The sequence below is a fragment of the Pleurodeles waltl genome, chromosome 6 (genome assembly GCF_031143425.1).
Source record: "Pleurodeles waltl isolate 20211129_DDA chromosome 6, aPleWal1.hap1.20221129, whole genome shotgun sequence".
NCBI lineage: Eukaryota > Metazoa > Chordata > Amphibia > Caudata > Salamandridae > Pleurodeles > Pleurodeles waltl.
In genome coordinates, this window is record NC_090445.1 from 1,528,618,138 (window position 1) to 1,528,906,495 (window position 288,358).

The 288,358-nt window shown below is 45.3% G+C and overlaps 1 protein-coding gene across 2 annotated transcripts; it reads left to right on the top strand.

Annotated features, from left to right (window-relative positions):
• The first annotated feature begins 113,182 nt into the window (after positions 1–113,182).
• Positions 113,183–226,768, top strand: TNFRSF18 (TNF receptor superfamily member 18). 2 transcript variants are annotated; one of them, XM_069241102.1, is made up of 6 exons: positions 113,183–113,392; positions 150,531–150,674; positions 163,949–164,036; positions 205,265–205,356; positions 214,426–214,557; positions 223,842–226,768. In XM_069241102.1, the coding sequence occupies exons 1-6, from the start codon at positions 113,251–113,253 to the stop codon at positions 224,006–224,008; spliced, it is 765 nt and encodes a 254-aa protein (XP_069097203.1). In that variant the 5' UTR covers positions 113,183–113,250; the 3' UTR covers positions 224,009–226,768. The 2 variants fall into 2 exon arrangements, with proteins under 2 accessions (XP_069097203.1, XP_069097204.1); XM_069241103.1 differs by lacking the exon at positions 214,426–214,557 and having other exon boundaries at positions 113,214–113,392; positions 223,842–224,133.
• Positions 226,769–288,358: the final 61,590 nt, after the last annotated feature.

Here is a 288,358-nt window from a genome sequence, read left to right on the forward strand (position 1 = left end):
CCCAAAGTCAGCAAACGTACACCTCCTACAACCACTACCTCTTCCTCCACTCCCAAACCCCCTCCATCTACCTGTCCCAGTGTGTCTAAAAAACTTTTCCTGTCCAACCTTGACCTCTTCACCTCACCTCCCCCACCCCTTCAGTCCCTTAGGGCACGCCTTTCCAGGTCCCAACCCAGCACCTTAGCCACCACATCAGCGGGAACAGTGGTGCCAGCAGTAACTGGCTTCTGGAGTGCGCCAAGCAGCAGGGCAGCCAGTGTGCCAAGGAGCCAGACCACGGACAGTCCCCCACTTCAGAAGCATAATAAGTTGGCCGCTACCTGGAGGAAGAAGGGTAAAACACCTGCCACCAAGGGCCCTCCCAGGACTACAGTTGGGAGTGGGAAGAAAGCTGCGCCACCATCCAAGGTGGGGAAGGGGCATAGAAAGAAAGGGAAGTCACCACCAACCTGCACAGTGGACAAGACCGCTACCAGCACCGCTGCCCAGGACACCGCCGCCTCCAGCACCGCTGCCAAGGGCACCGCCGCCACCAGCACCGCTGCCAAGGACACCTCCGCCAGCAGCAACACTGCCCAGGACACCGCCGCCAGCAGCACCGCTGCCCAGGACACCGCCGCCACCAGCACCGCTGCCAAGGACACCGCCACCACCAGCACCACTGACAAGGAGACCGCCACCAGCAGCACGCTCACTGAGCCACCCACCAGCACCGAAGGCCCATGAGCGCCGCAACCACTGCCGCTACTGAGGCCGCCACGTGCAGGATGAAGCACTCTGGGCACAAAACCCCCTCCTGAACCAGTGGAGATTCACATCCACTACCTCTGTCCTTGGCAGGATGAAGCACTCTGGGCACAAAGCCCCCTCCGGAACCAGTGGAGACTGTTATCCACTTGAGAGACTGTGGCTTTGCACTCCCCAGGATACATCAGTGGGCATGGAGCTCCCTTCGTGGATCTGGCGTCGTGCACTCATCCGGCTGAGGTGCCCCCCCCCCCCTTCCCCCTGAGGTGCCTGTTGTATTTCTATCTGATGCCCCTGCAGTGTTCTCTCCGTTTTGATCGGGTATTGAGTGTGGGCCTCACCCATGCATTTTGGGCCCAGTGGTCCACGGACTTAAATGGTGCAATACCTGGACTTGTGTTCTTGGTGTATACAGGGATGTGGAATTCCTATCGCCCGGGACATCTTGTTTGGGGTCAAGGGCAACAAGTTTTTATGTTTACTTTGTCCTTGGGACAAGTAGGCCCAACCCCCTGCAGCACAAACCCTTTGGCTGCTTGTTTATAGAGAGTTGAACTCTCTGCAGTTGAGGTAATGTGTTTCCAAAAGATAATGCTGTTCGAACTTGTATTTATGGTTCATTATTTGAAAGCCTTCATTATTAGGGTGCGTGCTGTAAATAAATGTTTTAAGGTCACACTTCACTACTGACGTTGTTCCAGTACAAAACAAAAAAACATGTACACACATGTTTGAAAAGTTTAGGCTAAGAGGCTAAGTATAATGCTCCCAGAATGCTCTCTGATTATATGCAAATGAAGTGTCATTTAGTAAAATGTGTTGATGCATGCTAGTATTTCCCAAAAATATTTCTAATGGAAAATCAGTGTAACCATTTTCAACACGATTATGGGAAGCATGAAAATAAACAAACACTGACAAAGCCAACTGATCTGACATATTTTTATAAGTCTTTTAGTTTCATCAATGCGTGTCTTGTTTTGACATGGCTTTTGTAACACTTTATTGTTGTGGGAGCTACCAGGCCCTCAACATTGTAACAAACATTGGCAAAACCCCCCCAAAAAAGTTTTTGAACTCTTAAAGCCCACGTTGCCACCAGTGGCATAACAAAGGCCCCGCAGCCGCCCTCCAGGGGGCCCCGTCAGCACAGCACCTGCCCTGAGTGAGTCTGGAGAGGGGGCTCCTCCATGTTCTTTGCAAAGGGGCACCCTCCAGTTTCGTTACGTCACTGATTGCCACTGTAGTTCCTGACACTGAACAAAACTACTTTGTGTGGCAATATGCTCCTTGTGGAAGAGCAGAATGCGTTCACTCACAGTAAAGCCAGCCAAAAGAGAGAGAAATAGAAGTTTAATAAAAACAAAATGTCTTTGTTAACAACAGACCTAATTAGGGATCAAGACCCACATGTAGGTAGCTTTTTGCATGTTGCAAACAGCGACTTTCGCTGTTTGCGACGTGCAAAAAGCACATTGCGATGCACAAACCCAGTTTTGCGATTCAGTAACCTGGTTACCGAATCACAAAACGGGTTTGCGACTCGCAATTAGTAAGGGGTGTTCCCTTCCTAATTGCAACTCGCAGTGCAATGTAGGATTGTTTTGCGAACGCGGGCGCAAACCAATCGCAGTTTGCACCCATTTCAAATGGGTGCTAACACTTTCGCAAAAGGGAAGGGATCCCCATGGGACCCCTTTCCCATTGTGAATGTCACTGTAAACATTTTTTCAGAGCAAGCAGTGGTCCTGTGGACCACTGTCTGCTCTGAAAAAATGAAACGAAAACGTTTCATTTTTCGTTTTTGTTATGCATCTCGTTTTCCTTTAAGGAAAACGGGCTGCATTACAAAAAAACTGCTTTATTGAAAAGCAGTCACAGACATGGTGGTCTGCTGTCTCCAGCAGGCCACCATTCTTGAGGGGGTCGCAAATTGCGACCCACCTCATGATTATTCATGATGTGGGCATTTGCGAAGCCCTTGCGAATCACAGATGGTGTCAAGGACACCATCCTACATTCGGATTTACGACTCGCAATTTGCCGGTCACAAATCTGAACCTACCTACTTGTGGCCCCAAATTCTTAAAGAAAGTCACAAAAGTGCACCCATGGTATATGTCGTACCCCTATAAAATATTTGTGAACTGTATTTTAGCGTGGGTAAATACGATGTGTAGATTTGCTCATGTGAAAATCTATTGAGCATTTGCAAGTTCATTTTCCCTCCAGCCACTTTCTTCCCAACCCTGGAAGAAGTTCTAATTCTGCCATTGTCAGGAGTAAATGTCCAACCTTTCTTATTATGGGAAAATATTAGAGAGAAGCTGGTAAAAATCTTTAAAACATGCAGGTTAGTAGGTTTGCAGACTCAAAGGCATTCCAGCCCTGGAACTATTGCTTACTGCTTCCTCCAGCCCCAGTACGCAGATCTGCAGAAAGGTGGCAAAATAAGGAAATTGCTACAGTAGGGATTGAAACTCCAAGTATTCAAGCCCTACTATGGTAGTAGCCCTGGCATAATCAGAGAGGCTATTAATTGCTGCCATAATTTGTCGCCACACTACATGGCACCAAAGGGACAAGTAGATCTTTTTACAGGACAAGTAGATTTGAGAAGCAACCTGTCCCCTGGACAAGTAGATATTTTAATAAATTCCACACCTCTGGTATATATTTGTTTATAGTGTATATATATTTTTGAGTACTGGATTTTAATAGATTACAATGGTTACAATCATTTCCTTTTGTCTTTGCATTCTTCCGGGTGGGTTGGGGGGTGCAACTGTAATGTATCAACATGCATTAGTGTGTGTGTTGTGGTGGGTGAGGGTGGGGGTTGGGGGTGGGGGCGTTGCTTGTGTGTGTCACTCTCTTTTCCCTCCCTCCTCCCCTGTGTCGTAGGTGCAGTACTCACTGTGGTCTTCGCCGCCGGCGTTCGTGCTCCTGGTAGAGGAGCAGGAAGACAAAGGCAGGGAGAATATGGAGTTCCGGCTCCATGGTGTCCTGGTTCCTAGTGGGGTGTGTAGAGTTGAGCGTTTTCCCTTCCAAGTCCTGTTTCTGCCGTGTTTTTGTTCGCAGTGAATCCGCCCCGGAAAAGGTGGCGGATTGGCCTGTTGTAATACTGTGGGCGGTACATTGTCTTCCACCTGTCTGTTGGCGGTTACCGCCGCGGTGTTTGTTTCTACTGCTGTGGTGGTCGGAGTGTTAAAGTGGCTGTCTTTGTTGGCGGTTTCCACCATGGTCGTGATTCCATTTTTTTTTCCGCTGGCTTGTTGCCTGTTTTACTGCAGCTTTCACACCGACCGCCAGGGTTGTAATGACCACCATGGTGTTCTTAGTGGGCACTAGGGGCACATGTGAGGTGACACTGGAGTAGGTGCTGCCCCATTTCTCATGGTTCAACCCCTATTGGTCTTTAATGGCAAATATTTTTGTAGACATATGTGTGAGACACAATGCAGCAGACAAGCATATGTGTACACTGCAGGTATGTGTAGCTGATGTATAGTTGGTTATGGTGCCACTTGGGTGGCATTGGATTTAGGTTCTGCCCCAAGCTTACACCCCATGAGTTACGTGGGACTGTGCCTAGTGTGACCTCTTCAACATGACCATAGCCTATGCTACTGACATACCTGTGTACTTCTTGTTTGATGTGATGTGTGTGTGTGTGTGATCTGTATTCATTTGTTGACCTGTGGACACTTGGAGTGATTTTTTAGCAGCTTCTGCATGCTAAGGAAACTTGGCTCCACGTGTCCACACGTGATTTGCCAGTCAGGGTGTTGCTGTGTTATGTTGATTACGGTACATGCATTGCAATTGTGACATGCAATGTGTACAGTGTGGTGTGGCATGTGGCTTATGTGCTGTTGCCTATGCATCTCTGTGGCCCTGCCCATGTGTATTTCTTTTTGAGTTTGCTGTGTTATGTTGATTACGGTACATGCATTGCATTTGTGACATGCAATGTGTGCAGAGTGGTGTGGCATGTGGCTTATGTGCTGCTGCCTTTGCATTTCTGTGGCCCTACCCATGTGTATTTCTTTTTGAGTTTGTCTTGTTTGTCCTTCATGGTTGGTATGTTATGGGGTTTGATTGGTATGGTGACTTACCTATGATGTAGGCCATTGCCATTTTCACCATCCTGGAACCACTGGTTGATGATGCAGTGGTGAAAGATATATGCGTCATGGACACTGCCAGGATATTTCACCAGAATGTTTGTGAAAAGCCCACAGTGGTCCACAATAGCCTGCACATTGATGGAATGTGTGTGCTAGCGGGACCTGTAGAGGTGTTCCGTAGCAACAGGTGGCACCAGCTGGACATGGGTAAGTCCATTGCAACCAGCACACGTGGGAACCCAGCTATCTCATAGAAACCTTGCATGGTCTCATGCTGCAGCTGCTGGGTGTTTAGGAAGCAGATGTGTTGTGGCGTGAGGCGTAGGATTGCTTCCAGGACCTTTGGTAGGCAGACGGAGAAGGATGACTGGGAGATACCAGATACATGAGCATCCATTGTCTGGACTGATCCTGACGCCGTCATGTGGAGGACAGTGAGGAGTTTTGTAATGAATGGGATGTTATGGGGAGTTTGCAGCCTTGCTGTGATGTGTGGCGTTATCAGGTGCAGCAGGCGTACGATGGACTCCAGGTTTAGTCTGTACATTCAGACCAGATCCTGTTCCCTCATTCCTAAGTTGGTGATTTACTGCTGGAATATTTTCTCCCTCCTTCTGCACTGCCTCTGTGGCTGTTGTGGTGGCGTTTGTGGTTGCTGCAGTGGTGGTGGTTGGATCTACTGTTTTTGCAGACGTTTTCGGCATGTGCCAAGCTGGAGCAGTAGCACTTCCATGTTGTCCTGGCAGTTTCCAAAGCTCCTTCTTGTTTTTTTCTATGAGTGGTGGTGTGTGAGCCTCTTTTTAATGTCTGGGTCTGACCAGGGGTTAATTTTTGGTGCTAATTGGACTTTGCACCATTTTTTGAGTCCGCTTTCTTTGTTAGCACTGTTTTTTAATCGAGGAATAAATATTGCGTTAGGGGGTTAGTGTTGTGTTTAGGACGGGAACGCCTACCTTGCATCTCATTAACTCAAGGCAGTTTAGCGCATCCTAAAAATGGCGCTAACTCCAATATTTTGACACTAAACGTGTCTAGCGTCAAAATATAAATATGGAGTTAAGTTTGCTTTATTTTAGCATAAAAATAAATGACGTTAAAACTACGCAAATAGAGCATAAATATGCCCCTAAATCTCCCCATGCCTAAAACCAAAGTGAGTGTGTCCTTCTGTGATGTAGCTGCTGCTCATGTAAAGCATTCAAATACCCTTGAGTAAATTCCATGCAATATAAATTTGAACCCCCCCCTCCAAAAAGTATAGGGCCTGATTATGAGATTGTGGCGGTCTTACAGCTGGCTCGCAGCAGTGGTGAACCAGTGGTGAGCCCCTGGCTTCTTGCTCACCCTATTAAGATGTTTCTGTTGTGCTAGCAGTCTCGTGGCAGCAGTCTTCTGATGGAAGTGGTCTGTCACACTAGGAACCTCACTTTTCGTAGGTTTTGTTCCACAGTACAAATACATGTGTGTGTATGTACACTAAGCAAATCTAGAAATACACACATATATATATTACATCTATGGAAAACATACCTTGTCCAACAGCAGGCGTCCACAGCCATTGTAACAGTGAATAAATGTACGAGTAGCTTACCTTAGGAGGTGACGCCAACTGTGTGTGTTTTTTTCGTAGGTAAGTGTCTGCAGCAAAAGGAGGACCTTGACGAGGGGCTCTGTGATGGGAAGAGGAGTGGAGACTGAATATAATGTGAGTTCTTACCTTAGATCTCGTGTCCCCACCAGGTTAAGTGAGAAGGTTTTCCAGCCACAGTCGGCTTGGCGGTGACCAATTTCGTAATCCCACCTGTGGGAACAGAGGCGGGACTCCAGCCATCAGCTGCTGTAGCCTATGACAGCTGTTGAAACAGGAGGGAAAAACTGGCAGACGCAGTAGACTTTCAATAGGACCAACAACATCGTAATTCGGCTGCTGGACCTCTTAGTCAGTGATTTCACCATTGCCATAATGGCAGTACCAAGACCACCAAAGTCGTAATCAGGCCCTAACTGTTTTGCAAACTTGTGTCTTTTGGGTATATGTGGGTGGTATTTGTGCTACATTTGGGATTTTTTTCTCTGTTCGCCATCTTTGGGGACTTATTTACTGTACTATCCTCAGTAGTAAATACTTTCAGTTTTCCACTTCGATTCCATCAAGATGAGGTTGAGATGTGCCATACTTTTGGTATAAATTCAAAATTATAGCACTTTAGTTGCTCAGTAGAACACAGTAGTAAAGCTTCTGATCACCAGAGAGTTAAATTGCAGTCTGCTGCTGGTGTTGAAAGTGCATGTTTCAGTCTGCAGGTCAGAATGTTTTAATGAAATAGAAGAGGACTTAAAGCATGTCTTTATCTTTCCACAGCACTAACCATAATTTCTACACCAAAATGACCCCCTTATTTTGTTCTTTTCTAAATTAAGTGTCTTACCAGTTTGATTCAACCAAGATGGCTCCAGGTGTGCCAAGCTTTTGTCATAAGTAAGACTGTTAGCTCTCTAGTTGTTCCTTAAAACACCCTGGGAGGCTGCAATAGAACACAAGGGGATCAGCTGACAGACTGCAACTGTTGGAATTACATCTTTTACTGAGAATGTCAAACTTCATTCTCATATGGCTGAGAAAGATAGTGTTAAGTATTAGAAAATATGCTCTCATTTGCCCTCATTTTAGCTTATGGAACACCTTCATTAACCTCAATGGGAAAATTGTGAAGAAACAGTTTTCTCTCAAACATGATTCATGAAATCGTAGAAGAAGGCTTTTTCACATGGTAAAATCACCTTAGAACACACCACAATTCCTAAAATTGGTATGGGGCATCAACAAATGATTTATATTGTAACTAAAATCTGTTATGACCCTTTAAACTTTCTCCTTTTTGTGACCCTTAAAACCTGCCATTACACCAAATTTGGCAGACAGCTTTCCGTAAGCAGAGTGTGCTATTGCTTATGTGGTGTAGGGAAATGCACAGCTATGATTGGCTGCTAACACTTCAAACCAGGAAGTATTGGCAGCCATCTTGTGATTCGGCTCCAGCCGAGTCCCACAAAAAAAGTAAATAAAAAAACAAGGGGCCAGGGTAGAGTCACCCTGACCCCTCAGCTCTGATGCTCTAACCCACCCCCAACCCCCTTGAGCTAAAAAGCATTTTTTTAAACAAATTCACATCCATTCATGGCAGATCCACAGATCCAGAAAAATGTTTTTAAAAGATGAAGTGTGGGCTCCCATGCTTCTTTTTTCTGAAGACGACAGGTGGCCCAATCCCGGGGGCACTGTTAATTTAATGTTGGGGTGCCACCAAGCCCCACTGCAGCCCCAGGGACCACCACCTCCCCGGGGCTTTACTGAACTATGATGCAGGGGAGCCACGTGGCCCCCCCTGCAGCCCGGGGAACCGCCACATCCCTGAGGCACTGAAGACCAGCAATGTGGTGGGGTCACAACCCTCCCCCGGCAGCCCGAGGGACCACCATCTTCCTGGGGTTATAATAAAAAGAATGAAGGGAATCTATTTTGGACACCCAAACCCTGATGACCACCACCTCCCCAGAGATGTGTAACATTGGAGGGGGCTCCGCCGCCCCTTACAGGGGCCAATGAGGGGCCTGGGGACTGACACCCTCTCCACGGGCCAGCTCCTGCTATGTGTGTGTTTGTGTATGTATGTTATACCTTTATAAACGCACAGTGATTAAATCTCATGTTACATCTGTTTCTAAATACACTAAATTTGAATGTGGAATTGCTATAGGATACTAGGTTGATGTGCCTGCTGTAAATATCTGTCTGAAAAGTATAAATCACTGGTTTGAATGCTCTGAGATGCAGTCAGCCCATCAACCTCCTGCGGTGGATAAACCTCCCAGTTATCAGGCCCCACCAAAGAATGTGCCATTATAGCCCTGGTGCACACCAAAAACATAGGGTAATGACGGATGCCAAATCGGCAAAATGCCAGGGGTGGCAGAAGTGACATCACACGCTACTTGACTTTTTACTTTCACTCACATATCACACACATACTTACACATACATTTACACTTAAAAACACTGTCTCTCACAAACATGCTCTTTCCCGCAATGACACACACAATATAAATTTTACATTGTTTTTGCCCACCTCAGCTGACAGGGAAAATCATATTCCAGGTAATTGTACCCCTTTTTATTACACCAATGGTAAATAATGTGTATTAGTAGACCTGTGTGAGATGGGGTGTCTGTGCTGGAATAGCAGGAACATCAGCAAGACAAAACAGAGGTATGTCATCACAGTTTTGTCAGGTTCTCAGTACTACAAGATCCGAATGGTCTGCAGGATAGGAGTAGTGTCCTGCCGGACACACTCTAGTGTTTCCGCCAGCCACTCAGCTGAGGGCTGGCTTCCACACTCATCCAACACCCATCCATCACAGGTGTCACCAGTCAGGTGACCCTGCTAACAAAAAGGGCCGGGCGCACATGCTCTGGGCGAGTTCCCACTCACCCTACTACTGCGTCTGTGTCACCACTATTAGTAGCATGGGGACCAAGGACCCCCAACACTAAAACAGGGTTGGCATGCCTTAATTAGCAGCGTTGCGGATGTGGGTGACAAGTGCTGGTCCATCTCACTTCATAAACGTCAAGTCACTGAAATGCCAAACGTAGCAGAAGTGACATCACACGCCATTTGACCTTTACTTTCACTCACACACATGCTTACATATACACACACATTTACACATACACTCGCTGTTGCTCACATAAACACACTCTTACCCGCAAGCACGCACACAACATATCTTTAAAAGCAGGTTTTACTATGTAAACTGTACTGTATTCTTAGCGCGAGCTGCCTATATGTTCCCCGCACTGATTTTGCCACCTCTGAGAGCAGGGTTCGAAAAGGCAGTGCCGGGGTCCCAAGGGGCAGCTGGCGACCCCTTAATGACGCCCATAACTTGCTCAGAAATTTTGGTTAGATTTCACTGAAGGAATACGTGACAGAGGCGGTACACGTCGGGATTAAGTTGTTTAGATCCGGTACTGGTATAACGGGATCCTTGCTGTGTTTAGCACCGAGGTTCGTAATAAGAAAAGACACACACCGGATGAAGCCTTAAAGGTTACGTTGAGAATAGTGGTTTTGGCGGCATAGCTTTGAAAGTTAGTCCGCTGGCTGCCTAATGCCCACTTTCTAACACCTTTAAATGTGTACATCACACAACACGCTGATCCGAGGCGCGCGCTTGAAGATCGTAGAGCGGGAGCTTCGGGAAATAGGAAGAGAAGAGACGAGATGTCCACGTCATAACACCCACCTTCCTGCACAGAGACACGTAAGAAGAACGGTCTCTTGACGGTATGCGTGTTTTGGCGAGCGTGGGTGATACCAGTAATCCCTTTTTATACAGAACATACTCCTGACAGCATTGTCTTGGCGGCCTTTATTAAATGTCGCCTTGATCACAATCTGAGTGCAAACTATATCTTCGAGTTAAATCTCGCTACCCTAAGGCTTACCTGAAGCAGTTGAAATATGCATTAACCTCTCACGTTTGGGTAAACGAGTCCTCCAAATTCGACAATATGGTTGCATCATCCTTTGACGTCAGGGGGTGTATAACTCAAAGGCGGCCCTTACTGCGCCAGCACATGTTGAAAGACGGGGTGCACAGCATGGTTAAAGGCGTTCTTGTTAGATCACAACGTCCTGTGATCAGTGGTTTTTATTAACAGTTTGGTTTCTGTTGACCTCCTACTGAACCAGTGCAGTGGATGCAAGGGACCCCCGCCTACCAAATCTGTACGATGCGAATCCCAAAACTAAATAAAAATATTGTAACAAGTATAAATCAAACAATATTATGACTTTTTTTTTCATTTAATTGGCAAACAAAATATATGCACAAATCAAAACTTTGGGTTTAATGAGAAGACTGAAGCTGTTAAAAATGGTTTGTTTCTCAATGATGATCTATTCTAGACTCCAGCATAACACTTTGGGCATAATTTATGAGGCCCTCGGCGCAGGGTGGCGCAGCAACTGCCTAGGCTGCGCCGCCCTGCGCCACCAGGAAAGAGCAGAAATGCGCTGTATCTACAAGATATGGCACGTTTCAGTCCTCTCCCTCTGCGCTGGAGCACAAATTGCTGCCATGCGCCAACCCAAGCACCCTTGCACCATGGTGAATATTTACAAGGCCATGAAATGCCACACAAGGTAGTGGTTTTGCGTGGCCTTGTAAATATAGACTGGCACACTGCACCATCGAAGCGTAAAAAAAATGAAGCTTCGGTGGCGCAAAGTGACGCTAGGGCCACATAAATGAGGACCCTTGGTTTTGTTCCTACTAATGCTTGCTCTCTCTTTGTCTGTGCAAACCTGTGCTTCAGCTGAAGTTACCAATCACCCATGCTAGATTTTGTTTGCTGTACAGTGCACTACTCTCACAAATTAACATAGGGATATCTACTGAGGGGCATATTTATCATACTTTCACCAGTGCAAGGAAGCAAGCCACCTTGCTGTGCTGCATGAAAGGTTAAGGACAGAAATGTGCCACATTTAACATCACACAGCATATTCCTGTCCTTTCCTTGTGCTGTTGTACTTTTGGCTGCCTGAAGCCAATGCAGGCACCCTTGCAGCATGGTGCAAGGGTGCCTGTGATGTAAGCAGGATTGTTCTGGTGCAGGAAGGCACACCTTCCTGCATGAAAAGAATCCTGAGAGGCAAATTCCTCTTTATATATGTACTGCAGAATGCAGCCCTGTCCTGAGGCAAAGCAACGCAAAATTGATCAAACCTTTCAGGACCATACAAGATGGCCTTGAGTGGCTTGATTAATTTCCCTTATGTTTTGAATCGTCCTTGCACACACCCTTGCGCAAGGGCGACGCAAAACCTGAATAAATCTGGCCCTGAATTTTTAGCCTCTGGCTTCAAATTCCTTCATATTTAGAGAGCTTTTTATCATTTTTAGCTTTGATTTTTAATGTATAGACACTATTAATGGGAAAGTAATATATTAATACATTTATACATTCCAGGACTTCCCGTGAAGGTGTTGTGCCCCCCCAGTGGTCTGCAGATTCCAGGTTCGGAATCACTGCTCTAGGTCTAGGACAAAGAGGAAGGCAGGCTAAAGTAGATAGGTGCCAGCCCCTTGTTTTCGCTTTAGCAGTGTCTTTTCAGGCAATTCAGCTGCTGTTGCTGCCATTGTCCTGTTAAATAATGTCTTTCCTACATGCAGTTTTTTTCCCAAGGAGTGTTAAAGTTATCCCATTCGTTATGAGATGCTCCTTTGCATTTGAAATGCTATCTGTGTACTCTCACTCACTGGGCTGAAGCAGACAAGAAAAAAAGACTGTTCAGGAGTTACATTTAATAATACATTTCACAATCTGCCAAGTAGTACAATGACAAATACAATTAGCAATTTCTGACTCTTCAGAAAACACCATGCTGCTTTTCGATTTGCTTTTAACACTTTAACTATGGGCGCAAAACCAAGACTGCAAAGTCCTTTTAGCTACAAATGTCAATGTTAGCTATGTCATACATGTCAGCTGGGTTTTTGCGTTTTATAAAGTAATCAGGTCCATTTAGAAAATGTGCCTATTTAACAAGTAAAGCCAAAACAGTATATTCTGCTCACATAATTTGCTAGGGTTCCGTTTTTTTATTCACATCAGTCATTACAACAAGCATTGGCAATGTGAATATTTTGTATGTTGTGCAGTGGGGAGTTATATACTAAGCTTCCTAGCGCAACAAACATACAACATGGGCAACAGCAGTATCATCTTTGCTAACACAAATAATAATTAAAGAACAGGTGGCAGTAGCAAAGGGAACATCACATGAGTTTTTCACCCATACAGGACAGGTACAACATGTAAGGAGGGAGTGAAAGGAGTTTACAAACTGTTGTATGCTTTCTATTGCCTCCCCAGTGTGGTATACTTCAACAGTGGGTTCCATATCTAGCATTGGGAGAATCCGAGAGTGCTACTATTTACTAGTTGCACAGTCTCCTTATTATAGGTTCCTTAGTTTGGGTGCGAATATGGCCCTCATCACGACTTCGGCGGTCTTGCAAAACGACCGCCAAAGTTGCAGGCACCACAATACTACCAGTGCTGGCGGTATTGGTGGCTCCCTATTTTGACATTTCCGCTGGGCCAGCAGACGAAAACAGTGTTTCCATCCGCTGGCCCAGCGGAAAAGTCACATCAACATTAAAGCCATATCATAATAGATGTGCAGTGGGTTCAGCAGCACCCGTTGCATTTCACTGCCCGGCGCGATGGGTCTGTGCCTGGGGGCCCCTGCACTGCCCATGCCAAGTGCAGGGGCCCCCAGGGGCACCCCGAGTCCCCCTTACCGCGGTTGGGGATTATGACCGCCTGGTGGTATAGTGGAGGGGCCGGCGGTATGGCCGTGGCTAATGCGCCATGGTCATAATACACTCGCAGAACACCGCCAGCCTGTTGGCGGTTTTACCGCCAGTGTTCCGCCGGCCGCCAGGGTCGTAATGACCCCCTATGTCCCTTATGCTGACATTTATGTTCTCCCTTTGTTAATCTGTCATACCTATATTAAAAGTGTGTGTGGGTGAGCTTAGTAGTGTCTCCCTACAACCCGATTAAAAACAGAATGGTCAAGCAATGGACCCTACTTCTCTTTTCATCAGCATGTTTCCATGCTGATGTATTGATTCTAACCTTGAAGACTGCAGGTTTTGGTATCTCACATGAAATCATGTGCGCTCTTTAAATACTTTGTTTCTTTTATAGGAAAGGGCAACAGTAGTGGAAACATCCTTTTTACAAAGTACATTTATACCTTGGACAGAAGCCCTGCAAGCTTCACTCCTTCAGAGGACAAGTAGGTCTAGAGCAGCAGGAGTACAAGCTTTTTCTATTACAGGACAAACAAGGCAGTAGCGACATAGTTGCTTTCCCATAGACAAGGCATGTGGCCGTAGCAAAGCAAGAAGGCAGAAAGTGGAATATTAAATTTCCTGCAGAACTGATCCGGCAGATACACACCTTCATCACCCCAAAAACGTGTACAGCTAAGGCATAAGGGACATGTAGGTTCCAGACAGATGTTTGGAGCAGGTTCTTAACTCACTGAGAGGAATGTAATGGTGGGTGAGTCAGTGAATATGTGAATCCTGACACAATTCACTCAAATAGGTGATATTGAACATCAACAATTTGAAAGTTCTGCTTCTGTCACATGAAGACATGCTGTTTGTGGTGATTCTTTTCACATATTGAGAAGCAGTTGATACCTAATAGGTCACTGGTATTTGGAACAGCTAAGCCACATCTTTAAGTAGCTATGCTCTAGAGGTGGCAATTCTTCAAGAAGGTTTTTAATGCAAGTGTTCCAGGTGCTAAACAATGCCAGCCTCACCAATACACTTTTCAAAATGTTGAAAGCTGCTGCTGCTATGACAGTTTCCTTAATATCGCTGCTAGAACCAAAGAGTAATATACCCCTCTAATTAAGGCAATGGTGCAGTACAGAGCTGGATTGCGAGCAAAAATAGGCCCGGTCACCCACAAAAGTGCCCCACATTTGAGGATCGCAGACCTTTGTAAAACAGCTTGATATCCAGGGTCTTTTTATGTAATAAATGAACTGTTGTAAATCATAAAGGTTCAATCACTTCTAGTTAATGTTCTAATGGCTAATAAGGGATAAAGTAATCAGGAACACAAAGAAGGTGGATTATTTGCACACACAGAGAAAATGATCTGTCTCAGTGTTGGATTGGGACAAAAAATAGGTCTGGAACCAACATAAAAGTGGCCCCCATTAGCAAAGTAGGTAGAGAAAAAAGTGGTAATAGAATGAAAATCAACAGTAAAAACTGGCCCACTGAGCCATAAAACTGGCACCCTCCACATGTGGCAAGCCTTTGAATCAGCAGTGTCCCTACTGGCAAGTGGTTATGGTTGCATGCTTCAGAATGGAATAACTGAAATTCCAATTCACCAGAGGTGACCTGTGTTTCCAGAACTTATGCCAAATGCAATTGTGTCTCTAGAAGTGATTTCTAAAGAAGTGATTTTTTGGAGAGCACGAAAGGGTCCACAGATAAATCTGGTGTGGTCACTTACAATAGTTAAGCAGACTGTGAATGAAACATATCTATGGTCTATGAAATGGATAATGGCCTTTGGAATGGTTCAATTTCTCACATCCCACTGTCTTTGGCAATCTCTTGTTTAGACATTGATGCTCTTTTTCACGTCATATGTTTTGAAACACTCCATCTAGATATCATCCACCTTTCTTCTTTAGCATCATCTTTTCACTCTCTCCTGCTTTTTTTTCAACTCCTTCACTTCAGTTACTCCCCACACTTAACGCACCCACTCACATGTAAACACTGCATTTTCTTTAACTTTCGCTCTGTCAAGATTTTGACAGCTGAGTACCCCCTTCACAGGCACACCCGACCATTGCTCTGTGTGCTCTGTACACTGGAGAAGGACTGGATGAGCATGAATTCTGAACACTTCTATGACCCACTGACAGGAATTATGAGAAATTCAGACTGCGTTCGGCCTGAACTCCAACAGCTCTCAATCGTAGTCCAATATTAACACTCACCCACAACTGGAACCCACATAGATAAATAGAGGTGACTCTTTCCACAGTACGCACTGTACAGGAGCAATATGTAGCATGCAATAAACTACAGAAACACACCATCCTGGAAAAAGCTAATATTCCTAGGGAATGCAAGAGTAAGTATAACGTGAACTGTAAAGTGTAAACTCAAACATCACTGTTTCCAGGCTGATAAAGCAGTTTCTGTTTTTGCTCTCTGTGGCTGTCGCTAGTGATGAGGTACAAAGTGGTGACTGGACACTTATAGATGTGGCACCAGCCATACCTGGCTACTAGCTAGCAACATCTACCTAAATCGACCTGCCTCTAAAATTAAGTTGATTCTTCAAGCTCCCCAGTAACAGCTTTTGTTCAATGCCTTTCTGAATAAAAACCTGATGTATCCTGTTCTTGGAAAGAAGTGTATGTTGTTCCCATTGCAGAAAGTGATGCTTCGTTATAGGGTATTTACACAGTGCTTTTACAGTCCTACAAATTTAGTCTGTCCACATGCTGAACACATGGGATAAAATCAACATATCCTAAAATATCTTTTTTTGAATGACTCTTCAGTTTCCGAGTAATTTACTTTCACATATTCTTCTTCTTTTGGTATGAGTCTCCTCTGTGTCTTTTCTAAGAGACTAAACATCGTTTCTGAAGTGTTTCTCACCCCTTTGTGTTTCTGGTGTCATAATTCTCTGGTTCTACTGGAGCAGCATAGAATTTGCTGCCACTCCTGACATCATTATCATAACCTACATGTACCCATGGCGTTTCATAAAATGTGTGTTTTGACTTCTAATTAATGTAAAGTGGTGCATTCGAATACAGTAATAGAGTGCATTCACCTTAGTGTTAGGAGAAAATGTACTGTGTGCCTTAACTTTGAATGTAATGTTTGAAATATAAAGTTTCAACCATCCTCATGTTAACTGAGTGCATTTGTACTGAAAACAATAACAGTTTATGGAACATGTCCACTAATGTTTAGGGATTAGGGTTGAGAAATGCAATTCTCCATTATAGTTAAATACATGTGTTAACAATTTTATTTTGTTTTATTAACTGTACCATAAAGTTTAAAATGAGAAGGAGTAACCAATGTGTCATGAATGTAGAAACAATATGTGCACAGTATAACATGAAATTAAATGTATTAGCTTAATGTTAGCTTGACTAGACATGAATTTCATTAACGTGAGAAACTGTTTCTCGTGTTTGTTAATGTGTCATTTCATGGCTGGTGCATTCGCATAAAATGTTAGTTTGGAAAGAGGTGTGGTATGGTTTTACAAATTGAGAGTCTGAGAAAAAGTCCTTGAAAGTGGAATGTGAGGACCGTGAGACTGGAGAGACTGTTCCTAATTCATGCAAAAGATGTCAAAAGGACCAAGGACAGCAGTGTTCACAGGACTGCCCTGGGAACGACGAGTGATGTTTCAAGTTGCACCATGGGACAGGATACCACAATGGAGTCATAGTCTGGTGACCATGAAGGCGTTACCTGTTGGACCTTTACAGTATTAACTAGGGCTTTCACTAATTGATGGTAGAGCAGATTCAATTGGACTTCGAGAGTTGCAAAACTCTGACTTTCTCTTTTTGCCCCATACTTTAGCTGAGTGTGGCTTAGGCTTACACTGTATTCTTGAAGAAGACTCCTGACCAAGCTTCTGAAATGCTGACACCTTCCTTTTCAATTTCGTCTGTCGTAGTTTGACTCTTGCTCTAGGCAAGACTGCTAGTTCAAGGATGACAGTACTTATGTTTGTAGGCGAATATGCCTGTCCTACAACAAGTCGCAACTGTCATCCCAACCCTCCCGACTCACAAGAAGCACCTCACCAAAAGCCCAAACAGTAAAAGGTGATTTGTGGCAGCCTTTACGCATGGACTCACGAGTGTGACATCTCAGGTAGTGTCATGGTTAAATGGAGATTACCCCTTTCTCACATTAACAACATGTCTCAAACAAACACTGGCAATGAAGAAGATTCGGTAAGGTTTTAATAGGTTTTATTTAACAAAACTGCAATCTACAAAAAGTTGCATGAGCTGCAATGATAAGGATAATGAATAATGCAAGAAACAGAATTGTGAAGACAAGAGACATTAATACACAGACCCCCACCATCTTGCAATGACATGAAGTGACATGAGATATGAAATATGTCCTAATACCCTAAGATGATGTACCTAATCTCTAACCTAAAAGAGAGCTAGGTGTGTTAAACCTAATCTACCAATGACATGTCCATGAGAAGAGCCCAATCAACCCTTGTCACCTTGGAATGAGGTCTCTAGCTCAGACTCCGTAGGGATATGAAGATTGGGTCAGCGTCAAGGCGACGTGCAGCATTGATAACAGTGATGGCATCTGGTCAGAATCCCTCTGACTATCTGTCTAAATGAGGTGCATGTATACAGATCTGTTCAGACTCCTTATGTAAGTCTATTCACAAACAATAGATAACAAGAAATGCTTGGGAAGGCAATTTATGTAAACAATGCCCTCAAAAGTGTGAAGAGGGAAAGTACATAATGTGAATACCTACAGTTTGTTTATCTTTGTTGCTTCATATTGACACCTTAGCGCGGTGGCACTGATAACGTGAAACTAAAACATTGGCCTAACTAGAAACAGGGCAGCCATCTTGGAAACATATAATTAAATAATTGTGCTAAAACAGAGCAAGCTAAGTAGGCTAAAAGTCACTAGGTGATGGGGGCATAGGTCTGCAAGCCAGAAGGCTAAGCTAACTCCTCTGTTTCATTAAAACAAGATAGGATTTACTACACCTTCCCCATTGCCGTAACAATTATGACACCATAGGATGACACCATTGAAGGCGAATTAATCCAAGCTAAAATGCTCTGGACTAAAACACTAAAATTAAAAACATGTTAAAAACAGTTAAAAAAACATACAAAGAGATATAATGTCGACCATAACAAGCACAGCAGGCCAAAGTAAGGGCAAACTTTGAATTTGGTATAATAAGCCAATCATCAAATCTTTCTAACAGTAGTCATGATCTTGAAGAGCATCTTCGAAGCCATTGAATGGAAAGGACCTCAGAAAAGAGGCCACATAGTCAGATGTTAGATCGATGACAGGATAGGCAGACGGATCCATGGAGCAGTAGTGCGTAGCAGTCTCTTGTGCAGGTCCACCTGCAGGTGTGGCACTCTCCACAGTGCCAAACAGAGCCAGATCGTTCACCAAGTGCAGCTCATAAGTGGCCTCGCGAATCAGCCTCAGTCTCAAGGGGCACGACAATGAATTAACCCTCATCAGGGAAATCAGCAGTGCTTGGTCTATAGGAGGCACTGGCATAACCTCAAGACACACTATAGGCAAATGTTCGAAGAGGGACCATACGCAGCAAAAGACTGGTTGCACGCACCATAGGAGTGGCCCAAATGACAATTCCTCCAGCAACGGAGCATTAAAGACCTCCGCCATAGGTTCACAGCACAGTTGAGCTGGTGGCAGTGGCTCCATTGCTTCGCGTAGCTGGAAAGACACAACCACTGCGAATCAGAAGAAATAGCAGAATGTATTCCACCTATTAATGCCAAAATTACAGGAAAGCTGCCAAACACACTTGAAAAGAGTGAATGGATGGCCGATGGAATGACTCCAAAGACAGTCTGGAAGATGGACACAAATCCAGAACCAACAGCCTTAAAGAAGTGGACAATCCCAATAGTGCTCAAGGCGTTAAAAATTCTGGATACCAGCTCTCCAAAGTGCTTGGGAAAGTTGGTTTTTAATAGAGATTGTATCTCGGCTGATGATCTTGCAATCTGGAGAGCATACGTCTCTCTAGCTGATGTCAACGTGACTTGTTTTTGGAACAGTAGCGCCTTTAGTCTGCTCAGCTTGTCATGATTTACATTAGCAGTATCAATGTGGGGCCACATTTCTGATAATTTTATCTCTTGTGTGGGGGAGAATAAAACTTGTTCACAACACTTAACGACCTTAGAGACTGAAATTGCTTAGGCAATTCCCAGTCACATACCGCAACAGCTTTATTCGCTCAGCACCACATAACTTCCATTCGAAAGGACATGAAATGCTGGCCAAATCAATGGAACGGGAGTACCCTTCAGAAAACAAGCCAAGTTTGTGACCCCCGCATTGCAAAGGCAGACAAGGGATGCCTGCTTGCAGATCATTGAATGACTAACAGTAGTCTCGCATTCGCTTCCGCTGAAAAAGACCTCTGTTTCGCCGTTCAGACATTTGTATTCAAAGGGCAACTCCTACTCTTTTTTAATTATGCCTTTGCTTAACCGCTCATACCTGCCCACGGCAAGATGTTTTAGGCATTTTGAAAAATGAAAAGTGGAAATGGGCAGATTAATGATGCCATGTAGGAGCCATACTGTTGAAGGACTCTGCCACTGTGAAAGGCAACTTTTCTAACTTCTCTATGTGAAGCATGGTGAAACTCACTTCCCTTTTAGTCACTGTCTGTTGTTCCTTGGGTAAATTAAAAGCAGTGAACAATTCACTACCATTAATGTACTTCCATGGAACGCAGCCATTTTTCAAAGTCTGTAACGTCCAACCTAACTGCATGATGTAACGTTGTTGACTTTGCCCATGATATAAAAGGGACATGTCTATCTGAATGATTTCAATCGCAGACGACACCAAGTTTGTCAGGGAATAAATCCTATTGGACAGAGGGTTCATGCCGTTGTCAACAACAGCTAAAGCCTTTTCTAAATTTTCCTTGTCTATCTGCCTTAAAAGCGCGGCAGCTTCTATCTGGGAAAGCTTCCAGATCTCGTTATATATGGCACAGATGAATCTTTTAGAGCGTGGCTTTCTAGGACCCAACAAGAAGTCCTGCAAGTCTATATCTTCAGAAAGAGTGTTAAGATGTTCCTTAACTGGGACTAATGCGTTAGTCTGTACCCACCGTTGGCACAGTTTGCACAACACTGCATTTTATACTATATCCATGTGTTGACCCGAGACAAACTGAGGGTCTGGCCAGCTACTCTTGAAACCCCTTGAGGAATTGACAAAACGTGCCTGACACCCATTTGTGTCCATTGGCCACAGTACCAACCCGCCGGGACTGGAAAGTGAATAGTTAAAGGTACCAACCTGAACCTTTACATCTAGTTCTTCCTCGTGACATTTAGGAATGATTGCCAATTATTCAACTTTGCCGGTGTGGGGATACTGGGTGTTTTCATTTCTTTTATTTTTGCTAACCCCAGACAAGAAGTCTGTTGATTGGTATTATTTAAAAAGATCATTTGCACATGAATCAGGCCTGCTCTAAATAAAGCTTCCCTACCCTTTATTTGCCAATCTTGTGTTCCCATACACTCTTTTAATCAATAGTGTTCTTCCAGTATTCGTGACCTTCAACTGCAAGACGGGAAACAAAGGAATCTGAATAAACCAGTTTTGTATCTGTTAGCAAAGTTTTCCAGATTTTTGAAGGAGGTAATTTGAAATAATATTATGTCTTGCCCAGAAAAATAAGTACATTTGTCTGAATAAAGTTTTGGGCTCCACACAGGTGGTATTGAACAGTGTTCCCACTGTGTGTAGTTAAGTACTGGTCTATGTCTAGTGGCACGGTACAGGTAGTAATGTCCCCAGTTGTTATAGCAGAACATTTCCCCATAATTCATTGTATTTGTAGATACATCATCACTTTCAAACACTGAATAACCCTTCATTTCAGTTAACATTGAATCAACTGTCTGGACATCCCAATCATCAGACACAACACCACTTGTAATTACATCAGTCATAGAACTTTTGAAGACATATGGAATTTGAATGATCTCAGTAGGCCCGTAAATATCAAATGGAATGTTGTCCCACACAATCCCATCAACAATCGGTACAGCTGAAATGTTCACAAGGGACAAGTCTCTTCTGACCTTCTGTGAGGAATGATATGGAGTTAAGACTTCATCCACAGGCTCAACAAAGGAGCGTTCAGGAAGGTAATGACCATTTATAAGCAAAAAGAAAACAGTCACAAAACCAATCCATACAAATAATGCTACAAATGTCAAGCAGAACCATAGATAGTTCCATGGGTGGATTAAGTAGTTATTTTTAAGCCATAGGTACAGCTTACGTGTCTTTGAAACATTTTCAATCAGAGGAGTGGATGAGTCTGAAGAAAAATCATCAATGTCGATGAAATAACCAGAAGCAGTCTCTGCAAATGCAGGAGCAGGTGCATTACCGGTGGATGGATCCACTTCCCATGGAGGCTCATAGTAGACGGTGTTGTCAGTCTGTCTTGTACTGGTGTAGAAAACAGCCAAATCTTGGACATGCATTGTCATTGAAGTGGTAGTTGGAATCAACAAGAGCTTGTTTTCTGCCCTCCCCACGGTTGAAGAGGTATTTGTAGCAGTGTTGGACATTTTTGTGTAGCCCAAAGTAGTTTTGTTATTTCTGCTTTGAAGAGGTATGTCCTGTTGGGTAGTGAAAGGGGACCGGGAACTACCCAAGGGACCTCTGGGTTTACTGCGTCAAATCGGCCACATGGTGAAGTCTGACATTGTCAATGGAAATTAATCTATTTGCTTTGGAACCAGGCAGTGGTGGTAAGATTACAGTTCTGGTACCTTGTACTCCCAGGACTGGGACCAGTGCTCTGTAGGATGGACCGAATTCCTTCTTCACAACGAGTATCTCACAAACCAGATCCCCAACTTTAGGAATCCAGCCAGTAGAAGTTGTTGGTAAATCCCTTATTCCTAAGGTGGCAGCACTGGTGGATGATTTATCATCACAAAATTGCTGAAGCTCCTGTAAAACAGTGAGACATTCATTTAGGTCAAAAGGTGTGTCTGCTGCCACCAAACCAGGGACATACATAGGTATCCCAAAGTGCTCTCTGGACCCCATATAGGTGATGAAGCCAACTGCAGCCAGAACATAATACTCTAGCTGTTAAGGACTGCTTTAGATCACTGTTCCTCCTCTCCACAACCAAATTTCCCTTGGGATGGGATGTTGAGGAGTAATGGAGTTCAACACCCATTGTCCCCAGGGTGTCCCTGAATGCCTTAGAGGCAAATGCAGGGCCCTGGTCCAAATGGAATGGCGCATCCGCATATGTACAGATAAAGATCAGCAAGTCTTTTATAACAGTTTGAGCGTCAGCTGACTGCTGTGGCTATAAGCACAGGAAACTAGCATAGGAATCTACAGCGACTAAGCTGTATTTGTATGCACCATCATGTTGAAGAGGTCTACAATGGTCCAGGTACACACATTATAGTGACCTATTGGAAACTAAGAGGGATGTCTGCGGTGAGCGTTTGATGTTGGAGCCCGTGATTTGCTGGCAAATGTCACAACAAAAGACATAGGCCCTCATTACAACTCTGGCAGTAAATCCGCCGTGCTGACGGCCGTCAAGATACCGTGGCGGAAATCTGCTACAGGTATTACAACCCACATCTCGTAATCCGCCACAATACAGACACCCACAGAAGTCCGCCACTCCAAAGGTCAGTAATAAACTGGTGATAGCAAAACCCACACCGTTACACCAACAGGAATACGCCCACACTATCACGACCAACGAATCAACGCAGCGGTCATTCAACCACGGTGATCCATTGGCGGTACACACCTCCGCGCTCAAAATACACACACATTTACAAAACACAACCACATTGGACAATTAAAAATACACACACCTAATACACATACACACACCACACCCACACACTCACACCACTATAAAACAAACACCCACATTACCCACAACCCCTTACAATGACATTTTTGGAAGAAGCGGAGAGAGAGAAAATAGGTAGCAGAACACCAGCATCCACAGGCACACAGCACCATCACTCATACAACATCCACACACATCAAAGAACGCACACCAACACAACACATCACACAGCACAACAAACATCACCTCACACATTACCCACACCACATTATGGCACCTCAAAGACACCCCAGGTTTTCTGAGGAGGAGCTCAGGGTCATGGTGGAGGAAATCATCCGGGTAGAGCCACAGCTATTTGGATCACAGGTACATCAGACATCCATTGCTAGGAAGATGGAGCTACAGTGGAGAATTGTCGACAGGGTCAACGCTGTGGGACAGCATCCAAGAACACGGGATGACAGAGGAAGAGGTGGAATGACCTACGGGGGAAGGTGCGTTCCGTGGTATCCAGACACCAGGTAGTCGTACAGAGGACTGGCGGTGGACCCCCACCTCCTTCCCCACAACTAACAACATGGGAGGAGCAAGTCTTGGCGATCATGCATCCTGAGGGCCTTGCAGGAGTAGCAGGAGGACTTGACTCTGGTAAGTCAAATCTTTACTACTTTATCCCCCCACCCTACCTGCATGCTATCACAAACTCCTACCCCAACCCTCACACCCATCACCCCAACACCCCACAGATACCCCACTATCACAATCCACACATTCCAAAACCAAGCCCTGCATGTAACACCAATGCATGGACACCCATCACCAAAGCATGTCGAGTGGAGATACTCACCCAGTCCCCAAAGTCACCAATCACACAAGGGCCAAGACAATAGTGCAAGCACAGGAGTAGAGGGTAACTCACCCATTGCACAAGATGGCACACACAGATACAATAACTATGCATTTACACCCCAACAGGACCCCTACCACACGTCACCGGACAGGAGATGCCAGCCATATCCAGTCCCCCCACAGAAGAGGCCCACAGTGACGACAGCAGCTCTGCACGTCTGGATCAAGATGACCAGCCTGGCCCATCAGGGACCTCTGGACAGTTGGTTCCCCTGCCACAGTCACAAACCACCACTGAACCTCTCCCCTCAGGAAACACCGGCACAGCACCCACCCAGCGGGCCCATCCCTCTTTCCTCAGGACACGTCAATCAGCAGTGAGGCCACCACTGCAGGTACCCCAGGCAACCCACTAACCCAAGACAATCAGGGATCTGGGGTCAGTGGCAGTGGGCACACGGTTCAGGGGACAGAGGCACAGGATAACAGGGAAGCTGGGAGGACTCCTGTGCGACAGGGGGAGAACAGGCCCAGAGAACCCACTCTCCACGAGGCATTCTCCAACATCATGGGAGCATACCACCATTCCCAGAAGACTATGGGCACGGTACTGGCCAAGTTTCAGGTGACCCAGCGGGTGCAGGAGGAACAGTAACTGGGGATCAGGGAGGACTTGAAGTCTATTAACACCACCCTAGTCACCATTGCAGGGGTGCTGGCAAACATGAGGGACACAATGGCACACCAACAGGCCCCTGACACTAGCCTGAATGATGAACAGCCCTCCACGTCCGCCGGCACTAGTGGACAAGAGGTCTTGCCACAGGAACAACAGGCCACCAGCACCCCACCCCCTGCAGAAGGAGAACCACCCAGCAAACAGTCCCTGAGATCCAGGAACAAGACAGAGAACATTGCCAAGACCCCGACAGGAAATAAGACTCTCCTGATTGTCACCCTTCTGTCCCACTATGTCACCCTGACAACCTTGAACTGCCATTACTCCACCTCCTATGCCCCCTTGGACAATGCACATGTGATTCCAATAAACTGGACTCCACCATGGACATTCCTCCCCCATCACCCCAGCCCATTGCACAAACCCCTCCCCTGAATAGCAGTTAAATAAACACCCTGAATTACAAAACGATCTGGAGTCAGTCTGTACTTTCACAATTGTGTTATTACAACCTCTCTGAAAAATAGCAATGTCAATGTTCATTTTCACATACCAATGTTCGACAGTTGTTGGCAGCAGTAAACATAGCAGAAGGCAGAAAGTGGTACCCAGATCTGTGAAATGGAAAGCCAAAGTTAACTGTCAGGGCCCATACACAGAGGTAAAAAGGCAGAATCAAGCAATATCCTACTGTAGTCTGATATAAGAGGAGCAGTGCCAGTCTCTTACCTGTGTCTCACTGGAAGTATTGCATGATGATGTTGTTTCGGTTGTCTATATTGTGGTGAATCCTAGTTTTTTTAATGGGATAACAGGAGTTAGCTTAGCCTCTGGCTTGCAAACTCGTGCTCCTGTCACCTAGTGACTTTTAACCTACTTAGCTTGCTCCCTCTTAGCCCATTTAATTATTTAATTTATCTAAGATAGCTGTCTTGTTTATAGTTAGGCCACTTGTTATGCTTTGCATTATCAGTGCCGCTGCGCTAAGGCGTCAAGATCAAGCAATAAAGACAAACAAACATTAGGTGTTCACACTTAGGGATTTCCCCTCTCTATACTTTCGAGGGATTGTTTATAATAATTGCCGTCCCAAGCATGTCTGTTATCTGTTGTCTGGGAACACAGCTACGTCAGGGCTCCTGGTAGATCTGTATAAATACATCGCACTTTAGACAGATAATCAGAGGTTTTCCGACCAGAGAGCATAGCCACCATCGCTGATACCGATGCTGCACGTCGTCTTGACGCTGACCCAGTCTTCATGTCCCTGCGGAGTCTGAGATAGAGACCCCATTCCAAGGTAACAAGGGTTATGGGCTCCTCTCATGGACATGGCATTGGCAGATTCGGTTTAGCAAACCCAGCTCTCCTTTAGGTAGGAGGTTAGGCCTATCACATTAGGGTATTAGGGCATATTATATCTCGTATGTCTTTTACATGCATTGCAAGATGGTGGGGGTCTTTGTAATAATGACTCTCGTCTTCACAAATCTGTTTCTTGCATTATTCATTATCCTAATCATTGCAGCCCATGCAACTTATCGCAAATTGTAGTTGTGTTAAATAAAAACTATTGTAACTTTACTGCATCTTTGTCATTGCCTGTGTGTGTATGAGCCATGATATATCTGTGAGACAGGGGTAATCTCTGTTTAACCACAACACTCCCTGAGATGTCTTATTCTCAAGTCCATGCGTAAAGGCTGCCACAAATCACCTTTTACTATTGTGTTTCTGGTGAGGTGCTGCCAGTAAGTTTGGGACAACAGTTGCGATTTGTTGTAGGATAGACATAGTCGCCTACAGACGAAAGTACTGTCATCCTTTAACCAGGAGTCTTGCCTAGAGCAAGAGTCCAAACTATGTCATGGCGCCACCAACGATGGTGTTTGGGCACTAATTTACGGATACCCCGACTATCACTGTCTCACAGACAACAGGTACCTTAAGTACCATTATACGGAGACGTCCATGGTCTTTGGGAAATTCCTCCTCAGCTGAAAAGGTAACACCTGATTAAGCTGTAGGTTGTTTGAGATCGAACTCATAAAAAGATTTATACTCCCCACTTGGTGTTCCGTTTTCAAAACAAAAATGGCTGCTGCCATTGACATTCCTAAAAATGCTAGACAAGCAATAAAACAACATTTATTAACGCATGGCCTTACAGATGAGGGCGGGGATGTTACTCTTATAATAGAGGCTAATGAAGCATACCAAACAGAAACATTTTATTGTTGGGTCACTTTTCCTGAGGTGGACCAGAGAACACATACATTTCACACATATGAAATTGCGAACGTACCTCAACGGTACCGAGCATACCAGTATCATAAAATATTGCTCACATACCAAGAGCACCAGAACTGGTTTGAAGGCACCCTACCACATGTACTACAAAGAGTGAGGCTAGGTCCCTTAAGCAATGACGGACAAACATGGCCTATGTTTGCCACATATACACCTCACCCAGGCATACAAAATATGCCAATAGCAGATCTGCGAGATTTTTATAATGGATTAGTGACATTATATAGACGATTAGTTCAGTTCGTAATGCGAACATTAAACACCACACTAGGACGTCCAGCACCGCCAGTACCTGGTGGTTACCAATTGGCTACTGGGATTAATCCACAAACAGTGCATACTATCATGGGTAAAATACCCACAGAACGGGAAAAAATACCGTTCTGGATTGCCCAGAAAACTAATCAGCTGGAAGCTGTGTTTCCCCATACGGGAAAAACAGACTGCTCACTATGTGCTTGCCCTTTGGGATGGTTCCCTCCGTGGATGACTGTGCCACATGGGGTACAGTCTTCGCTGCTATATACACTACCACACATGGTACCCGACACTTGCCAATTTACCGGAAGTGTTAAAACAAATACAAAAAACAAATACAAAATGAACACGGGGCTGCACCAGCCTTGGATTTGTGGATGAAATGAATGCGTAACTTTGACGCGGTGTCCTCATTAATACTCAGTAATATTAAAGGGGAAGCAGTAGCACTGGCAATACGCCAGTTTCTCTGAGAAACTCCACAATTGGAACAGGAGGTAATTTCCGACACCTATACTAGTATAGGGCGGGATAGTTTGGGAGCCAAGCCAAAGAAATTGGAGTTACAAGGTACCGCCCATAAGGAGGGTACAAAGCAGGCACAAGAGGGCTCTAAGAAGTGCTGGAAAAACAAAAAGATTTCAAAGATAGAAGAAATAAGAGAGCTGATTCTCCCCACCCGGAGAACTCCGTAAGGAGATACAATCTCAGAAATAGGGAGAACATTAAAAATTCACATAGATATACTGATTCACGTCCCTCTCGTTCCTTTCAGGATGCACCTGATAGACGTAGCGAGAGAGGGGAACGTCCAGATCGACGTCCTGAATACGTGAAAGAAAAGAAAGACTCTCCGCAGTCTACCGTTAAAAAAGAAGAAAAGTCTCCTCAGCAAAAGCCACAGTTTAAAAAGAAAAAGGTGGCAGCACTGACAGCTAAAAATGCCAGTATACTTGAGAACACTGTTGAGAAACAAGACGTGGGCAGTGACTCTGTTAGACAGCGCAGCAGAGGTCACGATATGTCACCAGAGCCTGAAAGATCATCTGGATGCGACAGCAACTAGCAATTTTATCGCAGTTGAAACTGCGGACGGCCACGTTCTCCCACCCAACAGGGTTTTTGACTTAAAAATTCAGATAGAGGGAGACGTGGATATTTTGGGATGAACTTACTAGTGATATCCTATTGGCCGAAAGAGAGTGGCTACCTGAGCAGGTCTGTAAGCTCCCGCATGGGGAAGATGTCATTTTGCCTTCTTTCTCCAATGTTGTTCCGGAAGCAGAAAAAGAAGCCTATGCTGCTGAATGGGCTTTAGCGCACGCACCTGCGTTATATCGGAATCATGTAGGTTGCGACAAGGAGTCTCCTTGTCATGTTATTCCCGTTAGGTCCACACCCCAACCGCAGCTACAATATCCTGTTAAACATGAAGCGAAAGCTCCGGTGAGGGAGATCCTCACCCAGCGTGAGTACCAGGGAGTAATTGAGCCCTGTAAATCTGCAATGAATAATCCGTTATTCCCCGTTGCAAAGCCGGACCATTCATACAGAATAGTCATTGATTATAGACATTTAAATAGTCATACACACAAATATGCTATACAAAATTCACATAGCACAGCACTAATAAACAATGTAGTGCATAAAAAATATTAAACAACATTAGACATATCTAATGGCTTTTTCTGCCAGAACTTAGCACACGAAAGTCGGGACCTGAGTGCGTTCTCATTTGGCTCTCAGAAATGCTTTTGTCGTTTACCTCAAGGCTATAAAAATAGCCCCGGGCTATTTTCAGCCTGTGTAACATCAATATTACATGATATTGATTCCGAGGCGTTATCCTATGTGGATGACATATATCTCACAGACAACGACCTCGACATTCATCTTGCGAGGGTCGATCGAATAATTTTGGGATTTGCAGACCTCGGTTACAACTTCAACTTTAAGAAAAGCAAGATCGCCTTTCTCAGTGTATTGTTCCTGGGATATGAGCTATCAAATGTGGGAAAGAAATGTGTTCAACTGCACCCTCCTAACACCCTTAAGAAACTACAGTCATTACTAGGTTTCTTTAATTTTGGCAGAACATACATTCCAGATTATGCACAACGTATCAAGCCACTTTATGACTTGGTTCAGCCCAAATTTTCTAGCAGACACTTGACAGTTGAACACACATGCATCCTTAGGGAAATGCAACAGGACATGCTAGAAGCTAAACACTTACACACATGTGATAATAAAACAAATGTGGTCATCAGAATAATTGCTGATGCCATTGGATTTACTTATGTCACCTTCAACGAAGGTGACACAGTACCCATAGCATATAAATCACATTTATGCTCTAATCCAGAACAGTGTTTTGCACCTACAGAAAGGATTCTGACGGCATTTCAGATGGCCGTCATAAAGGAGAGGCCACTTGTCCAGGGAAAACGTATTATTGTTGTCTCCCCGGTGCCGGCCTTAGAGGCTGTCACCAAAGCAAGCATTCCAAATGCTAAAGCATTACATCCACGTTGGATTCAATGGGCAACGTCTCTGACTGCCACTGATGTCGATTACATTTTTGATCCAAAACTTCAGACACAAGAGTTTCTCCAGTACGAACAAGAGTACCCTGCTTCTCTAAATATCTTGCCACTAGACAGATACCATATTGTCATATACACTGACAGTTCAGCACAACCGGCTGTAGGTACTAAACATCAATACTCCCCAGCTTGCACAGCCGTGAGCGAAGTGATGGAAGATGGAGTCTTCCACCCTCACAACACCTATACGCAGACTACAGGGGACTGCACAGCCCAGTTGGCTGAACTTAAAGCTCCTATACTAGCACTTGAACATACTGAGCCAGGAAGCCTGACTTCAATAGTCTGTGACTCATACTATTGCGTTCAGTCATACAATGATTATCTCAATCATTGGAAGCTGAACGGGCTTAGAGATTCTAAAGGGAACACCATTACACACAAAATATTGTGAGGGAGGGTGGCTGATCTTAAGGATAAGCTACTGTGTGTCCATGTAGTACATACACTGGGCCACCAACGTATTGGAGTACACGTTACTGGCAATACATTGGTTGATGAAGCGGCCAAGGCAGCAGTAGCTACAGCTTCTGTGGCTGCAGTGACTCATTCACAAAAGAGATTGGATAATGAAATACTAACTGCCGTGAATGTTTCAGTTGCAGGCAAGCCCCTTCCAAAGGGATACCCTACAAACTATTCTTACCACAGCAGTGCATAGAATGTTGCCTACTCAACAATTCCTGGGGTTGGAGACCGAGTGATCCCCAACGAAGACCAGAGATTAGATCTAGTAAAAGCAGTGCATGAGGGTGTCGCTTCTGCACATGCTGGTATATCGGCCACGATAACACTCTTACAGAAACACTTCTGGTGGCCTGGTCTATGCAGATGAACAAAGCAGTATGTGCTTTGTTGTGACAGTTGCCAGCAGATTACGGGCTCTAATATCAAATGCCCACCGCAGACATCCCTCTCAGTGTCCAACAGGCCACTACAGTGTGGATACCTGGACCATTGTGGTCCCTTACAGCCTGATGGTGCATACAAATATATTCTAGTTGCTGTAGATTCTTGTTCTAGATTCCTGTGGGTATGGCCACAGCAGTTTGCTGACGCCCAGACTGTTATAAAATAATTGCTGATCTTTATCGGTACATATGGGGTTGCAGCATTCCATTCGTACCAGGGCCCTGCATTTGCCTCTAATGCATTCAGGGACACCATGGGGACGATGGGTGTTGAACTCCATTACTCTTCACCATACCATCTCGAGGGAAATTCAGTTGTGGAGAGGTGGAATCGTGATCTAAAGCAGTCCTTAACAGCTCGAGTATTAGGTTCAGGCCCCAGTTGGTTACATCACCTATATGGGGTCCAGAGAGCACTGAATAATCTGCCAAGACGGTCCTTGGGGGAACGCACTCCTTATGAGGTTCTCTTTGGGATACCTACGTATGTCCCAGATCTTGATGCCTCTGGTATGGTGGCAGCAGAAACACCATTTGACATAAATGAACGTCTCACTGTCTTACAGGAGCTTCAGCAATTTTGTGATAATAAATCATCTACCAGTGCTGCGGCCTTAGGAATAAGGGATTTAGCGAAAACGTTGACTGGCTGGATTCCTAAAGTTGGGGATGTGGTTCATGAGAAGATCGCAGTGAATAAGGAATTCGGTCCATCATACAGAGTACCTGTACTGATCTTGGGAATTCAAGGTACCAGGACTGTCATCTTACCACCACTGTCTGGTTCTCGAACAAACAGATTTATCTCCATCAATGACATCAAATTACACCATGTGGCCGCTCCTTCATAGTAGACCAAAAGGTCCCTTGGGTGGTTCCCGATCCCCTCTCACTGCCCAACAGGACATACATCTACACAGTAGGATGAACAACACTACTACGGACTATGCAACAATGTCCAATGCTGTTCTAGATACCTCCTCGACCATGGGGAGGGCGGAAAATGAATTCTTGCTAGTTCCAGTCACCACTTCAGTGACCACTCCTGTCCAAGATTTGGCTGTTTTTTACACAAACACCTCACAGACTGTTGACACTTTCTACCAAGGGCCTCCACGTGAAGTGGACCAACATACAGATAATGCACCAACTCCAGTGTTTACAGAGACTACCTCTGGCTATTTCATTGACATTGATGATTTTTCTTCAGACTCATCCACTACTATGATTGACAATGTTTCAACAAGAAGTAAGCTGTTTCAATGGTTTAAAAATAACTATTTGATATACCCATGGAACTATTTATGGTTCTGTTTGCCATTTTCAGCATTATGTTTATGGATTGGTTTTGTGACTGTTTTCTTTTTGCTCATAAATGGTCACTATATTCCTGATTGCTCTTCTGTTGAGCCTGTTGATGAAGTTTTAACTCCATATCATTCCTCACATAAGGTCCGAAGAGACTTGTCCCCTGTAAATGTTACAGCAATACCAATTTCTGATGGGATTGTGTGGGACAAAGTTCCCTTATATATAAACGGGCCTACAGAGATTATTCAAATACCATACGTGTTCAAAATTTCTATGACAGACGTAATTACACCTGATGTTGTCTCTGACGATTGGGTTGCCCAAACAGTTGATTCCATGCTAACTGAAGAGAAAGGACTATTCCGCATTTGAAAGTGATGATGTATATGAACATACAATTATGGGGAAATGTTCTGCTATAACAATTGGGGACATTACTACCTACACCGTGCCACTAGATACAGGCCAGTATTGAACTACACACAGTGGGAACACTGTTCTACACCACCAGTTGGGAGCCCAAAATACTATAGTGATAAATTTACATATTTTTCTGTGTATGACATAAAAAAAGCAGAGTCGTATTATTATACCTCCAGCACAAATTAGAAATTTTTTGCTAACTGACACAAAACTGATTTATTCAGATCCCTTTGTTTCCCGGCTCGCTGTTGAAGGTTACAAATACTGGAAGAGCACTATTGACTTGAAAAGTGTATGGGGAACACAAGATTGGCAGATACAGGGTAGTGAAGCTTTATTTCGAGCATGCCTGATTCCTGTGCAAATGATTTTCTTAAGTGACACTATTCAACAGACATCATGTCTGGGGTTAGCAAAAATTAAAGACATGGACACGCCCAGTATCCCCACTCCAGCAAGGTTTAAAGATTGGCAATATTTCCTTAATATCACAGGGGAAAAGCTATATGCAATGGTTACGACTGGTACCTATAATTCTTTGCTTTCCAGTCCAGGCGGGTGGTTAATATGGCCCACTGACACTAGTGAGTGTCAAGCGTGTTTCTTGAACTCTTCAGGTTTTTTTTCCATTAACAGGCCAGAACCTCGCTTTATATTGGGTCAACATACAGGTATAATTACAACATACAGTACAGTGTGGGTAAACTGTGCCAACAATGGGTACAGACTAACACGTTACCTGCACTAAAGAAACACCTGAACACTCTTTCTGAAGATGTAGACTTTCAGGATTTTCTGCTGGGTCCTAGAAAACAGTGCTCGAAAAGGTTCCTATATGCTATGTACAATGAAATCTGGAAACTTTCACAGATTGAGGCTGCTGCGCGTTTAAGTAAATTGGATAAGAAAATTTAGAGAAGGCTTTAGCGGTTGTCGACAACGGCATGAAGACTCTGTCCAACAGGATTTATTCACTATCAAATATAGGCCCTCATCATGAACATGGCGGTCCCTTCCGCTCCGCCGGCGGTAGAAACTGCCAACAGAGGAGCAGTCCGGACCGCCAAATAATGATCCAAACGAAACACACACATTCCGCGAACCACCCATCGCCAGGAAAGGAGTCCCGCCGACGATGGCAGAGTCCTCCCACAGGCTGTCGGGAAGGCCCAACCCGCCCATCAAATTATGAACCACCATTCCGCCGCCAGTTCCAGGGCGGGAACCACCGCCACACAAAGCCTGCCGGAAATGAACCAAATAAGGAAACACTCACCGGAGTTCCACAGAAAGTGCAGCGGCAGCCATGGACAGAGAGCTGCTGATCATGCCAGCCCTGCTCTTTGCCATGTACCTACACGAGCAAGACTGCAGACGAAGACGACGACGGTAAGTACCGCAACCTACGACACAAGGGAGGAAAGGGCACAGTTACATACCCACCCCACCCACACTGCAACGCCCCCCAACCCTTCCCAGCAGCACAAGTCAGACACCCCACACGAAGAGGTACGTACCCGACCGAAGGCCACAGCAACTTGACCATAGTACATACAATAGCCCCACACCCATTAAAAATGAAAACAAACACCAGGGTGTAACTGCGTGCAGCCCAAACACAGGCCACACAGAAACTTTAATAATTAGCTCACTGAGGCAAACAGTGTAATAGGGCCAATGGGCAGTCCATAAAATGTACATTGTCCTGGGCCACAAATGGCCACATCTGACTCCTACAAGTTCTGGGTACTCCACAGAACGGGGCACCATATGGGGATCCAGGCACCTCACGGAAGGGGGACAGGGGGAGTGGCTGTGCACAGCAGGAGTGATGTGGGCCTGTTAGTGGGTTGTAGGTGATGCCGGGTGGTGGATGTGGTGGGTGGGTTATGGCTGGGTAGGGTGTAGGTCGAGGTGGGTGTGGGTGGAGTGGGGTGGTGCATGCATTGCAGATGTGTTGTATATGGGGTAATTGTAGATGACTTACCCAAGTCCATTCCTCAGGTGAGTCCAGTGAGTTCCTCTGGGTGCAGAATGGCGAGTACCTTCTCCTCCCAGTCGGTGTAGTCGGGTGGTGTTAGTGGCGGTCCTCCCCGAGTCTTCTGCACTGTGATGTGGTGCCTAGATGCCATGGCCCTGACCTTCCCCCGCAGGTCGTTCCATCTATTCCGGATGTCCTCCCTGGTGCGTGGATGGTGTGCCACTGCATTCACCCTGTTCACAATGGTCTGCCACAGCTCCAATTTCCGGGTGATGGGTGTGTGCTGCACCTTGGACCCGAATATTTGTGGCTCCACCTTCAGGATCTCATCCACCATGGTCCTTAGCTCCCTTTCGCTGAAGCGTGGATTTTTGGGGGGGCATGGTGAGTGTGGTGGATGGTGTCGGAACTGGGGACAGGGTATGAGTGCTCCTGTGTGGGTCGATATGCGTGTCCTGTATGCTGGCGTTCGCTGTCTGGCTCTGGTGCTCTCCGTCTTCTGGTCCTGGTTTCGTTGCAAGGGATTGTGGGGTGTGTCTGGGGGTGTTTTATTGGTGTGTGTCAGGTGTGTGGTTGATAGGCCTATCCAATGTGTGCACTTGTTGCTGTTGAGTCCACTTGCCACCACCCGTGGCGGTCGCAGCCGCCAATGGTCGCCCGGCCTCCACTGTCTGCTGAGGTGATTTGTGCATCATTATTTGGAGGGCGGGATGTGGGTGTGCTTGGCGGTGGCGGAGTGGGGTGGGACGGGATTCCCGCCGACAGGGTCCTGGCAGGGAGTGGTGGTCTGGGAATTTTTGGCGGGTTGGGTTGGGTTTTTTCAATCATTATATGGCGGGTTTCCATTTGCCTCCAATGGCGGGATTCTGTTCACCGGTGACACGGCGGTCGGCGGTCTTTCCCGCCATGTTCATAATGACCGCCATAGTGTCGTCTGCTATTGATATCACTCAGACAGACTTGTCCCGGTTATATCATGGACAGACACAGCTACGTTCCATCATGCAGCTGGGTTGGACTCTTCAGACACTGAAAAATGGCTGTTTTCCATGGAAGTACATTAATGGGAGTGAATTCTTCACTGCTTTTAATTTTTCCAGGGAACAGCAGACAATGGCTAAAAGGGAGGCTAGTTTCACCATGCTTCACATGGAAAAACTTGATAAGTTGCCCTTCACAGTAACAGAGAGTCTTTCAACTATCTGGCACTTACATGGCATAATTAATTTACCCATTTCGACCTTTTGTTTCTCAAGCTGCCTGAAACATCTTGCCGTGGGAAGGTAGAGCAACTAGGAGATAGCTATATTAAGGAAGAGTGGGAGTTGCCCTTTGATTATAAATGTCTGAACAGCGAAACAGAGGTTTTTCTTAGCGGAAGCGAATGTGAGACTGCTGTTAGTCATTCAATGATATGCAAGCAGGTGTCCCTTCATGGTCTTTGCAATGTGGGGGTCGCAAACTTAGCCTGTTTTCTGAAGGGTACTCCCGTCCCTTTGATTCACCCGGTATTTCATGTACTTTCCAATGGAAGTTATGTGGTACTGAACAATCAAAGTTGTTGAGGCATGCGACCAGGAATTGCCTACGCAACCTCGGTCTCAAAGGTTGTTACATGTTGTGGACATGTTTTATCCCCCCCACACGAGAGATAAAAGTATCTGACATGTGGCCCCACTTAGATACTATTAATGTGAACTATGACAAGCTGAGCAGGCTAGGGGCGCTATTGTTTCAAAAACAGGTCGCCTTGACATCCGCAAAGGAGACGTATGCTCTCCAGATTGCGAGATCATCAGCCGAGATACAATCCATATTAAATACCAACTTCCCCAAGCACTTTGGAGAACTGGTATCCAGAATATTCAATGCTTTGAGCACTACTGGGATTGTCCATTTCTTTAAGGCTGTCAGGTCTGGTTTTGTGTCCATCTTCCAGACTGTTTTCGGAGTTATCCCGTCGGCCATCCACTCGCTCTTTTCATGTGTGTTTGGTGGCTTTCCAATTATTTTGGCTTTGATTGTCGGACTACTACTACTATTTCTTCTGATTCGCAGTGTTTGTTTCTTTCCAGCTACGCAGAGCAATGGAGCCGCTCCCACCAACACCACTGTGCCATGAATGCATGGTTCGGATCTTCGATGCACCCTTGCTTGTGAAACTGAAGCATGACTGGTCGTTGTCATTTCGGCCCCTTCTCTGGTGCGTACAACCAGTTTTCCTTTGCATATGGTGCCTCTTTGAACATCTGCCTATGGTCTGTCTTGCTGTTGCACCAACATCTTCTGTGGACCACGAACTGCTGATGTCCCCAATGAGGGTTCATACACAGTCATGCCCCTTGAGAATGAGGTTGCTCCGCGAGGCCACCTATGAGCCTTCCGTTTTGAGATCTACCATGGACGACGGCACTGCAACGGATGACTTTACACCAGAAAGTACTGCTCACTACTGCTCTGTGGATCCGTTTGTCCACCCAGCACTCGATTTAACATCAGATGATGTTGACTCATTTTTGAAGTCCTTGGTTGGTGACTTCAATGATTCTCTTCGAGATCACATGTACAGCAAATAATTTGATGAATTGGCTTGCCATTCCCGATTAAAATTATGCATTTAAATTAACTTGCTTTGGCACGCTGTGCTTGTCATGGTTGACATTAACATCTCTGTATGTATTTTAGCTGAACTCTTTTTAATACATTTTAAAGAAGTTTTTTAGCTAGTTATTCTGCTTTTAGCTTTTTAGTTGAGAGCAATTTTAGCGTTTGGGTTCCTGTACCTTCGTCATACCTGTTGCGGCAATGGGGAGGGTGTAGTGAATCCTAGTTTGTTTTAATGGGATAACATTTGTTAGCTTAGCCTCTGGCTTGCAGACTCGTGCCCCCGTCACTAGTGACTTTTAACCTACTTAGCTTGCTCTGTCTTAGCCCATTATTATTATTTAATTAATCTAAGACGGCTGCCTTGTTCATAGTTAGGCCACTTGTTATGCTTTGCATTATCAGTGCCACCGCGCTAAGGCGTCAAGATCAAGCAATAAAGACAAACAAACAGTAGGTGTTCACACTTAGGGACTTTCCCCTCTCTATACTTTCGAGGGATTGTTTATAATAATTGCCGTCCCAAGCATGTCTGTTATCTATTGTCTGGGAACACAGCTACGTCAGGGGTCCTGGTAGATCTGTATAAATACACCGCACTTTAGACTGATAATCAGAGGGATTCCGACCAGAGGGCATAGCCACCATCGCTGATACCAATGCTGCCCGTCGTCTTGACGCTGACCCAGTCGTCGTATCCCTGCGAAGTCTGAGATAGAGACCTCATTCCAAGGTAACGAGGGTTGGGGGCTCCTCTCATAGACATGGCATTGGCAGATTAGGTTTAGCATCCCCAGCTCTCCTTTAGGTAGGAGGTTAGGCCTATCACATTAGGGTATTAGGGCATATTACATCTCGTATGTCTTTTACATGCATTGCAAGATGGTGGGGGTCTTTGTAATAATGACTCTCGTCTTCACAAATTTGTTTCTTGCATTATTCATTATCCTAATCATTGCAGCCCATGCAACCTATCACACATTGCAGTTGTGTTAAATAAAAACTATTGAAACTTTACTGCATCTTTGTCATTGCCTCTGTTTGTATGAGACATGATATATCTGTGAGAAAGGGGTAATCTCCGTTTAACCACCACACGCCCAGAGATGTCTTATTCTCTAGTCCACGTATAAAGACTGCCACAAATCACCTTTTTCTTATTGTGTTTCTGGTGATGTACTGTTAGTGAGCCGGTAAGGGTGGGACAACAGTTGCGATTTGTTGTAGGATAGGCATAGTCGCCTACAAACAAAAGTACTGTCATCCTTTAACCAGCAGTCTTGCCTAGAGCAAGAGTCCAAACTACAACAATATCTTCTTCTTCTGTATCCTCTTCCTCACTGTCCACAGGCTCCACAGCTGCCACAAGACCAACATCAGGCCCATCCTCCTGAGGAAAAGGCACCTGGCGTTGCAAAGCCAGGTTGTGCAACATACAGCATGCCAAGATGATCTGGCAAACCTTCTTCGGTGAGTAGTATAAAAAGCCACCTGTCAGATGGAGGCCCCGGAACCTGGCCTTCAGGAGGCCGAAAGTCCGCTCTATTATCCTCCTAGTTCGCCGATGTGCCTCATTGTAGCGTTCCTCTGCCCTTGTCCTGGGATTCCTCACTGGGGTCAGTAGCCATGACAGTTTGGGGTAACCAGAGTCACCTGCAAATATCGAGGGACAACTGTTAGACACACACCAACCCTTAGGGACTCTCCCATACCCAGACACCTATTCAAACTGTGTGGGGACCTTGGCCTCACCTTTTAGCCACACACGGTGCCCCTGGAGTTGGCCCATCAGATAAGGGATGCTGCTATTCCTCAAAATGTAAGTGTCATGCACTGAGCCAGGATACTTGGCATTAACATGGGAGATGTACTGGTCTGCCAAACACACCATCTGCACATTCATGGAATGGTACCTTTTGCGGTTTCTGTACACCTGTTCATTCCTGCTGGGTGGGACAAATGCCACATGTGTACCATCAATTGCACCAATGATGTTGGAGATATGTTCCAGGGCAGTGGTTCCCAACCTGTGGTCTAGGGACCCCTGGGGGTCCACAAAGCCTCCTCAGGGGGTCCGCGACTGCTTGGAAAATTAAATATTATTAACAGATTGCGTCCCCAGCTTTCAGTAATGACTCAGTGGGGTGGGTCCCTGGATTCCAATGATTCATTGGGGGTCCCCGGGTTTAAGTAATGATAAACTGGGGGTCCATAGGGGTGAAAAGGTTGGGAACCACTGTCCCAGGGCATAGAAGTCACCTTTCACTGTGGGCAAATCCTCCACCTGAGGGAAAACGATGTAGCTGCGCATGTGTTTCAGCAGGGCAGACAACACTCTGGACAACACGTTAGAGAACATTGGCTGTGCCATCTCTGATGAAAGGACCCACTGGCCAGGAAATGGAGTACTGACAGGACCTGCACCTGTGGGATGGCAGATAGCTGACATCACTTCTGGCTCCAACTGGGCACGCAGTTCATGGATTGTGGCACGATCAAGTCTGTAGGTGATAATGATGTGTCTGTCTTCCATTGTCGACAGGTCCACCAGGGGTCTATATACCAGAGGATGACGCCATCTCATCATCTGCCCCAGTGGACGTGCCCTATGGAGGAGAAGGGTGAGCAGAGGATCATAAACCACATAGCTTGCACAAGGGTGTTTTGAGCAATTGTGATGTAATCGGTGTGTGGCTCTGTCTGTCCGTATTCCTGCCCAAAGTGCTGTGATGCAGTTAGTTGCCCTGCCATGTAGCCCCCTGAAATGGCAGCTGCCTGAGCTGTAAGGAGGGACAAGGGGAAATGAGGTAACTGCACTGGCGTTGTGCAGCGTAGCGGTAGGTGGACGAAGACCGCTGCGCAATTCAGCATTGGTTATCATTGGGCCCTATGGGTTCCAGGAGCCAATGACGATGTACGCTGGTGGTGACGGTACGCACTGCCGCAGACGTAACCGCCATTTTCTATCTGTTCACTCACTTGATACCTGACCTTCAACAGGAGAGGACCTACACTACAAGTTCTGCTGTGACCTGAGTCTGGAAGCGACATTGACTACAGTGTCTGGGGAAAGGGCTCCTGCCTTCACCGCGGAGGAGTTGGACAACCTGGTGGCTGGGGTCCTCCCCCAGTACAGGCTACTCTACGGTCCTCCAGACAAACAGTTGAGTACACTGTGAGCATGATGGATGGGACATGAATGTATGGAGTGGGGTGGATGGAAGATACGGGGGTGGGCTGAGGCCAGCATGTGAGGATGGTCAGTGTATGTGTTTCTGGGCCAGGGTGGGAAGTTGTGGCCAATGAGTAAGAAGAACCGGACAGGGGAGTAAAATCCATTCTTACTTCACTTTTCCTCTAGGTCAGCACCCACCAGAAGAAAGGTATTTGGCGTGCCATCGCCAAGGAAGTGCGGACCCTGGGGGTCTACCATAGACGGAGCACCCACTGCCACAAAAGATGGGAGGATCTGCGCCCCTGGAGCAAGAAGATGGCGGAAGCCCAGCTGGGGATGGCCTCCCAACGTGGAAGGGGTGCCCGTTGCACCATGACCCCCCCTGATGTACCGGATCCTGGCGGTGGCATATCCTGAGTTGGATAGGCGCTTGAGGGCATCACAGCAGCCACAAGGGGGTGAGTACAGTCTCATTAAGCTGACTCTGTGCCCCTTATGAGGTGTCTGGGTGGGGGAAGTGGGCTGTGGGTTCCCCTAGGCCAGGGCAAACGTGCCAGGGTAGGTCCATTGTTAGGCAGGCTCTGTGGCACTCCAACCCCAAAAGTGGTAGCGGCCATCTACACCTAGTCAGGCTCCTGTGGGTTCCAGGTGTGCATCAAATGGGCTTAGCACAGTCCCCCATGGGCAGGTGATTTTCCCATGAACTGTTAGTGCATGGCCTAGTGAATAGGGCTGCTCCCTGTGTGTTGTGTCCGCCAATGGTGGTGTTGTGGCTGGCATTGACCATGTGTCTCCTCTGTCTTTCCCCCCCTTTTTGTTTTGTCACCCTGTCCTTGTGTGCATTAGCATCATCTGGCGGAGGAGCATTGGCACCGGAGCAGGAGGGAGCTGCAACCCACATGGCCCAGTAGGGTGAATGTACGGAGTCTGAAGGCGCCAGTGGGACGGAGGGCGAGGGGAGCTCCACGACGGGGACAGGAGGAGACACCAGCGACTCCTCTGATGAGAGCTCTCTTGTGGTGGCGGACACCTCTGTGCCCACCGCAACAACAGGTACAGCCACCACCCCCCCTACCAGCACTGCCCTCCCAGCAGCTCCTCAGCATGTTTCTCGTGCCCGCTCACCCAGAAGGGTGGGCATCCCATTCCCCCCTGGCACCTCAGGCCCTGCCCCAGTCAGCCCTGCTGCCCTCAGTGAGGAGGCTGTTGACCTCCTGAGATCCCTCACTGTTGGGCAATCAACCATTTTGCATGCCACCCAGGGTGTCGAGAGGCATTTGCAGCAAACAAATGCATACCTGGAGGGCATTCATTCTGGTGTGGCAGCCCAACAGAGAGCATTTCAGGCTCTGGCCTCAGCACTGATGGCAGCCATTGTCCCTGTGTCCAGCCTCCCCCTTCCAACTTCCACTACCCAGACCCAATCCCCTCTACCTCAGCCTATCCCAAGCACACCATCAGACCAGCATGCACACTCATCAACACAAAAAAGTGGCTCAGGCAAACATAAGCACCATACATCCCACAGGCACTCACACAAGCACCATACCCATGCAGACACACCAACATCCACTACCTCCACTGTGTCCCCCTCCTCCACGTCCTCCTCCTCCCTCCCAGTCTCGTCTCCACTCACACCTGCATGCATTACATTTTCAGCCACTACCCCCATCACCAGCACGCCCATCACCACACACCGCTCACGTGCAATCACCACCCCTATTACCATTCACATGTCCCCTGTGGCCTCTCCCAGTGTGTCTGTGAGCCCTCCTCCCAAAGTACACAAACGCAGGCACACACCCACTCAACAGCCATCCACCTCACAACAGCCTCCAGCCTATGCACCCTCACCCAAACTCAGCCGACGCACACCTCCTACAACCACTACCTCTTCCTCCACTCCCAAACCCCCTCCATCTTCCCACCCCAGTGTGTCTAAGTAACTTTTGCTAGCTAACATTGACCTCTTCCCTACACCTCCCCCCCGTCCTTCCCCTAGGGCCAGGATGTCCAGATCCCAGCCCAGCACCTCAGCCACAAAATCTTCGAGCACTGTGGTCCCTGCAAGTCCAGTAACATCGCGGGCGGCACCAATCAGGGCTGCCAGTGTGCCACCTAGTGAGGCCAAGGATCACCCTATTCCGCCACCTGCCAAGGTGAAGAAGGGGCCCACATGCCGTAGGGAAAAGCCGCACCAACCACCAAGCAAGGCCACCTCCAAGACAAAAGAGGACAGTGCCAAGGTCCCAGCAGCGACTTCCAAGGTGGGAAAGGGACACAAGGCCAAAGGGAAGTCAGCTCAGGGCAAGGAGCCTCCGGGTGAGGCACTGGTATCACCCCTTCTGCAAGACAGAACAGCAACCTGTACGGCGGTGGCCACCGTCGCAACCACCGCCACCTGCACGTCTGCTGCCTCTGCTACAGTCCCCAGCATAATCCCCAGTGGGCAGCCATCCAAGGCTGCACGAGACGTCCTGCTGTCTCCCTCCACAGGTGCTGACACCTGCACCACCGGCAGCATCTCCGTCACTGACACCGCCGCAGCCACCGCCACCTGCCCCGCAACGTGCCCAGCCAGTGCCACCATAGCCGACATCAACATCATCCCCAGTGGGCAGTCGTCCGAGGCTGGAGGAGACATCCTGGACCCTGCACACAATACATGAGGCACCACAACCAGCACTGGCAGTACCAGCAGTTGGCAGGCTAAGTCACCAGAGGGTGGAGTTGACCAACTTTTTCCAGAAAGTGCGAGGCCAGGCTCTTGCCCTTTGTTTGATAAATCATATCCCAGAAATAATACGCTGAGAAAGGCTATTTTACTTTTCCTAAAATTAAATTTTTAACCAAGGGCTGCGAATAATAAAACGATCCGATTGACCCTTGCAAAATGAAAATGGAGGTCGTCATCTGTGGGATAGATATCATCCACGTAGGACAACGCCTCAGGATCAATGTCATGTAATATTGATGTTACACGGGCTAAGAACAACTCTGGGCTGTTCTTGTAGCCTTGGGACAAATGGCAGAAGTGTCTTGATGAGCCAAATGAGAATGCACTCAAGTCCCGACTATCATGTGCTAAGTTTTGGCAGAAAAAAACTGTTGGAAATGTCCAAGGTTTTTTGGGCACTATGTTATTAATTAGTGCTGTGCTATGTGAATTTGTATAGCTTACGTACGTGTATGACTATTTAAGTGTCTATAGTCTAAGACTATTCTATAGGAATGGTCTGATTTTGCAATGGGGAATAATGGGTTATTCATTGTAGAGACACAGGGCTCAATTACTCCCTGGTACTCAAGCTGAGTGAGGATCTCCCTCACTGGAGCTTTTGCTTCATGTTTAACAGGATATTGTGGCTGAGGTTGGGGTGTAGACCTGATAGATATTACATGGCAAGGAGAATCCTTGTCCCAACCTACATGTTTGCGGTACAACGCAAGTGCCTGGGCTAAAGCCTAAAGCCCAATTGACAGCGTAGGCTTGTTTTACTGCTTCTGGAACAAGATCAGAGAAAGAAGGCAAAATAACATTTTCACCATGTGAGAGCTTAAGGACATGCTTGGGTGTCCCTCAATTTGGATATTAAAATCATAAACCCTGATGGGTGGGAGGACGCGCCCATCCACTTTCTCAAATGCAATTAAATGGCTAGTTGCTGTCGCATCCAGATGATCTTTCTGGCTCTGGCGACATATCGTGACCTCTGCTGTCTTGTTCTTCAGCAATGTTATCAAGTGTACGGGCATTTTTAATTGACAGCGCTGCCACCTTTTTCTTTTTAAACTGTGGCTTTTGTTGTGGGGACTTATCTTCTTTTTTGTCTGAAGACTGTGGTGAGTCTTTTTTCTGTTTCACGTATTCAGGACGTCGATCAGGACGGCCTCCTCTTTCGCTACATCTATTTGATGCATCCTGAAAAGAACAAGAGAGACGTGAATCAGTATATCTTTCAGGAGCCTTTATATTTTCTTCATTTCTGAGAGTATATCTCCTGTCGGAGTTCTTCGGGTGTGGAGAATCTGGTCTCTGATTTTGTCTATCTTTAAATTGTTTTTGTTTTTCCCAGCGCTTCTTAGAACCCTCCTGTGCTTGTTTAGTACCCTCCTTAGGGGTGGTACTCTGTAGTTCAAGCTTTTTCGGTTTGGCTCCCAAACTATCCCATCCTATACCGGTATAGGTGTCGGAAATAATTTTCGGTAGCTGTTTCTCCTGGTCCAAGTTTGGAATCTCTCTGAGGTGCTGGCGTACAGCCAGTGCTACCGCTTCCCCTTTAATATTACTGAGTATAATTGAGGAGACTGCGTCAAATAACGCATTATTTTCATCCCCAAATCTAGAGCTGGAGCAGCCCTGTGCTCATTCTGAATGTGTTTTAACACTCAGTAAATTGGCAAGTGTCGTGGTACCATGTGTGGTAGTATAAATTGCAGCGAATACTGTACCCCATGTGGCGCAGTCATCCCCCGAGGGAACCATCCCGAAGGGCAAGCTCTTTGTGAGAATTCTATGTTTTTCCTGTGGTTCCGTATGCGGGAACACAGCTTTCAGCTGATTTGTTTCCTGGGCTATCCAGAATGGAATTTTCTCTCGTTCCATATATATCTTACCCATGATAGTGTGCACTGTTTGTGGATTAATCCCAGTAGCCAATGGGTATCCAACAGGTGCTGGTGGTGCTGGTGGTGCTGGTGGTGCTGGTGCGCTGGAATAGGTCTGTTCCCAAACAATAGTTAACAAGACATGCTTGAGAGGCAATTTATGTAAACACTTCCCTCGAAGGCGTGAAGAGGGAAAGTACCCAATGTGAACACCTACAGTTTGTTTATCTTTGTCGCTTGATATTGACGCCTTATCGCGCTGGCACAGATAACGTAAACTAAAACATTAGCCTAACTAGAAACAAGGCTGCCATCTTGGAAACATATAATTAAATAATTGTGCTAAAACAGAGCAAGCTAAGTAGGGTAAAAGTCACTAGGTGACGGCGCCCAGGTCCGCAAGCCAGAAGGCTAACTTAACTCCTCTGTCCCATTAAAACAAGATAGGATTCACTACACCTCTTGATTTTTTTCAAATCCTTTTTGTCTTAGTTTTATTCTTTCCTTTTTGTCCCTGTGTTTTCTAGTTTGATTCCCTTTTTCCAGTAAGATTAGAGTTCAAGGAGATTCCCTTTAAGTGCATATAGTTTAACCTAGCTAAACGCTTTTAAAATTGCACTTGTGTAATAGAACTGGCCAACTCTTATTTTTTAGATTTTTAGAGCACCAAATATTGCTGTTCACATTCTGTAATGCAGTTACTGAATTCCTGGTCTGTCTTATGCTTCTGCGTCTAAATTTCTTCATAAGATTTGGCTACCTAATGTTTATTCTGTATCTTAACAGCATGTTTTGAGATTTTTTTACATTACCCCAAGCGTAACTTTGTAATAAAACCCTATAACTTTATTTTCGTTTGTGTCCCGAATGTGTGGCTAAATTGGTTACATTGTAAATTAAAGGCTGTTTGATTTCTACCGGATTCCCAAGGGAAACCATATGCATGGATCCAAAGGGTCATCGGCCCCAAATTAGAGCATACGAAATGCTCCATCACCACTGAGTCTTGTTGAAATGCTGTGACCTTCACACACCTTTACCAAAGAACTTCATGCGCTTTCTACCTGTGATTCCTGCACTAAAACATCACCTCCTGCTATTCCCTGCAAGCATCCACGCACAGCTGTGCCAAGCCACTTCACACTTCCAGTGAGGTACCGCAACTCTGACCTGTAGCATACCCTTTAGTCCAAAAGTGGTACCAACATAAGCTTCTGCATGGGACTTTCAGTCTCACACACTGCTTGTTTTAGTATCTGAACTCACACACCACACAACTAGTGCACCTCAGTCTTAAAGGGGCCATCCAGTGTAGAACTACACAGTTCTCTTTGCATAGTCCGGCATCTCTGACAATCACCAGCTATTAGCAATCTTGAATGTTTATTTGGTGCTACCAGCTGGGGTTTTACAGATCAATTTCAACATCATTCACAGGATGGCTCCTTTAACATGCAGTACTCTTACCTATTCTAGTACTGATAACCACTCACAGCGACTTATGTTTTTTTTAGTCTTTGCACTGGGAGCTTGCTTTTACATTTCGAAGTATGAGTTTTAGTACAGAACCAAAAAAACAGTACAACGCTAGTAATAGTGCCCCAAGACATGTTACATTGGTCTACAAACTACTCACCACACTGTCCTAACTTCTGTGCCACTCCTGTATGACCACACTAGCAAGTAGCACCAGTTCAAAATGAAATGGTACTTGACAGCATGTATGGGGGGGGGAGCTGAAGGCAAGGCAAACAGCAGGAGATGTGGTGGCACATCTGCTGCTTGAGTGATGAATCCAAGGTATACAGAGCTGACTCACCATGTAAAGCGGTCTGGGTTTATCTGGGCTGGAACGGGATAAGGGTTTGAGGATCAGGGTTTGGGCTATAATGAAGCAGAAGCATGCACTGCATGAGCCTTCCATCTTGTCCAGGCACTCGCCGGGTCTCAAAGCATGGCCCGGGCCACCTGATAGAGGAAGAGAGTCCTCAGACTGGGCATCAGAGGCCCTGAATAGATGTTTTGGTAAAAACTGTGTCATGTAAAACAGTAATAAAAAAACAAACTGGAATTGAGTTACTTTAGTTATTACTAGTATTGTATCGTAGTTGCATCTATATAGCACTTGGTGCTGGAAATGTAAAAAAATATTCTGGGAACCCATAAATTGGAGGTCAAGGTGTTACAGGAGCTGGAGTCTCTCTGCTGCCAAATGCACTCGCTGGAGATATCTTAATTTTGTCTAGTCACAATTTTGACTCATAAAGTAGCATAGAGAGTTATTGTGTCTGCTGCAAAGCACATCATGTAGACAACAGATTTGTATTTTCAGTAGATAGGAAAGGGGGTTACTGCTTTTGAAACACAAAATCATTAGGGTCGCGTGTGTAAGCACTCTGGCCTGTTGTAATACCTCTCTAGGCTTTTAACCACGCCCACTCCTGCTATTCGTTCTTTGTTGTGCTTGTTTTAAATGCTTCACTTTTATTAGTGCATTTTGTGAAACGTCCCTCCTTTGCATGCTGAGTTTCCTCCCACAGGTGATTTAACTAAGTGAAAATTTTTGTAGGTCATCACACTAGGTCACGCTTCCTCCTGTTATAGCGTGTGATGGCCCCTCCTCCGGTTTTGTTTGCCTTTCATCCCAGCCCCCATCCTTTCTTGACATTGACACAGGGAGCCAATAACTCTTGCACTCACGCTCATGGCGGCGGTGGCGCTTGGAATCGGCTTGCTTCTGTCAACTATTTTACTTTTCATTTTCAATTTATGTGGCAAAAAAAAGTCCAGGTAGGAATTTACAGCGCTAATAGCTCTAACTCGAGCAAATGCGAGACCCATTGCATTGCAAATGCTTGTTTTTTACTTGCGGTTTATAAGTTCCAATCCTTCTTACATAACACAGTGAGCTATGAGCCGGTATCAAGGTACTGCATGCAAACTGCTGGGTATAGGTTTAGAAATATATTGTTTTTTCTCAATCTGCTGTTATTCCAAGTTTTATAAAAAGGGTTCATTTGGGTAGTATGAAAGTCTTAATAGTACAGACAACCCCAACCACTGCATTACTTTTAATCCTGACACTGTGTTTCTCCCGACCATACACTCTTAACATTTTGACGATAAGTGAATTCTACACCTTGTAACCCTCAATGGCTTATGTAATATTTCCTGTACATTGATTTACAGGCTTGTAATATTTATTATCACCATATAATGTGTGTGCCTGATTTAAAGCGCTCGCACCTGAATGTGCCGATCTGTCAGGATAATACTCATCTTCAGTTTCATCGGAGCCAGTCTGGTTTCTGGATCTGGCTCTGTAATAGCTACGGACCTGGGATTCTCCTGGATCCTCCTCATTTCTTGCACTCACAGGGCTTCATACACCTGATGAGGTTCAGGTGGATAGGAAGATGGGGATAGATCTCTATGTGTGTGTTGTGTGTGTGTGTGTGTGTGCTATGTGGACTACATGGGTAGTGTTTTAATCTTTTGCGTGAAGACTTGAATTGTGCTCTTTGTTCTTTGTTGTTACTGCCTGTAGGTGTCAATGTTTTGCAAAAAGGAGGAAAAGCTTGGAACCCCTCGCACTAGCAGAACTCTGAATAGAGTTTTGATTTACAGTTCAGGTTCAACCCAGTGCTTGACATTGAAAAATAAAAGCGCAGGTACCATATACCAGACTACCTGCTTGTTTCTGATAAGTACTGGAACTGGGGTTTAAGTTTAAGGAAGAGTTTAATACAGACCACCACCCACAAGAGTTTATTGCAGACCGCCACTGATGAACGAGTAAGACCATTGATATATACAAACTACACTTTTAACGTTACTACAGCCCTGAAGGTGACAACATATTCTTAAATGTAATGCAGCCCACACAAGACCACTCACAGACACTATGACACACTCCCACAGAAAATAATGGCAGCAGGTACTTAATATAAGACATCATGAGAATTTTTTTTAAATAATTTAATTAATTCAGATTTTACACACGCAAAACCATAGAAATTCAGCAGAGTGAAAGTTATCTCAATTAACTATAAGTCGTTCCCTAAGGTAACTGTAACTTGTGTCCCCGCCATGGACAGTTTTATCATCACTAATTTTGCTGCAAATGTTGCAGTGATATTATCAATGATGTCATAAAAGATGCCATGACTGATGTAATATGTAGAGTAATTAGCACTGTATGGCAAGGGCACGAGCTATAGTTATGTTTTTGGCACGAGTTATAGTTACTTGATATAACTATAATCATAACTTAAATGTCTATGGTCTTATGTGTGTAAAATCAGAACCTAACAATTTGTGCATCTTTTTTTGCTAATTTCTAAGGTGTCTTAATTCTATTTCCTATCTTGTGGAATAGATAGATAGATAGATAGATAGATAGATAGATAGATAGATAGATAGATAGATAGATAGATAGATAGATAGATAGATAGATAGATAGATAGATGAAAGCCCAGGCACCACCCATAGAACACCCACTTCACGCAAAATAACGCAAAGCAATTGTATAGCTAAATTTTGCATTACTTTGGGATACTATCCAATGCTAATCAGAATTTGCAATGGATAGTAAATTGCACCCTAACACTTTGAACCTAGCATCACAAATGTGATGCACACGCTATGCAAGCACTACTAAACCTGTGCCTGAGTGTCAATAAGTATGAGTGAGATTAAGAGTGAAGGCCAGTGAGTAGGTGAAAATAAATAAGAATGAGAGTAACACCTGTAAGAGTGTGAGTGTCTTATGCTGCCCATGGCATTTTGGTGAATTGATGCTCATGCTTATGAAGCAGGTGCAGTAAGGCGCCTAATCATCGACAGTGCTCAGTATATGGTGCCACCAGTGTCTGCACCTTCAAATGTTCACAGCCTCACTCACTAGTGAGACCAGCACTCAGGAGGAGTAAATGCTTATTCAGGTTGAAAAATTTCTTAGACAGTGTTGATGCCTTTTCAGACATCACACTTACCCTTTGCAATCCACGTAGGTTAGTCAGTTGGTTAAATGTCCTAGTGATCTGCTTTTCTAATATACTTGGTGGAGCATCTGGTGTTCTTTTTTTTTTTTTTTTTAAACATTCTGCATCTTGGACAACTGGAGGCATCTATTACAAGTTACAAAGAGAAGCCAAAGAATGCTGGTGTGAATTTTTTTCAGGCTGTTGTCCAGACACAACCTTTGTGTGAAATAATGCTTCTCACAACATCTCCATCCTGAAGCAACCCCAACTGGAACAAAAGGAATGTAGATTTTTTGCACCTGACTTTCATCTGCGTCTCTGAAGCAAGAATCAGGGAAAGACAAAAAGACTGGTCTCACAGGCCTCACATAATGGTTTCTCACTTTGTATCCTGGGCTCTGCAATCTAGGCCATATCCCCTACCATTTACCAAACGGCAGTGCTAAGAAAGACTAATCAGCATATACTTGCTACCGTGTTTAATTTGCTCCACCAATTGCCCCTGCCAGTGTTGCAAAATGGCAGTACCAACACAACTAACCACCACACTTGTACAAGTATATCAATACCGACAATTCCACACACCCAAATTTATAAGAATGGCTTGGGTGGCAGATATTAGTCATTTTTAATGTACGTTGAATTTTAAAAAACTGTAGCTGTGCTTAGCTCTAAATTAGATAGACAGTGCCCCCATGTGGCAGTTTGTCAGAAGTACAGGTGTTAAAAATTAATTACCAATGCTGAGCACCAGTAACCAACTGCTAAAATTAAGCACTGAATTGCTGGTTGTAAGGCCTCATAGAATATTTAAAGGAGGTCTCCACTCCGTTCATTTCAGTGCCTAGGTCAACTCTATCCAGCAACAGAAATTTAGTCAAAAACATTCCACTTTCGCTAATGTTGTCATCACCCCATCAAGTTCCGTGCTAAAACTGGGACTTCAAAACGGATCCCACTTTAATTTTGTAATTAATACTATGAATAAACATTTAAGGGTAAACAGCAGAAGACATCAAGTCCAGCATTTGCCCAATCTCCTTTTCAATGTAGGCTATATTTAACCCATTTGTTCTCTGACCTATCTATGATCATGGGGTACTGCTTCCTTCAAGCCCAACTTGTAGATTGTGACAATTATAGGTCCAACCAGTATATGCTTGTTGACACTGAGCTGATCATATCTCTAGGTCGAAGCAGTAGTCTAGCGGAAGGCTCGTAGTGGACAGACTGTTTACCTGATTCTAAGTACCTAGTATGGCACAGTCTCACAAGCAAATAATGTTTCATTTTACGGTTCTGCTTTCCAAGTTTGCATGTTATCTCAAAAACCTTTGTCTCCCTTAAACGAAGCATGAAAAACTGACCTTGACTGAAAATTTCCAATTATTGCTTCTCATTTTTTCTTTCGAATGACCCTCTCCGTACTTTTCATCATCTTCATTCCTCCTCTCTCTGAGCACAGCAACTGTACGTCATGCGCATGTTTGCCTTAATATCTAATATTGTATTCCTGCAAAATACCCCTACCTCGTTTCAAAGATCACAAACTCTCTTTCTTTTAAAGTTATACCTGTGCAAGCTCAACATATCCAATCTCCTCTAGCTCATCTATCAACCCACCCACCATTTGCATCAACTCACATACTCCCACTAAAAAGTATGCCTAAATCCTAATATTTTATCTACCACAAAGAAACTGGCAGGGACACATGTAATGGTTGCCTTGAGAGCACAGGAATAATCTCAATTGCCAACACTAACCACTGGACTAACCACTATTCTTAGATTTCAGAGGAGTACGCTGCCCGGTGCAAAGTGCTTCAACACCTCTTCCGTGGCAATAAATGTTATATAAATGCAATTGCAATACAATACAACATCTCAAATTGATGGTCTCAGGTAAGAGCTTTCTGAAGCAGGAAAGAAAAACCATTATTCCTATATGTAAATTTAACAGGGTGCAAAAAATAACTCCTTCTACCACAAAAACATTTTGTTTGCCTAGCCATGCCAATTTATTTTTTACTTCACAAGGGCCTTTCTCAAAGTTATACTGGCTTCAAAATGGGATTGAGACATCAAAGAATCCCCGACGTATTGCTTTCACTATTAAGGTCTGATGTTGTGAATCCTAATGTTTCTTCCAGGGAGACACGTACTGAAATAAATATTATTATACCACACTGTTTCTCAGTAGCAAGAGATGCTTCTGAAAGCCCTGTCATGTCATCTCAGGGTGAACCCAAAACAACAGAACATTTTTAGAACGTAGCTGGAGTGTGCTTAATACATGAGATTCATCTTTTAATACTAGAAGTTTAAACAAAGCCCTTCTTTTTGCTAAGTGTAACATTATGTATATTTTACATCACCTGTTTTACTATGGTGGAAGAAATGACAGTGATAATAACAAGACATCCCTGTGCATCCCCCATTGAAGATTAAATTATTAGTTGTTGGTTAATGGTATTTAAAATGAGATCTGCGTAATATGAATAGTGTTCTTTCTTAAGAAATTAATGTATTATTTTTCACTGGAATCCCTTTTGTATCATGGTGTGAAACCTATGAATTAGATAATAATACCACAGAATATGTTACATGATTTACTTTTCATATGTCAAATAGTTTGCCTTTGCTTCCTGAGTCAAACTTGCCATATAACATAGTCCCCCACTGAAGCATAATCCCACTGAGCCTGTCTGTGGGGCTTTTTGCTTAGCTGCATTGGGCAAGACACTCTTGGTGGTAGAGAGCCCCTGAAGAATGACATGGAATTGTTGCCTCAACCTAGTCTATACCTTCATTGGAGACATTGTGCTTTTCAGCTTGTTTGAGTACACTCACAGTACTTTGAAACACAAGTATATATCATATGTTGGTATTTCACTGCTCTCTTACATACGAATGAGGCATACGGTTGGACACTACTCAGAGTACTATATAAAAGGCTGTATTCTCTGTCTAATTATAAGAAATATCTTTGCTCAGGGTTGCATCTCGTCCTGTGATTACAAGGAATGTGTGATGTTTGCCTACGTTTTCTTGCTTGTATGTTTTTGGATTCGAGGAAGTCAAACCACCTAGAATGGTAACCTTTCCTTTGGTTCAGATGTTTTTATTAATCTCCTTTTCCCTTTTCCTTATTTTCTGTGCTATCAACATAAAAGTTAGACTTTCATTGTGTCTTGAGGGAACTGGCTTTCACCAGGAAGAAAATAATTTATCTCAGATATTTTATCTGTGATATCCTAATTCTTTTTTTAAAGACTTTTATTTTAACTTTGCCACGGCATGGGCAAAAGTGAAAAGTGTGATGTACATGTCCCTTATCGGTGCCATCACATTTGCATGTGTCCTATACTTTTAGCTTATCTTTGGTTTTGCGCTCATTGGCAAAGCAGCAAGGTTGTACACCTGGATGTCAATTAGGGTTAGACAGGGGCAGGAGCTGCTCCTGGCTTGTTCTATGGTACTTCTAACACTGTCCTTATTACTTATTATTATTTAGAGATGGTTGCCCACCCTATTTTGGTGTTGCCACTGGATGTTCATGCCAAGGACCATCATGCAAGTCATTGGTCAGTGGCCCCCATGTGCAAAAAAAGTCCTGCATATCAGGGAGATTTGTTTTTGTTTATCAGGAACCAACCCTGAAGAGAAACTTGGTTTTGAAAAATAAGAAGCCTTGCAGAGTGGGCAACAAAGATGTCACCTGAAACCATAGCCCTTCTTTTAAATATCTATAAATCAATCCTAACTAAGCCATACTGCCCATTAAGGCAGGGTGCATGATAGTTAAAAGCAGGACATGTAAAGATTAAGGTCAAACCTAGCTCTTTTCAGTGTAGCAGAGTTGGCTATTCCATAAGAAAGCATTGAGATAAAATATTAAGTTTAAAAATGTTCTCCCAACCTCGGAAACAGCAGGGGAAAAATTTCAAGGACTCTTTTCGAGAGTTAAACAAAATCTAATTTTAATGGAAAAGTCAAATATAGTTTAACTATTAAAGAAAAGTTGGAATTTGCCTGCCTAAAGCCTCTGATGGTCTTTCTGAAAGTATTCAACTGAGATTGGTGGCTCCCCTGTGTGGTGAAGAGTGAACTGCTTCTAGGACAGGGACAATGTACTTTGGGTGGGGGAGCAGTAGTCCCCCTTGGCCAGATGGCCTCAGGCTTTGTCCAAACCCTTGGTGCACTTCAATGAGTCCTTCTCAGTCATAGGCAGATGTAGCTCACACTTGGGTCTACTTCTCTTGTTTTCCTTCTAGTGAGCCAGTGGGAGTGAGAGCTGCCCCAGAACTGGTTTATAGTTACCACAGGGCTGGAGCTGTGAGCATCCTCCTTGTTTTAAAAGTGTCAAGCCCTGCTTGCTTGAATGTCACATCCCACTTGATAGGTCTGCTGAGTTTACATATTATATTTTGGGCACACTTCAAATGAGAGAAACAGAATGTCAAAACACGTTGTGTGAATCCACTGTCTGATTGCTGAAAGCTCAGCTTTGATTTTACCAGATGTCTGTCTTTGAGTGTGTTGGGGGCACAGGGTTTGCCTCAAACAGTAATTTAGTGTTAGATTTGGGAGGACACCAGGGTTACCATAGTATACTCCCCCCCCCCCCACACACACACACACAGTCCTCAAAGCCCAAGTTTAGGGTGGCTGAAGACTTTGGCCATCTTCAAAAAAATTCCAAAGTGGGTAAGGTTAACCCACTGCTTAGGGCAACCCCAGGGATCATTCAAACCCACTAGCATGTGCCAGGCATAAATGTGGCACCCATTTAAGAACACTCCTCAACCTGCGGAAGATTGGAAGAGGACTGAACCTCCTGTCTGCAACCTATGAAGAGCCCTGGAGGTCTGGACATGCTCTCCTTCTCTCTTGTACACAGGGCAAAGGAATGGACTCCAATGGTCATAATGCTGATCTCCTTTTAAAGCTACAGGGACACAACAAGCCACAGTAGGCTTTTTCCTGCAATTGCCCTGCTAATCAGTGACAACTGAACACTTGAGCCTGCTGTTTGGCCTCTGCATGACACCTTTTCAGTCTCTAAGCACCTCCTCTGAGGTCCTGGAGGGCTTTAGGAGTGTACTCCTGCGGTGGATTGGGTCTTAAAGAACTACAGTCAGAAGGTAAAATCTTTAACCAGGACGAACCTGGGTAGTGTATCCAACCCGCGCTTCTTCCCTGTCATTGACAAATTATACCTAGGTCCTTTTCCACCACGACCATTAACTACCATTGATACTTTGTGCTTTGTGGTACTTTTTTCAATTAAAACTTTAAGATTGTTATCCCCAGTTCCACCTATTGGATTTCAGCCATTTATGTATCATTTTGATTATTACATTTTACTCTATTTTTACAATTTGTTTTGAAATGTTAGTGTTTTACATTTCAATTTTACTACTCTTTCAGTACTGCACAAATACTACAGTGCCATAGCGACCGGGAGGTTGAACTCAGGTTAATTTAGCATCCTTCCTAGTTCACCCTGACAGGATTCTGTTTATTATTTGGGGTGGATCTTTACATCCCTCAACTAATAACCCACTGAATCTAGAGGCATAATAGACCATCCTTATGGAATGTTCTGAATAACTTGTATTCACTCTTAATAGTAATCCTGAAGGCACACAAAGATCAAATTACCAATGTCAAGTCTTGTGCCTGTGGCAACTGAAACAGTGCATTTTTAGCATTGTCATTAAAAAGAGGAATAATTTTCCTGAGTAGGTTTACACAATTGGTACAGGAGGCTATATATGAGGACACCTACTGGGCTATGGAGAAATTACAATCAATTTTAACTCCTAGGTTCATTACTACTTTTGGGGCTGGAAGAGAACTCATTTCCAGAGGGCCAACACAGTCAAAGGTTTTGCCTCCCAAGACCTCCATTTCTTTTACCATTCAGGTTAAGGCAGCTGCTAGCCATGCATTCTCAGACAAACTTCAAGGTAATAGGAGCAGAAGGTCAAATCACTATTGGGATGCACTAACAGTTGAGTGCCATCATTGTGCAAGTACAAATGAATGTGCTTAGTCAAGAGTGATTCTGCAAATGGGCTCCCATTAAGATTGAAGACATGGGGTGATAAGGCCCTTAGCCCCCCTACATTTCAAGGATGTTAAGGAGCCAAGAAATAGAGGGAGCCTGACTTCTTTGGAGTATTCAACAAGAAAGAGTGAGAACCATTTCCAGGGCATGTCCCTTATTCCTACTGCTTTCATGTCTTCCAGCAGAATTCCAAGGTCAACTGTGTTCAGCTGAGGATGCAGCAATATAAGTGTGTTGGCTTTGCCTTTATTGTCCTTTAGTCTCAGGTCACCAAACACAGCTAGGAGAGTTGATTCACTAATATGTGCCGGTGAAAGCGTGTTTGGGTAGGGCCTATGGTAACTGTTTTCATAGTAAGTGGTCACTTTGTTGCTTAGCCACGTGAGTTTCAGGTTGTTTGGCTATGGCAGGCAGGAGTGCGATAGAAGAAAGTTATTCATTAATGTGTAGTGCAATCCTTGTTTTTTAGGATGGGTATAACTACTGTGGATATACATAATTTAGGAACAAATCCGTCCTTTAGGGAGACCCTGAATAAGTATTTTACCAATAGGATTGAGTTGACCTGTAATCTGGAGAGCACATTAGTCATGCTTGGTTCTGGGGAGATCTGGATTTTAGTTATGTCAATTCTGTTTGAAATTCTTCCGACATAAAGAATAGAGGCTAGAAAGAATGATTGAAGCCAGCCCCAATTCTGTCACTACTACTGAGAGTGAATAGTTGATGCTTCATCGGAGCAGCATGTGACATCTATTGACTATATAAGCTGCACAACTTTTGTCTAATCACTGAGGGGCATATTTACAAGCACAGGGCAGCGCAGCAAGTGACCTTTCTGCGCTGCCCTGCACCACAGGGAAAGGGCAGATATGTACCGTATTAACAAGATAAGGTAAATTCTGTCCTTTCCCCCTGCGCTGGTGCAAGGTGACTGCGTTGTTGGCAGGATTGTTTTTGTGCATGAAGGAACACCTTCTTGCACAAAAACAATCCAGAAAGGCATTTTCTGCTATGCATGCTGCAGAATGCAGCACACATAGAAAAAGGAAACAACAATGAGAAATAAAGATATGTCTCATTTTTGTGCCAGCCCTGGGGGGACGTACAGTTTTGACACATTCCCAGGTTTACAAGCTTTTGCCAATCTGGGAATGCTTAAAAATCCATGGGTATTGCGTGTCAACACCCACTGCAACACTCATTATATGCCTCCCTGAAGCAGTGTAACACAGCACAGTGACTTGTTCTGCATTGCCATACACCATATATAAAAGACGATGGAAACCACACAAAGTGGCTTAGCGTTGCCTTGTAGATATGGGTCTGTACTGTGCATTGACTTGTAAATATGCCCTTTGGCTTCCAAGTGAGTATTATCTATGTCCACATATTTGCATGTGTGCTTTATTATCTTTTTTGTGCTTTTTGAACTGAATAAAAGGTATTGCAAATTTGATAATAGAGACCATGTCCAAGGTGGTATGAGGAAATTATTGGTCCAAGTATCTGTGCTCCGGATGTGGTTCAAGAGATGGCGTTTTTTTGTGTGTAGGATTTGGAATTCATAGAGCAAGAATACATAATTAGGAAAATTTGCCATATAGTTTGGTGGTAGATATGTCGGTAACATTTTTGAATGTCTGCGGTATAGAGATAGAGTTGTAGGACTTGGGGTCTCATGTACAAAGCCCTTTGGTTCGGAAAATTCCAGGGTTTACAACACCAAAAGGCCATTTCTTTATATAGAAAAGCACGTTTAGTGTTGAAAAATGCTTTATCGCTCGTGAAAAGGCCTTTTCAATACTATCAAAATCCAAAATAGAAGGGGGAATGAGTGGGAAGTCCCCTTCTTATTTATGAGTCACAGAGGAATGTATCAATAGTTTGTGACTTCAGTCGCAGATGCAAACCATTGATCGGATACACCACCTCAGAGGAGGTGGTATCTGATTATCAAAGAGGAAGGGGTCCATTTGAAACCCTTCTGCTGTGTGAGCCTTGAAAAATGTTTTAACGACCATTGGCACTGCCGCCTGTCAAAACTTAAAAAAAAAAAAGTTTTAAACAGAGGTCTGGTTCATTTAATGATTCGTCTACAAAAAAGCTTTCATTATTTAAACATGATCACATACATGATGATCTGCTGACCCTTTCAGGCCACCATTCTTGTAATTGTGGTAATTAATAGGTGTCCCCAAATTGTGACATGCTTAATGAATGTTAATTATGCAGGCAATTCTTTAAAGCCCACACGGTTCGGTATGAGAATGACCGATTTCTACATCGGTAGGTTTGCAAATTCAGAGTTCATTCACAAAAAGTCGGTGCACAATGTAGGACCACATTTTGTGAATTCATTCTTAGTACATGAGGCCCTGTGTCCTCTACACCGATAATGTTGTGCTTAGGAGTAGTGAACAGTAACATGTACACAGACACTTAGACAGTAAGGCCCTGATTTGTACTTTTTGACGCAAAACTCGCTAATGCAGCTTTGGTTTAAAAAGTTTAGCGCTGACTAGCGCCATTTTTTAATGCCACCTGGGCATCATATTTATACTACGACGCTGGGTGGCGCAAAAAATTGGTTAGAGTCATTTTTCTTGACGTTAACCATTGCGCCTTGTCAAAAGGCAAAATGACGTTAAAGGAGTAAAAATGACTCTAATCTGTTTTACGACATGTAAACATGTCTCAAAATGGAAATGCACCATTTTTGCCCACAATAGCGTCAAATACAGACGCAAACGGAGAAAACAGTGCAAAAGAGAGGCAAAATGGAGCCAGGAAGCCAGGAGAGACCCCAGGAAGACTACATTCAACCAGGAACCAGCCAGGAGAACTCAGGCAGGACCCAGGGGAGGGAGAAGAAAAAGAGAACGTTTTGTTTCAGCGCAGAGGAGCATGAAATACTGGTAAGAGAGGTGACGGAGCATCAAAATCAACTCTTCGTCACCTCAAAATTGCCAATTGGAAGGAGAGAAGCTATCAGGCAGCAGATAGTGGATAAGATTAAAAGTGTGGCAGAGGTCAGGTGAACTGTAACTGAGTGCAAGAAATGCTGGCATGACTTCAAGCGAAGGAAAAAGGAAAAAATGGCAAGGAATCAGGAAGGCAGCACTGCAAACTGGAGGTGGGAGTCGAGCACCACAAAAGGACTTGGATGAGATGGAGGAGATGGTTGCATTGCTCATCCCGGAGGAAACTGTCACAGGAATTGCAGGACAGAACAGCGCAGACTACCAGGATTTACCACAAATGCAGGGTAAGTTGCATGGGGGAAATCTGTGCTAAAATGTTAAGTGCAAGAATGGGGAGACACATAGGACTCACAGAATGCATGTCAAAGGAGCCCAAAGGGACACAATGCACACTAAGCAAGTTGCACCATGCCGACATAAGCTACACATGTACCTACGCCTTTGTAGTGCCATGCACCATGACACATACACAACCTGGACATATGTTGAACACCAGGCCTGAATACCTACATGTTCATATGCAGCACATGGGATGGATGGCATGTATAATCACTGTGCCACTGGTTGGTTCATCAAAACATCCCTTGCACATAGTCATATGAACACCATGTACACGACCAAGACCTCAGAGACCAAGTAGTCAGTCAATATCATTCCTGGGGTTACGTCATAGTGGTGTCCCTTGCAGTAACACCTGGCAACAGCCTTTCCTCATTGCCTAAATGCATGTGTGCTGCATCTCACAGGACACAAGTCATTGCAACTGTCCCAACAGTACTAAGACATGTGCGGGAGCATCACCACACCACAAATTGACAACACATCCACATGAAGCAGCCACCACTCTATCATGCAGTCAGGGTGTCCCCTGGGTGCATGGAACAATGAACTGAACAGGCGCTGGGGGAATAGCAGGCTGGACCTGTATCATTGGTAATATGCCACTACCCAGACCAACTAAACTGAAGTAGTGTTGAGCCACACATCTTGATGCTGAACTGAAATGTGCCACTACCGAAAATATGTACCACAGATAGCAAACTCTAGGTCACAACAGTCACAGGCTGAGCCCACAACTACTCTGACACAACCATGTCAGACACATGTGAATGGGGAAATAAACAAACACATACAGCACATGGGGTATGACTGTGAACACAATGGCGTATAATTCCACATCGATGGGCGGGGGATGGTGCATGGGCAAGTCAAGTGTTTGTAAGACTGCCAGTGCAGTATACCCTTTGCGGTTGCCAGTATGAGTCACATGTTGGGATGGCGGCTGGAAATCTGTCTGCTCATGGTAGCTCTGTGGGGGGATGGTGCATGGGCAAGTCAAGTGTTAGTAAGACTGCCAGTGCAGTATACCCTTTGCGGTTGCCAGTATGAGTCACATGTTGGGATGGCGGCTGGAAATCTGTCTGCACATGGTAGCTCTGTGGGGGGATGGTGCATGGGCAAGTCAAGTGTTAGTAAGACTGCCAGTGCAGTGTACCTTTTGCGGTTGCCAGTATGAGTCACATGTTGGGATGGTGGCTGGAAATCTGTCTGCTCATGGTAGCTCTGTGGGGCACTTACTACAACATTTTTGAGGGATCAAATAGACTTGGTGTCAGTTTTGGGGTGCAATGGGTGTGACAGGACACTCTGCACTCAGCTCTGCAAATCAGGCGGTGGAAATGGCAAAGGGCCAGGGCATGGTACCCCCTGCACTGTTCATGCCAAGTGCATGTGCTGTGCAGGTGGACCCAGGAGCACACCACACCACATCACCAACAACTTGCAAAGGCTGATGGAAATGCGGAAACAGACCTGGAGGGTAGTGCTGAATGTAATACTGGTCTGGTGTCACAGGAAAGATGGCTTTGGCAGTCTGTAAGCTGCTGGAAACCTGCCAGTGCCAGGCCATTGGGCGTTCCATATTGACAACAGTTGCCACTACCACCTGTGCTGTTGGGGGTGGTCAAATACACAATGGCAGTCAGGTGCCTATAGGACTGACACACTTGAAATGAGGGACCAGTGTGACTATCTGCAGAATCACGTCAAACTAGCTTTAGTTCCTGACCTAAGTACAACTCCTGTTAACTGTCTATGTCCATAGACTCATTTACCATTGGGCACTGTCACATACAGAATGATGTACACAGCAGAAATTTCATAACCGTGCTGGCCATCCCTAGGTCTAGCCCTGTGCTTGTGTCAAATTAGCTGCGCTGTCACCATGCCGCACTCATGTATCATAGTGCAAGGAGGGCTGCATTGAGGGGGAGGACATAGGTCTGTAGGAAGGTAAACACACCTGCAGAGACAGAAGATGAAATGTAACTTTGCCAGGTCCATGAGTCCCATGCAATGTAGCACACCTACACAAACAACAACATGAGGAGCCATCAATGGTGACAAGAGCATAGTGTCCTGGCAATGCCTTCCCTGGGGTAGTGCAAGGTTTCAGCACCGCATGGGTGTTTGCGAAACATGTAAGACTGTGACAGGTAAAAATTGCCATGTGTGGTGCTGTGGCATGAGCACAGCAACACCCATTGCAAGGCCTCACCATGCAAATGGATGAATAGGGAAGGATGATAATGAAAAGATTGTGTCAAGCCACAAACAGTATAGACATCACATCTAGAAGTTATGAAGCAGCCAATTGTGCTAACTGGGCTTCCCTTCATGTGACATGCAGGTGGGCCATAGGGCTGTAGACTGCAGCCATGATGTACAGGAACAATTCTTTGGAACTAAGGGGCGCATTATAGGCTCCTAGTGCCAAAGAAGCATCACTTTCAGTGATGTCCCTGTGGTGCTAAGCACTGAGTCATATTCGCAAGGTGCAGTTAAACCACCTTTTGTGGTTTAACGTCACCTTGTAAATATGGCCCCTTCCCATGCAGCACTGTGCGTGGAAGGGGTGTGCAATGGGTGTTGCTCTGGGCTTGCCACAGCAACACCCATTGCATTTTGATGCTGCCTCAAATTTATGGAATTTTGTAAACCTGAGGCAGGGTCAACATCTAGCGCCACCCCCAGGGGTGGCATTAGCAGGGTGGAGTGAGGAGGAATACTTTTATTCCTCCTCATTTTTTGCTTTTCCAATGCGTGCTGCATTCTGCAGCACACATATGAAGAGCAAAATGCCAGAAATTATTGTTTATGTGCCTGAAGGTGTCCCTTCTGGCACATAAACAATCATTTGAAAATGACGCTTTGGCACTTCTGTGTGTGCTGCATTCTACAGTTCAAACAGAAGTGCTAAAGCGCCATTAGTGATTGTTTATGTGCAGGAAGGGACACCTTCCTGCACATAAACAATCACATCCCTCAACGCAGACATCCTTTGTCAGCGAGACGGGATCCTCGGGGTTTGCGCCTGTTCCCAATATGTCCACCTCTTGGCAGCTCCAAACTCTACTAGCCGTTATAGCACAGAGTTAAAGAATGGCCAAGCGGGGGATGGGGTTTAGGTTGGGAACAGCAGGGAAGGAGACCTTTGGAAGCAAGAGTTAAGAACACAAAAGCAAGGTCATTCACATTAATCTTCATGAACTTTGTTTTAACTCTTTCTGCTCTAATAACATGAGAGATCAAGAACTTTTTAATAACGTAACCTTTTTATAATCATATATTCTGAACATTGAACTTTCTCAAGTTAATCCTTAGAATAGCAATTACATCACAACAAGAGTCAATGAGTACATTCGTTCCCAAAGAATTAACTGCTCTAGGATTCATGAATTATACTGTGGAATAGGCAGACTGACTAAACTTGTTTTGTCTAGAAATATCACACTCTGTTTGATCTAAGTTTCAAAATTCAATTGCCCAGAAATTATTGCGCACCTTATTGCAAGACTGCGCATCAAGACTCAAGTACCAGGAATGATCACGCACTCTGCCGATCTGAACTGCAAGGGTTAATTGCCAAGAATGAATCGAACACACTGTTGCCGATTCAACCATCAAGATTCAAACGCCTTAAAATGATTGCGCACTCTGCCAATCCGAACTGCAAGGGTTAATTGCCTAAAATGAATCGCGCACACTGTTGCTGATTCAACCATCAAGATTCAAATGCCTTGAAATGATCGCGCACTCTGCCGATCCGAACTGCAATGGTTAATTGCCAAGAATGAATCGCGCTCGCAGTAAATCACAAAGCCAAAAAACTCAAATGTTTCTAGTAAACGGAGTCGAGGTCTATCCCGAACTCCGCCTTACTGCCCTGCTTGAAGATCAGCAAGATAATGAGGACAGGGCCAGGAAATTTCCAAGTAGGCTTCCAGAACAGGAGCCCTGGAAAATGCTGCTGCTCTGCACCGGGACCTCTTAATAGTGAGCACGTGGGGCTGGGCTGGGTTCCTTAAATAGACCCAAGCCCCGCCCACCTGCCACACCCAGCCACACCCAGCCAGGCTGCAGGAAAGGCTTGAAAATGAACAATACACTGCAAACAGTATTAAAGACATTTCAAGATAAATACCTGCAATGCAAAAAGTTAATATGCAATATCAGCACACAATGCATGAATTATTACATTGTATAAGGTTTGTTATTTTGCATTATGTTGCCCGTAGAGCGCGCACTGTCCTGGTGTTGACATCCTTGCACGATGGTGCAAAGATGCCTGCGTTGGCACTGGCAGCTGAATTTTTCACCAGCGTGGAGGACAACACAGGTGTGTGCCGTATTCACTTACATACAGCGCATCCCTGCGTTTCTAAAGTGACGCAGCACAGTGTTGCCAATTTTGGCACAGCGCTGCACCACTTTTCCATAAATCTGGCCGTAAGATGACAATGAGCCTCAAATATCAAGTCAGTGATGGGACATATCAACTGCCACAACACAGACAGACTGATTTTACACCATCTCATTGCAGAGGTTGATGGTTCTCCTGCGGATCTGCCTGTCCTGGAGTACTCTGATGACTCTGATGACCTGGGTGACCAGCTGGCAACCATCAGCCAAGAGAGCCCTTTTAAACCTCCAGACACCACCTTCAGTCGCAAGGAGGAGTATTGATGTAGCAGACATCCCACAGGCCCCACTTAGCACCCCAATAGTACGACCTGCCAGCACCGACACAGCTGAGGACTCCGAGGACCCAGAGGCCAGCTTTGAGAGGACAGGGGTAGGAGTCCAACGGGAGATGGCCAAGGAGGTGCGGGTAGGGTTGCAAACTATGGCAGCCAGCCTGGAAGGTATGCGCACGTGCATGGTTACGGCTACTGAACAGTCTGCAGCCAACTGAGGCACACACTGCACAATGTGTGGAGTCCAGGAGTGTCTGAGGGACACAGCTGCTGCCATGAGGGAGAGGCCACATTAACTGCCCTCCCAAACTGGCATCAGCGTGCTTGACGACAAGATGGACTCCATGCACCGGGAAATGGTCTCCCTCAGGGCAGACATGGCTGCCTACCACAGGGATGTTGCTGCTACACTAAAATATGTACTTCCACAGATGGCAGCTGCCGGGAATTGGGAGTCCACATCTCCAACCACTGAAGTGTGTGTGGCCCACTCTACCTCCCCACTACCACCATCAAGGGCAGAAGAGACACCTCACACATCGGAGGATGAAGATGTGGAACAGATCTTCACCCTTAGGAGTTCCCGGTAGCACCATCCCATGCCACATGGGCAGTGTTTTCCTTTGTCCTGTGCTTGCCATCTTGCCAGTGTTAGCACTGTTGCAGATATGCACCCTTCACCGACACACTGTTAACCTTTCTGCTATGGACTACAATTGTCTCTTACTTTTCAATTGGCAATTTATTTTCCCCTGCACTGAAAGACACTTTACCCAAGCATGTCCCATGACATGTCCCTCAACCCTGGACTTATGTTGTGTCACAATTGGATGGATGGATTCTCCTAATGGGGTCACAGACCTGGACATTGTAAATATTGCACTGACACTTGTAATTAAACACCATCTACACACCCAGCATGTCTTTGTTTGTTGTGACACATCTACTACGTGATTGTGATGTGTGTAACATGTCTTTAGCCACAGAGTGTCAGTACAAGAGTGCAGGAATATGGGCACACATATCTACGCACAAGGTACTTACATGATGATCTCACCCCCTACAAGCAATTAACTGAGTATGTCAAAAATATTGAACACATTTATGCTTCACCCACTACATATGGCAGGAATGGCTGTGAAGTTCTCGGGCAATATCGTCAGCTGGGAGTACCAGTAGAACACATTGATGTGAAACAGAGGTACCTAACCTCATCTGTAATTGCCACTGGTCAGTTTAGCAGAATAGATATGAAATGTAGGCTGTTGTCAGATGTCCCATAGTGCCCAGCATTCCGACACAGGACCCAAACAATTAAAGCTGAATTACCACACCTACCTGTCCAATACATGGTTAACATAGTCACCTTGAGAGGTGGGTACACTGGATGGCAGATGCACAGACAAGTAGATGTGTTGTAGCTGCCAATGTGACAGCTCAGTTGTAAGAAGGAGATGAACACGTCAAGAGATGAATCTGGAGGCAGGACGGAATCCCTAGGCCAACCCACAATTTTCACTGTACACCCATGGAAAGACCCTGAGACCCAAGCATAAGACACTTGAAGTATGGAAGTACCCAAAGAATTTTAATTAGTATGAAACTGAACTAAAAAGAATTAAAAACACCTAACCTAACCTAGCCTATCCTAACTATACATAACCAACAACTGACCCTAACTACTCTATGCTAAACTTACCTAACACATTTAACAACACACTGCCCACCCCCATCCCTCTTATATCACAAGACACATGCAGGACAACATATACTAAACTGCACATATACTACCTATATCTAAACAAATATATATATATATATATATATTTATTTATATATTTCATACAACTCATAAATGCCCCACCATCACTCCCCCACCTACCCACCCACAAAGTAACATGTAAAAAGTAGAAAAACCACCCCCAAACCTACTTATTCTAACTAAACTACTAACTTAATCTAACCTGACACTAACCCCCTAAAACCTGCTATAAAATAGTAAAACAAATGAGGACTGAGGGGACTGAACTCACAAATTGGCACTCTTGAGTTTCCTCTTGATGAACTTCATTCCCTTGGTGTTCTTCTCCACCTCCTTCTCAAGAGTGTCCAACTGTTTGAGGACCAGTGTCACATCCCTCTGTAGGTCCTTAATTGCACTCATGTCCATGGCAGCAGGTGGGGGAACGGCTGTGGCACGGATTTTGAGAGTGTAGCAGCTGGGGCTGCTGTGATGGTGGCAGCTGTGGCCCCCTGCACAGCTATGGTGCTTGGTCCTCCCTGTGAGGGCAGATTGATCCCCCTTGGGTGAATGCCCGCAATTCCCCGGTGGATCGCTCAGTGCGATATCGGCATGCCATCCTCTGGAACCCAGAATCCACTGCCAGGATGTGCCCAAAGCAGTCTGCCCTCTTCTGAAAAGCCGGCAGTTCCTCATTGTTCATGTTGGCAGCTGTTAAATTGAGACAGGCAACCACAGTGTCAGCATTGTGAGGAGTTTGTACAGATTGTTAGCCTACACTATACATCGAATTGCACATGCACTCCAACTCACATTCCAGATAAAACAATGGCCATGATGAATGAAACAACAACGCTGCCTTAGCATCATTTCCTTGACACCAAAGCCACTCACAATAAGATTTGGAACCAAACCAAATTAGGTGTGCATTGATTTTGTGTCATATGTAACAATGCAAAGGCAGTGTCAACTTCAAATAGATCAGGGCCACTATTCCTCATCTTCTGTGCCAATCTTCAACCATACATCACCAGTAACTTGAATCTATTATTGGGAGCATGGGATGCAGTTGGTAACCATAATGGGTTAATGTTGATAGGTACACATGCAAGCCTGATCAAAATGACTATTGCCTACACTGTGAGCATCAAATCAACCTACACATTTGGTGTTCCTCACCCCCTGTGCCTCAGGGGGGATGGCCATACAATCAATCATCTCAACTATCCAGGTCATCCACCAAGGCATGCCCACTGATACATGGAGTCAGGGAGTGGACCATATGTTAGGAGGGCTGACAACTAGGAAGCTGGTATCCATAGGTCTTTCACATCTACATTCATGTGTCCAGGTGTAGACAACCATCAATACCTGATCAGCCAACACTATTCCTTACACACCCATATCCATGCCAGCACACATCTGGCCTTGACCTGCATGCACATCTATTACATTCCATATAAGTGTCACGTAAATGGAGTACAAAATTTGGGGCACCATGCTGGGGGATAATTGCCCACCCAGTCCTACATGTACTTTACAATACAGGAATGCACCAATTTGAGTTCAAATGGTGCATCACTGTGTTGTGAGAATTATGGTGTGTCCCAGTGCCAATATTCTCACAGCGGTGCACTACTAAGACACATATGGGCCTACATGTGGCTTGTCATCACTGTGTTTACACAATGCTGCCCATTGAGCACAACAAGCATCACAAGATGTGACTCTCTGCTCATGAATAGGGAACCCTTAAATGGGACATAATGTCACCATCCACCCTACTTTGATATCTGATCATTTGACAGCTTATCACTGGTAGCATTCTGTGCAACACACATGACTCACTCACACAAAAGCCTCAATCACTACACAGGACAAATATTATCACACTTACTGGATACATCTGGGTTCTCAAATCTTGCTACTTCGCCGATGGTGTAGGGGGCAGGTCCACTTGTCAGATATGGATGGAAAACCATGCTTAGTGTCATATCACTGTCACTACTAGTGGACAACATATTACAGTGTGTACTATTTTAGAGGAGTGAGCTAATTATCCAGGTTGAAGACAGTGCAACAAACACTGACACACAGGTGAGTGAGAGCCACACATCTACATACTTACACTGGGCCTGAGACTCCTGCAGTGCTACACCCTGCAACGAACATATGTGGCCAATCTATAGAAGATAGAAGTCCATGGTATAAGGGGGAGTTGGGTGACAGATACATGACACTACCCTGGTGCTCTGCAGGACAACTGACTCAGGTAATCTGGCTTGTCCTGTAAGGCACACAGAGGCACTTTGTGATGGACAAGCAGCTCACTTTTTAGTCTGCAATGATCATGCGTTGAGTAATCCATGACTGATGTGTCAAAGTTGTCTGATGGTATCAAATGCCCCATTGCCGGTGCCCCCCTAAGTCGGGTATGCCCCTTTGCTAACATAATGACAGGGATAATGTGTGTGAAATTATGACAATGTAGCGCTATACATGGATTGCCCTATTTTGTTATCACAATCCAGTTACATTTGGTATGCCGGTGGTGTCTTGGCTTATCATATATGACACTATGCTGGGGCACAGGTGTTGCAATGGCCCCTGAAATGTCTGACTTAGTTATGGTTGTGCATGACTCACCAAACATCTGACCTGCATTGGTAAAATGGTAGGATATGTGAACTCCATGTCTATACTGGCACAGTTAAACTTCATTCTGGGTGCATGCAATCTGTCCACAAGCATTGCATGCAGCACGCCAACACATCTGCTACTGTCATTCAAGTGCGGTGAACATTTGCCAATGGGAGACTCACCAACAGGGCCACCGATCACCACACCAAGATGGTCAAGCAGATCCTGCTCCCTGGCCACCAGATCTGCCCAGCGATGCTTCAGCTGGTGCTTGCTGCAGCTGCTGCGGTAACCCTCTTCAGATGGTGGAGCACCGTGCCCCACCGCAGCTGCCTCCGTCCGGTATCCGTGGATCACCCGGCCCCCCATCTCCAACTCTAATGGGAGGTAGTGGCTACCAGCCATACAAAGCCTCCCAGCTCCTCCTCCCCCCTCCTTGTCAGCCTCCTCCTACCAGACATATCTCTCAGGTACAGGTTGACAAAAATTATGATCATAAACAAAATTAAAAGTATGGAAACTTAAGGCCCCAAAAAATAATCCCAACTAACCCAATTTAACAACTATCCCGGACAGACACCCCACAGTACAAGTACAATGATAGATACAAAAAACACACAAATTTATTAACACTGGAACAAAGTGCAGTCCAAAACACAAAAAACACAACAGGAGCGACACCACAAGATACAACACAGAGCAAGAACACACCACCAACACCAGGACACAATCAAACAGTCAAAAGAGGCACAGACTGTAAAGAGAAAGTGAAAGTGCACACACTGTACCATGCCTGTAAACAGGATTTCCTATTACATCACTTCCTGTCCCTGTGCGTCGTTTTCTGTTATGTGTGTATTTATTTGACGCAGCTGACATTTGCGTGAGTATTTCAGACGCATGACGCAAGTGAGTCTTTTTTTTTAATGCATTACCTTTATGCGTCGATTTAACAGTAAATCAGCTCTGAGATGAGTGCAAAGGTGGAATTCATGCTAAGAGCCCATGGGTCATATACTTTGCGTTTGCGGATGTTTTCGACGCATTTGCGTCATTTATTTTTACTCTATTCCTGATTGCCTGATTTTGTTCCAGTGTCTATGGATGCACCCTGTATCAACATACAAATGGAATGGGATGGGCTGCAGTGTGGCATTTTGTGTATGGCCACATGTGGTAGTCCATACAACAATGTGATTTGGGTGTGATTGGTCTGTTACACCGATGTGTGTGTTACAGAACCGACAGCATGCAAATGTATTCACGTCATGCATATGTATGCATGTGTGACAACAGTGTATCCACATATGTATGGCAGTCAGTACTATGCAACAGTTATGGGATTTGATTGTTAATTCTGTTTACTTATGTGATGTGTCTTACAGAGCATAACATTTCAGATGACATACACAGCTCGGGCATTGTTGATGAGGGCTGATGAATGCCATCTAGGAAATGTTGCCCGAAAACTGTCTCCATATGTTTATTTTGAGTATATGGTGACTTGTGCATGGACTACACATTTGTCTGACATGTGTACATATTTGGTACATATTGTGATTGACACTCTGCCTACATTCCACCCATATCCTGTTTTGAACACAATAGTCAGATTAAAGTCATTACATTTAGCAGTGTTTGTTATTTTTGTGGACCTGCAGCCCTAGCTGCATTTGTTCTCATCCATTCTGATGTGCATTCCACAGATGTGTCCGTGAGGTCATGTGTACCCTGTGTCAGGATTGGGCCCCATGGCAGTGGCAGGACTGATTTCCATGACTGTTCTGCACTGGCTCAAATTCTTCCATTGCTTGTCATACCTGGGCTAATCACGATGACCAGTTGTGTTAGTGGTTTGTTCAAACATTATAGTCTCACCATATTTTGACATCCACTGCCTCATGTGTGGGCCCCTTGTTTACCTCCTATTGTAGTTGTGTGTGAGGAGCTATTGTTGGTCAAGTTGTCAACGTGGATGTAAATAATATGTTGTGGTCCATAGATTGTGTCCTTCAGTTCTCACATTCAAATGATGAGGCTATATGTGTGATGGTAGCATTTCAATTGTACACATCACATGTGATGTTGCTACAGTACTCATCAGATTAGTGTTTGTAACATGCTCCCTGAGGTTAGAATCACAATCCTTAGGTATATGTTGTGGAGAGTGAAGAGACCAAAGCCGGATTGTGTGAATAAGTGAAGTGTTTATTGACAAAACCATGTGTTTTTAGAGCACCTTTCTATCAGTTTGCTATCACTAGAGGGGACATGACACAAATCCTCACAACACAATGGGGTCAGATGTAGTGGCAACATGGTAGCACTACAGAGCCTGGACATCCCATCCATTTTGACATGTGTCATTGCAGATGATGTGCAACACTTAGGGCCTTTGAAATTGGTAAGTGAGAATGCACAACACGTCTCCAAAATTGGCTGCACTGTCCTGCAACATTCATACTATGCAAGAATGCCCCATGTGTGACATGTTACTTGGCAATCCTTTGTTGTCCCTTGCGCCAGTTGCTCATATGCAGCCGTGCACCTACACTACCTATTTTGCACCAGGGTACTTGGCTAGCTGCCTTGTGGAGGTGGATGTATCTGTGCAGGAAGGGACACCGCCCTATACATTTGCTGTTTTGAAGGCCAATTGGCTCTTTCTGTGTGTGCAGCAGTATGCAGCATGCATTGGTGGCACAATCGGAGTTCAAAGCACAGTCTACTTCCTATTGCAACCTGCATACAGCATCCCTGGGGTGGTGTTTGTTGTTGGCACTGCCTCAGGTTTTAAGTGACAGCTACATCTGAATCAGCATCATCATGCTATGTTTCTTGTGGTGACATACCTGCAGCAACACATATTGCACACCCCTTCCACACTACATACAACATGGGAGGGTCGCCAATTTACAACGTGGCTTCAAGCCATTATGAAATGGTCATCTGCCAAGTTGTACGTACAGTGCAGGCCATGACAATGGCACTGTGGGCTTTTACATAGGTCCCTGGGTGATCCAGAGTGGCAGCTAATGTTTGTGGCAGCCATGAGTTGTCCAAGGGTGTGTATCCCATTGTTACAGGATGATCAACATAACTACCAGTGTCTCTCCTATCTTCCAAAACATGAATCAGCATTTATACTGTCCACACATGCACAGTGCAGGCTATGGGATGGAGCTCAATAACTTAGCAAATGTGTCCCTTGGCACGGTGCATGTGAGGTCAGTGATGTCCTGCTTTCTCCTACTGGGTCCCACTATGGCATCCATGATATGCACTGTTTGACAGTGACTCTGCCCCATGGTGGGCCATTTATTGTATCAGGTACAGACATGATGGTGTTGTGAGTCAGTGAGTGGTCCATGTGAGGTGGCACTACAGTAGGTGTGGTACCTCTTATCATACATCTGGCACATGGTATGCGATGGGCATTGATCTCGTATTCCAATGTGTGTGAGCCAATGCGTCGGGCAGATGTCTCTGCACACTACAGGTAAGTCAGGTATGTGTTGATGAGATGTAGTTGGTATAGTCACAAGTTGTCTGGTATTTGATGTTTGTTCTGGCAGTGATTTGCACGGCATGACTTGAGGGATCTGTGCCTATATGGAACTTACATGACATGGCCATGGTGTATGCCATGGACATGTCTGTGCTATTCTCTGTTTTGTGTACTGTGTGTGAAGTGCACGTAGTAGGCAACCTGTGGGCACTTGTAGTGGTCTGTGTAGTTCTTCTGTTAGCAAAGGTTACATGTCTGCATCTGTCCTTCCCGTGGTGTGCCTGTCAAGCTGTGAGTGTGTTACGTGCATGTGGGTGTATGTGTTAGTGGTGTGCACTGATTGTGCTGTATCGCTGCATGGTGCATATTTTTTGTTAGCTGCACAGCTGTGTTACCCTGGCCATGCGTTAGTGTAGTTGTGTGTGTCCGACAAGGTTGGTGTATTGTGTGTATACTGCTAGGTTTGTTGACTTACCCACAAGTAGGCCGTTTCCAAATTGTCCATCCTAGAATTGTTCATTGATCCTGCTGTTCCTGTATATGTAGGCATCATGGACACTCCCAGGATACTTGGTCAACATTTTTATGAATAGTCCCCGGTGGTCCACTATGGCCTGCACATTAATGGAATGCGTGTGCTTTTGATTTCGGTATAAGTGCTCTGTTGCTGCAGGTGGTATGAGCGGACATGGGTGCAGTGAACTGCACTGAGTACATGCGGGAAGCCATGGATTTGATAGAACCTGTTTGTTCTCCTGCAGCTTTTTCTGGGTGTTGGGAAGCTGATGTAGTGGGTGTCAGGGAGGTAATAGCATCTAACACACTTGGCAGGAATACAGAGAATGACAGCTGTGAGACACCAGCAACCAGGGCACCCGTTGTTTGAAAGGAGCCACTTGCCAGCATGTGCAGGACAGCTAGCAGCTTTGTCATAGGTGGTATGTTGTGTGGGGTCTGCAGGATGCCTGTAATTTGTGGCTCAAAGTGGTGCAGCAGGTGTAGTATGGCTTGCCAGTTCAGTCTGTAGGTCCTAATAATGTCCTGATCCCTGAGGCCAAGGAGGGTTGTCCTGGTTCTGAAGACCCTCTCCTGCCTTCTGCGTTGCCTTTGTGGGCCGCGTTGTAGTGGTGGTGATTGTTGTAGTTATTGCTGTCCTTTGCGTCATCTCACAAGCTGGATCAATATCACCTCCATCTTCTCATGTGGGTTGGTAAGGTTGCTTCTGTGTGTTCTCCTTAAGTAGTGGTGTGTTTGCCTAATTTTAAAGCCTGCCCTGAGCCAGGCTTTAAATCTTGACGCACATTGGTGTTAACGTCATTTTTTGAGTTCGCCTCCCACCCATGCGTCTTTTTTGTCCCGGTAGATAAATACTGCGCTAGGGGGTTTGAGTCATTTTTTGGACGGGAACACCTACCTTGCATCTCATTGATGCAAGGAGGTTTCATGCATCCGAAAAATGTAGTTAACACCATTATTTTGATGCTAGGCGGGTCTGGCGTCAAAATATTGAATTTGCGCTGTATTAACATCAAAACAATTAACACTAATTCAGCGCAAACTGGTATAAATATGCCCCTAAGTATGTGCACACAGATACCTCACTAGTTCAGAGATACCCTCATTGTGAAAAAGAGACAAGAACAAGGACATTACAAAACTGAGATATGGGCATGATATGATTAAATGGGGCAGGAAAGTGTGTATTTAATCCAACCTTTATTTTATGCCTAAGTTTAGGTCATCTGTTTTATGGGAAATGGTGGAGCCAAGTCTTAATGAAGAGTCCACCACTTTTCTCGCTTGTCTCTCAAATAAAGAAAACTAGGTAACAGTGCCTCGTCTAGGAGGCATTTGTTTTTACTGCCAAAACACATTTGGTCCCAAAATGTACTTATAAGAAAACACAGTAGTCGGCAGTTAGGGTTCTTTATTAGACCTCAGTCTCCAAACCTGAAAACGGAATAAACAAGAAACCTACAATATGTAAGCTCTCACTCTGCCCAAAGCCCTTTCAGAAGTGTGGGAATACAAGTGGGCATACATTACATGGAAACCGTTCACTCATCTAACTTCCATCATTCAGTCACACATCCAAACGGCATTCACCTTTTATGAGAAACAGACTCTTCATCCCAGCAGACCACACTGGAGGACATGTTTCATTTTCTGTAACACTGATGTACATCAAATACCTTAATATGCCTACTGCCCCCCCCCCTCTAGGTTCAGAGAGCTTTGTCTACGAGTGTGTCAGGTATTTACAAAAACTAAGTTAACAAAAGCCTCTAAAAGTACCCAATTCTGCAAAATATTTGCAAAACAATATTAAATAATTGACACTCATTTTGTCACACTGTGATGGGGATCTCTGCTTATAAAAGCTATTTGTTACTGTCTCTTTCAGTGCTCTGCATCAGATACACCTGTCTTCACAGTGAACTTGTACCTACATGCACGTGCTTAAAGTAGAGAACCTTCAAACAATACAGCTTTTTGTCCTGTGAGAACTTCTAAAAGGACCCAGCTGTGTCCCAATGAACCCGATGTGACAATGGGCCTTAACTGAATTGCATACTCTAGGCCGGCTATGCTGCTAACACCTGTCAACCAGGGGCTGCACCTCCATAAGGGCGGAGGTGCGTTGCCCCCCGCCAGCAGAAACAGCTGCAAAACATTTCCACAAAAATGATAATAAACCTTGTTTATTATCATTTTTGGGGGAATGGGGCGGGGCCACAGGGGTGATGAGCTATGGGGGGAGTGCTTAGCACTCCCCCTCAGAGCGCATGTATGTTTGGCCAGCCGTCTCGGGCTGGCCAAACACACATGCGCACAAGGCTCTCTCCAGCCCAGGAACATGGTTGTAGGGCTGGAGAGAGCCTCCACAGGCTCCCAGTCTGCCTGTGAGCGCCCTGGGCAGGCGCTCCCAGCCAATCCTGACGCTGCTCTGAGCAGCATCAGGATTGGTGCAGGGCATGCTGGGAGCCTATGCCTGCAGGAAGAGGTGTGGAGCATTGCGGTAATTCTTTTTTTATTTTGTATTTTTTATAGAATTCCCCCCCCCCCACACACCGCCCCGCCCCTTCACCGTCGGGCGAACCGCAGCTGCTATCGACCAGCCTCTGAAAAGCAGTAGGACATTTCTTAATTCAGAATACATTTTATGAACTAGGAATGGACCTCGGAAGTAAATAATAGACCACTCGTTAGCTTCATTTTTCAGAGCTCAAAGACAATATTAACTTGCAACATCGTAAGGAGGTGAGACCTTTTGAAGGGTCTCGTTTTCGTACTGTTTCCCCTCCGTATGTCACAAATTCGCAATGCACCTGTCGCGCATGTTTTTATTGTCACTTTGGTGGATTTAATAGCATGTTTATCCTTAAACCATGAAACCAGGCGTAGAGGTGGCCAGCGAGAAGGAAAGAAGACGGGATAGAGAAATGGACAGATGTGAGAAAGATAACTGTACCGGGGGGCCCTTGGCATGTGGGGGACCTGGGCAACTGCCCACTTTTTTTCTGAAAACAGAACTGCAGGTGTTGGTGGGTCGGGGAATAGTGGGCTCACAACGTGCAAGTCGCTGCCCCCCCACTGAAACACTTCTCCAGGAGACAGGCCATTGTAATTAAAGTGGTTTGACCATGGTGTAGCCTTTTAATCGTATAGTCACATAGTATCAGAAGGAAATGATATCCATAGTTAAGCAGACAATATTGCTATGAGAATATAGAACATAACAGAGAACATGCCATCATCTAAAACAGCAATATTGTACAAGCAATACCACAGTTGTCTCCACCTTCCATTAAAGCGCAACACCGTGCCGGAAGGCCCCTTTCCTCATCCATCGACCACGCCCTCATCCAAAGGCATCCGGGGCATATCTTAGTAGCAACTTTTCCTCCATCACATGGAGGGTTGGGCAGTACCCGCAGTTCCATACCAACCCATACCCAGGGCACCGCATACCGCTCCGGCCCTGCCAGGGTACCTGCAGTATATGGTTCCTGGTGCACGTTGAAGAGAGAAAAAGGCTGTTCCCGTGCCTCATGATGGCCTAAATGCTGCCGTTCCATGCGCCCCTAAATGACGCCATGGGTGACCCTCCTTGCTGGCAAAAATGGCCGAGGGACTCCCTCCTTGGCTCCAGCCCATGGAGTGACTAAAGGAGCCCTACCGCTACTTGCTGTGGCGCCGGAAAAGGGGATAAGCTGTACACGGAGGATGGCAACGAGAGGCACAACAAGGAGAGAACATTAAAGAAGCAAACAGGTGAGAGTGAGTACACTGAGCACTGGGCACGGGAGAGAAACGCATGTAAGAGAAACAGTAGCGTGAGGAGTAGAAAAACAGAGGGACTAGAGAGACAGCAACACAGAGAAGGAGGAGGAGAGAAGTACATAAGGGAGATGGCTGGAAAGCACATGTATTTGTGGAGTACCTTAACAAAAAGGAAAAAGAGTGAACAGCACAGGGGGCGGGCAGAAATGTGCATGGACAAGAGAGAACAACATAGAGCACTGGGTTGAGGAGAGAAGCAAAAGTGGGAGAGAAAGGAGGAGAGGAAGAAAAGCAGATGGATGGGAGAGCAATAGGACGCAGGAGGCGGGGAGAGAAGCACACAAGAGAGACAGCTAGAAAACATATTTATTCTTGTGGAGTGCTTAAACAAAAGGAAAAAGTAGTTCCCTAAAAGTGAACAGTGAAAGGATACATTCCACAGAAGGGATAAACACAAGATAGACAAGGCAAGCCACTGAATAAGAAGCAAGCAAATGAGAGTGAAAGTTAAGCCATCGAAGACAAGCAATAGGTGGGGATTAAGTCCTTGGTAGGACTATACAAAAGGTCTCATACCACAATAAATTGAAGAGGGAGTAACAGTGGAACATATAGGGGTCTGGGGGTTCATGTAAACACCTACAGGTTGGGGAAGCAATGGAATAGGTCATTAGGAGGTGCAAAAAAATAAAAGAAGCAAAACTGAGAGGAATAGGGCTGAGCGGGGGACCAACAAACAAGCTGGTGGGGAATTAAACAAAATGGAGAATAAAGAGGGTGGCTTTAAGTGGGGAAAGAGCCCTTGAGGGAGAGAGCAAGAAAACACATGGGGGGTCATTCTGACCCTGGCGGCCGGTGACCGCCAGGGTCACCGACCACGGGAGCACCGCCAACAGGCTGGCGGTGCTCCCTCGAGCATTCTGACCGCGGCGGTTCAGCCGCGGTCAGAAACGGAAAGTCGGCGGTCTCCCGCCGACTTTCCGCTGCTCGGGGGAATCCTCCATGGCGGCGGAGCGCGCTCCGCCGCCATGGGGATTCTGACACCCCCAGGATGGCGGTAGGGGGTGCCGCGGGGCCCCTGGGGGCCCCTGCAGTGACCATGCCAATGGCATGGGCACTGCAGGGGCCCCCGTATGAGGGCCCCGAAATACGCGACAGGTGCAACTGCACCCGTCGCACCTTCCCACTACGCCGGCTCCATTCGGAGCCGGCGTCCTCGTGGGAAGGTAGATTTGCCCTGGGCTGGCGGGCGGCCTTTTGGCGGCCGCCCGCCAGCCCAGGGCAAATCTCAAAATACCATCAGCGGTCTTGTGACCGCGGAGCGGTATTTTGTCGGGGGAACATTGGCGGGTGGCCTCCGCCGCCCGCCAATGTTAGAATCACCCCCACGGTCTCTACTGGAATGCTGAATAGTTTTCTGAATGTAAGCAGTGGAAAGATACAATTCAAAGGACAGTAAAGCAGCTATGGTCCATGGACAAACAAAAAAGAGGAAGAAAAACTATTAAATAAGAATCAAACACATGAGATTGAAAAGAATGCTAACCAATGGTAAGTAATGAGCTGATTATAAACCCACTGTAGTTACTGAAATTGTCCACAAGAGGTCTTCAACTACAGGCAGCTAAAACTGACTGTGAGACATAAAAATTAACTCATATAATTTGTTGCATGGCTGCTCATGACAACACCCCTCACTGCTCCTACCAGTCTGGCAAAACACATTACTCCTATATTTTCATTTCCAACAGTGGATAGCTCCAGTTCTGGACACAATACTTCGTGTGTGGCCTCCAGAGGCGTGCAGTACTACCCATGACTCTCACAGAGGCAATAATTCCCTTTCTCTTACTTGTTCTGCCTCTCCTTCCTCAACCTGGAGTAGTGTATAGAATCAGGTGAAGCTGAAGATGACAACCTATATTTATGTCCACTGGGTTTATGTGATTCTGCAGCTGCAGCGTTTTCCCATCATTATGGATTTGTCACATTTGACGCATAATCTGTCATCTGCTGCGTAATCTGCAGATTTTAGCCAAAAAAGTTTTTTTCTGTAGCTCAAACAGATCAAAAGTTATTAAAAATATGGCAACACGTTGCAGTGCAGTGGACTCCCGCTGCAATGGTTGACTGTTCACCTTTCAGTTGCCTATTGCTTTATTTTGGTGTTAATTCTTTTTAACGAGGTGAAAATTTTACCCAGAAAATCTAGTCAGTCTTGTCACATAATTTGATCCTCCCCTGCTGCATAATATTGCCCTTGCTTATAAGGGACTTTTAGAGCTTTGGTTAGGCGAGCAGCTTTACAGGCCTCTATTTGTGGAGCTGCAATAGTAACTGGGTAGATTATAAATTGCGGACTCTACACAACTAAATTGTTGTATCTGAGGGATAGAATTAGGTACTCCGCAAACTAAACCCAGGAAAAACAACCAGAAATATTCCTCAACTGCAAAAATAATTCCCCTGAGCTCTCTGAATTAGGGAGCCTTCCAGGGACACAACATGACTTGCAGGTGTATTCTGTCATGTGTAGCAAAAGGGCCTGTCACGGCCAAGGACCCTTTTCAGTGCACTGGGGTAGGGTGACCAGAATTTTAAAGCCAAAAACTGGGATATTTCACAAAAATAGAAGGACTACAATTTCACATCATCCAAGTGCACAGAATGACAGCGCTCATCAGCATAGAATTACAGAAGAGGCACTAAGAACATAAATAAAATACAAATAATTTTAAAGCCATTGTAATGCCAGTCAATTAAATTGCTTTCTGATAACACCTGCTAAGTATCTCTGCTTTGGAAAATGAGAAAAACACTTCCTACCGTTTTCAGGCGACTCTCTTTAAAAACCCAGACATAATCTAAATTTTCTGAAATCTGCTGGGACAGCTGGTGAAAAACAAGGACTGTCCCAGCAAAACTGGGATGCCTGGTCACCCTAACTAGGCTTGACAATTGATGTGACTGTGAGAGTATGTCTGACCTCTAAAGAGATGTCCATTAACATGTTCAGTGGATCAAATAGAATCACTAATAAATCTGACAGGCAATTAACCCGTTATTTTTAATTTTAATTTCACAATTGTATAGCACACTACTCACCTGTTAGGGTCTCAAGATGCTGTACAAATACCACTATGGAACCCCTCCTGGCTTTTCCCTGTGAGCCACCCACTCATGGGCAACCCCTAGGGTGAAGCCAGGGATCCAAGCGCTGTCATGGAGATTAAGCAAGCTACTGCCCAGAGTGGGACCCATCAATTAGATTAGGCACCGAGGCGAGAATTATCTGGTCCAAGGGAATTGAGCCCAAGACCCACTGAGGCAGGAATTGAACCCTGGTCTCAGGCCAGATCTCTGCATGAGGGTCTGCCGCTCTAACCATTGTGCCACACTTCTCCACGTTTATTCCTCCCCCTTTACACTGCCCCACTCCTTCTGCTTGCCGCGAGCCGCGACTGCTTGCACTCCACAAATAGCCTTCATATGTCCCTCTTTGGTTAATTGAAAGGGCTAATTGGTGAAACAGGTGGCAATTTAAAGGCTTGTATTGCAGGCATGGGTATTTATGAAGTCCTAAAATGGGCAGTGAAATTATAATATTTTTAGAAAAAGTAGTACTTAGAAAGGACGGATGACAATATTATATGAAATGCGGAAACCCGCCCCGAAACTAAAAGAAATTACACTTGAGACACAGGTCGAAAGGCCAAGTGGGTAAATGGTGGACAAATGGATAGGGAACTGCAGAAAGAGAATTTTGCTCTCAAATGGATGTGTTTTTCCCACTTCTTTTGGTCTGTCTTTGCTGTCTCTGATTCCAAGGTCCGCTAAACCTGAGGCAGGGGTAGCAAAGGGCAAGCCAGGGGCAGCAGGTACTATCGTTGGCAGCCTCCAAATAACCTGCAGCTCTCCAATCTACCCTGCATATATCCAAAGGCACCAAATCCCCAGAAGCAATTCAATTCTTAATCTAGACTCAAAGAGCTTAAAATCTTAACACAGTTTTCTCAAAATCTTATTCGAGGGCTGCTTTAACACTATGGAACTCTCTCTCCCTGAGGATTTGGGGTGCCTAGAAAACTCTGAAAATTCTATTATTCAACTAAACATGTATTTCCTTCACACACTATTACGCACAGAAAAAAGGACAAAGTACCCTTTTCAACACTGACATTCTAGTTTTAATTAAATGGAGCCCTATTTTTCTCCCTTTCCATATTGCCTTTTTAGCCTCTTCATGCAGTGCCGGTAGTGGAAAGATCTGCTCCAGCAACACATAAATTAGAGAACAAGGTGGGGAAGAGAAATGAAGGGGTGCAGTGTCAAAGTGGAGCTTGAAAAGCAGTTTCTCAGTCAATGTACACATTTATTTAAAAAACAAATCTGCTGCAAAGAAATTAGCAGCAAGGACGTATGTGTCAGTAAATCTGTTTTAGCTTCCCTGCCTAATGAAGTCTCCCGCAGCCCCTGCGGTACAGGGGTGGGGGAGGGGCGCAAGCTCCAGGGAACCCCCCCCCTCGACACCGTACACGGACTGCAGGCCTCTGACTGGGTCCAGAGGGAGAGGGCCGTCCAGGGTCTTTGCAGGGGGTCTCCTTAAGATTCCTTATGACAAAGTCTAGCTTTACTTAATTGGCCACAATGAAGCTGCATTGTAAGACATCCGCTGCAGAGATTTTTGTGTGCCCAGCAATTTTGACAGAATCATAATAGTGCTAAGACAACTATAGTGGTTACCGCAGTTCTATGAGAGTTCCGACACCAGGACAAATTCACTATGTTTTTTAGCTACCCGTGCCTGTTTTACTGTGGCCTCTCTGTGTGTCAGGCAGCTTGACCTTTTTAAAGTGGTGTTTATTTTGTATCTTTTGTTTTGCCGTGACTGTGTGAATTACCTTTCTAGTTTGTGGTACATGACTTTATAACCTCCCCACTCTTTTCTAAGTAAAAAGGCTACATACATCTTGCAGAGTGTGTTTTAGGAGACTGTTTAATCTGTTTCTGTGATTTAAATTGTGTTTAGAAACTGTCTGCTCCCCCTGTTTTGTGCCTTAAAAAAGCCACATTTCAAAGTGCGCGACCAACAGTATTCCAGTGTTTGTTTTTAATCAATCTCTCCCTTACCTGGAAAGTAGACTCTGCTAGCTTGGACGTGTGGATTCAGCCTGTCTGTATCCAAGGAGATTCTGAATAGAGCAGCAGCTGCCTCCTCCCTGGCCACAGGGACTGGACTTCAGTTAACTTGCTCCTTATATAAGTTCCTATTGGTTGTTGCATATGTTGTTGTGATAGATTGTTGGGGGCTAGTTTTTCCATTGTTTGCTGGTTCCAGGGCTGGGGCTGTGATTGGTGGATAGGGCTGAGAATCTGATTAGTTGTTGGTTCTAGGGCTGTGATTGGTGGATAGGGCTGAGATTCTGATTGGTTGTTAGTTCTAGGGCTGTGATTGGTGGATAGGGCTGAGATTCTGATTGGTTTTTGGTTTTAGGGCTGTGATTGGTGGATAGGGCTGAGAATCTGATTGGTTGTTGGTTCTAGGGCTGTGATTGTCACGACTTATGCGCTGCTTTAACCTGGAGTCCGCTGAACGAGTGGCGAGGTTCTTGTTCCTGAATGTTCGGCCTTGGCCCAGGTAGGGTAGACTCTTTCTGGTAGCCACAGTGCTGCAGGCGATAGGAACGCCAAGGGCAGGCCCTGTCCTACAGAATTAGTGCCAGAGGGGAAAAAACCCTAATAAAGGGAAAGAAACCTCCAAAAAGGAAATTTCCTGGAACAGGAGCAAAAGTCAAAAAGTAAATACAAGATCAAAAAAGAACAGGAAAAACACTGGAACTGACGTGAACCAGTATCTGACACAAGGAAGAAGGAGCGAAGACACCATCCAAACAGAAAGTGTTGCAGCGCAAGGAGGGAAAGAATCACAGCCCTTGAATACCCAAAAACAGGAAGCGACCAACAGGAAGTGCAAGGACACCATATTAGATAGGGAAAAACACATAGAAAGTAATGGAGAAGTAGCCACAGAAAGTAGGGAACCAAAGCATGCTGGGAAGAGAGGTGAATAATGGGAAAGAAGGAAAAACATAAAGGGAGGCACAAATGAGGGCGACAGAAGGAAAAGGACAACAATAGCAGGTGAGTGGGGGAGGGTTAAACATGCCCAAATGTGTGACGCGCTATGAAGAAACGAGGCCCCATGCCCAATTTGGGGCCTCGTATGCTGCACGATAGGCTGGGGGCGGGGTGTGTCTCTGTGCCGCGCGCCGCGGCCTGAGCCGAATGTTCGGCTCGCGCCGCAGCGCAACAGTAGGTCCCCCCCGAAGTCCCAGGTTTGTGCGGAAACAACCGGTGAAAGTGAGGAATCAGAAGAGGGGCGTGAACAGAAGACGCATCTTCCCAAGAGCATTCACTAAGGGGGTAACCCTTCCAATGAATCTGATACTGAAGACGGTTGCAAAAGACACGAGAGTCACAAATTTCCTGTACCTCATATTCTGGTACGTCATTCACCAACAAGGGAGGAGGACAAGGAAACTGCTGAGAGAAAGGATCAGGCACTTAGGGTTTGAGCTGGGAAACATGTAAGACTGGATGGATTTTCCAGGTACAGGATTAATCAGCTGAAGAATACGGAAAGGACAATAGTAATGAGGTGTAAACTTGTTCTGAGAAAGACGCAAAGGCAGAAATTTTGAAGAAAGCCAGACTTTATCCTGGATGTGATATACTGGAGCATCCTTGCGCTTCTTATCTGCCATTCTCTTCATGGATCTCTTAGTGTTCAGCAAGTGAGATCGAATCAATCTATGGATCTTCAGAAGTCATTTGGAAAATGAGGTGACAGAAGGAAGAGAAGAGGTAGACTGATGAGTAGTAGGAAAAGAGGCAGGATGATAGCCATAGGAACAGAAAAAAGGGGTGACCTTGGAGGCACTATGCACAGTTTTATTGTAAGAGAATTCAGCGATAGGAAGGTAAGTGTTCCAGTTACTCTGGGTAGAATTACAAAAGCAGCAAAGGTACTGCTCTAGTCCTTGGTTGAGACGTTCGGTCTGCCCATTGGTTTGGGGATGGAAACCAGATGATAATGCTATATTGAGGTTCAAAGTCCTACAGCAATGTTTCCAAAACCGGGAGATGTACTGAGGTCCCCTGTCTGATATAATGCTGTGTGGGAGTCCATGGAGACGAAAAATATTATGGATAAATATCTGACTTAGTTCTTGAGAGGTAGGTTATTTCTTCAGGGCAATGAAGTGAGCCATCTTTGTAAAGAAATCTATTGTGAACGTGATAACCCGGTTTCCTGCTGATGGAGGTAGTGAACACATGAAATCGGTAGAAATGGTGTGCCAGGGAGCAGGTGGAACAGGTAACGGTTGTAGTAATCCCGCAGGTCTGGTACGGGGTATCTTTACTTGGGCACATATGGGACAGGCCTGAACATATTTTTCGACATCCGATTTCCAGGTAGGCCACCAGAAAGATCGCGAGAGTGATTCCTGCGTAGCCTTGAGGCCTCTATGACCAGCAACCGGAGATTCATGGCACATCTGAAGCGCCTTTTCTCTTACTCCGCTAGTGGGGAGGAACAACAGGTTCCTATAATAATAATACCCCTTCTGTTTACGTATTAGGGGTTTTAAGTTCTCTATCTCTTGTGCAGAAAGGTTGGAATATTCCAGTTGTACCTCATCCAGGAATGATTGAGCTACCCCGATGATCTTGCTGGGCTCAGGTAGATATTGTGATGGGGTAGGAGTACAATCTAGATAACGGCGAGATAGAGCATCGGCCAGTATGTTTTGAGATCCAGGAATGTAGGTGACATAGAAGTCGTACTGACTGAAGAAAAAAGCCCAACGAGCCTGACAACTGTTCTGGCATTGAAAGTTACATAGACATTGTAGATTATGATGCTCCGTTCTCACCTCGAAGGGTGCTTTGGAACCCATAAGGAATTGTCTCCACTCTTGGCAGGCAGTCTTCAGGGCTAATATCTCCCTTTCCAATACTGAGTAATGTTGTTCCGACACAGAGCGTACATGAGACAAATAGAACACAGGATGTTCTAGACCATCATCATCTTGTTGTTGGAGTAAGACAGCTCCGATGGCTCTTTCGGAAGCATCAGTACCAACAACAAATTGTTTGTTGGTATCTGGATGTCTCAGTTTTGGTGCTTGAGTGAAGGCCTTTTTTAGACATTGAAAAGCTGTTTCAGCCGCCCTTGTCCAGATAAATCCTTTACTTAAATTTTCCTTTAATGTTTGCGTAATGTGGCTAGTCTGTTCCACAAAGTCAAAAATAAACTGTCGATAAAAGTTGGCCAGTCCTAGAAAACATTGAGTTTCCTTTATGGAGGAAGGGGAAGGCCAGTCTAGGATGGCTTGTACCTTTTCCGGATCCATAGCTATTCCAGTGGGACTAAGGTGATAACCCAAATATTTGACTTCGGTCTTATCAAACTCACATTTCTCTGGTTTACAGGAGAGTTTATGCAACCTGAGTCTTTGGAGGACCTGTATTCATGTGTGTAGCATGAAGTTCAGGACGTCTAGAATATATAAGGATATCGTCTAAGTAGATTACTACAGTATGGTTCAAGAGATCAGAAAACACAGAGTCCATAAATCTTTGGAAAATTGAGGGGGCATTAGTGAGACCAAAAGGCATAACTCTGTATTCATAATGACCAAATGGGGTTCGAAAGGCAGTCTTCCACTCATCTCAGTCTTTGATGCGCAAAAGGTGGTAAGCTCCACGTAGATCTAATTTGGTAAATCGTTCAGCCCCTCTGACTGCCTCTAGAATATCCTTGATGAGGGGTAAAGGATAACGGTCTTTTTTAGTGATCTTATTTAAACCACGAAAATCCAGAAAGGGACGAAGATCTTTAGTCTTCTTGGGTACAAAAAAGAGAGGAGCCCCCGCCGGAGAGGATGATGGCATAATAAGACCACTGTGCAGATTTTCTTGCAGATAACCTTTGAGAACTTCCTTTTCAGGTTCTGTGAGAGAATACATTCTCCCAAAGGGAACGATCGCCCCAGGTTCCAGGGGAATTGTACAGTCATAATCTCAATGTGGGGGTAAAACAGGTCTGGATGGTTTCTGAAATAAATCTTGAAATTCTAGATAGTGATCGGGGACTCCTTGGACTGTATTGATGGAACGACCTGTAGTAAGTTCAGTAGGCATCAACTTCTTGGGTGACCAGTATGTGTCTGATGCAAAACAATTTTCATGACAAAACTGTAAGGACAACGAAATAGTCCTGGTTTCCCAATTTACATAAGGATTATGTCTTATGAACCACGGAATTCCTAAGATGATAGTATGATTGGGAGATGATATTAGGTAAAATGAGATGTTTTCTTGGTGGTTCCCGAATTGTAAACTTAGAATCAGGGTGGTAGTATCGACTCGACCAGAGGCTATTAAGGACCCATTCACTGTGTGTACGTGTTACAGGACTTCCTTGGGTTGTGTTGGTATCTGTTGTTATTGTGGCCCAAGACTTATCTATATAAATGCCACTAGCACCACAATCAAGTAAGGCCATTGTTTTTTCTTCGTGACCGTCAGGTAACAGAAAAGTCACTTGAAGCATAAACAAAGTAGTGGCATGGTCCTTGAATGAACTAATGGAAAGGTATAGCAGATGATCCCGTCCCCTCCCTTCTTACAGAGGATGGGAAGTAGCGTTTCCCGATGGCCTTAGAGGACAAACGGGGCAGGTACGAAGCATATAACCGGCAGCACCATAATACAGGCACAATCCTTTTTTACGTCTTTCTTCCCGCTCACTGACAGAAAGTGGGCCACGAGTAGTATCCACCTGCATAGGTTCACCTTCGGTTTCTCTGATGGGAGGGCGAAGTTCCTCCGGACGGTGCAAAAAGACACGTGAGGTACTTGGCTGGGAAGGTCCTCTGTTTCTTCTTTTCTCCAAATGTCGTTCTTGGAGACGATATTCGATGGAAAGGGTTAGATCCATCAGACCGCGAAGATCTTCAACTCGGGTGGAGTGCACTAACTCTAACTCTCCTCCTTTAGCCCTCTACGGAATAGAGTAACCAGAGTTCGTTCCACCCAGGTTGTCTCGGCCGCAAGCTGTCGAAAGTGTGAAATATATTGGAGGACATCTTGAGAGCCTTGTTGGATGTCACACAGTGCTTCTTCAGCAGAGGCCTCCAATCCTTGACGACTAAACATCTGTTTAAACCGATTCACGAAGGCTGGATAATCAGACAATACTGGGTCATTGGATGATACCATCGGAGTTGCCCAGGCCAAGGCAGGACCGGATAGAGCATTGATAAGATAACCCACCTTCGTCTTGTGGGAAAATTGTGTGGGTCGGAAGGCAAAGTAAACAGTTAATGCATCTAGGAACTCTTGCAGTTTTGTTGGTTCACTGGAATAATGAGGAGTTGAGGTGGAGATGGTAGGAACATCTGTACTGCGGAAAGCCAAAGCCTGTCGTAAAGCAGCATTCTCATTGCGTAGTTGTTGCAGTTCCTGAGCCTGTTGCTGAATGGTTGCCAGAAGGGACTGATCAGGATCTGCAGCAGCCGCCACTGTGTCATCCATGGTGTTAGACGACGTCAGATGTTTTTGGCGCTGCAATCTGTCAGGACTTACGCGCTGCTTTAACCGGGAGTCCGCTGAACGAGTGGCGAGGTTCTTGTTCCTGAATGTTCGGCCTTGGCCCAGGTAGGGGCGACTCTTTCTGGTAGCCACGGTGCTGCAGGCGAAAAGAACGCCAAGGGCAGGCCGTGTCCTACAGAATTAGTGCCAGAGGGGAAAAAACCCTAATAAAGGGAGAAAAAAAACTCCAAAAAGGAAATTTTCTGGAACAGGAGCAAAAGTCAAAAAGTAAATACAAGATCAAAAAAAGAACAGGAAAAACACTGGAACTGACATGAACCAGTATCTGACACAAGGAAGAAGGAGCGAAGACACCATCCAAACAGAAAGTGTTGCATGGCAAGGAGGGAAAGAATCACAGCCCTTAACTACCCAAAAACAGGAAGCGACCAACAGGAAGTGCAAGGACACCATATTGGATAGGGAAAAACACATATAAAGTAATGGACAAGGAGCCATAGAAAGTAGGGAACAAAGAATGCTGGGAAGAGAGGGGAATAATGGGAAAGAAGGAAAAACATAAAGGGAGGCACAAATGAGGGCGACAGAAGGAAAAGGACAATAGCAGGTGAGTGGGGGAAGGTTAAACATGCCCGAATGTGTGCCGCACTATGAAGAAACGAGGCCCCATGCCCAATTTGGGGTCTTGTATGCTGCACGATAGGCTGGGGGCGCGGCGTGTCTCTGTGCCACGCGCCGCAGCCCGAGCCGAATGTTCGGCTCGCGCCGCGTGCCGCGGCGCAACAGTGATTGGTGGATAGGACTGGGAATCTGATTGGTTGCTGATTTCTAGGGCTGGAGCTGTGATTGGTGGTCAGGATTAGGGGTATGAATGGTGATTAGGGCTGGATCTCCCATTAATTGTTTGAATCAGTGTTAGAAATCGGGTTGGTTAGGGTTAGGACCAGGTTCCTATTTGCCAGTAGGGCTATTTAAGCCTAGGACTCAGGGAGTCTCAGCCCGGGCGTCGAGGCCAAGGGCAGAGAGGACAAGGGCAGTTGCCTGTTGGGGCCTGTTGGGGACAGGTAGGGACTAGGGCCAGAAATGCTGCCCAATTCTCAAAAGACCAGGAATGATTACAGTCCCTACACATCCATCAACATGCGAACAGATTATCTGCAAAGACATCCAACTCATGCATCACAAACTGACCGCAGACAGATTGCAATGTCCCATCACCCAACACAATACCTATTATACAACTCATACAAACATATCCTCCACAACTACAACAGTCAAACACCTGCATTCTCACAACAAATACTACTCTGTCCACTCCCACTAACACAACCTGCCGTCACCCACACAACACTAAACCACACTATACATTTCTCTCAGCCTTCCAGATACACACTCCCTGTTCATACTAACCAACAACACTATCCTCTGTTTGCTCCACACAGACCACCTTTCATCATAACAATGCCAAACCAAGCCTTCCAACACACCATCTACAAACACCCTTCCCCTCTCTTCACCAATTACACACAACCATACAATCCCCACACCTCACTCTACCACACATATTACCTCTTCCAGTCATCACAACTAACACTAACTCCCCTGACACACATCCATCCCCTCTTACACAATTCATACATTTATCTCCAAAACACATCAACACCCCCCTCTAACACTCTAACTCCACTCACCAGCACTAACTCACATACAAATCCCTCACCAAAAACAACTACATCAATATCCCCTCTCACTATTCCACAAAAACAATACAGACCACACACATCAGAACATCAAATCAACACAAACTTTCATTATACTTATCGTCACACCCACTCCGACCCTCAGGACTCCACAAAGAATACAAGTCCCGTCCTATCTTTACCCCTACTTTCTCATTCTTCACAAACACCTACCACAAGCACACCAGCCCAGCAACTTTCATTCACTCGCCTCTCCTCCATTGCACAATTTAGAGCCTTACATCATGATCCACATGCTCCTCCACCACCCCTAACCTATACTCAATCCAAACTAAACAGACGCAAACAAAATAAACAACATGCCACTATTAACAACCTTGCATCCCCTTGTCTATTACATAATAAGAATATCCTACAAAAAACAGTACACTCTTCTTGTCTCTCTCAGCCACCAAGTCCACCACACACAGACCCAACAAAATGCCTCCTTAACCTACACTATATTGAAAAGCAAGACTATTGTGAGCATCACACAGTTATCACAACTAACAACACTCCTGCTTCAAGCTCATATTATACTACTTACCCTTCTCCTAAACAAAACAACACTACCACTAACACACCTTTTCTAAACTGCCAGCTCATAAATGCTTGATCACTCTAAAAAAACAAGCATCACATCTACGACCTGCTCACAGACACACAACCTGACTTACTATTCATAGCAGAATCTTGGTTGGGAGATGACATGGCCCCAGCGTTGCACGAAGCCCTTCCTCCAGGCTATCAAACCATCACACAAAACCGTATAGGCAAGAGAGGAGGTGGACTAGCTATTATATTTAAACAGGCAATAAACTCAGTAAAACAGACATTTCCATACAGGGTTGTGAAGCCCTCCTCACCAGATGCCAACCTACTCCAACTACCTCCTGTAACTTTCTCCTCCTTTACAGACCTCCACCTAACAACTTGACATTCCCAGATACTTTTCTAGATACAGTCTCAAACCTTATTACACTATACTCCAACCTATGCATTCTTGGGGATCTAAATATTTGGTTTGACATACCCAATATGCCCCATCCAAAAGCTATCACCACTGGCCTAGTCGCATGGAACCTACATCAGATTGTACACAATCCCACACACATCGCTGGACACATCCTAGATGTCATTTTTGCTAAGCCTGAACTAATTATCATTCATAGCATCACGCCAATCACATGGTCAGACCACCATTTGATAACTTTCCGATATAAAACTCCACAAATCAACACACCCCACAACTACTTACATACATGCACCTATCGACCATGGAGCAAACTCATTTTGGATGACTTAGAAACACAACTAACAACCAACACAGATCTAGATACAATTAATTCTGTTCCAAAACTTTATTAGTGGCTACAGGAAGCTTTTGATATCCTAATACCACTCAGAAAAACTAAAAACGACAAAAGAAAACCAACACCTTGGAGAAACACAGAACTTAAAAAGATAAAGCAACAAATCAGAAAGTTGCAGCGGACCTGGCTCAAAACAAACAACAGTCAAGGCAAACTGCAGCTACACAAACTTAACAGAATATACAAATCATCAATCAAAAAAGCTAAAAAAAGGTACTACTCAGACAGAATTCAAAATGCAAAATCTACAACCAAGGAAATTTATAAAATTCTCAATGAGTTTCGAAAACCTACATGCATGGAAGGAAGTCATCCCACTACTCATCATTTCACAGACAAATTGGCAACTCATTACACAACCAAGGCAGACACATTGGACTCCTATTTAAAACAGAAGAAAACCATCAGCACCAACCCCTTTCCTAAAATACCCTCTAAGAATAAACTAACCCAGCCTCTACAGTCCTTCCAACAAATATCCCAAGGTGAATTTATGGATTTGGTCAAAGCAAGCAGGCCTTCCGGTTGCCCTTCTGACCCTTGTCCACCACCCATCTTCAAGAACATTCTTTTATCTACTTCTGCTGCCACACCTGTAAGAAGAATTATCAACAACTCTTTAACAACAGGAACTTTTCCTGTAGACCTGAAAAAAGCATACATACGACCGTTATTAAAGAAAACAAACCTAGACCCGCAAGACCCCAACAACTACAGACCAATCACAAATGGACCTTTCCTGGGCAAACTGATAGAAAGAGCAGCATTCGCCCAGATGTCATAATTCATTGAAGACAATTCTATACTTTCAGACTTCCAAATGTTCAAACTTCCGCCCAGGAAGAGGCACTGAATCGGCACTCATAGCAATCTGGGATGATCTTAAAAACACAGTTGGCCGCAATGGAGTTGCTGCACTACTTCTCTTGGACCTCTCGGCTGCCTTTGATACGGTTGACCATGACATCCTAATTCAAAGACTCCACGAAGTTGGCATACAAGGGACTGCTCTTGACTGGATTACTTCCTATCTTAAAAAAAAAAATCAATCATCTCACCTTTGCTTTTCAACATCTACATGATATCATTACCAGAACTGATCAATGATTTTCATTTCACATGCTACAAGAATGCAGATGACACACAAATACCACTTAAATTAGAATGCCCCAAAACATTGAAAACTCAGAAATCTTCAGTTGCCTCAGAGCCGTTGATCAGTGGATGACCTGGAGCTATCTCAAACTAAATACCTTCAAAACAGAAATACTTATTTGAGGTGACTGTAAAAGTTATAACCCTCTGTACATCTGGCCTGATGATCTCGGACCACCCCCTCAATTATCCAAGGAAGTTAAAAACCTTGGGATCACCATGGACTCCAAGTTAACTATGAATGCCCAAGTGGACAAATTAGCATGAACAAGCTTCATCACCTTGAAGACTCTACAACGCATCTTCCCCCACCTCGGATTTCCACACAAGGTGCAAGCTACTACCTTGCTTGTACTATCCAAACTGGATTATGCCAATGGCCTCTACCATGGATCATCTCTATCTTTTATGAAAAAACTACAACGTATTTAGAACTCCGCAGCCAGGCTACTATTACATATAAAGCCGCAAGCCCACATCTCCCCTGCCTTGAGAACACTACACTGGTTACCCGTTGCCAGAAGATGCACTTTGAAGCTGCTTTGTATCACTCACAAAGCTATACATGGAACAGGACCACTTTTTATCAGAAACAAAATAACCAAATACATCCAACAAAGAAACCTCTGCTCAAGATTGGCACCCGGCCTTAGAACACCACCATACAAGAAAAAGTCTATAGGTGGTACATCCTTCTCCGTTCAAGCAGCCAAACTATGGAATTCATTACCTCCAACTATAAGAGCCACAGATAACTTTCTTGTCTTCAGAAAACTACTCAAGAGTTGGCTCTTTCCTTCATAACCACCATATTCAAACAACTATGGACTGCATATGCCTATGTTAATAAATATTTTTTTCTGATTATGTGTATATTTCTAGTTATGTATAGTTCTTTAGAAAATATGTATTGCTACTATGTCATAACAATAAATTACACACACACTCTTTAAACCTGTTTAACTAAGTATATTTACCCATGGTTCTAAATATGTATTCTATGTACATATATGTGTGCATATGTGTGCGTATGTATGTGTGTGTGTATATATATATATATATATATACACGTATGTATGTGTGTATGTTGTTCTGTGCTTGGCATGTTCGTGGGTCATTGCATGGCTCCTGGGTGGGTTGTTATACTAGATATCTATGAATCTCTGCTCTCATCTTATCACACTTATCTACCCATCATCATATGTCATGTCTCTATCAATATATCCTCCATTCCCACTCTGACTCATCCCAAATCAATTCTACTACTTTCATCTCCTAAATACCTCTGCCTAAGCTCTTCCCTCTGCTTCCACATCTAACTCACCAAACCTCACTTTACTACCATGACCTCCCAAACAACCCTACTAAATTCGCTCTCAGTTATCTCACCCTGCTACTATGATCTCCCTAACCCCTTCCACAGACTCTTCCCTCCTCCATCTCCCTTTACTCATCCCAAGCCTAAATCCTATTACCATATACTCCCAATTAACACTGATGGATTCTTTCCTCCTCCACCCCTCCATTACTCCAGTCAATCTAACTAACAAACTCTCATATCCACGGCTCAAATTAACTCATAATAATACTAAAACTGTACCCATATTTCCCGATACTAATCAATCACTAATTCTTGTTGGGTTCCGACGTAGCGTGCTACTCGCCGAAAAGCGCTCGATGCCTCATCAGGGGTAGTAAGCACTATATAAATACTATTACAATACAATACAATTCAATGTTTCCCTGGGGCGACATGATCCCAAATCTGGATCAGATATAGCTGCCCTACCCATGATGTGGTAGGATTCGCCTACTTTCCAGCACTGTCTTCAGTATATATATTTATGAGACTTCAGTCTCTTATTCTTTGTTAACTGTAAAGTGCATTGACATCGCGAGGAATGCTACATAAAGAAAATCAAGACTAAATAAATTAAATAAATTACAGCATCTTAAGAGGTGCCCTCCCTCTTTCAAGGCCACCACTGTCGTCAAATCAACCGTGGAGCCGGTTATGATCCCCTATCTAGCATGGCCTAGATTAGAGCCCCGCAGGCCTAGTGCATAACCTGTACTAAGCTACCCGCACCTTCCACGCACTCATACACAAATCCTCTGCACAGACCTATGCTGTCTGTTCCTTCAGTAAGAAAGTGCCCCTCCACAAAGCCGACTCTTAGGGTCATTCAGGGTTGGACTGGGACAGAAAGTAGGTCCAGGCACCAAAAAAGTGGGCCTCACTAGAGAATTAGAAAGCTAAAAGGGTGACACATGTTTGAAAATTGGGGCAGTGTTGAACCTGTAAAGACATGTTATAAGTGTTTTGCCAGGTATGGAGGTATGGTACGGAATGGGTTTAAGCATGCTGCAGGCAATGTGTGTGTGTGTTTTAATATCAGAGAAATCAACAGTGAAAACTGGCCTGCCAGACCATTAGGGCAAAGAAATGTCACCCTCACTAATTAAAATGCCTCAAATTAAAAACATTAAATGATAATAAATTTAATTTCTTACCATTTTCTATTTTATTACTCTCGAGCCGAGCGTCAGGTGCAGGGCGGACCCATTGCTGATGAGTGGCAACAGCAGGGAGGAATGGTGAGCACTACAGTTTAAAGTGTGCATGTCACTTTGGCCAGCTGTCGTTGATGCCCTGCCTGACATTCACACTTTAAACCTCTCCAACCCGAGCTGTCTCAGACAGTGCCTGAGGGTGCATTGAGCCAGCATGCACCAACCAATCTTCCATCAGTCAAGGCACTTCTCTCATGCTGCTTAACATTATCACAAACATGACAGAAGCGCTTGGAGTGGTTAAGGGTGTTGGCTCTGAAGCATTGTGCTCTCCGATGTACCAAAGAAAACCAAGGAGGACAGAAGCAGACAAGCCAATAGGCAAGTACATATTTCATTTTGAATGTTCTGACCCACTGGCAGGCACTGTGAGAAACCTGCCCGTATTCCAGCCTCGACTCTAAAGCTCTCAGTCATGGTCCGTTATAACTACTGGTCCATATTTCTAAGGGAGTTGCATCGCTCTTGCACCATGAAATGTGGGGCAAGCATGAGCAACTCCAAAATGTGATTTATCAAGCCACGCAAGGCCACCTTGCAAGGCCCTGAGTGGTTTGATAAATCTAAAGTAATGCAACACAGCACAAACCGATGTGTTGTGATACACTGTTCCAGGAAGGCTTTCCAAGGGTGCTGCGTGGGTGTTCTCACGCAACATCCATGGATTTTGAAGCATTCCCATATTTACCAAAAGTGGTACCTGTGAACATGCCAAATCTGATATGCCTCCCCAGGAGAGGCATAAGGAGGAGAAATGTGTTTATTTCTCCTCGTTTCTTCCTCTTTCTATGTGAGTTGCATTCTGCAACATACACAGAAAGTGGAAAATGCCTCAGGGGATTGTTTTGAAGCTGGGAGGTGCCCCTTCCTGCATAATAACAATCCTCCTCACAATGCAGGCACCCTTAGACTACAGTGCAAGGGTGCCTGTGTTGGCACTAAGTTCCCAAACTGGCGCTAATACAGTGAAAAGGCAATGCACCATTTCTTTTAAATACGGTGCATTCTTGCCCTTTCCCTGTCACGCAGCGCAGAAAGGTTATTTGCTGAGCTGTGTGACTTTCTTAGATAGACTCCCCACTTTTTACAACGAGCCATGACTGAGAGATGTGGAGAAGATCCTAAATGCATTCTCAATGTCTCACTGCTTGTCAGTGGGTCAAAATGACTAATTTGTTTGCCCCACCAATTATGCCTGCCACCGGCCGCCACTGAAACAGACTCACAAACAGCCAAAAGAACTACTCACACACAGTCTTGTCAGACCACCTCATCAGGTATTGCCTGATTGCCCTACAGGCCAGTGAAACCCTGAGGTCAACATCAGGCGGTATTTTACTTTTTTCTCACTCACTCTGCCTCTCATTTCTTTGTGGGACAGGGTTGCAAAACGGTTCTCTATAGTGATTATTAATGTTGGGCAGGACTGCTTTTTCCTGCTATTGTTGAGGGTTGAGGTGTAAAGTGGAAATACAAAGGTGTATACTGTTCCAAAGCTAGCCAACCAGAGATGTAAAGTGACCTTAGGTCTGGTAGGTGGTGTTAAAGGATGCTGGACTGTTGTTATTAAAGGGAAAGCTTTGAGCGAAGTATTAGGGTTTGAGGAAATTGGTTAGGAATGTTCATGTGTAATGAGCTTTTGTCCATATTTAGTCAGGTTGCTGGTGTTTATGTGGTGTACATGTGTCTCATTAAAGCCACCTTTTCCTCAAATTTTGACATGTGGGTCGTGACTCTGTGGTCTTGCTTGAAACTAACTTTCTGTTATTTTCAATGTTTATAAATAGTACCGATAACACAGAGAATAGGATTGTTTCCTGCCTAGACATATCTGTAAAAAAACACGGTGTGCCTTAATTAAAAATGTTATTTTTTCTGGTCCAAAAAGTTAGTTTTGTAGGTGTAGCCAACAATTTCTCTAATGTAATCTAAGAGCCACTTTCAACCGCTCCCTGCTTTGCACCTTCACTCTAGGGAGTGCGGTGGGGAGAAGTCTTGTCGGTGGATGACGAGCCAGTGGGTTGGTCGGTGGGCGTGAGGGACTTGAATGTGAGATACGTCACAGATGGAGCGTTTGAGGTGGTTTGGTAGACTAGTGCGTGTGGTAAAACTGCTGGGCGTTACAGGTAAAGTTCCGTTAAAGGCACGAGCTATTGACGGAACAAGAAAGCCGTAGCCTTCGGAAAAAGTGTGCTGCCCTCTCCCTCCCCCAAAATCCACATAAAATAGCGTGAAAGCATGGTTTGTTTTCAGCACTTTGTAATAAGCAATTTATGAAGGGGTTTGTAAGCTTCACAAACATGCTTACTCTATGCACGAGAAACTGATCCAATCCAGGTTTATGCCTTGCATTGTGGTTCTTGTAGCCATGATTTTTTAGTGATATAAACACAGTTCAAAGTTTTAAAAAAAACGGGACTGATAAGCTACTTACGCGTGAGCCTGGGAAACTTGAAAGCTCCGAGTATGAGGGTGTCTTCTTTGGTGTGTCTCCATTAAAATATACACTGGGTTGAGTTTTTAAAACGCATGCCGTATGTGACAGTCTACCCAAGCTTCCTGTCTTTTGAAAGGCACCGACGTATGGAGCATGGCTGGGGTGACCACCTTAATCCAAGTAATCACAGACACTCTCTCCAGCCTTGAACTTTTCACCGAAAAAATGTTCAGGTGTTTTAGTATATAATTAGTTGCATGGAAATAACACAAGACTACCACAAGCCGGTCCGGACAGTGTTTGTATTAACCTGGAGGAGGTGGTCATCTTAAGCAGGACGGGCCTTTCAGATCTATTGTACTATAGCTAGTGCTTTAAATGGGTAGGTACTGTCCGATACTGAGTACCTGCACTTCCTTAATTTGGAAGGGAGAGTACCTGCACTTCTCGGTGCTGCTGCAATACATTTCATGGGAGAGTATCGGCACTTCTCAGCAGCAAACTGGTGCTCCGATTAGTGAGTACCTGCCCTTCTATGTTTCCATTTAAACCACTGTTAGCGTTTGATATGAAACAGGCACCTAAACAATGGTGATTAGTGGTGATCTTTGAAAGTAGCAAGGAATAACTCCCTCTTTCAAACTTTCCTCAGTGAAGTGATGAAATTCGACTCCATGCAGGGTAGTCTAGAGGTTTTTTCCAATAAAGTTTTTTTTTAAAAAACATGAGGACTTTAACATGTCCTGTAGGGGACATGTGGATTCTTTGGACCTGTGTCTGCCATTTTTAATGGTGGCCAGACCTGAGTGGTTGCATGCATTTTCATCCTGCCTGAAGATACTGGCTCCTGTGTATGTATGGAGGCTATCCCTTTAGCCTTGGAAATAGAAGTTGTGTCTCTGCTAGAGTGTTACCAACACCTCCAACACCCAACCTGTGTTCTGCACACCTTAAACATTTGGCCTGCTGGCTGGGTCAATATCCATTCGTCTGGGATGGGCCCAAGCCGGCCGGGTAGAGAGGACAGTATGTCAGGACCTCAGTATGCACTAATCAGTCAATGCTCACGACCTTCCAGGTTTACAGGAGAATGCCCACCCCACCCCGATTCAAAAGATGCAGACAATGTGATTAGTCAGGACTACCCAGAAATACTAAGGCCCTTTTAAGAACGGCGATGAAAACCGCCTACCGCCGCGGTGAAGACCGCCAAAAGACCGTCGCCGGGGCTACCAGCCGTCCACCATATTATGACCACAGCCGGATTTCCGCCACAAGAATGGCGGAAATCTGGCTGTGAGCATACCAACGTATGGTGGTAAGGTGGCGCTGCTACCACCAGCAGCGCCACGCCAGTAGACCGCCGCCAGGCGTATTATGACAAATAATACAGCCTGGCGGTGTTCTGCTGGCGGGTGCTGCTGGCGGTAGCAGCACCCCGTCCCGTCTCCAGGTAAGTCGGGTCTCCAACAGGGGAGGGGGGGTGTTGTGTGTGTGGGTGTGGGGGTGTGTGTGAATGTATGTGTGTGCATGAATGCGGGTGTGTGTTGAGTGTTGAATGCGTGTATGCATGTACGGACGTGTGAGTGCGTGTATGTTGTGAAATGTGAATGCGTGTCTGCATGTATGTTTGGAAGTGTGTCCGGATGTGTGTGTGATTGGATGCATGCATGCATGTATGTATGTGTGAATAAGTGTGTGTATGCGTGTGTGTGTGTGTGTGTGTGTGAAGGGGGCGTGGATGTTGGGGGGGTATGTAGAGGTAGGAGGGTTGGGGGGTAAGTGGAGAGTTAGGGGGAGACCCCTATCAGTGACAGGGAAGGAATTCCCTGTCACTGATATGGCCTACCGCCATGTTTTTCGTGGCGTTACGAATGCCACGAAAACCATGGCGGTAGGCGGGGTCTTAATCCTGCAGGCAGCACAATGGCAGCCGCTGGAGATGGATATCTCCAGCCTGGCGGCTGTTACCACCATGGCGGTCGGAGTGGTACATTGCCAGGTTGCCTTCAGCCAACCCGCAAGTCATAATGTGGGGGTAAGTACCGCCAGCCTGTTGCCAGTACTTACTGCCACATTATCGCCAACTGCCAGGGTTGTAATGACCCCCTAAGTCTCTTGACCAGTTTTGGGCCCACTGCCCCCTATCACCTTCAGAAGGGTATCTAAACACCATTATAGCAGAGAAGTACTCTGAGGCAGCAATACATTTGTGCTGGTTTAAGTGATCCCTGCTATCTTTCTTCCAGGCTAGGACTACGTTTGCTCAAATTTCATGGGAAAAGTTATTCTGTGATCGACCTCTAAAGGAAAAAGCCCTGCTTCCCTTTGAAGAAGATTCTGGATTGCAAATTTTAGGAGGAAAGCTACGCTGAACTGCTAGTCTATGGGGAAAACAAGACATTTGAAATTAATCACTGCTCCCGAACCATCTCCTACCTGGCAATCTTCGCTTTTTCAATCCAGTCTCTCTACAACTTTGTCGAGGACTATGTAGGATCCAACATTTGTTCACCAAAATACAACCCTCATCTTCATTAATTAATCCTTCTTCTACTGCAAGTTGTTCTCAAGAGTATTACTACATCAATTAAATCAACAATGAAAGAGTTAAAAAAAGATCCACCTTCACTGTAAAATCTCCTCCCCCAATCTTAATAGAATTAATTCTGGAAGCAATTAGGGCTCTTAAGCCCTATATGGAGGAAACAAGTAAACAACTCTAAAACTTGAATGACAAATGGACACGTGAGGATAATAGAGTAATTTTAAATTATGGCTCCCAAACCCTCTATGGAGAAAACAAATAAACTTGGTGACAAACGGAATCTTATGGATTTGATTTTACTAAGGTGCTACATTAATATTGATGTTTCTTTTGTCTCCCTTTATGTGTTACCCTCCAATATACTCATGTCTATCCATCCCTGTTTATGTTATTTGGTATCCTTCTATGACCTGTCTTGGGAGGCCATTAGGAGGTTGGCAGATGGAAACATCCGTCTGCCAAACTCCTGACGAGGAGATCGCCAGGGTGCTGGCAGTCCCCCTACTGGCTCCTTTACAACTTTCCCACTGGGTTGGCTGGCGGAAATCAAGGTTTCTGCTGGTCCGCCCAGTGGGAAAAGTGCTAAAGCATTTTTCCCAGCTCTAATTGCGCCGGCGACAATACTGCCACACGCCAACTGCGCATTTCAAGGGTGCTGGGCAGGGGGACCCCTTCACTTGTTCTCTGCCAGCCTTTTCATGGTGGTGAAACTGCCATGAAAATGCTGGCAGGGAACAAGGTTGTAATCAGCAGGGTGATGCTGAGTTCAGAGGCGCCCTGGCTCATTACTACCAGATCTCTGTCAGCCTGTCAGGATCTTGGATCCTGGCAGGGACGACAGTAAGCTGTTGGGCATAATGTGCCAGTCAGATCACCATAACCATGGCAGTACAACCACCACCACGAGTTTTGCAGTCTTGTGACCACCAGGCTCATAATTGGTCCCTTAGTGTCCAGATGTGTCATCTTCCTATTCTGGTTTCACCATTCTTAGCTATTTATTTTTTATCAAGGTATGCTCATTCTGTACTTCCTGATGTTTGTTCATCTACAGTCGCCTCTCTTGCTTGTTTTTTAAGGGCTGGCTTAATCTATATCTCATTCATTCTTATTTGGCATTTAATCTCTATACAGTTTTCCTTATTTGTGTCTTGTTCATTTTTTAGAGTAATAAAAATATATATCGTCATTATATATATTTTTCTTAGGGTTGGGTGTAACTGGTGAAATTCTTTCTAGCATAATTACTCAGAACCATCACAAAATTACTCTTAATTCTGCATAATTCTGTGAGAAGCATAATCCAGCATTTAGCACTTTTGTCTTAGTGCGAAATGCACCCTTGCATCCAAAATGGGTGAGAAGATGCTTTCTGCATTACGAAAATAGCTTTGAATGCTACAGGACATGTACAGCAGTATCCGGCAGCTGCTAGCCTCTCCTAGTTCGTTGTTCCTGTGCTCCTTCAGTAGGATTTTTGCCCTGAGTTTCTCTTTATTACTCAAGCTGGAGTTATCATGTAATTTTCGTAATAAACTACTGACTGGATCCTCTGTACCTCTGTAGTGGTAACCTCAAAATGCAAACCTTCTGTTAGCACAACTCTGTAGTTCAACTTCCAGAGTTTTGGAGTGGTCAATTGAGGTAATTAGGGAGGGTACTGAGAGGAGGGTTATCTAGAAAGAGTCGTATCTGGATATCAGTATAAGGAGCTGCCACTTCACCCCGTAAACAACAGTATTTTAGACAATTATTATGATAATCTCAGCTTGAAGAGAAAGTTAGCTTTCATAATCCTCTTGGCCTTAATTGTAGAATGTTTCTTAACCTTCAGAGTTTTGAATGATCCTGGAGGTCTAAAATCAAAATAGCTCAACCAGTTTCACCTTAATATGCAACTGCAGTGCACTGTTCTTTTGCCACAAGACTCTTCAGATCTTGTAGATTGTTAAGTCCCAATAAGCTTTTTCACCAGATCACTTTAGCTGTGATTCTTTTGACCAAAATCTTAAATGTGTTCTTTTGACCAAGTTCATAAAATTCTACTCCATAGTTGTGCTTAGATTTCCATGACTCAGCATTTCACATTTTGGGTGTATTCCTTACCGTTAGCCAGGAGCTAACCAAAGGTGGTTCTTTCCTCCGAAGTACAGGTCTTGAAATGCCTTACTTACCCTGGATTTTGTGATGACCAGGCTGATCTCTGAATGCCCCTTCATTCAGAACAGGACGCTTCACTTTTCAGACCTGCTTTTAGAACAACAAGATGTGAGACATGACTTCGTCAATTCTCACAAGATCTTAGTAGATCTAAGGTTCTCACACAAGTACATCAGTGCTTCAGTCTTTTGCTCAGGCAAAAGAAAACGCTTTCCAAACACATTTGTTTCAGAAAAAAGTTTGGGAAATCTTTGCTTTAAGGACCATTAATATTTACTGATAAGAAAACTACACAGAGTTGATTAATATCCATATAACCATAATCATATCGAGTTTGCAATAATACCTGTGCAAAATCATCACTTTCCTTCATTGCACAAGTGCACTTGTTTCCAGTGAGTGTCATACGTGCATTCACCATTGGTCAGGCAATACAACATGGTGATGTTCAAATGTCCAACCAGCATTGTGAGTGGTAACATTGATTCCTGGACCCTGGGAAGCATGAATGACCACATACCCTATGTCTGGTCTTGGTATGGTGGTTGTGCTGGACTTTAATAGAAAGCACAGGGGTCCTAACAACTGCAGAAGATGCTGCTCCTTACCAACTTAAATCTTGTGCTAAGTACTATGGAGGACAAAATTAGGCAGGCACGCCTTTGGAAAGCTATCATAAAGTTAAATAGGACCATTTAAGAATGCAATTTATTCTTATTTTATGATAATAAAACACTCATTTTTAAGGATTCTGAAATTTTAACTGAATTTCCAAAACACTGAAAAATGTATATACACCTATAATACTTTTACATCATGATAACATAGTTCATTATCTGACATCCATTTAGAAAGAATGTAATTCACATATTGATTTCTCTTCCTTACAAAATTATATTTCTACTCAACATATAACTGCTGCAATGAACTAGATTGAAAAGGTAAGGTTCACAATCCAGGTGGGTTTCCTACCAAATTCTATCTTCATTTTTCCAAATTTTGAATCCCTAAACTACATGAATTATTTTCATTCTTCATAAATAATAAGGGGGCACTTTTCAAGATGTTTATTTCTGTTATTTCTGTCTTATACCTAAAGAAGGTAAAATATTCTAAATTCTGTGAAAATTAAAGGCCAGTTTCACTGGTTGAGATTGATTAAAAATTATTCACAAAGATTATCACTCTTTGTATTGATCCCCTAATAGCAAATTTGACAGGAAAATGAAAATCAGGTTATGTCAAAGTTTGGCATATCTCATCTAAAACGTTTTCAATATATCAAGGGAAATCAGAACTTACAGTTTACATTAGTGGTTATTTCTCAGGATGCTGAAAAAACTTTTGATACCATGGACTCAAATTTTATGTTTCATATTTCAGTTGCTTTGAGTGTGGTCTTAAATGTATTTATCTGTTTTTGTTATTAGTTTAATTTCCTCACCTATTCCACTGAAAAGAGTAGTTAGGAAGGATTTCCCCCTTTCCATTTGACATGTTAACCTGGCACCAGAAGCCTTCCTTTCCTGAATAAGACAAAATAACAATAAACAAGGTTTTCATTACATCGATAAGCAGGTTAAGATCTCTGTCTATGCAAGTGATGTTGTATTCATCTCACACCATAAAACCTGTTTACCTGCCTTTCTAGAGGAAGTCAACCATTTTGCTATGTTCTCTGAATGCAAACGTAGCTTCGATGAATGTGAAATCCTACCACTTAACAAATTATGTTGCTTCAAGCATGATTTTAATATCACCATCAACCTCCATGTGTAATCCTTTGTTTTTGTCTTGGAGGGAATGATTAAGTTCTATCAAAATGAAGTAAGTTCCCCTTATTATTTTTTTCCCTACAGTCTCCATAAATATTTAATCTCACTTTTTAAAAAAAAGTGTATTATGTTTTCTCTTCATTCATATTCATTAAGAAAATAACGTGTATGTATCTTCTTAAAGTAAAATAAACTAAGCAAGAAGGAGGTTTAAACTTCCCTGATTTTCACTCCTATCTTAACACATTCTTTTTAAAGCAAACCTCATATTGATTGTTAAATAATGCTAGAGACCATGCTCCTCTTTGGATTGATATAGAACAATATCTGATTTATCTTTCCTCCTTTAAAGACTTTTTATCTTTTACAAGAAAAACCTCTTTCTGTGTACCTTCCTATACATAAAAATGCCTGGAACTTCTTAAGACCAATATTTATCTCACATCTTGGACATAAGGAACAATTTCTTAACTCCCCATTATGACATAATAATCTTATTAAAATAAATGACAGAAAGTTTGCTGGAATTCATGGAGAGAGAACAGTCTAATTTGGGTTAATCAATTCATATAAAATGATACCTTTTTTTACTCACTCTTTAACTTACCATCCTCCTATAATACAAAATGTAATTCTTTAATTCACACTATTTAACAACCATGTAAAATATCGCAATCCAGTGGTTTAACTGTTACATAAAACTGTCATTTTTAAAAATGATTCTTACCATCACCTAGAGCATCCAACTTTTACTGTGGCTTCATTTCATCCTCTAACATACAACATTAGTCACAAAGCAGACAGACATTAGACATAAAACAGACATTGAATTACAATGGGAACAAGACTTAAGTGTTTTCTGGCCAATAAATGTGATGAACAAATTATGGATCAAAATTTAAAAATCCTCCAGACAGTCCACCAAGTCTGCCTTTTTGTTTAACATAGACTCATGCGTACTTCAGTCCCCCTAATAACATGAATCCCAGTCTACCTACGTTCTGGTCTTGCAATGTTTCTTTTTTTTATATGAATCATGTATTCTTTACTTTTGGATGTGCTTATGAATTTCAGCTGAAAGTATGGAGACAGATGAATTCGATTTTAGTACCAATGTTCCATATACGTTTGTAAATGTGATTTTGGGAAGTCTTTCTGAGAAATGTTGTTCATTAAATGTTAATAGTTTATATTAGATGCTTGCAGTTGCAATCTAAAACCATCCAAGTGTGATGGTATGGTATATGCTACAATCATAGACTTGATCAAGCATATGTTAATCCTGTGTTACTTGCCATCAAAAGAGACAATCTTTGGTCACCAGTAACTGTTTTTCTTAACTCATCATCAAAAGCTTTTAATTCCCAAAAATGAACAACTGAGGAATACCTCAAACCCCAAGAATTTTTATTTGTAAATTTACCATGTTGCTTTGTTTCTAAATTGTCATTATAACTGTCTATATTCCACACTTTCTATGATAATAGTTTTTATGGTGATCTTATCTGACTTCATTGATTCAGTATATTATTTTAATTGCCACTCTTTATAATGTTATTTTTCTGCCCTATGACTTATTTCTCTTCTATCATGTTTTTTCCCAGATTTTTCCTTTTTTCTTCTCTTTTGAATTATGCTTTTTGTTTATTTGTCATTATATGCTGACTATATTTTGATGTTTGCATAATTGATTGCATTGCTTTTCAATTCTTTGTTCATTTTCTAAAATTTATGATAATTTACATATGATGTATTATCCCAAATTAACTATTTTTTAATCTTAAAAAGAGTTATCAGGTCTGAATGTTTTCACTCAAAGACATACGACCAAAGAACAGTAATGTCACCAGAAGACTTAAATGAAGGAAATCGTGTGTTCCAGTAATTCGGGACTAATGGACCTACTGTAAACAGCAAATACCATTGATGTTTCCTTGAAACATGATGCAGCCAAGGAATGAAATAAAATATCCACATGCTGCTTTTGTGGTCACTGTGCTGTTGCTTACTTGCACAGTAGAGTTGTGAGGCTGCGGGCACCGGCCAAGCTGAAAGAAGACGGGAGCAGATAGCAGAATCCATGTAGGTGACTTGAATAAAAAAAAGCAACTGCAGTGTCTGATGTTGTCCTGACAGGATATGGAGGGCTACACCTTCTGCCTTTACGAACTTCTCCACAGAGGCTGCTGTGGAGTCTGAAAAACCTTTAAATTAATACAGCTTTAAGCAGGGCTGGCTCTCTTCCTGAAGCACTACTCTACATTCAACAGTGTATCTGTTGCAACTTGTAGTGAAAATCCGGAAGTGAACTTTGGTCCACATTGACCTGAACAAATTATTGGGTGTAGCTCCTGTCAACTAGTTGGAACACGTTATCCCCAGTGTAGTGTTAGAAGACAGAACCAATAGGTATACCCTCACTAAATGTGATATATCTCATGATAAATACATTGCATTCACTAAGCTCACTGAACCTCTACGAAGTAAGTTAAGTCTAGGTAAGTAGATGTGGAGTTGAAAATAGTAAATTTATACTTACCTTTATGATGTACCGGATGTGATTTATTTGTAAAGCTATACCACCAACTGCAATGTAGTGTGATACAACTGAGTAGTGAAATAAGAACATGGGGCCAGATGTATGAAAAAGGCCTTTTGCGAATCGGAAATAGCGATTTTTAAGAAATCGCTATTTCTGATTCACAAAATGCAATGTATCATATTTGCGATTCGGTAATAGCGATTTCTTAAAAATCGCAAATGCTATTACCGAATTCAAATTGCGATACAGCCCCCATTCGCATCTATGGGCCTGTCGGCCCATATTTGCGAATATTTTGCATGTCCCAAATTGCGAATTCCTAACTGGAATTCGCAATTTTGGGAAATGCAAAGTCCAGGGTGCTGGGGGCCTAAGGCCCCCTCTGCTGCACCCCAAAACATAATAACATGTAAGGTGCACACATGCCAAAAGGGCACGTGTGCTTTACATGTAAATTTAAAAAATGCATTTTAAATGCATTTTTTAAATTTGCACATGGTTACCACCAAGTTCAACTTGATGGTAATAGCGATTCCTTAATGCCCAATTCGCATTAAGGAATTGCTTCATACATGTGCTTTAGAAATCGCAAATAAGGATTCCTTATTTGCAATTTCATGTTTAGAGAGTCGCAATTTGCGACTCTCTAAACAGGGTCGCAATTTTAAAGAATCGCTATTTTTGTGATTCCTTAAAATTGCATTCAGAATGCCTTTGATACATTCTGAAATAGCTTTTTGCATTCGCAAAATTGCATTCGCACCGTTTGCGAATGCAAAAAGCTTTGATACATGTGGCCCATGGTATATTAAGGGGCCCACTGTGCCTCCACCTGTCATCTCCATTGTATGTGAATTTTGGGGAAAAAAAGCAGCCTGATCACACAGGGTATTTTTTTCATGACAAATGCCTCTTGACATATTTTTTTTAATTAGAAAAGCTTTCACTGGGCTGATGACACCAACCTGGTTAATGCCGTTCTTAGCGAAAAGTTATTTCTTCCTCGTTGATTTTTTTTTTCCTGGCAATTAAACTTTTTTTTTTTTAAGGGAGGAAAAGTTTAACTGGCAGGAAAAAAAATCAATGAGGAAGAAATAGTTTTTTGCTGAGAACGGCATTAACCAGGTGTAAGTGTAGTTATTTCTACTTTAGTTATTTATGTACTATGCATACATCTGTTCATGCATTTGAGGCATTTTCAGAACCACACCTGGAAGATCGCCATATCATGGCAAGGTGTACCTTGTTCGATTTCCACTGAACTTCTCTCTCTTTCTCTGCGTACTACTGCTAATAATAATCCACTTTTCCAGTTCAGATGATGGATGCACCTCAATGTGATGAATTCCTACAATTAAGAGAACCAACCTGATAAAACCTTGCTGTTGAAAATACATTTTATTTTTGCATGAGTATTTTTTTTTCTAAACAAGTTGATATACCAGGTTCAGTATGTGTACATGTATATAGTATAAAAAAGAAAACCTTTTACAATTCATATAACACAAGGAAATGTAAATTAATTAACAAAAAAGAAAAGGGGGAAAGAGAGAAAAACAAAGGGTATGTTAGTCTTTCTGGTATCTTTATCATGTCCCAGACAGGAACGGACGGGAGGTACTGAGTCAAAAGAAGAAGAGGACAGAAGTGAAGGAAAGCACGAAAAGGGTTTTGGTGGTGAGGGGCTGTGCCAGATGAAGACAAATAAATCACTAGTCTAGGAAGGGAGGGGGCCTGTCACACTCAGGACTAGGGTTCGAAACAAGGAGGAGAAAGGGAAAAGAACTGTACAAGGGAAGGAAATCACACAACAAATGTAAAGGTGGAGATGGAAGAGGGGTGATGAAGGGGGGACTGCCCTATCAACACAAAATAAGGAGCATGAGCTACGAAAGTAAAGAGAGAGACGTGTTATGGTGTGGCGGGGAGTCAGGAGGGTCTTGTTTCCTTAAGACACTCAAATGCTAAAGGATAGTACTTGTTGTTTTGAATTTGGGGGTTATATGTCGGAACCACGGGTGCCTAAACCACCCGTGGCTCAACAACAAGATCGGAACAACAACCTCGTTCTAAACACTAATGCCTTTACCACGAATGCGGTTACAATGATTTTACCGTTGTAAACGAATTCCTGGTAAAGGCATTACCAATCAGCATGCACGACCCAGCATGCTTCCACCCAAGCACCCCACCCCACCCCACCCCTTAAACCTAAACCCTGACCCCCCTAAACTCTAATCACCACCTGCCCCACCCCACCACACCCCAAAAACTAAAAATACCCTGAGTCCCCACCCCTGCCCCTAAAACCTAAACCCTGCGCCCCAAACCCTAATCACCCCCAGCCCCCCCCGCCCCCACCCCTCAAAACAGCCCCAGTCCCAGCCCAACTTACCTCCTCCTTCACCACGTCCACTCCGACTCCCTTCTGTACCTTAACCACGCATGTACGTTGTTCAGACATGCGTGGTTAAGGTACCGGAACCAGGGAGTAGTGGAAAACGAAAGCATTGTTTCGCTTTTGTTTTTCACAACCTCGTGGTTCTGGACTCATTCTTCCAGGTGTTTCTAGAATTTGGGGTCCAACAGTACCTTAGCCACAGGAAACTGGTGTTAAATGACCCAGAGTGTTACAGTAGGTGACCAGCAACTATGACTGTCATGGGACCCCAAGAAAGGGAATCTTACTACTTTCTAGGATAACTGTCTAATGACCCATTCCTGCTGCTGTGCCTCTGGAAAGCACTGACCTATAAAGCCTGTATGATAAACCTCCTCTCATTACTCATTTTTCAGGAGCACAGCTAGCGAGCCCTAAATAGGTAGTGAACTATGCTCTCGGCCTGACAAACATTTGTCACCCATGCATGTACTAGGATCTAGTCCGACTGAGAACGGTACATTACCATATATGGCTCACCTGCTGGAAACGGCTTGCCCTTGTGGAACCTGGCATCAGACTGGCAAAGGTCAGTAGGCAAGATCTGTGCCTTTGAAGTGTTCCATGTGTTCTGAATATGGCCACTTTTTGGTTAATATCTGCAGCATTCCATACCCTTGTGGTTAGGCAAAGCTGTATAGAGAGCAGTAATGAATAACACAAACAACATATTCTTTCAGAATTTGGCCAGAGGAGGACAGAGTGGGATTGAAATTTATAATATAGGAAGCTGGACATCGGACTGTAGTAAAGTACAAATCATACTTACATAGATATTTCACGTGCATACTGAGACATTGGAGATTACAGCGACATACAGTGCTGGCTTTAGGGTGGTGCAATCGGTGTGGCAGCACTGGGCGCTGACCTGGAAGGGGGCACTGACCTCGGGGGCACTGTGTTGAGCAATGATTAATGATTTAAATGCACCTGCTGCAGAGTGCCTTGTGCCTCCAGCTTTCAGGCAGAAAGAAAAATGCAAGATAACTCTTGTGATTATAGTTCGTGCTTGAGAGAGATCGAAGTTTTGTCTAGTGTCATCATCATCTTTATTCGGTATGAAAAAGTTCAACCATAAAAACAAATAAACAAAGCAATACATAAACCAATTAGCAATAAAAACGGTGTATAAAAATGTCCATCATTTAAAAGCAAATAAAACATCAATTTTGAAAATTAAAAAGCCATTCTTAAAAGTACTCTACTTTACTGTGCCAAGTAATAGCTCCCCTCAAAAAAGATCCCAGCCCCTGCCACACCAATACATCTGGAGCCATTCGCAGCCACAAGAAAGCAGAGCGATATTGCACAAAACCCTTGGGCCTCAACAGGGGGAATAAAAAACGACGCCTAAAAGGTGCATAAAAAACACAAAATAATGTAAAATGGGTCAGAGTCTGCAAAGACACCCCGTCACAGGGACACGGTCTAACAGATTTTTCACCATACTGGCCTAGCAGGAAGCATAGATTACTTCTAATGACCCCAGGGCGAAATCGGGTAATAAGAGACCTTTCCCTCACACAATTTATCTCTAAGAGATAGGGCTCAGGACCCGCCCCCATCTTAAGCATAATAAAATCCCTGACCGATTTTTTCCCTAAAATCTCCCCCTCTCTTTTGGCCCCCAAGATTCTCAAAAAGTTATCCTTTACTCAGTTATTATCACGGCTAGTCAGACCCTCAGGAGTATCAAACAAGTCAGGCCGCCCCAGATCATGGGACGCCTTTCTTATGTACATCAGCCAGGGGATATTCTTTACGTGGTCACAAGCCAGGCAGTCCCTTAAAATCTCTCTATTAAAAGTGGCATGCTCATTACTCCAAATAGAGGTCCATAGCAAGAGGGGAGCAAGCTGAATTGTGTCTTGTACAAACTTGAGATCTAATTGCAAATGAAGACAAAAATCAGAGGTGTATTGGCCAACTCCCAATAGCCTTCTGCAGAAACGGTTTTCTTCTACAGCAGGGGCTCGGGTATCCATATACCCCCAAAGTGCTGCACCATACAGCAGGTCTTGGAGACATTTACGCCTGTAGATTTCAAGCAATGACTTAATGGGTTTATTTCCTACGCTAGCAGCAAAATCAAATGTAGCACCAACTGTAGGATGGAAAAGCGTTCCTCTTCTGGCAATCCAGGGTTTCCATGTACCTTTATCATCAAAGATAACCCCTAAATATGGGAAGCCATGAACCCTGCTAATAATTTGCTCTTCAATCTTGAACTCCCCCATCCTGCTCAAAGGTTTTCCACATACCATAAAGTGTGATTTTTTATAGTTAATCTCTAAGCCCAGAGCTGAGAAAGTAAAAAGAAACATAGGCTCTGACTGCTTCACGGACGCCATTCATAGTGCGGGCCATAAGGATCGCATCATCCGCATACGTCAGTACAGGGACACTGTTACCATTCACCTTACGGACATCCCTACAGTGTTCCACCAAAAAGTCAGACAATCCATTAGTATATAAAAGAAAAAGAGTAGGGGCCAGGACACAACCCTGACGTACGCCCCTATTGAGCTTGAAAGCATCTGAACACTCCCCATTTGTCCCCACCCTCACATTTGCAGCCGTTCCTAACTGGAGGTACCAAAGCAACTCCACAATATTAGGATCCATCCCTATCTGATTAAGCCTCTCCCACAATATAGCCCGATTTACCTTATCAAAGGCACAGGTAAGGTCCATGAAGGCAAGGTAGAGAGTGCCCTTCCTAGCTTGAGTATATTTCCCAATCATCATCAACAGATTAAGGCACTGTTCCCGAGTGCCAAGCCCTTCCCTAAAACCGTACTGGGCCTGGCTCAAAATTTCATTATCTGCCATCCAGGCCTCAATATGCCTTAAAATAATCCGGCCCATAATTTTCGCTGAAGAATCAAGGAGGGAAATAGGACAATAAGACTTAGGATCATTCCGATCCCCCTTTTTAAACACTGGGATAATACAGGCCAATCTCCAAGAGGCAGGAATTCCCACAGTGACTGCTGCATTAAGAACATTTAGCAGGATAGGCGCCCATAACTGGGGACAGGATTTATAAAGATCCATAGGGATTGAATCCGGGCCCGGGGCTTTATTACTGTCACTACCCTGGAGTGCATCGGTAACCTCCTGAAGTGAAAACCTAATAGCTAGATTGGTAATCAGATCAAACTCATTTTCCCAGTTATTTCTTAATGGGCATCCCTGAAAAATTCTACAAAAATAATTTACCCAGGCCTCCGGGGCAATATTACAGCCCAGACCCTCAGATGTTTCCGTTTCAAAAGAGACCCTATTTACCACCTTCCAGAACAGACCGGGGTCCTTAAGGACTGTAGCGCGCTCCAGTTCCTTCCAGGCTTTTTCCTTACGTTTTAGCTTACTGTCCCTAAGAGCCCTTTTATACTTAATCCTTGCTTCTTTAACAAGGGCCCTATCTCTCGGATATTCTTTTAGGGCCGTCTTCATGTTTTTCCTAGCATCATAACAGGCCTTGCCGAACCACCCACATCTAAGCTTACTGGGGCGATTACCTATTGAAAGTAGACGGTCTTTAAAGGCTATGTTTATATTGAGCATTGCAGCCATAACTTCCTTTGGACTGGGAGTCTCTGCCAAAAGTATACCCGTGATCAGATTTAGGTTGTCCCCTACAACCTTTTCTACAACTTGCTGGGAATCTACCTGTTTTCCCTGGGAGATTAAAGCAGACTGTGAGGGGGTTATGATCGCTAATACACTTCCCTAACACCTCTCCTCCAAACACCAAATCTTTCAGTAGTGGGGACACAAAAATATAGTCAATTGTTGAGCCAGACCCTCTACCTACAAAAGTTGGGAGGTGGTAAGTGTCCACTACTTCAATATCACAAATGTTCAAAATGCACGGCGGGAAGAATCCTTGCGCTATGAAGCGCTCACAGAGCTTGCTCCGCCCCCTGCCTCTCAAGCTTCTGGGACACGGAGTCCCTGTCCCTCCAGGCCAGCAAATGAATTGTCTAGTGTCAGCTTTCTCTTGCCATAAGTAGCACAGATATTTAATATGCCTACTTCACAGAACAGATCTGTATTTTATGTGGAAAGCTGAGTGGATTAGTAACGCCAGCCTTTAACAGTGTTTTAAAACAAATTAAATATATGTGAGACAGGGGCATTGGAGAGATGAAGGGCACTTTTTCCGTGTGATAGTGAGGGAATCCGAGGAGATGGTCACAGGGGGAGCCAAAAAGGACTGTCACACCACACGCTGCCAGCACTAATGCCGGCACTGGCAACATGATATTTCATCTCTTTATAGGGTAATGGGGGGAAAAAATGTGTTGATTAGTGTCTGGACTACCAATTCTCAGGAGCAGTACCACCCAGAGTCCCACCTTTCAGCAGCTCCACCTCTGTGTATAAGCATCCAGAGGAGCAAAGTTGCTAAATGGGGGCAAGGGAATATAGGATAGGTACATCAGGAGGGAGATCCGCGAAGAGAAAATAATCACTTGGTAGCATGTAATTTGCATATGTAGATATTTAGCAATAGTTAATATTCTCTGTACTCATGTGCCTTAAATAAGCAGTGCACAGCATCCTCAGTTCATAGTGTCATCAACAGCAATATATTTGACTATCTTGATTAATGCCAGATACATCAAATGAAAGATAGCCCATTAACTTCTGGACTGAATTTGATTACTGTGTACCAGAACTCAAACAACATAACTTAGGGTAACAATACGAATTATTATCAGTTACCCACTCCCAGGAAGCAAAGAAAGAATGAATGGAACGCGTTTCCACAAGGAATGTTTTAAACATACAAGTATGGTTAGGCAGAGTGAATCAAAATCATGTCTCCCTTGTAAAACACGTTTCATGAAACTTCACTACTTTGAATAAGGACACAGTGCTAATTTTGCCGGGGATCTCTTCACACAGTTTGTACATACAGTAAGCAATATGCTGGGATCCAAAAATCCTGCATACACGAGCACCCGATACCCCCTGGGATACCCGTTACGGGACTGAGCAGTCTCAAGCGGGCAATGCTTACAATCTGTACCGAACTGCCAAAACCGGACACGATATACACACAAATAGAGCATTTACAGAACCAGTAAGGATCGCAAGGACCCGCCGTCTGCTTCGAACCACCAACTGAAGCCACAGTCCCTGACCAAGAGTCCAACTTAGCTTTGAATCCCACGAGGATTTACAGGTGCAGTGTCAACACTGCAGGACATGAACCGCTGAGCCGTAGGGGTGGAGGCAGAAAAAGAAAGCAGAGAGAGGAGTGGGGGGCAGAGAGAGGTGGGTGGGGGCGGATTGAGGGTGCAGGGTGGGAGGTGAAGCCATAGCTAATTTTATATGCATAGTCTTGTAAATGTGTGTGTGTGTATAAATATGTAAACACACACATGTATAAGCACACACTCTCAAAGCCGCACAAAAAAAACGGGACATGCCAGATATAAAAGTGAGTGTAAAGTCTTTACTCCTTCTTTTATATCTGACCTGTCCCGGTTGTTGCTCCTCAAAATCTGGTCACCCTAGGCCTAGATGTACCACGAAACGACCGATTCGGTGAGATTCCAAATACCTAAACACGTTTGTATCTCAAGTTGAGGGGAAGCGCACGTGACACGTGGGCGTAGCCTCACTTTAAAAACCCTTGTTTCGCTTCTGACACCAAACCTCTTCCGAACTGTAGTGCGCAGGCAGAACCTCCCTCACCCCGTAGAAGGACATGGTGATGCTGCTGGCGCTCCTGGGACTGGCGTGGGGGCTGACGGCTTGGTGCGGAGGGACACAGGGCATTCAGTGCCCCGAAGACCATTACCCGCTGCTGTCGGCACAAGGCTCGAAATGTTGCAATCGCTGCAAAACAGGTAAGCTCACCGAAAGTGTAGGACGTGTTGCATTTTAATCTTTTTTATAATTACGTTTTAGGAACCGCTATGCTTTCGTTTCTACACTGCACTGTTAGCCAGTTTATGGTACTGGATTTACTTACGTTTGAAGGATGGAATACCGAGCCTGCCATCCCGAAGTTGGACCTTAGCGTTTTAGAAGACCGCATTTTGGCAGAACTGAGCATACAGCTCACTGAGCCATGCTGCGATAGCCTGTTCCTGAACCCGTCCCAGTAGCAAATAAAGGAACCGAGACAATCCGAGAGATAAGGCACTTTGTCCAGTGCTTTAAATGGCAGTATAGACGTGCAGGTACTCCCCCCTTGGAGTACCTGTTTGCTCGTGTAGTGTCAGTACTCTGCCATTGCATGCATCGCAGGAGTGCTCAGAAGTGCAGGTACTCTCTCTTTCAAATTAAAAAAGTGCAGGTACTTGAGAGCATATTTATAGACACCTTGCGCCACATTAACGTCATTTATTTTGACGTTAAAGTGGCCCAACGAGGCAAAAATCCCTGCGCAGTATTTACAGAGTGGCGGAATGCAAGCTTTCAGGGGTTTAGATGATACTGACTTGCCTCTTAATGTACTAACGCATTGCCACTGGGAGGGTAACCATGAATTTTTCTAAAATCTATCACTTCAAATTTTTTTTTGCCTTTGCAGTAATATCTGATGTAATAAAGTGATATGCCTCTGCATGTTAAAGAGTCACACTCTTTGAATTTCGAAGAGATTGTATCATATTTTTACATTATGTTTGTTGCACCATTTACATGCCAAATGTTTTCTCGGATCAGCTTGTAAACAGACTCAGAACTGAGCCAGACCCATGGCTTGGCTTTGGCCGGCTTCCCCTCTTAATTTGCCTTAGTGACCTCCTCTATTTGCGTCTCGACCTTAGTACATGGGGCTGTCAGTCAATTAAAAATATAATCTGCAAAAGGGAAGGATTAGAAACATGGAACCCTGCCCACATGCACAGATTTGACAATTCTACCATTAAGGCGTCTTGTATCAGAGACGCATGCATTGACAATCCATTTAAAGTAAATTATCCCAGGGCAGGAACTCTAGACCATTATATGTTGTACATGCCCATAGTTGTTCAAGGGAGAACTACCAGGCCCAGGTGGATGGGCAGGGGTGTAGCTTCAGCGGGAGTGTTTGGGGCAAGACAACCCTCAGCATTCTTGGTTTGGTAGTTGGGTCTGGGAGCTGTGAGTCAGTCTGCTTTGTCTGAGTTATTTTTTCTTGTCGTTCTGATTTCCGAAAGAAGTTTTAACTTGTACACTTTTCAATCAGGATCTTAAATATATATAGTGACCAGTGTAGTAAAAAAGTAGTACATCTGCACACATAGAGTTCCTCCTTGAATGGGTGCACACTTACTACTTTTTTTGGAATTCACACACTTTGGCAGTAGTAGGCTTGGAAAGCTGTGCCAGTCTCCCGTTTCCAAGCGTATAACTGGCAATCAAACACCCAAAAGGTGATGGAATGAGTGCTTTCAAATAGTCTAACCACTGGCAATCACTCAGGGTAGCATTCAAACCCATAATTTTTGCCCAGTGTGCCACTTTAGACAGAGTCCCACCTAATGCAAATCAGAACTGACCCTGTACCTCATGGAAACAGTCCATCCCTAATCCTGGTCATCTCACCCCTCCACCGTGTAACCCACTGCTTTTTTAATTGGTAAATTTGAGATACAACCCACAAGCGTCACTGACTAAGCAACATCCCTGCCTCTAATGTGCAATGAAACCAGGGGAAGAAGCCAAGGTCACAACCCTACACCTCTCCATGAGACACACCTACTGAGTTTCCATCCCTTCAGCTGATTTTCCCATGCAGGATTGGGCCAGGTTTCAACCTCTTCCCGGTCAGTCCAAAATTAACAATTTGTCCTTCTGCCTACATGGGTTTCTGCTCTACAAACGCGTGTCCAGTATCTTTCACATAGCTAATGCAGGAAGGACTACTTTATTGAGAGAGAACGAGTTATGAGAGGAAGCTGGGAGCACAATCTCTTCCACTCTATGGAATTTCAGAGCTACCTTTGGAGCAAACCCACTATTCTCCAACTGTCCAGCCAATGCAAAAGCAACCACGAAAAAAAGTTTTCAACATAAGGAGGTACAAGGAATCCTCCTCCAGGAGCTTTTACAAAATCCACTTAAGTACGATTAGGATCAGCGGAAAGTCTTTACCCTTCAACATTTTATCCAGCATGAAACCCTTAAGAGCCCGTGAGGCAAAACTCCACATTACACCAAGAGACCCCAGGCTTCCCTGGAGGCCCTAATACCTGATCATTAACCCATCGCAGTGGATGATACCAAACCTAAGCTAAACTTGACTGGAAGGCATTGGAATGGAAATACTTATGGACAATTCCAATATGTCTCCACTTGTCTACCAAAACGACACTCGGTGACAAAGGTAAGGCTGTCTAATCCTGCACAACTGACTACTGAGTGAGGCCTTATCTCTGAATGTCTAGTTTTCAATGTTTATAATGAGAGATTCATTTTCTTGACCACCTATATCGGCAGGTCTGGAACCTGAGAAGGGTTAGGGGGGGAGTGGGGGGGGGGAGATAACGCCCTCACTGCAGCTGCCATAAGTTGATACAGCAACAGAAATGAACTGAATATCTTTGAAAAGAATGTCACACCCGGAATAGTGCCCCCTTTGACTGACATACAACAGGAGCAATGGAATAGTGGCAATGGTGGAGCAGCATAAAGATGGTCCACTGGCCAGATCCGTAGAAGGGTGGGTATCAGTTCTACAAGTGCTTAATGTGAGCCATGGTTTCCAGTGCTTGCCCCATACTCAACTGTCAACACAGCACTTATGACAGGCTGCCACATGGTGACACTGTTTGTCTAATTTAGATATCAACAGTTGTCTATTAATTCAATATACATAAAAAATGACTAATACCTGCCACCCAAACCATTCTTATAGGTTTGGGGGCTGGAATAGTCTAAAATGTCACACATACTTGTAGGTGTATCGTGGTTAGTAGTTGTGTTGGTACTGTCATTGGTAGAGCAGGAAGAGGTATTGTGTGGTGCAAGCTGTAGTGGGCGTATTTATTTACAAAATTAAACACTGAGTTCTACCTATGCACCCTCCATTGGAAATCATGAATCAAACAAATCTTTGAAGTGACCTGTACTCATGGAAATGTAAAATATCCAAGCTAGGAATCTTGAACATACTTGTCTGCTCTGTTAGAATGACCAGGACGGGAGATAGTAATACAGTTCCCTGGTTTAAGTGTACCTGCCACCCACCACAGTGGAAATTACTTCTGTCTGCAAAGGAAAAACAGACCAAGAGAAGATCAGTTTCCCAGCCCTGAGATAAACATACTGCAAGTTGGATATGTATTATCACAAGTTCACTTCTCTTAGGCTGCCTCATCTCCATACACTTGTAGCTAGTACCTGGCTGGAGCTCTGCTTCAGACCCACAACCCTGATAGACAGAGATGCAACTTGTCCACCCATTTGAAGGGTAAGAATAGCATCTCCAAGTTACCTTGGAGAGAGCCGTGGTTTGAAGCAGATGTTGTAACTCATAATAGAGTTGGAACTGGTACACCTTCTGGATACCTATCCTGGAGTTAGCATGAGCTACCAATGACCTAGATGGGCTGGACTGCAATGTCTAGATAATGAAGACCACCGACCGCTTAGGCAGGCACCTTGGAAACACCTTTAGGCAAGTTTCAGCTCGAAAGGAAGAATATCCGACTGGGAGTATAGGCAAATATCTGGTGGAGATGCACATTCTTGAGATCTAGATCTACCAGGAAATATCTGGAAAGAACTCTCTGGAATGTTTTTTTAGGTAAGATGTCTGTGAGTAAATTGCCCCTGACCAACCATTGAAGTCAGTCTGACCGTGGCGCGACCTTTGTGGGAGAAGATTTCACATTGGTCCTACTCAGAGCTATTTGTCACTCATCATAAATGTTCAGGGTATTCTTGCAGCAGGCCTATGTGACTTCAGTGTTACCTCCCCTTATTCCGTGAAACAAGTCTGTGGCCTTGCCCTGCTTGAGGTGTCTGAGTTCCAAAAAATAGTCTAAGGACCAGATATAGAGTTTGGTGGATGGGTTACTCGGTTACAAACATGATGGATATCTATTCTACTGTATTACAAGTGCCACTGGGTGCTATGCACTTGTAATATGGTGGATGGTACATCTGTCACATTTGTGGTTGTGTAATCCATCCCTCAAACTTGAAATCAGGCCCTAAGTCCTAACAAAGAAATTGTGCCCAGGCAAAATCATGAAATGTGTCTGTCAGACAAGAAGACTTCTGTGGACATGAAATTTGAAATTTTCCGCTCTGAGCATTTGCCATCAAACCCACTGGCTTTAATGGTACCTAGTTCAATGACTATCGAGAGGACTTCCTCAGATACAATCTACAGCCTTGCCCGCTGGAGAATTATGATGTCTATTTCAGACACTAATGGACTAAGTTAGAGTTTGATGGACAGGTTACTCTGTCATAACCAGGTCATATATCCCGTTTTCAGTATTACAAGTTCATTATATCCCATGCCACTTGTAAAACAGCGGCCAGGAAATCCATCATGTTGTGACGGGGTAACCAGTCCACCATACTCTAAATCAAGCCCCAAGTTCAAAGGTAAAATCTTTGCTGGGATGAACCTTCTTAGAGTATCCGACTTGCGCTCCATTGCGGTCAGCCTGAAATCGCACCTAGCTCCCTGTCACATGATAGCAGCAGTTCTTTCTACTGATGCTTTACTTTTGATGCCTTTTTCCTTAAACCTTGTTTCCTTAATTCTTTGTTTCAATAACAGCAATAGTATGTTCAATTGGTGCTTATATATATTTTGAAAATATTCTCTGCTTCTCTTTATTGGGATTTTGTTGTTTTGGTGTCATTTTGTTTATTAACTTTTTGCTCATTTTCTATAAATTGTTGTTGAGTTTTTATTGTGCTGTATTTTTGACTTTTTAACTGTTTTGGTACTTTGAAATGCTTTACAAATTTAATTGAAGTAAAGCTGTTTGCCCTGTGCCATAGTTACAGGGGGATGAGTTCAGGTTTCAATTTGCTTGTGCATGTTAGTAACTTTATGACTTAATAATTCACTTTCGTACAATGTCTGTTTTTAAAAGGGTCACTTGAGTGAAACGATTCACCCCTTTCAGGTTTATGATGAGGGGAAAACTCCCATGACAACACCTACACTAGGGACATTGTAGAGCAAATCCTTTGTGTCTGCACCGTGGGGGAATGACTGAAATGGTTGTCTTGGGCTATGGGATCCTGATTGTTGCAACAAAGTACTTGCCTCCTTGCTTGAATCACATTATGGGGTCAATAGGATAACTGTATCATGCTATATAAAGGACAAATTGTGTCATAGCCCCTGTTCACAATGTACTGCATCAAACATTCCTATTCTGTCTCTGCCAGTTGTTTATAGAGCTGAAACCTGCCTCTGTACGGTAGCCTACCGGATTCAAGTGGGAGGCGCAAACATTGAAGGAGGAGGACCAGAACATTACATGAGATTTCATACTATGTTCGCACTATAGAAGTACCATATACATACATACGTATCCATCACAACCACCACAACTATTCTCCAATTTAGAAAAGAGTTTGAGGACTCTCCTTTTTAAAGAGCATTACATTACAGTGTATTAACTATCCTTGACACAGCTCCATCTCCTCCTCCTACTCATTGACTTTATGCTAATCTTTGACCATGTACAGCTTTTCACAGCATTTTGGCTAGGTTCACACTATAGAAATACCATATACATACGTACATACATGTACAAACTTTTATTTCCAGAAAATCTACAGTCGTTTTTGGACAATGTAGCTTTGTCCTGGGATTATCCCTGATTATAAGACATGCTTAGTCTCACAGTTGGGCAAGTGCAGGATTCTTGTTGAGTGTCTGTAGAGAACATGCAAGAGTTTGTGGTTACCTGCAGGAAGTTAGTGGGTACCTACTTGCTCACCTTGAGATGCAGTGTTATTTTGCCTTATGTCATGTTACTTGACCTCCTGGGCCGTTGTGTGCATATTGGTCCAAGGTTGTAGTTTAACCAGGGAGGGTTCTCCACTGGCGAGAACCTCCATCAGATCCACTCTGAACAAGTAGGAGTGCTTATCATGATTTGGTGTGCATGCCTTATTCCCCCATTGAGTGTATCTCCTAAAAAATCCTGATTTGCCCTTTGGTCCTAGCCGGCTTTGTTTTTGCTACCCCTGGATTAAGGCCTCTTGAAAGCAGAGGCAGGAAAAGGAAGTAAGCAGGGAAATAAACGACCCCTTTACTTTCATCACCTTCCACTCCTTACCTTCCAGTAGCAAACAGAAGGCTAAGGTTGGACCGAGCTGTCAACTTTCTGATGTTTGTTAAGGAAGAAAGGGTATATGATGTCACTTCAGATATTTCAGTGTATTGACCTTCATTCATATCTCATGTGTTCTCTGTCCTAGTATAAGGGTCCCAGTATGTGATTCATTCTACTACAGTGGCCTCCCCCTTACCCTGCTTTCCTTTGACCAGTACAAGTGCATACACCAATGAATGGTGGTAGGGTAATTTATGTTCAACATATAAGCCTTCCCCAGCCTCCATGTCTTCCACAGCTCCCTTGATTTGCCTTTTGTGTCCCAGTGTGTGTGTTCCCGTGGCCCCGTACCATGAATGTCTCAATGTGCCACCACCTCAGTGTGTCTCCATGTCCTGGTGTCTGTAGTAGTTGTTTGAGTCTATTGAGGATGAGCAGAATAAAGTAAAGCTCCATTTAAACACACGGGTCCATTGTGGCTGACCCAAGGTGAAACTGCTTTTGAGGCTGAGATGCTGTCAAAGGCTGCCAGTGTATTGAACAAAGCCGCAGGGAGAGTGCATCATATTAAAGTCTATGGAGCTATTTCCTGCTAGACAGCAGTGAACACCATAACAATCTATAGGTCCACATAACTGCCTACAAAGGTGTGAGAGTCACACTTAATGAGTGAGACTTCATGTATCGGAAAATGTACTAGATTATTGTTGGGCATGTTATGACTCTTCTGGTCCCTTTATGGAGTATTTGCTTTAGTTTCAGTGTTTGATGGGTTTATTTTCCTTGTTCAGTGCAGAAGGGGGAGGTGATGCATTTATAAATAATAGATTCTGGCTGGAGGAGCTCTAGCGGAAGTGGTGGATGAGTTGAGAGGGTGGCTTCCTGTCAGAGATATGATAAGCGCTAGTTATAGCCACCCACCCCCTCTACACCGTTTCCTCGCAGGTCATGTTTGCCTCCATGGTGTGGTCTGTGGTTGTCAGAGTTTGTTTTATCCTGTACTTTCCAGCAGATTTTGCAGGTCACTTCCTTTTTTACTCAGTGATAGGCAGTATAAGCCTTCAGCTGGTTTAAGTGACGGTGCTGTGCCTGCTGGTTCTGTGGCTCTAAGGAAGTGAGTGTTTTTTTTTGCTGCTAGCCATGTGGCTCAGTTGCAGTGCTGCGTGTGCTGCTGCCCCTGTGAATGAATGGGTATGGTATGTGCTGCTGGCATTGAACTTCCATGGTGGTGATTTCACTACTGTGGCTTGAATATAGTGCTGTTGGCTGATGCCCCTGTGACTTTATGGTGGTGCTGAGTAAGTAAGCATGCACATGTGCATATATTGGTATTTATGTAAAGCTGGGAGTCTGCTGATTTTGCACAGCCAAATACAGGGATGATTTGCATAGTCCAATATCGAGCTACAGGTAGCAAAAAGCCCAGTATAGCAATGGTCTGGTGTAGAGAGTGACCGCAGAGAAAGACCCTTATCTATTTGAAAATCCACCTCGATTGGAGCGTGGATATCCATTTGGATTCGTGGTACTGATGCTGAGCCTATTTGTGTTTCCCTCAGCAACAAAGTGGTGAAGGTTAAAGTGAAAAGGGGGTGCAGAGGGTAAAGCACAAACATTATCTGTGCTGCACGGAAAGCTATAGGGTCTAATTTCTCATTATGCCTCCTTGTACCAAAATGGTTTGAAGATAGATCTTCATGGCATTGTCGTGGTCACGATCTGATCGTTTCCATTCATTTGCCTTTTATCAACTTTGGCAACTGGGTACTTGTCCTTGACACCACTTTTCCAGTCCTGGATTTTAACAGAACAAATGAGTGCATTCTGTGTTGTAGTCTTGGCTTGCTTTAGTTGAACATATTCAGTGATTTACAAAACAAAAGCCAGGTCAGAAAAAGTGATGATGTCCTGCCAATTGCCCCTAGAATTCCCAAGATTTTGCTCCAGGTGAGACTGCTATGTGCACTGGAGACCATACGTACTCGTGGACATACTGCACTGGGCATTAAAGGGTATAAGAATGTGCAGAAATACTGCACTGAGCATTGAAAGCTAAACCTATAGAAGAAGAGGCTGTGCTCTATGATTCAGGCTATATCTGCACATGTACCTAACATGTGAAGGGATTATGTGTCTATAATATAGCTCCTAATGTGCTTATAAAGCTGCTAAGGGATTACCACCTTCCAGCTCATTAGAGACGTTCTTTCGAGGCCTGGACTTTTTATGTGATCACCTAATGCATTCTGGGTGTTGTAGTTTTACTTTGCTTTCATTTAATGAATTAGACTAGCTCTCAAGAAAGCGATGATTTGTATGTGAAAAGTTCAGGACTTCAGACAGTGTTCTTAATGAGTAAGGTGGTCATACTACAAAATGCATGTAGCATATGCAGCTAAATATTACTTTATGAGTCTATAACACAGGATATGTTGAGCGTACGTGGTCAGGTGATGGTTATGCAGGGATATTTAACCCCTTCGCTGCCAGGCCTTTTCCACGCCAAATTTGCGTCCTTTTTTTTCAATATCATAGGGATTCTAGAGGTACCCAGACTTTAGGAGACCAAGAAATTCGCCAAAATACAGTGAAAATTTCGTTTTTTTAAACAAAATGGGGAAAAAAGGCTGCAGAAGAAGGCTTGTGGTTTTGAAATTGGCATCAACAAAGTGCTAAAATCACCAGCTTTCAGGAACAGGCAGACTTGAATCAGAAAACCTAATTTGTCAACACAATTTTTACTGGGACATACCCCATTTTTACGATTTGTTGTGTGCTTTCAGCCTCCTTCCAGTCAGTGACAAAAATGGGCATGAAACCAATGCTGGATCCCAGAAACCTAAACATTTCTGAAAAGTAGACAACATTCTGAATTCAGCAATGGGTAATTTGTGTAGATCCTACAAGGGTTTCCTACAGAAAATAACAACTGAAATAAAACATATTGAAATTGAGATGAAAAAAACAGCCATTTTTCTCTACGATTTACTCTGTAACTTTTTCCTGCAATGTCAGATTTTTTAAAGCAATATACTGTTACGTCTGCTGGACTCTTCTGGTTGCGGGTAAATATAATGCTTGTAGTTTCATCAAGAACCCTAGGTACCCAGAGCCAATAAATGAGCTGCACATTGCAGTGGGTTTTCATTCTATACCGGGTACACAGCAATTTATTTGCTGAAATATAAAGAGTCAAAAATAGGTATCAAGAAAACCTTTGTATTTCCAAAATGGGCACAAGATAAGGTGCTGAGGAGAAGTGGTTATTTGCACATCTCTGAATTCTGGGGTGCCAATACTAGCATGTGAATTACAGGGCATTTCTCAATAGACGTCTTTTTCACAAACTGTCTAATATTTGGAAGGAAAAAATGTAGAGAAAGACAAGGGGCAATAGCACATGGTTTTCTATTCTATGTTCCCCCAAGTCTCCAGATAAAAATGGTACCACACTTGTGTGGGTAGGCCTAGTGCCCGCGACAGGAAATGCCCCAAAACACAACGTGGACACATCATATTTTCCCAAAGAAAACAGAGGTGTTTTTTGCAAAGTGCCTACCTGTGGATTTTGGCCTCTAGCTAAGCCGGCACCTAGGGAAACCTACCAAATCTGTGCATTTTTCAAAACTAGAGACCTAGGGAAATCCAAGACTGGGTGCCTTGTGGGGCTCTCACCAGGTTCTGTTACCCAGAATCCTTTGCAAACCTCAAAATTTGGCTAAAAAAAATATTTTTCCTCACATTTCGGTGACAGAAAGTTCTGGAATCTGAGAGGAGCCACAAATTTCCTTCCACCCAGCGTTCCCCCAAGTTTCCCGATAAAAATGATACCTCACTTGTGTGGGTGGGCCAGGTGCCTGCAACAGAAAAAGGCCAAAACCTTGAGGAGATAGAGGGGATAGCACAGCGCGTTGATAAGGACATATTCTTCTTTTATACATCTTTAGGCTGACTCTGCTTTGGGGACCCCCACAAGTGAGGTGTCATTTTACTTGGGAGACTGAGGGGAATGCTGGGGAGTAGGAATTTTGTGCTGGAGCGGTGATCCTACTAAGAAAAGTCAGGAAAATATGCTTTTTTAAGCACATTTTGAGGTTTGCAGAGGAGTCTGGGTAAGAAAATGTTGGAGGATCCATGCCAGCCACACCTCCCTGGACTCCTTGGGGGGTCTAGTTTTAAAAAATGTTTGGGTTTGGTAGGTTTCCCTAGAGGAAGGCCGCACCCACGACCAAAAACATTAGTGCCCCCCCCAAACACAGGTAGTTTTGCAATATATCATTTTGATGTGTCCACGTATGTCCGTGATGCGGCAAACACAAAAATTGTGAAAAGAAACGCACTTAGGTTATGTGAAAAAGACCCCTTACCCACCAACCAAGTTGGTGGCATGCTTCATCATCAGGGTCCCACCTGAGACACCTAGCGTGTCACAAGTGTGCTGCGATGCCTGATTACAGCGGAGCAGGTTTTGTCATTTGTTCCACACATACTGGTTGGATTTGGCACGAGGGTGAGTGATGGTTCAGTAGATCAAATTTTATTTACAAGAGAGATTTCACAAAAGTGAAATGCACTGTTAATAACTGAAAGGCCAAAAATCTGAACCAATGACTCACAGCTCGTGAACTGTAAAGCCGCGTCAAGGCACCAACCGTTTTACAGTCCATTCATACACCTTTCATACATAACATACACAAGAACATTCACGCTGCCAGCCACGGGCCCAACACATTACATTACTCACAAATCGATGGACAGCACCACTCAAGGGCCCATCACTTACATACGCCTACATACATGATACAGCAGTCACACTAGCTGATGGGAGTGTGTGGACTGAGGTTTGGCTGGCACCGCCAGCCAAGTGCCACCCTACGCACACCGCCAGCCAAGCGCCACCCCACGCACACCACCAGCCAAGCGCCACCCCACGCACACTGCCAGTCAAGCACCACCCCACACACACCGCCAGCCAAGCGCTACCCCACTCACACCACCATCACTTTTTTTTTGTTTATAAACAACAAAGAAACCACTAACTAATTATAAAATAAGTTCAAAACTACAAACACAAAAGCTCTAATTAAATACATGAAAGTAATGCCAAACGTGAAACTGAAGATATGAAAATATAAAATAGGCAGTTTACACTCCCGGTATTTCCCCCAATTTTTTCTTTGTGTGGTCATTTCTGAAACAGCCGGCCACACACACAGCCCAGGCTTTGAAGGTCAATTGGGGCAGTACATCCGGCTCTTCCTCCGGATACCTTTTCAGGCACATACTCTACATTTCTTAGTGGGTAACTCTTTTTTTCATAGTGGGAGAATTGTGATCTGGAAAGTGGCGATCTTTCAATCTAGCCACATCCTCCACCACTGCTACACTAAGAACTCTTGCCTGTTCCACCACAATAAGGCTCTCTATCACTGACTCCAGAAATTAAAAAAATGTCATCCTTGACTCAGGTGAACAATCCTTGAACACAATAAAAGCATTAAAAGTTGACAAATGAAATAAATGTAGGGCCAACTTTTTATACCACAAGTAAGACTTAAGAAGAGCAGTGTAAGGTTCCAACCTCTGATCTATTCTATCAACACCACCCATGTGCCTAATGTAGTCCAAAATGCACGCAGGTTTGTGCACTTAGGCAGCCTGACCCCAAACAGTCACAGGGGAAGTACCTATTTGGGGGGCGACCCTTGCCAAAGGGGGCACCCCAGCACAAAAAAACTAAAGGGAGCAAGAAAAAACAAATTCCCTCATGTCTTGGTGGCTTCTGCCCCCTTGGGGGAGATAGGCCTTAACAAAATAGCCCGATCTGCCCCCAAGGGGAGCAGATATGGTCATCAGTCAAGTGCCCCCTTTGGTGGGCAACCCTTGCCAAAGGTGCCGCCCCCCCACACAAAACACACACACAAACACACACACACAGGATCCATGGTGCCTAAGTGGATTCTGCCCAAAAGAAATTGGCCGATCTGCCCCCTAGGGGGGCAGAAATGGCCAACAGCTCTGTGCCCCCTTTAGGGGGCAACCCTTGCCAAACAGGGCAAAAGGGGGCACCCCAGCACAAAACAAAAAAAGGGGGAAAAAAAATAATCCCTGGTGTATTTGTGGTTTCTGCCCCCCTGGGGGCAGATAGGCCTAAAAACAATAGCCCCAAGGGGAGCAGAAATGGTCATCAGTAATGTGCCCCCCTTTGGGGAGCGACGCTTGCCAAATGGGCCACCCCCCCAGCCACACAAAACACACACACACAAGATCCCTGGTGCCTAAGTGCATTCTGCCCCTTTTGGGGGCAGATGGGCCTAACAAAATAGGCCAATCTGCCCCCAAGGGAGGCAGAAATGGCCAACAGCCCTCTGCCCCTGTAGGAAGGTAGCCTCTTTCTAGCCTTGTTACCCCCACTTTTGGCCTGTTTGTGAGTATATGTCAGTGTGTTTTTACTGTCTCACTGGGATCCTGCTAGCCAGGGCCCTGGTGCTCATAATGGAAACCCTATGTTGTCAGTATGTTTGATATATGTCACTGGGATCCTGCTAGCCAGGACCCCAGTGCTCATAGGTTTGTGGCCCATATGTGTTCCCTGTGTGGTGCCTAACTGTATCACTGAGGCTCTGCTAACAAGAACCTCAGTGTTTATGCTCTTTTTTAAAAATTGTCACTGCAGGCTAGTGACAAATTTTGCCAATTCTCATTGGCACACTGGAACACCCTTATAATCCCCTTATATAGGGTACCAAGGTACCCAGGGTATTGGGGTTCCAGGAGATCCCTATGGGCTGCAGCATTTCCTTTGCCACCCATAGGGAGCTCAGACAATTCTTATACAGGACTGCCACTGCAGCCTGAGTGAAATAACGTCCACGTTATTTCACAGGCATTTTCACTGCACATAAGTCACCTAGATGTCCAACCCTCACTTGGTGAAGGTTATGTGCCAAGTTACTTAGTGTGTGGGCACTCTGGCACCAGCCAAGGTGCCCCCATATTGTTCAGGGCAAATTCCCTGGAGTGCGGGGACACCATTACACGTGTGCACTACATTTAGGTCACTACCTATATGTAGCGTCACCATGGTAACTCCGAACATGGCCATGTAACATGTCTAGGATCATGGAATTGTCACCACAATACCATTCTGGTATTGGGGGTACAATTCCATGCATCCCCGGGTCTCTAGCACAGAACCCGGGTACTGCCAAACTGCCTTTCCGGGGTCTCCACTGCAGCTGCTGCTGCTCCCAGCCACTCAGACAGGTTTCTGCCCCCCTGGGGCCTGGGCAGCCCAGTCCCAGGAAGGCAGAACAAAGGATTTCCTCTGAGAGAGGGTGTTACACCCTCTCCCTTTGGAAATATGTGTGAAAGGCTGGGGAGTAGAAGCCTCTCCCAGCCTCTGGAAATGCTTTGATGGGCACAGATGGTGCCCATCTCTGCATAAGCCAGTCTACACCGGTTCAGGGATCCCCCAGCCCTGCTCTGGCGCGAAACTGGACAAAGGAAAGGGCACTGACCACTCCCCTGACCTGCACCTTCCAGGGGAGGTGCCCAGAGCTCCTCCAGTGTGTCCCAGACCTCTGCCATCTTGGATTCAGAGGTGTGTGAGCACAATTAACAGCTTTTAGTGGACAGTGCCAGCAGGTGATGTCAGAGACCCCTCCTGATAGGTGCTTACCTCTTTCAGTAGCCAAGCCTCCTTTCTCTGTAGCCAAACCTCCTTTTCTGGCTATTTAGGGTCTCTCCTCTGGGCTGTTCCTCAGATAACGAAGGCAAGAGCTCACTAGAGTTCCTCTGCACTTTCCTCTTCGACTTCTGCCAAGGATCAACCGCTGACTGCTCCAGGACGCCTGCAAAACCGCAACAATGTAGCAAGATGACTACCAGCAACATTGTAGAGCCTCATACTGACTGCTTTCTCGACTGTTTCCTGGTGGTGCATGCTCTGAGGACTGTCTGCCTTCACCCTGCACTGGAAGCCAAGAAGAAATCTCCAGTGGGTCGACGGAATCTTCCCCCTGCCAACGCAGGCACCAAACTTCTGCATCACCGGTACTCTGGGTCCCCTGTCATCCTGACGAGCGTGGTCCCTGGAACACAGTCGCTGGGTCCAAGTGTCTCCCACAGTCCAGTGGCCCTTCTGTCCAAATTTGGTGGAGGTAAGTCCTTGCCTCCCCACGTCAGACAGCAAACCTGTGCACTGCATGATTTGCAGCTGCTCCGGCTTCTGTGCACTTTTCCAGGACTTCCTTTGTGCACAGCCTAGCCTGGGTCCCCAGCACTCCGTCCTGCATTGCCCAACTCGCTGAGTTGGACTCCGACGTCGTGGGACCCTCCTTTGTGACTCTGAGTTGACTGCTGTCCTCAGATCTTCTAAGTGCCTGTTCTGGTACTTCTGCGGGTGCTGCCTGCTTCTGTGGGGGCTCTCTGAGTTGCTGAGCGCCCCCTCTGTCTTCTCCACCAAGGGGCGACATCCTGGTCCTTCCTGGTCCCCAGCAGCACCCAAAATCCTCAACCACGACTCTTGCAGCTAGCAAGGCTTGTTTGCAGTATTTGTGCCTGGAAACACTTCTGCGACCTCCAGCACGCTGCGGGACATCTTCCATCGAAAGGAGAAGTTCCTAGCCCTTTTCGTTGTTGCAGAATCTTCAGCTTCTTCCACCCGGAGGCAGCCCTTTTGCACCTTCATCCGGGGTTTAGTGGGCCCCTGCCCCCCCTGGATACTTTCATGACTCTTGGACTTGGTCCCCTTCTTTTACAGGTCCTCAGGTCCAGGAATCCGTCTTCAGTGTTTTGCTGGTGCTTGGGGTTCTTGCAGAATCCCCTATCACGACTATTCTGCCTTTCTGGGGTAGTAGGGTAACTTTACTCCTACTTTTCAGGGTCTTGGGGTGGGGTATTTTGGACACCCTTACTGTTTTCTTACAGTCCCAGCGACCGTCTACAACTTCCCATAGGACTGGTGTCCATTCGTGATTCGCATTCCACTTTTGGAGTATATGGTTTGTGTTGCCCCTAGGCCTATGTCTACCTATTGTGATTCTACATTGTTTGCACTACTTTTCTTACTGTTACTAACCTGTTTTGGGTTTTTGTACATATAATTTGTGTATATTACTTACCTCCTAAGTGAGGGTATCCTCTGAGATACTTTTGGCATATTGTCACTAAAATAAAGTACCTTTATTTTTAGTAAATCAAGGGGGGCAGAAATGGCCAACAGCTCTGTGCCTCCTTTAGGGGCTGACTCTTGCCAAAGGGGGCACCCCCAGCATAAAAAAAAAAATGGGAACAAAAAAAAGAAATCCCTGGCTTATTGGTGGTGTCTGCCCCATGGGCCTAAAAAAATAGGCCCATCGGCCCCCAAGTGGGGCAGAAATGGCCAATACTAATTTTGCCCAAGGGGTGCCCCCAAACACACAAAACACACACACATACCACATAATCCCTGGTGCCTAGTGGGTTTCGACACCCCCCGGGGGCGAGATCGGCTAAAAACATGGCCGATCTAGCCCCGGGGGGCCAAAACATATAAAAAATTTGTGCTCCTGGGGCAGCGACCCTTGCCTAAGGGGTCGCTGCCCAAAAACTTATTGAAAACAAAATCCCTGGTGTTCTAGTGGTTTTCAACCCCCCCTAGGGCCAGATCGGCCCAAAAAACGGCCGATCTGCCTCCAGGGGAGACCGAAATAGGATTATTTATAGCCCCGAGGGGAGCGACCCTTGCGCAAGTGGTCGCTCCCAAAAATAAAACAACTACAAAATCCCTGGTGCCTACTTGGGGTTCCTGGACCAATATCGTGGGACCCGCCGGCGATCGTGGACCAGGAATCCACTGAAAACAGGCACAGGGGGAAAGGAAATACACTTTCCTTTCCCCCTGTGTCCGTCCCCCCCCCCCCCAAAAGAGAGAGGCTTACCAAACTAAGTCCTTTCTTGCTGATGCGCTGGAAGCAAATGGCTTCCAGCGCGTCCTCTGCAGCTTCTGATGACGTCAGCGCATTGTGAGCGCGCTGACGTCATCAGATTGCCGAGGGGGGGGTCAGGCGGAAGGGGAAGGGATTCCCCTTACATCCTCGACTTGGGGTTGTGGGTGGGAGGCCCATGGGGAGAGCACTAGCGCTCCCCCCGTGGGCCGGGTGCGGGACGAGCTGGTCTCGGCCAGGGCACACGAGCACTGTGTGCCTGGACGAGACCAGCTCGTCTCGGGCACCGAGGGGCTTAAGGGCTACACATTTAGGACATGCTTGTACAGTTTACCCTATAATTACCTACTTTTACTTCCGCAAATGACAGCTGTGCCCAGGCATTTTAAGCCTGCGCTCCTAGCATGTCATGACAGTCATTAGTTATATGTAGGTTGTAACAGAAAATAAAGAGTAATCTGTTTAAATGGTGCTTTGTAATTTTATAAATCCTATAATTTATATTTTTACTTCAATAATGTCACTTACTGTGACATTTGTTAAAGTGAGGTCAACAGGGTCAAAGGTAATTTGATGTCACCCTTTTTAAAGTTTAAAAAGAAAGGTTATTAATGGTTAATACAATAATCAAAGTATATAAATACAGTTGATAATATGAGCTAATAGTACAATAACAGTTCAATTACATGAGAAAATAGTCTTGAGAAATAACAACTTACATACTAATATATTGAAAGGTAAATAAATATGCTACATATATATAATATATATATATATATAAAAAATATAGGTAAGTACATTCAATGTAATGGAAAACAATTCATGGAGGTTTAGAAACCTCTTCATTTCTAGGAAAATGATTACGTGAATAATAAGCCAAAGTTTTTAGGTAATTTGCAACGGGTATCCATAGCATATCTCGTGTAATGGCAAGGGATAAGGGGGAGACATAAGCTCTATCTAGTCTATGGTTATAACATACACCATACCGCCAAGCTTGAAAGGATAATTTAGAAGAATCTTTCCAAGATTTAGTAATATGTAGAAAAGCTACAGTTAACATTAAATCTAAAATTAAGGTATTTATTTTTTGATAGTGAGACCATTCCTCTGCAAGAGTGGCAAAAAATGTATTTGTAAAACTTAAGGTGATTTGAGTATTAAATATAGTGCTTATTTGACTCCATACATTAACCCAAAACTAAAATGTAAAACGATAATCAAATAGCATATGTTTAAGATCTGAGAACGGCCTTTTACAGGACCAACAGGAGAACAAAAGACTAGAATCCATTTTATGTAAAGATGATGGTGTGATTAATAGTCGATCATATATAAAGAATAAAGTTTGAATTGCATTAGCTGCTCCGGGGATTTTCGTATTCTAATCCACACCTTATTCCATAAAGAAGTTGAAAATGAAGAATCCAAATCTTTCTCCCACTGCAATTCTATTGTAGATTTAGATCTTTCATCAGGAGGAGTAATCACCTGATAAATAGGGGAAGCTGACAGGGACTGTAATAGAAGATTTTTAATTTGAGAAGGTTGAACAATAGATCCTTGATGAGCTGGAAAATGTCGATATGAACTATTTACAACATGTATTAAAGCATCATATTTTCTGGCAAAAGAGAATGGAAAAGAGAAAAGAGTGTGCCTGTACAAAAGAAAGGGGTGTTTCATTTTCAAATAGTTGGCATACCCATCTTAACACCCTTAAATGCCACGTTTTCCAGTAAATAGTTTTACTATTCAACTTGATGCATTTATTATACCAAATTGATGAATTCAGAAACTGTACTTTGCTTCCATTATATGGAGCATCAATTGGATGTAGAATTCTGCAGGAATGTTTCAAAATAGGAAGAGAAATAGATGCTGGCTTATGTGTTGGAGTTAAAATTTCCAGAAATGTAAAAGGTGCAAAAATAATATTTCAACTTCAACCCATAATGGTGAAATATTAGAGTCATCCTCATTTAATAAAAAAGAAGCTTGTTTAAGGGAAAAGTCTTTATGATATGAGTGAAGATCTGGAAAATTAACCCCTCCAAAAAGTTTAGGTCTCAATAATTTTTGAAGGGACATTCTGGGTTTTTTATTATTCCATACAAATTTGGATGAAAAAAGAATTAATCTTCCTAAAATAATGACATGGGATATTAATTGGGATGGTTGATATATAAAAGAGGATTACAGAGAGCAACATCATTTTAAGAGAATATAATCTACCCCACCAGGATAAATATAGAGGATTCCATTTAGATATGAGAGAGTTAAGAGCAGAAAATAATTGCAACAAATTACAGGAAATTATATCTTTGAAAGAAGGCTTAAACCAAAGACCCAAGTATTTAATTTTATCATTGTCCCAGTGAAAGTTTGATCATTTCAAATATTCAGGAAGACAAAATGTATTTAAAGGAAGTATTTCACAATCATCTTTATTTAATTTGTATCCCGAAATAGAAACTAAATTCTCTACTTCTAATAAGAAAGTAGGAAGTAAAAGTTGCGGTTTTGATATAAAAGGTAAAATATCAACATATGTCGAAAATGTTACTTGTTTTTCCCCATATTGAAAAGCATGCAATTTTGGGGTAGCTCTAAGTTTCATTAGAAAAGGCTCCAAAGCAAGAAAAAATAAAAGCGGTAACAAAGGACATCCCTGGCAAACTCCCCTATAAAGTGAGAAAGAGGGAGAGATGAGACCATTTAAAAAAAATGACTGCTTTAGGGGAGGAATATAATGATTAAATTAGATTTATGACTTTATTTCCAAAAACAAACCATGAAAGTGTTGAGAAAATACAAAAAGCAAATGAACACGATCAAAAGCTTTTTCAACATCCAGGGCAATTGTTGATAGAGAGTCCTTATAAGCATCAGATTTACTTAAAATATATAAAAAAAATAATCTTGTGTTAACAGATAATAGGCACCCTTTAATAAATCCAGATTGCTACTTAACAATTAGCCTAGGAAGAAGTGATTCCAAATGTAGATCTAGAATTTTAGCAAAATGTTTATAATCTAAATGAACTAGAGAAATAGGTCTATAATTCTTACAAAACTTTGAATCTTTGTTATCTTTTGGTGTAAGACAAATTAAAGCATCTTGAAAAGAGCCCCCAGGTGAGTTTGCTTTGAGGGAATATGTAATAAATTGAAATAATCTTGGAACTAGTATTTTAGAAAAATGCTAATAAAATTCTATAGTAAACCCATCTGGTCCTGGACTTTTTTTTTCTTGATAAGATTTAGTGCATTGAAAGTTTCTTTAATGCAAATATCATAATCAAGAGCAGAGAATTCAAAAAGGGGAAGTGCAGGTGGATTAATAGAGGACAAATATTGATTAATAAGATCCTGGAAAGAGTGAAATTCAGGAGTATATAATTGTGTAAAGAAATTAACAAATCCATTTAAAATGTAATCATTTTTATGCAATAGAGAATTTGAAGTATTGTAACTAGATTCTATATTTGTTTCATCCTTTTTAATTCTAAGGTATTTTGCTGGAAGCTTTCCTGATTTATTTTGTCCCCCATAGTATTTAGCACTAGATTTAAGAAGATAAGAATTAGCAATATATGTTGAATTCTTATTAAAAGTAAACTTAACTTGAAGTAGTTCATTAAGACAACTTGTAGATTTGGAAGAGTAATATACATTTTCTAATTGTTTGATGCGATCCATGGATTGATGTAATCTTTTAGTAGACATTTTCCTTTTGTTGGCAACACAGGAAATAATAAAATCCCTAGATGCTGCCTTGAAAGCATTCCAAATAATCTGAACAGATAACTGAGGGGTATCATTGTCCAAAAAGAATTGTGTTGCAAACTTTTCAAAAAGTTGTGAAAAATTAGTGGGAAGAAGTAAAGAATTATTAAATCTCCATCTTTTATTTGGCTGACTATGATGTATAAGATCGAGATCCATACTCACTGGAGCATGATCTGGGATTAATATAGAGCCAATTTCCAAACCCAGAACATGTTGTGCAAGATGTTGCGAGACAAATAAATAATCAATCCTAGACTGGAAAGAATGTGCAGGAGAGAAAAAAGAATATGCCTGTAATGTGGGATTGCACAAGCTCCAAACATCCGTTAATGCTTGTTTAATCATAGAGGTAAACTGCGAGAATATAATGGATTGTATAAATCTAGAATTAGAATTGTGATCAATAAAAGGGTCCACAATCATATTACACTCCTCTCCAAAAATTAAATATTCATCAGAAGGATTCATTAACTTTGCTAATATTTAATTCCAGAATGATTTATCGGGTTGGGTAGGGACATAAACATTAAATATAGTTAAAGGTATTTTGTTAATGGACACGGAAACAATAACCTATCTTCTCATAGTATCATATCCTTGATATATAACGAAAACATTTAAAGCTTTATGACACAGTATAATTGGTCCACTTTTTACCCTGTACCAGGAGATGAGAAAACATGACCTACCTATTGCCTTGTATTGCTAAGTTTGGCTGCTTCATTATCTAAAATATGAGTTTCCTTTAATAGGGCAACATCAGCTTTTAATTTTAAAATATGCGATAAAACTCTTTGACGCTTTATTGGAGGTCCTGATCCTTTAACATTCCCGGAAATAAATCTAATTGTCATTTAAAATGTACATTTTATAATATAGCCACAAAATTCTGAATATAAACCAACTATATATTTTAAAAAAATTAACCAAAAGATACATAATGATGTGCAGAAGAAAAAGAGAATAACTATGAACAGAAAAGAGTAAATAAAGGAAAAGGATAAGAGGAAAAGATTGAAGAGAAAGAACATAACATGTTATAGGAAGAAACATAAAAAATACAAATAAACATAACAAGTATTAAAAACATACCTATAAGACAAAACAAAGTGATGGTGGTGAAACCACAAAAGGAAGAAGACGCAACCTTCACTCCACGACTGCAGACACGAGAGGGAAGAGAGACCGGGCCACATAAGTTGCTATCACAGAAAACGGGTACTTTAATGAAGTAAAATCTAAAAAGAGAACAAAATAGGGAAAATCAATTCCCTTTGATAATAAGTCATTCTTAACATTACATAAACCAATAATGAGCACATCTATAATTTTAAGGAACATTATAATAGTCAAGTCTCCGTTACTTTGGAAGTATCCATTTTTTCACCTCTGCATTAGTCAATACATTTCTGCAGTAATGCTTGGTCTTCATATGTTGTGGTTTTATTATTGTAAGTCACCTTGAACAAACAGGGATGAAAGAGACCATATTGAGCATTAAGGGTTTTAAGGGCCGGACGATTATCCAGAAATTTCTTTTGTTTGTCCGCTGTTGACTTAGCATAGTCCTGTGCAAATAAGAAATTGGAGCCTAACCACGTGATCCGACCTTTAGCTCTTGATGCTTTGAGAACCTTTAGCAGGTCCAAATACTCCAAACAAATAAAGGATTATTCCTCTTGGATTCTTTGATGTCGAAGCCATATGGGATGGATGACCAAGTCTTTGTGCTCTTTGTATATTTAAAGCTAGAGAAGTAGGCAGATCAAGAATTTTGGGTAAAAACGATTGAAAGAAAGATGATGAATCTGATCCCTCTGTTCCCTCAGGTAGACCATAAATACAGAGATTATTTCTTCAATTCCGATTTTCCATATCCTCTGCATGTTTCTTCAACATAGCAACTTCAGATTGTAAAGATTTAATAGACGCAACTGAATCTTCAAGCATTTCCACCTTTCGTTCCATATGAGAGACTCTGTTCTCCATATGCACCATTTATCATCCAAAATGTGCATTGTCTATTAGTATCCTCCATAAAACGTTTAAGAGCTCTCATTTTCTCAAGAAGTAACTCCATAGATATGGTATCAACTGCTTTAACAGGAGACGGAGCTCTTTTATTAGTTGACGTAGATGCTGTTAGTGGAAGCTTGGATGATACTTTATAAATAACTGAAGAGAAAGAGGCAGGTGTTGAAGGTGTAATGTCTTGGTTAGTAACTCCTGTGCTTTTCATACTTGATAATAGGGAAAAGTAGTTACATAAAGCAATATTGTCGAAATTTGTATTTTACTGTTAGTCAATTGAAGATTCCTAGATCTACCCATAAGCAATATGTAACATTTTGACAAATATGAGGGAAACAGTAGAGTCTACCAAATATGACTTCACCACAGAAAAAAGTAGATTAAAATATGAGGCAATACTGAATATGTTCTGAGTGGAATTAGGATATAAAAAGCAGACGAGCATAAAAAAACGCATTAGTCCATAAGGAACATCTCAGGCAACGATGAATACAAGAGAGAAAGAAAACCTTGTGAGGTCAAAACAAAATGGCGGTTGCAATTGATTCCTCAAGCGACCACCATGATTTCCAATGAAATTATGGCATACAACGGCTCTTAAGAGTCATCCAAGGGGAGTTACTTCAATCTGTACATTTTCCCCCAACATTTCCCGTTTTCAGATACAAGATAAAAATACAGCTGAAAACGAGCTGGCTGCTTCGCCTCCTGCCGCAGTCACGGAGCTCTTCTCTCTGCACCAGGCCACGCCCTCCTTGATGTCACTTTCTGTCTTGTGATGCCCAAGTATGATCACTCCCGCTACCCTTAACATTTTGGTGAATTGACGTTCGTGCTCAAACGTGGCAACACGTTACAGCGCAGTCAAAGCCCTTTGTAAAGGCTGGCTAGTAGTTGCTTATTTGAGTGTTAACTTGACACTAATGATGTGAAACCTTTACCCCGACACCATCAACTTTTTGTAAAAATGGCAAAATAATGAAGTAATGCTATCACAAAATGGATACAGTTACCTGCATAATTTGTCCTTTCTCTAGGCTTCCTTTAGTGAACTCTGCCACATAATGTGGTTCTTCCCTGCTGTATAAGTACGGTGGCCCTGCCCATGGAAGTTTGATCATCTGACTTGATCTATAGGAGGTGAAAGGTGTTAAATAGCTGGCTTACCATTTGTAAAAGCCCTCCTGGGTTGAACACCTGCATGGCTGCAATTCGAAGCCATCTCTGACACATTTGAAAGTATACGAAAGATTTATTTTACTCACTGAAAAGATTTCTTATCTAATGTAGTAACAAAGCTAACTCCCCCTTTGTTTTCAAATCTTGTAACTTTGTGTCACTCAAAAGCTAAACTACCCCTCCTTATACGTGAAGAAGATAAATGTTGCTTTACAATAGGACAACTTACTTTAAACATTCTTTTCTCATTTTTATGCATGACAATCTTACTTGTTAGATGCTTCACACGGCTCAGGAGGCCCATTCAGTTTGCTAATGAAAAACGAACATTGTCACTAACCGCAGATCCCTGAATAGAAAGCTGCAGGGGTGTCCCAAGGCACACTTTATTTAATGTATCACAAATACATACATTTAGATGACATGTCATCATTGAAATTAATTTGATAAGACCCATCATAGGTATTTAAGAGTGCATATCTGGTTAAAGCAATATTTGCATCCCTTCATGCCTGTTTTATTTGTATGGTAAGTATAATTGAAAATTGAGAAATGATTGCATATTTTTTAAATGTATGGAGATTCATCTCCTCAAACATTCAAAGCTGTTTTGCAATAACAGACAAATATGTTGATAGACATCAATGTGATTTGTACATTGTATTGTAATTACATCTATCTAGCGCCCATTTACAGCTGATGAGGCATTGAAGCGCTTTTTGGCACATAGCATGCTACTCCATAGCCCAAATGTAGTGGTTATTCCAGTGTTTGCTAATTATTGTTACAGATTTTTTGGGTATTGGATTAGTCTTGTATTGCTAAGTCTTCAAGTGGTGATGTATTACTTTAATAGACCTAAAGTGTAATTATTAAAGTGATTAAATTTAAGTGAAAAGGGGGCACAGCCAGAGCATAATGCAGGCCCCTGCAGGCCCCGCGCTCTGCATGGGGCCCTCAGCCATTCACCAGGTGCCCCATTTAGCACAAAGCCAATGAATATCTGTGAGACAGTTTGCAAGGGGGTCCCATCATTTTCTGTGACTCCACTGTGAAGAAGTAGGGCAGCATAGGTTAACATGAGGCTTCTTGGATATAAATGGGCTCTACCTCTTGAGCAAACAACGTGTTAATTCAAGCCTTGTCTTCCTATACTGCCTTGCAACAAACTCTCATCACTCTTGGAGGTATCCAAAAACATAACAGTTGACATAAATATTGTGTCCTTAGTATTGTTTACAAAAAAAATCCATTGGGTGTCGATTTTCTACTAGTGCACCACTGGGACAATGTCAGAAAATCATCTTTTTTTGCACGGTTCCCTCACATATAGAATACCGTCCGACATAAATATTGTGTCCTGACTCTAATCCACAAAGCAATTCCATTGGTTGTAGATTTTTCTACTAGTAACGCCACTGGGACAATGTGGGAAAATTATCTTTTTTTTGCGCAATTCCCTTATTTTTCTCAGCTACATAATGCTGACATTTTCACCAACGCACGGAGAGTTCATTATTTGGGTTCTCATTTCAGGTATGTCCTGTAAAAGGTGATGAAATTGAAACTCTTCATATGAGTACTTGCAATTACATGTAGATGCAGAGTTTCTCAGCTGCAGGCGCACAACGTGCCTATTGTTGTTCTACTGAACTCGCATCACTGAGAGCTGCAAAGAGAGTTAATATCTGGTCCCTCTACAAGAGTCATGACGTGTATTGCGGAGATGAAGATGTCTCTGCTGGATCCAGCAAGGGCGATAGCAGAGGAATGTGCAGGAAAAGTGCTAGGCTCAAGAGGCAGTGAAGCTTGAAAAAGCACATCAACTGAGATGCAGAGGAGACAGAATATATAGTTGATGTCTGCTTTCCTAAAACCTGGAGTTCAAAGATCATAAAACCAGTTTGGGTGACACAAGAAGCTTTCCGATGGGGGCGATGGTTAGGGGGGACACATGCAAAGGGTCTTTTCTTGGGCTTCTTTTTTTAACCATTATGAGTTTTGAAGTTTTGTAAAGCTTTGAACTGACTACTCACTTTGCAGAATTGTTGCCGTTAGTACCCTAATGTAACTAGGCAATGGTATGGAGGGGCGGGGAGAGAGATTGAAAGTGGGGACATTCCCACCACCCCACTTATGCTAAGCTGATGTGACTGTATTTGAAACTTGAAAATAAACCTGGAATCCTCACCTGTTGTGGAGTCCAGCTAGTCCGTAGTATTGTGTAGAATGGAAGGCAGAAAAGAGTTCAAGGGTTTCAGTTGGGTGTCAGAGAGGATCCCAACAGCCAGTCATCTCTAGGACCTGCGTGTGTTTGAGAAAGAGGATCATAGTGAATTGATCTTCTAAAAGTCACTCAGAACACCATAGGGGTGCCTGAAATGACTCTTCTTATGAAGCAGATCAGTTGACAGTTGTAACTGGTCTTTCTGAAGGTTCTTTGTTGGAACTATGTACTGAGTGACAAAGATAGTTTCCACTCACTTTGAGCAGGTACCCAGAAAAATAACTGTCCTCTGGTGTCTCCACCCAAGACGGAACTTGAACCTGGTAAGAAGAGTGGTTATCATCTACTCGCTTGGGCAGACTGAGAAGGACTAGAAAAGACGCAAGCCAGAGACACAATGACAAATGTTCTGTGACGTTTGGAAGTTAAGTACTGGGCCCACCTGCACAAGGCCTGTGACTGAAGGCAATAGGCAGCCTAGAGCTAGAATGTGGACGGCGCTCCCGGCGGGGAGGGATGGCGAAGGCCTCCAGTAGCCACATGGGAGTATTGCACAGGAACTTCCACCACCTGTACAGGCAAAAAGGACCAAAGTGTTGAGTAAAATTGTATTTTGAAACACAACATCGCTGCAGTGACGGTACCACTTTTGGTCATTTTGGTTGTATTTTAATCATAAAATACTTTTTGATTTTACTAAATTGGTTTGAACAATTCAAATAATTTCTTGATTCAGGTGTTAGTACTTTTGAACCCTGATGCACAGCATGGCGATATATTTGTAAACGATTTTTAGAATGCAATACTTATGCCAGAAGATATTCTGACTGTGATATTCTGGTACTGCACCAATGTAAGAAAGAACTTTTACTTTTTTGCCTGTAATTGAAACTGACACGCCTATAACACAAAGATACTAAAACCTTACTTGCTGTGCAAGGTGCCTAATCCATAAGGACTAGCAGAAAATGTGAAAATAAATAAATAAGTCTTTATATCTCTCACAATGGAGTTGTAACTTTCTAACGCTGTAGATCAAATAGTAATAGATTCCACAGAGAGAGTTTTAACACTTGAGGTGAGGGAGCCACAGCTATCGCTCTACTGATGCGCGGCCTCACCATTTACTTCAATTCACCAAAATGCCAGGGGTAGCGGAAGCAAGACCACATGCCATTTGAACTTTACTTTCACTGAAACACTTACACATACACTCAGTCACACATATATACACTGTCGCACATAAAAACACTCTCACGCGCAAGCACGCACACAACATACATTTAAAAGCATTTAAAAAACATGTTTTACTCACCTCGGCTACCATTTGTGCTCTGCTAATGGTACTCTCTTTTTTTATTACACTAATAGAGAATTATATAGTATTATTCACTATTAGTATAATAATTAAACTGTCAGAAAACGAGTAAGCTGGAGACCCAATCATCGCCCATAGGGCAAGCTGCCCCTGTGTTTCTGGCGTCGATTTTGAGGCTGGGGGCCATCAAGGCAGTCCTGGGAGTTACAAGGGGCAAGCCAGGGTCCCTTCTGCATCCCCTGGCGACCCCTAAATGGCATGCATGGGTCCCACCATTTGAGCTTTCCATCGTGGACAGATTAAAGCAGATATGCATGTTCCTGGGTGTTCAGAGCTGAACTTTACATAGTTTGCTAGCAAGATTTTCAGCAGGTTTTAACTGCTGGAAACGTGTGGGCCAATAGTGCTGGAAAGCAGGGTCAGCTTTAGGGCGGTGCGACCGGTGCAGCGTCACCTGACGCTGATTTGGTCGTGTGCGCTCTGTTTAAAATAACTTATGGGTTTAAAAACATATGGACTTCCTTATGGGTTCAGCAGTTTCAGACAACAATAAAAATGTCAAGACAACTCTGGGGACTAATGTTACTGCTGGTGAGAGATTGTAATTTTGGCTAGTGCCTGTTTTGACTCATCATACAGTAGCGCACAGGGATAATGTGCCTGCTGCTGAGAACATGCACCATGCAGATCACAAAACTAAGTGTGAGTGAACTATGAGTAGCGCTTTAAATTTTTTTTTAATGTATGTCAGAGAGGAACTATGGAGAGATGAGGGGCTCTGTTTGAGGTTGGTAGTGAGGGAATCTGTGGAGAAGGAGGTCCTGGGGTGCTCCAAAGAAGGCCGTCGCAGAGGGTACCATCAGCGCATCCAGCGCTAAAGCCGGCCCTACTGGAAAGACAAATTGCACTTGGACTGAGAGCAGCACAGCCGCAAAGCCTAGCTTGTGGGCCTGAATTGTGAGGGAGTTGAAATACAGCAACCAGGTGAGCCAAGTTGGGGGAAACCAAGACCACAATAAGTAATGGAGCCTTCAGGGGGCTGTGATGTGTTGAAATGGGGTTGAATAATAGGTCCAACTGGGAAACGCATTCCACATTGTTGGGCGTCTGCTTTGTGCAGTCATAACTGCAGACCTTCCAACTCACATACTCTTACCATGTGTGACATGATATTAGTGCCCATCGCACAGTCACCGGGAGAGGATCCGATAATCTCATGGTGAGCACCCAGTCAGCTGTAAACCCATTCAGAGTGCAGGTTTCCAGCCTTTTGTTTTGATTTTGCCGTCTCAGAAGCTTTGTTTTCTGGTGTTTGAGGGCAGTAGGTAGTTAATCTAAAGTGCTTGGTATTAAAACCCTTCAAGGCCCCGCCCTCATCCTCAAAAGGTGAAAATGTTTCATAAGTTGGCAAGTCTGTGATTCAGTCATTCTCACAATTTTTGACCATCTCCTGAGGAGTTAAAATGCCAAAAGGAGCACTATGCCTGTTATGTTTAAATACTCTGATATGTCTCTTTGAACACCTCATCTACTTTCGCTTTATGAAGTGTTAGGGGAATACATTTTGCACCACTATTATCAGCATCAGAGATGCATCTGTCATCAGTGGACTGCTCTACATCGACCTCTATGATTGGACGGAGGCCTTACAGGTCATCAAGAGTACTCACAGGGACCTGTGACATAGTTCATATTGACCCCTGTGTTACAGGAAGCACTGACCATTCAGTACCAACGTCCCCTTCCCTCTCAACCAAAGACCATTCCATCACGCCAGAATAGAGGCTTTTTTTTAGCATGCCTGGGACATTCGTAGAATAATGGTGCCAATCATTGGCACTGGAATAATGGATGTAATACTTTGCCTATGGTGGACATTCGTGGCACAGTGGTGGCACACCTGGTTTAATGTCATCCTCTGCACAATCCTGTTAATTCTTGACAAAGTGTGGGCTTTCATGGCATGATGGGTCCCACCCCTGACATACTGGTGGTGCAAAAACATGTCATGTGATAGGCATCCCTGGCATGTGGTGATAAGACATGGACTTGTCTGCACCTGCACTTATATGCCAATAAGAAACGTGAGTATTTGACCAAATCAAAATCCTCACCTTAGGGGTCCATTGGCATATTATTAAAATGAGAAGCTAGTTAATTTCTGGACATTAATGTTTTTTAGACCCACCTGTGCCTCAGTCCACAGAAATGTGCAATGCTATCAACCTCTTCAATGAAAAAGTATAGAATATCCAGAAACGTGTTCATAATACCAAGCCTGCTTAATCTCTGACACCCACTACCTCAAGTAGAATTCCGCAATGGTAAGCCTTCAAAGCCCTGTTTCTCACAAATCTGTCTGACATACTCCAATCCGTCAGAGCCACTTGATATGAAGATCATGTCTTATGATTGTCCTTCATCAAAGCTCTCTCTGGGGATGCTCTCTTACCCCTACTTACAATTATGAATGCATCCCTCACTTTAAGCATATTCCCAGAAGCTCACAAAACTGACCAGATCCTCCCACTCTTAAAAAAACAGCACTAGACCTTTCTGATCTTGCCAACTACCGGTCCATCACTCACCTACCATTTATGGGTATTGTCATTGAATAAGCAGTCTATGTTCAACTCCAAGATCACATCAGTGCTAACAATCTCTTTTATAACTGCCAGTCTGGCTCCAAATTGTGCTATCTACCTTTGCAACTGACACCAATCTGTTTACATGTGCATCTACAACCTCTACTTCAAAGTCTTCTGTGCTTCAGACATCCAGTGGTTCAAAAATGAATGCACATCATCCAGTCCCGGATGTCCAGCACCTCTGAAGCTCAACCCAACCAAGACCATACAAACCTGGCTCAATGAGAAGGACCTTGATGGTTTCGAACCCCAACTCTCACCAAATGCCAAATCACTTGAATACATCCTGGACACCAACCTCTCCCTCAAGGAACACATTGCCAAAAAAACAAAGACCGCTTGGTACTAGCTCTGTCTTCTAAAGAAAGACAAACCATTTCTTCCCCAAATTTACTACAGGACTGTTGTCTAAGCCTTTGCAATCTGGTTCTGGAGAATGATAATGCCCCAGTCTGTCTTGCCAGACTCCAGACTGGCACCTCTGGGCATCCTACATACTACAGCACTCACTCAAGGCCTGTAAAAATATGATCTTATCAACCCAGAACTAAACTGGCTACCCTTGCCAGCCCACACCATCTTCAAAACCACCTGCATCAGTTACAAAGCCATCACAACCCGCAACCCACGTATCTTAAAGACAAGCTAAAGATTCCTGGTCGGTTCTCAGCACACCCGCAGCCAGTACACCATCAAACAGCGAACTAAGAATTGTAAAAAACAAACAACAAGTAAACAGACCTTTTCAATCTGTGCACCCAGGATCTGGCACAACATCCCTATATCCATCAGGACTGCCTCAGCGCTGATCCAACTTAGGAAAGTGTTGAAAACTCACCTCTTTAAAGAACACTGAATCACAATGCATTACCCATCCACAACTCTCCTTCCTTTGCTTTCACTTACTGACTTTATTCTTGCCTTTGACCATGTTTAACACTCCACTGTCTTTCAACAAGGTTCACGCTATAGAAATATTATATACACACATACAGACAGACAAGTCTTTTAATAAAGATGATGATGTGAGCTGGAAAGGAGAATGGCAATGGATTGATGGATGGAATTCTTGGCTGCTGGGGGTGCAGGGGAAGTGTTGGAGGAGGAGGAAGGCCGATGTGCAAGGAAAGCAGGAGCGCAGAATAAGTGAAGTAGGAGTTGGGTGAAAAAAATGCTCTTTTTGAGAGGGGCTGTAACCAGGTCAGTTATTTGGTTAAAACGTGTAGCTGAAGAGCAGGGTTTTCTAGGGGCGATGGTGGAGAATTGTAGAAGTGGTTGTCTCTTCAGTGGGGCCAGTCTCTGGGGGTAACATTGTGCATGGGAGGCTTTTTATTGAAGTGGATTAAGGGTATTTAAAGGAGTTATGTGCGTAATAATTCACAATGAGTTTAGGAAATTCAGTGCTGATGTCTCCATAGTGCCAAAGGGCATTTTCTACTGTGGTTGTTTAATGACTTGTGTGGTGGTCTTTCGTTTCTTACGGCGTGTGAGGGCTGCGCCTGTAAAATTGTGGTAATTTATGTGCTATCTGATTCTGGAGTCCTATGCCTGCAGCACCAATCTGAAAGCCTATGAGAGTGTGTTCTGTGTGTATTACATTTTTAGACCTTCTGCTTCCAAGGAGTCTTAATATACGGTACATAACCTACCTGGGAGTGACGGGAAATAAAATGAAAATAAGTGACGTGGTAAAAGTGAGGAAAGATGTTATTAAAGTTTCAGCAAGTAATGGGCTTTATAAAATATTTTCTATAGATTGTTTTAAGAAAACTGCGCATGACGTGCAGTTTTTTGTAAAATGGCGACGGGAGCACACTGCCTGGCATACCACCTCACTCTTCTTCCAGGTGTTTTGTGCACATGCAGTGCATTATCACACTCACATTTTGGGGCACGTGCAACCCTGTCATCCCTTGGGAGGATCACACTTGCTTGGCACAACAAGAAAGCATTGACATATTTCACCGAGGACTTCTCGGAAGCTAGGATCTTTGAGCCAATTAAGCTTAAAGTATGCTCTCCAATGCACAACTTTACAATACTTTCCCAATTGTAAGTTAGGGGAAGGAGTCGTCATCATCTGCCACTGTTCACAGAAACGCTGTAGGCCCAGCCATATTGAAAGTGAAACCTCGTAAGGTAACATATAAATTGGCTGAATACCTTCCTTGGTTCTGCCCTGGTCCTTTGAGGACCAGCTATCATTTAACAAAGGTCTTAATTTCTGGTAGTTCATGCTGTAGATTCATTACTCTGATGCTGTTATCTTCTTCGTTGTGTTTTTAGCTAACTTTAGCCCCTATGGGCCTTGTGAATCATATCCTTGTGGTTTAGAAGCATCAAAGAAGTTTGAGCTGCAATTGCACTGACCTCTCTAATTCTGTGTTCTCTGTATTGACCTAGTAATTCTACCTGCATTACTTTATGCTGTCAGTCACAAACTCAGCACAGGATCCAGGCATTGCCAGCATTTTGCAAATCAGTTTTCTGGAAGACATGGTTCAACCAGCTGAGTTTACCTAGAGTCAACATACCACAATGTATCAGAGAAGGGGTAGGAGTTAAACCCATTAAGGAGAGGATGCTCTCTACTTTCCTCTTCTCTGGGTTAAATCTCTATGCAAGCAAGCGTGCCCAGTGCCTCTCTGCTCTCCATGAGCATCTCTTAAGCCACCAAGGTGCAAATTCTGTACAGGGAAATAACACAGTATTTGGAGACATCAACAGTCCATCAGAATTTAAACTTGACCTTTTCCAAACTGGCGCAGTGCCTCTTTTCATATACAGCACTTAATTTCACTTTTTGTAGAGTCAATCCTTTCTGCTTTTTCAAGACTAACATATTCAGTGGAAGCAACAGAAATTGACCACCTACTTATATTCATAAAAAATTAGGCTCCATCTATGATGTACTTATTCACTTTTTGAGTGGTATGCTTTTAAGAATGTAGACTGATTACTGTTCAATTGCAAGTCACCCTTATTCTCCAGAGGTCCTTGAAGCCATTCATTTGGCATTGGCATGTTTGTCTTGTGGGCTGTTATGTTTTACCTATAGAAATCTAGGCATGTTTCTGGATCTGTGTGGCACAATTATGGGAAATTCGGAGAGACTAGGGCCGTTTGCTTCACTTTACCCTCATTCTGCACCCCAATACAACATCTACTCTACAGTTTGCCTCCACTGCTCTTTCTTGAAGCAGCTGCCTTCCTTTACTCTTCTTTTTCTGCTTTTTCTTCATGCCCTCAAACCACCTCAAGGTATTGACATCATCCCAAAGAAGCACTCATGCAAGAACTACTACACCATATGCCATCTGCAAGGAGCACGAGCAATCCTAGGTGTGTTTCAGAATAATTGGGCCTAGGCCAAGTGACAATGAGACCACGGTCTGAGCTAACCTTATCGAGGCTCGACAACATAAAGTCTACTTCAGCTAAATAGGCAATGGAGAAGTCAAAAGATCAAGGTTGCCCTAAAACCTCTGTTTCAAATAGAAACTAAAACAGGACTATAATGCAGGCGTCCTTATTCTTGGACCACATAAAAACACAATCTGATAACAAGAGAGCTCTAAATGTAGTCCTTCTTTCTTTTCTATTTGAAACGAAGATCATATGCAGAAATTATTTCATATGATCTTCCCCTTTTATGTTTGTTTCTTTAAAATGTAAACAAATGTAGGACTCTAGTAAAAGGCTCCTTTGTCACATATCTGGGAAAACAAATATTCTGTGGTAAGATCGTGCCAGGAGCTACAGTGAACAAGCCCTTGCAATGCAATGTGTCTTGCTTTTGCTCAAGTTAAAGCTATTAACATTGTAAAATCCTAACTGGACTTTGCTTGCCGCTTTAATTGAAAATGAAACTCAAAACAGTTGACATAAGTGAGACGATTCAAAGCGCCATGGCTGCCATGAGCATGAGTGCGAAGGAGAGACACTAATAGAAAAAGAAGCTCGCTTGCAGTCAAACGTATAGCACTTGTGCAATTATCCATGTAACACGGGCAGTCTGTAAGACGGTAACAAAACTGCCCCAAGGAGGGGCAAACATAAAGCATTTACCAATGACAACAAAGGATTTTTGAAAGACAAGCCCACGAATGAGTAAAAGTGATGGGCGTGCGGTGGGCGTGGTTAAAAGCCCACAAAACTTACAACAGGTCAAAGTGATTGTATGCTCAACCTAAAAAAAGAATGTGTACTTGCCTCTCCAGCAGTAAGAGGTAGCCGCTGAGAGCATCAAAAAGCAGAGGGCTGAAAAAAGTTACCCATTATGTCCTAAGGCTTTGGTGCTTCTGAGGCAAGTACTTTTTCTTTTTTTTACTTTAAGCTCCTGGCTTTGGTGCTACTTTCCGGGCCACGCCACACTGAGCTACGGGAATTAATTTTAAAGTTAGGCTTGCATGAGAGCCCTGACCTTTAGATAAAAATCTATCAATAATTTCTAAAGCCCGGCTAATCACCCGTAGGGTCTCAAGGCACTATTTGTGGGAGTGCTGCTCAATTGAAGAGCCAGGTCTTTTGACCCTTCCTGAACTGCTTGAGTGATGCTGTCTGCCTGAGTTTGAGAGGTAGCCTGTTCCATGTACGGGCTGCGAGGTAGGAGAAAGATCTTCCTCCTGCTGTGCTTTTCCGGGTCTAGGGAATGGCTGCGGGGGCAAGCTGGGATCAACAGAGTTGTTTTTTAGGTATTTAGAAGGCGTGGCCATGGTTGAGGTATGCCGGTCCTAATTTGTGTAGTGCCTTGTAGGTGTGGATCAGGAGCTTGTATGTGATGCGATTGTTGACTGTACGCTAGTGTAGGTCTCTGAGGAGGGAGGAGATGTGGCTGTGTTGAGGGATGTCCAGGATGAGTCTAGCTGCTGCATTCTGGATTCTTTGTAGTCTTGACTGAAGTTTCTTGGTGATGCCAGCATAGAGTGTGTTGCCGTAGTCCTGTTTGCTAGTGACGAGTGCATGGGTGACTGTCTTCCTTGTGTCAGAGGGGATCCACTTGAAGATCTTTCAAAGGTTTTTGGAAGGTGTGGAGCATGACGAAGAGACGCGTTGACTTGGTGGGTCATGGATAGTGAGGAGTCCAGGATGATGCCTAGATTGCGTGCGTGATCCATGGGAGCGGGAGTGTTTCCCTGTGCGGTGGGCCACCAGGAGTCTTCCAGGGGGAAGGGGTGGAGCCGCTTACAAGTCTTTATGCTTACAACGCATGTATATGTTAATTATTTGAATTTATCAAAACTTATGATGGTTTAATGTTTCAGTGTACCATTCAGATACAAATAGACCCTCTGGCATTCCAATAGAAATACCTTGCACCCCAGTGGAATCTGAAGGATACACCCTAACACTAATAGGAACACAGTGATACTAAAATAGTCCTGTGGGCTGGTTCAAGGTGTGTTTGACAACTTCTCATGCAACTGAAGGAATGGACCTTAGCCAAAGAACTCGTTCACTGACATTGAGGTGGTGGTTTAACACCAGACCTACAAATGGAGAGTAAGCGAGAAAGGGAAGTGTGGTCCATCTCCCTAAACATGCTAGTCCGCCAAGGTACGGTCAGAAGCTTGATGAAACTCAACTACTGTTAATGTTTGTTCTGAAGAGCGTGTTTACAGGGTAAATAGTATTTTTCTTATTGTGAAATGCTGGTTATAAAGAAACCAAAATATCTGTGGTTTTTAAAATACATTTTTACTTACTAAAAATAGATATTAAATTAACAACTTCTAATGGTTGGGAGAACAATTCCGAATCTTTAAAATCTTTATTTCTGCGGAAAGACCATGGTTAACTGTACAATCAGATCCCTGACTGGCTGGCTCCACTCAGTGTTTTCTATGTCCATTCTAGGTATTACAAAGCAGATGATAGACTGCCTATACTTTTGCCAGATGGCACCAAGTTCATTATGTTCTAGGCCTAGGCATAACATTCTAATGCATTCTGGGAGTTGTAACCTTGGTTTAATTCGATGTAACCATTTAAACTACAGTGATATGTTAAAATGGGCAAGGAATGGATTGGTCCATCGTAGTGACGGGGGGCTCACCTAAGTCTCAAAATACCCGACCTTTAAAAAAAACAGAAGGTAAGACTGGGTATCAAGCATTTATCGAACCACATGAAACATGTTCACCCTTTGAAAGGTGGGATAAGAAGGCCATGTATACTCTGGTGTCCACCTACAGCAGCAGTCCCTGTAATAGTGCCACTCTTTTTTCAAGACGGAGGAAGGAAGCGAGGACATGTGGTGTGGCTTGTTCTGTTCTTAGGGCCAGCTCTTCTGGCAACAGGAATGAAGTGCGTTGTCTTCTTTGATAATAACCAACCACTAAGTCAACTTGTAGAAGTGTTGATGAACTATTCATATCTGACCTGGCCCAACTTGAGAAGACTGCAGAGAGCACCCCCTGTGTGCATGTCTACATAGTGTTATTGGAGGCTCTAGACTCCCTGCCACCCCTGTGCCCTTTCCTACTCTTTGCTGCATATGGATCTGCCTTTCACCACTGGGCGTGTATAATGATTGCTCTATGGTGAGTGATTTCTCTCAGTCCTTGTGCCTGTATGACGTGTTATTGTTTGCTCTATAGCGATAGTTCTCCCTTACAACCTTTAACTGTGTAAAGTGTTACTGTTTGCTCTACAGTGATAGCTCTCACTCTGTCCCTGTGCCTGTATGATGTTACAGTTTGCTCTACAGTAATACCTCTTTCAGTCCCTGTGCCTTTATGAAGTGTTACTGTTTGCTTTAAGGTGAATGGTTTATCTCAGTCCCTGTGCCTGTATGATGTGTTCCTGTTTGCTCTAGGGTGAGCAGTTTCTCGCAGTCCCTGTGCCTGTATGATGTGTTACTGTTTCCTCTATAGCAGAGGTCTTCAACCTGGGGGTGGGTCCCCCTAGGGAGGCCTCAAGTGATCCCAGGGGGTGCGCCAGACTCTGGCCAAAAGAAAGATTATGCAGATAACAGACCTTTGTTTTAAGCAGAAGCATGTTATTGCAGTTTTAAAAAGGTAACAGTACTTAACTGTAATGTTTATATATGTTTAGACATATTTAAACATTGCCATCTTTATAAAATAATTGTGAAAAATTCTGAGGGAGGTCCAATGATTTGTATTTTTCAACTTAGGGCGCGGCATTAAAACGTTTGGATACCACTGCTCTATAGTGCTAGCTCTTTCTCAGTCCCTGTGCCTGTATGATGTGTTACTGTTTCCTCTATGGTGATAGCTCTTTCTCAGTCCCTGTGCCTGTATGATGTGTTCCTGTTTGCTCTATGGTGAGCGGTTTCTCTCAGTCCCTGTGCCTGTATGATGTGTTCCTATTTGCTCCTTGGTGAGCGGTTTCTCTTAGTCCTTGTGCCCGTGTTTTGTGTTACTGTTAGTTCTATAGTGAGTGGTTTCTCTCAACCCCTGTGCCTGTTTGACTTGTAACTTCTTGATCTGTAGGCAGCACCTCTCTCCCTGTGTGATTGTTACTATGTGCTACAGAGGGCGCTCCCTATCGCGCCCTGAGCCTGTTTTTTTTTTCACCGTTTGCTACCCCCCTCTCACATCTCCTGTTGAATACCTATTTCGCCTTAAATAACCTTATCTTTTTTCCCCAGAAGTCGAAAAGGACACCCCGTGCCCTGGAGTCGAAGACCCTGACTGTAAATGCACTACTGTGGGCTACAGGTGCGTTAGTCCTGAATGCTCCAGTTGTGTTCTGGTTCCAACCTGCGGCAAAGGGACGGAACTTACAAGTTCAGGTAACATCGCCTTTACAAGGTGATTTATTTCCTTTGTGTGGTGGGTTATCTTAACTGCAGTGGTTGCTAATGTCTCATGAGTAACCTAACCATCTTGAGTGGTAGAACATACATGGCGCAGCTCTAGTCAGCTCCAGTAGTCTAGGAATGTAGAGGGAGGAACGGTCGCTGCAGAAATTGTGTTACCTTTTGGGTATAGGCAGGGACGTATCTTCCATTGGTGCAGCAGGTGCAGTGGCACCACTAGGGTTGACAGCCTTTTTTCATCTGAAGTCAATAAATAGTGGAATTGAGCTATCTTTTAACGGCTAGTCCAAAGTCGGATACAAAAGAGGGGATATCTTGCTGTAGGTGCAAGGCAGAATTGCCCCCCTAGTCTGACTTTAAACATACAGTTTCTATGTGCCTTGTTTACTGGCTGTGTGAGCGTAGTGCACAGCACCCGTGCGCATTCGAAGGCTCTGTAATACTAATCCTTCGCAATGTCAATAACTGTGACTTATGAAATGCCTATTTCGTCACTGGCAAAATTAAGCTCTCGGTGAAGCATCATAGAGGACTCTGTTACTTGCACGCATCCATTTACCCACTGACCCATTCTTGCATTTATCCACCAACCCATCCCCAGGAAAGCACAACAAACTCCACAAGCATATGTATGATAAATTAAAAGAATAAAAGTATAAAAAAAGATAACAGCGAACTGCCAACTGCCATCCTGCGGTGGTTTTATATATATATATATATATATATATATATATATATATATATATATATATATATATATATATATATATATATACTGTATTGTTATTTTAAAGACTCAGTTTGGCAGCCATGTTTAGAAGCAACGTATTAGGCATATAAAATAGGTTAAACAATGACACACACTGCACAGTCTCATTCGAGTACGGAAGCTCAGTAAACATTGCACACAGCATCTATCTCGGGAAGGTATTTTGAATAGTTTATCATTTGTTATACCAATCCAGGATGATCATCATGATCGAAATATGGCAGACATCTTCGAAAGGTATTACCATCATTCATTATGAACAATGACATTCCAAGTTAGACTCCTTGTTTGGAAGAAGTGACCGCACAATGTATGGTGCAGGGCAGACTGAATCAACAGCAAGTGGCCCGTTAACACCGTCTAACGGGCCACTTGCAGGACGAAATAAAAAAAATGTGGAAGAAAGACATTTATGAGGACCTATAAAAGAAAAATGGGAGACTAAGGACTGCCACCCTCCACCCTACAAATGAACCTCGTGCATTATCAGATGGATGGGCACATCTGATCAGGGAAAGTGCCATCACTCACAGTGAGATAGAGACAATAGCTGAAGTGGGCTGGATTTTTCCCCAGTTGGCTGTCCGTGGCAGAAGCTGAATGCGAATGACGAACAGATCATTGGCAACACCGGGTTGATTTAAAGTCCCACTATGCATTTGTGTGCATTGATTTTTTTACAAAATATACCAGAAACTAACCAATCTGTCCTTCCTAACAGGACACTCAGAAAGGTCCTTCCTTAAATTCCACACTTTGAATGTCCTCCATGATTGGCACTTTACTTCTATCCCACCTGTATTACGCAAATAGTAATACCTAAATATGCTGGATTGCCATGTGAGAAAGCTTCAGGCAATTCACAGCATTTCCGTGCACAGCGGGAGTCGGCCTGTTCCTCTAAGTGTGAGAATAGGTGTGACAGGGTGGTATGTGGGGGTGAGAGTGTCTGGGTGTGAGAGTTGGTGCATCAGTGTCTTAGTGGGTCTGTAAGTGGATGCGTTACTGTGTGGGTCTGTGAGTAGGTGGGTGAGGGTCTGAGTGTGCCTGTGAGTGGATGCACAAGGGTCTTAGTGGGTCTGTGAGTTGGTGCATGAGTGTCTGAGTGGGTCTGTCCGTGAGTGCGTAAGGGTCTGAGTGGGTGTATGAGTGGGAGAAAGAGATTGAAAGTGAGAGAGACTGTGAGGGAGAGAGAGAGTTTAAAAAAAAAAATGTATTTGTCAATTGAAAAGAATGAGATCACCTTTCAGTATGAACCTTACATTTTTGAAGTTTAAAACATCCACGGGCATACCTGGAGTAGAACCCACAACTTTCAGTGCCAGGGTCTGTGACGGTAACCGTTAGGTCATAGGTGACTCTTTACTGTGACGTTCCAGACATACCTATGACAGTCAACCCACACATGTAATTGGAAAGAAATGTGAATGTTCCATCACTGGAAAAGTTTAACAGTCAAAACACCAGTAAATAAACAAACACACTGCCAAACGATACTAGGATTTGAACCTTCAGCCTCCTGAATGACAGCACAAGACCGATACTATTAGAAATGTGGTCTTTAGTTGGCAGTCAGGTTACCCCCTGTCCAAGCAAGGACCCTCACTCTAGTCAGGGTAAGTCACACACAATCCAAATTATCCTGTGCCCACCCTCTGGTACCTTAGGCTTAACTTAGAAGGCAATGTGTAAAGTATTTGTGGAAGAAATCATACAATATCACCATATAGCACCACAAAAATACACAACACAGTGTTTAGAAAAATATACAATATTTATCTGGATAAATGCAGGTGAAAACGATCAAAGATGCAATAAGTAAATGTAGAGATATCACTGAAAGTCTCTTAAGCACAAAGTACCTGTTTCGCCTGAAAAATCTCCGCAAAGAACCGCAGAGGTGGAGATGCGTGGAAACAAAGGGGTGTGCGTCGATTTCTCTGGCCGCACACGGCGATGTGTTGTTTAATTTTAACGCAGGGATGGCTGTGCGTCGATTTCAGGTGCTCGGTCGTGGATCCTCTTCGGGTTGCAGGGTTTTCAGACACACCGGGGATGGTGCGTGGATTTCCTGCACTGGCAGGACGAAGTCACAGGAGCTGTGTCGATCCGGTGGGCGTTGCGTCGAATGTTCGACCACATGGCAGACGCTGCGCCAGTTCCTTTCTGGAAGTTGGGCTGCATGTTCCAGGTCGGCTAAGCGTCGATCCAGTGGGCCGTGCGTAGAATTTCCGGTTGTAGTGCAGGCTGTGCGTAGTTTCTGGCAGGCTGTGCGTTGAATTTCACCTCACAAGGAGTCCTTCTTGAAGAGATTAAGGGGGTCATTCTAAGTCTGGCGGGTCGGCGGAGGCCGCCCGCCAGACTTCCCCCCTCCAAAATACCGCTCCGCGGTCGCAAGACCGCTGAGGGTATTTTGGCTTTTGCACTGGGCTGGCGGGCGACCGCCAAAAGGCCGCCCGCCAACCCAGTGCAAAAACCCTTCCCACGAGGACGCCGGCTCAGAATTGAGCCGGCGGAGTGGGAAGGTGCGACGGGTGCAGTTGCACCCGTCGTGAATTTCACTGTCTGCAATGCAGACAGTGAAATTCAAAGTGGGGCCCGCTTATGGGGGCCCCTGCAGTGCCCATGCCATTGGCATGGGCACTGCAGGGGCCCCCAGGGGCCCCACGACACCCCATACCGCCATCCTGTTCCTGGCGGGCGAACCGCCAGGAACAGGATGGCGGTATGGGGTGTCTGAATCCCCATGGCGGCGCACCGAGCTGCGCCGCCATGGAGGATTCAGAAGGGCAGCGGAAAACCGCCGGTTTTCCTCTTCTGACCGCGGCTGAACCGCCGCGGTCAGAATGCCCTGCGGGGCACCGCCAGCCTGTTGGCGGTGCTCCCGCCGACCCTGGCCCCGGCGGTCTAGTACCGCCGGGGTCAGAATCACCCCCTAAGTCTTTTTGGTCCTGAGACTTAAAGGAACAGGAGGCAAGCTCTATCCAAGCCCTTGGAGAGCACTTCTTCACCTCAGCCAGAGAGCAGCAAGGCAACAGAGCAACAGCAAGGCAGCAGTCCTTCACAAAAAGCAGTCAGGTGAGTCTTTTGGGCAGCCAGGCAGTTCTTCTTGGTAGGATGCAGGTTCTGGTTACAGGTTTCTTCTCCAGGAAGTGTCTGAGTTGGAAGGGGCAGAGGCCCTGTTTATATACCCAAATGTGCCTTTGAAGTGGGGGAGACTTCAAAGAGTGACTTAGAAGTGCACCAGGTCCCCTTTCAGTTCAATCCTGTCTGCCAGGGTCCAAGTAGGGGGTGTGGCAGTCCTTTGTGTGAGAGCAGGCCCTCCACCCTCCCAGCCCAGGAAGACCCATTCAAAATGTAGATGTATGCAAGTGAGGCCGAGTATCCTGTGTTTGGGGTGTGTCTGAGTGAATGCACAAGGGGCTGTCAACTAAACCCAGCCAGATGTGGATTGTAAGGCACATAAAAATTTAAGTGCAGAGAAATGCTCACTTTCTATAAGTGGCATTTCTAAAATAGTAATATTAAATCCAACTTCACCAGTCAGCAGGATTTTATATCACCATTCTGGCCATACTAAATATGACCTTCCTACTCCTCTCAGATCAGCATCCACAACTCAAACAAAGGATGAGGGCAGCCCCAATGTTAGCCTATGAAGGAAGCAGGCCTCACAGTAGTGTAAAAACAAATTTAGGAGTTTTACAAGGACATGTAAACTACATAGGTATATGTCCTGCCTTTTGCCTACACATCACCCTGCCCTATTGGTTACCTAGGGCATACCTTAGGGGTGTCTTATATGTAGAAAAAGGGGAGTTTTAGGTTTTGCAAGTACTTTTAAATGCCAAGTCGGATTGGCAGTGAAACTGCACACACAGGCCTTGTAGTGGCAAGGTTAAGGGGCTACCTCAGTGGGTGGCACAATCAGTGCTGCAGGCCCACTAGTAGCATTTAATCTACAGGCCCTGGGCACACATAGCGCACTCTTCTAGGAATGTATAAGTAAATTAAATAGTCCAATTGGGTGAGATCCAATGTTACCATATTTAAAGGGAGAGAACATATGCACTTTATCACTGGTTAGCAGGGGTAAAGTGTGCAGAGTCTAAAAACAGCAAAAACAGTATCAAAAAGTGGAGGGAGGCAGGCAAAAAGTTAGGGGTGACCACCCTAAGGCTGTCAGGTATAACATGTGTGCCCCCCAGCTGAAAGTGGGGAGAGCTACCCAACCTCCTGGGCGCTCTCATCGCTAAGGCAGAAGTATCTAGAGAGACCATCAGCGTTGGTGTGGTCAATCCCGGGCGATGCTTCACCGTAAAGTCCATACCCTGTAGGGAAATGGACCACCTCAAGAGTTTAGGATTCTCACCCCTCACCTGCATGAGCCGTCTGAGGGGCCTGTGGTCTGTCTGAACCTGGAAGTGAGTCGCAAACAGGTATGGTCTCAGTTTCTTCAGTGCCTAGACCACAGCAAATGCTTCTCTCTCAATAGCACTCCTCCTCTGTTCCTGTGGTAGTAGTCTTCTGCTAATAAAGACTACTGGTTGGTCGGAGCCCTCCTCATTTAGCAGTGCTAGAACAGCCCCTGTGCTATGCTCTGAAGCGTCTGTCTCCACAATAGATTCCTGGGAGTAGTTAGGGGCCTTGAGCACGGGGCCGTGCACATGGCTTCCTTCAGAGAATCAAAGGCTTTCTGACAAGCCTCTGTCCAATTCACCAACCTAGGTTGCTTTTTGGAAGTAAGTTCTGTCTAGGGTGACACAATGGTACCATAGCCCTTGACAAATCTTCAGTAGTATCCAGTGAGGCCTAAAAAGGCTCTCACTTCAGTGTGTGTTCTAGGTGGTTGCCAGGCCTTGATGGTTTCAATCTTGGCCTAGAGTGGCTTCACATTGCCACCATCTACTAGGTGTCCCAAGTACACCACGGAACCCTGCCCAATCTGGCACTTACTTGCCTTGAAGGTCAGGCCTGCCTGTTGCAGAGCCTGAAGCACCTCCTTGAGGTGGAGCAGGTGTTCCTACCAGCTGGAATTATAGACAGCTATGTCATCTAGGTAGGCTGCACAGTAGGCATCCTTGCCAGATAGGACCCCGTTGGAAGGTAGCGGGGACATTTTTCAACCCAAAGAGCATCACCCGGAACTGGTAATGGCCATCAGGAGTGGAAAATGCAGATCTCTCTTTGGCCCCCTCCGCCAGGGCGATCTGCCAGTACCCTGACTTCAGATCAAACCTACTCAGGAACTTGGCAGCGCCTAGTCTGTCAACAAGCTCATCAGCTCAGGGGATGGGGTGAGCGTCAGTCCGTGTGACAGAGTTGAGACACCAGTAGTCCATACAGAACTGGAGTTCTGGCTTCGCACCAGGGGCAGCAGCCTTAGGAACCAGGACCACAGGGCTGGCCCAGGGACTACTGATTTCTCAATAACCCCTAAGGTCAACATCTTGGAGACCTCCTCCTTGATGCTGGCCTTTACCTTATCCGACAGCCTGTAAATTGTATTCTTCACAGGGGGACTGTCTCCTGTGTCAGTATCATTGACACATAGATGGGTAAGTCCATGAGTAAAGGAAAACAGGGAAGATAACTGCTTTAACAACTCATAGCAGTCTCCTCTCTGGTCTAGAGTCAGGGAGTCAGAGAGAATGATACCCTCCACTGACCCATCACCATCTTTGGCAGAGAGGAGGTCGGGGAGAGGTTCACTCTCCTCTTCCATGCCCTCATCTGTGACTAGGAGCATACTGACCTCAGGCCTCTCAAGGTGAGGTTTGAGTCTGTTGTAATGGAGGACCCTTAGGGGGTCTGAAGGGTCTTGAGGTCCACTAGGTAAGTGGCCTCTCCCTTACGCTCCTTAATCTCAAATGGGCCAGTCCAGCTGTCCTGGAGAGCCCTAGGCTCTACTGGCTCCATCACCCAAGCCTTGTCTCCTGGTGAGAACGCAACCAGAGTGGTCTTCCGGTCGTACCACTCCTTCATCACCTCTTGACTGGCCTCAAGGTTACTTTTGGCCTGCTTCCAGAAGCAGTGGGTTTGGTTGCAGAGGGCCAGCATGTAGCGGACCACATCCTGGGGAGGTGTCTTGGGAGCTTCCCCCAGCCCTCTTTAACTGTGCTCAGTGGCCGCCTAACATGGTGTCCATAGAGAAGTTCAAAGGAGCTGACCCACACCCCTTTCTGGTGCACCTCCCTGTAAGCAAACAGCAGGCATGGTTAGAGGAAGTCCCACTTACACCTCATGGCTTCAGTCAGGCCATTAATCATGCCTTTAAGGGTCTTGTTGAATCTCTCAACAAGCCCATTGGATTGAGGAGGATAAGGGGTGGTAAACCAGTAGGTCACCCAACACTCATCCCACATGGACTTCATGTACGCATGCATGAAGTTTGTGCCCCTGTCAGACACAACTTCCTTAGGGAATCTCACATGGGTAAATATTCCCAGTAGGAATCTGGTCACCACCAGTGCAGTCACTGTTCTCAGAGGGATTGCCTCTGGATAGCTGGTGGCATGGTCCACCAAAACCAGGATAAACCTGTTACCCAAGGCAGTTTTGGGGTCCAAGGGACCAACAATGTAGATGCCCACTCTTTCAAAGGGGGTGCCAACGACGGGGAGTGGGATCAGGGGGGCTTTAAGCTTTTTCCCTGTCTTCCCACTAGCCTGGCAGGTGGGGCAAGCTCTGCAGAAATTATTTGAGGCTACCCTCATTCTGGGCCAATGAAAGTGGGTGACAAGCCTGTTAAAGGTCTTCTGTTGGCCCAGATGTCCTGCTAGGGGGATGTCGTGCGCCAGACCCAGTAGGAAGGCTCGGTAACACCGGGGGACCACCAGCACACATGCTGCCCCAGGGCCCGGAACCTTAGGCTCACTGTAAAGGAGATCATTCTCCCAGTAAATATTGTGAGTGCCAGAGACATCACCTGCTGCTTGGGCTGTGGCCTGTTGCCTCAGACCATCAAGGTGGGACATTCCTTTTGTGCCTTGCAGAAGTCTGCCCTGGTTGGCCAACCCTCAACTTGCCAGCCAGCAAATTCAGGTAGGTTGCCCAGGTCAGCTATGTCCTCTCCAGTTGGCTCAGGGGTCCCGTCCACCACCGTGGGAACTTCTGAGGCAGGTTTCCCATGCTTCTTGCCCTTCCTCTTTGCAGCTGTCTGGGCCATTGTTCCAGGCTCCAGACACCCTTGACTCCCTTCCCGGGCAGCCATGGACCTGGTGGCCATGCAGACTCACTCAGGCAAACCTAACATCTCCAGGTGGGATCTGAGCTCTACCTCCTTCTAAGCAGTATGCCCAAGATCATCGCCTAACAGTCAATCTACAGGCATGGTAGGACTCACAGCCACTTTCAGAGTACCAAAGAACCCCCCTCACTCAAAGGGAACCAGAGCCACCAGTAGGTGACTCTCACGATTTTCAGCGACTCTGACCTGGTGGAATGTATTAGGGACTATCTGCTCTGCTGACACCAGCTGACTCTTGACAGTGGTCATACTGGCTCCTGTGTCACGCAGAGCCTCCACCCTTTGCCCATCAATGGTGACCCACTGCCTATACTTGGAATTATTTCCTGGCATATGGGCTTTAGGCAACATCTCTCTTTCTCCCAGGGACACTAGGGAAACCTCTGTCTGCCCCCAAAGCTAACTGGGACTGTCTCCCCCCCGTGCGCTACACTAGCCAACCCAGGTGTCTGTCCAGTGGTCGACTGTGCTCTGTTGGAACACTGGGAGTAACCCTTAGAGTGTCCATCCTGGTAGCACTCTAAGCATTTGGGGATGAATTTCCCTAATGTTCTATCAAAGTACCCTGGTTTCTTCCCAAATCTAGAAGATGAATGGTTACCCCCCCCTTTGGGAATTCTTTTGGGGGCCTTTTCAGAACTCCTTATCTTTAAGTTTTTCTCCCCCCTCTTTCTTCTGTTGGGAACCCTGACCACCTTTGTGGGTGTCCCCCCAGATGCCTTCTTGGACACTCTGGTACTAACCCAGAGGTCCGCCTCCTCAGCAAGCTTCCTGGGATCAGTCAGCTTACTATCTACTAAGTGGTGGCGCAACTCTGTAAAAGAAATACTGAGCATATGCTCTCTCAGAATCAAGTCATATAACGCTTTGTAATCATCTACTTTGCTGCCCTGCATCCATCCATTCAGTGCCTTATTGGAGAAATCAAAACAATTGACCCAGGTTTGTGTGGAAATTTGGTACTGTCCCTAAACCTCTGACGGTATTTCTTAGGGGTCATGCCAAACTTGGCCAGTAAAGCGGCTTTCCTGAGTGCATAGGCATTCTGATCACGTGGAGCCAGTGTAAGAAGTGTGTCCCTCCTCACTGCTGGTACATAACACCACAAGGCCGCCCCCCCATTGCTCCTTTGAGGTCCCACGGGCCCGTAGAGCAACTTCATAGGCAGCCAATCACTTGTCAATGTCATGTCCCACCACATAACTTGGCACCACATTCTTGGGTATACAAACCTTTTTCTCCCCAACAGGTCCTGCATGTATGCTGCCACCATCACTGCTGGACTCAGACTGTCTCGCCTTGATCTCCAGCTCCTTGAGACTCAGTTTATGAGCCAACAAACGTTTTTTCTCAGCCAAGGCTCTCTCAGCTGCAGCTTCAGCTCTCTCAGCTCCAATCTGTTTGGCTGCTCTTTCAGCCTCAGCTTGCTTGGCTTCTTTCTCTGCTCTCCTTTCCTCCTGTTGAGCCTCAATTTTTAGCTTTGCCATCTGCAATTGAAACCCTCTCTCTTCTCTCCTTTCCTCTGCGGTCAGGCCATGATCAGAGACACTGCTCCCTGGTTTAGCACGGGGCACAATTGCAGTGGTAACATCATCCACTGATGGCAAAAAATCCTCTGGGGAGCTATCATCTGACTCCATCTCCTCAGCATCCTCCTCTGAATGGGCTTCTGCCCAGGCCCTCAGCGTCATTTGAAATTCCTCCTTTCTGGCAGCACCTTGGGTGGGTACTCCCATATCCCTGCAGAACTCTTTCAGTTGCTTGACAGTATATGTTTCCAACAGGGCCAGGTCAAAATCTCCTGCTTCAGACCTAGCCTGAGACATGTTGAGTGAGGATTTAGTCACAAGTTGCCAGGAAAATTCGAAATTGCAAAAAGAGATAAAAATCAAGTTGACCTTCAACTGTGGGTAGGTAGTGAAATACTTAGCTACTGTATGTCACTGCACAAATACAAGTCCTATCCTCACCGCTGATCACCAGTGTTAGAAATGGGGTCTTTGGTTGGCAGTCAGGTTACCCCCTGTCCAAGTAAGGACCCTCACTGTAGTCAGGGTAAGTCACACACAATCCAAATTATCCTGTGCCCACCCTCTGGTAGCTTGGCACTGGGCAGTCAGACTTAACTTAGAAGGCAATGTGTAAAGTATTTGTGCAAGAAATCATACAATGCCACCATATAGCACCATAAAAATACACCACACAGTGTTTAGAAAAATATATAATATTTAGCTGGATAAATGCAGGTCAAAATGATCAAAGACGCAAAAACTAAATGTAGAGATATCACTGAAAAGTGATTTAAAGTGTCTTAAGTCTTTTAGAAACAAACAAAGTCTCTTTCAAGCACAAAGTACCTGGTTTGCATGAAAAATCTCCACAAAGAACCGCAGAGGTGGAGATGCGCGGAAACAAAGGGGTGTGCATCGATTTTTCGGGCCGCAAACGGCGATGCGTTGTTTGGTTTTCACGCAGTGACGGCTGTACATCGATTTCCGGCGCTCGGTCGTGGATCCTCTCCGAGTTGCGGGGCTTTCAGATGCCCGAGGATGGTGCGTGGATTTCCTGCGCTGGCAGGATGAAGTCACAGGAGCTGCGTCAATCCGGTGGGCGTTGTGTCGAATTTTCTACCGCACGGCAGGCGCTGCGTCGATTTCTCTCTGGAAGTCAGGCTGCGTCATTCCAGGTCGGCTGTGCGTCGATCCAGTGGGCCGTGCGTTAAATTTCCGGTCGCTACACTGGTGCTGCGTCGATCTTGTTGCAAAGTCAGGATAATTCATTCCGGTTCGGCATGTGGTGACATTTTCATTGTGGTGCAGGCTGTGCGTCGTTTCTGGCAGGCTGTGCATTGAATTTTGCTGCACAAGGAGTTCTTCTTGAAGAGATGAAGTCTTTTTGGTCCTGAGACTTCAGGGGACAGGTGAAGCTCTATCCAAGCCCTTGGAGAGCACTTCTTCACCTCAGCCAGAGAGCAGCAAGGCAGCAGGGCAACAGCAAGGCAGCAGTCTTTCACAGAAAGTAGTCAGGTGAGACCTTTGGGCATCCAGGCAGTTCTTATTGGCAGGATGCAGGTTCTGGTGACAAGTTTCTTCTCCAGGAAGTGTCTGAGTTGGAAGGGGCAGAGGCCAAATGTGCCTTTGAAGTGGGGGAGACTTCAAAGAGTGGCTTAGAAGTGCACCAGGTCCCCTTTCAGTTCAATCCTGTCTGCCAGGGTCCCAGTAGGGGGTGTGGCAGTCCTTTGTGTGAGAGCAGGATAATGTCCTTTGATATGTAAGTGTCAGGCCCTCCAGCCTCCCAGCCCAAAAACACCCATTCAAAATGCAGATGTATGCAAGTGAGGCTGAGTATCCTGTGTTTGGGGTGTGTCTGAGTGACTGCACAAGGAGCTGTCAACTAAACCCAGCCAGACGTGGATTGTAAGGCACATAAAGATTTAAGTGCAGAGTAATGCTCACTTTCTAAAAGTGAGATTTCTAAAATAGTAATATTAAATCCAACTTCACCAGTCAGCAGGATTTTATATCACCATTCTGGCCATACTAAATATGACCTTCCTACCCCTTTCAGATCAGCAGCTACCACTCAAACAATGGATGAGGGCAGCCCCAATGTTAGCCTATGAAGGGAGCAGGCCTCACAGCAGTGTAAAAACAAATTTAGGAGTTTTACACTACCAGGACATGTAAACTTCATAGGTTCATGTCCTGCCTTTTGCATACACAGCACCCTGTCCTATGGGTTACCTAGTGCATACCTTAGGGGTGTCTTATATGTAGAAAAGGGGGTGTTTTCGGCTTGGCAAGTACTTTTAAATGCCAAGTCAGATTGGCAGTGAAACTGCACACACAGGCCTTGCAGTGGCAAGGTTAAGGGGCTACTTAAGTGGGTGACACGATCAGTGCTGCAGGCCCACTAGCAGCATTTAATCTACAGGCCCTGGGCACACATTGTGCCCTCTACTAGGGATGTATAAGTAAATTAAATAGTCCAATTGGGTGAGATCCAATGTTACCGTATTTAAAGGGAGAGAACATATGGATTTTATCACTGGTTAGCAGGGGTTAAGTGCACAGAGTCTAAAAAACAGCAAAAACAGTATCCAAAAAGTGGAGGGAGGCAGGCAGAAAGTTAGGGGTGAACACCCTAAGGCTGTCGGGTCTAACAGATACCATTAGGCCAGAAGTGACTCTGTTCTGCTTTGCATCCAAACATAACCAACACATTTGTACGAAACATCTTGCTAGGCTTCCTCATTGGATGGAAGAGGGAGAGAGAGTGAAGGAGCGAGTGCGGAGCCTCAAGGCCCCTGCTGTCCTAACCGGCTCTCCACGTCCTGCGTGAGCCTGCATTTCTCCCACAAGCGGGAAGCTGCTTTAAATAGCATTTTCCTGCTTGTGGGAGCAATGTTTTCATCTGTTTCCCTGCAGTCATATTTGTGTGCAAAGAAACAGATGAAAACTGCGTTTTCAGACAGCGGGAGCTGTTTGACAGCTCTCGCTGTCAGACAGCAGATTTTGTTTGCGTTCGCTAGGCGGGAGCTGTCCTTTACCACCAAGCAAAAGCAAACAGCTATGTCCTGTGAGTGGGCACTCCGGGACGTAGCACGAGCCGGGCCTGTGGGGTGGCAGTCCCCAGGGCTATCAATGGCTCCTCGAAAGGGGCCGCGCTGCCCACCTCCAACACAATCTAGCCCTGAGGAAGGGGGTGATCTCCAAGGCTCCGGAGACCAAAACAGACATATATGTGGTGTTAATTATGGTAAAACTTTGCCTAACCATAGAAACTTACCTTCTCAATATATTTGTCCTCAGTGTTCTCAATATACTTGACATGAAATTTTGTTCACATGATATTTTGGACTCTATATATTTGGGACTCATCTCCAATTGCATAATACTGAGGGTCTCTAGTGATTCATTTTTTATCATGTATGGGTGCCCCCTCTCTTTCGTCTCTGCTCTGGCTCATCATAAAAGAAGGTCAATACTTACAAAGTTGAAATTTCCCAACTTACAATGAGGTGACAGCTGGACAAACCATCCAACACTTTTGCAAAAGTAAACTTTTTACAGCGTAAGTTATAAAAGGCTGAGAAGGTCGAAAGAGTGACTAGTCATACAAATAGAAGGGGTCAGGCACCCCACCTATCAGTTTGAGCCTAAACTTGGTGTGTTATCTCTTCGCTGTTGCTTAGTTAAATGACTCCCACTGTGTTCTTTCCTTTAACAGGCAGCATACAGTACAGCTATAGGTGCCAGGATTGCTCATCGGGCAAATACTCCAACACAGAGAATGGCTTCTGCAAGAATTGGACAGAGTAAGTGGGGGATTACAGTGTCTGTGGTCGTGGGGGAGATTATGTATTCTTAGTTTGTTTCTCTACTAGTAGGCTGCATAAGAGAGCCGGGGAGTAATTCCAGTAATTCACCCATGGACTTCCTGCTTTGCTTCATTGTGAGTGATCTAGCTAGAATCATCACTTTGGGTTCATGTCCTTTTCACAACTTCATTGCTTTCTAGCTAGGTTTGCAATATATATATATATATATATATATATATATATATATATATATATATATATATATATATATATATACATACACTTAAAAAATATAAAGGCTACAAGGGCATTATCGTTAGGCTCACATTTTAAACGTACCAAACCATAGAAATTCACTTGTTATAGTTCGAGTTATCTCTGCAATCATCAGCATTGGAGCAGCATATAAAGTTTATATGGCATGTGATTTTTTACATCAGGCTAACATTATATGTGTCTGCATTGAAACAGTAGTTGAGTAATCATTAGGAAAGGCATGTACTGATCTGGTGAGTATACAAAAAGATGCTTGAATTAATGCTTGATCTCAGTAAGTGATAATTACATAGCTTCGTATTGTTATTTTTAACACCATGCCACCTCGGTTGGGACTGAGCCATATGTAAACACGTCTTGACCCTGCTCCAATAGGAGCAGTCCAGCCCAAACAGCCTGGCCATGCCATCCCCCAAGGGCACCAACACCAGGAGAATCCTTACCTGTCCATTTCCACTGTAGGCTTGTGGAAATGTTCACACCTGGTCACATTTGAATGATCAACTCGGGTAAGTGCAGCATGTTCTCAGAATTGAGTATGCAGGGCAGGCTCTAAAGAACTCCTAGTTTCTTACATTTTAAGTTAGGAGTTGTGTGTGTGCACGTGTGTGTCCCCGCGCATGCACATATGTGTTAGCACCAATGAGTCAATGGAGTGAAAACATATTTGGTGATTTCTCTCTAGTGGCCTATGGCTTGGTGACATGTTCCGGGAGGAGTGTGCTTGATTAACCCCTGAACGACCGTTTAACTCTGGAAGAGCCAGGAAGCACTATTAGAACCAAGAAATAGGTGTCATATACTATCATCAACAGATGCCGCCCAGTGTGCGCTCTTTATCGTCTTTGGACCTTGTTAGCTACAACATCACCCGATGTGGGCTGCTATGTCTCCTGTATAAATATAAATCGAATGTTACTACTAATATAATGATAATAATCAGTTTATCTCGTATATCCCATGGTAGGAATAAAAGGAAGTTTAGTCTGAGTTTATAGAATATATAATATTTCGCAAGTAACACTTATTGCTTTATAAATATAGCTACTAAGATTAAGTTTACAGGTAAAAAAGTTACAGATAAAAAACATCCATTTTCCCTGCCGTTTTTTCACATATGAAAAATAAATAATCTTTTGAGTGGTTCTCAGTGCAGCTAATCACGAGTGTTTCGCCAATAGCGATGGAGTTTGACAGGTTGGCAAAAAAGAGAAAAGTTTTCAAAGCAGATAAGCTAATGTGTTTGCATCATAATGTTTTTAGGTAAAGTTTCCCATAGTGTTAAAACTCGTCAGGCAACCAAACATTAGTTGCATCTTAATTATTCTTTTCAGAGAACAGAAAACAAAAATGGATACATATGGATAAAATAAGTCTAAAATACACCTGAATAATTATGGATGAAAATGCGCCAAAAATAAACACCTGAAACTAGGCACCTATTCAACAATAATACAATGGAATACCGTGCTTTAAAGGGATTGTCCAGTCCCATTTTTACAAACCAGTTTTATGCAGAAGGATTTCACAAGTGAGGAGTCAACTGGTTCTGTAGCAAAGCAATTCAAGCAGCAAGCCGGGGGGAGGTGGCGGTCGCTGGGGCCCCCGTAAGCCCAAGAGAGGGGACCCATGTGCCCCCTTCTTATTTTTGACATACCCTCGAGAAGTGGCCCACAAAGGGGCTTTATAAAAACAAGCATTTTCAATGCAACGGTCTCGCTTTTGCTCGAGTTAGAGCTATTAGCGTTGTAGACTCCTAACCGGACTTTTCTTGCCACACAAATTAAAAGAAAAAAAAACGCAGCACTATGTAAAATGCAGTGCGATCGTGCTGAAATTGAAAACGTAATAACAGAGCGCAATCATGCTATGTAAACCCCAGCGCGATCGCGCTGCGTGGAAAATAAACAGACAAAGTAGTCTGGAAACCATGCTGAAAACATTGAGCCTCGTATGTTTATAGTAGTTTACTGGTGCTGTGTAGGTGGGCTAAACACTAGAAAAGGCATTATGTATGCATGCCTTTCACAAATGAAAGCAAGCGGATTGTAAAAGGCAAGCCCACGAACCAATGAAAGTGACTGACGTGACATGGGCGTGGTTGGAAGCCCAAAGAGAGATTACTACAGGGGACGGAGCGCTTTGCACTCGCCCCTAACAAGCCTGGGAGCATGTGCTTTTTTCTTTTGTTTTTTGCCACGGATTCTTAGCCCCATCGCGAATTTGCAGCATACATTTTTTTTTTTTTTAATGCCTTTTTTGCCCTGGGGTGCCCTATAGGACCCCAGCACCAGAGCTAAGGGGTCAGGGTGACTCTACCCTGGCCCCTTTTCTTACTTTTTACCTTTCTTTTCTTGAAGCCGAGTCCCATGATGGCTGCCAACACTTCCTTGCTGAAGTGTTGCCAGCCTCAGCACAAGATCTGGAGGGTTTCTGGAGCCTTAGCTTCCATATATATATATATATATCTATATATACATATATATATATATATCTATATATATATATATATATATATATATATAGATATATAGATATATATATATATATATAGCTACTTAACTGATTTACACCAGATAACAAAAAGTGTGTTTTCTGGACCAAGAGCTACCTCCATGCACAGTTTTTTCTTCAATAATTTGACTATAATATTTCATTGATATTTTTATTGAGGTTATAAAAGTTGTCATGAGTGCTGTAATATCTGGGGTAATTCCTGCACATAAACAATCACCCATGGCATTTTGCTCTTTCTATGTGTGCTGCAAAATGCAGCACACATGGAAAAAGCAAAAAACGAGGAGGAATAAAAGCATTTCTTCTCGTTTTGCCATGCTAACGCCACTCCTGGGTTGGCAGTAGTTTTTGGAGCTGCCTCAGGTTTATGACAACTCATAAATCTGAGGCAGAGTCTAAAGCAATGGGTGTTGCGGTGGAACGTCCACAGCAACACCCATTGCATGCCATTCTGATGCAGGAAACTGTGTGGAGGTGCCCATATTTACAAGGAGGCGTATTGCCACAAAAAGTGGCATTACACCTCCTTTAAATATGGAGCACTGCTTAGTGCCACCGAAGCATCATAAGTGCACTCCGTGGTGCTACGGGCTCTTAAATATGCCCCATTGTTTTTCCACCTCCTATAACTCTTCATCACTGGAGGAAAGAAGTTAAAGAGCAACACCTTTCCTGAACCATGCAGCTGCTGTTTTATTAGATTGTGCTGCGACGCAGAGATCCAATTATAGTTCCAAGCAGGTAAGAGAATGTTGCAGGAGTGTGTGGCCATTTGTTCATGTTTTAAGAATCTGACAGGCCCATCCTTAATACATACTTTGTGTTAACTAGTTGGTTTCATTGTTAACATGGCCTTTCTGTTTTCCTTTCTTTAATTGTCAGGTACATCTTCGGGGAACTGTAGTTCATTCTCCCTATATTTACCATATTAAATATGAAACTGAAACTACATGACCTTAGGTGATTTTGTACTGGAACATTAAAATTCTTTCTTTAGCCTAATAACAAACCTTGTGATTACTACAACATGAAGAGGATAATGAAAATGGAGGTGGATGGTGTCTGGGGCCCAAGGTCAGTTGTAGAATTAGGCACGTGGGAGAGCAGTGGCAGGAAAGTGCATAATTAGGGCTGAAAGGGGTGTGTTGCTGAGTCCGTGCTCAGGGGGAGATAGAAATGGAAAGAATCCCTCTCCAAAAACCAGCACAGAGGGAGCTAGAGCAGTGTTACTTGCCTGGTATTTCCAACTCAGAAATATTCTTGACATTAAAAGGAGAAAATCACTTTTTAGGTTTGCAAATACGAAGAGAGTTGGAAAACAGTGCATCTTACAAGGCCTTGTAAAGCCCAGGAGAGACAAGGAGGGGCCAGAGACAGGCTAAATGAAAGCTTGACTTGTTTTCGGCTTGAAGGTCCTAGAGGAACTTGAGCTGAGCCAGACATGTCTGGCTCAAGCCTTCAGTGGCCTGCTCACCTGCACCAAGCTCCTGCTGGAGGCAGCCCTGTCCCTTCAGTAGCAAGCATCTAGTAGCCCCATACCCACCTCTTTGTGGGGAATTGCCCAAAGAAATAAAAGGCCAGTCCACTCCGCTACCACATATAGAAGTTGTAAGTCAGCCTTTATCTCATCTAGTTAGAGATTCCTGACTTTCAAAGAAGTCCAGAAAAAGGGCTGGCATTAGTGTGTATCCATGTAGAGGCTGGCACAGTCCATGTCAAGGTGGTCAACCAGAAACTCAGGGTAAAGAGGAGGAATATGCACAAGTATTGCTTTAGATGGATAGGATGGGGAAAACTTTAACAAAAAGTGTAAGGGGGTCATTCCGACCCTGGCGGTCCATGACCGCCAGGGCCGGGGACCGCGGAAGCACTGCCAACAGGCTGGCAGTGCTTGCTGGGCCATTCTGACCGCGGCGGTAAAGCCGCGGTCAGAAAAGGGCAACCGGCGGTTTCCCGCCGGTTTACCCCTGGCCCAGGGAATCCTCCATGCAGCGCCGCCATGGGGATTCCGACCCCCTTCCTGCCATCCTGTTCCTGGCGGTTTTTACCGCCAGGAACAGGATGGCGGGAACGGGTGTCGTGGGGCCCCTGGGGGCCCCTGCACTGCCCATGCCACTGCCCATGCCACTGGCATGGGCAGTGCAGGGGCCCCTTAACAGGGCCCCATAATGATTTTCAGTGTCTGCTTTGCAGACACTGAAAATCGCGACGGGTGCCACTGCACCCGTCGCACCCCTACAACTCCGCCAGCTCCATTCGGAGCCGGCTTCATTGTTGAGGGGGGTTTCCCGCTGGGCCAGCGGGCGGCCTTCTGGCGGTCGCCCGCCGGCCCAGCGGGAAAGCCAGAATGGCCGCCGCGGTCTTTTGACCGCGGTGCGGTCGTTCGGCGGTGACCGCATGGCGGTCAGAATGACCACCTAAGTGTATTGACATCTGTAATTTCATATCTGCTCCTTTACTTAACTGTACTGCCTCAATTAGCTATCTTTGCCTGGCATCAGTGCTCCAACCCTGATTCCATTTTTTTTTCTTGTCCTCTTTGAAAATATGTGTGAGGGTCAGGTAATTAGTTTTGTCCTATCCAAAAAGATTGGCTTGGCACACAGAGGAGGTGCATTTATGCCTGGAGGCTAGGGAGTAGCCAGACAATCAAACTACCCTGCAACTTTACTTGTAATGTATAAACACAGAATATATCCTTTGTATGGTGGTGCAAACATGTTTTGAAGCAGATATGATATAATCTAGGGCATTTGGCTACCTCCAGAAGCCACAAATTAGGCCTGCAGCGGCCTACCCCAATGCACCCTTGGCCCATTCAATTAAAATTTCCTCGAGCCGGGCCTGATCCGCATCATAAGATATCTATATTTTTTTACCTTTAATATTGCCCAGACTACTGAACCAATTTACAGCAAATCACAAAAAGCCTTCTTCCCGGACCAAGGGCTATCTTTCTAGCAAATTTGGTGTAATTTCGTCCAGCGATTACAGCTGTAGCTGTGTTCAAAGTCCCTATGGAAAAATGCATGGGAAAACACAATTTGGGCCTCCCCATTTTTCTCAGCTTCCACTTGACGGATCACCCCGAAACCTTCAGGACAGCAGCTGAACTGAACAAAGTCTAAGTTTGGGAAACTTCATGGAGATTCGTCAAGCGACACCAAAGTAATTGGCAAAACAAAAAACTCTCTTCCTATGGGGACTAGGTTCTAACTATAACTACCTACTATCAACCCCCCAGTAGGTAACATATATATATATTTTTTCACTTACAAAATAAAGGTTACAGGGACGTTATACTTAGGTTATAGAATTTTTTTTAAAACAGAAAATCACTTAAAAAACGCCCTGAGGTACATGCCATTTAAAAAAAATATTATTATTGTATCCCCCACCCACCCACTGTAAATACAAGCTAGCCGCCACTGTCCACTTTCCACTTTGTCCACTTCGCAGACTATTTCTGTCTTCTTATTTGTTATCTTTTTACTGAAATGTTGCAATAAAGAACTACATAACAGAATAGAGCAAGCAGGAACCGGTGAGTAAACCTTGCATCACAAACGAACAATGCAAAAGCTTAATAGCAAAGAGTCCGTTACTGTGCCAGTTGTAGAAGGAAAGACAAGAAAGAAAAAAGAAAAATGGGGCAGGAGAGGAAGGGAGGGCAAAGAGAGAGAGGTGAGAATCATGTATCATTAAAGGTGGTGGGAGTACTCTCTCTACCACTTGGGCTACATAGCAGATTCTATAGCTAGTGCAAGGAGCTAGGCTTTACCAGGCACACCAGTGTTGATAGGAGTCATCTATGAATCTGCATCTCTTGTACCCAGGCCGCGTACTAAAGGGGTCCATATGTCGCATCAACTCACAATATGTCTGTAATTGTTCTTCACAGTTGGCTGTTTCATGCAGCCAGCTTTCTGTCTACTTTAGGACCATCATAACCATTTTCACCTAATCGCTAAACTCATTTCGAGTACCCTTAACCCTCTCTGTTCACCCTCAGAACACTGTGCCACCATGAGGACCACTGTTGCCGTCTTTCAAACCACAACAAATCATTCTCTCCCCATCCTTTCCAGTTCACCACAACCATTTTCACCCATCTGCTAAGTCCCAGAACTCTACCCTCTTACTACTATGCTACTGTTAGGCAAACCTTGTTATCACTCACAGTTCCTCTGCCCTCTGACAAAACTCTCTCCCGGATTCTTTTGGTCATACAGGTGTCCCTGGCACTGGGCTCTCTGGCCCTGATCTTCCTGGTCCTAATCTGCATGCCGCTTCTCTTTCTGGTCCTTGCCATCTTGGGTCTAGGTCTCCTGGTCATGATCCTTCTTGTTATGGCCCTTGGTCCTCTGATCATGTTTCTCCTAGTCCTTGGCCTCCTTGCCATCTTTGTCTTGACTTCCACTTTTGGTGGAAGGTACTTCTGAGGGTCATCCTCTGTGATCCTTGCTCTTCTGGTACTTCTGCACTTGGTTCCCTTGGCCCTGACCTTCTTATGTCTGACTTCCCTGGTCTTCCAACCCATGTTCACGACTCACCTGCTTCTGGTCCTCCTGGTCCTTGTCCTCTGTGTCTGGCCCTCCTGATTCTCCTCCTCCGGTCTGTCATCTTTCTCGTCCTGATTATTCTGGTCCTGAACTTCTTGGTTCCTCTGATCTTGTCCTCCACACACTGGTGCTTCCGCTCATAGCCTACCTAACCCTGGGTTGCCTAAACTTTGCCCTCCTAGTTCCATTCGTCTTGGTTCATCTAATTCTTTTGGGTCTTGTTTCCCTGTGCCTCGTCCTTCTTCCCTTAATTGTTCTTGTCCTCCTAGTCTTGTCTCAGAGCCTTGATATTTTCTTGTCTTTGCCTTCCTGGCCTTTCTCTCTCTCTGGTTCTTCTGGGCCTAGTTCAGCTTGTCCCTCAAATGGGACTCCAGTCCCTGGTTCTCTTAGTACTTTTCACATGGTCAGGCTTCTTTTATCTTTTGGCTTTCTTGGTTTCTTTACCCTGGTTAACCCTTGTCTGTTGATATTAATGCCTTATTATGAGCTTTTGCCAGCAGAATGTAAATATGACACTAATACACTTTTTAGAGGAACGTTTTACTTGGCTATGAAGCCAGGTTACAACTCCCACTTTAGCTGATAAATCGTGACGACGATGACACCACTGCTTGTGGTCTTGCGTGGCATGAGATGCAGCGTTGTTTTGCCCAAGTGCAATGCAGTTATGAACACAATGAAGTGTACTAATGTGCTTAGGGGAGATTTAGTCTGCAGAAATAGCAGGGTAGAACGTCCATATGGTTTGCAGTACGTGTATTGTGAAGTCACGTGGAGGATATGTGGCCTAATGGATTGATATTTTGCATTTGGGAGCCAGAATCCTGGTTTCAATTCCCGGCGCTAGACTTCAAATCATGTAATTCTGGGCATGCCACTTACCCTCCTTGTACCTAAAAATTTACAACGTAATTGTGTAACGCCCACTTGACATACATGATATTGTAGATCATCTTCTAACCCCTCATGCAATATGCAGTGCTAATGAATAAATGCTGTGCGTTCTCCTGTGTTCGCATCCGAATATCTCAGCTGAGGTACAGCTCCATCCCGCAATACTCCTTTCCATCATCAAATTCAGAGTTGTTTATAAGTGGCCCTGCACACTGATGGCAATGTCTGGGTACCGAATTCCAGAAAAACGTTTTGGAAAACAGTAGTTAAACCAATCCTGGAAGTGGACTCGCTGATGATTTTCAACCCCTTTTTATGGGCGATCGCAAAGCGCTCCGTCCCATTCTGTAATCTCTCTTCGGGCTTCCAACCACGCCCATGTTACATCAGTCACTTCCATTGGTTCGTGGGCTTGCCTCTTAAAATCCGCTTGTTTTCATTTGTGAAAGGCATGCTTACGTCATGCCTTTTCCGGTGTTTAGCCCACCTACACAGCACCGGTAAATTACTAAAAACATACGAGGCTCGATGTTTCAGCATGGTGTCCGGACTACTTTATCGTTGTATTGAAAATGCTTGTTAATCTTTCCAGTCCCATCCACCATGTGGAAGGAGATGCACTACGGGGACTAGGGGAAGGTGGTAAATGGAAAATGCATCATTTAAATGTCCATCTTGTAACTCCTGCTTGCCCCGCAAAGACATTCACTCTGCCTTTAACCTTTGTTTATCAAGGACTAGTGCTGAAGATGAAGGTGAGACAGGGAAATTATCACACTTTAAAAAGACAGATCGGCTCTGGTGGAAAAGGCAAAGGGCACATAACCCAATGACAACCCATAGGGACTCTAAAAAGGTTTTTGAAGAAGAAATAGAAGAAAATACCAAAGGAGTCGGGGATTTTTTTTTTATAGAGCAGCAGCCATGCTAATTAAGATTAACCATGAAAATCAGTGCCAAGTGACCTTTCAAGATCCCAAGGCTCAGTTTCCAGAGAGAACTTACAGCTCCAGATATCAGACAGAAATCTGCAGTGTAAGGACAAAGATTTTATTTAACACGCACAAACAAGGCAATATTTTTTGACAATATTGGGCTCAAAATTACACAAAGTCACTGTCAGTGCCTTCGACTCAACTTCAACACATGGACCAGGTACCACCCCGAAAATTCGACTTAGAAAACAAGACCAACTTCAACATTGGGATGAGCCTCAAAAGGGGTTTGACCTCAGATGGAGGATCAAGCATCAAGGGGGTTTACAAGGGACGTGTATAGGTCAATGAAACTTTTGATTCGTTTAATATGTTTTTGCCATAGTTTCAGTATAGAATCAATAATCGTCACACAATAATCAATAGTCATTAGTAAAATAAACAATCAATGGAGTCAGTAATTTCCACACACCATGGCTCTTCAGCCATGAATAACCACACCTTTAATTATAAGTTTAGTACGTTTATTTCTCTTACGTTAATAATACTAAGTCAGGAATCATAATCATCAACTCAAATCAAACTATTTTAATAATGCTTGTTAATCAGAAAGTCGCAAGAATCATGAATCATGATCTAATTAAAGCTTGAATCAAAAGACATGCTAAGGCATCAACATTAATAAAACCCATTTCAGCAAAGCTATGCTGCCAATAAAGTTCCGAAAAATAGTCCATCAACCATTTGTCTCTACAATTTGTCAGGAGTCGTTTGAGTAACCTCAACTAACACAGATTAGCATCGGCATGTGGGGCTTCATGCAAAACAATTTGGGACACCAATATTGGAAAAAAAACATCTACCTAAAGAAAGTATCAAGCCAACGCAGTTGGTACCTACAAAGAAAGGGCATAAAAATGCAATTCAGTCATTGTCATATCTACCTATCCACGTATGGGTCAGCAAGCAGAATCAGTCTTCGCTCTTAGGTCAATCGATCAGCAAAGTATCAGGCTCTCAGAGTATGAGCCCAGCGACAGAATCTCTTCTTCTCTTCTTCTCCCACCGTCACTCTAAATCTCTAGTCTCACAATCGCAATCTCAAAATCTGTCTAAGTTCCCCCTGTTGCGTTATTACATCAAAGTTTCCCACACTATCCCCCAATTTCCAATTGGTCAATTAATCATACGATATTACTCTGCCCAATGATTGTCCATATACAAAATCTATGAATTTTAGTATTTCACAGTTCACATTTCGTTGATTGGTCTGCTTTACGATGTTTTCATCATCCGGCTCGTCAGGTATCAATTTTGTTGCATCTTTGTTTCCAGTCAGTGTCTTCATTGTTCATGTCCTGGGAAAGTACATCTCATGTACATTACACACGTTTTGTAACATTTCTAGAGACTTCATCTCTTGTCCGTCAGTTCCCATAGAAAGCTTCTGCTAAGCATTTTATTAAAACAAATAACAGTTCACTGTTAGTTCACTCTGTCAGCATTTTGTATTAAAACACTAAGAGATACAGCTTCTGCATGAGGCCTGGCAAGACTAGGCCAAGACACTCGCTACGTTAAGGCCTACAATTAATAAGCAAAAACATAATTCATAACCCTTAATATGACATAGTACTACTTTAATCTAATACATTTTCAATATTTCATACGTATTCATAATTTATTTAGTACATTTTGTGAACCCTGGTGGCCATTTTCGAGGTCACATTTTTAAACATGCCCATTATTTTTTCTCCGTTATTCATTTTTCTACATAAGTCATTATTCAAAATACATTAGCATTCATTAATAATTTCTAATTAAGACATCTGCTTCAGAAATCCCTCCCCTGATAACTAAATATGTCATCACACCAAATTTACCACCCACAATTTTTACAATTCTATCTCTTTGACATTTTGTCTTCTCCTTGAATTTTCCCTATAGATTCTTTCCCTTTCCTTTTCTTCCCTCCTCTGATTATCTTTGGACCTTTTCAATGTAATTCTTTTACATAATTTACATAATCCCGATATTCCTAATAAGCAACCTATGACAATTAATATTCCCTGTCTAATTTTCAATAATACCCCATTCCAAAAATTACTAAGCCAATTTCCCACTGAAACAAACCCCTTACCAACCTTTTCCCAAACCCCTGTTTCTTTCAACTCCTTCAGATCACTATTTGCGTTAGATTAGTAAGTAAGTCTCATCTCTTTACTACTGTTAGGAATGTAAGAGCAGCAATGCCTAGAGTTAATCATTTTACAGACTCCGCCATTTTTCGCTAAAGGAATGTCTAAAGCAAGACGATTTTGAAGAGTCAAATCTCTATCCGCAGCCAGTTCAGTAGCTATCAGGAATATAGCCCCTGAAAATTTGTCAGCATATTATCCACAATGGTAGACAACTTTCAAATCTTAATCGAATTCAGGATGACTCCCAGTGAAGGAATCACCGCACCAAATATACCTCCCACTATTGCAGAAGAGGTTTCCCTCCTTTGTTTCTTACGATGTAATTCTGTCAGTTCTGGAAACGTTTTCAAATCCTCCATCTGGTAAATCTTTGGGAAAACTATCCACAAATAACATGCCCCATACCATCCTCTTGGAAGACGGTAATAAGCATTAAGTCCACAAATATAATAGATCCCCCGAATCGCAGGGTCCTGTCCATTCAACATAAATGTCCATTTATTCTTAAACGAAAACACATGCCTACATTCACTCATACCCACAAATAAAGTGTCAGTGCGCAATTTAGGCCTACATATACAAAGCTTTCCTATGTGTAGTGCATCTAAAGCTAATTTCCCTTGCGTTTTAATTGCAGTGTAAACATAATCATTCTTGTAAGTTCTTTTCTCTAAGCCTTTTTCTAATTTCTCCTTCAGCGCTTTTCGCCTGTCATCACTATGATCTAAAAAGATTTTCTCTAACAGTGTAAACAAGCATGTGAGGTTATTCCTGTGAGCATAAGCCATCCCAAACGTTAGCGTATGCTCAAAGAATCCTCTAATTAATTCTATGTCATTATCCTTAGCAACTCTACTCAAGTATCTAATAATAGGAACAAACGAAAACACGAGGTCATTATTAGAGTAGAAATACTGGATGTACTCTTGATTATAGAACCTTGTTAGTAAAAGACTACAACTTATCCCATATGTTAGTGGAAGACTATGGTAAGTGACTCCTTCCTCGACTGATGAAGGAATCTGTGTACGCACAAGACAATCCTTTGCGTCCATTGTCTCAACATACTCACTCAGCAAGCAATAGAAAATATTAGAAGAAAGTTCTCCTTGAGCATTAGTAAAGTCATGCAAATACTTCTCGTCTAACTTGTCTAACTAAGCCTGTTAATGTAATAGTCTCAAAAGTAGAAGTATGGCTGGCTCCTTTTGCATCAAGAATAGACATACCCACAATCAATACTATAAACAAAGTCCTACACATAATTGCCAAACCACTGCTCATATATTTATAGCGCCTAACATCAGTTAGCTTATCTACATCAGCCATGATCTGTAAAGAATCAGAAAACAGAAGTAACTTAGAAAATGTGCAGCAAAAATCAAAAACAAATTTCTTTCAGCAAATCAGTTTCACTTCCAGGAACCCTTCTCCTTGTCAAAATCGGTTTGCAGCTTCATCAAAATCAGGTTATCAATGTCTTTTCCGGTTACTTTCATCAGTCTCTTTCTCAAAAAATATTTCTCAGATTGTTTCAACAGTTCAGTTCATTGATCTTTTTCAAGTCACTTCAAAATTGACTTGGAACTTCCCTATCAAAACAAAAAGACATAGGGGGTCATTCTGACCCTGGCGGTAAATACCGCCAGGGCGGGGGTTGGCATTAGCACCGCCAACAGGCTGGCGGTGCTCCGCCGGGCATTCTGACCGCGGCTAGAAGCGTAAAGGCGGCGGTGTACCGCCGACTTTCCGCTGCCCATGGGAATCCGCCATGGCGGCGCAGCTTGCTGCGCCGCCATGGGGATTCTGACACCCCATACCGCCATCCTGTTCCTGGCGGGTCGCCCGCCAGGAACAGGATGGCGGTATGGGGTGTCGTGGGGCCCCTGGGGGCCCCTGCAGTGCCCATGCCAATGGCATGGGCACTGCAGGGGCCCCCGTAAGAGGGCCCCACAAAGAATTTCAGTGTCTGCTTTGCAGACACTGAAATTCGCGACGGGTGCAACTGCACCCGTCGCACCTTCCCACTCCGCCGGCTCCATTCGGAGCCGGCTTCCTCGTGGGAAGGGTGTTTCCCACTGGGCTGGCGGGCGGACTTTTGGCGGTCGCCCGCCAGCCCAGTGGGAAACCCAGAATGACCGCCGCGGTCTTTTGACCGCGGAACGGTCTTCTGGCGGTTCCCGCTTGGCGGGCGGCTCCCGCCGCCCACCAAGCTTAGAATCAGGCCCATAAACTCTTGTTGCCATTCATTTGTAGTTGCATACGCCCATTCAGGACCTGTGTATCTTCGACTTGCTATTCTCTTTCTTTTCAACTTTCGGTCACCATTCAACTCTCCTTCACTTAATTCCTCTTTTCTTGTGGTATCTAATTCTTCCTCTATCGTTTGATCGACAATTACCTCTCTCCTTTTCTCTGCTTGCAAATTCGGCCACTTATCTCCTTTTAGTGTACCTTCTGTTAATATTCTCTTCAGGAGTGAACTTGCATCTTTTTCCTTCTCTGTGGTGTCTTCTCATGACAACAGGTTCAGGAGTCAGATCACTTTGACTTTGATCCTGCTCATCTCCTTCCCTTCCTTGGTCTGGTACTTGCTCTGTTTGTCTCTCTGAATCGTCTGCTTCTGGGCGAACTCCCTCAGGACTAGACTCTCCTGCTGGTTCAGTTGCAATAGGTTCCTCAGCACCTTCCTGGAGAGCTTCACCTTCATCTCTCACAGGAGTGTGGGAACCGTCCTCAACGAGCTCAGGTTCAGCTCCAGTTCTTCTTGCTCCTTTTCTTGTTCTGGTGCTGTAATTTGTCTCACAGTTGTTGGTACTCTCAACAACTCTTCTTCATGATCTAGTACACATGCCACTTTCTTCATATGGATTCCATGAATCCAGTTTGGGATCCCAGCACACTTCACAGCTTTCATAGTCGTTAGAACCACTTGGTATGGTGCCTTCCAATGAGATTCCAAGCACGTCTTGCGAACATGTTTTCGGACAACAACCCAGTCGCCAGCTCTCAGGTTGTGCCCTGGATCATGGATCGGTGGCAGTGTGGTGGCCTCCACCTGCTGAGAGGAAGAGCGGACTACATCAGCCAGACCCTTGCTGTAATGCAACATCATATCATCTGTAATGTTGACAAGAGCATTGGCTGGAACTGCTGGCAACCTCATTGCTCTGCCCATGAGAATCTCATGGGGTGACAATCCTGTCTTCCTGTCAGGTGTGTTTCTCATCTACATCAACACCAAAGGCAATGCATCAGGCCATTTCAGATTCGTAGCTGCACACATATTTACAGTCCTTGACTTTAGAGTACCATTCATCTGTTCCACTAGTCCTGATGCTTCAGGGAGGTAACTACAATGCAACTTCTGCTCAATGTTCAATGCTGCACACAACAGTTTAATCACCTCATTATTGAAGTGCGTTCCCCTATCTGATTCTAAAGATATCGGAAATCCAAAGCGTGGTATCAGTTCCCTAAACAACAGTTTCGCTACTGTGAGACTATCATTTCTCCTTGTAGTGTACGCTTCAATCCAATAACTAAAAATGCACACAATCACCAACACATATCTCAAACTTCCACATGCAGGCATCTCAATGAAATCCAATTGCATTCTGCTGAATGGACCTCCTGCTCTTCCAGTGTGGCTCAAATTAACCACCGTCCCTTTCCTGCATTTAATTGCTGGAAAATGACACATCGATGGCAAACTGCTTCAGCTGCTTGTCTAAACTTGGGGTTAAACCATTCAATTGTGAACAGATAAACCATGGCATCCCTCCCAATGTGTGCCTGACCATGATAGCCTGTTATCTCAGATGGCGAAGTACTATTTGGCAAAACCATCTGACCCTCCTCAGATACCCACAACTCATCCTGTCTTTGAACACATTTCATTTTGCTCCATTACATTTTCTCTTCCTTGTCAACATTACTCTGCAGAGTTTTTAACTCCTCTAATGTGTCGATCACTTTTAATGCAAAGCTCGTACATGTAGTGTCTTCTTCAGGTAACAATTCCCACTTGTCCTTGAATGATATACAGTTCAATGCGCAGAACCTTGCGACTTGATCTGCATATCCATTCCCTAGTGACACGTAGTCCTGTGACTTTAGATGTGCAATGCATTTCACCATGGCAATTTCTTCAGGGAGTTGAATCACATATAACCACTCTTTTATTCTTTCACCAGTTCTCACCGGTGACCCAGTAGAGGTCAGGAAACCTCTCTACGACCACAGTGGACCAAAATCATGAACTATTATGAATCCATATTGACTATCCGTGTAGATAGTGACTCTCAATCGAACAGAAACATGGCATGCCCTAGTAAGAGCAATCAATTCCGTTACCTGAGCAGAATACACTCCTCGAAGCCAGGAAGCTTCTAAGGTACCTGTAATTGTGCACACTGCATATCCTGCTCTCAGTGTCCCTGTGCTGTCTCTCAAACAAGAACCATTGACTAAAACTAATTGGTTATTTTCTTCCAATTGGGTATCTCTGATGTCAAGTCTTGGTTTCGTGCACAACTCAGTTACTTTGAGACAATCATGTTCAACATCCTCCTCTTTTTAAATTTCAGTAGTATCACTTGGAAGTAAAGTTGCCGGGTTCAGCACTGTACATCTTTTCCGTGTTACATTTGGAGCACCCAAGTTGCTTGTCTCATATCTAGTAAACCTAGCACCTGTCAAGTATTGGGTTTTTGTTCTTGTCAGTAAAATCTCAATTGGGTGAGGGACCATTACAGTCAGGGGATATCCCATTACTACTCCTTCACACTGTGAGAGACTCTGACCAACTGCACGCAAACAAACTGGTAGGGCTGCTGTAACTGGGTCCAACGTAGCTGAAAAATATGCTGCTGGGCGATGAGCAACTCCATGGACCTAAGTCAAGACAGACAATGAACATGCATCACGCTCAGGACAAAACAATATGAATGGCTTTGTGTAGTCAGGCATACCCAACGCTGGAGCTCTGCACAAACTCTCTCTCAGTTCAGTGAACGCTTTCATCTGATCTTCATCTAATGCTATGGGGTATATGGCATCCTTATGGGTCAATTTCTGCAGTGGCTTTGAGATTTCTGAAAAGTTTGGAATCCATTGTCGACAATAACCCACCATTCCCAGGAACATCCTAACATCTCTCTGTGAAGTTGGGGGGATTCATCTGCATTATCATTGTGATCCTTTCTCTGGATATTTTCCTCGACCCTTTCTCAATCTGGTGTCCCAAATACTTTACTACTTTCTGACAGTGCTGCAACTTCAGTGGTGACACTTTATGACCATATTGATTCAATAGGGCAATCGAATCATAGTTACCCTCGTCCCTTGTCCTGGGTGCAGTCAACAAGTCATCAATGTATTGCACCAAAGTCGCTTGGAAAGGTAATTCTAATGACTCCAAATTATTTTTCAAGATCTGATTAAACAATGATGGTGACACTGTGTACCCTTGAGGAAGTCTACACCAGCAGTAGGCTCGATCTAGGAATTTGAAACTGAAGAGAAATTGACTATCCTCATGAAGAGGCACAGAAAAGAACGCTTGTGACAAATCAACCACTGTGAACCACGCTGCATCACATGGAATCTGGAACATTATTACAGCTGTATTGGGCACTACAGGACAACACTTAACCACAATGTCATTTACTTTTCTCAAATCCTGAACAATTCAAACCTTCCCACATGGCTTCTTCAGACCCATTATCAGTGAATTGCATGGACTGCTCACTACCTCTTTTAAAACTCCCTGCTTCACAAAATCTGCAATTATCTGAGCCACTTTCATCAGGACATCTTGTGTCATGTTACACTGAGGAAGCTGTGGGAACACTGCATTCGGTTTCAAAGTAACTTTAATCTGCTCCACTCCTTTGATCAACCCCACTTCTTTCCTGGTAAATCCTACACATTCTCTTGCACTGTTCCCTGCAAATCGGAATGAAGCTCTCTCTCTCTGTGAACATCAGGAAAAACTCGATCAAGTGATACTCCTCATTTGTAGTTTCACACTCAGTCTCTGAGTCTTCCTCATCATTACTATTTCTCTAGAGCTCAATTCCATCATTTGAACAAGTAATCAGACAACTTGTCTCGCACAGCAAGTCCCTTCCCAGTAGGGATACCGGGCTTGATTGCAGACTACAAATGTATGCAATCCCTGGAAGTTGCCAATCTCAACTTGCACTGGATCTGTAATTGGGTTTGTCAAATACTGATTTGCTACTTCTACAACCTGAACTGTTCGACCCAAAAGGGGCAAATTCGGAACTTCTGCACTTCTCACTGTAGAAAAGGTAGCTCCTGTGTCTACTGAAAATGAGACTCTGTGACCCATTACCTTCCCTCTGACATAGGGTCCCCTCTGATCTACTTCTAAGGAAGTCGCAAGCACACATGGTTCCTCATCTGAACTGTCACTCATCCAGTCACCATTTATATCATTCTCACTATGTCACGGGAATTGGTGTACTACCTTACTATTTCTATCTTGTCTCTGACCTGTGACCTGTTGAGAAAGCATCATTTGTTGCTGCTCCATCGGGGCTTGAGGTATTTGCTGTCTAGGTACCATGGGAACCTGCTGCTGCATCCGCTGCAACTTTGACACTTGCGCACGGGCATATGCACCTGTTGCATAGGCTGAAAATTCTGCATCTGATTCACATTATTCTGAAATTTGGATTAGGACTCCATTAATCTCGGTCCTCTCATATTCTGAAATGTGTTGACGTCATTACTTTGCTGAACAACACCCTCTTGCACCATCATCGGACACTCCCACTTCCAGTGTCCCACGGCTCCGCAAATGTGACACAGTAATAGCCTCTTCATTCCCTGCACATCATTCTGAACCACTACCGAATTCAAATCCGGACCATGATTCATATTGCCTCCACGACCTCTCAGCTGAAACATGACATTTCCCTGCTGTTGCGGTATCTGTTGCACAAAAGTCCCCTGCACTCCTGTTGAGCTGCCTTAATCTGCATCACCATTGCCTTCTCTTTCAACTTTTTCTGCTTCAACCCAGTCTCATCCCTACAGTATTTTGCATACTGCAACACCTCATCAATCGGCTTTGCTTGCCAGCAAATTAAATGACTCTTAATCATCTGACCTATCTCAGGTCTCAGTCCTTCCACAAATCTAAACACAAAATGCAGCATGTCTTTCGGCTCAATTGCTTTTTTGCCACTGTACTCCTTGAACGCCTTCAACAATCTCTCATAATACACAAGTATCGATTCCTTCACCTCCTGCACTGTCCTGTCAATCCTCTGCCAATCAATGTTTTGGGGTGAAATCCTCGTCTTCGAGAACTCAATCACCTTATAGTAATGTTTCATTACATCAGGAGGTGGTGCACCTGTACTTTTATCCCTCTCTGGCTCACTTGTCGGCCAATCTACAGCTCTTTTACATTCAACCCACAAATCAGCTGGAACCACTGTTACCAGTAAGGTATTTATGTCTTCCCACAGACATTTTGAGAGTTTCACAAATCTGTCCGTCTGCTGATACCACTCTCCCGGCTTTTCTCACAACTTTGGATAATCATTTGTGAATGACAGACTATCACTCCTATGCCAAGGGGCATGACAAACTGTCCCCCGGGATTTCTCTCATTGGTAAAATATTTACTTGGTCCTTGCGCTGTTATACATTCTCAGACACCTCTAGAGAATCTTGTTTCCTTGTGTTTATCTTCTTTATCCATCTGCCTTCCCATTTCTCCAAGGCTCCACAAACCTGAGCAGTCTGCAATAATTCTTTAAGGTGCACCTTCATTCCAGCTGACCTCATGTGTTCGAAATCCTTTGCTTCAAAATCTAATCTGTAACTTCTCTTCAAATGCTTCATTTTCTCAATTTCTATGTCATGCTTCTCTGCCAAATCTGCTAGCCTCTGGTGTATCTTGTCCACCTCTCTTGTAATTCTCGGGCATAAGTAAATCAATTCTGCTTCTGTGTAAGATTCTAACCTATTCACCCCCATCGTTCCCTCAACCAGTTCGCCTACTTCCATGCTCAATCTGACACAATTTATCTGCTCCTCACCTTTGGAAGCACCCTGTGGAGTATTCAGCTTGTCTAGCCATTCAGTCAACTGCTGTGCTGTCAATCCCGGTAATGAAAAGTTACTCGCATTCCCCAGTGGCACCTGCTGTACCGCACTTGATGTCTGTGGTGTCAATAATTTCAAGCTCTGACCTGCACTGGGTCCATTCATGGCACCCGGAAGTGCAACGAGTGGACTGAGATCTAACAATGATCTTGCCCCATCAAATGTCTGGCCCATAGAAGAGACTACCTGAACTTGCTCATTTGGTCCCCTCCTCACAAAACTCTGGGACATCTGTCCTTGTTTACTCATGCCTGGTTTCTTCTGTGCAGATATTGGTACCACTGGACCAACAGTAATCTGCAGTGATATTGCATCTGAGTCTGCTCTAGCCCCCGAACATTGTGGGACAGTAACTCCCATGCTCCGATTCATAATCGGTGTCAAGTCTGACTGTGTCCCTGTCATTGATGTAAATCTCTGCATCCCTTGCGGCTGACCTGAGTCGGCTCAGTCTGAACCAACAGTGGTCTTGGAACCACTTGCTCTGTAGGCACCACTAAGTTCGAAGTCGTCTCTAAGACAGGCACATCAGGATAAATTCTCTGTATTGGTGGCAGATGCATCTGTGCTTCAACTACCAGAGTAGTCTACACATTAGGGGGCATATTTATACTCTGCTTGCGCCGAATGTGCGTCAAACATTTTGACGCACATTCGGCACAAACCCTGCCCCATATTTATACTTTGATGCCCGACCCTGCGGACGTCAAAATCAGGGCGTGATGCAGGTGTAGTCTAAAATATTATGGGCCTGATTACAACTTTGGCAGAGGGGGTTAATCCGTCCCAAATGTGACGGATATCCCGCCTGCCGTATTATGAGTCCATTATATCCTGTGGAACTCATAATACGGTTGGCGGGATATCTGTCACATTTGGGACGGATTAACCCCCTCCGCCAAAGTTGTAATTGGGCCCTATGTGCCTTGTTGAGGGTCCGGTACATATAACAGATCTAATTTGTCTTGAACAGGCAGAATAAAACAGACTTTTGTCTAAGCCCGATCTAAGGAGCCTTGAGGATGGATGAGTGAGTCTTCCATCCTGCTCAGTCCTTTCTGCATCAGCCTTGGTCTAACATTGAGTCGGTGTTCCAGCATCGTCATCTATCTTGCTACTGTCAAGCAGTGGGGTACTTGGCTGGCTTGTTGGGGCCTGAGGATGTTGAAGGGGGCTGCTCTGTCTCCACACACAACATACATCTGCTATAGCAAGTCAATAAAATAATGTATGTGTACGAGTGTGTATGCATGCACGTGTGCACAAGTATATGTACATGAGTGCGGGCATCTGTCTGTGTGCTGAACATGTGGGCGCATGTATGCAAGATTATTTGTGCATGTGTTCTTAGGCACATGAGTCTGTGTATGCACCTGAGCATGTGGATGTATATGTGTGTACAGGCATGAAATCGTGTGTGCAGGTGAATGTGACATTGAGTTTGTGAGTGTGCGTGCATTACAGTGTGCCCAGGAGTGTGAGTGCACAATTGTGTATGGATATGATATTGTGTAAGTATGTACATGAGTGTGAATATGCTTGTGAGTGTTTGTGTGTGCTCATGAGTAGTGTCTGTGCACAGGTGTAGAAATCTGTGTTTGAATCTCAGCAGCTTGTCTCAGCCTCAAGCTCCGAGGCCGATACAATGAGCATCACTGAGTTAGGGAAAACATGTGCTTTTGCAAATATATGCTGTGTGTGCACGTGTCTCTACACATAAGTGTGTGCACATGCGTTTGTGAGCACAGGATTGTGTTTATGTCTGTACAAGCATGTGCATGTGCACCTGTGGGTGTGTAAAAATCTTTGTTCAAATCTCCGCAGCTTCAATCAGCCTTTCATCTTTGTGAGGTTGATAAAATGGGTTCTATTAGTTTGGGTATCAATAAACATCTCTTATTCAGTGGCAAGATACCCCAAGGGGTCAATGTGTGCTTTTGTAAATAAACATTATGGGGGTCATTCTGACCCTGGCGGTCGGTGATAAAGCGGCGGCCAACCCGCCAACAGGCTGGCGGTCCAAAAAATGGAATTCTGACCCTGGCGGTAACCGCCAACAGAGCCCGCCACTTTAACACTCCGACCGCCACGGCGGGACACACAAACAGCGCGGCGGTCACTGCCAACAGGCAGGCGGCAGACAATGTACCGCCCACCCTATCACAACTCACCAACCCGCCACCTTTTCCGGGGCGGGAGCCCCGCCGATAAAAACACGGCGGAAACAGACTACGAACTGGAAAACGCTCACCTCTATACACTCCACGAGGACGGAGGACAGCATGGAGCCCGAATTGAACATCCTACCTGCTCTCGTCTACCTGCTCATCTACCACGAGTACGAACTCCGGCGCAGACGACAACGGTGAGTACCGCACCTACGACACAGGGGAGGGGGGGAGGAGGAAGGGTTACGGGCACACACATACGCATTACACCCACCCCCCAACTATCTACACACCAATGCAGAGCACCAAGTCAAAGTGACCCCACCCAAACCCCCCGGAATAACGAAAAGATATAATTAAAGTGAGAAACGAAATTTATGTAAAAAATAGGTTCATTGAAGTCATGGTAAAAGAGGAAAATGAAACAAAAAAATCCAAGTGTAAACATTGCGTAACCGATAAATAGAGGCAATAAGTCCAGCACAGTCACTGAAATTGCAAATGTCCGTGGGCCAAAGTGTATCAACACATGGGCAAAGCCCACACAGGAGACCTGAGTCCGTTGGAGAGAACACTGCAGGGGCATCAGATGATAAAACTACAGGCACCTCAGGGGGAAGGGAAGGGGGGCACCACAGCCACATGAGTCCACGACGCCAGATCCAAGAAGGGGCCACCATGCCCACTGTTCAATCCTGGGGAGTGCAAAGCCTCAGTCTCTCAAGTCTCTACAGTGGGTGGCTTGCCCACTGTCATATCCTGGGGAGTGCAAAGCCACAGTCTCTCAAGTCTCACAAGTGGGTGCTTGCCCACTGTCATATCCTGGGGAGTGCAAAGCCACAGTCCATCAAGTGGATAACAGTCTCCACAGGCAATGGAGGAGGCAGGGTGGCCCGAGTGCAGCGTGAACATTAGCACAACACAGAACCGGCACTGTCATTGGGCCAGCGGTGCTTGAGACGGCGGGGCCCAGCGGAGCGGTGCTTGAGACGGCGGGGCCCAGCGGAGCGGTGCTTGACAGGAAGGGGCCCAGCGGAACGGTGCTTGAGATGAAGGGCCCAGCGGAGCGGTGCTTGAGATGAAGGGGCCCAGCGGAGCGGTGCTTGACAGGAAGGGGCCCAGCGGAGCGGTGCTTGACAGGAAGGGGCCCAGCGGAGCGGTGCTTGACAGGAAGGGCCCAGCAGAGCGGTGCTTGACAGGAAGGGCCCAGCGGAGCGGTGCTTGAGACGGCGGGGCCCAGCGGAGCGGTGCTTGAGATGAAGGGCCCAGCGGAGCGGTGCTTGAGACGGCGAGGCCCAGCGGAGCGGTGCTTGACAGGAAGGGGCCCAGCGGAGCGGTGCTTGACAGGAAGGGGCCCAGCGGAGTGGTGCTTGACAGGAAGGGGCCCAGCGGAGTGGTGCTTGACAGGAAGGGGCCCAGCGGAGCGGTGCTTGACAGGAAGGGGCCCAGCGGAGCGGTGCTTGAGAAGGCGGGGCCCAGCGGAGCGGTGCTTGAGAAGGCGGGGCCCAGCGGAGCGGTGCTTGAGACGGCGGGGCCCAGCGGAGCGGTGCTTGAGACGGCGGGGCCCAGTGGAGCGGTGCTTGAGATGAAGGGCCCAGCGGAGCGGTGCTTGAGACGGCGGGGCCCAGCGGAGAGGTGCTTGAGATGAAGGGCCCAGTGGAGCAGTGCTTGACAGGAAGGGGCCCAGCGGAGCGGTGCTTGAGATGAAGGGCCCAGCGGAGCGGTGCTTGAGATGAAGGGCCCAGCGGAGCGGTGCTTGAGATGAAGGGGCCCAGCGGAGCGGTGCTTGACAGGAAGGGCCCAGCGGAGCGGTGCTTGAGACGGCGGGGCCCAGCGGAGCGGTGCTTGAGACGGCGGGGCCCGGCGGAGCGGTGCTTGAGTCGGCGGGGCCCAGCGGAGCGGTGCTTGAGATGAAGGGCCCCTGTTCAGCGGTGCTCCTCCCGGCGGTGCCCTGTTCAGCGGTGCCTTTCTGCACGGCGGGGCCCTGTTCAGCGGTGCCTTTCTGCACGGCGGGGCCCTGTTCAGCGGTGCCTTTCTGTACGGCGGGGCCCTGTTCAGCGGTGCCTTTCTGGACGGCGGGGCCCTGTTCAGCGGTGCCTTTCTGGACGGCGGGGCCCTGTTCAGCGGTGCCTTTCTGCACGGCGGGGCCCTGTTCAGCGGTGCCTTTCTGCACGGCGGGGCCCTGTTCAGCGGTGCCTGTCTGCACGGCGGGGCCCTGTTCAGCGGTGCCTGTCTGCACGGCGGGGCCCTGTTCAGCGGTGCCTGTCTGCACGGCGGGGCCCTGTTCAGCGGTGCCTTTCTGCACGGCGGGGCCCTGTTCAGCGGTGCCTTTCTGCACGGCGGGGCCCTGTTCAGCGGTGCCTTTCTGGACGGCGGGCCCTGTTCAGCGGTGCCTTTCTGCACGGCGGGGCCCTGTTCAGCGGTGCTTGTTCTGTAAGTCAAGGGAGTCAGACCTGGCCACGACTCCCTGCTCAGTCGCCCTCCGACCGTGCAGTTGCTGGACCCTTCGGTGACGGTGTGCTGGGCCCTTGGGTGTCCTCCCTCACACCCGGGATGGGGCTTGTGGGGCCCTCCTGGTCCGCGCTCCTGCTGGCTGACTTCTCCGCCCTGCTGCCCTTGCCCTCCTTCGATGTGGCTCTCTGGCCCTTGCCTCCCCTGGATGTTGTGGCAGGTGAAGTGGCAGAACTTTGGTCCTTGGGGGCAGCCGTGTCAGTCGTCCCGCGGCGGCCCCTTACTTTACGGGTCCTCTTTCCAGGGGGGGGCTGGCTGTCCCCTTGCTGCTGACCGATGTATCACTGCTGGCAAAGGGGGGACTCCAAAAGCCATGCACTAAGGTGACCCTTGAAGCCGGGCTGGTGGTGGCTGAGGCGCTCTTGGGACTCTTAGCAGATGGAGGGGGGGGTCAGGTGAGGGAAAGAGGTCAAGAGTGGAGAGGTAAAGTTTTTTAGGACCAGGGTAAAGGGTAGGTGTAGTGGTTATGGGAGTGGAGGAAGAGGAGGTGGTTGTAGGAGAGTCAGGTGTGCTGTCCTTGGGTGAAGGTGCATGGGCTGGAGGCTGTCGTGAGGTGGTTGGCTGTTGGGTGGGTGGCTGCCTGCGTTTGTGTGTCTTGGAAGAGGGGGTGACAGACACAGTGGGAGAGGACACAGGGGACGTGTAAATGGCAGTGGGGGTGGTGACTGCACATGTGCGGACTGTACTGGAGGGTGTGCTGGTGATGGAAGTACTGGCTGTTGGTGGTGTGCATGCAGGTGTGAGTAGAGACGTCACAGGGAGGGAGGAGGGAGACGAGAAGGTGGGGGACACAGAGGTGGTAGTGGCTGTTGGCATGTCTGCATCTGGGTGTTGCTTGGGTGAATGTCTGTGTGATCTGTGGTGCTTATGTCTGGATGAGCTGCCCTTGGGTGTTGAGGTGTGTGCAGGCTGGTCTGATGGTGTGGGTGGGATAGGCAGAGGAACAGGAGACAGAGACAGGCTGGAGGCAGTTAGAAGAGGGAGGCTGGAAACAGGGACAATGGCTGCCGTCAGTGCTGAGGCCAGAGCATTGAACGATCGTTGATGGGCATCCTGACCCGAATGAATGCCCTCCAGGTATGCATTGCTACGATGCACCTCCCTCTCTACCCCCTGGATGGCATTCAAAAGGGTAGACTGCCCAACAATGATGGTCTGTAGGAGGTCAATGACCTCCTCACTGAGGGCAGCAGGGGTAACAGGGGCAGGGCCTGAGGTGCCTGGGGCGAAGGAGACGCCCGCCTTCTTGGGCGAGCGGGCACGGAGCGAAGGCTGAGGGGCTGCTGGGAGGGCGGAGCTGGTGCGCGGGGTGGCGGCTGTACCTGTAGAGGCGGGGGGCACCGCCACCGCTAGGGAGCTCCCATCCGAGGACGTGTCGGTGTCGCTGGTGTCACCACGGCTCCCCGTTGTGAAGCTCCCCTCGCCCTCCGTATCACTGGTGGCCTCAGTGTCTGTGCCATGGCCCACCGGGGCCTTGTGAGTTGCAGCTCCCTCGTGCTCCGGTGCCAATTCTCCTCCGCCTGATGATGCTAATGCACTCATGCACAAGAAGATAAAGAAAAAGGGTGGGGGGAGATATAAAAACAGGTTGAGTGCATGCATTGTCAACACCGTTGGCGGAGAGGACACACACAGGAGCCTCATGCACTAAGCCGCGCAATCGGGGTACACTACTCAGTACTTGTGACTAGGCCAACAGGTCTAGGGACAACAAACGCGCACATGGGTGATGCAGGACCATGGATAGCTGTACTTGTCACCCTACAGAGGTGGGGGGCGGGGGCACAGGGACATGGCTAAAGGAGAGGACTACACTACAGAAAGCGCCCTGGCCTAATGTCACCCACAGCCCTCTTCCCCCACCCAGGCACCTCCACTGCGCGTAAAGGTAGCTGAATGTGCTGGTACTCACCCCCTTGTGTCTGCTGTGATGTCCTCACGCGCCCATCCAAATCGGGGTAGGCCACTGCCAGGATCCGGGACATCAGGGGGGTCAGGGTACGACTGGCACCCCTCCTAGGTTGGGAGGCCATCCCCAGCAGTGACTCGGCGGTCTTCCTGGTCCCGCGGCGGATGTCCTCCCACCTCTTGCGGCAGTGGGTGCCCCGTCTGTTGTGGACCCCCAGGTTCCGGACTTCCTTGGCGATGGCACGCCAAATGTCGACTTTCTGATGGGCGCTGACCTATTTGACATGTACAGGGTGGAAATTGAAATATCATCAATTTTCCGCATGATAGATGCGATTGGCCCCCCCTCCCCAACCTTGCCATGTGGCACATGCTCTCATCTGTCGTGCCTTGCACTCGTCATTGTGTCCCCACCCCACCATCTTACATCCACCATACACAACCCAGGCATAGCCCATTCAACGTGCACACAGTGTACTTACCTGTTGGTCTGGAGGACCATAGAGTCGCGCATACTGGGGCAGGACCCCATCCACAAGTTTCTCCAACTCTTCTGTAGGGATGGCAGGGGCCCTTTCCCCAGTCGCAGCAGCCATTGTATCTCCCAGACCGAGGTCACAGCAGCACTTGCAGTATAGGTCCTCTCCTGTGGATGATCAGGTCTCGAGTGATTAACCAGATAGAAAATGGCGGTCACGCCTGCGGCGGTGCGTACCGCCGCGGTGCGTTCCGCGACCGCCGGCGCAGCTAGTCATTGGCTCGTGAAACCCATAGGGTTCGATGTTAACCAATGCGGCTTTGCGCCGCGGTCTTCGACCGCCTACCGCCACGGTGTGTCACGCCAGCGCATTGACCTCACATCCCACTGTCACACTTCTCAGGTCAGGCAGCCGCCATTTCAAGGGCCCACATGGCCTGATTTCTACTGCGTCACACAGGCCTAGACCTTGCATTGCCACTCATACAAGCCATTCAATGCATTGAGAATCGTGTACTGTGCAAGCTGTAGTTACGTACCTGTGGGTTGCTTGACTCTGCGCTCCATGTTGTCCTTCCTAGGCACCGTCCGCTGGGACTTGCGAGGAGAAGGATGAATCCTCCCGTGTACCGACCGCTGGTGGACCTGTCGACAATGGAGGAACGTCATATAATACTTCGATACCGACTTGACCGAGCCACTATACATGAACTGTGTGCCCAGCTGGAGCCAGCACTGATGTCCCCCATCCGCCAACCCACAGGAATTCCCCCTCTGGTGCAGGTTCTGTCAGTCCTCCATTTTTTGGCAAGTGGGTCTTTTCAGACAACAGTGGCCATGTCATCAGGGATGTCTCAGCCTATGTTTTCTAAGATTTTGTCCAGAGTGTTGTCTGCCCTGACGAAATACATGCAGAGCTACATTATTTTCCCTGAGGAGGGTGATTTGGCCACTGTGAAGGGTGACTTCTATGCCCTTGGACATATCCCCAACATCATTGGTGCCATTGATGGGACCCATGTGGCCTTAGTACCCCCAAAAGACGATGAGCAGGTGTACAGAAACAGGAAAAGTTACCATTCGATGAATGTCCAGGTGGTCTGTTTGGCTGACCAGTACATCTCCCATGTAAATGCCAAGTTCCCTGGGTCAGTGCATGACGCGTATGTTATGCGAAATAGCAGCATCCCTTATGTGATGGAACAGCTACAGAGACACCGTGTGTGGCTAATAGGTGACTCTGGTTACCCCAACCTGCTGTGGCTACTGACCCCAGTGAGGAATCCCCAGACCAGGGCAGAGGAACGGTACAATGAGGCCCATGGGCGATCTAGGAGGATCATAGAAAGGACCTTCGGCCTCCTGAAGGCCAGGTTTAGGTGCCTGCATATGACAGGGGGATCCCTAATGTACTCACCCAAGAAGGTGTGCCAGATCATCGTGGCCTGCTGTATGCTTCACAATCTTGCATTGCGACGCCAGGTGCCTTTTCTGCAGGAGGATGGTCCAGATGGTGGTGTTGTAGCAGCTGTGGAGCCTGTGGAGAGTGAAGAGGAGGAAGACGACGGGGACGACACGGACAACAGGGACACAGTCATACAACAGTATTTTCTGTAGCACCCAGGTAAGAATCCCCCACGCCATTTTACATTTACTTCTGGCCTCCTGCAACTCTACTTTCTGTGTTTCCCCCCAGTTCCTTTCAACTGAATTGTGACTTTCCCTTGCCTTTTCAGAGCTGTATGACCCACTGCGTGACTTCTGGTTTGTTCGCCCATGGAGTAAAGCACATTGACATTGGTATGTTGTCATCACAATGTAACTGAACAATTTTGAACCGTTAAGTGTAATACATTTGTTAAGAATACAAGCAGACTCCTGAGTGTTTTAAGTGCAATTAGTGATTTATTTAAAGTGCTACATATAGGTCCATGATAGTAAAACGGTGATGGGTGGGGGTGGAGTGATGTCCATGGCAGAGTCCAGTTCTCGGTCGCACAGGTGCATTGTCCATATGCCTGTGGAAGGATGGAGCAGGGGCAGTTCAAGGTTGGACAGGGTGACGATGTGGGACAGTGGAATGACATCCGGGGGGATCTTAGGCTGGCGGGGGTCTTGGCATCCTACTCTGTCTTCCTTTGAGATCTCAGGTTCCTCTTGCGGGGTGGTTGATCTTCAGCAGGAGGTGGGGTTCTGGTGGCCAGTCGTTGTGTGGGGGCCTCCTGTCCACTTGCGCCGGCGGAGGTGGTAGGCTGTTCCTGGTCCGAGCTGGTGACAGGGGCCCTTTGGGGTGCCACATGGTCCCGCAATGTGGTGACTATTAGGTTCAGGGCCAGGACGATGTTCCTGAGCTCCTCTCTGTACCCCATGTACCGTTCCTCCTGCTGTGCCTGGATCTCCTGGAACCTGGCCAGTACCGTCGCCATCGTCTCCTGGGAGCGGTGGTATGCTCCCATGATGGTGGTGAGGGCCTCTTGGAGAGTCGGTTCCCTGGGCCTGTCCTCCCCCCCCCCCCTGTCGCACTGCAGCCCTCCCAGTTGCCCTGTTTCCCCGGGCCTCTGTCCCCTGGACGGTGTGCCCACTACCACTGCCCCCAGGTCCCTGTTGTTGTTGGGGTGTTGGGTCAGCCTGGGTGCCCTGTAGTGGGGGACACACCGCTGATTGACCTGTCCTGGAGACAGAGGCATGGGCCCACTGGGTGGGAGCTGTGCTGATATTCCCAGAGGGGGTTAGGTCTGCTGTGGCCTGTGTCTGTGTGTGGGGAACCGACTTTAAAGAGGTCCCCGATGGTCCGGGCTGGTCGTCAGGTTCTAGGTCGACAGAGCTGCTGTCCTCACTGGGGGCCTGTTCTGGGGGTGGGATGGACATGTCTGGACCCTCCTGGCCGGTGTGTTGGCGTTCGGGCCCTGCAGGGGTGAAAGAGTATGGTTGTTGCTTCTGTGTGTTCCATGGCGTGCGATTTGTGGGTGCCCTTGTCCCCCAGTGCTGGCATTCCCTTGTGGCAGGAGTTGTGAGGGTGGTTTGTGGGGGGGATGGGTATGTGCAGTGGTCATGCATAGGTGATGGGTGTCCATGGTTTGTGTTGGCATTCAGGGTTTGGTTTTGGGTTGGGTGGGTTGTGCTGGTGAGACATTGGCAGGGAGGATGTGTGCTGGGGGGTTGGGGGTGAGGGTGGGGGTGTGGGTTGGCATGCTGGTGGTTGGGGGGGGGGAGTAGTTGAGACTAGACTTACCAGAGTCCATTCCTCCGCCTACTCCAGCGAGGCCCGCAGGATGCAGGATGTTTAAGACCTCATGCTCCCATGCTGTGAATTCGGGAGGAGTGGGTGATGGTCCGCCGCCAGTCTTCTGCACAGCGATGTTGTGTCTTGAGACCATCGACCGTACCTTCCCCCGTAGGTCGTTCCAGCGCTTTCTGATGTCTTCCCGGTTTCTGGGATGCTGTCCCACAGCGTTGACCCTGTCGACGATCCTCTGCCATAGCTCCGCCTTCCTGGCTATTGTGGTGTGTTGCACCTGTGTGCCGAAGAGCTGGGGCTCTACCCTTATAATATCCTCCACCATGACCCTGAGTTCTTGGTCCGAAAACCTGGGGTGTCTTTGGCGTGCCATGGGGTGGTGTGGATGAGGTGTGGGGTGGTGTTTGTGGTGATGTGAGTGGTGGTGTGTGGTGATGTGTGCGTAGATGTGGTGTGGTTGATGATGTTGGGTTCCTGTGTGTGTTGGGGTTTTCGATTGCTGTGCTCTCTCTCTCTCTCTCTCTCTCTATCGCCTTCTCTCCGATTTCCAACTAGTGGGGGTTTGTGGGTGATGTGGGTGTGTGTTTTATAGTTGCTTGGATGTGTGGGGGTGGTGTTTGTATGTGTATCAGGTGTGTGTATTTCAAATTGTCCAATGTGGCTGTGTTTTGGAGCTGGGTGTGTATTTTGACCGCGGCGGTGTGTACCGCCAATGGAATGCCGCGGTTGAATGACCGCCGCGTGGATTCGTGGGTCGTAATGGCATGGGCGTGTTTGTGTTGGCGTGGCGGTGGAGGTTTGGTCAGCTCCAGTTTATCGCTGCCCGCTGATGAAGCGGCCTTCCGTGGATGTCGGGTTTTTGGCGGCTTGGCAATTGTGGGTCAGAATGACCATGGCGGTTTACCGCGGCCGCGGCGGTAGAATGACGGTCTTCTGACCGGCGGTAAGAGCCTTTTACCGCCGAGGTCAGAATGACCCCCTATGTGTGTGGACAAAGAGTGTGTGTATGTGCGCGTTAGTTGTCATGAGTGTGTGCATGCTCACACATGTGTTTAATTGCCTGTGTCTGTCACAATGTCCAGTATAGCAATCAGGCATTCAAAATTGAGGGCATTGGTGAATCATTTGTTATGTAAGTCATGATTGGCTAAGTGACTGGTTTATCCAAGTAGCGAGCTATGTGCATTATCATCTGTATGTCTGTGTGTATGTCAATTATAGTATGGGCCAGTACATATCAAAATACTTTTCACAAGGTTCTGTGTGATTTATTGAGGCACTGAATGGGGTCCTTCCCAAGAAGGCTGCTTGTCTGATTACAGTGTCAGAAGCATCCACAATTTGGGGCACCAGGTGAAGATTCCAAGGACGTCTGCCCATTGTACTTTACACCCTGGGGGCTGCAGGTGCTGCCTGAGTAAAGGAAAGGAAAGGTAGTGAAATTTATCAAGTAGTAAAACCCAAAGTCATGCGATATATGAATGGATATAAAGTTGGCATTGTTCAAAACTATATGCTAATAGTACCAAACATACAAGATAGATTTTATCTAACTCAATTGCGTTTTAGGACATTACACTTCGTAGTAGCTTTCCCAAAAATGGGAAAATGAAATAAGAATCTACCAAATTGTACTTGTGTTAGTCACTTTGACCAATCCACACAGCACTTTATCGTGTCCTGCAAGTTACATCATGATATTAGGAAACGTTTTTTAAAACCACTGTTCATTGCCAACAAATAGTTTTTTTGTAATGAAGCTTTTAATTATTCTATATATTGGATATTGAAGATATTTTGGAGAATTCATGGTACAAGGACAAGTAATAAGAAGATACTTGGCTAAAGGCTTTTTATTGTATATTACCTTGTTTTAATTGTATAACTTAAATGGATTGATATCTGAATAAAGATTGATTTGATTTGGTCTAGTTTTCCAAGTGACAAGCTTTAGCATAGTTTGGCTATCTGGAGAGCCTGCTGATGCATGATAGTCACAGAAAATTGGCATATGTCCCACCTGCGCTATTTAGGTGTATACAAATGTAGATTTAGAGTGTTTACATTTCTAGATACCGTAAATAGACTGGACGGACATCCTCTAATTTTTGGTGGATGTCCATCATCCACAAACTATGAATAATGCCCCTTGTTCTTCCATCCCCAAACAGATTCTACCCCCAAATAGATTATACTAAGCTTCATGACTAGGTATTGATATCTTCCGGATGGTGGGATTTGAGGATGTGCTGCGAACCATAGGTTTCTTTGTAGTGTAGAGAATACAACACTCTGCAGTACAAATACAACACCTTGCAAGTCCTGAACACAAGATTTATGATTCATTTCTAGTTAGACCACGTTCTCCTGTCTTGGAAGCCAGTGAACCTATCCAGAAGGGGTGCCATAAACCTTTACTTTTCTACAGGCAAAATAATTGTTCATTCATGGTCACTGGTTTCCAAAATATCAGGATCTGCAGTTTCCCTGGTGTGCCCACAAACAGCAACTGGCCAACCTGGTCTCCTAGACTCTAAGGGGAATAACATATTTTGACCAACACAAGACACTTTTAAAATATGAATTGGTGAATATCCCAGCACTGCTACTAGCCACTTTCAAGCTACTGGCCTTGATTTTCAACTGGTATAAAATCCAGGATGAACGATAACATTCCATATACTTTGAACACACTTTCTGAACGAAGGGTCATGTTGCCTGCAAAGGTTACCCTGCTTCTTTATAACAAGGATGAACCTCAGTAAATACAACACTCTGACAATCTCACAATCAATGTTACATGTATATGGGTAAATGTTTGTCAAGAGTAAAGGCTTCAAGGCTCTGGGATTCTATTCAACCACCTCTGAGAGGCCAGCCAGGCTGTCCAGATATTAAAGAACTGGACTGGAGCGAACAACATTATTCACCATCCAAACTATTTCAATGGGGCCCTGTGCAAACTAGACAACCTAGACACACTTTCTGAACGAAGGGTCATGTTGCCTGCAAAGGTTACCCTGCTTCTTTATAACAAGGATGAACCTCAGTAAATACAACACTCTGACAATCTCACAATCAATGTTACATGTATATGGGTAAATGTTTGTGAAGAGTAAAGGCTTCAAGGCTCTGGGATTCTATTCAACCACCTCTGAGAGGCCAGCCAGGCTGTCCAGATATTAAAGAACTGGACTGGAGCGAACAACATTATTCACCATCCAAACTATTTCAATGGGGCCCTATGCAAACTAGACAACCTACCATCAGAATGGGATCTTGGAGGTGAACTTTCATTGAGACTAGGAAAGAGAAGAGATCACTGTCCAGTCAGTAAATAACTCTACATTGAATATCAGAGAGGACTGAAATCCTAACTCAATACCTAGTATTTGTACAGGGCATGAGGTGGCGGGGTGTGGGCATAAGAGAAAAGGTCCCAGGGTACATTTAATTAAGTTTGCGTATTTGGAGTCCATAAATTCCATGCACAGTTTTTTGACCTATGACCTTGCATTGGCCATTTTTTAAACTACAACCTGTTTTAAAGAAGGTAGTTAAAATACAAAATGTAAACACTGAAGCCAAGCATGCAACATAGCACTTTAGTGGCACACTACCCAACTTGTGTGCATCCATGCTACTGTAATCCATATGATGGCGGTGCTACATTGTTGCCCATTGTAGAAACAGCACCATGCTATATGCTTGGCTTATACAATTGTCAAGCATTGATTTATTATTCAGCTGGTCTTTGTAGTATATTTAGGTGTGCAGTGTTGTTTCATCAGCTTATACCTGTATGAATTTATTTATGCCATCAAGAATGCTCCATAGTTGTCCAAACGCCATACTAATTCCTTTAACACAGCCGCAATGCAAACCCAGACCCACTGTCTTTTTTTAGTTGGTGTTTCTGACAGAAAAGCCTTCTGCATGGTAAAAGATGTGTACCCCTGCCCTGAGTGCCCAACTGTACTGTTGTCTGGATCCCTAATGCTGATTTTTTTGTCATAGGTGAACACAGATCATGGGTGTGTGCCATGACATAGGACTGTCTCATGGGTTGCTCTCTTGTTGGACTAGGAGGGGTGCCTAAAGTGCTGCCCTCATTGTAGTGAAAGGCTACCCCCTTCACAGGAGTTAAGCAGCACAAGCTTGGTGGTGGCAGCATAACATGTAGTGGTCAGTAGTAATGAACAGGACCTTTTTTAACCTGTCACTGGAGTGAGGCCTAGAGGCTCACTCCCCTTTTTTTAAGTTGGGATCCTGTGTGCTTCACTCACACCTGGCCTACATCAGGTGCGATGGAAATGTGTTGAGTGCATGTGTGCTCGCAAGTACACTACACAAGGGGTGAACTGTGGTACAGTGCGCTCATGGTAAAAGTGTGTACGCTGGCAGTGTGTGTTTAAATAATACACTCTAGTACAATACAGAAACACTGCACTACTGCACAGTACTGCACAGTGAATGAATGCTTTTGCTGCATGTAGTTATGCTTGTAGTAACATAATACATGAGGATAGCACTGCTGTGCAGTACATAGGCTGTAGATGTACACTGAGCGCAAGTGTGCCTGCAGTGGTACATGGCACAGAAGACCTTGGGTTCCATTTTGGGAAGCCCAGGCTAGCCTGGTGGAAAACTTGAGGAGTGGAGGCAATCCACCAGACAGATGTGTGTATTGCTGCATTCCTGTAAGCTGGGAGGAACGTGCACTGGAGGATGGGAGAGCCAGGCTCTCTTTGGACATTTCAAGGGGCTCTTCGATTCAATAATAGATTACAAGGAAGGTGCCTGGACACCTCTCAGGAAGAGAAAGATTGGGATCATAAGGGAAATCATAAAGAGTAGGACTGGGAGCCCAGGTTTTTTAAACTTGTGATGCACATCTCACTGTGATTGATATCCAGGTGTGAACTCTGGTCACTCACATGAATGTTTTGTGGGTTAATCAGTTAAAGAGCCCTGCCTCCTTTGACTGACATCCTTAAGGAGAAAGAAGAAAGGGGAAAGATGTTGATTTTAAAGAAGCAGAACCCCAACATAAAACTTAAAAGACTCGGACACTAATTTACATTTTGTGTCTGGAAAAGGACTATTAGTATGGACATTTCAGACCACAAACTTTAACTACCAAGCAGCCATATGGGCTGTGTGTGGAGGGAAAGCTCTGCAAGAATTCTGCCTGCGACCAGGACTACTGCCCAGGCCTTCTAGTCTCCTTGCTGGGTGAGGAAACCAAGACTACCTGCCCCAGAGAACCGGTGCCTGCCTGCTGTCCAAGACCAGTGTTCCCTGACAGGAAGAAACGAGCGTTTGAAGGAACAAGATCTGGGAGTGGAGCTTTATTGCAAGGACTCCCTGTGCGAGGTGTAAGAAATCAGCTCTTGCACTGATTGGGCCTTATCCCATGTACTGGATTGATTTACTGGCCCTTGTGTACCAGGAGGGGCTACCAGGGACTCAGCCGAGGAGCAAGAGTTGTGTGGATGGCGCCACAACTGCACAACCTTGTGGTAGGTGGTCTTGTTTGCTAGAAAAGGGGCCCCATGAAAATAAAAGCCAGGTCAGCGTGACTGGACTTGAGTGCTGTGGTGGCGACCCTGTGTGCCAGGAGGGGCTGCCAGAGACGCTGAGGCCAAGGGTTTGCTCCACCACTTAGGACCAAGAACCTGTTGCTGTGACCAATGTAGGTCCAGCCGGCATACTGCAAACTGCACCGGAGGAAGCCCGAGGATCAAAGGACATCGCTGGAGCCACATTGGAACAGGGAAATCAACCTCCCCGGCCCCCATGAAGGGAAGTGTGACTTACCATGCGATAATCGGAGCTGGAACAACTGCGGTCGCTAGAACTACCTGGTAGCTTTGCTCCTTGGAGAGAGCCTGCACCTGTCAGGTGCTGCCAATTGTGAATATGCTCTGCCAAAATTTGCTGTTCCGAAGCAGGACTTAACTACACCGCTGAGGGTCTCCTTACCGCTGGAGCGAGTAAGCCATGAACTGGACGTTTGGTGCCCCAGAGCACATACTGCAACCCCGTAGACTCTTGTGACTGAACTTCCAGAAGGAGTCATATAGGAGATCTCCTGATTGCGGCCTGATTGTTTACATTCCCTGGATGTGGCCATTAGTGAATGTGGATTAATATAGCACTTGTTGCACTAAAGTTAGTGGGACAAGGAGTGGCCTGACAACTTCTAGAGCCCTGACCTCAAGGGCGGTTGTGTTATTACTTTTGAATGTTGTTTACCTTTGCATATTTAGAATTAGATTTGAATTACATCTTTTTATATAAAAAGAAGTATGTGAATGGACATGGATTTATTGTTTGCAAGTTGAGTTATGAGTTAGGCTACGAGTTTTCCATTTTTACTGATTTTTACAGATAAGTACAGACAGAAAACAAGGCGATTCCTATCTGTGTTTATTTTTAAACGTAGGAATATATTGAAAATAGTGCTTCTTGTGAGACTCTCCTTGCTTTCTTTCATGAATTGAAGGTCAACAGCAGAACAATTAGACAGAATGGGGAGTTAAAATAACAGGAAGAAATGTCGTTAAATACAAAACTATGTGAGCAAATATTTGTAGTATACTGCTAACATGTACCTGCGGATGTAGTGTTTTGTTATATGTGGCTTCATAATTTGCTAAAATGCAACAGGCATCCACATATTAGTGCATGTCTAAGAGTTAAATAAATGTGGAAATATATATCATTTTACTGCTCTATTTATTTTCAAAACACAAAATAAATATGCATAAATACCAATAAGATGGGCAAAAAATAAATATGGATAAATACATAAGGAAATGTTAAAAAATAAATACCATAAAACCGGGAGCCTTAGTTACGAGTCGTGTTCACTGATCCGTATCTACACTTCGCCTTGAAGGAGCCTTGACTGCACGTCTGACACTACCTAAAGGAGAGTCAGGTGCAGAAGTGCTGTTTGGTTCTTTTGAGCAGGATCCATAGTAGGTCGGTGCCCTGGACATCAGGAGTATAAGACCTATGCCACCATAGGTAGAGCCAATAACTCCTGCTTGCCCTGTGGCCCACTGAAAGGGGTTCAGACAGTTTGTGGCACTACATCACTTGTTGGGAAATCGCAGTCTGGCATCTCCCCTAGATCGATTAAATTATGCCCCTGTGTAAATATGTGTGTAATTTAATGAAGTGGAAAGTATGTGTAATGAAAATCTGTACTTCTGTATATGGTCTATGTTAGACATTTCATCCTTGCCGTGGTCTCCCTTAACTTTTTGCCTCTGTTTCCCAGGTTGTTGATGTGTGCTGGACTCTGAGTTTGCTGTTTTTTTTATTCTGGGCACTTTACCAGTGCTAACCAGTGCTAACGTGCAAGTGTTCCTTTACAAAATGTGTATGTAATTGGCTTATCCATGATTGGCATATTTGATTCACTAGTAAGTCCCTAGTAAGGTGTACTAGAGGTGCCGGGCCTGTCAATCAAATGCTACTAGTGTGCCTGCAGCACTGGTTGTGCCACCCACATAAGTAGCTCTATAATCATGTCTCAGACCTGCCATTGCAGTGTCTGTGTGTGTGCAGTTCTAACTGTAAATTTGACTTGGCAAGTGTACCCACTTGCCAGGCCTAAACCTTCCCTTTTCTTACATGTAAGGCACCCCTAAGGTAGGTCCTAGGTAGCCCCAAGGGCAAGGTGCAGTGTATGGTTAAGGTAGGACATATAGTAGTGTGTTTTATATGTCCTGACAGTGAAATATTGCTACATTCGTTTTTCACTGTTGCAAGGCCTGTCCCTCTCATAGGTTAACATGGGGGCTACCTTTAAACCTGATTAAAGTGTAGATTCCTTTTGGGAGCGGTTGGACATATGGAGTTTGGGGTCTCTGAGCTCACAATTTAAAAATACATCTTTTAGTAAAGTTGATTTTGACATTTTGTGTTTGAAAATGCCACTTTTAGAAAGTGAGCATTTTTTTTTTTTGCTTATACCATTTCTGCGACTCTGCCTGTTTGTGGATTCCCTGTCTGGGTCAGTTTGACAGTTGGGCTGGTTGTACCTCACACTAGACAGTGACACAAAGGGAGCTGGGGTGTAGTCTGCATTTCCTGATGAGCCATCTGTGCTAGGAGGGAGGGGAGGAGTGGTCACTCACACCTGAAAGGGATGTGCCTGCCCTCACACAGTGCAGTCTCCAACCCCCTGATGAGTGTTTGGGGCCTCGCCTGGGCAAGGCAGGATTTCACATTCAAAAGAGACTTTACTTTGAAGTAGGACAATTTTTGGGTATAAGAAGGGCACCCAAAACCACAGACTTTAGAACACTTCTGGAAACAAGAGGAACCTCTGCCTGGAGAAGAGCTGAAGAGCTGAGGAAGAAGAGCTGCCCTGCCTGTGACTGTGCTTTGTGGAGATATTCTGCAGTTGCTGCTTCTGCCAGAGTTAAGAGGGCAAAGACTGGACTTTGTGTGCCTTCCATCTTGAGAAGAACTCTGCAAGGGTTTGATTTATTTAGATTTAGAGCTTGGCTCCTTTTGTTTGAAGTCTCAGGGACAGCAAAGACTTCTCTCTGCCAGCACCTGGAGTCACTGGAGAGACTCCTACTCTGCCCTGTGGTGCCCATCCAGTTCCTGGAACCCTGAAAAGCGAAGCTGGCAGCCTAAGAGGAAGAAATCCACGCACAGAGCGCAGTGCGGGGAAAAGAACGACACGACTCCGACCTGCGGCTGAAGAAATGACGCGCCACCGCCTCTGCGGCTGAAAATCGACACTCGCTGGAAACGCAACCGAAGAATCAATGCACAGAACTGGAGCAATGAGGCACAGCATCGCTTACGGAGGCTGGGAGATCGCAACCTGCGCTGCGTGGTTTTTGGATCATCATGCGGCTGGATTTCCGATGCAAGCACCGCTGGGTGTGTAAAAACAACACAAGGCCTGCCTGGACCCGAGAGTGCTGACCGGATTGACCCATCACTCTCCTGCGGAGAGAAGGAATGACGCGCCCCAACCTGATGAAAGGAGAAACAACACAAGGTCTCGCTCGTGAGTGAAATCGACGCATTGCAAGCCCTTTTTGACGCACACTCGCCTGTGCGGGGTTATATTTGGCATACCCAAGGTACATTTTCACGCTAACAGTGTTAGTGTGTGTTTTAAACTACATAAAGACTCTTTCTGCTTTTTAATTGATAACTTGACTTGTGTATTGTGGATTTTTGTTGTTTTGGTCTTGTTTTGTTTAGATAAACATTACCTATTTTTCTAAACCTGTGGTGTGTCATTTTGTAGTGTTTTCATTAAGTTACTATGTGTGTTGGTACAAATACTTTATACCTAGCACTCTGAAGTTAAGCCTACTGCTCTGCCAAGCTACCAAGGGGTTAAGCAGGGGTTAGCTGAGGGTGATTCTCTTTTACCCTGACTAGAGTGAGGGTCCCTGCCCGAACAGGGCGTAACCTGTCTGTCAACCAAAGACCCCATTTCTAACAGTCTACAAAGCTCTGTTGCTACCCACAAACCAGTCACTATGGGGGAATAGAAGGGGATTGAAGGGCTGGGAGTTTGCACATCTTACATCTTATTAGTGCATGTGACAAGAGACTAGCAGCATGTCACTTTGCTGGAGCACATTTGGTGCACTTGCACCAAATGCTTTTCAGAAATTATTGTACTAAAAGGAGTGTTGATGTCACACAGAAAACTTGACAACACTGTATTACATACTGAAGGAGAGATGCATGCATTCTTTTCAGTTGTCCATGATGGCACTGTTGGTTTGGGAACTGCCACATCACTTTCCATGATGGCAGCACCTCGCTAGGGAGTGGACAACAATTATGAAGGGACACAGAACTGATGTGGAGACACGTATCTCGCATAACAAGACCAATATTCTTAACACATTCTTTTACAAATGGGATTCCAGACATTGATCCGTTCATCACATGTGAAAAGACAAAGCATCATTGTTAAACCTCTAGTAGTCCACTGGCCAAGCCACTAGGGAATGCGCAGTGGGTCGATTGATCTTGGGTATTTTCACACACTAGGCCCCATGGCGCCAGAGTACTTTACTTAATACAGCAACACACCTATGTACCCAAATGGATCATCTGATGGAAAGGAAAATTAATGAGATCAGTATTCAATGGCATGAAAAAACCATGATCTGTGAGTAATTTGCAGGATCCTTGATATTAAAGAGAATACATTCAAGGTGCATATCAAGAAGGCATAATCAACAGTAATAAACCAACAATATATAAACAGATCACTTTTTAGGCCGTTGCGAAATGGAGAGAGTCAGGCATCCAACCATTCCCTGGTCTTGAGAGTACCCATGGCCCAAGAGCACGCATCCTTAGTCAAAGTCATCAGAGCCTGTAACTCCAGACATGTAGATGGGTATCCTAGATTTGCAGGCAAAAACTCTCACACGCTGCATCTTAGAACCTCTGACCCATCTGGACATGTGTTTGGTTAGGGAGGATCTCATAGAGGAGGAAGGCTTTGAGTTATTTGTTAAACGCCTAACTTCTGTATGTCACATATAAGGTGTCAGCAGTGATGCTCATTGCCTCAACATGGACTGTCAACTTGCTCAACATTCAGTGGCTTTGAAAGCAATCTGAAGAGCCATCTCACGAGATTGAGAGGAAGAAGACATAAAATCATACATGATGACCAAAGTGTAAATAAGTATAAAGTGCCCGAGTTGTCTTATATTATTGCACTTGTCATCTCTCACAAATCAGCATATTCGTACAATTGTTTCAATATTGTACTTTGGGTAATCCTCCCAACCACTCCTGCATGCGGTGCTATGTATTAGTTCTGCTCTTTTATGCATAATTTCTGCTTGAAATGTCAGAGTGCTCTTGTCAAATAAATAAATACAGGAATACTATAAAACCCATGAATCTCTCTTCTGCTGGAACTGTCAGTACTTCTAGTCAGCAAGTTACCACATCTGGCAAGGTTGCTCAGCCCACAGAAGGAAAATGAGTGAATCCAAATCCACAGTCCATGTATCTAGAGATTTGCTACCTCACTTCCTAGAGTGTTGTTGCTTCCAGCTGCCTAAAGAGACATTCTTAAAGAGGCACGACGCCTAACAGCAATGCAAACTGATTGTTACAGGTAAGTAACGTTTTCCTTCTGTGCAGTGTGGTAATGTGAGAAACAAATTCAGTTCAATAAAAAGTAATGTTTCTAAATTGTATTCATATTTCCACAGACTGGGAATGGTTGATGGTGCCTGTTTGGCTTGCATTTGATTGCTTGTTTCTGAGTGTTATCCTGAGAAGATGTATATAGATTCTCTGGGTATATATTACCTTCTGTGTAGGCCAGTCAGTACTTTAACGAAGGACTCATCCTGTTTTTCAGCTGTAGGAGCAAAGACCTGAAGACCATAGAATCCGGAAACCGGACACATGACGCAGTATGTGGCATTGTGAAGGTGATCAGAACTGCACCAGGTACATATTATCCATTCAAATTCAAACGAGAGGGAAACAACCTATCTAAGGCTGCTAGTGAGACTTGGGAAGGAATGTGAAGACTGCACAAAATGTCTTTTATTATCAGAATCAACAAGTACCTAGAAGTGACTCACATATTACCATGTACTGTACAAATTAATAGGTTTATGTCAATCCTAGTGTTATTGTCATAGCAATTTGCCTTTTCACACGTCAATTATCAAAACAGTCAAAATAATAAATAATCAATTTCTTAACACAGTTATCACCAAAGATGTAAATGAAGCAGTTATCTGTCTTTTAGCACCTTGAATTCAGGAGCAAATGGGATTGGACATTTCGATCTCTCTTTTGGTTCTCCTGCGACAACCATCCTATCAGCTTGCCTCGAATTCTTCAAACCAGTGCCCTTATCTGATTATCTGGTATGTCATATCCTAGATTTTAATATGGTCCCTGAGAGTTTGGCAACTCTATGTGAGATTGTCCCTAGTGACTGGTCTGATCACAATATAGTTGCAAAACACATTTCTGCTCCTCCATTGATTCAATCATTCGGAGAGTGGAGCAAAATCCTGTCTGAAAATGGGAGGAAACTATTAGAAAATTAATTTAGCATACCTTCCACTGAGAAGGAATTTGAGGCTGAATGTAGAATTTATTGTAGTGTGATATACTTTACTACTCACATCCTTTCTCCCACAGGGAAACCAAAAAAGAAACCTCCTTAGTTTAATGTAACCGTCTCTGCACTGAAAGTCTCTGTACTGAAACGTAAGGTTAAGCTGAACTTATTTGATGACGTAAATACAGCCCATTTAAAAGATGAACTGTAATGACAAACAAGATATTTCAAAATACTTGTCAGTGATAGTATTCAACTAGACTGCCTCTAGAAGACAATAAACAAACATGACTTTTAAGATACTTAATAAAACGTCCATTTAACACCATCCAATGTTCTTAAAAACTTTATGATGAGCTGGCTGCTTTTTAATCTCTAACGTAAGTAATATTACTAGCAACCCCTATCCATTGTGCTGTAACCAATTTCAACAAGAATTTGGATTAAACAAGATTTTAAGAAAATGCTCTTTGCCTATTTTGTGAGGAGGGGCCTAACACATTATTTTAAATTAAAGCAATGATGTTTGTGTTCATACACTTGACAGTGGTCTCTCCTTCATGAGGGTGTATTATGCCTTTTTACTTCCTACGTTTTGTGAAGTTTCAGACATTTGTCATTTGTGAGTGTGCAACGCTTCTCTTAAAAGCTTTTCTGCGTGTTGTGGGGTAAAAGTCACCTAATTGCAAGATAATGTTCCATCTACTTGAGGTGGAAATGTATGCCGACTTTTTCTCTGCAGGTTTGCCTTATATTTACTGTTTCAATGCAATATTACAACAGATTGCATACTTTTTCTCAGAAAGTTTACCTTTTGTGGAGAGTTCTTTGCACATTGGTATCATGAAGAATAACATTCTCAAATTATTTAGGTAATGTATGCATTATCTAGAGCCATTTTCTTCATGCATAAGGATACACATCAAATATTGTCATTTTTTATGCGGATGTTGCAAAGTTAAAGCTGCACAACCTTGTGAAGTTGCACAGTTTACCCTAGTACTTTGTGAATGTTGCAAAGCAACCTCTGCACCCCCTAAACTTGAACTAGACTGTCAATTTATATGTTTGTAGTATAAATGGGTTGTGCAGCAGTTCATCATTATCTCATAGATATTGAACACTTTATGTGTCAACAATATCTTCCTATGGCTACCCAGTGTTGTAATGCAAAAATCGGACTCTTCTGCCAGATATCTATTGGCTAGTGAGTATTTAGTGCCTTTATTTAACAGAAACACAAACGTGGTCTTTTTCATCACAGAATTTGGCAGGACATTGAAACCGTAAGGTATGCTTGTGTGGTAGTAGATTGATTAGTTTTCAGGGCCCGTTTCCAAAAATACCTGCAAAACTGTTCATGTGTTTATTCTGTTATTTGATCCCCAGCAATATCGTAGGTTCTAGATTCTGCAGGCATGGGACTTTCAGGACATTATAGTTTGCTAAAGCCCTATGTATCGCCCGGGAGATACTTCAGAGTGCTGCAAGAGAGGAAAAGTCTGAATATTGAGTCCGCCGTGCAGGACCCCAGTCTGATATTTTTCAATCACTTCTCCATTTGTGTGGAGTTCAGGAAAACGAGTACGAAACAGTTTATTTTTAGACCTTTTCTGAGCCACATGTATTTGGTTCTGCCCTCCAGCTTGGATTCAGTTCTTTCCACAAATTGAAGCCTTGGACTTTAGTGATCTCCACCAAGTTTCATTCTTTTGTACGACCACTGAGTGATGAGTTTTCCTATTGATCACCACAAGCGTTTGATATTTGTAAGGTGTATTGGCCTCTTGCCCCAAAGGTAAGGAGGATTTTGAAATTGATTCCCCCCACGTCTACTTGAAGCCATTGTATGCACAGTTGACAGGTTCACTTGTTTCCATGTTCACTACAATTTAGCTAACTAATTTTGGAGCTTTTGCAGTCAGTCAGTGAACTTCTCTGAAAGCCCGTTGTAGACAGCATTGCAGTAATCCAGATGTACCTTCACCAGGTCTCCAGTAACCTCAGCTTGATGGTCCGTACTAAATAACCAGAAGATTTTCTGGAGGAGGGAGGGCTGCAGTTTTGGTGTTCTCACCTCCTGCATATACTTAGCAACTGAAAGACATTTCTTGTTCATCTATAATTTGAAGTATCTTTGATGGCTCGAGTTCTTTGACTTCTTAAGATCACATAAGACCTTTCCAAGCTTCTAAAGCCTTTTTGAAGGGTGGAAGAACTTTTCTGCTTTCCACTCTGGGTTTTGATATATGGGTCAATATTTCCTTCCTAGCCTCGCTCCTATAGATAAATATTCTGGAGGACTTTAAATGTCCTTATCATTACAAATTTTGGCACTCAATAGTGTGAAATAGATCATCCAAGGTTTGGTCAGGTAAATGTAGGTGACCCTATTCGGTGTTTGTCATAAACTGTAATGTGTCGCGTTTTTTTTTCCAGAAGAATATTAACTTTAAATATTAGAGTTCTATTGAAGACACAGAACTACAAGGGCTGCAGTTATATATTTGTGATGCTTTGCTCTGCAAAGTAATCAGTACATTACTTGAAAAATGATTATAGTTCACCAGGCAAAGTACAAGAGCATAGGTTAGGTAACTGACATTTAAAAGTTTGTATTTGTCTGAGTCCATTTACACATTGCTGTAAATCCGCATAAGTCCCTTACATACTGCTGATGCTCAGGTGTTCTGGTCCTGTTTGTGATATAACAAGCAGCTGTTTTACCAAAACTATTTTGTATGGTATGGAATGGCAGCATGCTGGTTAGCATCCTAAATACAACATGGGGATAAATTTAGAATGTAATTTGATGTGCAGAAATGCAAAGGCTTTGGCAGTACTTTAAGCAGGATATAAACGAATTCACAATGCAATATACAAAAGAATTGATGCCAGTACTCCACCTTCTGAGTGTGTGTTGATAGGTGAAGCATAGGCCATTGATACCACTGTGGTGCAGTTCTGTTTTGTGAGGAAAGCGTCCACTGCTGATGTCGCTTCTGTACCCCATTCACGTATAAGTGAAGCTGAGAAAACATTTTCTGTATGCCAAAACTGAAACAATTGTGTTTGGCGCTGACTGTTGATTTCTGAGTGTTACCAAACTAATAGAATCATTGGGTAAATGAAACACAAATGTGTATTTATAATCCATCACCTGGTACCGTCACAGCAGTTCAGCCATCAAACTTTACAATATTTTTTTCTCAGAGATCTCACCCTCGATAGGATTTATCTTCAACCAAGATTATGAGTGAAGCCCTCTTTTGACACCTTAACACTGAGAAACCAAATAGAAAATCACAAAATCAACCCAGTATTTGATGCAACCATCTCATTTCCTTGATGGCATCCCCCAAAGTCACCAGACTGAGCAGACCATACCCTCAACGTCATCCCTTCACACCACCCACCCTCATTGTCGCCAAACGAAAGCACTGCTTCTTCAATGATTTCTTCATAAATACACTCATCCCACCTCATCATGTCAACCACCTCCTTCCCTATAGCTGATGTTAATTACATCATGGATTCACCCTACCCTGCTGTGGAAGCCAATAGGACAATCATGCCCTGTCTGAAGCTGTGCTCCTCAAAACTAAAGGCGTCCACACTGGTAGAGGCAAGAGCTCGCTGGCAGTAAACGACCTACGCACAGGTTCGAAATTAAATGGTACATATCCAACTCCAAGATGACCTGACAAGAACGAATGCATTCTATTTCTCTTACAGGAACCGCATCACTACAGCCTGTCTTAAGTTACAACGTATACACTGCAAAAAGCCTGCACTGGTAGAACAGCCCCCTTACTGCACTGCAATATTACAACCGCAGACCCCTAAAATCCCACATATCTGACAATTGCAGCAATATCAATCAGTTCTTCAATAAAACAACTACACACAATCAGGCATCAAGTTAACGCCACCAAGCAAATTAGCACTGCTCCTTTTAACATTCCAAACTGTGGAAAAAAGGAACGTTTTGCGAAGCCCATTAAAGTCGAACAAATGTTTAATCAAAAATATAGCAAGTAACAAAAATACTTTTTTTAATGGACCATTGCTTCACTGTATGAGCCATTGGACCGTGCAATACTAAATTAATTTAAGTGTTGACTTTCTTTTAAACATTTCCCATAATGCAGCAAGCACATGATAGAAAATGTAAACCAACAGACAACTTAAGAATAGCTACTAGTGAACAGTTGCCTAGCTCTTGTTATGGAAAGGGGGTGATAAGACCTTGGGATAGAGATACAGTGGGGTACGGGTAATCCTTGACTTTACTAATTCTGCAGTTTCTTGCTTGTCCATGCAAACATCAAAATGAGGCTTTGCTTACCCAAGAAGTCAGGCTGAATGTGCAAGAGTTAACCTCCTAATTACAAGATGGGAATACATTTAGAATGCAATTTGATGTGCAGAAATGCAAAGGCTTTGCCAGTACTTTAAGCAGTATATAAACGAATTCACAATGCAATATGCAAAAGAAGATTATCCTCAAAATGGTTAAACATATAGAGTTTGCTGACATACTAACCATCCTTAGAACCACCACCTACAATCCTAAAGTCTCTGGTGAAACAGTCAGAGCCTTGCTCACTATGGGTAACTCTACCCTTTCACAAGGCATCTTCCACGATGCATTCTGTCAATGAAAATAGCAAACCTTGACCATAACAATATATCTTGTCGTCCCATCACACACCGACCCTTCAGTGGTAGAAAAATTGGGAAAGCATTTGTGCATCTATTACTAGGTAAAAATAAATATCAACCTCCATTTCGGCATCTACGTGTCTGGTCTCGGACCCTGCTGCAGCAATGTAACAATGAATATCTATCTTTCGATTAGAATTGTGCCCCACAAAGGACACGTTCATCCTCATCACCTACAGCACAACAGAAACCCAGATCATGCTTTGCACCTCAAGTCTGATACATTTCTGTAATGGGCTCAAGAATCACAAGCCAAGCCATGGCCATTCCAAAAACTGATGGGACATCGCTCTCCTCATCTGAATCCCCGATGTTCACACTGCCCTTCAACTGACAGGACTGAAGAAGTACAAACACGTCATACTCATGCTAATGAATCTGTACTAGCTGCCCCTGCATACTTGCTTCTGGTTTTCGTGGATGCTATATCATTGGTTAGACAGCAATAATCAACACACCTGCCTCCTTGCAGACTAAACCACTGACTGAAGACACCAATGCATCATAGAAAGCCATGCATATGTGGACGTGAAATCAAGAGATGCACAGTGAATATACTAGAACAAAAGCTTTTCAAACTAACCATATGAGATCTGAATCTGGTACACCACAGACCAGGCTCACTCCTCCACTCTTCCACATCAGAAACGAGATCAAAATGAATTTAATTAGTGAAACAGTCCTTCACTACTAATACATTTTATATTTTTGCCACCTCCTAGGAATTACTGCTGAGAATTCCTCTTTCAAAAAATTGTCTCGCTCCAACTTTTCTACTTCATCTCAAATCATTCCTTTCCTTCGGTTTGTACTTTGTATGTCACACAACATACTTACATAAATAGGATATAGGCATATGGAGATGTGCAGAGTGTAATATGCTATTTAATATAATTATTCAGAGAGGGGGCAGGCCATGATGCCCTACGTGCATTTTAAGCAAGTTTTTACTTGGATAGTTCACACTGAAAAATAATTTGCTTCTAGGCGCTCCCAAAGTTATGTAAGGTGAGAGATTTGATGCATAAGGACATAATGTGGTACTCCCTGGATAATGGAATGTCATGAAGTGCTTTGCAGTCTTTTGTTGCTCCTCGCTCACAAGGGTTGTGTGTTACAAATACATACAAGTGCAGAAACCATGAGTTAGACTCAAGATGACTGAATGTACAATATGCAAAGTGGCAGCTAAATTGAAAGGAATTGAAAATGCAAACATTAGTCCTAAACATGAAATGCACAAGATGAGAGACTTTGGGAAACTCACAGAACCATTTCTACCATTTCTAGAATGAGGGTTAATGTTTCAGATTTTTAGCGTTAGCTAAGATCTTTTGATTTTACTAAAGTTATATTAATAATATACTTACATTTATAAGAGCTCGCAGCCAGTCCTCTTCATCAGTTGGCCTGTTATTGTGACAGTCATATTTTTCTTCCAACCACTACAACGTAGTGTCCGCTCACTTTCCCCATTGGCTAATCTCACTCTCAGTGACAGCAGTCCAGCCTTTCACAAGAAGCATATCAGCATACAAAGTAATTCCCTTAAGTACTGAATTCACTGTTGCCAATGTGTGTGTTTTAGGGCCGAAAACTTTTTTTGCTTTTGGCCCTTCTTAAAGAGGGCCTGGTAGCTATCTCGCTATCTCTACAATATGATTTTGCAAAAACAATGACTAAACAAGTGCTGATAAAACACATAAGCTTGCAACCAATGCCATGCCTAATAGCTTTCCCACTGCTTTTAGTTATATGTGCTTCCTCTGTTGATGTTGAAGTTGTACAGGAGAAACTGCAATTCCAGAAAGGCAGAGGTTCGATATCTTCAGGAAATGTCAATTTTCAGTAACCTGTTCACCTATATAGTTGCAAATCGTTGTCTCTTGCACTTTTAGCAAAATATTTCTTAGAAAACACTGTAACAGCCTTTACACAAAACAGAGGAATACGAAATAAATATTATACATTGTTGTTTGAATCATTATTTAAATCTTACTCTCCGCTTCACACTTTCTTTCTGATTTTAAATCAAGCATTCACTACGATGCAAGGACCTTTTCCTGTGATCGAGGGCCGTGTATCAATTAGGCCTGAGACAATTCGTATATTCCTGCTGCCTTTCATGAAGGCCGTGCCTGGAGTGGCATCCTGGGAGAAGCGGGGGCTCCATGGGCCAAGGGTACCTTTCCAGGTCCTTGTCAGCTGGAGTTGAAGGATCCCTGTTCCAATAAAAGCCCTGACATCTGATAAGGACAATCATGCCTGCTCAATCTATCTGATGCTCTTTCTGCTGTTATACCATAGTCACTACCTAGTCCTCAGCTCTGTCTGTGCTCTCACACTCTAATCGGAGCTTTATTCACTTGATGTTCTAGCCGCTAGAACTAGAAACTATAAAACCAGGTAGAGCTCGCCCGAACACGTCTCCGCAACAGGACCCGATGCTCTAGCTTTGGCTTTCAGTACTGGACACAGTAATGTAGATGAAGCCTCCAGGAGCGAATGTGTAACCCCAGGCAAGATCTTCGGAACTCGAACCAGTACTCCTGATGTGGTCTATAGTACTTTGCACGCTGCCCCAGATATGGAATCTAGAACATGACACACCATTCTGCAGGGGGTCCCACCAGTGATTTACACACCAGTGATTTACACACTTTGTAACACAACTTCCATTTTTCATGATCTTTTCTACCACCTATGCTCTCGGTTCTTCCAGTTGCCTGGTCACACTACTTGGAACCATTACATTCATTGGATAGAATGCCGCCCAGATCCTCTCCTGTGTGATGGCTCTTAGTATGTTCTTCTCTGTGTTTTTTTAACACTCGAAAGCTTTCCTCTCGATTTCTCTTTCTTCCTCGCCCTTTGTCACCTCTACTCCAGTTTCCCTCCACCGCCCTCTCCATGTTTATTTTACTGTGTCAGCGCTTATGTACTTCCGAGTTAAACCCCTACGTAAAAAATACTCGAACAAAAAGGCTAAAGCCTGCACTCCGCTCGGACCTGCCAGAGATGTGTGGGATGACTGATCGACATACAGCGCTTCCTGTGGCTTCTAGCGGATGCCGCTGTGGTACCCGTACATTAAGGCTAAATTACCGTCAGTGCAGCTTTGGATGGTTCCAAACTTGCTCTAGGTTTCGTGAAGCTGGGTCGTCTTTCAGAGAAAATGAAACTGTTTCTGTCCAGTCCGAATACCGAGGGACCTGTTGACATACGGTTACAAAGTCGCGATCCTTCCGGAGGTCCGGAGGTTTAACTCTTTTTAACTCAGGCACGTTTAATAAAGATGCATCCCCTGTTCACTCTTTACGTAGTGTTTAAATGGCTGATAGTTCATTTAGAAAATAAAATAGTACTTATTTTACGGGCCTTGAAATGATGAAGACGGAAACAGTCCTCCGTTTTGGAATCTGGAACTATGCCCTCCTTGTCACACATACATTTGTGCAGGATGTTTCTTCACCCACTGAGATGTCTCACCAGCATTTTGCTTTCTGATAGACGCTATTCTAACAAGTTGTGTTTGGTTCATTCTTGAAAGACTTGTCCGTTGTACGTTTGTATGCAGAGCTAATGGTCTTGTTAGTCTGCTTCCGCTACGGACCTGCCTCTGTTGCTGTGTTCTTTCACTTTTCTGGAGTTTTACCCACATTTTAAAGTGCTTCAGTAGCTATTCAATTCCTGTGCTTATTTACTCACTTTTCTAGAATCACAAGGCACATCCACAGTCATCTTAGCCCTCCTGACAGCCACGGCGATTTTCATCCTGATCTTGGTTACCATCTTCCTACATCTCTACATCTGGCGGATGAAGAATGAGAAGCTGTTTATTGTTAAAGGTGAGGACTGGGCGGGGAGCGGGAGTGATGTCATAATTTGCTGTGTCAGCTCCGAGAGTTTTCACACTGTGACATAAGTCCAGAAAACTGGAGTCACGCTGTTATATTGTTCCACCAAACTGATACTAGAATATGATGTAATTTCAGGACATTGGCATCACAGGGCGGCTCCTCTGTTTAGGGGGAGGAGCGCCCCCCCTCCCCCCCCCCCCCCCACCAGCAGCGTCAGCTGTAAAACATTTTCAAGAAAACGATATAAAACTGTGTTTCTTATCATTTTTTTGAAATTGGGGGTGACGAACACTTGAGGGGAGTGCAGAGAGCACTCCCCTCAGAGCGAATGTGTGTTTGGCCGGGTGTCTCGGGCCGGCCAAACACACATGCGCAGTAGCCTCTCTCCAGCCCAGCAACACAGGCTGGGCGCTCCCAGCCAATACAGATGCTGCTTTGAGCAGCGTCAGGATTGGCCGCAGGCCAGGCTGGGAGCCTGTGCCTGCAGCCTTGAGCTACAAGGGATAGAAGAATGGCACGGCGGAGGAGGTAAGTGTTTTTTTTTTTTTTTTAAATTACATTTTTATGTAGCCTCCCCCGCGCACTGCCCTGCCCCTTCTGGTTGTCGCAAGCTGATTTCTCTACAGGAACCTGACACTGTGATACCACTCCCAAAAATAGAGCGTTATAACTTTGAGACTACTCTAGGAATCAAATACTAGACCTCGTGATTCCTCTTGCAGTCTGGCCTTAAAGTGGGGCATCACACCAGTAGCTGGATGTAAAACTGTGATCACTCCAAGATATTGGCTTTACTGTGACATCACTTATAGAAACATGTCAGGTTGTGAGATCGTTCCATAAATCTGATACCAGACTATGAGGGTTCCAAGTTTGTCACATCAGATGTAGATGCGGTAGGGACTTGGCATAAATCTTTGATCTCATGGCAAGATTCTGGGGTACGACTGAAACGTTACTCATGGAGATATTGTAGACTAGTAACATTACAATAAAGTGATATCTCTGCAGTAGGCATGTGCCAGAATGTGAGGTTAGTCAAAAAGCCCAGATTCAGACGAATACAGAATTTCAAAACTCACTTTGACTGTGACATCACTCCAGTAACCAAAATTCAAAATTGGATGGTACTCCAGAAACACAGCTTTAGACAGTGTCATCACTCCGGAAACCCGCCTTCAGACTGTGACATCACTCTAGTAGTCCTTCTTCAGATTGTGACATCACTTCAGTAGTCTGACCTCAGATTGTGAAATTACAGCAGTAATCTGACTTCAGACTGTGACGTTACACATATCTGAGGAGCATTATTACTTCACCCCAAACGTAAGTACGACTGTCAGATGCGGGGCGATCAAAATGTTTTCACAGCAGTGAAATTTTGCGGTTATCGATTTTTCATCGCTCATTAAGGTGCAAGGTTTCCCAGGATATATTTGTGTTCTCTGAACAAAATGGTTTCCGCACAGGAAGATCATTTTCATTGTAATTGAATACGGCTCAGTTGGAAGATATATGCTAAATAATTATCTGAAAGTTTACCTCCTGCAAAACTTTTCTATGGTCAGTGACAAATGCTTGCATGATTTTTCTGAGCAGGCTTACTTTTAGCAGAGGTTTTTCTATGCACTCTTCTCAGCAGGCTTACTTTTTGCAGAGTTTTTGCTATGCACTGCCATGCAGTGCATAGAAAAAACTCTGCAAAAAGTAAACCTGCTGAGAAAAATTCTGCGGTGCACCCACTAGTTTCCGACCACGCACAGCCGCAGAATTCTGACTCTTCAGAGTTCTCGAAACTCTTGCAGGTAGCGCCTGGATACATACGTCAGTAGCAGATTTCCCGTCATAGCCCTGAAAAGGTTTCCTGATTTCTTTCCTCCCATGTATCTACAAATGTAGATCTTTAGCTGTGTTAATGAGACAGTAACTGTTTTCTATATCGAATGCAGAACCATTTCCTAGTGTTAAATAAGGTTATGTGTGACATTAATTTTAGCAAACCTCGCTATTTTTATCTCGAAGAACCACAGCAAAAAATCCGCAACCTTCACAAAGTTGCAAAGTGTTTTTCTCTACACCTTCACAAAAGTTGCAACTAAAAAGTTATCAACTTCGCACACCTCTATGATCTTCTACAATGTGTCGTAGGAAACAGAAATTATACACTATTGTTCAATATTGGTATAGTAAAAAAAATGATGACCGGGTCGAACAGCAGTTTGAGTCAGGCAGTAACAACTGTGTGATGGCTGGTGAAGGTGTATGAAGCCATCACACAGCAATAAATATATATCCTTGTCTTCACAGCACTACACAGAGCCTTGGCCACAAGGGAGATTGAGAGAAATGATGATGGAGCAAATCAGCAATAAAATCCAGAACGAAGCAGTAAACACTCACTCAGGCACTGCATGGGAGTAGAAAAGTTTATTTTCACTAGCAACTCATGACGCGTTTCAACTGCCTAGGGTCTTGATCACATGACTATATGTACAGAGGCCAATCTATGAAGAACTCATGCAGTGAAATAAAAAGGTGGTAAAAACAAACAGTGCCTTTACAAAAACGGTGGTAACTTACAGTAGTGCAGAATATCACCCGATACATCCTGCTATGTGTTATAAAATACGTGCAATGAAAAGTCATTGCATCATTTAAATATAAGACCGCTATTGTTACATTGCACATGTATCTCAGTACTCTGTAATCATCACCGATATGTAACGTAATGCATACATTTCCTGAATGGGCTGAATGCTAAAGTAATGTAATATAATGTAAGGTGGATTTGTAAAGTGCTGTTGTTCACCCATGAGGGTATCCAGGCACTGAGTAGGTGAGTGTAGTTGTGTGGTGAGACTGGGCTTGAATACAGGCAGTCTCGATAGTCCTGTCAGAAGGCTAATTGAATAGCCAGGTGTTCAGCTTCCTGCGGAATTCAACAAGTGAAGAAGAGGCCCTCATGTGTTGGGGAGGTCATTCCAGGATTAAGGGCCAGATGTAGCAAAGACTTTGCGACTCGCAAACGGCGAAAATCGCCGTTTGCGAGTCGCAAATGCATCTTTGCTATGCAGAAATGCATTTTGCGAGTCGGAACCGACTCGCAAAATGCATTTCCGAGTCGCAAATAGGAAGGGGTGTTCCCTTCCTGTTTGCGAGTCGCAGTGGTATGCAATTCCATTCGCGGTCGCAAATGGGCTCGCAGTTACCATCCACTTGAAGTGGATGGTAACCCACTCGCAAATGGGAAGGGGTCCCCATGGGACCCCTTCCCCTTTGTGACTGGACCAAACAATAATTTTTCAGAGCAGGCAGTGGTCCAATGGACCACTACCTGCCCTGAAAAATACCGAAACAAAAGGTTTCGGTTTATTTTTCAAAGTGCAGCTCGTTTTCCTTTAAGGAAAACGGGTTGCACATTGAAAAAAAAAAACTGCTTTATTTAAAAGCCCAGCAGGCCTCCATCCCCGTGAGTGCCCTGAGTCGCTATGGGGTCGCAAATTGCGACCCACCTCATTAATATTAATGAGGTGGGTCTTTGCGACCCTATAGCGACTCGCAGAAGGTGTCTGAGACACCTTTCTGCATTCCAAATTGCGAGTTGCAATTTGCGAGTCGCTGGGACTCACAAATTGCAACTCGCAATTTGGAACCTACCTACATCTGGCCCTTAGTGACTTGGTAGGAGAACGATCAACCACTTGTTCTGCTTTTGTAAAGTAGGATATGTGTGTGAGTGAACTTGATGCTGAGCGAAGTTGTTTGCTGGGTTGATGGAAGTGAAGCTGCGATTGAGGTATGCGAGTTCCGTGTTGTGTAGTGACTTGAATGCGTATGTAAGACGTTTGAACTGGCAGTGCTTCTGGATGGAGAGCCAGTGAAGCTCTCTGGGGAGAGGTGTGGTGTGGGCTTGGCACGTGAGATCCAGGACGAGTCTGGTGGTGGTGTTTTGGATGGTTTGAAATCTGTGAAAGAGATGGGTTGGAATGACGGCATAGAGTGCCTTTTTGTAGTCCAATTTGCTTGTGAGTAGGGTATGAGTGATGGTACATTTGGTGTCCAGTGGGAGCCACTTGAAAATTTTGTGTAACATGCGGAGAATGTGGAAGCATGAAGAGATGACAGTGTTGACCTGGGACTTCATGGTGAGGTTGGTGTCCACGGTGAGGCCTAGGCTCCTGGCATTGTTGATTGGGGTGGGTGTGGTTCCAAAATTCTGAGGGTGAACTCTTATTCTCGAAGATCAGCACTTCAGTTTTGCAGGTGTTGAGCTTGAGGCAGTTTTTTAAATCTATTGGGCCACAATGGGCATGCATTGTTTGAAGTTTGTATTGGTTGTGACGGTGTTGTTTGAGGGGTAAAAAATTAGCTGGGTATCGTTGGCGTAGGAGATGATGTTGGTTGCTTGGTATCTGATGATGTTTCCCAGAGGAGTCATGTACATGTTGAGTGTGGAGCTGAGTGGTAATCCCTGTGGGACTCCGCAGATGAGGTCCTTGGGCTCTGAAATGAACAGCAAGAGCCAGACTCATTGTGTTCTTCTGAAGAGAAAGGAAGCTATCCACTGGAGTGCTGGTCCTTGTATTCCCACTGTGTGTATTCTGGAGAGGATTGTGTGATGGGAGACAATCTCAAAAGCGGTGGACTGATAAAGGAGGATGAGGGGGGCAGTCTGTCCACGGTCAAGGATAGTATGTATGTCGCCTGTAGCAGCAACGAGGGCTGTATGAGTGCTGTGTTTGTTTTGGAATCCTGATTGTGAGTTTTATAGCAGTTTGTGGCATTCTAGGTGGTCAGAACAGTCTGTTGAAGGTCCTCTCGATTACTTTGGCTGAAGGCAGCAAGATGGGTCAGTAGTTGCTGAGTACTTCAAGGTCAGTTGAGGGATTTTTGAGGAGGGTGGTGACTTCGGCATGTTTCCAGCTGTCTTGGATGGCGGCTATCTAGAGGCAGGTGTTGATGGAAGTGAGTGCAGAGCTGATCATGGCTCTTCCCAAATTCAATTATAATGATGGCAGGGGCAGTTAGAGCCCTTGCATGAACTATCTGCATTATAGCTGCAGTGTCATTGAAAGAGGGTTCAATGCTGTTAGTTGGTAGCCGTTGGTTGTTGAAGTTAGTAGGATGAGAAGGTCAATGGGCATTGGCTGTGGCTCAGAGTTGCTATAGATGTTTGTGATTTTTTTTGTGTAAGAAGTCGGAGAGGTTGTTGCAGAGTTTTGTATAGGGGTGATGGTTTGGGTGCGGCTGTTGGGTTGGTGAATTCCTTTACGATGACAAAAAGTTCCTTGCAACTCTTAGAGACAGATTCGATTTTCAGATTCAGGGCCTTTATCTTGGTCTCTTTTACTTGATAGTGGTAGTGTCTAAGTGTAGTCTTGTAGGTGATTCTTCTACCTTTTGAATTGTCTGCAAACTCTTTGGATTCTCTAAGGTCAGCGTTCTACGAGCTAGCTTTTAAAAAAATCTTTTGGGTTTGGTGTTTCTTCAGGGGCACCAGGGTATTGGGGTATTGGCGCAGGTGGTGATCTAGTTGTTGAAGTTGTTTCTGTCTTTGGATGAGATCATTGGTGGAGTCTGGGTATTTTAGTTGGAGGGAGTTGAGCAATTCCATTTCTGTAACTTTCTTCCAGCAGTGACTTGGGGTTCTACTAGTCTCCGCATGGATGGTTGGTGTTATGTGAAAATGAATGATGAAGTGGTCCGTCCATGTGAGTGAAGTGATGTGGCTGACTTTAACCTTGTCCCTGGAGGAGAATATGGTGTCCAGGGTGCGTTCAGCGATGTGGGTAGGGCCTTGTATGAGCTGGGTGATGCCGATGTTCTGTAGACTTTTAAGCACTTCCATGAAGTTGGAGTTCATGGGGTCATCGAGATGAAAGTTGAGATAGCCTCCGAGTATGAAGTGTTTGGTGCCCATGATGAGGGGAACAATGAGACTGCTGAAGTGGGTGCAAGATCCTGCGGGCCGGTAGGTGATGATGCCTTTTAAAGTGGTTTTACTGTCCATCTGAAGGTTGAAGTGCACTGTGTTCCATAAAAGTGGCTTCTGGGTCAGTGTAAGAGTTCACTTGTGGTGTCTCTGTGGATGATGGGTCCTATTCTTGGTTTATGGGGTTGTTCCTGGGGCAGGATTTTGTATCCAGTAGGGATGGTTGTGGCAATGTCTGACGCTGATATGCGGGTGAGCCAGGTTTCAGTGAGGAAGAGGTGGTCCAGTGCATTGGAGTCGGAGTTCCCAAATGTGAGTGGAGTGTAAGTCAAATGAGCGTGTGTTGAAGAGCATAAATGCGAGTTAGTGTTGTTGGGTGGAGTGGGTGTATGGTGCTGTGTGAGTGCTGGTCTTGAGTTATGAGTTGGTGAGAGGTGTGTTGTGTGCATGGGCTGTAGGAGTGTGATTGTGGAATCAGGTGAAGTGGCAATGAGAGGAGGCAAAGGGACCTACCATGGACTGAGGTGTGGCTCAGCAGCATTCATGATGGCGTCCAGGGTTCCTTGTGCTGGGCGTGGTTGAGACACAGACAGGCTTACCTTTGCGGGGCCTTTGGTATGCCAGCTGCGCATCCACTGTGCGGCCCTGCTGCGGCCTCCATTAAGTAGGGCCTTGGAGAGTGGGAAGAGTGCTGGGCAGGGGAGCGGGCTGAGCAAGGGCGGGGAAATCTGGGGACACTTTGTGCTGACTTAGCGCCGACATAGCATCATTTGTTTGATGATAAAGCAGCGCTAAGGTGGCCTTTCCCCCACGCCAGATTTACAAAGTGGCACAATGCATGCATTGCGCCACTTTGCAGCCCCTTGCACCACATTATGCATGTGCCAGGCATAACGTATGCAAGGGGAGGTGTTCCGACGCAGGGAAGTCCCAAAAAAAACGGTGCAGTGAAATTGACTAGATTACATTGTTTATGTAATTTTTAATGCCTGCTCAAGGCAGGCACTAAAATGACACACCCATTAAAATTACTGACACAGAAAACCGCCACAACAGCATCAACATTTCTGATGCTGTTATGGTAATGACCGACATGGTGCGCCGTATTGTAAATACGGCACAACCATGGTGTCGTTAGGTGGTGCAAGGGCGACTCAGGAGAAGTGGTGCTTTGGGACCAATGCACCACTTTCTCATAAATATGCCCCCTGGTGGGGAGATGGGGGGAGTCTGGTAGGAGCGTCAATATGGGAAATCATGATCAGCGGAGCAAGTCGATGGGGCAAATACAGAAGATTCCAAGATGTAACAGGAGTAAAGGATGCAAAAAGGGGCAGTTAAACAGAGACACGGGTCAGGTAGACCAGACGGCGCAAATAAGAAAGAGCAGTTACCAAGTCGGGGACAGAAAGAGCAGTTACAAGAAAAACAGTAGGAGATAGACACCAACACAAGTCAGAAGGACAGAAGAGGTCAAGATCACACTGAAGCAGAAGAGAGATGCCTGGGAACCCACTACTCAAGTAGTATCAAATGATATATAAATATCCATGACAAAGTTGTATAATTCTTTTCCTTGCAGTTGATTGTAGAGATCCTCATATCCATGCAGCATGAGCATATTACACATTGCATGCAGCACAAATTAACAATACATTATTAACTGAAAATTGTTGCTGTGGATCAGCCATTGCTATTTCGTGATAGCAAGTATGCACTTCAACTTTTTGGAGGTGGTAATTTTATTCCTATGTTGACTTTGCAAAATCTGGGCACAAAAGAGTGATATTGCTCCTTAATTCTTATATGGGGGTGTGGATATCTCCTTTAATCACAGGGCTTCAATATCTTAATGGATGAGTGTTGATGTCGAGCTTTTGTCCTCCAGGCCCAGAGAAGATGTTGCACTCCCCTTGTCAGTTCTATGTGTGGGGAAGGCTTCTTTGATTGAGGGTCTTCTATGCCTTGTTTAGATTGGTAATTGTTGGAGTTGGAGTAGGGTTAGGTGAGAGTTGAACAGGCAATTGCTACTTGTAGCACATTCCACTCTAGACATGGAAGACCTCAGCTGAGTGTTAAGGTGGGCAGCATTGGAAGTGAACACAAATAGAATCTTCCCTGTAGACTGAAAAGGTGTGGAGAAGCTTACATTGCTTAGGCACTTTACTGAACCAGGTGTTGAGCAGTGACACAAGGCAGATCATATATACATTATCAGGCTTCCGATGGGGGGGTGGTTACGTTTGGGGGTAACATTGCTGATTTTGCCAGTCATGGAGGTAATTGAGGCTGATACCTGCCCTGGCCACCTTTCCCTCGACCCCTCAAGTGGGGAAAAATCTATGTTTTTCTGGAAACATTAAATATTGATTGTTGGCTAAAGAAAACAATAGGTATAGCGCAAGCTACCTTGCATATAATTGTCTGTAACAGATGTGTGGTGTGTAAGGGTGTGTTTGGGGTGTGATAATGAACTGCAGGTCACTTGTTTGGATCCCAACAACGTGTTTTTTGCCTCTCAACCCCCCGCACCACTCATATAGAAAGAAAGTTTTGTTGTGTTGGGTAATAACCGAAAGATAGGTCTGTTTTGCATGAGTCTGCATCATTGTTCATGTCGTTTTACTCTCAGGGGCACTTCGGGTTGTGGGAAAATTGTATTTTCATGCAGTGGTATGTTATGAGCTGTTTGCAAGCAAAAGTTCTTTAAAAACCTTTTTATTTCTTAAAATAGTCTTTTGTACCTAAACATCACTGTTGAGATAAACTGAATCAAAGTAATTAAAATTGCACAAAATCGCTTGTCATTTAGATAATGACTGCAGATCTTTCTTATGGGTATCTATGAAAAATTGATTTTAAATTGCACTATTTACTTCACTAGTTCACAAAAAACCTTTGAGGGAATCGTAAAGGAGGGTGAATGTTTATTCTCTGAACTTAGTCTGGCCTTGCAGCCTGCAGAGACGTAGTAAACAGTCAACTCAATAATTCTCTGACTTAGAGTTTGGTGGTAACTAACAATCCTCCAATTTCTGGAGGAAATGCCAAATACAGATTAGAATAAACATCTAAATTTTCTCAACAACACAGTCTTTGTTGTAGAGCAAATTCGGCTGGTTGATTTTACTCTGTATTTTGTGTTTCCTCCGCAAACTGGAGTCTTTTCAGTTACCACCGAACTCTAAATAAGGACTATAAAGTATACCTAATTTACTCTGTTCTTAGACTCCCTCGATTCTCTGGACCATACACAAATATCGGTAGAAGTTCTACATTAACAAAGAGCTGCCTAAACCTCTTCAATTTGTTTCTCTGTCTTTCTCTCACCAACCTGCAGAAGGTGATTGCACCACAGAACATGAGCACATCAACCCACTGGAGGACAGCTGGAGCTGCCAATTACCAGAAGAGGAGCACGGAGAAAGAATATTAGTGGACGCCTCTGTGAAACAATCCTGGCAAGCCAGAAGGAAGCCATCTTGGAGTAGTGATCCAAATCCTTAATTTTAGGACGTCTTTGAGAACAAGCTTTGTCTAGGTGCCAAACTTTGGCGCGACCATGACCTTTGACTAGGGGACTGAATGGGTATAATCCTGGAAGGATAGTATTGCAGTTCATTTGTTACTGCAACAGCAATATGCATTGATGTACTCCAGGGCCACATATGATTCAACCCCAGAAACGAAAACTGTAGTGAATCTGCAACATGGTTTACCGCCTTGTGGGATCTGCTAGAATCTGTGATATATCTACCAGTTTCGAATGCATGGCTCTTCACACCTTAACACGAACATCATCTCACAATCCCCACTACACATTGCCAAGGTATTGCCTTTGAAGACTTGCGGCACATCCGGCCTTCAATGCTCCAAGCACCACCCAAAGATCGGAACATCCAAAATATGGCTGTACTCAAGAAATACACATTTAGTGATCAGTTACAGCTAAACGTGAACAAAAGCAGTTCCTGCTCAATGCAAGAGTGCATAGCAAGAGCACACAACCTAAAACAATCCTAATGCTCCTCTCAAAGAAGCATGAAACAAGCACAAGCCATACCAAAAAAGCCCAAAAGAAGGGCAACCCTTAAAACAGAATATCACCTTAACAAGGAGCATAATGAGCATTAAACAAAATATATTTAAATGAAAGCTTTTAACAAAAAATATTTAGCGCACTTTAGAACCATAAACACTCATTATTCTTTGCAGATATAATTTGAGTGATTTAGATGGAGTCAGCCAGAAAGGCATAGACTTGTTTTATTGAATAATTCTGACCTGAGTGCATGAATCAAAGCATTGGTGTTTCGAGTCCTATCCTGTGTTGTAAAATGAAAACACTCACCTTTTAGTGTCGCCACCGCCTTGCCATTTCCTGGGGTCATTTTCACCATCATGCTACAGAAAGCTTTAGCTGCTAGCTGTTAGGAGACCATTCTAGAGAGGAGTGGCATATCACAAGTTTTCACTGCCACTGACATTTTGTCTCAGATGAACAAGGTAGTGTAATTTTCAAATTTTACCTGAAAGAAAAATTGTGCTACTGTGTGCCAACTGTGCGTGTTACAGGCAAGCTAAATCGGGCTTTGTCACTCTTTTTTTTGTTTTAGAGACTTTTTAATGTTGACACCCTTTGCTATGATGACATTGTTTCGACAGGATGGAAACCCCCACTCTTACATGGTCTAGAAATGATTGACCACGATCCTTTCAACTTTTGGTTATCTGGGTCTTGCGTCTCAGCAGGTGCTACCAGTCACAACAGAGGCTGAAAGTTAGGCTTTGAAAGAAGCCATAAAGGAATTACTTTTATGGCTAAATTAGCTTTAAAGCCACAATACTCAACTGCATGGCATCACTATCTGCAATACCTTCTCATAGTTTCACTACCGATGCCACTGATCTGGCAAGGAAAGCTACCAGGGATTTTCTGACTTAATGTCAGTGTCTTCACAGCCAAATATGTGGGATCTCAGAGTCCTCGAAACAGTTAAGAGACAATATAGGGAAGAAGTGGGAAACATTAGTTTCCTCTTTCACCTGTCTTACAATTAAAAACTGTAAATGGGAGAAAGCTAAATTATTATTATTAATATTTTATGGTTGAAAATTAGGTGACTCCTGTGTAAATAGGGAGTGTTGGCATGCATGCTTTTCTCTAAATGCCAGCACTAACCAATTTATTACATACACATTGTGATATTTTAACAACAATAAATAGAGCATCAATGATACTTTGATCAGTCATTAGGGATAAGTCATAAACTTAGAATGCTAGTCTCTCTTTTATTGAACCCCCATGTACTGCAGTTTCTGGCTAGTCTCAATCTCAGACAATTTAATGGGGACTCACTACTGGACATTTATTTGCCTGATATCCGTTAATGAGTTGTTAGTCATGGTCACCTAGGTAATCTAATAGACTTATGTGCGCTCTCACGTTTCCTAGATATAATGACCCAAACTGAAATATTGGATTCTGATTCTTGACCAAATCAATGGACAGACTTTTACTTTCACTTCTGATCCACCGCCAGGATGCGGTAGACCTTCACTCATGACCAGCTGATTAGCACATACACTTTGATGGTCTCGTGCCTAGCCAGCTCGGTGTTCAAAAGACTTTATTGACCACCTTGATGGCTCCTCCAAATGATGCAATCGTTTTTCATGGACTCTCACAGTTTGAAAGGTGGTCAATAGCATCTAATCTAGTGTGGGATTTCTAGGCTTACAATGGACTAGGTAAATCCTTTTTATTTTCGACATTACTTTTTGCACATGTATCTGACCTGGCTATCCAGAAAATCTGCCATGGATCCACCATTCAGGACCCCTATTGGACAACCTTGATGAAAGAGAAGACACGTCTAAAGGTTAATTGTGTGGTTTCTCAGACCGTGTGTGTGCTGGGATAAAGTCAAGCTCATGTGAAGCAATTTCTGAGATGTGACGGGTGCTGCCCAGTCTCACTGGCCTTTCAGAGAACCAGTCTGTGTACTTGTGTTGTTTCAAAGACACATTCCTTCTGACCTGGATTACAATGTGTGAGGTAAATTAATTCAGGCGAGTAATATGTAGTGTTATGTTTATTTTCACATTTTCAGATGTAATCCTCACCTTTTAAGTTGTCATAATATGCCTATTTAGCTCTTCGAAGTATGTTTTTCTTTTTTCTTTTACAGTGTAAGAAAAAAAATACCTGTTTATATTGTGAACGTTTGCAAAGCCTAGTGAACCACAAATTATCTATAAATTATTAACAAAATAATTGTATCTTCTCTGTCTATTTTTCTGAAGAAGAGAGTTAGCTACTTCAGTTCAATATTTACACCTTTTACGTAGTTTCCCCTCCCATCATTCCGACTCTTAAACTTCCCTTGTGTCCTCCTCTCCCCCTCCTACTTTATTTTAACAGCCCTCTACCTGCTGCCTTTATTACCTCTACACTCTATAACACTTCTCTCTGATCACATCCATCACCCCATTTCAAGCATTCCAGCTTTCAACAACATTTTATTTCGCTTGCCTCTAATATACATCTCTTAGATTCATAAATGACTGAACAAAAGAATGTTTTTGCTCTTTATCAGACCCTCTCCTTTCATTCTGACTGCTTCTCCCTGTTCTGTTCTCTGTTTTAACTCTCTTTCCCCATCCTCACGTTGGATACTGAAGTATTTCACACAGTATAATGCATCTCACATGCTTCTTATGTAACCAACTATTACACCAGCTCTCCTACCACCCTGTAACCCTTTGAAAGGGCGTCTCCACCTCCAGAACCCAGTGGGTTAGCTGGCTCCCTTTCAGACCCTTACTGTGCACCATCATCAACAGCTCAGTAGTTTCAAGAGCCTTCCCCTCTGCCTTCAAGACTTCCTATATGAAATATCTCATCAATAAAAATAAACTTGAACCCACAGTTCTGGACAGCTATTCACCAGTCTATAATGGAGAATTCCTAGAAAAACTGATTGAAAGAACTTTCTGAAGTATATCCAAAATATAACAGAAAGACGGCTGCTAAGCCTTTGCCTGTGGAAATGCATCGCATCAATGCTTCAATCACTTCACTTCCGCCCACTAGCCTGACACTCTGGCCCTTATTTGGAGTTTGGCGGGCGGCGGTTTTCCGCCACCTGGCCCTATAATGAGTTTCCAGATGGGCCAGTGGGAAACAGGCCACAACATTGACGCCGGCTCGTCATTAAGCTGGTGGCTATGCTGTGGTGCGTCGGGTGCGACAGTACCCATCGCACTTTTCACTGCCTGTAATCCAGGCAATGAAAAGGACGACGGTGCTGTCTATGGTGGCCGCCATGCAAAAGTTGGCGGAGAGGGGACTCATAATCCCCAGGGCAGCGCTGCTTGCAGTGCTGCTCTGGTGGATTAAGATCGCTGGCACCACCAGGCTGTCAACTGGCGGCAACCTGGCAGTGCCGGCGGTCAGACCATGGCGACTCCACAACAGTCATAATGTGGAGGCCGGATCGCTGCTCTGGCGGTGGTCCGACCACCACCACGAGTCTGGCATTGCCAGGACCGCCAGACTCGTAATAAGGGCCTCTGTCTTCATGGTATTCTTAATCTCCCCATGGGACATCCAAAGCAAGGGTTGATTGTTCATCCATGAAGAATTCTAAAGATTATCAGGAAACAGATCATCCCTTTCTTGACTAGCACCTTAGTTAATTATTCTCCACTAAAAGAAGAAGCATATCAGTGGAACCTCACTTGATAATCTGGAAGAGAAGACCGAAGTGACCAACTAACAAATGCTCGTTGCAAAAAACAAACTTCTCTGTAAAAGCTGAAAAAGTATAGATTCCCTCCAAGCAATGACAAGAAATAATCTAATCATTTAGAATGGACAAAGTAAATGTGTGATGCATTTTCAAGCTGATTAATAAAGTCTTTAGCCAGAAAGGAAAGTGTGCGCATCACATCATTTGGGACCTTTCCCACCCTAGAACCAGACCCTGTTTCTGCTCATGGATGGTAAGCATTAATACACACACAACTATCACTTTGTTCCACTCCAGCCATAAATACAGGTGCATAAAACAATCGAACAGAAAAGTACATTACAAAACTCATTACAGACTCCACTAACATACTCCCCGTAAAGACCACACTCATAATCCACACCATCCATCCTGACACAAAACTAACATAAAGCTCCTGCATTGTATACCTCAATTCTGTTCACTCCAGTACTCACTTGAGTGCAGTGATTGAGTTAAGGGTAAAAGTACTGGTATGATTATCACGCAGGGCAACGATACACTTACCAAATAGACAACACTGGCTGCCTGTCTATTACAGCTCAGATAGTGTATTGTGTTATGAAAGAAGTTCTATATTGTAGTGTAGCCATTTTTAATATAGCTTTTGCGCGTTTGCTTAAAGCATTAGGCCTCTGTGCACTTTGTTCTAGATCCATTTTATTCAGCCTCGCACTGTTATTTTTCAATAACCAGTTTCACAGTCTTGTTTTATTTTCTTTTATCACACTGTTTAGCTTACCTCAGCACCGGAGTTCTCAAACAATACATTCTTGCTCGCTCTATGCTTCAGTCAAGGATACAGTCTGGTATATTGCCGATAGTCTTTAGGGTTCGTAGAAAGTACACATTCTTACATAGGGACATTTCTTAGAACATCGGCGTGTTAGTTATAAAAACACTTCCTAGTCCTGGTACACGTAAGAGGAAGATTCCGACCAGGGAACCACAACTAGACGCTGACTGCCCTGTTGCTGACCCTGATCCAGATCACAGGCCTTTGCTCAGGTATGAGGGTTGATGTCCTCCTGGGGGAACCTGAAAGGCAGGCTTAAAGCTTAACATGCTGTGCTCAAAATAGAACTTAGAAGAGAGAACGTACTATAGTAGCACTATGATCGCGTTATTCTTATGTTTCACTCTCCTCGTTACTATTTCAATCTTATTGTGTTGTATGGTTCTGGTTATTGCGGCTCATGCCTGGTTATCTAAAATGCAGTCGTTTTATTAAACTAATCTTTAAAACTCAAATTGCCTTTGTCATTTATATATGAGACCACACTGTGTATGAGAGAACTGGTTGGGATCCGAGTGACCACGACTTCCCTGGGAAGCACTAAGATGTCATGCGCTCGGTTGCCCAATTGTCTCTTCCCTTTGGGAGAGATGAGGCACTGCTAGTTAGCCGGAGCTCAACCCGTATTTGGGGTGACAAGGGTCCTTCACTGTGGGTTAGACTTAGTCCCCCACACTGCGAATGATCCTGCCACCCAAAAATCCAGTAGTCTCATTAGGATAATGAGAGCCTACGCGACAATATGAATTCAAATACAATACAATGTAACATAAGCCCCTACTAGAAAAATGCTAATTACACATCTACTTGATAGCCAATCCTAGCTTGACCAAATAGATATCTGCAGTTTGTGTATTTGGGACAGTGATGGGCAATGCTGGGTTTCAGAGAAATTGGACCAGTGATGGGCAATTCTGAGTTTCAGAGGAAGAGCCTACAAACATGATGCCAAACTCCAACAAGTGGTTATACATCAATGGCAGGCTTGTGGTGATATGGCTGACAATAAAGGACCTTTGCCATTACTTTGTGCTTTTGAATTAAACTTGGCATTTCACATGAAGTGTGACATGGAGGCGATAACACAACAGTTCATGCTGCACTGGAGGCCAAGAGAGATGAGAAATTGCCAGAGAAGAACCCATGCAGCCAATCAGCAAAAGGTAATTAAATAGAAAAAGCAGCTTGGAATGGTGTTGTGTGTCTGTTTTATGTGAGCCTGTACAGTCATGTGTCAGACCGTTCCTGATGGAAGGATTAGCAAGTAACTGACGTGACTCTGGTGGTAACATTAGGAATTGTGAGGGCACCATGGCATGATGCTGCCAGTCATTGTTAGAATGTTGGCCCAGGCTTAATGGTGATAATTCTTGTGATATTGGGAACCAATCACAATAATAGCATATTGGTAAGACTTTGGCATATTGTGGACATCTATGGCATGATGGTGCTCTCCTTTTGTGGCCACTGACTATGCGTAGTGCTGGTAATTCTTGGCACATTGTGAACATTCATGGAAAGATTATGCCACTGCCCACCCTTGGCCCTGGTAACATTACGATGATGGTAGTCCTTGTCAAATTATAACTATTCAAAGCACGATGATGCCATTCCCTGGTATCATCATGTTGGCATTGGTGTAACAATGATCAGTCCAGGCATAGTGTGGTTGTCCATAGTATAATGGTACCCACCTTTAGTATTATGTTATACCTTGCATAATAGTGATAAGCAATTCCTAGCATAATGTGGACATCCATGGCATTATGTTGCTCACCCATGTTGCAATGCTAGCCATGACACAATGGTTCAACAGACAGATAGAGAGACATTGCTGAGCAGTTCTGCTACTGCTCTGAACTCAAATGTGTTTTCTTCTTACTATAGTCTGCTTTCTCCAAAGAGTGTTGATGCAGAGATGTACGCCATTGATCCAGCTACAGCTACTGGTGTAGATCCTCAAGATAAACAAATTGACAAAAAGGCTTGGTGAAATGATTGATAATTCTAGATGCATTTAACATTTAGGGGCATATTTATGAGAGGGTTGCATCACATTTGCACCACGCAACGTGGTACAAGCAACTCAAACCTCTACATCAGATTTTTGAAGCCACTCAAAGCCACTTTGTGTGTCTGTGACTGTCTTCAAAAATCTAAAGTAATGCAACGCAGCACAAATTGCTGTGTTGAGTTACTTTGCTCTGGGAAGGCAGGCACTGCATGTGTGTTTCCACGCAACTCCCATGGATTTTGATGTATCCCCAGATTTACAAGAACTTGTTAACCTGGGGATGCGCCAAAAACTTTAACTTTCCAAGGGGAGGCCTAATTAGGAGCAATATTTCTATTTCTCCTTGTTTCTTCTTCTTTCTATGTGTGCTGCATTCGTAGCTCACATAGAAAGAGGAAAATGCCTCCCAGGACTGTTTTTATGCTGGAAGGGGCAGGTGCCCCTTCCTGCACAAAAACAATCCTGCATGCAAAACAGGCACCCTTGCACCATGGTGTAAGGGTGCCTGCATTGGCGCTATGCAGCCAACAGGGTGCCAGCGCATGGGGAAGGAGAGGAATGTGCCGTAATGTGATAAATACTGCGCATTCCTGTCCTTTCCCTGTGAAGCAGCACAGCAAGGTGACTTGCTGTGCTGTACTAATCGACTTGGCCATAAATATGTCCCTCAGTGTTGACTCACAATTTGGCTACTAATTGAGTACTTCAAGTGGAGAAGGCAAAAATCGTCTTCATTCAGTTCTGCTAATCTGCCCCAACGACTGATGAGTGGAATCCGAACCTGGTGCTCTTATTTTGGACAAAATAAAGATTATGTAGGTTTTCTTGAAAGCGAAACACTTTAGTTTGGTGGAATTAACGCATATTTTCCCCAAAAGAGTGATTGTTTTTGATAGCAATATTCACCCATTTTTATAAACTGACAGTCCATTGTTTGGTGACACAAATATTTGAGCTTACAGTTGTATATTTAAAGCAGAAATGTTAATGCAATCGTTACAGCTGTCTGAAACACTTTTGTGTAAAATTAGTCTCACCCGCCTGTAGCCTGACCTAATAAAGTCTCAGTAAGTTAGGCTGCAAAATCTCTCCAGGCCTACTGTTAGTGCCTGGGAATACTAAATGTGAGTCGTTTTCTACTTTGCCACACTTTTTCACCACCGCAAGGTCATCACGGAAGTTCCTAATCGTAGGATATGACTTAAAATCTACTTGAAACTGGGGCATGATGGAAGAGTCAAAGGAAGTGAAACGCAGATGAATAGATATATATTATTTCCAGTAGCACTCCAGTAGGAGTATATTCACAAGGAAGTACTTTCCAAAGATGGGTAGATTATTAGGCATATAATTGAAGGCGCCATGGATTAGTCACAGCTCCCATGTTGTTGAGTTAAAGATTCTCTGTAATAACGCCACTCATTAAAGCGGGTACAAATATAAATAAGAAGAGCAAGAAAAAACATTGCACAAGCAACAAGTCGTACATACCCTGAAACGTCCCATGCTGAGTTACATAACCTTCTTGTATTTTGTTTCAGGTAATTAATCCAAAATCCAGTCCTCTACTGTGGCACATTAGCTTTCCATGCTTTGGAAATGTTGTTATCAATTACCAATGCACATGTCAACCACATAATTTGTGGATTGCTGAAAGTAGCACCACTTCCCACAATATGAAGGCTTGTCCAAGATGAAGACCTATTGAATTTTCTGGAATTCTAAGACCAAATTCCTTTGCATTCAAATGCGTCCTCCCAAAACGTAACCAGTCTCTGGCAACACCACAACAAGTGATACAATGTCCCCAAAACTAAGGGGCATATTTATACTCTGTTTGCGCCAAATGTGCGTCAAAATTTTTGCCGCGCAAACCCTACCCCATATTTATACTTTGACGTCCGACCCCGCGGGCCTCAAAATTCCACCATGTGCGTCATTTTTTGGAAGGGGGAACCAGCCTTGCGTTAATTATATGCAAGGTAGGCGTTCCCTTTCAAAAAATGACTTTAAGGCCTGTGCCCCTTATTTATACTCTGGCGTCATTTTGACGCACAGGAGGGGGTGGGCCTTAAAAAACGGCGCACAGCCTGATGTGTGCCGTTTTTTAACGCCTGGGTCAGGGCTGGTGTTAAGGGACCTGTGGGCTCGGAAGGAGCCCAGAGGTGCCCTCCCCTGTCCCCAGGGACACCCCCTGCCACCCTTGCCCACCCCAGGAGGACACCCAAGGATGGAGGGACCCATCCCAGGGAAGTAAAGGTAAGTTCGGGTAAGTATTTTTTTCCGATTTTTTTGTGGCATAGGGGGACTTGATTTGGGCCCCCCTACATGCCACTATGCCCAATGACCATGCCCAGGGGACATAAGTCCCCTGGGCATGGCCATTGGGCAAGGGGGCATGACTCCTGTCTTTGCTAAGACAGGAGTCATGTCAATGGAGTTTGGGCGTCAAAAAATGGCGCAAATCCGGTTTGAGGCCTGAATTTTGCCTCAGACCTGACGTGCACCATTTTTTGACGCACAACCCCCATTTTCCCATACGCCGGCGCTGCCTGGTGTGAGTCATTTTTTTTTTACGCACACCAGTCCGCAGCGCCGGCTAACGTCATTCCATTAATAAGGCGCCCGCATGGTGCGTTGGAATGGCGTTAGCTGGCGGTAAAATTTTTGACGCACAACTGCGTTGGCGCAGTTGTGCGTCAAAAAGTATAAATATGGGCCTAAGTGTCCGGCCCAGCATGTATCAAATGGGCAATTCTGTCAGTCAGACAGGGGTCAAAAGTATCCTCTTTTGACACACTAGATGCAAATTACGGTCTAATTTCCAGAAAGAAAGATAACCTGTGTTCACCCTCCTAGTAACTTGGCACAGAGCAGTCTTATCTCCAAAGCTCATGTGTAAAGCATTTGTGCAACACACTCACGACAGTGACACAATAAATACACCACAAATGAGACTCCACATAATATGTATACAGAACAAATAGGTTACTTATATTGTCATTATATACTACAAATGACAAGGTCACAAATCTTAAGTACTGTACATAATTCAAGTCGGATGACTTTCATTAGGGCATGACATTGAACACTTGTACCACCAAACATAATACACATGAGGCATGATAATTATGTCCACACCATAAATACTGAAGTAATATTCACTGTTCTGGGCTCTAGGAGACATACATTGGTAATGTTCCAGGTGCAAAACACATGAATCCTCTTATAACACGATAACTGAAATGCCCTTACCGGAACATCACACAGACTCCTCAGGCACAGGAATACCTGCACACCTACTAGGTGTAATAAGGTACTTCAATGCGCACACTGAAGCCGATTGTAATTATGAGTTAAAACCAAAAATAATGTATGGCGTGCAAGCACCCACACGCCTCTTGGATAAATAAGGTACATTTTGTGAGGTTCTATAGCAGCGATCTTCCTACCTCTTTCTGTGCCCACCACGGGTGCTGGACTCGGCAAGCAATGTCTTTGCCTTTGATCATGGATTCCACAAGTTATTATGGAAATGAAATATAACACAAATGGATGACTTCTTCAAAGACAACTAGTTCATCATGGTGAAGAACTTCAGAAATAAAGGGGCATGTTGTTCTGGTCATTAATGTTGTAATTCCAGCTCAAACATGAATGTAAAAATGTTTTTCATAATTTCCAGAGCTAACCACAGCACCTGTGGCATTTGAGATGGCCATTGACATGAAAGGCATGGGAAGGCTTGTCTCAGTTCTATATAAAGCAGTGTTTGTTCTTGTGAGAGAAGGCAGGGGAAAGAGCAGAGCCAGAAGAAGTGTGACTGCATCTCCACCACTTACCCCTGCTCAATGGTTGTGTCTTTTCAAACAAGGACAAGATGGTTTTGCTCAACCACAGGCATTAATCCCTACATTTTAAGTTGTGGAGTCAAGGAGGCGGATTTTGTGCAAATACCATAGAACTGCCCTGATGTGCGGGTGTTGTGGGAAGTAGAGAGGTACAATTGTTGGGGCCCTGTTTGTAATGCAAATCCCGAGAGTTACATAGTTCTGGGTGCAGGGGATACTCAAGAGATCCCCAAGGGTTCTAGGAAGCTAGTTCTCCTCGAATGGATGATGACAAAGCACAGCATTGCTTTATCTTGAGAGTAGGAAAGCTGTTCCAAATGCTGATTTTTTTTTTTTCCCTAATTCACCAAATACCATGAGCTGAAGGATGAAAATCTTAAAATCTTAAAGAGCTACCCTAGATAACACGCCCTTGCGACTGACTGTTTTCGGTATAGTATTTTATTGAGTTATCACAACATCATATTTCAACTGTGCCACTTTACATAGCCCTGTCGCCATGTTCACCTTCCCCCTCTCCCACCCCTGGAGTCACCCCTTCCCGGTATAGTGTCCAAGGATCTGTTTCTGGTTGTTACATCAATATTCTGATAACTGGCTGTGCCCCCTGTTGTGCTGATATAATTAAATGTTTTTGGACACTCTCTACCTTTATGAATTACCTATTCCCTTGCATAACAAGTATTCATTTCATGTTCCTAAATTTGAAATTACGGTGATGCTTTGATGCCCCATGTAAGCGCAATTTCACGTTTGGGCAAGAGGAAGCACACATTAATGTGAAGTTTCTTTAGGGGTGTAGCATCAGTGTCCTTCCATATCCCCAGAGGTGCATGTGGTTCTGTATGTATTTCTGCTGCTTCCTCCAGTCTCACTGTGACTCTCTCACAGAATCTGACCATCTATTCGCACCAAGCATTTCTCACCTGTGGCTCTCCCTAGTTTATGTAGGGCTCTGTGAAGTCGACACCTAGCTTTGATTGCTACTGCTCTAGGGAATTGCAGTACATCCTGCCAGTCCTCATCCTCTTATTCCCCCGCTTCTGCTTGCCGACGGTCTCTTAGGCATTTCAAATTATGCTGAATGTTTCTTTGCACTGTTGAGTACATGAGGTATATATCTCTACTGACCATATGACCCTCCAACAGTCTATTTTCAAGGGAGGAATCCTCCATGATCTCCTCATTCTGTGGCACCATCATCATCAGCGTGTGTCGGAGCCAGAGGAACCCAACCTAAGAGGGCACCACATCATACTCCGCTTTTAAGTAATCAAACAGGACTGTATCATTTGCATCCCAGACCATAGCAAAGGTAGAGATGCCTATGTCGTCCCATTATTTAAAACCCCTGTAGTTTCATCACTGGGCCAAGCTTTTTGCCCAGCCACAACAGGGTCTTTGATGTAAGCCTTCTATGCCACCTCATGTCTTTTTTAATGTGTGCCCAGGTCTGAGGACTGTTGCTGTAGCTGGTGGGTGTGCTTGTGCATTTTGACTTTATATAATGCATGTAGGTACCCATTCTCCCCTAGTGCCTGCCAGTCAAGTCTGAAAGCCAGATCTTCTAGTAGTACGTATGCCCACTCATTTATTAAGCTGGCCTGTGCAGCCTGGTATTACATTTAAATATTTGGGAGCACTATGCCCCCTTCGTATGTAGATCGCGATAAAGTTGGCAGAGTTATCTTCGGTGGGTCTGTCTCCCTAGAGCAAGTATCTTATCATTGCATTGATGGCCTGAAAGCACGACTTAGGTATGGCATATGGCTATTGTTGGAATATGTATGTGAATCTGGGCAGGGTGATCATTTTAAAGAGCACCTCTTTCCCCAGTAGGAGGCTTGCAGTTGCCTCCCAGGTGCCTATTGGCAATATCAATGATTTTTCCAAGTTAATTCTCGGTCCCAAGTACTTCCTCCATAAATTTCTAACTTTTCCCCTATGCTCAACAGAGAGTAGTCTGAATCGTCCAGATACAACAGAACATCATCTGCATATTGTGAAATAGCTCCTCCCATGTGGGGTCCCATCTTCAGCTGTCTGTTTGAGCATCCATTCTGATCTATTCGGCCAGAGGTTCCTTTGCCAATATGAATAGCACTGGAGAAAGGGGGCACACTGTTGTGTTCCGTGCCTAATCAGAAAGTCTCTGGAAAGGATCCCATTTATCTTAAGTGTCGCTCTGGGGTTAGAATATAGCAATTGGACCCCAGCTAGGAATTTAGGCCTACACCTCATTTTCCTTAGAACTGTAAATATGTACGACCATAGTACAGAGTCACATGCCTTATGGGTATCCAGAGAGCCCACTGCCAGTTGGACTGCCACTACTTCTGCCGCTGCTATATTGTTAGAGTCTGCGCAGGTTACGTTTCCTTGATTGATGGGAAATGAATTCTGTTTTGGTCTGTGTGGACTAAATCCTGTATCACTCCTCTCAGTTTATTGGCCAAAATGTTGATTAGGATTTTGGTGTCTGTTTTGGTGACCAACAATATTAGTCTGTAGGAGTCCCACTTGTCCGCTAGTTTCCCTGGCTTTAATAGTAGTATCACTGTCGCCCTTATTAGGTCTGGGGGGAATTCACCCTTTTGGCATGCCTATTTATACATTTTAAGCAATGGGGCTACAATTTTAGTGGACATTCTCTTCAGTAATTCTGCTGGGAGGCCATTTGAGCGTCGGGTTTTCCTGGATTTGAGCTGGGATAGTGCAGTCAGTATCTCACTCTGTTAGTACTGCTTCCATCTTTAGGGCTCTGTGTTGTACAGGGGCACTCATGGGCACATTCCTGCAAGTCTGCTCCCTGAGTGAGTATCTTCCGTGAGTAGAAAGCTTGCATATGCTCCGCCATCACGTCTACTATTGTCTCACAACCCACGATTCCTCTCCCGAGGTGTTCAAGAGTGTACTGATATGTGTTTTCTTAGTGCCACATGAAGCCAGCCAAGCAAGGAGCTTACTCGCCTTGTCACTCACTTCATAGATCCATTGAGTGGTCTTGTCTGTCTTTGTTAGTTGTGAGGGGTCTGTATTCCTCTGTTTTATGGGCTAGCTGTTATTTAAAATCAGATATAGGGGTTTTGGACATGTTTCCTCTCGATCCAGAAGCTCCCTTTCTTCCCTCCCAGCAGTCTTTCTCGTTGTCTCCTACCTCACCCCAAGCTTATCTCCCCTTTTATGGTAGCTTTGTAGGCCTACCATAGCATGGTTGCATCTGCCACCATGGCCGTGTTTACTACAAAGTCTACATCTGTCGCCTTGCGTATCCTCTCAAACTCCTGGTGGTTTGTTAGCCTCCAGGCAGCCATGCACCATTCCACACTACCCTTCAGAGTCCCTGTTTCTAGTGTTAGAGACAGTGGGATACCAATATCCTCAATGTCTTATAAGCATCAACTGTAAATCTATAAAGCGTCGATAGATGCAAAAAAGTAATCTATGAGAGGTGTGTGTTATGTATGCCCTAGTAGTAGGAGTACCCTCTGCGCATCCCTTGTTGTGCTCTCAAAATGTCTCCCATACCAAGTGCCTGGATTAGCCCTTCCAATTTCCCCACATTGGCGTGTTGAACCTGTTTAGTAATGTCTCTGCCTAATTGTGGGGGACGTAGCATATTAAAATTGCCTCGTATATTGAGGATTATACTTGGTATTTCTGTTAGGACGTTACCCAGGCAGAACAGTGTGGCTATTTGTAGCCCCGGTGGGAATTACTTGTTAAAAACGGCACCGTTTCTCATTTCATGCACCCAGGACCACTGCGTATCTCCCTAACGTGTCTATCTATATTGTAGTTTTGTAACCTGGAACGACAATACCTTATTTCTTTAGTAGTGCTACCCCTCTAGAGCCGGTTGTGAATCCCGAATGGCAGACAACCTTATATTTCCCTTTCTCCAGCAGTGGTGCATTAGTGCCTCTCATGTGTGTCTCCTCTAAGTACACTTTGTCTGCTGTGTAGTGTGCGAGAGCCTTAGTGACAAATCTCCATTTGATTTTATGTCCCAGTCCATTACCATTCCAGGTTAACAGTGTGAGTGTGTGTACCACCATTGTTGTTGGTATCTTTGTATAGAGTTCATCTGTCCAACTACAGCCTGGTTGGATGACTCCCCATTTTGTTTCCCTGAAGTTAGTAACCTTACCTACAGTTGAATTGTTCCCCAACTCCTTCCCCTCTTCACCGTGCTGCGATCTTGAAACTGACCGACACCCCAATTCACGGTACGCCTATCGCCCATTAAATACATAACTGATCATTATTACTCTAGATGTATGTATAGAAGCTTTGGGGGATGTCCCGCTGGGAGTGTGTTGATCTGCCTTCCTGTCGCACTTGTGGACCAGTTATGGACATCAACAAGGGGGGAACATGCAACCCCCTCCCAATTGCTAGTGTGCAGTCCAGTCCCCCCTAATCTCACTGGTTTCATATTATTAATGCTGAAGCCATGGGTGTCATGACTGGTGAAGAATAAAAAGAGGGTGGGTAGCAGGAGTGGAAGGAACATCACACTTTTATTTCACACATACAGCAAATGTTCAACACAAGCAGCTAACACAATGAGGAGGGATGGAGAGAAAAATTAAAGAGCTGTTGTGCCCTCTCTGTAAGCAGACAAAAACAAACAGCTAGTATAAAACTCCTGGAAGAAACACACAAACTTCCCATGGATTTATTGTAAGTCTTGCTCATATTAGACAATGAACTTGCATCTACCTGGTGTGGTATGCTTCACCAGTGCGTTTCAGATTTAGCCCCGGGAATCATTCAAGAGTACCTCTCTGCTCACTGTTTGTACAGTCGCCTAGTTGTGAGTTCACTAGTTTGGGTTCCAACATTTATAATCTCTCTTTGTTATACTGCCAGACTCATGAAAACTGTGTGTGGGTGAGCTCAAATATTTTTACTGGTATCTCCGTACCACAAGATTAAAAACAGGAAGTTTGAGAAATGAACTATGCTTCACCTTTCTGGCAACAATTTGTTACTTGAATATTCCCTCTATTGGTTGAGGCCCCTGCCTCAGAACTATAGGTCTCTCATATCAAATGTTGTGAAACAGTTTTTGGTTCAAGGGCACATTATTTGAGTTTTCCCTGTATCGCCTGTTTATTCATACAATGGTGAATCCACGGTGGAAACACCCCTTCCTCAGCTTCTCCTTTGGTAGAAAAGGTCAAGCTTTCCTTAGAGGACAGGTACAGCTCGGGCAGCTGTAATGAAAGCTTTTCCCTTTAAAGGGTTTTTACAAATTGAGAAGCTGCAGTGCACGCTTTGCCTCCTCACAGAACAGGCTCGAGATTCCCTTTCTCAGAGAAGGCTGTGGTGTGTGTGCAGAGCAGGTCTCGGGAGCTGTCAAGCCTCTGGGAGGCAGTTCCACCACAGTGGAAGTCCTCCTACAGACTGCTTCATTAAAATAAGCAGGCGCTTTCGACAAACCAAAATAATAATGCTCCACTACTCTTCGAATCCACAAGTCTAGTGCAGGTTGGCTTTAGTTTTATTAATTTTAAAATTATTTTATATTTAATATGTCACTAGTCACTTCTCATGTCATCATTGATGTTAAGGTGTGTGTGGCATCGCTTCCTGTTATGTCATCAAATATGCTAGATAGCTCTCATTCCTACAAATTCTAAACATTTGAGAGTTCTGGTGCCACCAAATGAAAGGAGACGTAGGCAGAGAAGGGCAAAACTGAGATCAGGATGCCTGGACTGAGACTAGTAGCAATGTGAGGATTTTAAATGATCCAGGGAAAACAGAATTTTGAAAGCCGGAGAGCTCTATATGGACTGAAAGAAACAACATTATGGACTGTTGTCAGTAATTTAGCACCACTAATAGGTGGCACTCTAAGGCTGCTATCTTACTTCCTTTTAAAGAAATGCCGTCCTTGTCTTAGACCATGGGAGTTGTCTCATGTAGGAAGGAGGAAGGGGAAAGTAGCCTCATCACAGGAAGGAAAAATCTCTATTGTTGATGGTACATTTACTATTTCTCCCTAGAATAACATACAAATTCATATATATTTCTCACCATATTAATAAACAAATACCAGGACGTTTGGCACTTTTAAAAATTTTATTCTCTAATTTCTATTCACCGTCTCATATCCTATCATAATGCAGAAGATCTACAGTACGCACAGAGATGGTTTGTATTCCTCATCATCTTCTCCACCTTTTCAAACAGGAAAAAAGAGATCAAGAAAAAGATAGAGAAAAGATGACAAAAAAGGCCATGCATTCACCAATACAAAAGTCTCTCCTTTGAGACGTGTGCGTGTTGAGGTACTGGATTTTCCAATGTCATGAACCCCACTTTTCAAAGGGAAGAGAAGGCACACCCAGGTAGATCACCTACGTCCCAGAAGAATGTATACATAATCTACCCTCTTCAGCGAAAAAAGAGAATGGGCAGCTTTGTCCCACTCCACCCTAAAATGAGTTATAGGATTTATGCTAAGATGAGGAGTATTAGTAGTCAGGTAACCCTCTCAGAGTAACTCTCAGTTGCAGGAGAGACTTTCTGGAAAATCCTGTTCTTTGTTAAAAAATGTGCTTGTACTGCTACCCGTGCCTGTTTACTGTAGCCTCCCTGTGTTTCAGTCATCTTGGTTTTTTTAAATTGCTGTTTTTTTACCCGTAACTGTTTGAAATTTCCCTCCTAGTTGTGGCAATGCAGAAAGCCAACTGATAAATCCCCACCCCTCCAAGACATAAAAAAAAGGCTACATGCACATCAGTGGCTAATCAGAGTGCATTTAGGAGACTGCTTAATCTGCTTCTGAGATTTAAACTGTGTTTAGAAAGTGTCTGCACCACTTGTTTATGCCTTGAAAAAGCCAAATACCTGAGTGCGCGGCAATCAATATTTCAGTGCTTTTCAATCTGTCCCTTACCTGGAAAGTAGACTCTGCTAACTTACAAGTATTCTGCCCGTCTGTATCCAAGGAGATTCTGAATAGAGCAGCATCTCCCTCCTCCCTTCCACAGGAGCTTGGGCTTAAGTTAACTTGTCCCTTATATAAGTTTCTGTTGGTTGTTGCATTTCTTGTTTTGATTGGTTGGGACTAGTATTTCTATTGGCTTAAGAATTAGGTTTTGCGTTCTGATTGGTACTAGGGTTGGGATTCCTGTTGGTCAGTGGTTTTAGGGCTTTTATTGTGATTGGTCCTAGGGTTGGGATTCCTATTGGTCCGTGGATTTAGGGCTTATATTGTGAATGGTACAATTCTTGGGATTCCTATGTGGTCAGTGGTTTTAGGGCTTCTATTTTAAATGGTACTAGGGTTGGGATTCCTATTGGTACTTGGTCTTAGGACTTCTATTTTGATTGGTACTAAGGTGGGATTCCTATTGGTCTGTGGTTTATGGGCTTCTATTTTGATTGGTACTTGGGTTAGGATTCCTATTGGCCCGTGGTTTTAGGGCTTCTATTGTGATTGGTACTAGGGCTGGGGTTCCTATTGGAATGATGTTTTAGGGATACTGTTGTGATTGGTAGTCAGGATTAGGGGTGTGATTGGTTAATATGGCTAGGCCTCCCATTGGCTCTAGGTTTAGGCTTACAAACCTGATTGATTAGGGTTAGGACTAGGTTTCTATTGGCCAATAGGGCTATTAAAGACTAGGGCTCAGGGCGTCTCAGCCCAGGCGTCAAGGCTAAGGACGGAGAGGACAAGGGCAGTTGCCTGTTTGGGATTGGTCGGGCCTGGGGCCAGAAATTCTGCCCATTTTTCCATTTACCAGAAAATACCTTATTCCCGACACATCCTCCAACATCCAAACACAATGGGGGTCATTCCAACCCTGGCGGTCGGTGATAAAGCGGCGGCCAACCCGCCAACAGGCAGGCGGTAAAAAAAATGGAATTCTGACTTTGGCGGGAACCGCCAACACAGGCCGCCACTTTAACACTCCGACCGCCACGGCGGGATAGACAAACAGCGCGGCGGTCCCCGCCAACAGGCAGGCGGCAGACAATGTACCGCCCACCCTATCACAACTCACCAATCCGCCACCTTTTCCGGGGCGGGAGCCCCGCCGATAAAAACACAGCGGAAACAGACTACGAACGGGAAAACGCTCACCTCTACACACTCCACGAGGAAGGAGGACAGCATGGAACCCGAATTAAACATCCTACCAGCTATTGTCTACCTGCTCATCTACCAGGAGTACGAACGCCGGCGCAGACGACAACGGTGAGTACTGCACCTACGACACAGGGGAGGGGGGAGGAGGAAAGCTTACAGGCACACACATACGCCATACACCCACCCCTCCACCCCAAATACCTACACCCCAATGCAGAGCAACAAGTCAGAGTGACACCCCCCAAACCCACCGGAATAATGCAAAGACACAATTAAAATGATCTATAAAATATATGTATAATATAGCTCCATTGAAGTTATGGGAAATATGCAATATGAAAGATACAAACTAAGGAATGAACATAGTTAAAATTATATACATAGGCAATAAGTCTTGCCCATTCTGTCAAAGTTCCATAGTCCGTGGGCCAATGTGCACAAACACATGGGCAAAGCCCACACAGGAGACCAGATACCATTGGAGAGAACACTGCTGGGGCATCAGATGATAAAACTACAGGCACCTCAGGGGAAGGGAAGGGGGGGCACCTCAGCCACATGAGTCCACGACGCCAGATTCACGAGGGGCCTCCATGCCCACTGTCCCATCCTGGGGAGTGCAAAGCCACAGTCTCACAAGTCTCTACAGTGGGTGACTTGCCCACTGTGCCATCCTGGGGAGTGCAAAGCCACAGTTTCTCAAGTCTCTACAGTGGGTGGCTTGCCCACTGTTCCATCCTGGGAAGTGCCAAGCCACAGTCCATCAGATGGATTACCGACTCCACTGTTAATGGAGGAGGCATGGTGCCCAGAGTGCTTCGTGAAGCCCTGCTCGACACAGAACCGGCACTGTCAATGGGCCAGTGGTGCTTGAGACGGCGTTGCCCAGCGGAGCGGTGCTTGACAGGAAGGGCCCAGCGGAGCGGTGCTTGACAGGAAGGGCCCGGCGGAGCGGTGCTTGAGACGGCGGTGGCCAGCGGAGCGGTGCTTGAGATGAAGGGCCCAGCGGAGCGGTGCTTGACAGGAAAGGCAGAGCGGAGCGGTGCTTGACAGTAAGGGCCCAGCGGAGCGGTGCTTGAGACGGCGGTGGCCAGCGGAGCGGTGCTTGACAGGAAGGGCCCAGCGGAGCGGTGCTTGAGACGGCGGTGGCCAGCGGAGCGGTGCTTGAGATGAAGGGCCCAGCGGAGCGGTGCTTGACAGGAAGAGCCCATCGGAGCGGTGCTTGAGACGGCGGTGGCCAGCGGAGCGGTGCTTGAGATGAAGGGCCCAGCGGAGCGGTGCTTGAGATGAAGGGCCCAGCGGAGCGGTGCTTGACAGGAAGGGCCCAGCGGAGCGGTGCTTGACAGGAAGGGCCCAGCGGAGCGGTGCTTGACAGGAAGGGCCCAGCGGAGCGGTGCTTGTCACGGCGGGGCCCTGTTCAGCGGTGCTTCTCCCGGCGGGGCCTTTTTCAGCGGTTCTTGTCAAGGCGGGGCCCTGTTCAGCGGTGCTTCTCACGGCGGGGCCCTGTTCAGCGGTGCTTCTCACGGCGGGGCCCTGTTCAGCAGTGCTTCTCACGGCGGGGCCCTGTTCAGCGGTTCTTGTCACGGCGGGCCCTGTTCAGCGGTGCTTCTCCCGGCGGGGCCCTGTTCAGCGGTGCTTCTCCCGGCGGGGCCCTGTTCAGCGGTGCTTCTCTCGGCGGGCCCCTGTTCAGCGGGGCTTCTCCCGGTGGGGCCCTGTTCAGCGGTTCTTGTCACGGCGGGGCCCTGTTCAGCAGTGCTTCTCCCGGCGGGGCCCTGTTCAGCGGTGCTTCTCCCAGCGGGGCCCTGTTCAGCGGTGCTTCTCACGGCGGGGCCCTGTTCAGCGGGGCCCTGTTCAGCGGTTCTTGTCACGGCGGGGCCCTGTTCAGCGGTGCTTCTCACGGCGGGGCCCTGTTCAGCGGGGCCCTGTTCAGCGGTTCTTGTCACGGCGGGGCCCTGTTCAGCGGTGCTTCTCCCGGCGGGGCCCTGTTCAGCGGTTCTTGTCACGGCGGGGCCCTGTTCAGCGGTGCTTGTCCTGTGTTTCTAGGGAGCCAGACCTGGCCAAGACTTCCCGCTCAGTCGCCATCCGACCTTGCGGTCGCAGGGCCCTCCTGTGATGGAGTCCTGGGCCCATGGGTGTCGTCCGTCACAACCGGAATGGGGCTGGTGGGGCCCTCCTGGGCAGCTCGCCTGCTGCCTGACTTCTCCGCCCTGCTGCCCTTGCCCTCCTTCGCTGAAGCTCTGTGTCCCTTGCCTCCCTTTGATGATGTGGCAGGTGACGGGGCAAGGCTACTGTCCTTGGTGGCAGCCGTCTCAGGCTTGTTGCGCCGGCCCTTAGTTTTTTTTGTCCTCTTCCCAGGGGGTGGGCTGGCTGTCCCCTTGCTGCTGGCCGATGTTCCTGCCCTAGGAGCTGGTGGACTCCAATAGCCCTGCACTATGGTCACAGTAGATGCAGGGCTGGTGGTGGCTGAGGTGCTTTTTTTACTCTTACCAGATGGAGGGGGTGGGTCAGTGGTTGGAACGAGGTCAAGGTTGGAAAGGAAAAGCACTTTGGAAGGACAGGGACTGGTAGGTGTAGTGGGTATGGGAGTGGAGGAAGAGGATGTGGTTGTAGGAGAGTCAAGTGTGCTGTCTTTGGGTGCAGGTGCTTGTGACGGAGGCTGTCGTGAGGTGGATGGCTGTTGGGTGGGTGGCTGCCTGCGTTTGTGTGGTTTGGAAGAGGGGGTGACAGACACACTGGGAGAGGACACAGGGGACGTGTAAATGGCAGTGGGGGTGGTGACTGCACGTGTGCGGACTGTAATGGAGGGTGTGCTGGTGATGGAAGTACTGGCTGATGGTGGTGTGCATGCAGGTGTGAGTGGAGATGTCACCGGGAGGGAGGAGGGAGATGAGGAGGTGGGGGACACAGAGGTGGTAGTGACTGTTGGCATGTCTGCATCTGGATGTTGCTTGAGTGAATGCTTGTGGGATCTGTGGTGCTTATGTCTGGATGAGCTGCCCTTGGGTGTAGAGGTGTGTGCAGGCTGGTCTGATGGTGTGGATGGGATAGGCAGAGGAACAGGAGACTGGGACTGGGTGGAGGGAGTCAGAAGAGGGAGGCTGGAGACAGGGACAATGGCTGCCGTCAGTGCTGAGGCCAGAGCGTTGATCGATCGCTGATGGGCAGCCTGACCCGAATGAATGCCCTCCAGGTATGCATTGCTCCGATGCACCTCCCTTTCTACACCCTGGATGGCATTCAAAAGGGTAGACTGCCCAACAATGATGGTCCTCAGGAGGTCAATGACCTCCTCACTGAGGGCAGCAGGGGTAACTGGGGCAGGGCCTGAGGTGCCTGGGGCAAATGAGATGCCCGCCTTCCTGGGCGAGCGGGCACGGAGCGAAGGATGAGGGGCTGCTGGGAGGGCGGGGCTGGTGCGCTGGGTGGAGCTCCCTTACGAGGACGTGTCGGTGTCGCTGACGTCTCCACGGGTCCCCGTTGTGGAGCTCCACTCGCCCTCCGTCTCACTGGTGTACTCGGAGTCTGTTGCATGGCCCTCCGGGGCCATGTGAGATGCAGCTCCCTCGTGCGCCGATGCCACTTCTCCTCCGCCTGATGATGCTAATGCACACATGAACAGGAAGACAAAAAAAAGTGGGGGGGGGGCAGAAATGAAGACAGGTTGAGTGCATGCATTGGCAACACCGTTGTTGGAGAGGACAGACACAGAAGCCCCCTGCACTATGCCGCGCAATCGGGGTACACTACTCAGTTATTGTGACTAGGCCTACAGGTCTATGGACGACAAATGCACACATGGGTGAGGCCGGACCATGGATAGCTGTACTTGGCACCCTACAGAGGTGGGGGGCGGGGGCACAGGGCCATGCCTAACGGAGGGGCCTAGCCTACAGAATGCGCCCTGGCCTAGAGATAGCCACAGCCCTCCTCCCCCACCCAGACACCTTCACTGCGCGCAAATATAGCAGAATGTGCTGATACTCACCCCCTTGTGTCTGCTGTGATGTCCTCACGCGCCCATCCAAATCGGGGTAGGCCACCGCCAGGATCCGGGACATCAGGGGGGTCAATTGGCGGCTGGCACCCCTCCTACATTGGGAGGCCATCCCCAGCAGAGACTCGGCGGTCTTTCTGGTCCCGCGGCGGATGTCCTCCTACCTCTTTCGGCAGTGGGTGCCCTGTCTGTTGTGGACCCCCAGGGCCCGGACGTCCTTGGCGATGGCACGCCAAATGTCGATCTTCTGATGGGCGCTGACCTATGTGACATGTACAGGGTGGTAAAGGAAATCTCATCACTTTTCTGCCTGGTCAATGTGAGTGGTCCCCCCCCTCCCCAACCTTGCCATGTGGCACATGCTCTCATCTTTCGTGCGTTGAACTCCTCATTCGCTCCCCTCCCCACCATCTTACATACACCCCACTCAACACAGGCATAGCCCATTCAACGTGCACCCTGTGTACTAACCTGTTGGTCTGGAGGACTGTAGAGTAGCGCATACTGGGGGAGGACCCCATCAACAAGTTTCTTCAATTCTTCGGAAGTGAAGGCAGGGGCCCTTTCCCCAGTCGCAGCAGCCATTGTATCTCCCAGACCGAGGTCACAGCAGCACTTGCAGTATCGGTCCTCTCCTGTGGATGATCAGGTCTCGAGTGATTAATCAGATAGAAAATGGCGGTCACGCCCGCGGCGGTGCGTACCGCTGCGGTGCGTACCGCGACCGCAGGCGCCCATCCTCATTGGCTACTGAAACCCATAGGGTGCAATGTTAACCAATGCGGCTTAGCACCGCGGTCTTCGACCGCCTACCGCCACGGTGTGCCACGCCAGCGCATTGACCTCACATCCCACTGTCACACTTCACAGGTCAGGCAGCCGCCATTTCAAGGGCCCACATGGCATAATTTCTACTGCGTCACACAGGCCTAGGCCTTGCATTGCCACTCATACAAGCCTTTCAATGTATAGCGATTCGTGTACTGTGCAAGCTGTGTGAACGAACCTGTGGGTTGCTTGACTCTGTGCTCCATGTTGTCCTTCCTAGGCACCGTCCGCTGGGCCTTGCGAGGAGAAGGACAAATCCTCCTGTGTACCGACCGCTGGTGGACATGTCGACAATGGAAGAACGACATATCATACTTACATACAGGCTTGACAGAGCAACTATACATGAACTATGTGCCCAGCTGGAGCCAGACCTGATGTCCCCCATCCGCCAACCCACAGGGATTCCCCCTCTGGTGCAGGTTCTGTCAGTACTCCATTTTTTGGCAAGTGGGTCTTTTCAGACAACAGTGGCCATATCATCTGGGATGTCTCAGCCTATGTTTTCTAAGGTTTTGTCCAGAGTGTTGTCTGCCCTGATGAAATACATGCGGAGCTACATTATTTTCCCTGAGGTGGGCGATTTGACTACAGTGAAGGGTGATTTCTATGCCCTTGGACATATCCCCAACATCATTGGTGCCATTGATGGGACCCATGTGGCTTTGGTTCCCCCCAAAGAAAGTGAGCAGGTGTACAGAAACAGAAAAAGTTATCATTCGATGAATGTCCAGGTGGTCTGTTTGGCTGACCAGTACATCTCCCATGTAAATGCCAAGTTCCCTGGGTCAGTGCATGATGCGTATGTCATGCGAAATAGCAGCATCCCTTATGTGATGGAACAGCTACAGAGACACCGTGTGTGGCTAATTGGTGACTCTGGTTACCCCAACCTGTCGTGGCTACTGACCCCAGTGAGGAATCCCCGAACCAGGGCAGAGGAACGGTACAATGAGGCCCATGGGCGAACTAGGAGGATCATAGAAAGGACCTTCGGGGCCCTGAAGGCCAGGTTTAGGTGCCTGCAAATGACAGGGGGATCCCTAATGTACTCACCAAAGAAGGTGTGCCATATCATCGTGGCCTGCTGTATGCTTCACAATCTTGCTTTGCGACGCCAGGTGCCTTTTCTGCAGGAGGATGGTCCAGATGGTGGTGTTGTAGCAGCTGTGGAGCCTGTGGAGAGTGAAGAGGAGGAAGACGACGGGGACGACACAGACAACAGGGATACAGTCATACAACAATATTTTCAGTAGCACACAGGTAAGAATCACCCACGCCATTTTACATTTACTTAAGGCCTCATGCGTCTCCACTGTCTGTGTTTCCCCCCAGTTCCTGTTAACTGATTAGTGACTTTCCCTTCCCTTTTCAGAGCTGTATGACCCACTGCGTGACTTCTGCTTTGTTTGCCCATGGACTAAAGCTTATTGAAATTGGTATGTTGTCATCACAAAGTAACTGGACATTATTGCACCGTTATGTGTAATACATTTGTTAAGAATACAAGCAGACTCCTGTTATTTTAAGTGCAATAAGTGATTTATTTTAAGTGCTACATATAGGTACATGATTGTAAAACGGTGATGGGTGGAGTAATGTCCATGGCAGAGTCCAGTTCTCAGTCGCACAGGTGCATTGTCCATATGCCTGTGGAAGGATGGAGCAGGGGCAGTTAAAGGTTGGACAAGGTGACAATGTGGGACAGTGGGATGACATCAGGGGGTATCTTATGCTGGCGGGGGTCTTGCAATCCTACTCTGTCTTCTTGTGAGATCTCAGGTTCCGCTTGCGGGGTGGTTCTTCTTCTGCAGGAGGTGGGGTTCTGGTGGCCTGTTGTTGTGTGGGGGCCTCCTGTCCACTAGCGCCGGCGGAGGTGGTAGGCTGTTCCTGGCCTGGGCTAGTGACAGGGGCCCTTTGGGGTGCCACATGGTCCCGCAATGTGTTGACTATCTGGTTAAGGGCCACGACGATGGTCCCCATTGCGGAACCGATGTTCCTCAGTTCCTCTCTGAACCCCATGTACCGTTCCTCCTGCAGTGCCTGGATCTCCTGGAACCTGGCCAGTACCGTCGCCATCGTCTCCTGGGAGTGGTGGTAAGCTCCCATGATGGAGGAGAGGGCCTCTTGGAGAGTCGGTTCCCTGGGCCTGTCCCCCCCCTGTCGCACAGCAGCCCTCCCAGTTCCCCTGTGTTCCTGGGCCTCTGTCCCCTGGACGGTGTGCCCACTACCACTGCCCCCAGGTCCCTGTTGTTGTTGGGGTGGTGGGTCAACCTGGGTGTCCTGTAGTGGTGGCCACACCGCTGATTGACGTGTCCTGGAGACAGAGGCATGGGCCCGCTGGGTGGGAGCTGTGCTGGTGTTCCCAGAGGGGGTTGGGTCTGGTGTAGCCTGTGGCTGTCTGTGGGGAACCGACTGTCCAGAGGTCCCCGATGGGCCGGGCTGGTCATCTGGGTCCAGGGAGACAGAGCTGCTGTCATCGCTGGGGGCCTCTTCTGGGGGTGGGATGGACATCTCTGTACCCTCCGTGGCGGTGTGGTGGCGTTCGGGTCCTGCAGGGGTATAAAGTTATGGTTATTGCTTCTGTGTGTGGCATTTCGTGTGATGGGTGGGTGTCCGTGTACCCAAGTGCAGGCATTCCCTTGTGGGGGCTTTTGTGACGGTGGCTTGTGGGGGTGATGTGTGTGTGCAGTGGGCATGCTTTGGTTATGGGTGTCCATGCTTTGTGGTCGCATGCAGGGCTTGGTGTTGGGATGGGTGGGTTGTGATGGTGAGCCATTTGCAAGGAGTTGGTGTGATGGGGGTGGGGGTATGATTTGGCATGCAGGTGGGGTGGGGGTGGGAAGCAGTAGTGAAGATTTGACTTACCAGAGTCCATTCCTCCGCCTACTCCTGCGAGGCCCTCAGGATGCAGGATGTGCAAGACTTCCTCCTCCCATGCTGTAAATTCTGGGGGAGTAGGTGGGGGTCCGCCGCCAGTCTTCTGCACCGCAATGTTGTGCCTTGATACCATGGAACGCACCTTCCCCCGTAGGTCGTTCCAGCGCTTCCTTATGTCATCCTGATTGCGTGGATGCTGTCCCACCGCATTGACCCTGTCCACTATCCTTTGCCATAGCTCCATCTTCCTGGCAATTGTGGTGTGCTGCACCTGTGCCCCGAAGAGCTGGGGCTCTACATGGACTATTTCCTCCACCATGACCATGAGTTCTGCGTCAGTGAACCTGGGGTGTCTTTGGGGTGCCATGGGGTGGTGTGGATGAGGTGTGGGGTGGCGTTTGTGGTGATGAGTGTGGTGCGTGTGGTGGTGTGTGGTGTTTGGTGCGTGGATTCTGTGTGGGTGATGGTGTTGTGTGCCTCTGTGTTGTGGGATTGTCTATTCTGTGCTCTCTCTCTAGCCTTCGTCAATAATTTCGGGTCGTAGGGGTTTGTGGGTGATGTGGGTGTATGTTTTATATTGTGTTGGGTGTGTGGGAGTGGTGTTAGTATGTGTATCAGGTGTGTGTGTTTCAAAATGACCAATGTGGCTGAGTTTTCTATGTGTGTGTGTATTTTGACCGCAGCGGTGTGTACCGCCAATGGAATACCGCGTTTGAAAGACCGCCGCGTGGATTTGTGGGTCGGAATGGTATGGGCGTATTTCTGTTGGCGTGACGGTGGAGGTTTGGTCATCGCCATTTTTTCGCTGACCTTTGGTGTGGCGGACTTTTGTGGATGTCGGGTTTTTGGCGGTTTGCAAGTTGCGGGTCAGAATGACCGTGGCGGTTTACCGCGGCGGCGGCGGTGTTATGGCGGTCTTCTGACCGGCGGTAAGCGCCTTTTACCGCAGAGGTCAGAATGACCCCCAATATCTGCAAAGGCATCCAACTCATGCACCACAAAGAGACCTCTTACAGATTGCAATGTCTCATCAATCAGCACAAAGCCCCATATACCACACCTATATAAATATCCACCACAACTACAACATTGAGACACCTTCAGTCTCATACCAAACACAACTCTGTCCTTTCCCACTAAACCATCCTGCCATTGCCCACACAACACAAAAACAAATTATATATTACTTTCAGCCATCCAGACACACACTCCCTGTTCATACAAACCAACAGCACTATTGTTAGAAATTGGGTTTCTGGTTGGCTAGGGTATGCACCTCAGCCAGGCAGAACCTACCCACTCTAGTCAGGGCAAGGGAGTTACACGTCCAGGATAACCCCTGCTCACCCCCTTGGTAGCTTGGCACGAGCAGTCAGGCTTAACCCGGAGGCAATGTGTAAAGCGTTTGCACAACACACACACACATGTGGCGCAATATCCCCACCACAAAGGAAACACAACACCAGATTCTATGAAAATATACTGTATTGTACACAAAACAATTATCAGACCAAACATCACATATCAGTACTATCCTGCTACCTTAGCCGTTGTCAGAACGTTACACCTTAGTTACTCTGCAAAGTAGCAGTAGTCACACATAACACACAAGTTACTCAGTATTCTGCAACATAAGCAGTAGTCAGGAAACACCTTATCACATTAGAACACTTGTCATAAGAATATCATAAAATGCCCATAGTAGGAACATTAGAAAACATATGGCAGGTTAGAAAAACATATTAGCAAGCATGTCCATAAAAGGAACATTTGCATACTGTAGGAAGTTGGCTCTGTATGTGCTATTTCAAAGTAAGGAATAGCATGCACAGAGTCCAAGGGTTCCCCTTAGAGGTAAAATAGTGGTAAAAATAGATAATACTAATGCTCTATTTTGTGGTAGTGTGGTCGAGCAGTAGGCTTATCCAAGGAGTAGTGTTAAGCATCTGTTGTACATACACCTAGACAATAAATGAGGTACACACACTCAGAGACAAATCCAGCCAATAGGTTTTTGTATAGAAAAATATCTTTTCTTAGTTTATTTTAAGAACCACAGGTTCAATTTCTACATGTAATAGCTCATTTGAAAGGTATTGCAGGTAAGTACTTTAGGAACTTTAAATCATAAAAATTGCATGTATACTTTTCAAGTTATTCCCAAATAGCTGTTTTAAAAGTGGACACTTAGTGCAATTTTCACAGTTCCTAGGGGAGGTAAGTATTTGTTAGTTTTACCAGGTAAGTAAGACACTTACAGGGTTCAGTTCTTGGTCCAAGGTAGCCCACCGTTGGGGGTTCAGAGCAACCCCAAAGTCACCACACCAGCAGCTCAGGGCCGGTCAGGTGCAGAGTCCAAAGTGGTGCCCAAAACACATAGGCTAGAATGGAGAGAAGGGGGTGCCCCGGTTCCGGTCTGCTTGCAGGTAAGTACCCGCGTCTTCGGAGGGCAGACCAGGGGGGTTTTGTAGGGCACCGGGGGGGACACAAGCCCACACAGAAATTTCACCCTCAGCAGCGCGGGGGCGGCCGGGTGCAGTGTAGAAACAAGCGTCGGGTTTGTAATGGAAGTCAATGGGAGATCTAGGGATCTCTTCAGCGCTGCAGGCAGGCAAGGGGGGGGTTCCTCGGGGAAACCTCCACTTGGTCAAGGGAGAGGGACTCCTGGGGGTCACTCCTCCAGTGAAAGTCCGGTCCTTCCGGTCCTGGGGGCTGCGGGTGCAGGGTCTCTCCCAGGTGTCGGGACTTAGGATTCAAAGAGTCGCGGTCAGGGGAAGCCTCGGGATTCCCTCTGCAGGCGGCGCTGTGGGGGCTCAGGGGGGACAGGTTTTTGTACTCACAGTCTTAGAGTAGTCCTGGGGTCCCTCCTGAGGTGTTGGATCGCCACCAGCCGAGTCGGGGTCGCCGGGTGCAGTGTTGCAAGTCTCACGCTTCTTGCGGGGAGCTTGCAGGGTTCTTTAAAGCTGCTGGAAACAAAGTTGCAGCTTTTCTTGGAGCAGGTCCGCTGTCCTCGGGAGTTTCTTGTCTTTTCGAAGCAGGGGCAGTCCTCAGAGGATGTCGAGGTCGCTGGTCCCTTTGGAAGGCGTCGCTGGAGCAGGATCTTTGGAAGGCAGGAGACAGGCCGGTGAGTTTCTGGAGCCAAGGCAGTTGTCGTCTTCTGGTCTTCCTCTGCAGGGGTTTTTCAGCTAGGCAGTCCTTCTTCTTGTAGTTGCAGGAATCTAATTTTCTAGGGTTCAGGGTAGCCCTTAAATACTAAATTTAAGGGCGTGTTTAGGTCTGGGGGGTTAGTAGCCAATGGCTACTAGCCCTGAGGGTGGGTACACCCTCTTTGTGCCTCCTCCCAAGGGGAGGGGGTCACAATCCTAACCCTATTGGGGGAATCCTCCATCTGCAAGATGGAGGATTTCTAAAAGTTAGAGTCACTTCAGCTCAGGACACCTTAGGGGCTGTCCTGACTGGCCAGTGACTCCTCCTTGTTGCTTTCTTTGTTCCCTCCAGCCTTGCCGCCAAAAGTGGGGGCCGTGGCCGGAGGGGGCGGGCAACTCCACTAAGCTGGAGTGCCCTGCTGGGCTGTGACAAAGGGGTGAGCCTTTGAGGCTCACCGCCAGGTGTTACAGCTCCTGCCTGGGGGAGGTGTTAGCATCTCCACCCAGTGCAGGCTTTGTTACTGGCCTCAGAGTGACAAAGGCACTCTCCCCATGGGGCCAGCAACATGTCTCTAGTGTGGCAGGCTGCTGGCACCAGTCAGCCTACACAGATAGTCGGATAGGTTTCAGGGGGCACCTCTAAGGTGCCCTCTGTGGTGTATTTTACAATAAAATGTACACTGGCATCAGTGTGCATTTATTGTGCTGAGAAGTTTGATACCAAACTTCCCAGTTTTCAGTGTAGCCATTATGGTGCTGTGGAGTTCGTGTTTGACAGACTCCCAGACCATATACTCTTATGGCTACCCTGCACTTACAATGTCTAAGGTTTTGTTTAGACACTGTAGGGGTACCATGCTCATGCACTGGTACCCTCACCTATGGTATAGTGCACCCTGCCTTAGGGCTGTAAGGCCTGCTAGAGGGGTGTCTTACCTATACTGCATAGGCAGTGAGAGGCTGGCATGGCACCCTGAGGGGAGTGCCATGTCGACTTACTCGTTTTGTTCTCACTAGCACACACAAGCTGGTAAGCAGTGTGTCTGTGCTGAGTGAGAGGTCTCCAGGGTGGCATAAGACATGCTGCAGCCCTTAGAGACCTTCCTTGGCATCAGGGCCCTTGGTACTAGAAGTACCAGTTACAAGGGACTTATCTGGATGCCAGGGTCTGCCAATTGTGGATACAAAAGTACAGGTTAGGGAAAGAACACTGGTGCTGGGGCCTGGTTAGCAGGCCTCAGCACACTTTCAATTGTAAACATAGCATCAGCAAAGGCAAAAAGTCAGGGGGCAACCATGCCAAGGAGGCATTTCCTTACACATACACATTTATAAAAACATCAAACGCAGGTAGGTAATATATGACTCAAACAAAAGTCGGTAGAAAGAACTTTGGATTGAACCTATATTGGTCCTTTAAACAGTACCTGGTTGGATGAAGGCACGTCCAGTGCCTAGAAGGCGAACAATGGGGCCCCCGGCGCTCCTATGTGCAAAACGGGGGCCTCCCTTATACTCTGGGGTCAGAGGAGGGTGACATGCACCTCCTCTCTTTTATAGACAGGGCGCTCCAGGGACTGTGATTACTGGGGGCACCCCAGGTCCTCAACCGGCCCTCACGAGTGGGGCCAAAGCCAGCAAAAACAACTTAGGGCAGGAGGGGGGCACCACGCACCCCCTCTGGTTTAATGACAGGCCCCTCCGGGGACCTGTGATCTCTGGGGTCCCCCCCGGGTCTCCACTGGCCCTTCCACCAAGCTGGGGGGGGCACAATAATGCCCGTTTTACCTAACAGCAGAAATGGAGCGTCCTGCTCCTAACGCAGAGGCCAGGGGGAAGGGGGCACTCCCCGCGCCTTCCCCTGGTCCTGCCGTGAAGCCACAAGAAGATCAGACCCCTCCTGGGGCCCGAGCAGACACTCGCCTGAACCCGATGCGGTGCGCAAGTGTTCTTCCAGCTTCCCGGGCCGCTGCGGTGATCTTATTTAAAGGGGCACAATGCAGCAAGGAGCCTACGAGCTCCCAAGGCTCCATAAGCGCGCTGCAACCAGCGCTATGGCAGCCGCAACCACAGAGAAGCACCCCTCATGAAGAAATGGATGCAGGGGTCAGGGGCCACAGGCCACAGCACCCTGCCCCTGGGGAGCAGAATCTTAAGACAAGGTCCTCAGGTGGAGGGCCCAGCTACCGGCCAGCACAAGGGAAAGGCAACAAGTGGCAAGTCCTTCACGGTGACCAGGCAGGTCACAGGTCAGCACAGCAGCAGCAGTCCATGACGGTTCCTGGTGAGTCCTTTCAGCCTTTGGTGTCCAGTTCCAAGATGATTCCAAGAGTCTCCAAATTGTGGGGAAAATTCCCCTGTATTTATAGTCAGTTCTTACAGTGTTTTACAATGGTAGGGAGAGGAGGTTCCAGCCAGTTACAACTGGTTCTGGGAGTGCCGCCTCTCTCCTTTCAGCACAGGCTCCAAACATCAGTGGGGGGTTAACGACCCTTTTGTGTGAGGCCAGGGCACAGTCTTTACAAATGCAGGTGTGCCCGCCTCTCCCTTGTCTCAGCCCAGGAAGACTATTCAGTATGCAGATGCACCTCTGTGGCACCTCCACCCTCCCTGTGTACAGGCTGTCTGAAAAGTATGCACAAAGCCCCAACTGTCACTCTGCCCAGACGTGGATTGGAGTCAAGCTGCAAAACACCAGAGTAATAAGCACAGATAAATGCGCACTTTCTAGAAGTGGCATTTCTGTGATAGTAATAAAAAATACACCCACACCAGTAAGCAGCATTTATCATCACCATCACAACCATACCAAACACGCCTACGCTATCCCTCATAAATCAGACAATACCCCTTACACATAAGGCAGGGCATTTCTAATGCAATCCTATGAGAAGGCAGCACTCACAGCAGTGAGACACCAAGTTAGGCTGTTTGTCACTACTAGGACAGGCCATGCAATATGGCACATGTCCTGCATTTCTACATACATGGCACCCTGCACATAGGGCTAGCTACGGCGTACCTTAGGGGTGACTTACATGTAGCAAAAGGGGAGTTCTGGGCCTGGCAAGTAAATTTAGAGGCCAGGTCCCTGTGGCAGAAAATTGCGCACACAGGCCCTGCGCTAGCAGGCCTGAGACAGGTTTGAAAGTCTACTTCAGTGGGTGGCGCAAGCAGCGCTGCAGGTCCACTAGTGGTATTTCATTTACAGGCCCTGGGTATAGAGATACCACTGTACAAGGGACTTAAAGGTAAATTAAATATGCCAATTAGGTATAAGCCAATCATACCAACTTTAGATGGGAGAGCACCTGCACTTTAGCACTGGTCAGCAGTGATAAAGTGCTCAGAGTCCTAGAGCTAACAGCAAGGGGTCAGAAAAACCAGGAGGAAGGAGGCAAAAAGACTGGGGATGACCCTGCGTAAGGCAAAAAGTCCAACAACTATCCTTTATCTGCTCCTGCCAGACCCCCTTTTATCATGACAATACCAAAACCCAGACTTCCATAACACCATCTACAAACACCCTCCTCCTCTCTTTACCAATTACACACAAGCATACAATCCTTACACTCCACCACATATATTACCTCTTCCAGAGATCAAAACTAACACAAACACCCCAAACTCTCGTCAACCCCCTCTTACACACCTCATACACTTTTCTCCAAAGCACATCAACACCCCCTGTAATATTCTAATACCACTCACCAGCAGTAACTCACATACAAATCCTTCACAGAAAACCACTACATCAATATATCCTCTCACAATTCCACAAAATCAAAATAAATCACACACATCAGCAGATCAAAATAACAAAAACCTTCATACTTTCCATCACACCCATATGACTACACAAATAATACAAATCCTGACCAATCTTTACTCCTACATTCTCTCTCTTCACAAGTATCTACCACAAGCACCCTAACACAGCAACATTCATTCGCCCGCCTCTCATCCATTGAACAATTTAGAGCCTTACATTATGATCCACATGGTCTTCCATCACCCCTAAACCATACTCCTTCCACACTAAACAGAAGCAAACAAAATAAACAGCACGCCACTTTTAACAACTTCGCATCCCCTTGTCTATTACGCAATAAGGCTACTTTACAAAAAAAAATACACTCACCATGTCACTCCCAACCACCAAGTCCACCACCAACACACACAGACCCAACAAAATGTCTCCTAAGCCTCCTGGACGAGGAACACTTTATAGAGAAACAGGACTATTGTGACCCTCATACAGTTATCACAACTAACAACACACCTGCTACAAACTCAAAATAATACTGCTCACCCTTCTCCAAAACAAACCAACACTGCTACAAACACATATTTTCTAAACTGCCTACTAATAAATGCTCGACTCTCAAAAAACAAGCACCACATCTAGGACCTGCTCACTGACGCACAACCTGACTTACTATTTGTAACAAAATCATGGTTGGGAGATGACATGGGCCCAGTGTTGCTTGAAGTCGTCCTCCAGGCTATTAAACCATCACACAAAACTGTATAGGCAAAAGAGGAGGTGGTCTAGCTATTATATGCATACAAGCAATGAATTTCAGTAAAACAGACAACATTTCCATACAAGGTTATGCAGCCCTCATCACCCAATGCAACCCTACACCACTTCCTCCTGTAACTTTCTCCTCCTTTACAGACCTCCACCTAACAATTCAACATTCCCAGACACTTTTCTAGACACAGTCTCAAACTTTATAATATTATACTCAAACCTATGTCTTGGGGACCCAAACATTTGGTTTGACAAACCCAATATGCCCCATCCAAAAACTATCACCACTGGCCTAGTCACATTGAAACTACATCAGACTGTACACAATCCCACACACATCGCTGGACACATCCTAGATGCTGTTGTGTAGCCACTTTAGTTATAGCTCCATGCACGTTGTTTTAGCATACTAGGCCTGCCGCTGTGCACTTTAACCTATATATATTTTATTCAGTTTCATTTTATTATTCTTACAATAGCCACTTTTGCGGTCTTGTTTTCTTTCTCCCTATCTAGCTGTTTTTGCTTAGGCCAGCCCTACGTTCTCAAACAAGACATTCTTTCTCACTCTGTGCTTCGTTCAAGGCTATAGTAAGATTGGTTGGCGGTGAACGTGGTAACATTTTTGTTTCTGACATTCATAGAAAACACACATCCTAACGTAGGGACATTTTCTCAGAACATCAGCTGTTTTATTATAAAAACACTTCCCTGTCCCTCATACGTTAGAGGGAGATTCCAGCCAGAGAATCACGGCTGTATGCTGATTGCCGAATGCTTTGCTACAGCTGCTTATACAGACTTCAGGCCTTTGCTCAGGTATGGAGGTTGTCTTCCCAGGGGAACCTGAAGGGCAGAATTAGAGCTTAACATGCAGAGCTCTATTATAGCCTAGGTAGGAATTAGTCTATTGACTCTAGTGACAACATGGTAGCGTTATTTCTATGCTTCACTCTCCTTGTCACAATTCTAATCTTATCATGCTGTATCGTCCTGGTTATTGCAGTACATGCTTTGCTATCTAAGATGCAGTCGCTTCATTAAAACCTTATTGAAACACATACTGCCTCTGTTTGTCATTGTGAAAGTGAGACTAATGTAACTGAGAGAAACGGATGAGACCTGAGTGACCATGGTTTCCATGAGAAATCAATTATGTCATGCGCTCAGCTGCCCAATCATCCCTGACCTTGGGTAGAGATGAGGCACTGCTAGTTAATCGTAGCAAAACCCAGATTGGGGCGACAGGGGTCACCTGTAGTGGGAAAGACTCAGTCTCCCACATCGCAGGCAATTCTGCCACTCAAAATCCAGTAGTCTCATTAGAATAATGAGAGCATATGCGACAATGTCATTTAGCAAACCCTGAACTAGTTACCTTTCAAAGCATCACTCCAATCACATGATCAGACCACCATTTGGTAACTTTCTGACATAAAACACCACAAATCAACACACCCTATAGCACCTTACATACATACATATATTGAACATGGAACAAGCTAAATTCTGAAGATTTAGAAACACAACTAACAGCCAACACAGATCTAGACACAATAAATTATGTTCCAAAACTGAGTGGCTACAGGAAGCTTTTGCTATCCTAATATCACTCAGAAAAACTAAACAGGACAAAATAAAACCAATGCCTTGGAGGAACACAGAACATAAAAAGATAAAGCAACAATCAGAAGGCTGCAACAGAACTGGCACAAAACAAACAACATTCAAGACAAACTTCAGCTACACAAACTTAACAGAATATACAAATCATCAATCAAAAAAGCTAAAAAAGGTACTTCTCAGACAGAATTCAAACTGCTAAATCTACAACTAAAGAATTGTAAAAAACTCTAAATGAATTTCGAAAGCCTAAATGCATGGAAGGAAGTTATCCCGCTACTCAAGATTTCACAAACAAACTGGCAATTCATTACAAAACCCAAGCAGACACATTGGACTCCTATTTAAAAAAGAAGAAAAACATCAGCACCAGCCCATTTCCTAAAATCCCCTCCAAGAGTAAACCAACCCAACTTTGCACTCACAGCAATCTGAGATGATCTTAAATACACAGGCAACCACAATGGAGTTGCTGCACTACTTCTCTTGTATCTCTCAGCTGCCGTTGATACTGTTGACCATGACACCCTAATTCAAAGACTCCATGAAGCTGGCATAGAAGGGACTGCTCTCGACTGGATCGCATCCTACCTTTAAAACAGAACTAATATTATCTATTCTCCCCCCTTCCCATCCAAATCCTACCTCACAAAAGCAGGGGTCCCCCAAGGATAAATCATCTCACCTATGCTTTTCAGCATCTACATGATGTTATTACCAGAATTGATCAATGATTTTCAACTCACATGCTACAACTATGCAGATGACACACAAATACTACTTAAATTGGAATGCTCCAAAGACATTGAAAGCTCACAAATCTTCAGTTACCTTGGAGCCATTGATCAGTGGATGACTTGGAACCATCTCAAACTGAATGCTCCCAAAACAGAAATACTCACATGTGGCGACTGGAAAAATTATGGCCCACTGTGTGCATGGCCTGACGATCTGGGACCACCCCGTCGAGTATCCAAGGAAGTTAAAAACCTTGGAATTACAGTGGACTCCAAGTTAACAATGAATTCCCAAGTGGACAAATTATCACGATCAAGCTTCATGACCTTGAAGACTCTGCAACGCATCTTTCCCCACCTTGGATTTCCACACAAGGTGCAGGCTAGTATCTCTCTTGTACTATCTAAACTGGAATATGCCAATGGTCTCTACAATGGATCATCTCTATCTATTTAGAAAAAACGACAACATATTCAGAACTCAGCTGCCAGGCTACAACTACATGTAAAGCCACAAGCCCACATATCCCCTGCCTTGAGAGCACTACTACTGATTACCAGTTGCCAAAAGATCCACCTTCAAGCTGCTTTGTATCACTTACAAAGCTACACTTGGAACAGGGCTGCTTTTCATCAGAAACAAAACAAAATACATTCAACAAAGAAACCTCCGCCCAAGATTGGCACCCCGCCTTAAAACACCACCATGCAAGAAAAAGACAGTAGGTGGAACATTCTTCTCTGTTCAAGCAGCCAAACAATGGAATTCATTACCTCCAAATATAAGATCCACATATAACTCTCTTGTCTTCAGAAGACTACTCAAGAGTTGTCTCTTACCTTCATAACCACGATATCCAAACATCAATGGACTGCATGTGCCTGTGTTGATAAGTATTTATAATCTGATTATGTGTATATTCTAGATATGTATAGTCTTTAAGAAATATGTATAGGTACTATTTCATAATAATTATACACATTCTCTTTAAGCCTGTTAAACAAATGTATACTTACTCATGGTTAAATATATATATGTGTGTATGCGTGTGTGTGCAGGTGTGTATATGTACATGTTTGTGAATATACATATATATGTGTATTTTATTCTATGCTTAACCTGTTCATAGGTCATTGCATAGTTCCTAGATAAGTTGTTATATTAATACTTATGAATCCCTGCTTTCTTTTTTATATCACAGTGAGCAAATGTTATCTTAACAACTTAACAGCAAGCATTTTGCTATTGAAAAATTGAGGAAAGATAAATGAATGTTATAAAAGTACACTTAGGGGGTCATTCTGACCTCGGCGGTAAAAGTCGCATACCGCCGGCCAGAAGACCGCCATAACACCGCCGCGGCCGCGGTAAACCGCCACGGTCATTCTGACCCGCAACTGGCAAACCGCCAAAAACCCGACATCAACAGAAGTCCGCCACACCAAAGGTCAGCGGGAAACTGGCGATGACCAAACCTCCACCGTCACGCCAACAGACATACGCCCATACCATTCCGACCCACAAATCCCTGCAGCGGTCTTTCAACCGCGGTATTCCATTGGCGGTACACACCGCCGCGCTCAAAATACACACACCTTTACAAAACACTACCACATTGGATAATTCAAAATACACACACCTGAGACACATACACACACCACTCCCACACACCCAATTAAATATAAAACACACACCCACATCACCCACAAACCCCTACGACCACAATTGCGAGTGAAGGACAGAGAGAGCACAGCATAGAGTACACCATCACACAGAGGCAAATCACAACATCACCCACACAATTTCCACGCACAAAACACTATACACCACCACACCCACCAAACTCTACGACACATACACCACCCCTCACCTCAACCACACCACCCCATGGCACCCCAAAGACACCCCATGTTCTCTGACGCAGAACTCAGGGTCATGGTGGAGGAAATAGTTCATGTAGAGCCCCAGCTCTTCGGGGCACAGGTGCAGCACACCACCATTGCCAGGAAGATGGAGCTATGGCAAAGGATAGTGGACAGGGTCAACGCTGTGGGACAGCATCCACGCAATCGGGACGACATCAGGAAGCGGTGGAACGACCTACGGGGGAAGGTGCGTTCCATGGTATCAAGGCACAACATTGCGGTGCAGAAGACTGGCGGCGGACCCCCACCTACTCCCCCCGAATTCACAGCATGGGAGGAGGAAGTCTTGCACATCCTGCATCCTGAGGGCCTCGCAGGAGTAGGCGGAGGAATGGACTCTGGTAAGTCAAATCTTCACTACTTCATTCCCCCCACCCCACCTGCATGCCAAATCATACCCCCACCCTCACCCCCATCACACCAACTCCTTGCAAATGGCTCACCATCACATCCCACCCATCCCAAAACCTAGCCCTGCGTGCGTCCCCAAAGCATGGACATCCATCCCCAAAGCATGCCCACTGCACACACTCATCACCCCCACAAGCCACCGTCACAAAAGCCCCCACAAGGGAATGCCAGCACTGGGGGACACGGCCACCCACCCATTACACGAAATGCCACACACAGAAGCAATAACCAAACTCTTATACCCCTGCAGGACCCGAACGCCACCACACAGCCACGGAGGGTCCAGAGATGTCCATCCCACCCCCAGAAGAGGCCCCCAGTGATGTCAGCAGCTCTGTCTCCCTGGAGCCTGATGACCAGCCCGGCCCATCGGGGACCTCGGGACAGTCGGTTCCCCACAGACAGCCACAGGCTACACCAGACCTAACGCCCTCTGGGAACACCAGCACAGCTCCCACCCAGCGGGCCCATGCCTCTGTCTCCAGGACACGTCAATCAGCGGTGTGTCCACCACTACAGGGCACCCAGGTTGACCCACCACTCCAACAACAACAGGGACCTGGGGGCAGTGGTAGTGGGCACACCGTCCAGGGGACAGAGGCCCAGGGAAACAGGGCAACTGGGAGGGCTGCTGTGCCACAGGGGGGGGACAGGCCCAGGGAACCGACTCTCCAAGAGGCCCTCTCCTCCATCAAAGGAGCTACCACCACTCCCAGGAGACGATGGCTACGGTACTGGCCAGGTTCCAGGAGATCCAGGTCATGCAGGAGCAACAGTACATGGGGTTCAGAGAGGAACTGAGGAACATTAGTTCCGCAATGGAGACCATCGTCCTGGCCCTAACCCAGATAGTCACCACATTGCGGGACCATGTGGCACCACAAAGGGCCCCTGTCACTAGCCTGGACCAGGAACAGCCTACCACCTCCGCCGGCACTAGTGGACAGGAGGCCCCCACACAACGACGGGCCACCGGAACCCCACCTCCTGCAGAAAAAGAACCACCCCGCAAGCGGAACCTGAGATCTCACAAGAAGACAGAGTAGGATTGCAAGACCCCCGCCAGCAAACGATACCCCCTGATGTCATCCCACTGTCCCACATTGTCACCCTGTCCAACCTTGAACTGCCCCTGCTCCATCCTTCCACAGGCATATGGACAATGCACCTGTGCGACTGAGAACTGGACTCTGCCATGGACATTACTCCACCATCCCCGTTTTACAATAATGTTCCTTAAATTTAGCACTTTAATTAAATCACTTCTTGCACTAAAAAAATCTGGAGTCAGCTTGTATTTTTAACAAATGTATTAGACATAACGGTGCCAAAATGTTCAAAACATACCACTGTCACACAGCTGTAGTCCATGGGCAAACAAAGCAGAGGTCACGCAGTGGGGCCCACAGCTCTGAAAACGGAAGGGAAAGTCACAACTCAGTTAACAGGAACTGGGGGGGAACTCAGACAGTAGAGAGGCAGGAGACTTTAAGTAAATGTAAAATGGCGTGGTTGATTCGTACCTGTGTGCTACTGAAAATACTGTTGTATCACTGTGTCCCTGTTGTCTGTGTTGTCCCCGTCGTCTTCCTCCTCTTCACTCTCCACAGGCTCCACAGCTGCTACAACACCACCATCTGGGCCATCCTCCTGCAGGAAAGGCACCTGGCGTCGCAAAGCCAGGTTGTGAAGCATACAGCAGGCCACGATGATATGGCACACCTTCTTTGGTGAGTACATTAGGGATCCACCTGTCATATGCAGACACCTAAACCTGGCCTTCAGGAGGCCGAAGGTTCTTTCTATAATCCTCCTAGTTCGCCCATGGGCCTCATTGTACCGTTTCTCTGCCCTTGTCCTGGGATTCCTCACTGGGGTTAGTAGCCACGAGAGGTTGGGGTAACCAGAGTCACCTATTATCCACACACGGTGTCTCTGTAGCTGTTCCATCACATAAGGGATGCTGCTATTTCGCATGATGTACGCGTCATGCACAGACCCAGGGAACTTGGCATTTACATGGGAGATGTACTGGTCAGCCAAACAGACCACCTGGACATTCATCGAATGATAACTTTTTCTGTTCCTGTACACCTGCTCACTTCCACTGGGGGGAACCAAGGCCACATGGGTCCCATCAATGGCACCAATGATGTTGGGGATATGTCCAAGGGCATAGAAATCACCCTTCACTGTAGCCAAATCGGCCACCTCAGGGAAAACAATGTAGCTCCGCATGTATTTCATCAGGGCAGACAACACTCTGGACAAAACCTTAGAAAACATAGGCTGAGACATCCCTGATGATATGGCCACTGTTGTTTGGAATGATCCACTTGCCAAAAAATGGAGTACTGACAGAACCTGCACCAGAGGGGGAATCCCTGTGGGTTGGCGAATGAGGGACATCAGGTCTGGCTCCAGCTGGGCACACAGTTCCTGTATAGTGGCTCGGTCAAGTCTGTATTTCACTATGACATGTCGTTCTTCCATTGTCGACAGGTCCACCAGCGGTCTGTACACGGGAGGATTCCTCCATCTCCTCGCAAGTCCCAGCGGACAGTGCCTAGGAAGGACAACATGGAGCACAGAGTCAAGCAACCCACAGGTACGTAACCACAGCTTGCACAAAACACGATTCGCTATGCATTGAATGGCTTGTATGAGTGGCAATGCAAGGCCTAGGCCTGTGTGACGCAGTAGAAATTAAGCCATGTGGGCCCTTGAAATGGCGGCTGCCTGACCTGTGAAGTGTGACAATGGGATGTGAGGTCAATGCGCTGGCGTGGCACACCGTGGCGGTAGGCGGTCGAAGACCGCGGCGCAAAGCAGCATTGGTTAACATTGAACCCTATGGGTCTCAGGAGCCAATAACGATGTGCTCCGGCGGTCGCGGTACACACCGCCGCAGTACGCACCGCCGCGGGCGTGTCCGCCATTTTCTAACTGCTTAATCACTCGAGACCTGATCATCCACAGGAGAGGACCTATACTGCAAGTGCTGCTGTGACCTTGGTCTGGGAGATACAATGGCTGCTGCGACTGGGGAAAGGGCCCCTGCCTTCACATCTGAGGAATTGGAGAAACTTGTGGATGGGGTCCTCCCCCAGTATGCGCTACTCTACGGTCCTCCAGACCAACAGGTAAGTACACAGGGAGCACGTAGTATGGGCTATGCCTGTGTTGAGTGGGGTGGGTGTAAGATGGTGGGGAGGGGTGCGAATGGGGAGTGCAACGCACGACAGATGAGAGCATGTGCCACATGGCAAGGTTGGGGAGGGGGGGCCACTCACATCGACCATGCAGGAAAGTGATGATATTTCTTGTTCCATCCTGTCCATGTCACATAGGTCAGCGCCCATCAGAAGATCGACATTTGGCGTGCCATCGCCAAGGGCGTCCGGGCCCTGGGGGTCCACAACAGATGGGGCACCCACTGCCGCAAGAGGTGGGAGGACATCCGCCGCGGGAGCAGAAAGACCGCGGAGGCTCTGCTGGGGATGGCCTCCCAACCTAGGAGGGGTGCCACACGGCAATTGACCCCCCTGATGTCCCGGATCCTGGCGGTGGCCTACCCCGATTTGGATGGGCGCGTGAGGACATCACAGCAGACACAAGGGGGTGAGTATCAGCACATTCTGCTATATTTGCGCACAGTGGAGGTGTCTGGGTGGGGGAGGAGGGCTGTGGCTATCTCTAGGCCAGGGCGGTTTCTGTAGGCTAGGCCCCTCCGTTAGGCATGGCCCTGTGCCCCCGCCCCCCACCTCTGTAGGGTGCTAAGTACAGATATCCATGGTTGGGCCTCACCTATGTGTGCATTTGTCATCCATTGACTTGTAGGCCAAGTCACAATAATTGAGTAGTGTACCCCGAGTGCGTGGCGTAGTGCAGGGGGCTTCTGTGTCTGTCCTCTTCGCCAACGGTGCCGCCAATGCATGCACTCAACATGTCTTTCTTTCTTCTTCCCCCCCTTTTTTGGGTTTTCGTGCTCATGTGTGCATTAGCATCATCAGGCGGAGGAGAAGTGGCATCGGCGCACGAGGGAGCTGCATCTCACATGGCCCCGGAGGGCCATGCAACCGACTCAGAGTACACCAGTGAGACGGAGGTTGAGGGGGGCTCCACAACGGGGACCCGTGGAGACGTCAGCGACACCGACACGTCCTCGGAAGGGAGCTACCTTGTGGTGGCGGCACCACCCGTGCCCACCGCAAAAACAGGTACAGCCGCCACGCAGCGCACCAGCCCCGCCCTCCCAGCAGCCCCTCACCGTTCGCCCCGTGCCCGCTCGGCCAGGAAGCCGGGCATCTCCTTCGCCCCTGGCACCTCAGGTCCTGCCCCAGTTACCCCTGCTGCCCTCAGTGCGGAGATCATTGACCTCCTCCAGACGCTCATTGTTGGGCAGTCTACCCTTTTGAATGCCATCCAGGGGGTAGAAAGGGAGGTGCATCGGAGCAATGCATACCTGGAGGGCATTCATTCGGGTCAGGCTGCCCATCAGCGATCGTTCAACGCTCTGGCCTCAGCACTGACGGCAGCAATTGTCCCTGTGTCTAGCCTCCCCCCTCCAACTTCCTCAACCCAGTCCCACTCCCCTGTTCCTCTGCCTATCCCAGACACACCTACACCAGCCTGCACACACCTCAACACCCAAGGGCAGCTCATCCAGACATAAGCACCACAGATCACACAATCATTCACCCAAGCAACATCCACATGCAGACATGCCAACAGCCACTGCCTCCTCTGTGTCCCCCTCCTCCTCGTCTCCCTCCTCCCTCCCTGTGACGTCTCCACTCACACCTGCATGCACACCACCATCAGCCAGTACGTCCATCACCACCTCACCCACAAGAACAGTCCGCACACGTGCAGTCACCACCCCCACTGCCATTTACACGTCCCCTGTGTCCTCTCCCAGTGTGTCTGTCACCCCCTCTTCCTAACCACACAAACGCAGGCAGTCACCCACCCAACAGCCATCCACCTCACGACAGCCTCCGTCACAAGCACCTGCACCCAAAGACAGCACACTTGACTCTCCTACAACCACATCCTCTCCCTCCACTCCCATACCCACTGCACCTACCCTTCCCATTGCTCCTAAAAAGTTGTTCCTCTCCAAAATTAACCTCTTTGCATCACCTGACCCACCCCCTCCATCTCGTAAGAGTCCAAACAGCACCTCAGCCACCACAAGCCCTGCACCTACTAGGACCATCGTTCAGGGCTATTGGAGTCCACCAGCTCCTAGGGCAGGAACATCGGCCAGCAGCAAGGGGACAGCCAGCCCACCCCCTGGGAAAAAAAACAAAAAAGGGAAGGGCCGGCGCGACAGGCCTGAGACGGGTGCCCCCAAGGACACCACCCTTGCACCGTCACCTGGCCCATCCACAAAGGGAGGCAAGGGCCCCAGAGATTCCGCCAAGGGGGGCAAGGGCAGCAGGGCGGACAAGTCCGGCAGCATGCGAGCTGCCCAGGAGGGCCCCACCAGCCCCATTTGGGGTGTGACGGAGGACACCCAGGGGCCCAGGAGTCCTGCACAGGAGGGCCCCGCAAGCGATAGGTCGGATGGATACTGAGTGGGAATGATTGCCCAGATCTGGTTCCCTAGGAACACAAGAGAAGCACCGCTGAACAGGGCCCCGCCGTGAAAAGCACCGCTGAACAGGGCCCCGCCGTGAGAAGCACCGCTGAACAGGGCCCCGCCAAGAGAAGCACCGCTGAACAGGGCCCCGCCAAGAGAAGCACCGCTGAACAGGGCCCCGCCGTGAGAAGCACCGCTGAACAGGGCCCCGCCAAGAGAAGCACCGCTGAACAGGGCCCTTCCTGTCAAGCCCCGCTCCGCTGGGCCTTCATCTCAAGCACCGCTCCGCTGGGCCTTCATCTCAAGCACCGCTCTGCTGGGCCCTTCATCTCAAGCACTGCTCTGCTGGGCCCTTCATCTCAAGCACCGCTCCGCTGGGCCCTTCATCTCAAGCACCGCTCCGCTGGGCCCTTCATCTCAAGCACCGCTCCGCTGGGCCCTTCATCTCAAGCACCGCTCCGCTGGGCCCTTCCTGTCAAGCACCGCTCCACTGGGCCCTTCCTGTCAAGCACCGCTCCGCTGGGCACTTCATCTCACACACCGCTCCGCTGGGCCCTTCATCTCAAGCACCGCTCCGCTGGGCCCTTCCTGTCAAGCACCACTCCGCTGGGTCCCGCCGTCTCTGCACCGCTCCGCTGGGCCCTTCCTGTCAAGCACCGCTCCGCTGGGCCTTTCATCTCAAGCACCACTCCGCTGGGCCCCGCCGTCTCTGCACCGCTCCGCTGGGCCCTTCCTGTCAAGCACCGCTCCGCTGGGCCCTTCATCTCAAGCACCGCTCCGCTGGGCCCTTCGTCTCAAGCACCGCTCCGCTGGGCCCCGCCGTCTCTGCACCGCTCCGCTGGGCCCTTCATCTCAAGCACCGCTCCGCTGGGCTCTTCATCTCAAGCACCGCTCCGCTGGGCCTTTCCTGTCAAGCACCGCTCCGCTGGGCCCTTCATCTTAAGCACCGCTCCGCTGGGCCCCGCCGTCTCTGCACCGCTCCGCTGGGCCCTTCCTGTCAAGCACCGCTTCGCTGGGCCCTTCATCTCAAGCACCGCTCCGCTGGGCCCTTCATCTCAAGCACCGCTCCGCTGGGCCCTTCCTGTCAAGCACCGCTCCGCTGGGCACTTCATCTCAAGCACCACTCCGCTGGGCCCTTCCTGTCAAGCACCGCTCCGCTGGGCCCCGCCGTCTCTGCACCGCTCCGATGGGCCCTTCTTGTCAAGCACCGCTCCGCTGGGCCCTTCATCTCAAGCACCGCTCCGCTGGGCCCTTCCTGTCAAGCACCGCTCCGCTGGGCCCTTCATCTCAAGCACCGCTCCGCTGGGCCCTTCCTGTCAAGCACCGCTCCGCTGGGCCCTTCATCTCAAGCACCGCTCCGCTGGGCCCCGCCGTCTTTGCACCGCTCCGCTGGGCCCTTCCTGTCAAGCACCGCTCCGCTGGGCCTTCATCTCAAGCACCGCTCCGCTGGGCCCTTCATCTCAAGCACCGCTCCGCTGGGCCCCGCCGTCTCTGCACCGCTGGCCCATTGGCAGGGCCGGATCTGTGTTGGGCCCCGCCGTCTTTGCACCGCTCCGCTGGGCCCTTCCTGTCAAGCACTGCTCCGCTGGGCCTTCATCTCAAGCACCGCTCCGCTGGGCCCTTCATCTCAAGCACCGCTCCGCTGGGCCCTTCATCTCAAGCACCGCTCCGCTGGGCCCCGCCGTCTCTGCACCGCTGGCCCATTGGCAGGGCCGGATCTGTGTTGGGCAGGGCTTCACGAAGCACTCTGGGCACCATGCCTCCTCCATAACCAGTGGAGACTGTAATCCACCAGATGGACTGTGGCTTTGCACTCCCCAGGATGGTACAGTGGGCAACCCACCCACTGTAGAGACTGGAGAGACTGTGGCTTTGCACTCCCCAGGATGGTACAGTGGGCAACTCGCCCACTGTAGAGACTTGAGAGACTGTGGCTTTGCACTCCCCAGGATGGTACAGTGGGCATGGAGGCCCCTCGTGGATCTGGCGTCGTGGACTCATGTGGCTGAGGTGCCCCCCCTTCCCTTCCCCCTGAGGTGCCTGTGGTTTTATTATCTGATGCCCCAGCAGTGTTCTCTCCAATGGAATCGGGTCTCGTGTGTAGGCTTTGCCCATGTGTTAGTGCACATTGGCCCACGAACAATGGCATGTACCCAATATGTGCCGGACTTTTGGACTATGTATACATTGTTCATGTTGTGATTTATTTATTTAAAATATCTCCTATTTCACTTCAGTTCAAATATGCTTTAATATACGTCTATTTTAATGATCATTTTATTTTGTCTTTGAATTATTCCGGGGGGTTTGGAGGGTGTAAATCTGACTTGTTGCTCTGCTTTGGTGTGTGAGGATTTGGGGGGGTGTGGGTGTGTCGCGTATGTGTGTGCCCGTTACCTTTTCTCCTCCCCCCTCCCCTGTGTCGTAGGTGCAGTACTCACCGTTGTCTCCTGCGGCGGCGTTCGTGCTCCTGGTAGAGGAGCAGGTAGACAATCGCTGGTAGGATGTTTAATTCGGGTTCCATGCTGTCCAGATTGCTCGTGGAGTGTATAAAGGTGAGCGTTTTCCCGTTCGTGGTCTGTTTCCGCCGTGTTTTTATCGGCGGGGCTCCCGCCCCGGAAAAGGTGGCGGATTGGTGGGTCGTGATAGGGTGGGCGGTACATTGTCTGCCGCCTGTCTGTTGGCGGTGACCGCCGCGCTGTTTGTTTGCCCAGCCGTGGCGGTTGGAGTGTTAAAGTGGCGGGCTGTGTTGGCGGTTCCCGCCAGGGTCAGAGTCAGAATTCCATTTTTTTTACCGCCTGCCTGTTGGCGGGTTGGCCGCCGCTTTAACACCGACCGCCAGGGTTGGAATGACCCCCTTAATAATTAACATCAAATATTACAAATCTTGAACGTCTATGCTTATACAATGCAACTTTACTTCTCATATTATTATATCTATTGTATTCCTGTGACGGACTGCGACTCCAATTATCGGATCACCGTCCTCCGCGTTCTTGCACAACATTTACGACACGTTCCAGGAAGCATTTTTCGTGCCCCTGGTCGCGTCGTCCTTACCTGTATCAATAACATTTCTTCTTGCTTGTCGGTTGTGGACTCTTTTTCTTTTCTTTTCCTTCTTCTGTTTTCTGTGCACTTGTCTTTTTCCTTTTTTCCATACTGTCTTCTTGCTGGGTTCCATGTTGTCTTCCTCTGTTTCTTTTTCCCAGCATGCCTTTTTCTCTTATACTGCTACTTTTTTCCCATTCTTTTCTATGAGCCTTTCCCAATCCAAGATGGTGTTTTCCTCTTTACAGTGTTGTCACTTCCTATCTTCCAGTATATAAGTCACTCAGTCCTGATCTGCTTTGTGTTGCAAACAATTCCTCTTTGTGGTGATCTTCACTCCTGTTCATCATGTTTTTCTCCAGTTCCTGTTGCTCTGATTGAGTTTTTTCCTTTTTTCACTCTTGTTTTTTCCTCTTTTTCAGGAGTTCCTGTTTTGAGGTTTTTCCCATATTTTGGGTGGTTTTTCCCTCTTGGACTCCTTCTGGAGGGTACGGTCTGCTTAAGCGTTTTTCTGTCAAGCAGCACCGTGGCTACTAGAAAGGGTCGCCCTTCTCTTGGTCTATCCAGAACCAGCAGAAGACCGGGTGCTCTTTCAAATTCTTCAGTCAAAGGTGAGAAGCATTGTGTGGATCGTGACAAATTGCAACACCAAAATAATCTGCATTGTGAGACAACAATGGAAGGACCACAGGGAGACATAGTAGAAAATGCACAAGCCATGCTGCAGACAGTCCAACAACAAGCTCAAGAATTACAGCAATAGCAGGCTGAAGATACTGCACTAAGACAAGTCGTGTCCTCCCGGTCAAGGGATATACCACCCGTATCTGCTGCTACACCTCGATATTCTGGGGATCCTCAGAAGATAAAGAAGTTTCTGGATGCCCTAACAGTCTTCTTTGCCTTTCGTCCACTACAATTTACTTCCGATAAGGCGAAGGTGGGTTATCTGTTCAGTGCCTTTTCTGGCCCTGCTCTCGCTTGGGCGACTCCCTTGGTTTCCGCAGAAGATCCTTTCCTGAATAATTATCCTGCTTTCGTGAAACTTTTCAAGCAGATGTTTGAAAGTCCTGGGTTGGAAGCAGCAGCAGAGGAGGCCTTATGTGATATACACCAAGGTAATCAGGATGTTTTACAATACATAACCCGCTTCAAACAGTTGGCAGCCACAACTGCTTGGAACAAACCTTTGTAACCTTGTTCCGCTGAGGACTGTGTGAAGAAATCAAAGATGAATTAGTACATTCGACTCCAAACCATTCCTTAAAGGAATTAATGGACCAAGCCATGAACATAGAATATAGATTACGAGAGCGCAAAATGGAAAGAAGAAGAACTCGAGTACCATATCAGCCTGGCGTTAATCGTACCATCAGTCTGCGAACTGACAAAGTCCATTCTGAAGCTTCTCCATCTTCTACAGAAGAACCCATGCAGATTGATCTTGTCTGTGGTCCGTTATCTGAGTCTGAAAAGGAGGATAGAAGACAAAAGGGTCTTTGCCTTTATTGTGGCAAGGCTGGCCATCTGATTCCTAGTTGCCCTGTTCATCCTTCCAGACCTTCGGGAAACGCCAACTCCTGTCCCCTGTAAGGAGGAAGGGGACAGGAGGAGCTGAGGTACTGTCAATATGTTCCTCGAGAGAAAATATGTCCACCTTGTTTATCCTTTCGGTCACATTACAATGTTCACAAGGTCAGGAAGAACAATGCCCTGCTCTCGTAGACTGTGGAGCTAGTGGAATCTAATTAGACGAGACCTGGGCTAAGAATAAGGGTGTTCCATGTATTCCTAAGGAAACCCCAGAGCAAGTACACACTGTAGATGGCTCCCCTTTAAACTCAGGGCCTGTGGTTGCTTCTACTCCTACACTCTTTGAATTTTGTAAGGCACCAAGAACCTGTTGCTTTTGATCTTATAGCCTCGCCGAACCACACGATATTAGGAATACCTTGGTTAACCCGGCACAACCCCTATATCAATTGGGAAACGAGAACAATATCCTTGACATCTCAGTTTGGTCAGCAAAATTGCTATTCTACCAACTCATATTGGTCTCCCAAAGGATTCTTTCAGTCATCTAAGAATACCAATAACACTATAAATACGATTCAAGGAGTACCAGATTGTTACCAGGAATATTTTGACATCTTTCAGAAAACAAGTAACCCCATCTTACCTCCTCATCGTATTTATGACTGTGCTATTCCTTTGGTTCCGAACGCAGTAGTTCCATTTCGTCGAATGTATTCTTTGACAGATCAAGAAAAGAAAGTACTCCGAGAATACCTAGATGACAACTTAAAAAATGGGTTAACTGCCCCTTCATCATCTCCTGCTGGGGCTCCTCTTTTCTTCGTGCCTATGAAGACGAAAGATCTGCGTCCATGTGTTGATTTTCTCTGGACTCAATAAGATTACAATCAAAGATCGATATCCCTTACCTTTAATTAGGTATATACTGGACGCCATCCAAGGAGCCAAGATGTTCACTAAATCACTAGATCTGAGAGGTGCCTATAATCTTTTATGTATCAAGGAAGGAGATGAATGGAAGACAGCCTTCCGTACTCCTTTCGGACACTATGAATATTGTGTCATGTCTTTTGGATTAACCAATGCACCTTCTGTTTTCCAACGATTCATGGATTCTGTGTTTTCTGACTTGTTAAATCACAATGTAGTAATCTATCTGGACGATATCTTAATATATTCCCGTAATCCTGAGCAACAACCTGAGCATGACTCAAAAAGAATCAATTATACTGCAAACCAGAGAAGTGTGAATTTCACTAGACCAAAGTGATGTATTTGGGGTTCAATATTAATCAAACAGGAATATCCGTGGACCCAGACAAAGTAAGAGCCATCCTTGACTGGCCTTCTCCACCTTCCGTAAAGGAAACTCAATGTTTTCTTGGGCTTTCAAACTTCTACCGACAATTCATTCAGGATTCTGCCCACCAACAAAGTTTCATCACCCAGACTATTAAAAAAGAAAATTTGAAGAAGGGATGTGTCTGGACCGAAAATGCAGAACGGGCCTTTTTAGGAGCTAAAGAAGTCCTTCACTCAAGCACCCATTTTGCGACCTCCTGATACTACTAAGAAATTTATAGTAGCGAATGATGCGTCTGAAAGAGCCATAGGAGGGGTTCTACTTCAAGAACAAGATGATGATGGATTGGAACACCCTATCTTCTATCTCTCTCACATTCTCACAGAAGCAGAACGCAATTACTCAGTACTGGAACAAGAATTACTTGCTCTCAAAGTAGCATGAAAAGAATGGAGACATTTCTTGATGGGCACTAGAGAGGCTTTTGAAGCAGGACTGACCACCGCAATTTACAATGTCTTCGAAGCTTCCAGTGCCGTAATAGTCGTCAAGCAAGATGGGCCTTCTTTTTTAGCCAATATGATTTTGTCATAACTTACATACTTGGGTCCCAGAATCTAGTGGCAGACGCATTATCCCGTCATTATCCTGACATCGCCAATACCTCCTCTCCACACATCATTAAATCCAGTAGAATCATAGGGGTTACTCGATCTTTTCTGGATCGTATTAAATCAGAGTACCAGTTCCTTCCACTTGAAGAGTGGAATAAAGTGACACCTCTGTAACGAAAAGAACAAGGCTACTTCTATCATCAAAACACTTTTTTCTTACCTACTAAAAAGGTACAGACCGAGGTATTATAAATGTGTTGTGATTCTCCGGTAGCTGGGCATCGAGGAATCAAGAAGACCCAGGAGCTGCTTCAACGATCTTTATGGTGGCCTTCACTTAAGAACAATACGGAAACCTACGTCTCAGCATGTCCTGTATGTGCCCAAACCAAAATACCCAAACCAAACCAGCGGGTTTACTGATGTCCTTACCTGTTCCCTCAGCTCCTTGGTGTACCCTTTCCCATCTGGTAACCATGTCATCATGGTAACTGTTGATTCCTTCACCAATATGGCGCATTTCACAGCTCTAAAGAAATTACCACCAGCCCCTGAAATGAGTCGCATATTAATGCAAGACATTTTTCGTCTCCATGGTCTTCCACAAGAGGTCATTTCTGACAGAGGGCCACAATATGTGTCACGATTTTGTAGAGCTTTGTGTGCCTTATTAAACATTGATTTGTCCTTGTCCCCTGGTTTTCATCCACAAACCAATGGTCAGACTGAACAGGTGAATCAGGAACTTCAACAATACCTGAGATGTTACTGTAATGCCACTCAAAGTAATTGGTCGGATTTTGTTGCCCTTGCTGAATTCTCCTATAACAACACAGTACATAGTGCAACTGGAGCAACACCTTTTTATTGCACCAATGGTTACCATCCTAGGGCCATGTCCACTATTCCTTGTAAGACTTTGCTTGTTCCTGCAGTCACTTCCTTTGCACGACGAATCTGCCAAATCTAAAGCCTAATCCATACCACTCTTTTAGCTTCTAAATAAGCAATGAAACGGAATGTGGATCATCAACGTCAGAAGGCACCCTCATATCAAGCAGGACACAAGGTGTGGCTTTCCTCCAGATTTCTGCCCTCACGGTTTTCTCAAACAAATTCAAACCTCGTTTTTATGGACCCTTTCGGATCCTGCAAGTGTTGAATGCTGTTGCTGTTCAACTAAGGTTGCCTGATACCTGGAGAGTTCATCCTGTTTTTCACGTGTCCTAGCTAAAACCTTTCATTCCTGATCAGTACAACCAACATTTTCAACGACCTCCTCCCTTTTCTGTGGATGGCCATCCTGAATATGAGGTGCAGGAAATCTGTGATTCTCGATTTTCTCAGAACAAATTGCAGTTTTTGATTCACTGTAAGGGTTACCCCCCAGTGACTGCTCTTGGGGGGATGCCTCCTCCGTGCATCCCCCATTTGGTTCGCCTTTTTTATTCCCGTTGCCCTGACAAGCCTGGTGCCTTAGGGAGGGGGCCTACTGTGACCCCGTGCTTAACCGCAGCATCTCTTTTTGGGTCGCAGTCGGACCGCGGCTCCGATTATCGGACCGCCGTCCTCCGCGTTTTTGCACAACATTTATGACGCGTTACAGGAAGCATTTTTCATGCCTGTTTCGATAACATTTCTTCTTGCTTGTCTGTTTTGGACTTTTTCTTTTCCTTCTTCTGTTTTCTATGCACTTGTCTTTTTTCCATACTGTCTTCTTGCTGGGTTCCATGTTGTCTTCTTCTGTTTCTTTTTCCCAGCATGCCTTTTTCTCCTAAACTGCTACTTATTTCCCATTCTTTTCTATGAGACTTTCCCAATCCCAGATGATGTTTTCCTCTTTCCTGTGTTGTCAGTTCCTGTCTTCCAGTATATAAGTCACTCAGTCCTGATCTGCTTTGCGTTGCAAACACTTCATCTTGGTTGTGATCTTTGCTCCTGTTCGTCATGTTTTTCTCCAGTTCCCGTTGCTCTGATTGAGATTTTTCAAGTTTTTTCCCTTTTTCACACATGTTTTTTCCTCTTTTCAGGAGTTCCTTTTTTGAGGTTTTTCCCATTTTTTTTGTTTTTTTTCCCTCTGGGATTCCTTCTGGTGGGTACGGTCTGCTTAGATGTTTTTCTGTCAAGCAGCACCATGGCTACCAGAAAGGGTCACCCTTATCTTGGTCTATCCAGAACCAGCAGAAAACCGGGTGTTCTTTCAAGTTCTTCAGTCAAAGGTGAGAAGCATTGTGTGGATCGTGACAATTCATTGCACATATATTCACTTACTATGTATTTACATATCTAATTATTTATTAGTCTAGTCCTACTGTACTAGAGAAAAAAAAAATACATTAAAAAAAAAAAATTAAATAAATAAAAAATAAAATAAAATGTACTCTCTCGTAAGCTTTACTCTATCTTCCCATCACCCTATGTCTCTATCAATCTCTCCTCCATCCCTTCTCTGACTCATCCCAAACCCATTCTACTACTTTTATCTCCAAAATAACCCTGCCTAAGCTCTTCCCTCCTCTACTGCTCCTGGCTCAACCCACAACTCAATTTTCTACTATGATCTCCCAAACAACCCTACTACATTTTCCCTCATTTATCTCCCCTCTGACTCATCCAAAACCCCTGGTTAGAAATGGGGTTTCTGGTTGGCAGTCAGTTTGAACTCTGTCCAAGCAGGGACCCTCGCTCTAGTTGGGGCAATGGAGATACACACTTAGATAACCCTTACTCACCCCTTGGTACTTGGCAGTCAGGCTTATCTCAAAGGCAATGTGTCAAATATTTGTACTAAAACACACAGTAACACAGGGAAAGCACTACAAAATCAACAACACACCAGTTTAGAAAAATAGGCAATATTTAGCTAAATCAAACAAGATAAAAATGATAACAATCCAACATACACAAGTAAAGTTATGACTTTTCAAAAGAATAGATTCTTACTCCATAGAAAACAATGGAAACATTATTGTTACACAAAGTACCTGGTTTGTGTAAAAAAATAAAGCTGCACGGGCGAGCGAGCGTGCATTGGAAAAGTCAGCGATGCGTTGATTCCTTACTCGCCAGTGAGGCCGTGCGTCGTTTCATCTCCGGTTGGTTAGGAGATGCAGCGTTTTTCTCTCCCCCATGAGGGCGATGTGCTGATTTCCGGGCAGGGCACCTCGGCTCCGCGCAGGTTCATGAGGACTTATACGCCCAACGATGACGCGTGCAGGTGTAAGTGACCACTCCTCCCTCCACTCTAGCCCAGATGGCTCATCAGAATATGCAGCCTACACCACAGCTCCCTTTGTGTCACTGTCTAGTGGAGAGTCACAAACAGCCCAACTGTCAGTCTAACCCAGACAGAGATTACACAAGCAGGCAGAGTCACAGAATTCTTTAAGCAAAAAAATGCCCACTTTTTAGAAGTGGCATTTTCAAACACACAATTTAAAAACCAACTTTACCAAAAGATGTATTTTTAAAGTGTGAGTTCAGGGACCCCAAACTCCAAATTGTCATCTGCTCCCAAACAGAAACTGCACTTAGAGGTTATTTAGAGGCAGCCCCCATGTTAACCTACGAGAGAGATAGGCCTTGCAACAGTGAAAACTGAATTTGGCAGTATTTCACTGTTAGGACATGTAAAACACATGAGTACATGTCCGACCTTTAACATACACTGCACCCTGCCTATGGGGCTACTTAGGGCCTACCTTAGGGGTGTATAAAAAGGGAAGGTTTGGGCCTGGCAAGTGGGTATACTTGCTAGGTCAAACTGGAAGGTTAAAACTGGACATATAGACACTACAGTGGCAGGTATAATCCATGTTTACACATCTAGTCATGTGGGTGGCAGAAACAGTGCTGCATGCCCACTAGTAGCATTTGATTTACAGGTCCTTGGTACCTCTAGTGCACTTTACTCAGGACTTACTAGTAAATCAAATATGCCAATCAGTGATAAACCAATCACCAATACAATTTACACAGAGAGCATATTCGCTTTAGCACTGGTTAGCAGTGGTAAAGTGCCCAGAGTCCTAAAACCTACAAAAACTGGTCAAACGTTTGGGGATGACCCTGCAAAAAGGGCCAGGTCCAACACCCCTTCTGCTACTATGATCTCCCTAACCCCTTTCGACAGACTCCTCCCTCCTTCATCTGTCCTTTACTTATCCCAAGCTCATCCTATGACTATACACTCCCAATTAACACTTCTGGATTCTTCCCTCCTCTATCCCTCCATTACTCTAGTCAATCCAACTAACAAACTCACATATCCTCTGCTTAAATTGGCTCATACTAATACTGTACTCATATTTCCCTATAATATTCCACCACTAATTCCTCTTGGGTTCCAGAGTAGCGTGCTACTCCCTGAATAGCGATTCAATGCCTCGTCAGGGGTAGTAAGTGCTATATAAATACAATTACAATATATATATATATATATATATATATATCTCAACAACATTCATGAAATACTTCACGAACGACAGCACTCTGGGATCTCTCATTTCACAAAATTCATTTATTGAGGCTCTGTTAACTTTGTTTACAGCTCAAGAATCACCCGCCCATTGGGCGAAGTTAATGGAGCCTGAATAAATGAATTTTGTGAAATAAGAGATCCCGGAGTGCGGTCGTTCGTGAAGTATTTCATGAATGTTGTTGATAAATTACAGAGTGTCCTGCCGTCACCAGCACCACCGCTGAACTAAGCACGTTAGTACATGCCGAACAGGGACAGTCTTTGATATATATATATATATATATATATATATATATATATATATATGGGAGCATAAATATATATATTTTTTTCTTCACTGACAAACACCAAAGGTTGACTTGAGGTTATAGTTATTTGAAAATGTCAGTCAAAAATTTATATTTTAATCTTTAACAAAAACACTAAAATTCACCAGGTACAGTTATCAGAAGTAAATATAATTTGTCCTCTCACCATGCACATTGTTGTAATCAATTATGTCATTTCTGTTGTCATCGGTGATGGTGTTAATGCTGTCATAGAACATATCAAGTGTTGCAATATGTGAGGGCATAAGCAATGCATGATGAGGCATGAGAGATAGCAACAGAGAACAGCTCCATCAAAGGAACTAAAATGGATCTTAAAACACCATGAGACCGGGTTAGAAACGACAAGAGGATTGGACTATTTTGATATAATTCTTTTTTTAAAGAAACTGCTCCAGATGTTTATGGAAGGCTGCAGTGGTTGCCATTTGTAAGGAGGGAGGGGCTGACCTCATCTTTTTCCCAATGAGAAGCATGCCTGTCAGGCTGTGCAAAGGTCACAGTTGAGGAGAGGGCTGCATAGGCCCTCTCCCCTTTTTTTAATTGACGTTGGCCCCAGAAGATGGGGTTCCCAGGGCCTAATAAAGGTTGGGGAGGAGGGGGTTGCGCGGCCCGTCCCCTTTTTTCTGCAATTTGGCCCTGGGGGATTGTTTTCCAGGGGCCTGCTATGCCTCGGAGAGGGGAACCACATGTCCCCCTCCCCTTAGAATTTGGCCCCAGGGAATGGGGTCCCAGGGCCCTATTAAGCCACAGGAAAGGGGAGCTGCATGGTCTCACCCCTTTTTTTGTTGTATTTTGCCCCAGGTGATTCAGTGCCTTGGGCAGGAGTGCTGCACGCACCCTCCTCTTAAGATATATATATATATATATATATATATATATATATATATATATGTGTGTGTGTGTGTTTTAGCCCTAGGATTGGGTTCCCTGGGGCCCAAAGGCCAACCCTATCCTGCGTCGCCGCCAATGGTTGTGCTTGGTTTGGGATTGGCAGCCTTCGTGGGATTTGTGGCCACCTGCCACGATGTTCGGCCGAAAGTCATGCGCCGTAGGGGGTTGGCTTTACGAAAGCTAACAAAATTTTACTTAACATTAAAAAATAAAACCTAGAAAGTCACTGAAAAAATAAACAATGTTTAAAGTAATTTCATAGTTAGGTATAATGTTCAGTACTATCGAAATGTTTTGGACTAAAAAAAAAAAACACAGAAATTCTCCAGTTATAGTTATCTCAAGTAACTATATCTCATGCCCTAAGTTAATAATATCTAGCGCCCTCGCTATGCACTGCTAATTACCCCACGTACTACATTACTCATGACATCATCTATGACATTATTAATAATATCACTGCAACATTTGCAATGAAATTATTGAGAAGAAAACTGTGCATGGCAGTAGCCAGTAGGTAGTTATGGTTAGGACCTACTTTCCATAGGAAAAGCGTTTTTGTTTTGCTAATAACTTTGGCATAGTTTGACAAATCTTCAGGAAATGTTTAAAGTCAGTATGCCACTCAGTTCAGCTGCTCTCTTGAAAGCTTTGGGATGATTCATTATGTGGGGCCAATAAAAAGGTGGGGTTGCCAAAACGCTTTTTCCCCTTCCAGTTTCCATAGGTATTTTTAGACACGAATAAAGCCCGAACCAATGGGCGGAAGGACACCAAATGGAAGAAAGCTAGCCCTTGGTGCAGAAACTGTGCTTTTTCTAATTTGGTGTAAATCCATTCACTAGTTTTGGAGAAATGAAAAGAAACATAAATACAGATATCTAGGAATGCGGATCCTCTGCGAATCCACCTATGGTGGATCTGTGCATCCCAGGGAAAATCAACGCCCCGAGTGACTGGCTGCAATCTGAGAGAAAAGTTGCAGCCACCATTTTGTTTATCAGCTTGGTATAGAGGGAAATAAAGTGAAAAGTGAGATAAAGGGGCAGGGTAAAGGTATCCTGAACCCATAGGACAGATGGAGGAGCCCATGAGGAACCGCTCATGAGTACAAAAGTGCCCAAATTTGTATGGCCAATCTGCAGATCCACCACGGGCTCAGCGGGACCGCCAATGTGTAAATCTGGGGAGGATCCGTGGATTCGGAGGCCATTGATAACAAGAAATACACATACTCAATCAACCTACCCCGTGTGGCGATGGCAGCATGCAGAGGTTGGTGCAGGGCCTGGCCGCATGCCACGCTCTGTGGTCAACCCCCCATCACTGTGCACAGGTGAAGTCCATGCGTGGTGTGGGGTTGGCAGCCAGGCCCTGCAGCCAACATCCTACCGCAAATGGGTGAAGGTGGCGTGCAGCATGATGCATGGGGCATGATGCATGCAAGGTGTTAGGTAAAGGGCCTTTGGCCAACCCCCTGCTGTACACAGCTGAAGGCTGTGTATGGCTTGGCAGCACATGGGTGGTAGGCCGGGCTGTTAAATGGCATCATTGATAGGCATGTGAGAAATTGTAAATATGCCGGAGTAATCAAAATAATGTCAGTAATTGTGGTGCGAAATTACCAAAAATATATGATTAAGTCAGCTGGGTGGTTAACAGTAGTTTGGGGAAAAAATCCGACCACAGGAGCAAAGGAACAACAAACTAAGAGAGAGTGAGGGGCTGCTGGCTACTGCTGTGCCCTATATTATTCAGTAATATTTTCATAGCACAAAATGAATCCTCTGGCCTTTTTGGATGCAAGGGTGCATCTTGTACTAAGAAAATAGAGCTAACTGCTTGATTACATGTCTCACACAATTACATATAATTACAAATAATTATGCGATAATTACGAGTAATTACACTGAAGAGAATTACGCCAGTTACGCCCACCCCTAATCATTGATTTTTTTTTTTTAAATCTGTTTATTGAACACAAATTCCACACAACATTACCAGCTGTACATTCTTTTGCGATATATTTGCATACTTGTATTAATTTACACAGCATTGCCACACCAAGTGGTGTAAGATGAAAGGAGGAGGAGGGAGGATTGGAAGGGGAAAACAAGGGTAGCTGGAAGGGGAGATTTGACAGCTAAACCTAATAATACATAAGAGTTAAGGGCATAATAAAAGGAGAGCGCGACAACACTTAGCATGCAAGCTATTGTGGTGAACAATTACAACTTAATAAGATTGGCCAATCATTGACGATATCCATGATTATTATAGAAAGCATTACCAGACTGTAAAGGGTATCTGTGGAATTGACAGGTTCAGGGGCAAGAGCGTTTTACCTATTATGGTTGTATGTTTCAGGCTTGTATGAACGTGTGGGGAGTAGTTAGGCGCAACTGAGAAATGTCTTTTGAGGAGGAAGAGGGATATTAGCAATGAGTGTATGTGAGGACAGTCAGAGTGAGTGTCGTGCGGCTAAAGTATTAGCAGTATCAGCACAGGTTGTAATGTACGTGAGTTGAGACCCGTTCATGGGGGATACATGTCGTCTCTGGCCTCTATTGCCACCACAGGTGTATCCCAGACCTCCGGGCCATCTAGGATGAGGCCTCTGTGTTGTAGCAGGTGAAGTGTCTGGGCTTCAGCTTGGGATCGGTTATGTAAGTCACGTAGCCATGTCGCGTGAGAGGGAGCGTGTGGGGCTTTCCAATGTATTGCTATCAAGCGTTTATACACTACGAATGCCAGGTCGATTAATCTTTGCGTATGTTTGTCTGCTTTAGTGCGGCGTCTTATACCAAGTAAGCAGGAGTCAGGAGTGGGCACTAGGGTGTGAGAGGAGATCTCTGATGTGACCTCCATCACTCGTTGCCAGGCCGAGTGTATTGAATGGCAACTCCAGACCATATGGTAGAAGTCAGCTGCTGGTGTAGCGCATCTAGGGCAGGTTGGTGTTGTATTGGGGTAGATTTTTTTAATGCGGGCTGGCGATAGGTATGATTGGTGGAGGTAATTTAATTGAGTGTACCGCAAATGAGGATTGCGAGATATTGATTTGATTGTTGCAAGAGCAGTAATCCAAGTCTTCTGTGGTAGTGGGGTAGGAAGGACAGCATCCCATCGAGCCTTTGCGTATGGCAGTGTTGTGCATATTGTTCCGAGCAATGCTTTATATTATATGGTAATAATGCTCTTTGAGCTGCCAATGGTTAATATAGTGGTGAGCAGCGAGGACTCGGGAGGTTTCGAGTCTCCTACGCCCCAAATATTATTGAGCAGCAGCTTTATGGCATTGAATGTTAGGAAAGCCCCTTTCTGCATAATGCCTTCTGACACCAGTTTGGTAAAAGTGCGCAACTCAGAGCTAGAATATAAGACGCCCAGTTGGAGCGTGTTCATTTCGCGTGTATCATGGTGCATCGACAGGGCTTGAATGCCCGGCAATTGGAGTAGTGGAAACAGAGGTGAGTAAAGGGAAGATGTGGACTTTGTTTGGACATATCTACACCAGCAAAATCGGGCTACCTCTAGCAATATTAGTCTAGGAGATGTGTGGGGGGTGCTGGTTAATATCGAAAGTAACACCTTCTGTGGTGCTATATGTGACTGTAGCATCCTGCCTTCAGCTGACGGAGTGTCGCATAACCATTTAGACAGCCATGATAATTGGGCTGCCGCATAGTATCTTTCGAAGTTAGGCATACCTAATCCGCCCAGCTCCAACAGATGTTGTGTTATTGACAGCGCTACTCTGCGTCTATCTTTACCCCAGAGCAAATCCGTTAGTACTGATTGCAGCTTATGAAAAAAGGAACGTGGTAAGCACAACGGAAGTGCTGTAAAGTAATACAGAAACCTTGGAAGGATGAGCATTTTGGTTATTGCCACTCGGCCCATTGGAGATAGGGGAAGTGAACTCCAGAAGGGTATTGAGCCACGGACGGACCCAAGGACCCTGTCTATGTTTCCTTCTTTTAGATCCGTGATGGAGTGATAAATCTGCACCCCCAGGTATTTAAAAGTTTTGTGTGACCATGGTAGTTTGTATTGCGGCATTAACATATGGTGTGCTACTGGGGACGGAGAAATCGGGAATACACTTGATTTGGACCAATTGACGTGTAGACCAGAGGCGACAGCGAAGGAGTCCAGTAGTTGCAAGACCTCAGCCATATAGGCCGAGTGGTCGCGCAGATATATTAAGGCGTCATCCGCATACATAGATATAATGTGGTGGGTGTTAACTTCCGGGATACCCCATATGTGTGCGTAACTCCTAAGTTTAATCGCTAGTGGCTCCATAGCAATAGCGAACAGCAATGGAGATAGTGGGCAACCTTGTCTAGTGCCTCTGCCTATAGGAAATGCTTCAGAGATAATGCGTCCATTTTTAACCCGAGCAGTGGGCCTTGAATAAACGTTTTAATCCAGTTAGTGAAGCCGGCACCAAAGCCGAATGCTTTGAGTGTGTGTAGAAGATAATTCCAGCTGAGTGTGTCGAATGCCTTTTCTATGTCTAGAGATAGGGCCACTGCTTCTGAGTTTGTGTTGCTGTGTATTATGTGTAATAGTCTCCTAATATTCAGGAAAGTACTTCTGCCAGGAATGAAGCCTGATTGGTCATGGTGTATTAAAGCTGGTAAGTATGGGAGAAGACGGTTTGCGAGTATTTTCCCTAATAATTTACAGTCTGTATTCAGCAAGGAGAGCGGTCTATATGATTTGACATCTAAAGGGTCGCGGCCCATTTTTGGGAGGACGACTATCAGTGCTTCACGCATAGAGTCCGGCAATTGTAGTTTATTGTGTGCTTCGTTGAATACTTCTGTGAGTGGGTGTAATAATTGGGCAGCGTGAGAGTTGTAATATTCTATCGGCAGGCCGTCAGAGCCGGGTGTTTTATTGCGTGCCATTTGTGATAATGCAAGACGCAATTCTTCAATAGTGATGGGACCGTCTAGTGCAGCAATATTATCAAGGATAAGTTGACACTTAGGGACCAGGCTTAGAATATTGATAATATGTTGTTCTGAAGGTTGTGGATGGGACGTATAGAGGGTCCGATAATATGTGGAGAAGGCGTCATTTATGCCTGCCTGGGTGTTAACGATCATATCAGGGTTTAAGCGTATTGCACCGATGGGTGTTGATTGTGGTGTTTGTCGAGTCAGCCAAGCTAATAATCTGCCAGATCTGTCGCCTTCAGCGTGTTGTCTGGTCATATAGTGTCTGTAATCGTGTTTGCTCAGTCTGTTATCTACCTCCTTATGAGAGGCTCTAAGCAAGTGTAGTGTTGCTAATGCAGGTTCACTATTATCATTTGCATTTTCTGCGTTACAAAGCTTTATTTCTAAGTCTTGTAGTTCCTTAGTGAGTACCTTTCTGACCCCAACCGTGGCCGAGAGGCAGTGACCTCTTATCACTACTTTATGAGCATCCTATTCTATGGCACGGGATGATGTTGTATTTTTATTTGATAGAAAATAATCGGTTATACTTTTGGAGATATCTTTTTGAAAAGGAGGATCTAGGAGGACTTCTGGTTGCAGCCGCCATGTTGGTATACGAGTGTGTATGTGACCCCATGCCAATGTCAAACATAATGGATTGTGATCTGAGATCACGCGTGCTAAATATTCAGATAAGCATATTTTGTGATTAACAGTGGCGGATACAAAGAATATATCTATCCTGGTATGCAGTTTATGAACTGGGGAGAAGTAAGAGTATTCGCGGTGAGTGGGGTGATGCACCCTCCATATATCACTCAGGCCATTGTTTGATGCCCATTGCGCCAAAAATTCTGACGCGCGATTGGCGGGGGCTGCTATGAGTGGGGGGAATGAACGATCCATTTGAGTGTCCGGAACGCAATTAAAGTCACCTCCCCATATGCATTCCAATGTGGGGTCGCTAAGATTACCAGTAGTTAACGTGGATAAGAAGTCACGCTGGTTCGTGTTTGGGGAGTATAACGCAACCAGGGCTAATGAGGTCCCGTCTAAAGCACCTTCCAATATTACATATCTACCGCTCGGGTCGCATTGCGTGCGGGAAGGTACAAACGGAACATTGGGTGCTATCCAGATGGCCACTCCACGAGCAAAGGACGAAAAAGTGGTGCCGTATAGTTGCCCCTTCCATTTTAAACGTGTGGTGTTCAGGATAGATTTGGTGAAATGTGTCTCTTGTAGCAGAGCTATGTTTATTTGATGTCTTGTGAGAAAGGCGTGAACCCTTTGACGCTTCCAAGAATTTGCCACACCCTTAACGTTCCATGTAAGTATTTTATATTTTAGGGTACCTGGGTACTTGTGATTTGCCATAATTGTTGTTTATGTGCATTACATAATTGGAACCATAATTATCTGGTGACCCTATGTTAACATTTCTGTGGGACTCAGTCGTTGCAATTGGCCAGCTATCAAAAGATAGGCTGCAAGTTGTGTTATTGTTGCTGCATTTGGCGTCGCTTGTGTGTCTGCTACTGCTTTTATGCTCGTCGCGCCTACCATAGATCCCTACTCCTAATGGGGAGATGCACACTAAAGCGACACAAAACAAATAAACTATTAACATATAGAAAAACAGTACCAGAAAATTCCAGTGTGAGGTAATTGTCCATATGGAGCTGGGGGGTGCCAGATAGCGTTGATGCCAAGGTCCGGTCTTACCCTGCCCGGGTTACACATGGTATAAAAGGCAAAGCGCTGCGGACGGGGGCAGCTGTTGACTGCAGGACAGCGTGTAGAAGCCACGAAAAAACTGTAATGAGGTTTTTAAGGAGTGAGTGAGCCAGTTCGTGCATACATCGGTTGTCGTCCGCTGTGCGTGGTGTAAGAAGCGGACCACATGTGGACTCAGTTGAGTCAGAGTTTAGGTCTTGTTCCTGTTCAGTTTCCGTTTGCAGAGGTAGAACGGCGGAGGGAGCATTGACAAAGTTGGATGTCGTTCGAAGAAGCCGAGAGCGCTCAGATTTTGCCTGCTCAGGTGAGGGTCTGGCTCCCTGTCTCTTGCGTTGTTTACGGTGCGGCGTGGAGAGGGATCTATTGTCGTCTTGAGTGCTTGTGTCTAACGGGTCCGCCAGGCCCTTGGCGTGTAGCCAGGTCCAGGCATCTTCCGGGGTAGTGAAGAAGAGAGAGCGGGAGTCATCCTGTATCCGAAGTCTGGCTGGGAACATCAGTGCATATTTGATATCATGTTTGCGAAGGCATATTTTAACTCGGTAAAAGGAGTTGCGTTTTTTTTGCACTTCTGCTGTAAAGTATGGATAAGCTGTTATCGTAGCATTTTCGTAGCACACTGGGCCTGATTTACGGAATAATTGAAGGATAAGATCTCTGTCGCCGTAGTTAAGGAGTCTTATTATCAGGGGACGTGGTTGCGAACCAGGTGTTGGAGGTCTGCCTGG

Excerpts from the sequence above, each read along its gene's own strand:
- TNFRSF18 (XM_069241102.1), top strand. The coding sequence starts at position 113,251 with ATGGTGATGCTGCTGGCGCTCCTGGGACTGGCGTGGGGGCTGACGGCT. Across the intron at positions 205,357-214,425 it reads GGTGATCAGAACTGCACCAG|AATCACAAGGCACATCCACA; the intron begins GTACATATTATC and ends TCACTTTTCTAG. Across the intron at positions 214,558-223,841 it reads GAAGCTGTTTATTGTTAAAG|AAGGTGATTGCACCACAGAA; the intron begins GTGAGGACTGGG and ends ACCAACCTGCAG.